Genomic DNA, 218158 nt, shown 5'->3' on the forward strand with positions numbered 1-218158 from the left:
TTTGTGTCCCTCGGCCATCTTACCATATTACTGTCTAGAGGTCTTTACGGCTCCGAAATGTAGTAAAATGAGACCCAACCCGACTTGGTATAATTTTGACCTGGGTCGGATCTAAGCTCCTCAAAACCACAAGTGAACTCAGGAAGACCTCTACTACTGTCCTAGTAACCCCACCTTCATTCTCCGCCACCTTTTGGCACTGATCTGAGTTGAAGTCACTTTCTAATCTTTTATCAGATGCAGGTGACAAACAACAAGCAGACTAAGGAGGATTATGGTCTGTCTGACTCTCAAACACACATAGTGCAGACAGACCAAGAAATGCCGGAGGACATTCAAGCAGGCAGGTAAGGAAATGAAACAACCAAGCAAATAAACACACATGCAGACTTAAATATTGAAACAAATTCCTTCTGTAAACAGGTGGAAAGAGTGACATCCCATCATACTGCATTGCAGCCAATTTTTATTTGTAGTAAACTGCCGGCTTACGGGAAAATAGACTGAGAAAGGTTGAGACTGTCGGTTTCACAGAAGACACATTGCTGTGAAGGACTTACATCAACCGACACAGGAAAAGTGATCCCCTGTTATGAAAATGCCTCTGGAGACATTCATCTCATTCACACTGTGGGCAAGAAAAATAATCCATCACGCTGCAACTCGATTTATAAGCAGCCAGAGAAAATGTTGTCTCCAAAGCTGAACAAGATCATTTTGAATCCCTATCGAAGCAGACAAATACACAGTCACACACACACACACACACACACCTCGTCCACTGAGAAGCTCCAGCAGTCAAGTGTGCACCAAATCAGTATGATAGTATTGGCTGAAATAGGCTTCTTATCTACTTTAGTTGTTGATCCCGTTGGATATCACCATTGTTAATCATTTGAAGGGGATTCAGCATGAGACTTCCACCGGTATGTGGTGAACTCCGCCATTAACGTGAGCACCCTTATTGGCCTCTATTCAGTCATGAACATAGGTCAATGAAAAGCCCCTTCCTGGCCTCCAGGTGAGGGGCCCCCTGTTCCCTGGGTGTGATTGGGTAAATCCTTCTGCAAGCTTGAACAGGCCTCAGTTCCACCCTCCCATGCACCTGAAACACCAACAACCTCTCTTACACAAAAACAGCATTAAAGAACCCTTCCTGTGTGTGGTGACACATATCCTTGGTTCTTCCTGCTCCATGTTTTGCTCCACTGACTCCATTTGTCGTTTACTCCATCTAGTCTCTGCAGCCAAATCACTACTCTCTCTTTTACAAACACCATGTCAAAACTGTCTGTGGGAGTATTTCCACATGAGCTGTCAGTGTCCATTGTTTCAGTGAGTCTCTGGGACACAATTCATATCAGGACAAAAGTCAGGGCTCATTCCTCCCCTCCTCCATTCTTTTCCTTCCTCTCTCATCCTGAACTGCTGAGTTGGCCTGATTCAACTACTAACTTGTGGCCCACATGTCTCTAGTAGGGGGAGGGTAGGTGGTAGAGGGATCAGCATCTTCTCACGGTGTGTTGGCCCATTGCTGCCAGGCATCTGTGAGTCAGTTCAGGAGCTCATAAGATGGCAAATGTTATAGAAGAGCCAGGCTTTAGGTTAAATCTTAGTTTGTGAAAGTTTATTGCAGTAGGATGTTTTCATGCTGAGTGCACCAATGATGCATTCATCCAAAATGGGCTCAAAGAAAAACAGTAAATCAGCCCACCTTTATGTGGCTATGACAAAAAGGTATGCAACAGAGGGGGGTCATTGTTCAGTTTTCTTCCTCCATGTTAAATAATCATAATTGGTATTTTAGATTGTCTATGAACATGTTATACACTGTATATCTAAAAACTATTTTGCACAATTTCCTTCAGTACTCACTTGGTGAGTGGACCGTGAATCAGAGATGTATTCATCAAAAGTATGAGACAAAAATGTGGCTGCGAAAAAGTGACTGAACGGATCACTTAGAGACCGGCCATAAGTAAAGCAAAACAACACAACCAAATATCCAATGACCAACTGATAACTGCAGAAACTCTTCCAAGAGTAATCAACTGCACAATGCACAAACCAAAGATAAGACGCATGCTTTAGATCCTCTTAGTGCTTTGCTTTGATATTGAATGAGGTTTGCAATGGCTACTGTTAGCTCTGGTGATTTGTGATAGCCAATCATAGATATTGCTGGCTCCATTCTAGCCAATCAAATCATTCCTTCTATGTTATGGCTAAACAATTGCTGGACTGGTGAGGGGGCACGACAGCTTGTCTCATTGTTTTAGCCTCATGACCTATATATGGCTATACTCAGTCTCTTAGCCAGATATAATTGTTCCTTTAATTCCTCGAGGCCCCCGACACACACACACAGACACACCAAATGTGCCATAATGTACAAGCTCAAACTCTAAAATACAGCCCAATATCTTTCCTTTAGAAAACAACAATAAAATGGCTTCTTGTTGCGTCAGTGTGGCTTGGCCACAATGGGATACCAGAGGAGTAAACAAACCTAAAGAAACCGCCAACTCCCTCTCAGCAGACCGGATCAGACTATTTCTAAAAAAAACACAATGCAACATGAATGAAATTTAACACATAAACATGCCTTTTTTTGCACTGAAGGCATGATTGTCTGTTCAGTGTGAACGTGCAGCATTTGTATGTGATCATGTTAGTGAAACACACACACACACACACACACACACACACACACACACACACACACACACACACACACACACACACACACACACACACACACACACACACACACACACACACACACACACACACACACACACACACACACACACACACACACACACACACCTTTTGATTTGAGTCAGATCTCAGACAGACACACTGGTGTCCACGCAGGCCAAATGACACAAGTTCATACAGTGCACTTGTACACAGCCCATACTGCCATGTTTGCACAGGCTTTCATGTTGAGTGGATCTAGTTTTGGATGTTTTTGCTTCAGGGACTGAACTTCTGACCAGGGTCATCAAATGGGGAAAATAAATCCCATCACATGCTACGAGTATGAGCACATCTGATTGGCTAAAAGGGACGCAGGGTGTGTGTGTTTGAAACGTACAGGACTTCTAGCATATCATGGACACGAGCAGAAATATGCACAACAAACAAGACTAATTTCAAAGCAAGTGGCAAGTAGAGATCCTTGCTGTAATTACAAAGTAAGTAGGGCTGATATTTACTTGTTTACTATCTAAACCATAGACAAGCTACCAACAGTTGGCATGAGCCAGAACTTGTAGCCAAGACACCGTTAACTTACTGTAAGCTGGGTGGCTCTGAAGCCAACCTTGCCAGTGGTGAGTGCGTTTGCTGTGGGTGAGCTGTCTAGAAGCAAAGGCAGTCCCTCCTTTGTAATTACGGACTCCAAAAATAACCCTTTGCAGAGGCAATGCTAGGTTGACGTTGTGCTAGCTACCTTGCACTTGCACGGCTCAGCTTGCTTAGGCCAAAGAGCTATATGTTGTAGATGTAGTTCTTTTGATAAGATTAGGAGGATTCAAATTAACGTTTTCGAATGATCCTTAAAGCGTTACTTCCATTGAAAACTCAGTGAAATAGGTCCAAACTGTATTCCAGGAACCAAAAAAAATATTGGATATGGTGAGAAATGTGTTAAAGATTACAGAAAAACAAATATGATATGTGCGTCAGTGACAATCACACTTTTTTGAAGCCAACATCCCTGCTTTGATAATGCGAGATAAACTAGGATTTCCTCAAAGGACGCAAATCCTGCTCAAGCTTGCACTTGTGTTCATTACATTTGTATGTGAGTTTTCCAGTGCTACACACAGAGCATGCCTGGCCTTGTCCTCCAGCAGAGCTGTAATTAAGGAGGAACTGCAGTGAGCAGTCTCACAGCAAGCCCTGCAACAAAACCAGCAACTCCTCCCTGCAAAACCCACTAACATCCACCCAGCATCCATATCCCCTGCTCTCTCTAACCCCAAATTGTCCCACTCTTCCCTCACTTCGCTCATGGCTTGGTTCTAAACTTGGCCTGGGAATTTTCCACTGCACACTTTTATTCGACCAGTCGCAGTATTGTCTCGGTCCTGTTTAAGGGGAAATCCATCCTTACATTTATATATTGTTTACCTGTGATGTTTAATGCATTACAGGAGACACTTTCTGATTAAATGTGTTTGTTGAACCCTCAACCTGTCATGCAAAGTTAATGATCCGGTTATCCTGCATTTCCCAGAATTATGTTCAACCACTCTAATATGACCAGACATATTTCTGTGAACATTAAACTCTATTAGGATGATTCTATGATGATTAAAATGCTTTTATCTGCTTCTTCTACAATTGGTTTGTCAATGCAAAATGTTGATTTTAAAAGATAATGTATCTAGAGGGATGGACAGCAAAAAGTACTGTTGAATTTGATGTTAGATGGGCAAAACATTGTCATTTATCATTTATCTGTGAAAATAATTAAAATGTACCACCATAAGAAAAAAGTTCAAGAATTGTTGGAGGTATTTGAATGTTTTAAAGTAATAGTGCGAGAAGTTTGATACCACTCTTATGCCTGTGTGCTAAATATGAAGCTAAGGACAAGGGTGGTGAGCTTAGCTAAGCATGAAGACTTAAAACGTGGGGAAACAGCTAGCCTTGCTCTGTCTGCACGTAACACAATCCACCAGCACCTCTAAAGCTCACTAATTAACACATTTGTTTAATACGTACAAAAAACAAACCAAGCTAGGTCTTTCCCACTTTCAAATTCTTGCTAAGCTAGGCTAATGAGCTGCTGGCTGTAGCCTTATACTAATATAAGACGAGCATGCGTGGTTTCAATCTTCTTACTCTAACTGCTGGCCAGAAACTAAATAATGTATTTTCCCCACTTCTTAGTTTTTTTAAGTATACCGTCCTAGAATTAAATGGTATAAACTACAGTTAACTTGTGCTGTAAAAACCCATAGAACACCTTTTAACAAAGTAAAATCCTATTGTATAGAAAAACAGATGTGTTATAATAACTGGTTTATTCTAGAGAGTTAAGAAAGGGGAAATCCCCAAACCCTGTCCCTTATGCTTATGACAACATACAAACAACAACATCAAAAACAAAAGGACAAAAACTCACACACAGTTGGAAATTCCGTCACACATGTCACAGGATCTCATTCCACTTTTAAGCCATACACCAAGGGAAAAAAATAAGGCACGGAAGTACTTCCAAGCTTTTTTTCCTCTCTTTGAAGGTTCATGCCGCTGAGGAGTGGTCTGGTGGTGGAGGAGGTTTAGGAAGTTGTTTGTTTGTCCCTGAAGGACTGGCTATATTCATTACATACAGCATTCAATTTCCAAAAGCCTGCATCTCGCTTATTTAGATGCAGAATCAGGTCAATTTCAACTGAGCCAGTGAGTTTCTGAGAATCAGGAGTCATAACAGAAAGTCTGCCGAGGTGTGATAGCATTCCTGAATTGAGAGCAGCTGTGTGTATAGTTAATTTTTTACCAATATGAAGAGCTGCAAATCGACCACATCCTTCAGCAAATTTGCACGTCAAACATTTAAGCGGTTTTGTTAGAAGGATGAATTTTCTGCATGCTCAACTATTTCTTCCGACAATTCGTGACCATGCGAAACCAAAATGGAACATTTTTGACTCTGGGTTGGTCAACATATCAAAATAAATCCATTAAATGCTCAAAACGTGACAAACCGATGATAGTAGGAGTGCCCCGACACAGACACTCCTGTCCCACAATGTCTGGAAACTTGTGGGGGAGCAAGGACGCAGTTCAAAGTGGGGTCGTAAACCAAAATGAAAGCAGGAACTTAGGAAACACAAACACCAATACCAATATAGTTCTGCCAAACACAACAGCCCTTACAAGTTTAATTAAAACACAGGACCTTCCCTCCCATGCCTCAACAACAGAGAGAAGGGTTGAACATGTGTTTCAGCTGGGATTTGTGATGCATATGAAAATGTGCAGTCCAAAAGCAACCAATCATGTGTGCATAACTCAACAAACAAGCACAAATTAGATGCAACGGGACAGAGTGTGTGTGCATGCTCGTATCTGGCTGTATGTTTAGTATTGGTGTGGATTTGTGTTTGTCCCTTATTGTGCCAGCTGACGTGAGTTAAAGCATCATCCATGCTGGTCTGCAGTGGATTCGCAGTCAAAGGCACAAAGAGAGGCAGCTCCCCATCGGACATGGCTGGTGCTTCTCTGTCCTGCTCCTGGCAGGCACCAGGCATCTCCATCACACTTTAACTGTGGCTGGCATTGTCTGAAGACATGCAGAGAGAATGCCACACACAGGTTTTATTGAGAAGCCCACACACACTACCTAAAAGGTTTTACGGCACTGAAACTTTCCCCAGTAGAGACAAGGATTTATTTGGTATGGCGCAGAGAGGCACTGCAAGCGGTAAAGATTTCCGATACCGACGAGCCCTTGAACACTTCACTTGCCCGAGAGGAGTTATTTTCAAGGCGGTGCGTTGTCCTATGCTGCTGCCCTCTGAATGTGACCTAGATGGGTCATCAAAGTATCAGTGTAAAGTTTACACAAAGCTCTAATAAAAAGGCTTTTTGTCCCATATCATACATGAAATGGGTTTGTGCCACCTCTGTCTGCACGGGCTTCTCCTCTTCTCCAAAAAAAAAAAAAAAAAAAAAAAAAAAAACTGATTTCTGTTGGCTTAGATTGCAATGAGAGGATAACAGCCAGACCGCAGGATGGAGGTGGACTCAACCTGCCCAGTCCTCTCTCCTTCCTTCCTACTCCCTGCCTGTCTCTCTTTCTTACTGTCAGGCTGACTCCCCACTGTCTGCCGTGGTTTTCTCCCCCTTCGCCCTTGACAATTGAGTCATGCCTGAGCTGGATTGTGAAAAAGCATCGGTCTAAGAAGCTACCTAAAACAGCATTTTTGAATGTGGAACAAAAAGATCAGCTGGATGAGTTGCGTGGTTTTGTTGGCGTCCTATCTGACAGGAATTGCACACTTTCACCATTCTGGCAAAGATAATGCATAGCAGGGTGGAGATAGAAGAAAACAAAAGCACAAGAGAGGAAAAACAGAGAGATGAGCTATAACTGACAGCTGCAGTCTTCTTTTCCTTCAAGGAGCAATAGGCAGTGCATAGGGCCTGTTGTTTCATAGCGATCACATTCGCTCAGCCAGCTCCTTTCATTGCATAGCCTGAGGCCGCTTTCTGGTACCAAACACAAAGACTAAAGGTAGTGGCAGCTCCAGCATAACCCTACCCTACTCAAACTCATGCTTAATGACTCTGATGTTCTGTTAAGGGAGTCACAAAAGCAAACTGAGGCAATGCAATAAGGCCATTACATGACCAAAATAGATCTGCTGGAATAAGGAAAAGGATGCTTTTTGTCTAGTATTTGATTGTGTAGCCGGCATGCAAGTTTTTGATTCCCTGGACATCATACAAAATGCAAATGAGCATAGAGGACAAAATAGAAAAAGCTGCACATTGGCATGAGTAAATCCTGAATCATCTATACTAATCAAGAGATCTATTCTCATCCAGTGTCCGAGAACTAAGTCAGCTGTGGGAGGTCTGACTGGGATAAAGAGACAATGCTAATTACTGAGGTGGCTCCATCATTTGTCAAAGGAAAAATGTTGTGGGGGCAAAGATTTAACCTATACGCACTGGCATGTTGACATCACACACAGACACACACAGACACACAGACACACACACGGCCAGATGTGCTGACAAAGTCATGCAGTCAGCCACTACAACAGCACACAGAGGAACACAACAGAGACTGTGGCTCTAAAATGTATAATAACTGTTCTCTGTATAACTGTATAACATCCCACCTTTACATTTTCTTTATTCTGTCTTATTATCTCTTTGATCAAATATGAACCACAGACAAAATTGAGGAAAATTTGAAAAGTAGGTTAAGTGTGGCTGATGGTTGATTAAAGCTCCTGCTCATAGCCAGTGAGACGCCATAGTTAGAAAGGTCAGGTCTAGTTGCCCATCATCCATATCTACTAACATCTGTATATACACCTGATAACCCAAAATCTCAAAACCAGTTTTCTGGAATGAAAGAAAGTAACGATATTAAATGTTCTGTATGTTTTTTTCTTACGAGAAATAAAAAGTCAAGTCAAACTTTTTCCAATGAACAGAGACAACTTCTCAGGATGATGACTAATACACTGAAACATAATGAACTTAGTCGCTCAAGCAATTTCAACATGCTGAATTACATTTTCCTCTTGTACTCCCTTTATAGTTTTGAGTGTAAATGACACCTTTCTATTCACAGCCTGACAAACACACAAAAAGCAAGAGAGCCAAGTGTGGAGAGTCAGCAAAGTGCAGATAGTCATGGTCAGCCGTAGAAATACAATAATGCTAGCATTTATTTGATCTCCAACCAACGGTTCGGTCCAAGTTGTGTTGAGTAACAGCAGTGGTCTGGATGTCAGCTTTAACTGGCATAGCTGCGGTTTTATTCTGGAGTTTGTATTTGTGCTGTGGAGCCACATCTCTCTTTAGTTTGGCTGATGTTGATATCTGGCCTTGTAGTTTTCACAGGTGTGGAGAGCAGTCGGGTTGCTGGAGCTGCAAACCCTGGTGCATGCTAGATATGAAGCCGCGCAGACTCGACCTTGGCCTATCTTGTCTGCTCTATTTATTTAAACTCTAAGTTCTTAGCCAAACAGGGGTCCTTTCTCTTTGTTGAAAGTTTAGTCTGTGTGCAGGCCACTGGCACTGTCTACAAAAACAACTCCATTTCCCCACCCCCAAAATTGAGCTTTCAAAAACAGGCCTGCGTTTTGCTTGGATCAAGATAATTATTTTGTCGACCATTAGTGTAATTACAGGTAAAATTCAAATTGACTTTAATACACATTATTTAAACCCCACTTGTCCTCCACTGTGCATCATAAAAGACTATCATCAAGATTACTACATTACTGTAGCGTGGGAAATTAGTAGCTATGCACAAACGCCTGCTTGATTGTGTCAGACCTTTCCAGCTCCAAAAGCTTTTTAGCACATTACCAAGCTTCAGTCACAGGTCATACTTAACTCCACAAATAGATTTGTGGGAATAGATATTCTGCCTACTCAGTAGCATTTTCAGTAGTAACAGGGATCATTTACTTACTTATGTCTTTAATCTTATAACTGTAAAAGACACTGAAAATGTATGAGCTCAGTGGCCGAGTTATCTCGGTCTAAAATAACTGTGCAGCCAGTGTTCCTTCACTCTTATCTGTATCCTTATTTGCATCATTTTGCACAAGAGGCAACATATGAATGAACAGTTAGTACTTTCATTAGTTTCCCTAGATAAAACGTACCATAAACCTTTGACAAAATGTCAAACTACCTAGCTGAGTAAATTCCACGTGGCACAGTTGGACCAATCAACTGCATAAAAAAAAGGAACAGGAAACTTAGAGCTAAGTCAATAAAGGGTACTGGAATTAGAATATTGAATGTTTTTCCTCTGTAGGAACATGTAGAAACTCACTTTCAAACGCAGAACTGTGCATGTGACCCCAATTTAACATCAATCGGCAGTTGACTACAGATCACTGAACAACTACAATGACACACCCACACATTCGACTGGACAAGAAGTCCACCTCCACATACAGAGCTGATGCACTCACTCCTCTTTGCACACATCTTTTGATACGTCCCATTTCTTCCCATCACTTGCTCGCCCCTCCCCCCTGATTTTGCGTCCCAGTAGAAAACTTCCCTCTGTGAAGCGACTACCCTCCCACACCCTGTCTAAATTTAACCACAGCATAAACGTCACAATCTAATTTTTTTCACATTGTTGGCTCCACACATCAACTTTTGTAAAACAGTAGAGGTTGCAGAAGTACTGTAACATTAAACTGGATACTATCTGTATTTTACTATTACTGGGAGTACTGGGACAAATCCAAGTCCAAGGATAAGTTCTCTCTCCATCTACTTTTGTGTGCGTTAATCATGACATTACAGATAGACTTGTGATTTAAGCTATTATGTACAAGTGACTAGTTACCGCTAACGTTACACCTAGCAGCAGGTAACGTTGATGTTAGCCTACCGTTAGCTACTAGCTGTATTAAACACTTAAAATGCTGACAGCTAAACTGTGTAAAAGTGTGTCTGTATTTCACTGTAGAGGATTCCAACAGTTGCTAAAGCTATGAGCTAAAAGACACAGCACCTGGTCCCTGCTGTTGTCGGAAAAACAACAGAGACGTGAATAGTTTCCTTAAAACTGGTAAACCTCTTGTTGCATTCAAAGTAATGGAAAAATACCCTATTCTCATCCGTTTTTGTCGTTTAACAGCAATTTACTGGTGAAAGAAGTAATTATTGTTAAAAGTTACTGTTATTACATTATTAATAAATAATTTAAATTCCCCCCTTTTTTGGGCTGAGCCGAAAATGTAGCCGATCCATTACTCAAAACTGTGATCCGATCCAAACCGTGAGTTTTGTGCACCCCTACTTGCTACGTGGCTGCAAAAATTTTATTTAGAGGATCATCTCTTTGGAGGATATCACTCTTTGACATATTAAAACCATACTAAAAAACAAAGAAATTACTGCTCCATTTGTAAGGAGTGATGGCGAGACAAGGAGCAACATCGATTTCTTAAAAATAATAGCGAGTTACTCCAAAATGTCCAGAGGCCTTGTTGTCACGGCTTCAATCTTTAAGTTTTATTTTAAACTATAACCAAAAACTTGAAACCTTGCCTTTGACTCTACCCCTATGTTTTAAATATCAGTGGACTCCCTGGTTTAAAATACAAAACAACATAGGTGTTATCCTTCAACTTCCCCTTGCTCTGACTTATGACGAGCACTGTTCAATCATCTGCAGATAAAAAGGCTCTTGTGTATTATTGCTCTTGTGTATAAACAAACCACAAAGTGTAAGCCGCTGTTCTGTAGGTTAAGTCATCATTAAACAAGCTGCCATCCGTTTAAAAAAAAAAAAAAGCTGACTCATCCGTTTAAAAAAAAAAAAAAAAACCCGTCCAGACATGCTCGGTTTTAAATAAATCTCCGTCCACATGAAAACGCAAAAACACGCTGTCAAGCCATTGCAAAGAATCATCAACAAAACAGTTAGCGGCGCACAATATGACGTCAAACACAGCGGATAACGGCGCACACTCTAACGTTGCAAGGCAAAAAACCTGGTTATACTGTCCACACGTCAACACTGTAACCGGCGTTCCTGAAAATGCTCACCCTGGCCGGAGTTTTCAAAAATGTTCGGTTACAGTGCCCTGAAACTGTGTTTTCGTGTGGACGGAAGGCCGAACCGCGTAAAAAATGTCACGGTTATAAAAAATACCCGTGTAGAGACCCACACGTGCACGCACACACACACACACACACACACACACACACACACACACACACACACACACACACACACACACACACACACACACACACACACACACACACACACACACACACACACACACACACACACACGTTGGGGGGAAGGGGAGGGTCTAACTTATTTAGAAAATAAATACAAAGATCTAATAAGGTATTTGACATTAGTTTTCGGTCCATTTTTTCCCCCTCTTCACAGTTCTCTTATTCAAACTTCCTAGTTTTAAATTTTATTTTCCCTCTTTCCTCTCCCATCTCTCATTGGGTTTCATATGCAACTCTTATAAAAGCCCTTATTGTACAATGTATCCATGAACGTTTTTTTAACATTCTGTTCTATGCGGCAGCTTGTATAAAATATAAAAATGCATGTTTTACACATTGTAACAAATGTACTGCAAGATGACCTTTCAAGAAAATATACAAAGACATATACATTTTGTGGGCTGAGCTGTCAGGGGAGCATGCCAATTAAATGCAATTTTCTCTTTTTGCACTCATATGCACGTGAAAGACCAGTCCAGTTTAAGTTACTACACAAAAGGTCCCTTCTGTGACTGAGGGGTGAGTCACAGTGTCTTGATACGTGTGTAAAGTCTTTTCTTTCATCTGGGGTGGTCTGCTGACCGAGACGGAGATGATCCACGGTGACACCACTAATGACCTGTACTAACCAGGCTGGTACTGACTGATTCAGTCATTATCACACACATCCTCTCGTGTATGTATCACACTGGGGCAGGACAGCTCTTCCGAAACATGAGGTAAAACACAAACCTCTTTGTCTGGCGACTAACAATACACTGCAGTGAGACTTAAGATGCTCAGACTGCTGCAGCATCAACAAGGCACATTCCCCTAAACCACATCACCATGTCAGCATTGTGTTTACACCACAACACTACATAGGCCCTTTCAACAAGGGTCAGTCCCTCTGGTGCTTTATGGCATTTTTGAATTAGGTAATCCAGAGAGTGTCAGAAAGGGAAACTGGGACAGAAAAGGGATGGTACAAAGGTAAAGATTGCTTGGTACACAATCCATATCAGAACAGGGACACCCCTGCTCAATGTTTAGGATGGATATGGGTGACATCTCAAAGCAAAAAGTGCAGGATCTCTATTTCACACCGCAAATGCCATATATTAGTAGTAATAGCTGTGGCTACTTTTTGAGACCCTTGTGTACTCATAATCACAAGACCACCTCTGCTAAATGTCTTGGGGAAACCCTGCATGTTACCTAAAATAAGTGTAGATGACAGAGTGTAAAGGCATGCTGTCTTTGCACTGAAAGATGCAATAATAATAAAAAAAGAAACTTGCCCTATCATAAAAACCTTAAAATCCCAACTTTCATTTGACATATTTGGCTAATGTCTTATCAGCCAGTGTACAATGAGTTTATTCAGCTGCAGCCATATGAGCTCTGTAGACAGTGAAGCACACAATGGAAGAGTCTGGTGGGGCCTCTTGAAGGGCCAAACCCTATTTCTTGCTGGAAGATAATTCACAGCGCGGTGGATAGCTTTTGTATTTGAACCACTGGACGACAATTAAAACAATACCATGGAGTGTTCATTTTCATTAAACAACCAAGCAAAAACATTCCAGGACGGATTGAGGGTATGAATAGATGGGAATGGTGATAAGAGTAATTTGTATGCTCATTGGCAGGCAGTCAAGGCCCACTTCAGATTTGGGATCAATGAAAGAGAGATGGAGAGGTAGAGAGAGACTAGGACTGGTTCCCATTCAGGGTACCGTGGACACACACACACACACACACACACCTCAGTAATGCGTCTCTCTTTTCATGCAGATCTTTTGTCTCTCAGTAATGTCTGGTATGCCGGGATACAGGCTTTGCTCAATGACCTGATTTCTATGGGGGCTGTCAAGGCACCGGCCTGTGTGTGTGTGTGTGTGTGTGTGTGTGTGTGTGTGTGTGTGTGTGTGTGTGTGTGTGTGTGTGTGTGTGTGTGTGTGTGTTCATCTGCCTGTGAGCCCTTCCTTTGGATAAGACACAAGACTTAGCCAGGCAGACAGACACAGACAGAGACAGATCCAGCCAATAAGAGGGCAGGAAACACAAAAACACACATACAGATACACACAGAAAGCCTTGCATGAAGTAAACAAAAAGGCCTCGGGTTCCCATAGCGGGAAGAGAGGCATAATTGGATGAGGAAATATTCTGTGGGGTATCTTGATTGGACTCAGCCCAATAATTGCAGCCCAAGATGCAGTTATTGCAATAGATGATTGTTTTATAGGCTTACCAGTTGCAGGATATTTGAAACTAATATCCATCCGATGTTTATGTAAACTTACAACCAGTTTTAAAGAGACAATGTTTAGGATTCAGATGTTGGAGAAAAAGACAGAGCAGCTTGATTCATGTTCTGTAATTAATACAAGAAAGAGCCAAAAGGAAGCCACACCATCTTAATGACTTTTCAGACAACCTACCTTGTCTCTGTATGAAGATCCTGAGCAGTGGATGTGCCGTTGACACCGCCTTGCAGAAGTTGTCATCATTGTTGATTGGCAGCAGATCACCATGGATGTCAGCATAGCCAATCATCACCTCCATATTGGCGATGCGGTGAATGTGCAGAATGAGCTTGTAAAACTCCTCAAACTTGCCGGGCTTGACCCGGTCCACCGAGAACCGGCGAAATTCTGCCCCATACTGAAGAGAAGGGAAGATCAAAAATGAGAGGATATTAACAATGACAATCACCAAGACAACCAAACAGGAAGAGGACACCGGGATGTCTGACCTCAAGCTGCACTTATCTAAACCATCTGACTGGCACAGATAAAACTAACAGGGGGTGGAAGTCCGCTGAGCTCTGTCACAGTTGTAGTCATGACCTTATGTACAATGTGGCACAGGGAAGCCGTTTCTAAGCACAATACAAACTGAATTATCTGCAATCCTTAGCAAAACTTGTTTTTAACACAGCCAAAGTATCACTTTAAATATTTTTTATACGTTTACATAATATGCTCACTCAACCATAGGAAGTTTGACGTTTACAGAAAATACAGCCAGAAGTATTGATAGCATAGCAAATCACCATTATTCAGCAGCATGTACCTAAATAAATGAATTCAAAAGGGTCTCTGTATATGAAAGACATTTAAATCAGTGTTTTATAGCTGAGGTGGGCCACATCGGCTAAAACACCTCCACCATGATCGTAAAAAATTTACATGTTTTTATGAAATGAAACATTAACCTTAGGAAGGGAAAAGTGCAGGGGCACTTGTCACACAGCAAGTGCCATATATTTACAGTTTAACATTTTGGAAAGCATGTTTATTTGCTTTTTTGCAGAGAGTTAGAGGAGGAGACAGATACCACTTGCATGTCTGTAATGTAATTGTGTAGCGACAGCCAGCAGCTAGTTAGCTTTTAGCACAAAGAATGAAAACCGGGGTAAACAGCTAGCCTGGCTCTTTTCGAACGCAACAAAATCCGCCTACTAACACTCTGAAGCTCACTGACTAACACAATATAATATCTGTTTGTTTAATGCATACAAAACCCAATCCAAGCTAGCTATTTTCCCCTGTTTCCAACTCCAATCTATATGCTAAGCTATGCGGCTGTTGGCTGTAGCCTTATATAAAAGTGGTATAAATATTCTCATAACACAAAGTGAAAAAGCGCATTTCCTAAAACAAAAAAGTGCTAATTATTTCATGCGCTTTGGAGTTTTTTTTTTGGTACCATTGATAGAGCCAGGCTAACTGTTTCCAGTCTGTGTGCCAACTGTCAGCTAGCTGTAGCTTCATATTTGGATTACAGACATGAGAGTGCTATCAATCTTCTCATCTATTTCCAATAAAAGTGAATATGCACATTTCTCAAAATGTGTACTACTCCCTTACTAAATGTGTTTAGGCCGTCATCCACAAACTAAACTGATCACAAGACGAGACGATCATGATATGGGTGACAATTGGCTAAACACCTCAACTAAAAAGAAAATCCTGATGGAAACCCTGCAGCTTTGTGTGACACTGCATGCCAAGATCACATCATTACAAAAACAAATGTCAGTTGCACATCACATGCAACTTTGACCGAGAAAACAACAGGAAAAGGGAAGAGGGTTGCTGCACAATAGAACAATACAGGTGGATGAGTAAGCTGTCTCAGTATACTGTATATAAATGACACTGGCTGGCCTGGCACCCCCGCCTCCCACCCACCCCTTACGCACAACAAGAGCACAGACTTGAACAATTGTGCTAGTACAGCTTTCCCGGCTAGGTCAACGAACCACCAATGAGAGAGCAGCTGAGGGTCACTGTAGGGTCATCATGTGACTCATAGACAAGAATGGACTTGAGGAGCAGAGATACAACAGAGGGAGAAAAGTTCCACAAACCACAACAACACACAATTACAGTAGCACTGATGTCTGAATCACAGTGGTAATTTGTAGACGAAGGTGTTGTTTGTAACTGTAATCATCAGCTCACAGCGGAGGAGAAGAGTGGAGATGATGATCATGGAGCAGGAGGAGGGGAGGGGGGGGGGGGTACTGCTGACAGAGAAGCAGAAGAGAGTAGTAGTACACTGACTGGGAGGAGAAGAAGAAGAGCGGGGGATACATTAACCAGCTCTGTAATTAGAAGATGACATGTGAATTTAAGAGGAGGCGTGTTAGGAGACTGGGGGGATGCCAGGCGGTTAAGTGGTTTGCTGCCAGATTCACTAAAGGCAACAAAGGCACACATGTACAGGAACCTCAATTTTGAACGTGTAACTTGGATTCGAGCTTATAAAACTCAACCTACATTAGAAGATGACACAAGACGTTGACAAACAGGTTTGTCTGTCTCTTCAGTAGGTGTACTTAACATTTAGGAAAGTGAAAGCTACATGTGACTGAACTGTAATTTATAGTGTAAGACTTCAACATGTCACACTTAACTTACCCAATAATATCTACACTTCTGCATACCAGTGAGCTCCGTCACTGCTCTGAATCTGAATGTTCTCTCGTCTGAACAATTTGTTTTCACAAGCAGAACTTGGCCCTCTGGTACCAACAAGTCTGAACACGGGACGATTAATCACACGGCGTCGACACGAAACACTAACCTAAGAATAAATCACTACAAATGTGACATCACCTGTCTTGCTCCTGGCCTATCAGGGCGAAGTGATGTCAACAGGTTGAAACACGTCTAGAGACACTAAACTCTGACACACTGGAGAAAATGGAATATAACCGACTTTCGTCAACACTGGCTTTGTGCTTACCTACTCAGTCAGAAACAACTTATCCCTGATAAGCTTATCATCGGAACAGTTTCCCTGAGAAAACCAAACACTAAGCAGTGAGAACCAGGCCTGAGAAATCACCTAAAGGTTCTTGGCATTAGAAGATAAATAAATAAATATGCAACAAGACAAAACATCTCTGGCTTTGGAAAACAATCGATTAATACAAAAACTCATTGTGGAATGGATCGGGCCTCAAACTGAAAATATGCGGATTGAATTTCTGAAATACTTGAAAAAGTATTTGAAAATCTGGATGATTCAAATTAAGAACAGAGGGAGTGGTGGTAAAAACCCACCCAACCCCCAACATCCCTACGCACGCTCTCCTCCGTCACTGATAAGAGCTTTAGGTGAGTGAAACCAGCTCCCGGCCAAGGCTCCACGACAGGCAGCCAGACACCTCCAGCGTTATCCCTGATAAGCTTATCATCGGAACAGTTTCCCCTGAGAAAACCAAACACTAAGCAGTGAGAACCAGGCACATCACTAGAGCTGCAAAGATTATTAAATTAATCGATTCAATTATTGCCTACTATTTTGATCATCAATTTAATCAGTTTTGATTTAATTAATTAATTAATTAATTAATTAACAAATGTTTGAAAAATTCTCTGATTCCAGCTGTGTAAAATATGAATATGTTCTAGTGTCTTCACTCCTCCGTGACAAACTTGAGTTGTGGACATAACAAGACAATCAAGGACGTCATCTCTGGCTTTGGAAAACAATGATCGACATTTTTAACCAGTGTCTGACATTTTATAGACCAAAACACTAATCGATTAATAGTAGATAAAACTAATAGAAAATAATTGACAGATTAATTGACAATGAGCAACATACACCACACTCAACTACACAGACAATCGCACCAATTTCACTCCTTGGCAATCTAGTGAATGTGAAAACTTCAACTGTTGTTTGGTAAAGTTTTCTTTGGCATTTTTCACAAATTTTGAGGTTATTTCTTTTAAAATTAAATGGTCATGTAAGGATGTAGGGAAGAGCTGTGAAATCAAACAACTAACTTAGCTCTTACATCTGAAGTCTCTCACTCATCCAGGTCATAGGAAATGCTAAGTCACATTTTCTGTAGATTTCTTTCTTGGTTTCTTTTCAAGAAATCTTTTTAAGAAGTCCTGTTCCCTGAAGCTAGCTTCAATGAAAATGTAACTAAATGTACAGTTTTAATCTGCTATCAACTGAGCGTCAAGTAAGATGAACTGCTGTTGGAATCTGAAAATGAAGTCCTATTTTCTAAACTATCCACGAATGACAGATTCATTTGAAACATTTCAAAAAGGCATTTCTGGTTACTGCTTGAAATGAACCCCTTTCAACAAATCACATGCTATAAAACTAGATGCAGGGGTTCTCGGGGAAATTCCTAATTGTTGCTTTTACACATTCAAAAAGTTAGTACCAAACAGTAGTGGAGAACCTGTTACAAGTACTCAAATGCTCAGAGCTGCCAGTCTGGTTTAGTCAGGTCAACTAACTAACAAAACCAGAGGAAGTAGAACAAAATGACGAGATAAGAGTGAGGAATTATATGCGACCCCGAAATGGGAAACTTGTGACGTTGTATGACAGTGAGTCAGCTGTGATGACGCTTTTAAACCTGCCCGTTCTGGCCATGCAGGTTCTTGCTTATCAGTTCCACCCACAAACAATCTCATAGTGACCATTCCTGTCTCTTAGGAACAAACACGAAAACCCCAAAAACAAGTGTCTCTGTATATATAAAAATATTAAAAACACAGCTCCTCGATGTTGGGAGCATCCTTCTTTATTCTCATCTACCATCAGTGTATCCTTTATCCCTCTCACAGGTCACTGCCCCCAAACACACCACATCACTGAAACTGGGCAGCCAAAACTAAAAAGTGAAAAGACTTCTGGGCTGAATGAGTCACGTCTTGTCCATCTCAATCTGGGAGGTCAACTGGGAGATCAGCAGCGCATCCTTCATATAAGGCCTACAGTATGTGCTGACACACTCATGTGTGCTGGCATGTGTAAACACATATGTATGAATATCACTCTAGATCGTCATCACTTTAATGGAATTTGAAGAACAATGTTGGTAACAAGAAGTCCTTGAGAGGCTGTGGTGGCAAAATTATAAATAGTTCACTGTTTGTTCACTTTGTGGTCAGGATTGGACACAGTGCCATGTGTTTATGTGGGATGAATTTCACTATGCCCTGTGTACCCAACTCTTTTAACTTTTTAAAACTGCAGACAAAGTCTTACTAAATAGATATCCAAGGTGTCTAATGCAGTTCTAATGTGTTTGATAGAGAACATTTTTTTAAATGAATGTATTGTGTGCTCACATTTTGTATAAACTGGTGGTCTCCATTACATACGCCTAAAATTGGTAGATAACTGTGGTCATTTACTTGCTGGTTAACTTAATTTATGCAGCTATTACACTCACAAACTACTCAAAACAATGAGTAGCCTAGGCTGAAACTATGTAGCACAAAACCCGCAGTGAAAGCGACTAATGTTGCAAAACATCCGATTTAACAGATAACACCTTCTCATTGTAACACATAGCCTACTTAAAGCGTGATTGTTAAGAAACAATGTCAAAAACCGTTTTTCCCATCAGCTTCGTGACAGAAGGGAAAGAGCCAAATCAGCACAATCTGCATGCTCGGAAGTAAGAAGACAATAATCAGTGCGAATTACAGAAACATCCAGCTCCTGTTTCATGAACTAGATAAGAGCGTTGTCACTGAAAGGAGAAGATGTGTTAGTTGTAGCCTACACGGCTTGTCCGACCAACTCCAGCTCCGTTTACGGGACGACCATGTGAACTCTAGATTTTCTCCCCAAATCCCCATTTGGAGCTTACAAATGACAAACCCTCAACGCTCACCTTGCTTTTCACTTCCACGGCGTTACAATCGGCATTCCGCAGAGGTTGCGACTTATTAAAGCTCCGATTCATTTTTTGTTGTTGCAGTTAAAAAAAAAAAAAAAAAAAAAAAAAAAAAAAAAAAAGTTCAGCCGCCGTTGCCCGCAGAAAGAGGGGCTCTGGTCCCGGGGTTTCTGCTGTTAAATCCTTCTGCTTCGGCTCTAGTAGAGAAGGTTGTTGTCTCCTTTATTTTATTTCACCTCCTGGAGTTTTCTTTTTAAGGCGCTCCGCCAAACACAAGAGATGACTTTATAGGAGAATAGGTGGTGAGCAACAAGCCGCGTTGATTTGGGAGTGCGAGTTAAGTTTTGAAATGACATCAGCCCTCCTAAAAAATGGGATCCCATGAGGCCTTCGCTTACTGCTCGTAATCCCCAGTTTCCTCACCCAGGACCTCGTAGTGGCCAAAACTAACATTAATAATCCATTCTACAGCTAGCCTATATTACGACGCGTATTAAAAATACAATGCACGATGAAGATTTAACATAAAATTATTGGTTATGTATATGAATGTGGCCTATTATATGGCTACAAATAATATATCTCAATAAAATAAAATATAATGTATTAATTGTCCAACTTCCTCTGCCCCGTCACACTTTGGCAGATATAGGCCTAGCCTACGGTAGCCTACCGTAGCCTATTAGAGAAGATAAATTAAGCAAATCATGGCAAATCAGCCATGTTTCATCAAGCATCTTTTAATGAATGTGTAGTACATTATTTAAAATGGCTTACATTTCCACGCTTATTAATGAATACTAACCAAGAGTTAAACTTATCTCCCGATCATATCCATACGTTTTTTGGGCCGTTTAGGCATCTTGACTAACAGATAGAACATTTCCGACAGCGCGTGAAGGCAACATTATGCACACTGGTCCTCCAGTGCGCCAGAGGACGCATTTCTTAACACAAAAGTTTTCAAAACCTCTTGTTAAAGGCACAGGTAGATTATAATGCAACATGCAATAATCCCCTCTAAATCTCATTTATATGTAATTTTAGTTTAGATATGCATTACAACCTAAACCTGTGCAGGAGCATCAAAGTCTGATGTTGTGTGGTTTCTGTATATGTGTGTGCTGGTGCAAACATTTTCTCCTGTTAATGAAATGTTACAGGTTTGAGGGAGACAGACCAGGGGACATGACACTATTATTATCTCTGTATAATTGGTTCCTTTTCCTTCATTTAAAAACAAAACGTGTAGTTGAGCTCATTATTATTTAAACAAGGCAAGGAAATTCAACTGAGATCTGGCTGTGGAATAAGTGCAATATAAGTGTCCTCACTTTTTATTCACAATTCATACTCTCATATTATGAGTGATATCTTATTTGTTCTATTCAGTACCCAAATTTGGTCTGCCATGTAACACAAACATGAATCCATGACGTGAAGGAAATAGCTCATTATCTATTATATTATTATCACCTGCTCAACTTGTCAGGCAGGCCAGATTCATATTACATTCAATTACGGCAACGTAACTGTGCCAAATGTACCTTATTTTTGTAATCTCAATAATAAGACTAATACAACCGTTTACATATGTAATACATAATCTGTAACAAAACCTTTTCAGAGCTTCTACATCTGGAATACAATGTAAGAGCCCGTGGCCTCTGACAAGTCCACCGTAAAGTGTTTAGCCTCATTGTCACTGGAACATTACAGATAAATGTTATGCATGTCAAACCCCCAAAAAAGTAAGGCATCCAGGTAAAGAGGCAGTCCCTGACTGCTGTCCTGCTTAACAACATTCCTGGGCCCCTGAAGCCGCCTGTGTACAACAGCTGCAGTTTGCAATGCCCAACAGTAGCTGCAACTATTGCTTGTTTACTCACTAGAGGAATGTGTTGACCAGTTAGAAACCCACTAAGAACACTGTCAGATGCCTTTCACTGAAGCTAAGTACTAAAAGTACACCAGTGTTTCCTACGTGGTTTTATGTAGTGGCACATTATATTGTTTTCTAACGACACTGGACTCTAAAGTACTGTTATCTCATTTTTAAAGGTCCAATTGTTGATAATTGCTATATGGCAAGATCCAGTTATAATTTCTGATAGTTTTTGATGTGGAGATCAAAATTTCTTTTTCTCGTGAATAGACTCAAAATACCATGATTATACTTTGCATAGTTTGTGTTTCATCTGTTTGCTATTATTGCTTACTGGTATGAAAAAATCAGAAGGCTTGATTAGTCACTTACTTAAATGATATTGTTCCTGCATCAAACAGTATGAAGTGCACACATAATTTAGGATGTGAGGTGATACAAGTGATTTGATGTGAAGAGATAACTAATGAAATTATGGATAGTAAAGGTCATCATGGTCAATAGTCTGATATGGTCAATGATGACATTTGGTAGGCAAGCTTATGGCGCCCACTCAAGGCCAGTATTAGGTATCACATATATCCCCATCAGCTTTCACTTGAATGCCATGGGGTCCAGACTATTTCAAACTCTGGACACTGTTTGAGTTTTTAATAAATTCTTGTGCACAAAATTATCTTAGAGTTATGTTCCTCCAATTCGTGGGAAAACAACATCCAGAAGCAAGCATGGGATGTGGAACCTAATCCATCATTGGTTATGTTTTTCCAACAGAATGAACATTGTTGCAAAATTGTGCCATTAATAAATCATCAAAAATCCAATTATGCAGTCAACAACAGTAATGAATTAAATCACGTCAACAGAAGGGTTTCATTATGTTGCATGTGTGAAAGTCAATAAATAAGTCTCCGGGTACCTTTGGGATATTCCTTAACTGTCATTTTCCTCCTCCCACTTTGAATTGCCTTGTTGCTGAAATGTGCTATACAAATAAAGCTGCCTTGCCTTGCCTTGCCTCCCTAATGCAGTAATCCTACATATGACCAGCAGAGGTCAGCACATACTCACATTAAGCACATAGAACAGACATTCTTTTAGGTCTAGATGCAAAGGGCTTTGTCAGGCACTGAGAGCACTGACACAACAATTACAAAGCATGTTTCTTCACTTTCAACCTAAATATGTCTGTCTGTCTATCTATCTATCTATCTATCTATCTATCTATCTATCTATCTATCTATCTATCTATCTATCTATCTATCTATCTATTTACACAAGCATTGTTTTTCTCACAGCAGAAAAAGAACATGGACTTCTTGCACTGCACTTACTGTAATGAAACATACAAAGCTAACCAAGACCATGATTTCTATCTGAATGTATTCATTATAATCTGGAGCAACAACACTTTGCAGTGTGGGGTTTACTGATGCTTGGTGAAAGAGAACAGTTACTGTTTAAATACTTTCAAATTAATGGATTTGTTTTGAATAAGCACTGTTCTAGTATCAGTGGGCATATGTGAAGAAGTGAATAAATTAGTTTTTACTGACATCGTGCTGCACTGAAAGATAAGGAGAAAAAAAAAGACAAAAAAGATAGAAAGTAGAAAGCAAGAGGGATGATAAAAATATGGAAGAGAGAAAGGGAAATTACATAATGAAATAATAAAGAATGAACGAATAAATGAGGAAGATTTTGATGGTAAATGGAGAAAGGTAAAAAGGAAAAAAAAAATTGAGGAGGCTGAGTTAATCATTTCATGCAACTCTCGCTCTCCCCTCCTCATAAGATCTTGTGTGTAATGAGGAGCATGGCAGACAGTCACTTTATACTCAGAACTCATTGCACTGTGGGGTTTTAATCCAGCTCCATATGTCTGAATTCAGGTGGTCCTCTCTGGTGGTAATGCAAGAGGAGAAGATTACAGTGAGATGAAAAGATACTCGCAGTAATCCATCCTCGGTGCAGAGGCAGAGAAACATCCGGAGCTGGTTATTGGAGGGTATTTAGACGGCAGCAGTGCCAGCCTTAAGTCAGACAGACCGGCAGAAAGGCCTCGGATTCAACCCTCTGTTCTGTTCTGCTCCACTCACTCTCTGATTAAAGCGAAAGGAGGACACACACACACACACACACACACACACACACACACACACACACACACATTACATGCATATGCATCTCCGGGTGATCTCAGCATTTAGGTTGTATTGAACAGACATTGTGGTTGTGTTTTACAGTAACATAAGCAGAGCTACAACCTTTCCTCCGGATCATACTGAGTCATCCTGACATAACATCAGACCCTCCAGCTGTGGCCTCTGACTTGTCTACTCTCCAGGACAAAATGAAATACAGGTGCAGTGCAAGTTGCAAAATGGAAAAGTAATCTTTTTCTGTTTCCATCACTCTGTCTTTCTCTCCCGCTGTGTAGCTCTCAAAGTATATGTATACATGAAACAGAGAGAAGGAGCAGGAGGAAAAAATGAGGTAGAAAAGGATGTTGACAGTCTGTGGAGGAGGTAAAGAGAGACAGTCAAGTGAACACATGCAGTGCTGTTGGCAGAAGCTCTCTAGAAGGCTGTCACCTTTGTTACGGGGGCGACTTGGCTAAGTTTTGCTGACCACTCATCTGCTGCCATTGGATAAAAAAGGAACATACATGTTAAAGTGGAGACTGCTCCACTTTGGTACTACTGGACCTTAACCTAAATTGTATAAAAATAAAATAAAATTGCCAATAATACAATCATATCTTACTCCATGCACCATTCAACCTTGAAACAGAACATTGTGTGCTTTATTCTCAATAGCTTTCTCTGGCTTGGGATGTATATCTTTGTACCTTGCTTTGTAAAAAAGTGTCACCTAAAGGAAAAACACTAAATATAAAATGTTAAAAAAAACATTTCTTATACTGCCCTACTGTGGTTTAAATCCTTGTCCATCAAACCTTCTCTGTTGCACCTTCATAAAAGGTTATTTCCTTTATTGCCTGTCTCACTTGTGGTGTGCCTCAAGGATCCATTTTAGGTAGACATTTTTTTCCTGTATACATCTTTCAAGGATCATTACCTACAAATGAAATATGAATTTACATTTCTATGCTGTTGGCACCGAGCAATATGTACCAATAAGACCTGGTGAAACTAGTTTAGTTGCTGTCATAAACTACCTTGAGGACATTAAGCAATGTTGTGTCCAACAATTCAAGTAAATGACAGTAAATCTTTTATCATCTAAAGATCATTTAAATTTGGCCTCCCAGCTCCATCCATCTGATCATTTTAATCCTCTGCTGACCTGGAGAAAGCTAGCCACGCTTTTATCTCGTCCTTCTACCGTAATTATGTTTTTTCCTACTTCAGCCAGAGTTCTCCATCCTTGAGAAACTTAATTAGCATTGCTGGAGGGAGCTTAAGACCCAAGATTTACAGTGACAACGAAAACTTGACAACTTGTAATGCTACAAAATGTCCAAAATGTCAACTGCACAAGACATTTCTCCTAACTAGTGTTTTAATATGTGTACAACCAGTACACATCAGCCACTGTATTTCAGGTCATGACTTTATTTTACCCATTACCTGAATTTTAATGCATTTTATCTCATGTTGTATCCATTATTGTATTGTATCTGGCCATTATATTAACATTGTTTCTTTAATTTCCCCCCTATGTGCTCAGGTGTTTTGGTGTTGTTTTTGGTTTTCATTAGTTTAGAACCATTCCTGTTGTATGCTTCAAAAGCAAACTGAGACATTTTAAGTGATATTGAGCTTTGCACATAATCTTGACTTGACTTGGCACAAGATGGACACACATACCACTGGAGGGTGCCGTTGACATAGCTACACACGAACATGTGCTCAGGCACGTACACAGGCCTGTGAAATCTCTGCTGCTTTCACTCACTCTCTTTCTCATAACACACACACACACACACACACACACACACACACACACACACACACACACACACACACAGACAGACATACTTTCACTCAATGCCACCTCACACATCGCTGCCTGTGTAGGTTCAATCCCGTATGCCTCTCGTCCACGCTGTGTGATTTGTGGAATCTTTTGATGTGTGAAGTGGCAAAGACCTGCAGCCTGATCTGGACTTTGTCACAGTTTTCTGGAGTCAGAAAAGGCTACAGGCCAGTGGAAGAAATGAGAGTGTGTAAGGGCGCTTTTATACTGGCAGTTAAGGGACAAATCCAAGAACAATTCACCTTAAAATTTAGTTATGAATCCTTTTTTACATGTGTATTAGGTAGTCAGAAAGTCTACTATGCTGGTGAACAAGCAGTTTCCTCTAATCAGTATCAATCTGTTTCTTCAGGCCAAAGAACCCAGTTTTCTTTACAAAGAATTTAAAGGCATAAAAGCCCTGCCTGATTCAGCAATAGTTCTATCTGATCCCCCTGCTGATAGACAAACACCCCCGTCATCCTCCAACACACTCGTCCTTCTCCTCCTTGTGACGCTGTGTGATGTTGAGCCACTCCTGGTTAATTTCTTCTCCCTCCAGAATGAAAACATCAGCCATCTGGTCCAGGGGTGAAAGGTCAAATCTCAGGCTGGTAATGAGGATGGCGTCTCTAGGGGGATGCAGGAGGGGTTTGTGTGTGTGTGTGTGTGTGTGTGTGTGTGTGCAAGCCTTGCTGAGTGTGTCTGCTTCCTGAGTTAGCATTAAACATTAACGACTCAGCTCTGTGACTCTGGAGAGAGGAGAGGGTTGATGAGAGGATAGGAGATGTGAGTAGAGGCAAAGAGACAGCACAGGGAAGAAGTCACGGAGAGAAATGTGCAGTTGGACACATTAATGCACATACACTACACACGCACGCACGCACGCACGCACGCACGCACGCACGCACACGTACAGGTACACAAATGTACAGAAAGACAGACTCCATGTGGATACATTCTTCCTTTCAGTCACTCTCTTCTCAAAAAGCTTTTTCTCTTGTTTATTGACTCAGCCTTCCAACATTCAGTACATCAATAGCTCTGGTCGATGAGAAAGAAAAAGACACAGAGGCAACTGCTGTGACAGAGGTGTTTGTGTGTGTATGTGTGTTTGCCAACCCTTTTTCTTCCATCCAAGCCATTTCATCCAACACATCCCATAATTTGTTCCAGTTATTTTCCTCATCGACTGTAATCATTTCCTCTGGATTTCTACCTGTAGTAACTATAACATTCATGTCTATGAGAAGGTAAGCTGTTAGATAATAGTTACAGGTCTCATTTGGTTTCTGCGCCATAGCTACCTTATTGGCTGGAAATCACAAGGGGCGGTACTCAGCAGTGTAGTCAAGTACAGAAAGCTCACAAGTAAACTGAGTTATACTCACTTCCTTTTTTTGCTCTTTAGAGACTATTATGTGCGACTTTGTGTGTTTGTGTGTGTGTATGTGTTGGTGTAGTTGCCATAGAGATGCAAAAGATAGTGTGGATAATGGAATATCCTTGTCCTCAGCAGCAGACCCTTCCCTCACACAACATCTGTAACCTTTGGGTGTGATCTATTTAGTCTCTGTTCCCAACCACACAGCTGTTAAATCATAATAAATGTACATTAGAGGTCCCTTCATACGTTACATGGGTTAGTACAATTAGTGATACATGAGGACAGCAGCCGCCAGGGGTGAACATGATGCTGATAATACAAATTTACAGAATTATTCTACATACAGTATATCAATTCTGTAACACTACAATTAAAGTCTCAGGGTAGTTGAAAGCAAGAGTACAAATTATTTCAAGTGTTTTACAGCAATATTCTACACTTTCAGGCATTTACACATTAATATGGATTTGCAGAAAATGAAATTAACAAGGTTAAACATATATTGTAGATACATATCGTCACAGTCCTGTGAAAAACCAAGCCTCGCCACAACATACCTACTCTGCTGTATCGTTTCTTTTTACTACTGTTCAACTTATTTTTTTATTCATTTACATTTATTTTATCGTTATTAATACATACTGTGTGTATATGTTTATAATATTGTTTATATTCTTTTTATCCTTCTTGTATTTGAGAATGTGCGACATGCACCAACAACACCATGACAAATTCCTTGTATGTGCAAAAATCATACTTTGCAATAAAGCCCTTTCTGATTCTGATTCTGAATATATGAACCTGAATATTCAGTGACTTAATAAAAACAAGTCTGTTTTCGAGCTTTCTGAAATATTGCCAGATAATCCAATAGATTGTCAAATGGTTTATTAAACTTAAAAAGTCTGACAGTTGTCTCAACCCATAAAAGAACACTTAATCCTTCACTTTATATAGATATAATAGATATTGACAATTACACTACATACTTGTGTGTAAGATCACCCAGAAGTTTAAAGGGAACTTTTGGGTTAACATTTAATTTTCTGCCATGTTGTCAGTAACTAAAAGTCATGAAATCTAAATCTGGATAAAGGGGTGAAGTGTGGGACAAGCAGGCAGCAACCACCATGGCTAATGCCATAGGCTGAGACAGCTGTCAATCAAACAAACAAAGTTCTATTAGCCTTAATATCTTCCTAATGAAACAATTCAACATTGCCTGAAGTCACATATCAATACATCTACATAGGCCTATTTTGTATTGAATTTAGAAATGTTCCTTTATTTCATTTGGAGTAATCTAATGGCCACTCAAAGAAAGTGCTGGATTTTCATTTACAATTTCAAATGCAGTGGAATTAAACCAACAATATGTAAATTTTTCTTTTTTGGTCAAGGCTTAAAAAAAATTGCTCTTTAAATGTTTGAGTGGAAAATGTTTGTCTCCTGAACAGCGGTGAGTCAGAACACCATCCAGAGAGGGCGGGACTCTACAATGTTTAATGTTTTGGTATCTTTGGTATGAAATATCAGAGGGCTGGAGCAGTTGTGTGTGTGTGTGATGTGTAGTGTATTGATTATTTATCTTGTAAAAGTGCACACATGAATCTTTCACTTTCAAAAAACTAGGGAGATTTTGTGCTTCTTCTTTGCCTCGAAGGCTGGATATGTACAATTTGTCTTTGAATACTTGGGACAGCCAGGGAAATTAAAGATATAACTCACAATGTATTCACAGAATATCTATTGGTGGAACATTAAAAAGCCCTTTTCTGACAGACCACAAGACATTTCAAAACCTTGCTATTTTGTTTTTACTGTATATAAGCCTCAAGGATAAAATCTGGTGAATGATTTCTACCTTTAGATAAACAAAGTCTCTGATGTGTGTATGTGTGTGTGTGTGTGTGTGTGTGTGTGTGTGTGTGTGTGTGTGTGTCGCCTTGCAAAACTGTTGGTTTCGGGAAACATAAACCAACTTCGAGCTAGCAAGTTATTCGCTGAAAATGGCAAGTTTTAAAGAAAATTTGGATCGTGCAACAAGGCAGGCCTGCTTGTTCTTTTAGGTAATGATTTTAAAGATTTACAAAGAATATATTTAGGGCATTTACTATCTAACTGGGACATTTTGGGACCGTTGGACAAAATATACACGGCGATACACTGGTAAGAGCAAATTACGTTTAACCATGTACCCAGCTACTTTATTAAATCACGTTACTGTACTGTGTGAACAGTTCACTCCATTTAATGTTGTATGTAGCGTTTTCTTTTGCGGGGTGCAAATGTTCCACCAAAACAAGTTCCTTCCCGAGACCAATTAACAGATACACCGTCGCTTCGACCGGAGCTTAGCGACGCCCAAGGCGATTGTGATTGGTTTAAAGAAACGTAAACAACCCACACTGTTTTTTTCCGAGTGTATGGAGGGGCCAGACCTTACTCCGCAGTGCTGTGGAGGAAACTAGCTAGACTACCAGTAACAAAGGCCTCCTTAAAGTGTAGCTCACACTTTATTATTGTTCTTCTGTACTTGGGGAAAAAACATGTAGAAAAATTTTACTGTGTGTTTACTATTATTTACATTAATACATTTATGTAAAATTTGCCCCATCCATTTCTATACTCTTGGCTGTTGTGTCTACTCTGCCTTTCTTTTCTTTGTAAAAGTCAACATTTAAGTATTCTGACAGATTTAACCGCAAATCTTCCAACTCATACTGACATAAACTTATATTTTAGGGTTATATTGAATAAATAAAGACCTTTTAACTGTATTCACTGTGCTGTATTTTTTTCCTGCAAATGACTACACATCAAAGTAATACATTATAGTAATATATGCAAACTGCTTTGCATTAAACAGAAAATAACAGATTGACAGAAATGATAATAACCATAGCAGAACATAAAAGTTAAAATCCAGGAATACAATTATAGTAATTTAAAAAAGCAGAAACTCAGTAAAACAGTGGCAAGTTTGAATGATTAGTAAATGAGTATACTAGTCTGGATTGGCTGCTGGAAGTTATGTTACAGTATTGGCATTGGTTTCGAAATTGCATAGGTGCATATTGGCTTATAAACCAGCTCACACAGCCATTTGAAACTTCAACAAACTTGTTTGCTACATGAAGGTAACGATAAGTTTGTGAAAAGTTGGACAGTCAGATGCAGACACAGTGTCTAGGCCTGTCTTCCTCCCTACTGTAGCAGTAAAGAGTGTTTATGCGAGCAGTGCGCAGCGTGAGCGCGTCCCACACGGCTCCTTGATTGAAAGAAAACAACATCAATCTAGTGCAGGCCCCAAGGCCTTTAAATAACCGGCAGGCTGTTTGGAGCAGAGATCCCATTCCCTCCCTGCTGCTGCTGCTGCTGCTGACTGTGGACACACACACACACACACACACACACACACACACACACACACACACACACACACACACACACACACACACACACAAATATATAGATAAACAGATCGTTCTCTCTCTGCGACTCCATCACTGTTTAAACCTCGCTTGCCCCTGTCTTTTTCTCCCATCCCTCCTCCGCACTCCCTCCTTCCCAAGTGTATTGTGGCCGTTTTCATTCATCGCCCCCATGATGCTAAAATGTCAAGGTTAGAGTGTGCCAGTTCTCAAACACACACAAAAACACATACACACACACACACACACACACACACACACACACACACACACACACACACACACACACACACACACACACACACACACACGGGAAGGGACTGAATACAAGAATTAGTCAAGCGTGTATTTTCCTTCTTCTCCCTTTCTTTGCCTTTCTGGCTCCTCTGCTGCCCCCTTCTCTTTGTTGGTGGGGGCGTTGGTGTGTGTATGTGTTTGTGTGTGTGTGTATATGTGAGAGAGAGAGAGAGAGAGAAAGAGAGAGAGAGTTAGTCTAAGGAGTGAGGAGTTGCAGGCAGTGTGAGGGGGGTTATTGGAGGTGTGGGCTGGGCTCAACGTGGTTTGGTGGTTTTATTTTGCACTGGTGTTTATATGCATGAATTTGATGTGGAGAGAGTCCACTTAACAGGAGTGCTAACCCTAACAACCAATCAGCTCATATTGCAGTCCTTTTTTACAAGCACACTTTAGAGCCAAATTGAGATGCAGACCTTTTGAAAAGTTGTTACAAAATGAACAGCAGAACAATTTAAAGAAGTTCTTAGGTTAGGTTAATGAATGTTGAATACTGAATGTCAGGCAACAGTTACTTTCTCTTCAAAATAGATTAATGTAGCACTTTGTAAATTAGTTCTTTAAAATGTTAGTCCTGTTTAATAAGAGAAGCAGAGGGAAGGCAGAGCTGATAGGAGATAAACTGACCTGAAGCCAGAAGGGATGCATGTTCTTCTAGGCAATGTTTTACCAATCCCTCATCTTTGGCTGGCTGTCTATTATTTTATGGTAGTATAGGGCCAAAGTATTGCCAACTTGTCACGTGCAGTACCCCCACACCACTTGCGTGTAAGTATCAAAGTGGTTAAGTGTATGAGTTTAAAAAAGGGAAGAAATGTGTTTGAGGAAGTGATCAACACATGCAGGCTAAGGTTAGAGTGTGAGCCTTTTTTCTCATGTTTTATTGGGCCCTCTGACAAATGTGCAAAAAGAGGGAAGACTAAACAACCTTCACTTCCCCCAAATAATTTTATTCCTCCTAAAGTCCTCCACAAAACTCCCCCATTCCTCTTCGATGGAACCCACCACCCCCCATCCCATCCCTAAAGCAGTGACCCAAGGGAAACGAGGTAAACATGCCCCCGTTCCCTTCACCCCACTCAGCTCCCACAGGCTCACCTCACGCCCCCCTCCTTCCCTCTTTCTCTGTTTGTTTGCCAACGGGCTGCTTTCTGGACTTTCTTTTGCTGTTACGAGGCCTCAAACTCGGGGCACACTTTGAAGATGTTACAGACAAGAGGCAATCCTATGATGAAGATCAATTTGTAAGGTTAGGGGAACATCTGGGCATGCTTTCTATGTATTTAAAACTAGAAATTTTCATTTTCTGTCATTTGGCTTATCGCTGCCATGCCGCCTACTGAAAAGTATAGCTCCCAGTCGCCTCATTTTCAGAGTCAAAACAAAAAGAGACACAGGAAGAATGTACACAAATCTAGACAATATAAACTGAAAATAACAGCTGAAAGTCAAAAATATTACATTTAATGTTACATGGGCAAGGCTACTTGTTCAAATCACACAATTCTTCATAGTTTGCACTATTTCATTCTTGAAGAGACTATACTACATTCACTGTTGCTATTTTTACTCCGGTGACCGCGAATGCCATAACATGTCCATTTTATAAAAAAAATAAATAGCTGACATGTTTACAGTATGTTCATGCTGTGCTGGAGTAGAGACTGTGTAGGAGTGAAAGGTAAGTGTGGGAGAGACGAGCGGAGAGGAAGGAGAACTGTTGTTGGGGCTATGTGTGTAAGTGTTTGTGTGTGTGCTATTTTCTTCCCTGCAGTAAAATTAATTCTCATTCCAAGAAAGAAAAAAGGAAAATAAATTGTACAATACAAGTGAAAAAGTCAAAACACTGATAAAAATGAAGTACAACTCTTAAGAATTGTTTGTAGCATTTACATTTTTAACTGGTTTGACCTGATGTAATGTGTTCAACTACTTCTCCGAGAAATTAAACAACATTCTGCATACGAGCTTCACACCAATTAGCATCTTATGCTAATTGGTGTGAAGCTCCCCCGGTCCCTCCCTATCTTCTCTGCAGATGTGGAGATAGATGAGGCTTCATCGTGCATCTCTGTCACCCAGTCATGCAGTCTGTTGGGTCACCAAGTAAAACAGCCCATTTGGTGGGAGGTTTTGACAACCCACACACACACACACACACACACACACACACACACACACACACACGCAGATGCACACTGTGTTAGTGAAGGGGAGAGGCTGCAGACTGCAGAAAATGTCTCCTCCTTGATGCAGACCAGTCCCTATACCTCCCCCTACACACACATTTAAACACACATCAGTGTTACGAGGTGTCGCTGGTTGAAGACAGACAAGGCGGGTCTGGTTAGGATTAGTTCACCACAACCCTATAGCCTTGCCACAACAGTCTGGACTTCCTTGTCTTAGTATCTTTCTTCCACACCTGTTCCAGCACCGATTTGTACAGTAGCTATCTCAATACCAGGCTATTACATTTCCTTTGAAACCACCATATTTCTTTCATGAGTGGATATTTTGTGGCAGCAGATACACTGCAGGGATTCAGAGCGTTAGAATTTAACACTTATCTGCTGCTGAGAAGTTACAGGAGCTCGGTGAGAACACCATGTGCCCTTCAAAGTTCCCTACAGGCTGAATTTATTTGCTTCAGCCTCCAGGAAACAATCTCCATTGTTCTGAAGGTTTTCCCTCTGAAAGGCTCTAGGGGTATGCTACCTCATAAAAGAGACTGTTAATGTACTCAGACCCGGGGTGGGATTATTATTTAGACAGTCTCTTGGCACACGGGGAGGATTCGGCTCAGCGTAGGGCCTGCATGGCTGAATCATTCGGAGCAGGTTGGACAAGGTGCCATCGAAACACAGATGTAGGATCAGCTATCAAAGACAGCTAACTAGGTGTTTTGGCTCAGCTTGTGACACACCACATGAGTGAAGGAATGGTGGAAATAAAACAAAGGCAATATGAAACCTACAAAGACAGTTTGATGCTCTTGCACATGCATACTGCGCACATATACACAAAATGTGCGCATGCTCACAATCACGCAAACAAATCACATTGTTGTGACTGACTTTGTTATGAAGGTGTTTACCGAAGGACGTTCTTTTGAAGTTTAGAGCAGGTCGAGGCATTATGTCATCTGTGCACATAGGCATTTAGATGTAGAGCAGTATGCATTTGTGTTACCTCAGTTTAAAGTTGTCCCAGAATAATTTGGGTGATTTTTTGTGTGGAGGTGTGGTGTGCACTAATGCATTAAGGCCTCATGTTAAAATAGGAAAAAGAAACTATGTATATTGATATGGTAATTAAAAAAACAGCACTTTTTTTCATTTTTAATTGGCCATAATCAACATTTCTTATTGTAACAATGTTTAAAAGGACAATGGGAAAGGTGTCACTCTTATTGTTTAGCTGTCTGACCCACAATACCGTTTTGCATTATAAACCCACTGTACACTACCTGCTTAGCACCCAAAACATCAGACAGACATAGTTAGCAACTAGCTGACAGCTAAAGAGCCAGATATTTCCCCCAGGAGTTAGAGACCAAAAACAGAGATAAAAGAGAGAAAAATACTTAAAAGGTGATGATATGCCATTACACAATAAATGCATATAAACAAACAAAATGCATATAACATGTATTGTGTTTCACTTCATTTATATGTTTGATTTGTTTTTATTTAGGCATGTTAAACCTTCCAGCTAACAATACCATTAAAATTAAACCAGCTAGCAGGCTACTTCCAATCTGTGATTTTTAAAACTTGCATTTGTTCTGTGTCTATGTGTGATATGAGTGTGTGCTTCTGTGCATGTTCCTGTCTGTCTGCTGCGCCTTCACACACGTACCTGACCTCACTCAGCTTTGTATAGCTTCTCGTGCACATCGCCACATAAACATGCACAGACACATACACACGAGCTGCCCCTCGAGGAAGTGGATGCCTTTTAGGCTTTCTGGTTTCACATATCTTGTTCCGTTTATGTGTATGTGTGTGTGTGTGTGTGTGTGTGTGTGGCTGGGAATTAAGAGAGGCCCAGCTCAAGGTAAAAAGACATACTTGGCTACTCCTTCCTTTGTCTCTCTCTTCTGTTCTCTCTCTCTCTCTCCCTCTTCTCATCTTTTCCTCCCGTTCTCTCTCCTTTCTCCATCTCTCTCTCCCCAGTGGCACAGTGATGGATGGCAGACTGCAGGGGTGAAGGTGGAGGAGTGTGTGATCCTCAGCCAGACCTCTGTGTGTGTGTGTGTGTGTGTGTGTGTGTGTGTGTGTGTGTGTGTGTGTGTGTGTGTGTGTGTGTGTGTGTGTGTGAAGATCTCTCCAGGAATGGTAGTATACAGAGGTAAACAGTGTGTGGTATGAAACCTGTAATGATGAAATGAGTCACTAATCACAGTGATTAGTGGGTTGATGAGGGGGAGGCACTGACTGGCTCTGAGATGGTGCAGCTTTCAAACACATACACACTCTGAAACACAGACATGAACAAAAAAACACATTCACACAACACACAACACACAGGGATTTCTACCCCCAGTACGCTGCTTAAATATGCACAGACAAATGTATGTCCCCCAAAGATTTAATCATTTAGAGACACTCACACATGTGCATGCACACATGTGCTTGCATACAATTAATTCATTGAGCTAATTTAATGGTCTGTGTGTCTATGCTCTCACGTCCCACCATCACTTACAATGGAAATAAAACCTTAGCACATTACACTTCAATTGGCCGTTTAATACATCCCATTAAATGACTCCTCTTTCAACTGGTGTATGAGAACAGTTTGAAAAGTGATATAGGATTTTATGGGCTATCCTCGGTAAATCTATATGAGACGGGGGCTAAGGTGGCCGGACTAAATGTGGTGAAATTGAGCAGCGATGATGTGGCTTTAAGGGGACGACCATTTAGATAAAGAGTCACGGTTTATCCAGGACAGATCAAGTGTTGGTGTGCTTGAGTAACTAATCATTAAGATGCATGTTTTGGAGCAGCTCAACAGAAAAAAAAAGTTATTTGAGGGGCTCCTGGATAAAAGAAAGACCACATTATTCCAAGGAAATTATATTTTATTCAAAAAAAAAAAAAAAAAAAATAAATAATATATATATATATATATATATATATATATATATATATATATATATATATATATATATATATATATGGCACAGTCTATAAGGTTTCTATTTGTTCATAGAATATATATACCCCATTGAAGTCTGTGATTTGAATGCATTACAACTACTGCTTCACATAATTTGATGTGAACCTTTTTCTATCACCTCCTTTACTTTTAGAGGTTTTTAAGACACCTTGTTAAATGCATGTAGACACATTCATCTTACACACACACACACACACACACACACACACACACACTGCACTTTACATCCTGTGTGTATGTGTATGTGTGTGTGTGTGAGTGAGATCACACAGGAGAATATATGCCTAACCACTGCGGTGTCTCACCCACACCTTAAACACACATGTTTCTTTGCAGATGCATGAGCACACACGCTTGTGCACAAACACACAGTGGTCGTGCAGCCATGTAAGCAGCAAGCTTCTTCTTGTCTGACTCTGGTTTGTTCCTTCTAGATCTTACAAGCCAAAACAAATAAAAGACATGTCCTTAAAAAAAAACCTCTGCATTGATAAATGATGATCAGTGCAAGTCTTCATTCCTATCTGTTTGAAAACCAGCATCCACTGCAATTTGTCATTCTCAGTGTATGTGTATAGATGTGGGTTTGTGTGTTGTGCATTTTGCATGTCTCTGCTAGTGATTTTTCACGCACCTACAAACCTACAAGCCTTGTGTATGCCTATGTATGAGCCTATGTATATGTGTGTGTACTCCTGAGTGTGTGTGTGTGTGTTTGCAGTCTATGACACACTAAACAAAATAAGTAAGCAAGCTGATCAATCGATGATTGCCTGCAGCCAGTATTTATTAACATCTCCATCTTAGCGTAATGAAATGTTCTAGCGCATATTCTCAAGCACACACACAAACACACACAGGAAAGAGAAAGACCAAAAGAGCGAGTGTGAGGGTGTGAACGTGAGACAAAATAGTCTTATTATTTGACCATCTCACACTGTAATCACCATTCATTCTGTCGAGTGTGTAAATCAGCTCGGTGGTGTCTGCTTCCAATATCAATTTAGCTTGAATCAGAATGTTTCCCACGCATTTTGTTTCTGCTGCCAGGAAATTCACAGCGTATAATCAGTACGTCGTGTCACCCCTACCTAACTATGTTGTCATCAACGATTACTAATTTAGATGCCATTTGTTTGAGACAGTAAAATAAGATGTTGTATCTAATTTTATCTTGATTTAACATATCTAGTGTGAACGAGTCAGTTTAGTTATCTTGCAAATCATAGCCAATTTTAAATAGACTGATTGACAGTTTGCAAATGCTGACAAATGTAAAGCATGTAGGCTACTATGGAATGTAGGTATTACTGGAATTGTTGGGTCTTTGTAAATTATAGAGTGTGGTCTAGACCTACTCTATCTGTAAAGTGTCCTGAGATAACTCTTGTTATGATTTGATACTATAAATAAAATTGAATTGAATTGAATTGAATTAGATTTTTGCGGTGAGTCATGTTTTGAAGCAGAGCAGGACCGATGTATACCTAATCTGAGCATCTTGTTTTCTTCTACAGTATATGTTACCCACACAGGCAAAGACATTGTTGCACACAGACATACATTTCACACACACACACACACACACACACACACACACACACACACACACACACACACACACACACACACACACACACACACACACACACACACACACACACACACACACACACACACAGGGGAACAGAGAGAATACACCACCAGAGGCAGACCTGCCATGCTGTCCCATGCTTGAACAGCATCGGATGGATTATGAGCGTTCCTCAGACATACCTGCAGGTAGCAAAGGAATCCATTCTGGGACAGACTGTCAAGCGTAAAGTTTTATTACGCTCATCAATGAAAACATGCCGCTAATGCATCCATCTTGGCTCCCGTGCAGCGCTGCGAGCAAATAGCATCGAAGTGAGATGATAGCTATCTGCAGAGGCTGAGCTAAACAATTCAGAACTCGTACTTCCCATGTGGAAAACAAGATAAGAACGAGGCCTTGTGGAGGCAGATGCAGCGAGCAGCACAGGAATGGTGTTTGATGTAATTTCGTAAGAGGATACCAGGGTGGATGTATGGAAAAAGTATGTTTAGATCACAATCACAAACATAAAGATGTTATGAGGAGAGAAGATTTCTAAGGTATAGTGAAACTGAAAGAATTGGAAGTCTGGGAGTCTTTTCCTCCTCAGCTCACAAAAGCAAAGCTGAGTCTCACTATAATTCATTGTCATAACATTTATTTCTACACACAAGGGATGCACCGAATCCAGATTTTTGGGGTTCGGCCTAATACCGAATCCACTGGTTAAGATTCTGCCGTGGATGTTTCATATGCAAATGTTTTAACAGCGGTGATATTGTGTATTGTTTAGGGTCCTTGCCACCACGAGACAAATCGGCATTGCAAATTGAACATGAAGCTTGACTTGAATGGCCTTCTTTTGACTGAAAGTACTGCCAAACAACACTTTTTCTGCTCACGAGTTCCATCTTCACTTTCTCACAGCCTACTTCACTGAACGGTCCACCTACATAAACACCTTCCCGTAATCAACGGCGACGTCATTACGTCGACCAGCGTAGTGCGCGTAGTGCAAGTGTAGGGATCAGTTTGGTGGAAAAAAATTCTAAGGTTCGGCAGAAACCGAACACCGTCAAAAAGCCCAATATTAGGCCAAATCCGAAGCCGAATCCTGGATTCGGTGCATCTCTGCACAATATTCAAAAGTGCTGGTGTTGAAATAACTTTATTCTTTCTAAACTCTGGAGAGTGAGGAAGGAACAGTTTACTGCTGCTAACTATACTGATCCTTCAGTGTCAGACAGCTTACTGACATCCTTCCAACACTTTATTATTAGTATTTTCCTCAGGATGTATTCCTTGTCATTGGCAGACATAAAAAGTTTAAAATTATGGATCTAGTCATGTATAACCCATGCTGCACTTGTCAAATGTGATCTCGCTGCCCCGTATTTGTTGATGAAAGGCAGACGCTGGCAGAGGGAAGTAAATCTAATTCCTGTTCAAATTGAGAAGAATGTCAGAGCAAAGCAGAGCTGACACAGTCACAGGAAAAACCCATCAGATCCACTTCCAGGCAAAGAGTGCACCCCGGATATGTCTGTCCGTTTACCAAAGCTGACAGACAACCACAGAAGGCAAACAAGCATGTGAACAAGCAACATCACATAAAGCTACATCAGCTTGTGTGTTTTAGCAAATGCACAGACGGACGTCTAAATACTTTTGTTCAGCAGAACATTTATACTAACTGATAGAAATTCTTTTGGACAACTATTTAGTTTATTTTTTGACATGATTATCTTCATTATAGAATGGTTTAAAATCTAATGCTGCACAGATTTAAAAGGAATTTAACACACACACACACACACACACACACACACACACACACACACACACACACACTGTCAATTACATTACCTTCCCTGATGGCACATGCTCCATGTAATTATTCAATTTGCTTGGTCTGCAAATCACTGGTGGAGCACAGCTGAATCTGCCACTCCTCTACTTATGTGCCCTTGACAGAAAGACAAAAGAAAAAGAAGGAAAGAGACAGAGAGAGACAGGGAGAGAGAGAGAGAGAGAGAGAGAGAGAAAAGAGAAATAAAGAGAGTTGGGGAGAGGGAGAGAGTCTGTATCTAGGAGTGAAGGAGAAAGGAGGATAGACAGGTTGAGTGAGAGAAAGGTATATGGGTTTGCAGCCAATAAATAATAATACAGTCATCACAAAGTTTCAAAATGTTTGACTAAATAAACAAGTTGTGTGATTGATCTCTGTCTATATTATTTTTCCTCCTGACTGTGTAATGCACAGAGGCTTTAATGATGTAGGCCAGGAAATACTTAAGCAACTCAGAGTTATGACCCCCTGATAGTGATGTAATTTTCTATTACTTCCTTTGTACTATTATTAATTGTATTATTCTATTCTATTTTTGTCCTTTTTTCTGGGTCTGCACACTTTGTGTTGCTGATTATATTATTTTATTTTTGCTTCTTGTCTGAATGGCCTTTGGGCCAATGCATGTCTGTATATCACAACTCCTTATTTTAAATAAAAAAAAAATAAAAAATTCACAAAAAAGAAAAGAAAAAAGAAAACTCTGCCCTGCTCCAGTCAACCAGTTGTGAAGTCTGCACATGTAATTGCAGACCTTTTAAAGTGATAAAGATAATGCTCGACAAGATACAAAATGAAACAGCTTCAAGGATTCCATGTAATAAGTTCCCATGCTTTCACGCTAAATAACTTGGACTTAATGCAGCAAAAACTCCTTAAAGACAAAATCTCCTGCATTGGCACACTATGCTGTGGAAGACCAGTGTGACATACAATTACAGTTTAGCTCCACTGTAGTGATTTAACTCATGATACTTGTGAAAACACGTGCATGCATTCAGCACATTTTGAATGTAAACACACACATATGCCTGGGCGTAGGGATAGACCTGTGACAGGTCTGTTCGGGTTTGCAGTATAATCAGCAATAAGAAAAATAAAAGATTCCTGTCTGACATGTTTTTACATCTCCAATCTTCTGTTGTTTTTAGATTTTAAAACTCTGTCTGCAGACTTGAACACATTCATGCTTTCACCCTTTTGTTCAGTTTGATTTTTCACTCGATGTCAAGTTGCTACCCTGTTCCAGTATTTCTTTGGCTTGGTTACTGTAAGTTTCATGTTGCCAGTCGGCCAGTAAAACATATTTCATTTGCAAAGCCATGTGGTCATGTAAGTCAGTTTTATGAGCACTAATTTAATCTAATAAAAAAAAAAAAAAGTAGGGTCATGGATAATATGTGAAATGTCAACCAAAATGATTCAAGGCTCGGTCTTTTCATGAGGGCAGCATTCTTACTCTCTCCTTTCCCCTGCATGTTTTTGGTACAAAATGTGTTTACTTAGCTTCTAATTTCCAAGCAAAAATACATTCACCTTAAACTGTCCTAGAAACATACCCTGTTTATCATTCTGCATGCCTTATTTTTGATGTGTCAACCTTCCATATCATATGCTTTGTTCTCTGATCTTTCAATTTGAAGTCATTTGCTGTACACAATTTGAAGTCATTTGCTGTACACGTTTTGTCAGAGTCTTTTCTAGCTAAAGGTCTAGTCACAGAGGCCTTAGTTATAGTTTGTTCTGACACCAAAAGTTCACCAATGGCTTATTCTGGCTAATTCTAAGTCAGAACTGCTTTTTTTCTAAAAAGTCCACTGTTATGAAAGATCTTTCAGGAGTGGATGTAGTTAGCCGATAGGGCCAGTACTGGGGGGGGGGGCGGAGGATTTTCAGATTGAAATTGATTCCGGAACAAGGAAGATGGAAGCGAGCATGCTGCAGGCTGACGCTGGGAAAACCACGCTTCCACACGGAAAACACTATTGGAGAGAAATATTATAATTGAAGAGCTAGCAGGCCCGGCTCCGGAACGCAAACTTAAACAGCGGCTGGATGAGTCAGTTAACACAGCACAAAACCCTCTAGAAGTAGGAAAGACATACTGTCTTATCCAGGCCAGCTTAGGTCTCACATTAAACGGAACACGCAGGGAGAGGAGAGCAATACCATTAATGTTATGTGCTAGGCTAGCCATTTGTAGCTGTGTGTTCTTGTGGTACCAGCCTAGCCGAGCTTTAACACCGTAACAGTGTGTTATTTAGCTTTAGCACCGTAACATCCACATTCTGCAAAAACCAGAGCATAAAGAGCCACACAGTGCAGTAAGCATGACAATAAGATACATTTAATTACTGTAATCATAAACTTATACTGTAATATAAACATGTCAGTTTAAATATATTTCTCATTTATACCTCTTTGTTGCCTCCTTGCAGTGTCACCTGTGAGCACCTTGCAAATCACATTTGTGCCACCTGTGCACCTTTCCAGTGTCATTCCTCTAACACAATGTCACCTCCCAGGTTGCTATGTGCATCGACTCACTGTCACCCAAATGCTCCCTCGAAGACACCTTTGTATCACCTGTTAGTCTGACACGTCTGCGGCACAGCTTGGTGTCTCCTGTTACTGTAGAAAGAAGGAGACGAGATAGAGAACTCCTTCCTTTTGTCTCTCTGCGCCTCGCTAGACTCTGTCCTCCAACCTCCCCCCACTGTGTCCATCTGTTCATCTCTCAGCGGAGCTGGGTGAGGAGGAGGTGAGACATGCATACGCAGGCACACAAACACTTACATGGGCTGTAAACACATACTTACGGTGGCCGAGAAGGGTCACAACACATGCAAACGCCACAACAACTACATATTCAGAAAACACCTCCAAATTCAGAAAACACATACAAACGCCACAACTACATATTCAGAAAACACCTCCAAATTCAGAAAACACATACAAACGCCACAACAACTACATATTCAGAAAACACATGCAAATTCAGAAAATAACTTCGTCGATTTCACATCACGTACGCTGCAAATATTCACAGCACGAGTAAATAGGGAAACGAACTGCAAGCTGCAAAGACGACAACGGAAATGTTTCCAGGGGGGCCATAATCAGTGACGGACCTGCATCCATCTGGTTGTCTTCTCGCTATCTGCAGTTTCTCATTGTCAAGGATCCTTCAGAGGCTAGGACAGACTCCTCCTGAGCATTCGGACAACATGTACATTGGAACAGGCTAGCAAGTGCACGTCATTTCGTGCTTGCGTCATTGAAAGTGTTTCGCCACCTTCACTTCCGCGCTGCATTTCAAAACACTGGACGACATGGATGTGGAACTGTGAACTGTGCTGTTCAATGTTTTTGTTGAAATGAAGAATATGAATCAGCGTCAGTCTGCTTGCAGGAGGAGAATAATCTGTCGGCAACTTTGCCGCAACGTGCTAGGTAGGTAACGTTACCGACACTGTTAGGCTTTAATGTAAGCAATAGTCGTTTTCTCTTATTTATCCCATGTCAGTAAATTAAAAAAAAATTGTGAGAGTTCATGTTAGCAATTGCATTAATCTTAATTGCATTATCCTTACAGTAGAAGTATACATTAGCTCGTAGTTTACTAAATGTATGTAACATTAGCCCATTGTCCAGTAGCTTCTAGCTTTCAAACAAATGCAGTGCAAAATATGATCAGCATCTACAAGGTAAACACTACCAGCTAATGACCTACCACAGGCAGTGTTATATGCAGTATGCTTAAATATATTTGTGATACAATTCTAATCTTACCAGGACAGGTTGGATAACTACTGGACTAACCTAAAGCTTTCTCCTTCTGTCTGCAGTCTTGAAGCAACCCCATCATCAGCTACTGAGTCTGGTCGCCGCTTCATGTTGAATATACTTGTGTACAGTTTAGTAATGTTTGAATAAATGTTATAATAAAGATACACGTTTCGTTAATGTCTTTATTATTCTGTTAATGTAAGTTATTGAAACAGGTACCATCTGAATATAATTATTCAGTTAGAAATAGAAATTGAAAAACGTTTATATTATATACACACCCAAAAACGAAATGACAAAGACAAACCAGTTAAGTTAATGCATTTATTTTCAGAATGGCAAATAATCTAGCTATTCAACATCTCTCTTTGGCCTCTGTCTCCCTGCTTGTCTTTTGCTTTCCCATCATCAGCGACCACCTCCGTTTGTCCCTGTTAAAAGACAGCAAACACAAGAAAAATGTGTTTACCATTATGAATTCCATAACGTAACGTTATATGCAACGTTATACTTGTTACATGGGATACTACTCATATATTTTAGCCTTCATGTAACGTTGATAGTGAAGTAAATAAGGTGCAGCGTTACCTTAAATCATGCAGCTACAACTGATAAACACACATTTCTAAATCTCGGCTAACGTTATATAAAAGAGATGAAAATGCCACCGGACAAACTTTAAAAACGCAATTGGTACAAAAAGACAGCAACCTAGCTAGCTAACAGCCTACTGTTAACGATAGCTTAACGTTAGCTCGGGTGTATCTACCTAATTACTATAGCAATTTGTACCAGCATTGAAGCGTTAAGCATTACATTGATGTAAAACATTAACGGTGATAGTACATGTACGACACACTAAAGATACTTACATTTAAATTATTATTTCGCCGTGGCCATAGTTGGATTCGTAATTTTGCACCCCGGATGGATGCGGGTCCGTCACTGATTATGGCCCCCCTGGAAACATTTCCGTTGTCGTCTTTGCAGCTTACAGTTCGTTTCCCTATTTACTCGTGCTGTGAATATTTGCAGCTTACGTGATATATATTTGACGAAGTTGTTTTCAGAATTTGGTGGTGTTTTCTGAATATGTAGTTGTTGTGGCGTTTGTAGGTGTTTTCTGAATATGTAGTTGTTTTGGCGTTTGTATGTGTTTTCTGAATATGTAGTTGTTGTGGCGTTTGTATGTGTTTTCTGAATTTGGAGGTGTTTTCTGAATATGTAGTTGTTGTGGCGTTTGTATGTGTTTTCTGAATTTGGAGGTGTTTTCTGTATATGCAGTTGTTGTGGCGGCGTTTGCATGTGTTTTGCTGAATTTGGCGGTGTTTTCTGAATATGCAGTTGTTGTGGCGTTTGTATGTGTTGTGACCCTTCTCGGCCACCGTATATACTCTCTATTGGCACGAACACACAAAGAGGCTACAGTAAAAGTCCAGCATTACTTTGTTATTATGAAATCGAGAGGTATTACAAAATCATAAAAAATACTGAAGTTTCAGTCCACAATCTGCTGTCCTCTTGAAGTTTCACTGTCAGTAGTCTATATCGGCGACGTTTCATTTACGGGATTTTTCAGGTGCTGCCACAGGTTCGGCTGGATGTCCCTCACCTTCTGCTTTCTTTGTGTTGTAATTTTAAACTCCGGTTGATTTATGTGGACTATGGTTAACTGCTCCTCCCATCTCAGCAGGGTAAAGGCTAGCTAGACTATCTGTCGGATCTGAGTTTTCTCTTGAACTGAAACAGCTTTTGAAAGTGCACATGTATGCACCAAAACAAGTTCTTTATCGAGGCTATTTTGCAGAGGCACCGTTGCTCCGTCCGGCACTTAGCGCTGCCCAAGACGATTGTAATTGGTTTAAAGAAATGCCAATAAACCAGAGCACGTTTTTCTCCCATCCTAGAATTTTTGTGTGGACTAGCCAGACCCTACTCCGCAGAGCTGTGGAGGAAGGTCTGGCAATGCGAGACTGCACTGTCAGTAACAACAAATGTTTTGTCTGTTTTTATGGTAACATCAGTTTAGAATCTAATATTCTTTTGGCTAACCTGTTGTGACAATTTTGGTATATACACAGCAACGGCTGGTGAGGATAGATCTAAAATTCATACAAACCCTCATAACTGATGATACCATATGATGACTAAATTATCTGTTTTGTTTTTGTTTGTTTACATAAACAGTGGCAGTTGGTGCCCACAAACCTTTTTCTGGATTCATATCAACATCTTTTTAATTTAAGATTCTTAGTCTGTTTACACACGTCTGTTAGCTCTTTCTTGGCCGGCTAATTGGTAACTATAACAAGGATGAAATACTTCAATACCATCTTTTAGTAACACCACAGTATGAGTGTCTGTTTTGTTTAAACCTTCAAACATTAGGGGATAATTAGCATTACTGTTGCATTATGTAATAAATGATGTAGTGATTTTGATGCAAATACTTTAGACAAGCTGTTTAGCCAGATGAATTACACCCACTGATGCGATGATCCCTGTTCACCACTCAGTAACAATTACGATTAATGTTCAGTTTTGAAATATAAACTTCATGTTCAGTTTTTTTTTACAAAAGTAAAAAAGTTTTTAGTTTGGAACTTTATTGTCTGCAACGTGGAAAATGGCTTCACCACACAGCAAAAGTCCATCAGAAAATGGACAATGTATAACAAGCACAGAAGATCAATATTACATGTTGAGGGGTCTGGCTACAAAATGACTCAGTTAAACACATGGAGGCAGTGCTTTCAGCATTTTCGTTGCATTCAGCAGGAACGATTTGCTGGACACATTTTTGAAATGTAACTTTACAGTGATAATGCATCACCAGTTGGATTTAGTAACCTCACACTGGTGGGAATGTTCCCCCTGAGAATGATGTTGCCACGGCGATAAGGGCAAGCCCTATGCACTTTGGCCCCTGATCTTTGCTACCCTCGAGGGGACATGTGCCATCAGCTCTGCAAAAAGGACCCCCCCCTGCTCACAGTGTCAAGAGAGATCCCCAGATGAAAATGGATGGCGCTGAGAGTGAGTGTGCGTGTGTGTGTGTGTGTTTTCCTGAATTCCTTTCTGAATATAGGTGTCCATGTGCGTATGTGCATGAACACACACCACACAATAAAAAAAGGGAAGGAAAATGCAAATATTTGATCACTTGACAGCTGCTTTAATCTGTGAGCCAGTAGCCAGGCAGCAGAGAAACACTTTTTTTGTAGAATGAGTTTCACATTTCCTTTCTGTCAGGCAGGGACGGGCGTCACATAGACTCTGTTTGTCTTCTTAGAGCACATACTGTAGGTCATTTGAACATACATTGCAAAAAACACAAGCATTTACATTTTCTTTAAATATGGAGGTTCTAATATTCTACTAACCCTTCATTTTTTCACATCATTAATGATAGAGATATTGTTATTCGGAAAACGTGCTTTCATATGAGAAAGATATGTCAACAGACATAATCATACTCAAACTAGACAATGTGAAATGTAATTTGCCGGACTGAAGTGTTCTTTGTCGGCTGTTGGTTTGTGGACATTCTGTCAAATGCAGCAAAACAATGTCTAAATGTTTCATTCTTAAAAGTAACAAGTCAACAGTAAAATATATTTTATTTTATTAGATGGTTCATTTTATCTTGCTACTGATTCTTTGACATCTCTCTCCCTCACCACTGAAAACTGACAGACAACTCCACAACCTTAGGAGCTCGAGCCAAACAGACCACACTCAATCATTTCAATTGACTGTTATTTGTCATTTTGAATTAAAGATATCTTAAAAAAGAACTTGATTCACTGTTTCTGATTTGTGTATTCACATATTTTTCTATTCCCAATAACATCATCAAACATTTTTTAGCCCCAACTCATACTTTTTACATGCAGCTCGAGCACATCCCTCTAGTTGCAGCACACATTTTTGCAAATGTGATTGATGTTGATTTTTATTTAAAAAAGTATTCTACAACAAAGATACATAATGAGATATTAAAAGCAAGCAAGCATAAAATAACAATTGATGAAAAAAAGACAAACATAACAGCTTTCTTAAAAAAATCTTCCAATAAAAGTTAACATGAGTTTGTGTTGTGTTGAATTTGCTTTGCAGAGAGACAATTGATGCTTGACTTTCCTTTTCTGAATCATCACAAACATCATATTTGTCCACATCATCATTAAATTTGAAGTTTTGCTGGGTGTTTGTGTTGGCAGGTTGGAGTTAGGATGTATTAATGATAAATTAAAAAAAATCAATGACACATCATGTTATGTGTGTTCTCCATTCTCTGTTACCATTCATCTGCCTTTGCACTTTCCATTCTGTCTGTCCAATCTCCTTTTCTAAACTCAGAGATGCAGTAAAACGACAGGAGCATTTTTAACATTCCACCGGAGATGAAGCAATACAATACAATGAAGGAGCATACTGGTTTGTAATAACAGCCTGGAGTATAGCTCTATAATTTAGTCTTTGTTTATTTGTTTGTGTTCTTGTTTGTTTACTTCCATGTTGTAGTTTATGTGTGTGTGTTTGTAAATGGGTAGTTTGATAGAGACGTTGATTGAGAGTGAAAACATGTTTTCACTTGTGTTTGTATGCATTTATTTGTATTTGTGCAACTGCTCATAAATAATCACGGGCTGCTCCTAATTTTGGTATCACACACACACACACACACACACACACACACACACACACACACACACACACACACACACACACACACACACACACACACACACACACGCTTGTGGAAACGGTGCCTGCGTGTGTGCACAATGAGAGACACACACACGCACACACACCACTCGACCGCTCCTGCTATGGCGCTAGCTGGGTGTGTGTGTATAATAAGTGTGAAAAATCTCATTAATGCAGTGTGGCTGCTGAGCTGCGGCTGCTTCTAAGTCCCTTGTATTGTCACTTTTCTCCAGGGCCCCCTGAGCACTAGCTGGCTAACTAGTATCATCGCCATGGAGACCCCGGCAGCTATGCCTCCCCACTCATCCTCAGCACGCTCACCCTTATACTGTGTACACACACACACACGCACACACACACACACACACACAGACACGCACAAACACATGCACGCACACACACACCTTTCCCCTTTTTGTCCTCTGACAAAGCTTGACAAACCGCATGTGACTTGGAGGGCTTAGCACCGGGGAATAGTCAGAGTTCCCCCTCTCCAATTCACACACACAGTTCAAACTCTAAATAAGCAGCCATATTGATTTTTAATGATGCCAGCCAGTGGACAACCCTCTCTGCTGTAGAGAGAGAGCGAAGGAAGGAAGGAAGGAAGGATGGAAGGAAGGATGGAAGGAAGGAAGGAAGTCAAGAGGAATAGATGAGCTGGGTCTGGTCTTTTCCTCCATTTGGTGCTTTATTTATATTATTCAGAACTGCCTTTTTTCCTTTACATTTTTACAAACCTAAACAGCTTTGTTTAGTTTTTTGAGGAAGAGTGGTTCTCCTTTAGAACGTTTATCCATTTCATGTAGGCCTTATGCAAAATATGAGAAGTAAAATAAGACTTCTTATGGTACACTTTTTCAAGTTACATACAGCTGGAATTTGAGTCAATGCAGTCTTAAATTAAAGTATATGCTGCCCGAGCCACTACAACGGTAATGTTTTCTAGTCGGTCTTCTTTTTTTTTCTTCTTTTTTTTAATAAAGAACTGCTCAATTAACCCATGATTTGATCATTTACTTTGCATTTCAAAAGCCATACAAAGATTTAACAACAATTTGTTCAAACCCCTGTAAAAATGAATTTGCAGTTTTTAATGCCAAGTCACACAATCAATTAGGTCAAATGAAATGCACATCAGTGTGCTCAAGCCATACGCATTTAGATCCTTGCCATCATCTCTAGATCAACTTTTTTACGTGTTTGTTCCTTTGCATTCGTTCTTATTGTTGGGTCAAAAGAAGTTGGGAGGCTTAACCACATGCATGCAGTCAGAATCCAACATGCAGTCGCCTGCCTACAAACTACCCCACCGCTAAAGAGATATGGAGGTGATTTCATAGATCAAAGTGTCGCTACAGCTAATTAATCTATATCAATGTTAATTAATCAACTTAACCTCAGGCTTTACAGACCACCCTCTAATCTGTGTGTGTGTGTGTGTGTGCGTGTGAAAGAGAGAGAGAGAGATAGAAAGAGTGTTATAATATGCACATGATATACTGTACGAATTTAAACAAATATCCCTATATATATCCCAAATATATAGTTTGACTTTTAAATATATAGTTTTAATTTAAGAGAAAGAGCAAACAACCAAAGAGCAAGCAAGAAAAGGATTAGATACAGGACAAAGAAGATTTAGGAGCGGTTAAAAAAAATCAGCACAGTGTGTAAAGACGCAGCCTGTGAGCACAGAATGGAGGGGGAAAAAAACTTTCCTGAAAAAAAGAGAAGGGGGAAAATGATTAACCTCTGAGACATTTACTTAATTAATTCTGTCCGCGCTTTAAATGAAGTGAGCAACCTTGGAGCAGTAGCCGGTCAGTGGAACTCATGTAAAATGTATGTCACCCTATATTACCGTGTGCAAGAACAAGAGCTGCCGCTACTTAATATAATGACACATGTAATCTTTATTCACCCTTGAGGCGTACAGACATGGAAACAGCTAAACCTTTAGTCCAAAGCTAAAGCTATATAAACTGACAGTCTATTGACACAGGTGCGAGCCTATGGAACCATGTTTTACATGTAATTATGAGCATTTATGTTGGTATATGATGCACTAACAAGGAACTCAGGGTTTAGAGGGTTATATTTGATTTCCTATGTTCCTATGTTCCTATGTTCCTATGTGTATAATTCTGGAAAATTTTGCACATGATATAACCTACTATTATTTACAGGGTGTAGAAGTAACAAAAATACATTTAGTCCCACTACTATAATAAAGCTGTTATTTGTCTTTTTTTGAGTAGGCTACTTTTTCAAAATCGGTAATTTTACTTTTACGTTAGGCCATTTGTAGTACGGCGAGGTATCGCTACATTTAGAAAAGTGATCAATAAGCTACAGCCAAGAAGAAGATACTAATGTGACAGGAGGGCAGATCTTGCAGAGCTTACAGAGGCAACAATACAAAAGTTGCAAAAGTTACATGTTCAGTGTGTACGTCTGGTCAGGGGGTGCGAGGTGTGCAGAACAGCGGTCGCATCTGGGCCGCCTGGCTACCAGTCAGTAGGCTACTACTAAATACAAGGATCATCATTGGGTATGGTTATGGTTAGCATTACAGCATAGTTAATAAAGGTTGCATCGATGGTGTCAGGTTTATGTCATATCACTCGAGCGCGATAAAACATGGGGAGAGGGAAAAAATGGCACCTGCGAGTATAAAACTAAGCAGCACGCGCAGGGGCGTCGGACTGGGGGGGAAAAGGGGACTACCCAGGGCCCTCATGTGAGGAGGGCCCAAAAAGATGCTGGAATGAATAGCTGTGGATGCGGGGAGGGGCCCATAGAAAAATGGCTTTCTACAGGGCCCAGAATTTTGTGCTACGCCCCTGAGCACGCGTACAGAGCAGCCACCACGCGCCACTCTTGAGTGTCTGAGGACATACATGCTCTCGCAGGTGAACTCTGCTCTCGAAGTTGATTTCTGCTTCTGCTACTTTTGACATTTTGGGGGTGGAAACCAGGGAGGCACTGGCCCTCCTATGATTGGTCACTTTCAAGGTGATCTCACCTACACGGATCATTCTCTTAATACATCCATGACATGGACCTCCTGAGTCTACCTTGATTGACAGCTATCATTCAGAAAACCCGGAGTTGGTGTCCTGGCTGAAGGAGTGTTTTTCTGTCTTTATTAATGATGTACAAGATAGCAATGTAAATAAAGGACTACATGAGTATCTCTCATCTGTTCTGTTGTTGGGATATGTGCGATGCTTTTGAAATGTTCGTAAATCCTTGCCAATGTATGAACCCATGGTGCCTCTAACATTGTAGCTATCATGGCTTCGAGCCTGGCCAGCCAGTCTGATTATTCCAGAAACAGAAATGTTTCATGACGTGGTGTATGCATGGATGTATGGGTGTATGATGTAACTTTAACGTTAATGTGGGATTGCATTATAGCCTACAAATAAGTTGAACATGCCAAAAATAAGTATTATTTGGTTAGTAGCCTAGGCTCTAAATTCCTGTTATGGATTAATCAGACTGACTGGCCAGGCTAAACAATAGCCAAGTTAACTAAGGCAGCTCGAATGTAAAGAGTAGGCTACCCCACATCGCATACATCGGCCCAGGTGCATTCTGGGTCTAGCTGGGTCTAACATGCTAAATGCTAAAAATGGTGGATCTTCCAGCTGCAATTTATGCCTTTAACCTTCAGTGAGGTGTGTGAGGCCTTTCTGCTCTGTTTGTGACAATATCCCCTATGTGAATGCAGAACCTTTTTACAGCTCCAAACATTTTGAATTGGAGGAGGACACGCAGCGAGTCTGAGTGGACTGGAATATATTTTTGAATGAACGAGCAGTTAAACCTGGAGTGCATTATGGAGGATTTTGCAGTACACAAGAATGCCGTTTAAACAGGTGAATACAACAGCACACTCACCAGACTCACTCTAGAGAACGTCAGCAACCACAGCGTCGCCAGTGCTCGCTCACGTTACATGGTGTGTACTGCGCAACTCTTGTTAATTCTATACGATGTGTCTCTTGTTGCACAGGTTTGGACATAAAGAGGTCATGTTGCTGATGTTGTTCCACTACTGTGTACATTGACATTTATTGCAATTTATTCACCTGCTGCCAGACTGCAATTACAGCTTCAGTCCAGCCCATGAAATAGATAAAAACGATAAGAGAGGGAGAGAAAAAAACCAATTATTCGCAATACAAAAAGATCTGCAACAATTTGGATAATCAATTTAATAGATTAAGCTGTGTACCAGTTGGGTTTGGACTGTTTGTGGGACAAAAGAAGTTATTTGAAGACATCACCTTACTCAGAGGGCAATTTCCCCATTATTTATAGACTAAATGATCAATTGATCAATTGAAAAAAATAATAAATGAACTAAATGATAATGAAAATAATCATTAGCAGCCCCGGGAAAAGTAAAACGTTATCAATCTTGTTTTGGGCCAAACAACATTGTATTTAATGAGTTGTGAACCAAAATACACATCAAACATATACTGTACATCAACCATGGATAACCAGTTGTACACGTACTCACACACACATGCTGCAAAGAATCTGCCCGAGCATTCCTGCGGTTTAACACTATGCTTTGATACACAAGGGCCGGCCAAGTCCCCGGAATCACTCCCACTCCCATCCACACCACCCTTTTATGTAATAAAAGGATCAGAGAGAGGTCTGCTCCTGCTCACAGTGAAAAGAGTGAGGGATTCAATCATGACTATGAAGAGGGGACACACACACACACACACACACACACACACACACACACACACACACACACACACACAGGGGACAAACAGAGGCATTAATGCTTCTCGTATCTTTAGCATTGAGTGCACATGAGGACACTGTGGTGTCACCTCAGCTGACTGCCAGCTGTGTGACCACCCTGCACAGATAAAAGAGCCTGCAGCTGTGGAGCAAATGACCTTAAACAATAGTGAATAAAGAAATAAAACTTAAAACTCTTAAAACTCCAGCCAATACATTTTCGATTGATTAGTTTCATTATTTGATACCAAAATGAAATTACTGACTAGGTTGAGGGGGAACGTTTTTTGTTTGTTTCTCAAAATGCTCCTTTTACTAGCTTTTCCACTTCCTTTAGAAGCTTTTAACAACATATTCACAGTCTTCATCATGGATGTTGTTATCCACCATGGCTCGGATTAGTATTGAATCTTGGTCACATGATACGGTAATATGGCTGGTCATATGGTAAATTTTGGTCATGTGAAGACAACTGATCAAACTACATCCGCTGATGAAGACCACGAGATACGGATGACAGTTCTGTAAAAAGCCATTAAGAAGATTCTGTGTTAAAGGAAGTTTAGCTATCTGCTAAATATAATGATACAGCAAGTTGGATTAGCTTAGCATGAAGAATGAAAACAGTGGGAAACAGCTGGCCTGCTACTGTCTGAAGCTATAAAAAAAAAAAAATCTGATTTTTAACACCTCTAAAGCTCACTGCATCTTATTTGTTTAAAGCCACACAAAACCCAAGTGTAAAAATTACCATTTGAAATTACAATTTTAATGATGCTGAAACAGACAAGTCATGTAAATGTAGTGTCTGCTGGACAAATAAGGGTTTATAGTTGTTGGTTACAGAGTTTCAGCTTATGGTCCTTGCAGAAAATGGTTTCAAGAGGCTCTATTATGGCTGAACTTGATCAATAATTGTCCACCGTGTTAGGTCAGCAGGGCAGACCTAGTATTTATGTTTCTTATGACACATCTGAGGAGAGTGAAAACAACACTTGCACTCGGTGGTTTCAAGAAGCTGGTCTGAAGTGACATTTCACCTGACAAATTTCTCCGAATGATATTCAACTTTGCAGCACTATTAACTCCCATATGTTCCACACAAACGATGCATGAGACGTGCAGTCATGACGGACAATTTGTATTTGTGTTGTGTGGAAATGTGTGGCTTTATGCATAATGTGTGAATGACTGTTTGTGTGTGTGGGAGTGTGCGTGGGCCGCGGGGGTGAGTTGCAGTTGTGAGGTGCAGTTGAACAGAAAGCACAAAGCCTATGATGAGTCCTGAGTGTATCTGTGTGTGTTTCCGTGCACATTCAACTTGTGTGAAACTTTTCAGTGCATGCTTTTAAACCTCTGCAGCCAAAAATATGAGAAGCAAAACAGGCTGCAAAGCTGGGCAACACAGAAAGAAAAAAAAAACGTTAACCCAGTTTAGCACCTGCGGTATCATGGCAAACTACTGACCTAAAAAATACAAAGCAAATTTGATGCAGCTTAAATACATTCGGGTTTTTTTTTTAAAGATTTGACCTAAAATCAGTTGTACCATCTGTAGTTAGCAGACGCTGTGGAAGTCAGTGAGGTGGATAGGCACGTAGCACCTCTCAATTTCTTGCAGGAGACTAGATTTCACTACCATCCAATGATCGCCTTTTAACCGTAACCACTATTTTGAGTATTTTAGTTGCTTAACCTTAACCATAGTTTATTTGCCATAACCACAATCTGTCTCTAACCTAAACCACACTGCAGTTGTAATGTGCAGATATTGTAGATAGCAAGATGTCATTAAATGTAATCTGGGGTTTTGCAGAATTTTATTGGTTTGTAAGACCAGTTTACAATATTTATAAATTGTTTGTTATTGCCACAGCCACATAATGTTAGGTAGCACACGTGTTTGCTGTAAACTGTGGTAATTTTCTCCCAACAAGTCCTTCAAATTAAAAAACAAAATACTTTTATCCATGCCCTAGGCAGTACGACATATAGAAACTGTCACAAATCACTGTTGAAACATATCTAAGTTTGTGATATCTATTGTTAAGGCTTGGTTAGGTTTTGTCGCACAAACCACTTGGTTAGGTTTAAGGAAACATAATGGTTTGAGTTAAAATGACTACTTTGTTAAGTTCAGGAGACCTTTTGTTGTCATGGTTACAATGGCATGCATGTGGTTAAGGTTATGGAGCAGTAATGTTTGGTACTGGTACTTTTGGTTGGTTGGAAAACCGAAAACAAACATCAGTCTCTCGTGTTAAAGTTATTGGTTGACCCATGCTGCCACCCAGATCTCCTTCCTCGACGGACAGTCTATGACATCATCTGACTTCCTCCTTTGCTCCCGTCATATTTATTATATATATCCAACAGGGCTTTGTCACTTGAACGTGTCATTTTGACAAGTGATGTCGTTCCTCTTTGGAGGACAGTATTGTAGTATGACACATGTTGAATTTATCCTCTAAAATAAGCAGAATTATGAGTCACTTCCTGCTGACCCTGTGATAAAGAAGAGCTCAGAGCTGTAAGGTCTAAACAGCTGATCTCAGTCTGAAGGAGACCTGCCTTCTATACTGATGTCAAGTACAAAGAATGCTGTGATTTCTGTGTGTATGAATTTGTGTCCTCGATGTCGAGGACAAAATCTCCAAAAAACACACACATAAATGCTGGGTAGTAAACCAATCCGGGCCAACTGTGCCACTCAGAACCAGACAGCCTCCATCAAAGGCAGCGTGCCCCCGCTGCTGAGATGCCTGCAGGGGTTGGCATGGAGGTTATAATGTCATGTACAAGGCCTTTCTGCCAAGGCAAATTACAAAAATGTGTTCAGTTTGACAAAAGAGGTGTGACATACTCTGAGCCGCTCTGCTGCCAAGCCAGCAGTGAGAGAATAATTCACTGAAAAATGGAAACGTTCGCCGAAACAATCCACTGGATAATTTTGGTGCAAATTAATCTGCTTTCCTCTCGCCGTGCTTGTCTTCCGATGAGAGGTGCACGCTGGCTTCCGTTCTGGTCAGACAGTGGTATTCTAATTTGATTTAACGGTATTACATATTTAGGAGCCTGCGCACGCCTGTTTGAGGAGATTTCAAGCTGCTTTGCACCTTCGGATTAGTGGCATTATATTTACATTACAGAGACATTAGATTTCCTTATATGACTTTCAGTGGCAGAGATAAAAGCCATTTCAGAAAATATGTGCGTTGCTATCCTGAAATCAATATGCTGATTTCCATTTTTGGACAGGAACGCAGCCCTTCCAATATTTATTCAGGTCAGGCCATCGCGTTTTCCGACATGCCATGAATTCATTTGTAGTGGAAATGTGCTTATATATCTCAAGTGTTGTGGGTTTTTTCTCTGTCTTTCCCCTAACACGCACACTCACACAGACACACCATAATGGCATTTTATAGCAGTACTGTGCTGGCTAATTGTTGTGTTTGGCCCACATCTCGGAGCATGAGCAGGCAGGTGGCAGGTTATGTTTTATTTTTCTGCAAATACTAACAACGTAGTGTTGGAGACAGGCAGCTTCCCCAATTGAGTAGCCTACGGGAGTCAGTGAACCACAAAAGCTTTATTGCTTGTTAGGGAAGAGAAGGGGGAAGGAGGGAGGGGTGAGGGAGAGAAAACAAGTGAGAGAGATGAAAATCTTCTGCATTTGTTTTTGTGTATGTATGGTAGCTCCAATCTCAGGCCATATTAGATGCATTTGGTCTTCCAAAGCTAGAGGCAACGTCCGCTCCACTCATAGACTGGTGGGTGCAAAGCTGATGTCAAAGGTCATCATCTGGATAGTTTTAGCTATTTGGGAACGTCCCCTTTGGCGCTGATTGAGGTCATGCAGTGTGGCCTCAAAACCTGTGACCCCTAATCCCCTCTGCAGTCTGCATCTGGCTGTTGGCATAGAGTTTCCATGCACAGACAAAAAGTATTTTTACATTGCAAATAACCAAGAAACTCACAATGGAACTCTGGATGAATTTAATGTTTTTCTTTATCGGGTAAAGATGTACTGTGGCATTTATTTTGACCAAGGAAACTGCTTAAAACAAAACTCTTCAGGGGAGTCGTTCTTTGTAAATTATCTGATTGTTTCAGTGAATGCAATTTGAATAACAAGTTTTGGCAAAAAAGCATTTCATACTCACAAGAATCAAAGTAACACAATTGTAAACGTATGGGTTGTCTATACAGCAACAAAACAATATGCATAGAAACTGCAGATTCCTCTACTATACATCCTTAACGATTAAAAACCGATGCATTAATTACCCAAACAAACCAATGAGAATATACAGAAAATGACTGACCAGCAACGGCCAGAATTCCCTGCTTGCACCAGCCAATGACTGATTGAGCCTCGGTGTCGCTTTATCCAATATACTTTTATGTGCTCCCACTGTGTTAATAACATGAAGTTTATGGAGTGTGCTCAGTAATTAAATAATGCAGGATGACTTTGAGGGGAACAGAGTGGATTCTTTTTTTCATGCGTTCTGCACCGCGGCCCTCTTGTGGCTCTAATGGGATACAGATGGTGGCCAGAGGTTGGCCGACAGGCGGTCGGCACCACAGACTGAGACCAGCGGGGAGTGTCCTGAAACTTGTTCACCACATTACTGTGCCCCACATGCCATGCCTGGGGCCCACTGAGTGTGTCATTGTGTGTGTGTTTGGGACATAACGAGCCAGAGAGATTCTGTCAAATACCTGAATCAAAGAAAAGAATTCAAGTACCACATTATGAGGAACAGTGTTCTTTAATTGTACAAAATGTCATGGTGGTAGAGAAACTTATGAAACAAATGATAAGCTTTGTTTTTGATATATTATTAGCAATTTCATCCATTTTCTTTTTTTTTTTTTGATTTGTAACAGCTAAATCTAAATTTTAAACAACTAAATAATGGCTTTTTCCCCCTCACTAAATGTAACTCTAGTCTTCACCAGACTCTCTCCAATTTCATCCAACCTCCATGGCCTGGAGCAAGGCAAGACCATTAAAATATATTGCCACAGAGACATCTGTTGGGTGAAAGGCATTAAATACAAACAACTTGACAGTAAAAAAGAGCCAATTTATCTCGAATCCAGGCTGTCTCGCTAGTGGGACACAAACTGAGTTCCAGCAGCAGAACACTCCCTAATTGTTAACCTATAACTGCCCCAAGTTAGTTTGACATTAACCAGTGAACACTTTGGTAACATTTTGATAAAAGCCATGATGCCAGCATATGGGATCATGAGTCTAAAAAAAAGCTTCTGTCATTTTCAGCAGGCTTTTTGTGAGTGTAATTTATTCAAGTTTGATTATTATTATTATTATTATTATTATTATTATTATTATTATTATTATTATCATCATCATTATTAGTTTTGATGTATCATGCTGAACATTAGTTTTGAGAAAACCTGGAAGACCCTCTATTATTTCTTGTGTGCTACGATGAATCCCCACCAGCCTATAAAGAAATAAATCTGGTTTCGTATTATTTCTATATTGATATCACACTATTCAAAAATACTGATAGAAAGTACTATAACATCAGCAAATATAAATGCTACTGTCTGTCCATAAGAAAAGGGTTTATACGCAACAAAGGTCATGGATTGTGATTGTGATTTTGTTCTTTTCACGACCAACATTATTACAATTCTAAATAAAACCACATATGAATCCAGAAGTGTTAACAGAGTTAAATTGCTGTGTTGCTCTGTCTGTTACTTGCCAAGGTCTCACAGTGGGACAGTGCCTACTTTGGGACAGCCTTTTTGGAAAAGCCTTTTGATTAATCATACAAATCCTCCTCAGAATGCTCCAGAGGACTGATGGGATGTGGCGTTTCAAAAGATCCGTGGGTCAGAGAGCCTTTGAACTTTGACCTTTGAACTGTGGCTCTTCACAAAGGCCCGGAGACAAAGGGGGCGAGACAAAAGGTGCAAAAGTTGCACCTCCTGAGCCACAGCATGAGCATCGTGGAATACAAGAAATCTGACATTTGGTGAGGAAAAAAAGAGCTAAAAGAGGTTGAAAGTTAGCAATCTAGAGTTTTGCAGTGTTGTGTCAGTAAGATGAAGTCACGACTATTTTGAAGTGATCATATTGTTAATTAGCATGTTGATAGGGACAATTAAAAACATGTCCAGTTTGGAAATAGCATGCATGTTAATTGTGACGCTTAGATCGCTTTATTAAATAAAGAATAGAAAACGAGAGAGAGAGAGCAGGACAGCTAGAGAAAGCTATTGAGAGTTGGCAGCCCTCCTGTTTGATTAGCCATTAGCCTCTGGTGATGGGAGTCACAGTCAGAGCGCCACTCCCTTTGATTACAGCACAAGAGAACGGCGGAAAAATACATCTCCCCAGCCAATACGTATCACTTCAGGGGGCTGATTTGGCTTGTTGCTTTTTCACTCCCTCTCATGTTGTAATCAGACATGCTGTCATTGTGTAGAAAAGAAAAATCATAAATAAACATAACAAGTAGAATCAGAACTTTTGAGGGGAAGGGGTTGAGGTTTGTTGGATTCCAAAATGCATCCTAATGAGCCCGCAAACTGTTTAAGAGGAGTGTCTGTAGAGCTGAAATGGCGGATAGCTTTACACACCTGTCATTTTCATGCAGGGAAGGCAAACGGCAAAAGTCAGGAGTGTTAGAAAGCACAGGTATTAACAACAGAGTAGATGAGTTTTTAGGACCCGCCCCTGCTCAAAGCAGCATTTTTATAATGCCAAGGACTTTGTGATGCGACTTCATAAAGCTTCCTTTCAAGTAAACAGAATTCTTGCCAACATAATGCTACAGCAGATTACTTTCAGTGTAATACTGAAGGCTGCTTTCGAAGAACTTTCTCTCTAGGATCAGGTTCAAATGACAGTGACGGAAGTGTCTCCACCCTGCTGATGTGTCCTTGAAAATGACAATATCTCCCAGGCGGCTCCAGGGTCAATGCTAAAAGACAATTCTCTTCAGAGCATCAGTTAAATATCAATGAAGCTCATATCATAGAAACTTGAATGAAAACATGTTGAAATTTAGTTTTATTGTGTTAGACATGCACAAATAAGAACATGGTCAGTTGTTCATAAATTATGCATCAACATTGAAGTGAATCTTGGGCTTGTGATTTAGTCCAAGATGCGTTTTTTGGCACTTTTTAATCCAGGAGAAATGCAGCATTGAACACAACAGCTGGCAGTTCATACCCCCTGCTATTTTCTCTCCAACACACCCCTTATTTTTTTTGCCTCCCCCTCCCCTGCTTTCATGCTTGACTTGCAGCAGCTTTTGTCCAGTGGCAGAGCAGCTCGTCAGTGAGGGGAGAGTTGGGATGAGGGGATGAAGATGGTGTTGTGGCCCAGTGGATGGACTGTGCTGTAAGATGGCTGGAGGAAGCTTCCTAGTACTGCCCTCACCTTCTTCAGATGTGCAATCAACCGCTTCCTCTCAGGCTTTGCCTACTCCCATCTTCACACTCCTCACTGTCTTGTTCATGTAGGGCTACCCTCCTTCATCTTTAGTTACCCCTCTTACACACTCGCAACAAAACACACCTGCTAGTGAAACCTCTCTGTACTGATGCATGTGGTGTAGTATGCTAAACCGAATCAAAAGGATGTCCAATCATTGCTCTGCTTTCGATCCAATCAACATCTCTAGTCCCCCGTGTGTGTGTGTGTGTGCGTGTGTGTGTGTGACATGATAGCCTGAGGGCTACAAGGCTGACCATTCACTCACAGGACCGCCTGCTGGGTTTCTAGCCAGGGTTAAACCTGCCAAACATCATTCTTTGAGACTAGGTGAAACGGGGACTTAACATTTTTTTAAAGCCTATCAGTCCCTGGTAAGAAATTATATATATTCTTACACTAGAAGCTTGAATGTAACTCGTACTAATATCCCTCTGGTTCACTGTTATACTTATTGTTGTTAAGAAGTTATACTGCCACAACAATCAATTTCAACAGCAAACATCATAACATTAAAGAAGAAAAGATTCCCTTATATGGGGCTTAAATGAACATTAGACAATTGTAATGACACCATGGTGTCAAATCATTACCAATGGCCACCTCATGGTTGCGCTAAAGGAAGTTATTATGATGAATAATCTGGGAACCACTAAAATTTGTGCCAATCCATCTAGTAGATTTTGAGATTTTTTATTGCAAAAATAAAAACTTCTTTGCAGTATGGATATCTTTACCATATTGTCTGGCAATCTATCCAATAGCAACCCGCTAGTGCCACAGGAGCGGTCAAGAGATCACCAAAAGTCTAGGATTTATCTTGAGGGGAACATAATTGCTGTAGAAATTTTCATGGCAATCCTTCCAATAGTTTTTAGAGCCAGGCCACTATGGCTAAAAGAATACGTAAAAAATGTCAACTACAAAGGGGATGGGAGAGGGGGTTGGGGGAGCAAGACAGAGGAAATGGCTGGGCGTTTGTTGGCCTGCTTGTATCAGGGAGTGTTAAAGCTAACGAGATTGTAAAAATGCCAGTCTTAACAGGCAGCAGCAGGATGTGTGGCTATTAAAGGAGAGCAGCCAGCTACACACACACACACACACACACACACAGACAGACAGACAGACAGACAGACAGACAGACAGACAGTCAGACAGACAGACAGACAGACAGACAGACAGACACGCTAAAAACGCAGATCGCATGCAAATGGGCCGATGCATCACACTTTCTAATCAGACTTTACACTCCAGCAGCAGGCCGGCCACGTGCTTTGTCCCCACAGCATTGTGGCTAATTCTGCCATTGACAGCCAGTGCTGCACGCTAAGCCTTTACTAGATGGTGGAAATTGATTAGTGTGCAGAAGACTCGCCCATGGTAATGAAGTAAGAGCTCAATCAGCTAATTATAAAGTGTGTGTGTGTGTGTGTGTGTGTGTGTGTGTGTGTGTGTGTGTGTGTGTGTGTGTGTGTGCGTGCGTGCGTGCACAAATGCACATGGATGGGTGGATATTGGAAAACATTACATGTGCAGCCATGTTGGTATACACATGTAGCCTACACTTGGACATGTACACACCTGCATGTAAACATAAAAAGGTTCAGAGGTAACATGATAGTGGCTGAAAAGATCCCTTTAGGGGCTCTGCAGGAGGTTCAAAGTCACGTCTGCTTTCCCTTTCTCCTCACTGGTTTCACTGTATATACATCCACCATGTCTGTCTCCTTCTCTTTCCTCTTTCCTCTCTCTCTCTCTCTCTCTCTCTCTCTCTCTCTCTCTCTCTCTCTCTCTTCATCACAGACTTGGCTGTCCAGTATTTTAAGCCAATCAGCCAGGTATTCCACACATCCTTAATGAGCTCACAGGGGACGTGACTTGACTATGGCGACAAGCACCCACCGCTTCCCAAAAAATCAACATCCAGCTGCTAGCGTCTAATTGTCAAGTAAGTGGCAAATCATAGTAATATGGCAGACAGTGGGGAATCCAGATTTTTACAGGCACACACACACACACACACACACACACACACACACTCAAAAAGTCCTTGTTTCCTTGATTAGTTTCTCTTCAAGTAAATGTATTCTCAACATTTTCAATCAGATAAAACTAATGAGGATATTTTTTTCCACAAAACGATAAAACAAAGTGCCAGTTAAAACGACACACATTTAATACAGAGCATCTTTTTACATCCCAGTGGACAAACACTGTCTTCATGCTTCAGGATAACTGTATGTAAGTTTCTGAAATAAAAACATTATTATAAATAGTTTATTTATTTTAATCTAATTCAAGAACAGAACTAACATTACTGCATTAGTCTCTTGGCCCTGCTTCATTAAGGCCTTGTTTGTTTTTCTGCTGGATGCTGGCTATGAGTGTACTGGTCACCATAGCAACACAGTCATAATTTATCATAACCAAGTGGCTAATATGCCTATAAGCGCTCTGTGATCTTTGACCCCACACTCACTGGCTGAAACACTTAATATTCCCAATCCATTGTCTGCTAATTCTTCTCCCCCCCTCACTCTCTCTCACTGTTTCACTCCTCAGCTCTCGTTAAACGCATGTAATTGCCTAATTCAACATGCATTAGAAATGTAGTGTTTAAGTAATCATCCCAGATAAGATTGGGATAACATTTCAATTATCTTGTTGGAGCGTTATCTTAGCCGCAGTGTACATAACAATTAAATAATCACCACAGCTTGACGGCAACAGCTGTTATATATAAACAGCATGTATTCACATATTCATAAATCTCATTTTTGTATTCACATATTCATAAATTTCATTTTATACATGCTTTTTTTAACATGTTTTCTTTTCAATCGGGGAAAAAGTAACAGCAGTGCAGTTTTAATTGTAGAAACTGTCAATCAACTTGACGGAGCAAAGTACATCATAGGCTGTAGCTTGCAGATGAAATTGTGCCATTTATTGATATGCAAAAAAGTATGGTGTTAGTTCATTGGTCAAATGTTTGTGCAAAACTATTGACAAATCATAACAAACTAATGAATGAAAAACATGAATCTCCCAGGTGGTCAATAAGAATAATCAACTAATCTTAAACAAAAAAGACAATGAATGTGATCGTCGTTGATAGAAAGAGAAATGTCCTGCTGTTTGAGGGGATTTTTCAAAAATTGGCTTCCCTTGAACTTCATGACTAAACTCTGCACAGATGACTCGCAGAAACAGCGGCAGATGTTTTCTGTTAAGTTGGGTTGCCTTAAATAAGCTTGGGTTGCCACTTCCACTCCTTCCCTTCCCTAGCTACACATTTTATGAAAAGAACACGTGAAGAATATTGGCTAATAACCTCTTACAGAGTCTTGTGGCTTTCTAGATGAATGACTACGTGTATGTGTGTGTGTGTGTTTTGCTGTTGTTGCTGTGTGTAGTTATTTTCTCGCTTGTCTATCTACATCCAGACACAAGTCATCTGGAAATGTTCATATCAACGGTTGCACTGAAACTGCATTGTGATACGGCAACAATTAACCCTTTACACTCACATGCACTGAGCTTCTGAACGTTTCCCCTACGTGACTCGGAGAGATAAACGTCAGAAGAGACAGAAGAAGAAATACTGGAAGATTGAGATAGTGGGAACGATAGGGAGATAAACTCCACGTTCATGCCAGTATGATAAACCTGCACATATTCTAAAATGTTCTTCTTTGCCTAGCATGTGGGTTGGGACGGTTACTGCCGGATATCCACTTCTATTTCAAAACTTGTTTTTCACTGCCTGCGATGGATAACAATCTGAAACTGTTCACTTGCAACTTCAAAGTATCAGAGATTTGTGATATTTACGAGGGGAAACACTAGCTGTACTGTTACTGTTGAAGACTGAGGCCAAGGAAGTTGTGTTTCTCCCCCCTTCTATTTATGAGTTTGGGGGAAAAACACACACACCCACACCCCCAAGACTTTTTAATCCACTGTCTTAGCCTAGACGATATTAAAAATGTGCCTCTTACTGTTATGTTTATGGGAAAATAATGGGAATTCACACAACATTACAAAGGACATCAAGGACGTTTAGAGATCTCGCAGCACATCAGCCCAAAATAAATAATACATTAGCTTTATTACTATGTTGTTTACAGAGAACAATACATAATTCATGAGGAGGATCATTTAATCAACAAAGCATACAAATGACGATTAGCAAAGCAGGATATCCCGGAGATGAGAATATATGTAAATGTTTGCCTTTTTTTTTTTTTTTTTTTTACATATTGAAATTCAAATGTATTTCACGGTTATGTTTAGAATATAAATCTTTGCTCTTTGAAAAAAAGTCTTAATTTTTATCTTTGCCCATGCCAAGTTTAACGCACAATGAATTTAAAACAAAGATAATTATTCTAGACAAAAAAGGTTTTACTAAATGTTAATAGTTTTTAAGGACGTGTGGCATTTTGGCGACCTATGAGGCCCAGGAAAGAACACACTTGATAGAGACACACAGCAGTTAGTGGGTTCGACCACAGACTTATATTTAGATCAGGGAAACCACAAGGTCTTGTTTCTCAACCGTCTCTTCTTCTGTCACATGCAACATGGAAAGAAGTGTGCAGTTCGATCCATCACAGCGCTCTTTATCTCTGTCTGTCTCAGTCCCTCCCTCTCTGTTTATCTTTTTCCTTCTCACACACATTCCACCTCTTTTGTTCTCTCACCTTTAAACACTCCCTCACTTGACTCTATATGTTCTGTTTCTCACATCTTTGTTATTTTTGTCTCCGGCTACCATGCTTTTCATTGTTTCTCTCATCTGTTTTTTCTTATTTCCTTCAAAAGCTGTCTTTCCTCCCCTTAGGTCTTCATACTTCCTCCATCTCACCAGGCTTTGCCCCCCAATATTCTTCCTCTTCATCTGCAGCTGCGTCTGAATTGAGCTGAGCACATCTGCCTCCGGAGAAGCCTTAAAAAAGAGGAAAAAAACAAACCGACTCTCATGAGCAGTGGCCCCTGAGGGTTCATCACATACTAGACAGCATGCACGAAGTGGGGGGTGGGGGGTGGGGGGAGAATAGGCCAGCCTTGCCATGTACCCGAACCAGAGGCTGAAAGACGAAAGGCTTTATGGGAACACATTACCTTAAAAGGAGGCAAATCAGCCTTGTTTGACCTGTGTGAAGATGTGCAAACTGTGTCAGTCTCAAAAGAATCTCCACGGTCATTAGATAAACCTTTGGAAACACCTCTTCATTCTTTTAACTTGCCCGTATTTACCAATGTTTTCCTCACTTTGTCCTTGGTATGGTAAAGTGGGCCTGAACACAAATTATAAATGAAATACGCAATGTGATGATTTTCAAAGGGAAAGAGGCATGGGGAAAGAGAGAGAGAGAGAGAGAGAGAGAGAGAGAGAGAGGGGGGATGGGGGGGGAATGAGGGAGGAATGCACGTCCAGTGATCCCATGATTTGCTCACAGACAAGCCCCTATAGCTCTTCAACACGGTCACAATGAGCACTATATCGGGGAGCTAACCAGCCATGTCAGGCCATTGCCTGTCTGATTAAAGGGCAAGAAAGAGGGGCTTTATCTGCTAATGATTTGGGGGAGAACAAAACTTATTTTGTTTTCGATTGATGTAGCTGGGAGGAGGACTATTCTGTGCAGATTTTTCTAGTCACGCATAGGGAGAAAATGTCAATGTTTGACCCGATGTTTGAGTGGAAGGATACAGTGGCTTATCCAGGCAGAGGTTAGTGAGCCCAAGAAAAGTCAATATCAGATACGGAGATGTATTCAGGCACTCAGGCTTAAGGAAACATGCTATTGCAGCAGACACAATACACACAAGTACACAGTCGCATTTAGTCTCACTTCCTCCCCCTTACTTTCACCTTCTCAAATATTTAAAGTGGACATATTAAGCTTTTCCGTATTTTCTGTCATATCTACAATGTTATAATGTCAGATTTTTATGTTGGACGTGGCCAAATAATGAGGTAAACGTATTTTAGACAAATCCCTGTGAGCTAAAACGTTTGGATTTCCAACTGTTCTGAATGCTCCAGTTTCAGCAGTTTTTTCTACTCTGGACTGAGTGTTACCATAGACTGTATAATATTAATGGACAATGCATCTGGTTCGGCGAAGTGCTGCTAATGCAGAAGTGCCTTAAACCTGCATTCTATCTGAATTTCAGCAGAGGGCGACACGTGCGGTTGCAAAAGGAGGTCGGTTTCTCTAGAAATCTATGAGAAAGTGACCCACTTCTCACTTGATTTATTACCTCAGTAAACATTTTCATATTTTCATTTTTTGAACTCGTTGATTTTAAAATCGGCAATAAAGCAGGGGGTGTTTTAGGGCGTGGCTATGATGTGATTGCCAGTGAAAGTGTGTAATGTAACGTGGCTCCTCCCTCACTCCTCCCTCTTGTCTAAAATCGTCACATCCGCAACCAGGATGGCTGCGCCCGTAACGGCAAACTCGGCGACTCATAGCAGCAGATCTCCACAAACCAATGGGTTACGTCACACGTGCTCTGTCCATTAATATTATACAGTCTATGAGTGTCACGCAGGCTGTTGCAGCTAGCTCAGGGGAGAGACTATATGACACTAGGTGGTACAGCCTGAGACTTGCACAATACAAAAAAATTGCCTTCTGCATTTTTGATTTGCTTTTCCCTCGATTGTACCGAACCGTGATGTCTGAACCGAGGTATGAACCGAACCGTGACCTTGGCTGCTTTGTGTACCAGACGTTCATTAAAGACGTTTCAAACTTTTCCACTGTGTCTTCGTGTGATACTCTGTGTTTTGGGTCAGAGCCTCGGCCATAACAAAGACAGAGTGAATATCAGCCAGATGGTCAGAAACACAACTCCAAATGAATAAAAAAGTGTTGCTCCGTAACTGCTGGATGTGCAAACATAAATAATAAAAGGGTTGCCAAACCAACATAAAAAGTGATATGTCAAAATGTTGTGTTCACAACTGCTTTCCGCTGCCTCCAAGTGGTCCAAAAATCAGTTGTTGCAGGTTTAAGCACTTTAGTTTTAGGCCTAAATCTAACTGGAAATAGCTCAGCTCTTGATCACAGGCCCATTTAGCTGATACGGTTATATATTCAACCACAGCCTATATGTTTTTAATTCATGGGCTCTTCTCAGGTGGTAAATAGACTTTTTTCACTTTTTGAATTCACAGTAGAAAATGGCCAGGTGTTACAGTAATAAAAACATAATGGTGGCTCAATTCCATTTAGCTCCTTCAGTGTCTGGTTCCTGGTATTGTGCATGCTGACTCACTGTCACTGTCATGCCATTGTTAAGATGTTCAGTAATACCTGTGCTTTTGCTAATATGACAAGTAAAAATGTCTGCTGTGAAAAAGGCCGTTGCTCAAAGATACTGATACAGTTTCCATTTCAATGTCTGCTCTTCTCTATTATTATGAGCTGACATTTTGCCTTTCACGATGACAATGCCACTAGATCTTTGTATTTAAGGACCCAGTAATTGCAAGCTCTCGGATCCTAATGGGACTCCTAATTAGTGTCTGATTAAATACAGGTGTACTGGAAAGGTCAAATAAAAAGACAGTTGACATCAGTTGTAAGACAAATATACAATATGGTGTCTGCTGCAGGTGTCTAATTGAAGTGATCAAGATCCAAGCCTTTGCTAATCTAGGTCATTTTAATTAAAACACAGTTGTTGCTTTACTCATACAAGTTCCAAAAAAAAACATTGAATGCAAAAAGTCTATTTATTAAAGAGTCTGAAGTGAACAAATCAAAAAGCGTACAGTACATAAAGCAGAAAAGAGTGTCTATAATATTGCATGCAGAAACGTTGGCAGAGCTTTTCAAGAACTAACGTGAAGAGCACTGAGCTTTAAATGTGTTGCTGACCTATCTACATGCTATATTAAAGCCACTCTTAACATAATGAGTTAATGCTCTTCAGTCAGACTGCAGAGTCGCTCCTCTCCACTTGTCACTAAAATGCCATCTCCTCAGTCTATAACTCACAGTCGCTGACCTCCAGCCTTCCTACTCCTCCTACATACAATTCACTGTGCTCTTAAGTTCCCCCACTCGTACAACTCTTTTTTCAACTTAACTTAAAGTTATAATTCAAACAACCGGACTGCTGACTTTTTTACAGTGTTTGCCTTGATAAATGCCTTTAATGTGAAGCATTAAGCTCTGTAATTATCATTTTAGACCAGTGTTATGTCAGATTAGCCGTGGATATATAGATGGATAGGTTTGAAGCATCTGTCTGTTCCATTAGAGTCTGCTCTGCCTCTTCTCTCAGTGCATGCTGGGTAAATCCACCAACTCTCAGGCTTCTCTGTCTCATGGCAGTCATAACGCTGCTGTCAAAGGCTCCAGTGTATATGTGTCTGTAAGACTTTCTTTGTGGAGCGTATCTATTTGTGTGCGCGGGTGAGCGTATCGTTTATAGTTCAGTAGCGCAGTGGGTTCTCAAGGCCATAATTCATAGACTACACACACACACACACACACACACACACACTTAATTCCTTAGGACATTAATATTTTATGATACTACATCTTGTGATGAAACTCACAGGCTGCATCAAACAGAATGTGTGTGAATGCATGTTTGTGTACTATGTGACTGCCATTGAGTGTATCTCAGTCATGCCTAGCTTAACATTTTCCCTTAGTTTATGTATCAATGAGCGGCATGTCGAGGGAGTCCTAAAAACAAAGGCAGTTTTCAAAATGAGGAATCAGGCTGCTGTGATATTCATAGCAGATGTATAAAGACTCCTCAGACTTCCTACTGAGTGCTAAGTGTTGGGAAGTCACACTCATTTGTGAGTAATGATACAACATCTAAACCTACAAAGTTTGGAGACAAATTTGCAAGTTTTGAGCGTGAGGAATAGATTAGTAGAAGATCATTAGGAAAAAAGGTGATTTTTCTCTCAAAGTAAAATATCACCCTGATTTCAATACAACAACACTAACTAATCTGTATGGAAATGTTTTAATTTATCTCCCAGAATTATAAATATTTTTGTAATATCTCAAGGTCATGATTTTGTTACCTGCTTGTCTTAGAAAAAAAAGTGTTTTTCATTATGCTGCTTTACTTTACTCTGATGATCTTCAATTTATAACTGTTAATCAAAGAAGTGGAAGTGCTTTGCCGAACACAGACAAGATCATTTTTGTATCTCCATTTAGTAATCAGGAGGTGTTTTGGGGAAGTAGACCAATGATCTTGCCAGCACTTCCTTCTTAGCACAGCAAGCAGATGATATATTGTGGCTATTTGCTTTGCACTAGGTCGCATCAGGGTACATTAAACTTGCTGAAAGCAAACTTATTTTATTTCTGGCCTCCCAGTTTTTTGTAGTTGTTTTTATATCTTATACTTTTCAGTGAGAGAATTTAAAAAATACTAAAATAATCCCAAGAGTAAAGACATTATATAATACAGTGTTACAACATACAGCCCAAAGGGGACATTAAATGAACCTTAACTGCTCGGCTAATATGACTGTGTATTCATTGACTAGTATCAGTGAAAAAGAGCTCACTGTTCTTCATGATGTGGTTGAGTGGTTTCAGGGGGCCATGTGGTTCTACAGTCCCTGGTTAGTGGGTGTATCTTTTGAATGAAGCCATGGGGTGCTATATTTTACAAGCTGTGCCACTGGAGGAAGTTTTTGTGAGGAACAGGGCAGGTCATTTGCATTTGAAACAGCCTTGCCCTGCCCCTTTTTTTTCTGCCTCTCTCCCTGCCTCCATGGCCCTGGGCTAATGCTCTCTTTTCCGTCCGGAGCAGGCCTGTGCACCTGTGGATTTCTCACACACACCAGGGTCCAGCTGCAGGCTGGAGGTTTTGCTAAGTTAGCAGTCCAGCCTTCATAGGCTTAATGATGCGCGACTGGCCATCTGTGAGCCTCTGCCTCTCTCTGACTGGAAAGACACGGAGGAGAGCAACTTCTCTTCCACTTCATTTAAGGTAGCCATGCTAATGAGGGCTGCGACATACTTGCTGTCTCTTTGATAAATTCTGATTTAGACCAGCAAGAATATATGATCTTTTTACTGCTACTTTATGTGTCATGTAACGGTTACAACTAAATAAATCCTGGTTCTCCTCTGTTTGCAGGATTGATTGGAATCAGTGCCTGTGCAACTTAGCCCAAACCTTTTTGTCCCAATTTGGAGTGGCAAGTCACGCATGCGCTGTAGTTGTTGTCACTGTAAACTCCCACTGGCATGTGGAGGGTGTAGACAGCCATGTGCTTCCTTACACCTGTCAGTGAGGACCTTTACCTGAAGAATAAAAGGCATGGAGAGGTTTAGAGTCCAACCTACTCTACTGAGGTGCCCCACACAACCAGCAGGAGTCACCCACCCTATAACATTTCCAGTTATGCATGATGACTTGCCGATCTAAAAGCCCCACAGCCAAAAACTGGTAGCAGCAGTGGTTCCAATGCAATTGTATGCCCTGAAAATTGTTTGAGTTTAGGGCGTTGGCCTTTGACAAATTATTACCAGCCCAAAGTAGATAATGTAAGTTTTGTAAATTATTTAAAATGACATTCACGGCTAAAAATCACAAGTTTGTGTTCTATTATATATTTCTGATCTAAATTAAATTCACTGATTGCAAGTAATTCAACATAACCATGTCTTGAAATATAACAAGCTCATACAAAAAGTTATACAACATTTTTATTGTTGTATTACTTCCCACATTTGAGCTGAATGTGGTTTTATGCTGTTTATGCAAGTTAGCTACTTTTGTGTGTGAACAATGAAGCTATAGAGTTGTGCCTATTATGTTATTCCATTAACAACAAGATTTTTTATCATTAAGGTAGGAGGACTGTTTCTCTTTTGGTGTAAATAACTGCGAGGGATTGGAATTTCTGGCACAAGTAAGCGATCTCTGTTTTGTCTACCTTGGTCATTCCAAAAATGATTTTCTCCAGGTGATTGAAATATCATTCCCTCCTTAAAAGCTGAGGCAAAGGCTGAATTATATTCTCATTTTACGTATATTATTCCATTCTTTAAAAAAACATTTAATATATTTATGTTTAGGAATTGTATTTAAGTCTTCCAATGATGGTATTTCATGTATATGATAGCTGCATGATATAGGATTGAAGCTTGATCGACTTGTACAATGGAACTCAACACAATGATACAATAATTGATTTGACACAGCTATTTTTGCTTAAATGTTCAAGGATAATAAACTGTTTACACACATTTCTGTATTTTCTCCCTTTTGTTTGCAATTTGACAGTCCTAAATTTGGCAGAATGGGACCCGGCCAGATTTATTTATTTATTAAAACACAAGATCTCCTGTCCATACTGTCAAAATAAAAGCATTCATTTGAATGGAAATGTTCTCAGTGTCAGGCGCTTTTACTTTTTCTCACTGACAGTAATGTAATTCAAGGGACCACCTCAATGTGCCAGTTGTCTGGGTGCCAGGCAAACTGGCACTTGGGGCACTTAACCATTTAGGGCATTGGCATGGCACCTGTACAAAGCCTCTCATCCATACGTCTTGGCATTTGCTGCCACTTGATGAAGCCAAAACACGGAATCCAGCTTCTCAAGATGGTGTTTCTGCTCCAATCCATTTAAGGAGATATTTTTCAAAGCGACAAAAAGGGACAAGTCTGTCCTTGCAGTTTTCCTCCTGAATCTCTGAAGCTTTTGTATATCTACAGTATCACCCCTGTACTCATCTATTATATTTAATTTATATATATTATATTTAATATATTATATATAATTTTTTTTTGTAAATTAATTTTTTTCTAAATACACTCCTTATATATTTTTTTAAATCAGTGCTTTTACTATGGACCTTAAGCTTCATACAAAGTGAAAGAATTCATATGGTCTTATTATTATTATTATTTTAAACAAATAGTTACACAATCTTACTTTATTTACTGCTGACTGTTCAAAATCTATGTCTGCCGCTAAAGGAAAGCTCGGCCAGATGTAAAATTATTTTTAAGAGTCAATGTAGCCTTTGATGTAGAGTCAAGGAAGGTCAATTGGTTTCCACGTATGGCATGATCATTGACTTTTGGTTTCCTGTAACACGCCTGTATGAAACATGCAGCATTCACAGCCTGATAAAAATACAGTCCACGCTGTGCTAGGATAATGACTGTGGGCTGGGGAATATCCAGCACAGACATGCACATACACACACTGGTGAACGCTGACACACACACACTCATGCCATCTACTTCATCTTTTCTCTGTCACTCCACTGGCAGAACACAGTGTTTCTACATCTCAGATGGTCGATATCTGAGTGCTTACACATTCTATAGCAACAGAGCAGGCCTGGATTGATGAATGCTGCTTAAGTGAGAGAGAGAGGCCCAACCATATAGGGATCTCAGCTCTGAGGGGAAGTTAGGCCACTGTAGAGGGTAAGACAGAAATCTGCTGTGACTTTACCTGAAGGCATTTCCTTAATTTTGGAGTCTTTAAAACATCCAAAGTAAATGAGTAGGATGTGTTTTGCTTCTGCAAACCAACGCAAATTACCCTAAAATAGAAGATTTGCCTTGATTTCTTTGCCCTAAATAAGTCTTGATATGAACAAAAATTATGCCGATTATTTGATAATGGGATCTGAAAATATGGTGATATGATGTGGAAATTAAATATTTTATTCAATAGCCATGTTTTCATTCAATTTTCAAGCAAATTTTAAGCTTTTGAAATGACGTATGAAGCACATTTTACTGGAATAGCAAACCTGCAGCAGATTTCATTTAAGCGTAATATTTCAAGTGAATGCATTACAGTGTTTAGAATTATAATAATATAAGTAGCTCTGCTGCAATGTGTAAAATCGTTTTATTTATTTTTGATTAAATGTCTATGAATAATCATTCATTTATTCATACAGGGGTGGAAGCATTTTATATATTTGATAAATATTTAGAGCATAAAATGGGATATACTGTGTATTTAATGTATAATTGTATTCAATATTTTTAGTAACATATCAATTAATCATTAATAATGATCCTATTTTCTGTAACAATAATGCAGTGGTGCTTTGAGCTAAATGCTCGCCTCAGTGACAATGCAAGCGTGTCACTGTTTAGCAGGTATAATGTTTACCATCTTAGTTTAGCAATGCTAATATTCGCTAGTTAGCACCAAACATTGTACAGCTGGGGCTGATGGTTATGTCATTAGTTTCATAAACCAAAGTATTGGACAAATGGAAATTTCGACCTAATGATGATGCTGAATTAAAAGTTAAGAGATCATTGAAGTTTAACCATTTATTGCAACAAATGGAAATACAATTATGCTTGGTGCTGATGGCTCCACTCTTGATAATGCTCCCTGGACCAGCCAAGCAGCATGCTAAGCTGAAACAGGGAGCACCATGCAGAAATCCCCCTGCGTAAAAAAAAAGAGTGAGCCAAAAGGAAGACGTTGAAAACCATTTTAAACTTTGAGTCATGTTAGGTCTCTGAACTGTGAAGGTGGAGGCTGGGGTGGTGGAGGCAAAGCGTTGCCAGCAGCAGTGAGTTAAGCAGCATCAGTGTAGCAGGAATCAGTGAGGAGGGAGTCCCATTTAAAAGAACCGCCTTGATGTGAGAATGGCTGTGATTGGTGTGTGTCTGATAGGAATAATAATTCAATCAGCCGGCGTACGACTTCTGTGTCCTGCATGAACCTTAATTTATTATAATTCATCCTGAGGGGGATATGAACATCTGTTCCAAATTTCATTTCATTTCAAAATTGTCATTGTCTTGTCATGGGGAGCATCAAAGTCATTAGGATTCATCCTCTGGAGACCCTGAATGTCTGTACAAAGCTGTGTGTAAATCCACCTTGTAGATGTTGAGACATTTTAAAAAAAAACAAAATCAATCAATTTCATAGTGGTGCTAGAGTAAAAGTCAGGGGATCACTAAAGTCATCACCAAAGTCAGTCACAAAAGCTTCATCCTCTGGGCACTATAAATATAGGTCCACCATTTAATGGCAAACTATTCCATAGATATTTCAGTCTGGACCAAAGTAGTGGACTGACCTACAGACCCATAGACAGACTGACATTGCCATCCATTGAGCCATGCCACAAATTTCAGTGATTCAAGCCGCATCTTCCATCAAGACAGGTTCGAACAGTAAAGACGCACAAGACAATTCAAGTGGACAATTCAACTACTACAACTGCTACCATTATCTTTTCCTTCCACCCTTACTCTTGTGTCATTTTGGAACACTTATCCAGAGAAGCTGAGAGTGCAACGGCACTATAGTTTAAGCTACCATCAGTCAACAGGTCTTAATCTGTTGAGTCCTGCTCAATATTCCTCTGGGAGATAAAGCCTACTTGATTTCACTTATTTGGGCTCTCATAGTAACAGAAATACCAACTGGCCAACTGGAATTTCCACAAAACACTCTCTCCTGCTAACGCATTAGAGTTGAGAAGTATTTTACATTCCCAGACACATGCACAAACACGCCTACTTGTTCACAGATACGTGCACGCTAACCTGCTGGGAACACACATGTTTAAAGCACACCAAGGAGCTGGTCAGTGCACAGTTGAACAGCTGTACTGAAGTGATGGATTTTTACTTGTGTGTTATTGGCTCAAAAGTCAGACTGCAGGATTATTTCTGCTTTAATGATCTATGCACTGTGGCCTTGCCAAGCCTATATGAAGTGTAGAGCTCTTATTGCGGTCATGCATGAAAAGACATCGCTTTAGATCTAAATGAGGGTCTGATGTGTATCAGTTTACACTTCCTGCCTTCGGCCCGGCGGTCATTCAACCCCCAACCTAATCCCAAACCCAAAAAGCCCTCACCCACTCCCTTTAGGGAAGGTCACAGGTCAGGAATCATTCATGCAAGATACAAACAAGAATAGTTTGTGTCTGCTTAACAGTAACCTTTAGGACTAAATACATCTTTCCTTTTTGATGCGTTTGTTTCCAGGGGTTAAAAATTGAATGGAAAAACATAAAGTCTGTAGAGCATGGTTGATGAATGAAAAAAATTTAAATATTTGGGGGTTCCCTTCCTCTGAATCTCATTTGCATATCTCCCCCATTGGCCTGTGTGAGCAGGACAATGCAGGCCATAGTCAATTTATCTCCATACGTCAACAGGAGAGGCTTTGAGCCCGCCACATTCTGGTCAGTTTAAAGAGTCTGTTCCACCAGACTGAGTTAATGGGCTACTGATGGACATGCAAAGGCAGGTGCTGTTTTTGTTGGCTGGAGCTTTGGACAATAAGCCAAAGGCTACTCCCTGACTTAAAGCTGTGGTACTTACAAAGCATTGCAGAGTGGGGGAGCATCAAGTGACACATTTTCTTTTTGATTAATTTGTTTCTTGGCGTTCTGTCTTTAAAACTAGCTGTAATCCAGTTTAAGAGCTATATTTATTTAATTAGAAGATTGGTCACACAAAAACCATCATTACAGCTATCCATAGTATTACTGTACCAGCACATATCTCTAATATGCCATCATTTTAGTGAGATTAAATCCTCAAATTCTCCGATTGCACATCGTCACAGTCAATCACAGAGTTACGCAACGCAATAAAACTCAATCCAAGATGAAACAAGGAAACTGCCAAGACAATTTGCTAACAAAGACCTGGGGAGACACTGATTTACAACAGAGAGAACAATTAGCGTAGAAAAGGCTCCAATTAAAATGACTCCCTTTGATCAGCAGAGGCAACGGAGCTTCAACGCACACACCATCTGCGATGGCGCAGTCAGATCAATCTCAAATGAAATAATTATGGCAAATTAATGGGTGTAAAAGTCACCAATTGATACGGCGAGGATGATTTCATATGTCTAATTGGGTGAGGGAGGAGGATGTGCTCGAACAGTGAGACATTTTACAGCATTAGGAAAGGAGGGGAAGAGAGGATAGATGGATAGATAGATGGATGACACAAAGAAAACTATGACGTGAAATACATAAGCAAGAAAGAAAGTAAGAAAGAAAGACAGCCAAGGTTTTGACATCTGCATCACTCTCCTCCCCAGCATTATGACTGTAGACAGAATATTAAAGCACACAAATCCTGTCACTGCAATATTCCATAAAGGTGCAATAAATTCATTATGGATTCAAGGGACACTGTAATGCTTTCAAATCATTCCCAATATGGCTGCGATCAAAACCAACAGCCGCAAATCAAATCTGGACCAAATAACTGTCAAGTAGGGTAGATTAATGAACGCAATACAAGTCCTTTGACGTGAAATGATACAGTGAGAGAGAGAGTTAACAGAAATATGTGTTCATATCTAGTTTGGGTAACAAAAGAAAAATACAGCAGCTGCCAAGGCACTGTTATTGGGTTGTATATTTCTGCTTCTGCGCTCACCTGAAAGCTGTGTGACAGTCCTGGTCGATATTCAAATGCAGACACTCAAGCATTATGCGAGGAAGAAAAAAGAGAATAACTGAATAGGTAATGTACCTGACAATGGTGTTGACTTGTTTTGTTCCCTGCTTTAGACAGAGAGAAAACAATTGCAAAAATATGGGTAAAAACGGCTTGGAAAAGAATGAATTTAGGGCAAAACCAAAATGCTCAGATGGGGGGAAAATCAACAAATTAAACCAGATGTGTACAGCATATTTACATTTAATGTATTCCTATCATTTCTGATCAAATCACTTTAGTGTCAGATTCCTATGCTTACTATTTCTGGAATTTTCTCTGTTTTTTTTTTCTTCCTGCTCAGCAGAGATGACTGGAGCACCTGCTGACTGAACAGGTGTTACGAACTTGTAGGAGAAAAAAACAGGCTCCTGCACGCTTCCTCTGAGGAAACCCAAACACCCTGAGTAACTGAGGTGTTAATTAAAATGAAAAGGGAGAATGTTAAAATAGTGAGAAAAACGCCTGCTCCCCCTCAAGTTCAGCTTGGCTTGGCAGACGGCTGAGCCGGGACGGGAGGTTCATACTAATTGTCATGGCCTTTCATTTTGGGAAGGCACGTCAGAATCCTCAGCGGAGGCTAATTTGTAAGTTTCCCTCTGAGTACGTTCAGTCTGTCCCGTTTTTTTTTTTTTTCATGTCAAATATGCCTCTTCCCCTGCTTCCCCCCCTCGATTTCCACAAATAGCCAAAAGAGAGCCTTGATCTACAACATTCATGAGAAAAAAGGAAATTCAAATAAGCGTAAAGTAACGATACCTGCCAGAATCTTCATAAGCATAACAGCTGTCTTACTCTAGCTTCAACATTTTGATAAATCACCTGAGAGCATTATTTTCAAGCCAAAAAACTGCAGTGTATGCATACGCAACTGTGACGAAAATGAATTGTTTAGATCAAGGAAGTACTTTATATGGTCAAGCCTTGTCCAGCTGGCGGATCATGTATTATTCCATGTTTGAAAAAGAAATTGTGGCAGGAAGAAAATAAAAGTTTTTTTGGGCAGCTGTGATGAAATGAGGCCTGTGAGTAAATGAGGCATCAGAGCATGCAGCGGTGTGTCGGACCAGTCTCACCACGTTTCCCTGCTGACATCACCAACGGCAGCTGAATCACAAAGCATGATGAGGACAGAGAGACAGAGCGGCTACTCTCCCTCTCTCCATCTCGTTCTGTATTTCATTCATTTGAATACTTGGAAAAACACAAAACCAGTCACACACACAGGCACAAGTCTATTAAAGGCTTTCTATCATCAGCGATGTGGGAGGGTGGTGTGTGTGTGTGTGTGTGTGTGTGTGTGGGGTTGCGGTGAGCTGACTCACACTCACTCACACACATATGGAGGCAGATAGACATATGGAGGGATAAAGATGGACAGATCTATACACACACACATACACACACACACACACACACACACACACACACACACACACACACACACACACACACACACACACACACATACGGTGTGTCACTCTGTAGTTAAATTGTGGTTGTCTCTACCCCCCTCTATGTCTGCCTCCTGTTTACTTTAAGCCCATGTTTTCCTTTGTGGCTTGTTTGAAGGGGGTGAGGTCTGCCTGCAGAGCTTCACTATTCTCCTAGGAACATGTCTGTGTTGTAGCCTGCCATCCGTGTGTGTGTGTGTGTGTGTGTGTGTGTGTGTGTGTGTGTTTTAACAGAATATAAACATTTCCTCAAATGATTTTTCAGTGCTTTGGTGTGTGTTAATCTATCATGCTCTATTTTCAGTCTTTCAACTTTGAATAACATTCATGCATATTAACAATGGAAGAGGAACCCAAACCCATTGTCATTTCAGTGAAAGCTGCTCACTTCTGTACTTTGTGTCCGAAACACATTCAGATTTGTGTTTCTTTCCCTAGCTGGCCAACTGCACACAGCGCTTGCTGGTTTTTAAAAATATGTTGGATCTAATGGTTCAAACTAAGATTAGCCAAAGTAGTGTTTGAATGTGTGCATGTTAATTAGTTTATAATTCCTTTTATATGCTTGAATACTGCAAAAAATGTCTTTGGAGTGTCACATTACCCGCTTTATCCGAATCTAAGATTAACACACTGCCTCGAGCCATTGCTGCCCATAAACGGGTTCTGGTTCTGACACATAAATACCCACCTAAAGTACACAAAACTTAAAGAATTATCCGGTTCCACACAGTGTCATATTAATCAAACAAAGTTTAGCACAACATTTTTATATCAGAACAAATCTGTCACAAAATGAGAAATTGCCACTTTGCCATGTCAAAATAAAATGTTGCTGCTTCTAATCCTTTAAAATCCAAATGCACATCTACACTTACTAATATCCCAGTTCAGTAGCCAAAACAGCACCATACACCATTATACAGACATACTGCACATAGATTGCTATTAGTCGTGTGTGTGTCCTGCACTTCTAAAGCCTTTCAGCGTAAACAGCATGTCTCATTTGGATTTTCCGAGTGCTCTACCCATGCGGAATAGAAACAGGTGTTATGTGTCAATAATTACTGTGTATACCTCTCACGTGTGTGTGTGTGTGTGTGTGTGTGTATGTGTGTGTGTGTGTGTGTGTGTGTGTGTGTGTGTGTGTGTGTGTGTGTGTGTGTGTGTGTGGGGTCCCATATGGTTTTGATGGGTATTTGGACAGGTGACAACATGTAAAGAAAAACAACAGGCCTGTAGAATTCCCTCATGTGCCGCTGTTGAAAGTAGATTATTATTATAATAAATAATAAAGATAATGTTATTATTTCATCCAAACTAGTTTGTTCTCTTACACATTTTGGGCTTTCTATTTGAATTTTCAGTGGTTAGGCTTCACCACAGAGAAACCTCACACTGTATTTAACTTATTCTCTGTTGCTATTATTATGTGATGTTTCACTTACACTTTTATTCACTGCATGAACATGACAATCCTATTTTCAGTGCGCTGAACACGTTTTAAGGCTACTAAGTTGCAGCTATTAACATTTAGAAAAACAAGCATTCATTGCGAATGCTTCAGTAGAAATGTCCTTTTATAACTTCATTTCCAAAAAAAATAAAAAGCCGGGTTTTGTACAATGACAATGAAGTAACATACTGCATACTCACTCAACAAGTGCACCACAAGCGTTTTCCAAAATGACACTAAGCTCTGAATACAGTGCTTTTTAAATTGAGAGTGACTTTTGTGGTTTTGCATTGTGCCTCAATGTTCAGACTTCCTGTAGTAGTCACTCCAAAACAAAGGCAATCCTTTGCCGGTACACGGCAACACCTCCGCCTTCCACGTGTAACAAATACTTCCCCAGCGGACTCTCCCTTGTGAACACAATCAAATAAACAATACGGCTTCTTTTACTGAAAACCAGAGTGCCTATTAGAGAGAGCAAACGACCTGATTGTTGATTGTGTTAGCATGTCTGAGTGCTTCACTAAATTGCCCACAAGGGTTGAACACAGGAGAGACGAGGGAGAAAAAGAAGCGGGGAAGGGGAGAAGAAAAAACAAAGGAAAAAAAACAAAACAAAACTCTTGACTTCTAGATGAGAGGGAATAAAATGAGTGCTTGTTTCGAGACACGGGAATAGATTAGCCGGGGTTCTGGGGTTGGAGCGTGATTACAGAGCTATTGTTGTTGTTGGAAAATATCATATCGCAGCGTCTCCTGCAGCCTTGGCTAAATAAATCTGTCGTAATCCCCCTGGTGAGCCCCGGCGGCTTTGCGAGTGCCTACTTAACCAGGCTAATTAAAACTCTTCCTCGTCTTGCTTCTCCCAAATTTGCATGCCAGATTCTGTCTGTGAGGTTGCAGGGGCTCTATTGGTGGGATGCATCTTATAAAATAAAACTCCCACTCCCACGCTTCCCGTGCTCTCTCTCAGTGCCTGTACACACGGAATACAACAGCTTAGGAGCAGAGGAACAATGTGAAAACTTGCCAGGAAAAGTGCGTAGGAAATGTCCTTGTGTGATCTAAATATGGGGCATTTCATTGATGACCCACTTTATCAGGAGGCACATGAGGAAGAATGAGGAGAGCTGGGAAGTGTGACTTCATATACACACACACACACACACACACACACACACACCGCACTCAGCTTTATCAGTTCAACAATTATTGTCACCGGGCTAATTATGAAAGGCAATTAGTACTGCTTATATGGCAGGGGAAAGAACGATGGAGAGAGAGAGAGAGAGAAAAGAGAGAGGGGGGAATGTTTTTTTTTTCTCCTCAACAACATTTCAAGATTTGCATCTTGAAAATTGGATAGGAGGGGAAGCGTTTCCTGGGAAATAAAGCGTCCTCACGTGGGAGTGCTTGTCACTTAATCATCTGGATTTGTTCAAGGTGACATGGTGGTGCACTTGGGAGACGGCGGTCCAATTCCTCCTCTGGGGTGGAGGGGCTTAATGAATGGATGTGTCCTCGGGCGACCTGTGAGTTCCACTCTATATGGCACGAAAGATGGATGAGGAATTGTATGGCTTTTTTTTTTACTTATTACATTGTGTACAGTGGAGAGGGTGGTGGGAGATAAAGAGGATGGCATGCGGTCAAGGTTGCGAGTCAGGTTTACATTCATAGCGCTGAAAGGAACTATTTGTGCTCTCCCATCAAGCTACAACAATGAGGAACGAGAACTGCCATTCATTTTGTTACAAAAGAAACAGCAATAATAAAGTGACAGATGTTTTATTGATCTTTTTTAAAGTGAGCTGACAGGGATTTGGTGTCCTGTTCAAAGACCCTACAGCAGGGTGGAAATATATCATTACTATATCCATCTGTATGCTTTTATTCAATACTGACATAAATTATAAAATGCAGATCTTGTGTCGTGGCCTGGATAAGGAAGCTTTCCAAAAAATGCTGATGGCTGTCAACTCTCACAGGCTGTCAGGTAACGTTTTTACTAATGCTGCCTTCTGACAACAAAAACAGGACACAATGTCACTGAGAACACCTGCAAATGTCTGTTCAGCTATACTGAAACAGAAATGTGATCACAGAGTCGGATGCAACAGTGTTTAGTCTACTGAGACCAGGTGGAGGATCATGACTGTCAGACAGTGTGCACAAATTTGTTGTTTGCCAACTACAAAAAATGAGGGAGAGAAGCTATTTTACCATTTTGTGGACATAAAGCTTTGAGGAAAACATGATGCTAGTGTGGATGGAATCCAGTTTGAAGCATTATATTTGCATTCATGTTACTTGGTCAGATGAGAACGCTCCGTCATCTTTCATGTAGTTTGTTTTGTGCACGCTTTACTGTGATTGTGCTTGCCTTTGATCATAAAACCAAAGTAGGCTACCCTAAGACAGTGATTCTCAACTGACAGCTGTTCAATAAATACAGTAAATAAACAATATTTAATGCATCTTATTTTGGACTTGTCTTTTATTTTGAAATTTCTTTTTTTGACGGACATGCGTCAAAGCCGTGTAGCAGTCTAGCGCCATAACCATGGTAACCATAATTTGATTAACTTTAAGTTTGTGTTGATGTTCAGAGACAAGATAATTTGTGGCCTTATTTATTTTGTGCAGTTTTGATATGTCATTTATTTTAGTCACTTTTGTCCATGCAGTTGTCATGTTCCTCCTCAGTTTCTTATTAATGTGCTCTGAAATATGTAATATGTGTATTAATATAAAAAAGATGTGTGTTTTCAAAGGCTATTTTTGAAAAAAAACAAAAAATTAGCTTGGTTTGAATTCTATAAAAGTGGATCGCCCCTTAATGACCATGGGAAAACGTGGGTCACAGGGTGAGACCAGTTGAGTTGCCCTAAGATATGATATGTGCCGATCCGTCAGTATCACTTTCCTTCCCTTTCTTCTTTTAATCATCTGTAGTCTTTATTTAAAAAGTGAGTATACACAGCCACACAGAGTGTCGCAGGTTGATTTGTGATTGTGAACATTCAGATTAAACAAAAACTAAATGCTCCAATAGAGTCACAGTTATTCACAACCACCGACGGGCTGCACATACTAAATTATATGTAAATGATCATTACATGCGTAAGAGTTTTTACATTTCAACATGCAGACATCTTTTTTTCCCCCCTATGTTGCTATCTTGAGTTGAGGCAATCACAATTGTTAATCTCAGAATAACGTCTCCAAAACTCTCGACAGACGCCAAAAAAAGCTGGTGTATGCGCCGCTCTCCAGAACAGTAGCAGGCCTCCCTCCTGTAGTGAAAGACAAGCACAGACTAAACATGACAATGTTGATTGATTGGACTGTAGATCTTTGGCTCCCCGCCGGCACTGCATGTGCCCGCCCCCATTGTGTTAAGAAGTCATAATGTACCACAATTCTGCAGACAAAACATAGAAAGTCCACTAAACAACACCATTCACCACGTGTTCTGAGAGGAGAAACAAAGCTGGACAGGACTAATGGAGAGTTGCTGTGCCTCACTGGAGCGACTCCCCTAATTGGAGCAATTGGAGACGGACACTCGCTGCCATCAATCACGACGCGTCAGATGGGATTTTGGAAGGATTTCAATAAGAGGAAGCGAGACAAAGAAAAGCAAAGCACAGATTATCAGGTGTACACTTGAATGTGTGTGGAGACTTTCAGGAGTGGGGGTCGGATTTGATGCCTTGCCAAAGTTGGATTTTCCCTGGGTGAAACCTGAGGCATTTCAAACAGCAAGCTGCAGAGTCGGCAGGCCTGAGTTTAGGGTTGTAGCGTTTGCAGTAGTGGGCGGGGGGGCAGCTTGTCATCTGTAATGTAGGAATGTGGGGCCGTCTCGGTGGGGCAGAGTATTCCCTTTCACACTCTGGTAAAAAGAAAAAGAAGGGAAGGGCTGGGTGGAGTCGGGCCTCTTTCTCAGACGTTTGAGGGATGGACGTCATGTTCCAGTGGCCTATTTTCAATTCTTAGAAACTCCAGACAAGCTTAACCTTCTCAAGGTAACACTGCTGAACAACCTCCCGACTAATGCAAACAGAGCCCTAAGCACAAGTCCACTTAAATCTATTATGGCAGATTTAGTAAATTAAAAACAGCTCAGGTCATTCAACTCCAGACAAATGTTTAAAATATGTTCAACTACAAGAAAAGCAACATTCTTGCAAGCAATCCAAAACAAACAGATTACAGTAATGGTTTGACCACATTAATTGAAGAATTTTGGAACAGACAAAAATACTAAATTCCATTTATTCAACCTCATACAACCCTACATCAAAAGCAAACTGGTGAGACAATAAGCAGGTCTTTCAAAAATCTTGTATTGTTTGATAATTGCAGTTTCTGTAGATGTAAGGATTTACTAGAAAGAGTGCTATTCTGGAAGACACACATTCAAACTTCTCGGTAGAAACCTTACATATCTCGAAAATGCACACAGTTTCCCAGCCACAGCTGCTGCTGCTGCTGCTGCTACGAGACAGTGAAAGTGCAGCTAAAGATTTTATAAAGAGGCCTCACAGATGTGAGCCCACATGTGTTTTTAGAAGGATGTGTAAGTATTGACAGTGAAGGATAAGCTCCAAATGTGGAATGCCATTTACGAGATCAATGCCTTCCTCACTGAAAATGGTACGTTTTCATGTTTTATGGTCACGGGTTTGAAGATGGAAGTGCTGATGTCAGGTTGAGCGCCAGGTTGGATTCATCTGTGGCTCATTTAACTTGGGCTTCCTCCTGTGCGTGACGTGTGTGTGTGTGTGTGTGTGTGTGTGTGTGTGTGTGTGTGTGTGTGTGTGTTTGCAAGTCTGTATGTGTTCGGCTGTGGGTGTGTAAAGTATCCACATTGTGATTCACTGGTATCTGTTGATTCTCTGTATCTCGATATGCCCACTCCCTTTGTATCCTACATTACACTCACACACAGGAACACACCTTTCTCCTTTCACTCTGCTCTTTTATTCCTTCATGATTGATTTTCCTTTCTAGCTTTAAATGAAAAAGACAGGCAACGTACTGTATTTACACAATGACATAATTAGAAACACTTTTTGGCACGTGTTTGGAAAAAAAAACAGGGGTCCATTCAGACTGGAGACCTGCTCTTACCACCTTTACCCCCTGGCATCTGTCACCAACATCAAATGGAAAACTAAAAAAAATCCATACAACTGAGTTGTATTTATTTTGGTGTAATCATTAGGATTAAGCCGGTGCAGAAACGCATTAATTCCTAATCCTTCCCGTGTCCCCTCTCCCTATCCCATCTTCTCCCTTGTTCCCCTCACCTCTGCTTTCTCCTCCTCTTTCTTCCCTCCCTCTCTCCCCCATGCTTTACAACACCAAATGCTTTTAATTTGTCAGGGAGGGGTGGAGGAGTTCGGGGGGGTTAGTTAGAGGCACTCGTTCGGAGCAGCTTTGAGCCTCTGCCAAGCTCTCGTTCGCATTGTGTTGCTTACAGCTGGGCTTGCCCTCTTTTCCCTGCTCTCTCCCTCTTTCTCTGCTCTCTGTTCTTCATCTCCCTTTCTTTTTTTCTTTTCTCTTTTTGTGTGTGAAGCGCTGTCTGCTTTTCTTGATGGTTTCTGCTACAGGGAGTCTGGGAGAAGAAGGGGGTCACTTGTCATGGGGCCAACTTTCGGGGTTTACATCCCTTGCCATGGACACACACACACACACACACACACACACACACACACAAAGACACTTGTGCACATACACATGCGCACAAATACTCCAGTGGCAATAAACACCAAGGAGGAGGAGGGACAAGGGTTGAGGAGAGAGACGGAAGGGGAGAAGAGGGAGGTGAAGGGGGCAACATGGCACACTCTTTCGAGGCAACCTCAGCCCTACTTTCACTTTCGCTCTCTTGCTACAGTTCCTCACTTCTCTTTAAAATAGAAGATTACAGAAGTAGAAAGAAGAGTAGAAATCACAAAAACAACCTTATTATGCCAGCAATAAACAATAAGGCACAGTTCACGAAAGACATGATCAGTGGATGAAACAGGGTGAGAGAAAGAATAAAATAGGCCGTTTCAGAGATAGGAAGCACGAGCGCTGCAGAAGGAGAGACAGAGATAGAGAGAAAAGAGGGAGATGGATGAAATCAGAGAGATAAAGAGGGGCAAAACGAGACAGGGAGGTAAGCGGAGAAACTTCAATAAAGGCGCAGATCAGATAACGCCGTCTCTGAGGACTCCAAATGTCCTTTTATCTCTGCGAGAAATGCTGATATTAAAAACCAGACAGAGATAGCGCGGCGTCATTTACTACTAGTGAGTTATTACTGTAAATTGGATCAGAAAATACTCATCGAAGCTCATCTCCAACATACTTAGTGACTTACATTTCCTCTTCCGGCATCTCATTGTGTCGCCCTGACAGCAGATAGTAGCTGGTGAAAAGCCTCGAAGGAAAGAGGAGTGACACATTTGTTATGTGAAAACCACACACTTAGTCAGGGCTTACTGACTCATCCTGTGGGCTGGTTTGCCAGTCAGGTTATCCCACAGTATCAGGTGTATACTTTGTTGCATGACAGATGTCGCCTACAAACGGAAAGACACATTTGGTTCTGTTTGAATGGAGAAGAATAGAGATGAATTCTTCTTCAGAATGGGAGATTATGCATAATTCCTTTACAGTCAAATGTTTCTGCTTCATTGTTGTTCTAAATGAGCAGTAACAACAAATGTACTGCTAACTTCTAAGTCCACTTAGCTTATGCGTGAGTCTTTTTTTGTGAAGCATACTAGACATTTTAATTTAATTATATTTTCAGTTTTAGAGATTGTTGGTTCACTAGAAGCCGAATGAGCTTCCCAAGGCCATACTTTAATTGTTTCATTGTTTTTATATTAATTAAGAGAATACTTAATCCCTACAACACTTTTGGGGGAAATTAGATTGTAAGAAAGCTGAAGTGACTTACAAGAATTGGTCGATCATTGTCTGATAGACTACAAATACAAATTTATTCCCAGGCCTGTCAACTTCCCCTTTCTATGCAATCTTTACCACTATTTTTTTTTTTAACCAGAAACAGATGACTAAGAAACCTGGAACATGCTGTGGTAAACATGGCCACTGGTAGCCTACACATCTAGACAAATCTAGTGAATTCACTGCTACTTGAAAACAAAGAAGATGGCTGCTGCTGCTGCTGGCGAACAGCGGTCTTTGGAAGACTTGGAGTTAAGCACTGAAGTCATTCTTAAAAAAGGAAGATGTGTTCGGAGTTTTGCCGACCGGATACGGCAGTAGTTTAATCTGTCAACTAGCGTTGCTCTGGTTGGCTATGAGTGCAGAGGGAATTTGAAAGACAACCGTTTATCCCGCCCCTCGGATTGAGCCCTGCCAATGGTGAGTTCCAGACCCACATCTTGATGTGGGTCTGGCTTGTCAGGCTAGACACCTGGAGCTCTGTCATGCAAACTAATCAAATTTTAAATTAAACATCCTCACAATCATCAGCTGGTGTCATATTTGGCACACAAAGTGCCACAGCCAAAGTAGAAGAAAAATGTAATTTGAATAACAAATGAATCCTTTTAGTGGGAGTGCTGCAATTTCCCTCAACCTGTGTGGATAATAATCCGACTTCCAAAGGGTTCAGATCCAGTTTGGTAAAGGTTACATCACCATGACAACTTGAAGAGAAGGCAGTTGATGGAGGGAATAGGGGTGGGGTGGGTGGGGTGTGGATGCAGTTTTCACTGAATGTGGACTCGTGAGACCCCGTGGTGAAGGACAGCATGACTTTCTTATCCTTTTTTTTTTTTTTTTTTTCAAGTTTATTGTTGGGCTTTTATTGCCTTTATTGGATAGGACAGATTAAGACAGGAAAGTAGGAGAGAGAGAGAGGGGGAGGACATGCTGCAAAGGGCCACGGGTCGACATTTTTTATTTTTATTTAATTATTTAGGATCCCAATTAGTTGTAACCGTAGTAACAACTATGCTTCCTGGGGTCCACACAAAAGATAAAACAAAACATTGAACCCCAGGCTGCTGCGGTAGGGACTGAGCCTTGGCACATGGGCGCACTCACTCTACCAGGCGAGCTAACAGGGCGCCCCGACTTTCTTATCCTTAAACATTCCTTGGCAAAACCCAGTGTGAGCACCCAACCCCAACTCTCACATGACCAAGGTCTGTTTAATGCACGCCTTGTTTTGGGACCTAAAGCCGATATGGCCCTTCACAGTCACTTATATAAAGAGTTAAAAGTTTTAATAAACGTTTTTGCAAGCATACTGCTATAGTTTAGTTTTTTTAAGACACACATCCTGACATCTTGATATTTAGCACTTATATGTTCTGATAAGATTTAAAAAGTAAGTAAGATTTAAAAGTTTTTTTTTAATTACTTCCATAAATCATCTCACATTATTTTCTAGCAGGTGTAATGCATGTATCACTAAGATGCCTAAATGCGTTCTTTCTTGTGTGACATAGCCGGAGCTTGCACATGTAGCAGCACAGTGGTCTATTCAGCTATAACAAACACACACACACACACACACACACACACACACACACATGTTCTGCAGCGCGCGGAGGGAGTGAAATTAAACAACGTGCTCAGGGTGAACTCAGCAGCAGCACACATGTAAATTTTGGCTCGGCTAAGCTCAGCAGTTCGACCCTCCTTAGCTCTCTTCTTCCAGCTCCCTTTAAAGCACAGGAGGAAACATGACCGTGCCGTGACTCCTCCAGGCTTACATCTTACTCTAATCGCCTGGGAAAACAGGAAATTGCGGTCTTGGAAAATACGATGTTTATACTTAGGTCACATTTACAGAGCCCTTCCCCTACCTCAACCCTCCTTTTGTTATTTGATTTTCCTTTCTTGTTCTTAATCTTTGTTGATTTTGTGATTTGCTTTTTTGACACCTCTGATTGTAACAGAAGTCCATTTTTGAACTAAAAATGTTGTTGTAAACCTGATTTAAAGGGCAATGTTAGGACTTTGATTAGTGCAGTTGTATCTCTTTGCAGAGGAAATCATGTTATCCCCACTAGCTCTGCCTCTAAATAAGTTAAAGTGCCCATATTATGCACATTTGAGGTTCATAATTGTATTTTGAGGTTGTACCAAAATAGGTTTACATGGTTTAATTTAAAAAAACACCATATTTTTGTTGTACTGCACATTGCTGCAGATCCTCTTTTCACCCTGTGTGTTCAGGTCTCTGTTTTAGCTACAGAGTGAGGCATTGCACTTCTATCCCATCTTTGTTGGGAGGCGCACATGCGCAGTAGCTAGGTAAGGATCACAGCTAGCTGTTTGTTTCACCAACTTCGGCCTTTACAAGGCAGGATTAGCCGGGAGACTTCTTCTAAATGAGGGTGCACTTCCAACTTTGTGTGGAATACCTGCAGAACAGGGACATGTAAGTAGTTCTTTTGTAGATTATGGTGAACTAGTGTGTGTTGTAGCAGTGTTTTGCCATTGAAAACGAGCTAGCATGCTAGCACTAGCATGCTACGGTTAGCCACTTCGTCTCGGCTACTGACGTAGAAACTTTTTTCTAAGTTTGTATGCGTGTGGAAGCACCAGAGACACAAAATAACACCCCAAATCTCAGAAAAGTGATTTTTACATAATATGGGCACTTTAAAAACACATTGCTCCACACCTTGAGCAGACTGAAACCTAAACACAAAGACATGGGTAAACTGATGCTCCAGCGAGGCACGAGAGGCTCAAACCTTCATGCAAACTTAACATTTCTCAGCAGAACATGATTCAAACCCAATACTTGGCTTTACCATCATATTTTTTATCTTCTCAAGTTTTAAAGGTCCAAAGGCATGAAAATTTCACTTTATGAGGTTTTTTAACATTAATATGCGTTCCCCCAGCCTGTCTATGGTCCCCCAGTGGCTAGAAATGGTGATAGGAGTAAACCGAGCCCTGGGTACCCTGTCTTTGAGAAAATGAAAGCTCAGATGAGCCGTTTTGGAATCTGCTTGTTATGAGGTCATAACAAGCACGGTTACCTCCCCTTTCTCTGCTTTGCCCGCCCAGAGAATTTGGCCAACCCATGAGAGAGAGACATCATGGCTTTCAAACGAGAAAGCCATGATGTCTCTTGGCAGTTGGTCAAGGCCACACCCCCACCCTCCACCTTGCCCCTCCCTCTCTCCTCCTCAATAGCTTCAGACACAGAAATGGCACATCCTAAGGAAAGGTCATTGTGGGACTGGCTCTAGTGGCTGTAGTTCTGCACTAAAGCTGAATTTCGGGAAAAAGACTTCAGATACAGTATTAGAGGACCACTAAGGTCTATATAAAAGCATCCAAAGAGCACCATGTCATGGGACCTTTAAGCTTCCATGAAAGGCTTCAACCACCGTGGCCAGGATTGGCCCACATTCAGTCATGAGTGTCCTCTGTTTCTGTCACTCCACCCTCCACTCTTCACTTTGACTCTCACCAACGCCTGTCTGCAATCGCCACAAACAACTTGATTTATTCTCATTTCCTTTTTGTTCTCTGTGTGTGCTTCTCTTTTTGTCTGTGTGACTCTTTTTCATACACATATGCATGTTTTAATTTATTCCCTTACGCCATGGTCCATATCTCCGCCCCCGTCCCACGGCTACCTGAAACATTACCTGCACAACTTCCTGATCCACGCCATCAATCATGCCGCTCCCTCTCCACAGCTTTCACACTGGCCTCAAGCCCTTACTCCCCATTTCATGGATCATGGACCTCCTGCATACTTCTCTGCACTGTGTGTGTGTGTGTGTGTGTGTGTGTGTGTGTGTGTGTGTTTTTAAGACAAGTGTAACTTGATCTTTGGACATCTTGAGTACATTGCCTCTGCTCTGTTCTCCTTAAAGGGATGTGAATGGCAGACAGGTGAACACACCTGGCGCCCTCAGGCGCCACATACACACAGACATACACACACACACACACACACACACACACACACACACACACACACCTTCTCCATTCCCGAGCCTACTCTAATGTCTCTCTTAAAGCCCCGGAGTTAAGGGGCAAGCCTCTTTGGTGTCTCCTTTACAGGGTTCTGAAGTGTTGACAGTTGCACATTATGGAGACAAATTGAGGCCCTGAGTTTGGTGCGTCTCAAGACTTTGTAGATGGATGTTTCAAAACACTCAGAGGATAATCTAGATGGAATCTCAGACTTTTTGGAGAAATATATATAGTCCTGGCTCACAGCGTGCTGGAATGACAAATAAGTAAACTGATACAAAAAGCTCCAGATGATTTTTTCCGCCCCATTTTGTATAGGTGCAACAGAAAATACCAAAAATGATGTGGAGGGAAGAAATGACAGAGTAGAAAAAGGAGAAGCTGAAGACAGAGAAAGAAATTAAAATGTGAGGAGTGAGAGAAGCAAAAGCTAAATTTACAAACCTTTTAGTCAGTTGTTAACGTCACATCGAGACTATTTTGGCACAGGAAATAGAAAAGATATTTTCGTGGAAGACTTGCTGTGGCTGTCTACATGGCTGAAATGAAGGGTGCCTGGATACATGGTGGTCAGATGGTCCCCTCAGATTTGCATATAAATACAGAGACATTTTTTTGCGTTGGCGGCAGGGGGGCCGACCGGGGTTAAGTGCTCGCACTGAGTTGGTTTACCCAGCAATCCTTGATTTAGTCTGTGGCGAAGGGCAAAGCTATCATTACGATCTCACCAGGCTCACCGCCACTACACACTGATAATAAACCGGTCTGGTGCAGTCTGCTGGAGGAGAGCACCTTGTATGCTGAAAGTTTGTTTGAACTTCTCACAGCAGTGACAATCCTCTATGAGCTTCTGTCTGTCTTTGTAGAGAGAAAAGTTAAGCTCACTATCTCCAAGAGCGTCACCAGGGGTGTCAGACTGGGGGTGTGAAGGGGACTGAATACCCAGGGCCCTTATGTGATGAGGGCCCAAAAAGATGGTAGAATGAATAGCTGTGGATGTGGGGTGGGGCCCATAGAGAATTACTTTCTAATTTTGTGCTACGCCCCTGAGCCTCACTGCTGGGGTTTGCCATTTTTATGGTGTTTAAAAACAAATTTCCAAAACATGAGAAAAGCAACCTTGTTTTCAACTTTATGACAATGCATTTTTCAGCTAATGGATTCTTCAATGATTTAGTGGTTTTCTTTTAGCTGCAATTTGGAAATAAATATTTGTTCTATTTTATTTTTCATCTAATGGACACATTGTAGTCTATTTCTTGAATTAGATTTTACGTATGTTAGGAGGATGCATGTATGTCCTTACATTAATAGTTCCTCATTTCTTTTATTTACATATTAACAAATAGCTGTATAAGCAGGCATGTATCAGGGTACAGATGGATGCATGAATGAACAAATTAATGTTTTTTTTATTTTAGTGTTATATATAATAATTTGGCCTATTGCACATAACATTACAATATACATTTATTAAATACAATGTAACTTACTGTAAAGACAATCTTCTTGCATTACTGAACTCACAAGTTAAAAACAAATGAACACAAATAAAAAGGTAAATTCACATATAAATATCAACAGTTTTGACAATGGGAAGAAAATGATCCTACTCTGTAGTCTGTATTGTGATTAGGAGTTATTGTTTTTCAAGCTTTCTCTGTGTAGCTGGCCCAAATGTTTGCTCATCATCAATATTCACAAAGTATACTTCTTTTACAAATGAATCAAATATATTATAACACTTCTTGTAAAAGGCCAATTGACAATACCATAATGCTCGTTTTCACATTTATGTTGACTTGGTAGCCACAGACTCGATAATTGGCACTGACGTGTCCCTTTCATAATGAGTCTACCTATTTATAGCCAGAGCCACTTGTAGTCCCACAATTAGAGCACTGCATCTATGGTGGCAGCAGTGTGTGTGTGTGTGTGTGTGTGTGTGTGTGTGTGTGTGTGCGCGCGCGCGTGTGCATGCGTGTGATTGCTGAAGGAAATGAAAGTAAAGTGGCGAGCTGTTTCCTGCCCCTTAGCACCTCTCTGCCTTTGTTTTACATTTTAAGAAGGGTCCAACCTCATTGTTGACAATAAACACTACATACACGCATACACACACACACAGACAAGCACGTACACATGCACTGGACCTCAAATGGCGTAATTTGAATTTAAATAGAAGTATACAGTATTGTGCACTGGTGAGTAAAGTGCATCATTCATTAGTGAGGACATCCTTAGGTCTCCTTTAAATAACCCTTTGCTCTGCCTCGCCCGGGCTCTCTCCCTTTCTGTCTTTGTTAGGAGATGGCAGGACAACAATGGGAAAATGATTGCAATCCTCATTCAGAATCCCCCCCCACTTTGCTCGCGTAATATTAGATTGTTTAAAAATAATTAGCCCAGCCTGGCAGAATTAAACAGCAATCTCTTTGGAAATGAACTTGAGGTCCAAGCTTTGACAGATTAAGAGCTATACCAGTGATTTTATATGTTTTAGCCTGTAACAAATCACATTTCATTTACATTATTACTGATTTTAACCTTGAATTAATTGACATGAAACTTGCCTCGATAGAGTTCATCCATTACAGTGAACAACCTGCTTCTTTTTTAATCAAAGAAAAGTGGTCAAATTATTCTATTTCATTCTTGTGAGTCAGAGAATCAAACACAGGAAATAATAATAATTATGTTGTGAAAAAGAAAAAGGGATTTAGTTCTTTTGCAGCCAGCTCTGAATCCCTGTGTATTGGACTGCTTAACCACTCAAAGATAACTGACAACAATTTATGTGAAGACTTGTTTACAGTCGGATCTCACCTCTCAGCATGCATCATTGCCTGTGAATCACTTGTGCATAGGTAGGCCATTGAATCTAGCACAGGAATTGTGGACTCCACCACTAACAATTAAACTACTTAAGTAAGAGGTGAAAACAGAATGTTAATACATGTATGGCTGCTGACAAAATGTCAACCAACAATAGTATCAATACCAGGGTTTGAGTTCATGAAAATTTTAAGGATTATAACTTTAACAATAAGAAAAATGGCTAAGATATTCTTGTGTTTGACAGTTTTGTTTCATTGCAAATCCATGGATTTGTTTGGAGAATTAGATCCTTTCAGTAATGAAACCCTGCCCAGAGCTATACTCTATATGGGGGTATTTCTTTTCTTTTCACACATCTAGAATATTTGCAGTTCAAGGGCAAATGTTTTACATCAGTAGAGAGTACACAGCTGGCTTTAACTACGAATGAAAAAGACCAGTTTCAGTTTTTACCCACCAGCCAAAAACCTAAAACAGATTTACAGTATATTGCTCTTTGTTTGAAAGAACAATTGCACTGAATCACATCAAAGCTTGGACAATATACTCCAGATTCTGATCATTTGTCTAAAAACCTACAACATGTGTAGAGTCATCTAACTGATGCTCCACTGCACCAGTATCCTGGCTCTTCTAGACTGACGTTCTGTGGCTAAAATAATGTCAGGGACAGGAAAAAGCTGTTGTGTTATCTTGTCAAAGCATGGGGGCCACACAACAATGGCGAAACGTGTCTGCTGCCAAAGGATACGTTTTATACCTAAATTGGGGGTCGATGACACATATTTGATGACCGGCAACGGTTTGAACTATGAGCCTGACACTTCAAAGGGATCGGGTTTCCTCACAAGTTTATTTCCAGTTCCTCTCTGCAATGAGTTTTTAGTGGTGTGGACTTGGCTGAGGGAGAAAGAAAAGGAGAGGGATATTTCACACACAGGAACGGGCCGATGTATGCAGCCTTGCTCACGCACACACACAAACGCACGAGAGCTTAGACAGAGTGCTTGCACTTCAAACAAATGGGACTTCATCAGTGTACATCAGTAATGGTTCCAGGCTGCCCCAACAGCCCTAATCATTTCCAGAGGGAGACATAGAGCGAGACACACAAAGAGACAGAGGTTTTTCTTTCATGCTTAAGCCTCAGCTGCAAGTATACCTTGAGCAAATGAAACATTAAAGCACGTATAATGATAGGATAAATTACGTCCTGCTTGTAGTGACGTGGAGGACACTATGAAGAGAATACAAAGTACTTAGCTTTTATTGAGTGTATGCACTTTTACATTCTATACAACATACAAGATAAACACTGTGTTTTCAGTATCATAAAGTACTCCCTCAGCATGTTTTGTGTACAGGATGCAAGGTATAAACATAATCCTCAGTGACTGCAATCTAACCCCATTGTAAGTCAGGTAAGTCATGCAAACAAAGATCAGGAGAGGTTACGTTCAACAAACTGCAAATGACCTTATTGTTGAAAACAGCTGGCTGCTGTGTGATTATGAACAAAGTGTTTCTTTGAATAACGATATTTTATCTGAAGTGATCCAACTGAAGCAAAGAAGTTCTTTTCTTTATGTACAAAACAAACATGGTGTTTGTCGTCCCTGGGAGAGTTAATGTAGTGTGAAGATCCAGTGCAGAATGTCGGTATTTAGAATCAAATGAAGCTGAAAATGGTCAGGTGCTGCAGACACAAAAACAAGTCATGTCAATGTAGGCCGCTTCAAAGAAAGTGATAATGTTTGTGCACCTGTGGAAAGTCTTTTGTGAGGAACACAGTGTGTTCTCAATTTTATGAAAAAATAAAATAGATTGGGAGTCCACTCACTTTTTTTTAACCAGACTGTTGGGAAGCAGAGGGGCACAGGAGAGTTCTGGCTAGATTCATTGCCAACAGGAGAGTTTGTTCAGCTCCAGAATCAGCAGATTGAACCACTTAACTATGTGAGCAAAATGTGCGTCCTCAACAGCTAAAACGTCCATACAGGATACAAAAGAAAGAAAATGATTTGTTTTCTATGGAGTCTACTTCCTAACTGGAAGAAAGTCAGGTTTTCAATTAAATCGAAACAGAAAAAGAAAAAAATTATTCCCCCCCGGATAACAAAGATAAATGGATGGATTGTTTCTAAGACACAAATGGACGGATTTTAGAGAAAAAAAGACCATGTGTGGTGACAGTTGGTCCCATCATGTGATGCCCCCTTGGCAGACCAGTGGTGAACTGGGTGTGCTGGTTGGCTGGTTGTCATTGCTAGGTCACGCCTGATTGGACAATGGTCAACGGCACAGCCACACCCCTCTGTGGGGAAGCTAATTTCTAGGTAGCAGGTCCATAACATAGAAGACTGTGTGTGTGTGTGTGTGTGTGTGTGTGTGTGTGTGTGTGCGAGAAAGAGATGGGAATCAGCAATCTACACTCACAACAGTGCCAGTTCATGGCTGCAGTGGAAACTTCCCCATCTACACACACACACAGAGAGACACACAAATACAGTATATTTTACACCACCCACCTTTCCTGTTGTTACGCACAATCTCTTCCTCTTCTCTCACTACTATACTTACACACATACGCCCACACAGAGGTGGTGAAACCCCGTGTGGGAAATAATCTGTAACATACAGTAGATTGCCTGTGATGATTTTGTTCATTTCCCAATGACCTTACACCACAAACATCTGACAAACGACGTGCTTCTATGATATAATACTAATGCAGTTTACGAGCCATTGCCGCCTCTGACATCCGCGTGTTGTTCCAGCTGACACACTTATACGCACAGTTATCGCCTCAACAGTCAAAACACAGAACAGTTCTTGACAGCAAATTATTTCTTACCTTGGAATGTGGAAACGGCTCTGCAGCCAGTGAGAAGTGAAAGACTTTGAACAGAAGGATAATTCATAGAAAATGTGCTGAATGTCATCAATTTATCCACTTGTTTTTAAACTTTTCTCCTATCAATAAGGCCTACATCAACTGCAAATGTATGATATATATTTTTTTAAGATTTACCTAGCCTTTCCTTTAAATAACAGGTTAAAAAGGTTTGTTATTATATCACATATTACAATTAAGAAAACATTGTGTGTGTGTGTGTGTGTGTTTCATGTGTTTAAAATAATTGTTTATATTTCAGGATTTCTTTTATTTGACTAGCTATAGAGCCCCATTTACACAACCAGCAGGCAATTCACTGACATAACTTCAAGTATACAAAAGTGAATTATGAGGTTAACCTTTTACAGTAATTTTCTCTCTTATGCTAAAGGAGGTGATAACGGCTACTAATGTAGAAAAGTTAGGTAAAGTTAATGGCAATTACCTTCAATAACAGACACAGAATGCAAGAACTGGTAATTTTGGGAGGTGACCTATATTGTGGTTAAATAGAAAGCTGGTTATTACATTACACATATGTTTTCTTAAACATACACACATACATTATGTTTTTTATTATCTGGAATGAATAAAAAGGAAAGTGTTATTTCAACAAACTAGCCACAAAGTCATCACAGTATAGCGAGGCGTCACTCTCACTGTATTTGAGCTAAATGTGGGAAGACATAAGGTTTTGTTAGCTAGCCATGACTTCAAAATGACTTAATCATGACATTCAGAAACAGACGTCCACTCTCTTCCTCTTTCTCACCCACAACTCCTTTCTTTATCTCTATCCCTTTCTTACCCCACCTTCCCACCCCATCCGTTATATGAGAACTGCCTGTCGAGCCTGTCACACTCCATGACGGGTTGTGTAAGGCTGCTTATCTGGCTTGCTTGTGAAATTGTCCACATTGCTCCAATGATGTGGTCAGACAAGCTGCCTATACAAAAGACAGACAGAGGCAGAAGGAGAAAGACAGAGAGTCAGACAGAGGAAGCCTATTTCCTGAAAGGAATATTGATCTGATCATCTCTTCCTCCCTTCCTCGAGCTTTAGCTCCTTTCCTTAGACAGTCCTCGGAGAAAGAGGTTGAGTGACAAAGACATGGGAGAGGACGGAGGCTGAAATAGAGTGGAGGAGACAGAGAGAAAGAGACAGATAAGGGGAGGATGGCGCCAGGCCCACAGTTTGGCATAATACGGCACAGGGAACAGATTAATAATATATCCACACAATCTCTCAAGTGGTGTGGCTCCCAGGCACTCCATTATAACCACAAGTGCACAAGCTACAGTAAAGCACTTTAGTCAGCAAGCCCTCAAAATGCACGATCTGTCCATCTGAAATGCACAACCCTCCTGCTCAAGTCCATCACTATCAATCACAAGCTATTAGGCCTAAGGAAAAAAGCCACAACTGATAAAACCCTCACCAAAGTACATCTTAATTGATACTTCTATATTCATCCTTCATATCCTTGTAATGCACAGCTGACGTGATCTACAAGCTCATCAGGAGGAAATTAACCAACTCAACAGTCCATGTTTCGTCCAGTGAGACCAACCAAATAAATATCCTGAACCATCTGATGGATCACATTACAGCACCCAGTCCACTTCCTCTCACTCTCCTCTTGATTCCTCTGGGATATTTATGAGGTGAACATGTTAGTGCTGGAGGGGTAGCTAATGTTCAATCTCAACAATCTGCCTTGCTCCTACAGTTTATAGTGGCCTTTGAACGCCTAAGTTCAATGTACCACATTAGTATCATATACTCTGTATACAAACCGAAATTCCTTTTTGTTAAGAAATCAGTATATCCTTGGTGTTTGTTTTGAAGTTTGTGCTTATTGTGATCACCAAAAAGATGCCCATCATTAATGTTATCCAGTGGGCATGAATCTTTGATAACAACTGACAATGAACACAGCTGGGCGTGCATCCAATGACTTGGCAGGTGTTAAAATGACATGAATGAGAAGTACCATCTGGTGGGATTTAGTGTTATAGATAGCAAGTTAGGCTAACTACTTTCCACTGTCATCCTAGTGTGTTAGCTTCCACTTTCTGTGTGGAAGAAACTTAACGGCATTATGGGTCCTCCCATATTATGTATTTGCTAATGGTGAATAACGCTTAGTGGGCTTATTGGAAAAGGGGTGAAATGCCTTTTATCCACAGTTGAAGGCTACACAGGGCTATAACGTGCTCTATCAACCAGTAGTGCACCACAGAAGTTGACAATGTGTCTACTAGCAGTCAGTCAATTACTGCCATAGGAAACTCCCACCCAGTGGTTTAAAACCTAGACTCATAAATAAGTCCAATGACAGTTTTCTCCTCTTGATGGAAAATATAAATGGAAAATATACACAATTGCCCCAGTATCACTGTAGCTTATATTTCCATTCAGCAAAATTGAGGGGATTTAAAATTCAACTTTAAGTATCGATTTGGTGCAAACAAATGTTAAGACTTGAGTAGACTACTGCCCATCTTCCATTTAATGCATCCATTTTGGGTGCTGCTGAATTTTTCACGTCCTCACTTCAGGGTCATGCAACAGGGCTCAGGCATGTGAAAAATGTGGCTTGCATGATGACTACGACTTAACCTATGCAGGGAGAAGTAATCGACTCGGTTGAGCTGAAGTTTACAGTTCAAAGACAACATCAAATGTCATCACTTAAGGTTATACAGTATATTATTGATTTTTGAGTGCACCATGCAAACATGAAAACTAATTTGTAAATATATTGAATTCTCCAAAACTTCCTCATAATAGGCTGCAGGGCAAGACAATCACAACCTACAGGTTTATGAGCATATTAGGTGGGGCCAGTCCTCCTTGCCATCACTGCCCCTCACTCACTGCAATCTGCTGAGAACCTGAGCCTGTCCCCCCGCTGCCGTTGGCATGCATGCTGCTAACCTGTGAACAATTCATGAGGGCCCTCTCCATATTTCATGGGACGGAAATGGATGTTTCATGTCAGGAGTGAGGGAGAGTGGAAAGGGGAGAGAAAAAGCAACAAGATTGAGCGAGGGAATGGTGACAAGAGCTAAAGCAAAGAAACAAGATGAGAGCGAAAGAGGAGAAGAATAGAATAGGAGGGAGAGGGTAAGGGGACCGGGAGAAAGAGAATTGAGAAATCTGTACAATCTGTGCCATGGATTCCCTCACAGCTCATCTCAGATCTCGCCACAATTAACTTCCACCTCACCTCATTCATTCATTGGCCTACCCTTTACAGTATGTGGAGCTTCTTGGACCCATTGACACTGCCTAGAGAAAGAGAGAGGACAGAGAAAAATAGAAAGGACGAAACAAAGGCCATGAGAGGAGGAAGAAAGAGAAGAAGAAAGACGGAGAAGGAGGGAGACAGAGACTCACACAATCACTCGACTCAGCTAATGAATGTATGGCGGCGGGTGACGGCTCCTCCACAGGGAGCTGCCCTCATAACCGACAGGGCCTGGCTGGGTGTAGTAATTGAAAGTAATGATAATTAATATCATCGGCAAAATCACCATTTGTTATTACATGGAGGATGTTTATGGCTTCCTCTGAACGGGAGAAATAAGGCACAGTTTGTTAAAAAAATAAGAGGAATCTCATTAACATTTTAGCTATCCTAATCTTGTTTAATATCGGGGAGAGAGAAAGTGGTGAGCGTTTTGCAGGAGTGGCTGGGTTATTATTAATAAAGATTAAAAGAAAACATTAATTCATATTCCAGTGCTTTTCCTCTCCGTCGAACTGAAAATTGATGTTAAATCTGGATAAATTGGGTTTGATGTCATGGATAACAAATTGGGATTAACACACATGAGACTCCTCTGCATCAGTGGAATATGCGTTTTCAGATATAGGCAGCCGTAACATCATACGCCAGAGCATTTGAGAGGCAAATTATGGTAGTCAAATATGGGAGATAAGCAGCGGGCTATGACCAGGAACAAACTAGGTCCTCAATTTATGGTGGCTTCTTGTTGGTGATGTATCAGCCCTACTAATGTTGTCTGAGTCTCTGTGGATTTTGAAAGGAGAATGTCAAACTTAGTGCAAAATAAGCGAATGCATATCATGAATATATTTCCATTTGTTTGAGTCAGATATATTATGTATTACTATGGGAAACATGGAGGCAGATTAGTAATACTAGGAATTCAGTGGTATGTGATACAGGCTGAATTGGTGGAGTTAGCACATGTAAGCAATCAGGCCAACTTCCCCAGTCAAATGCACTGTATTTATCACCATGTTCAACAACAACCACCAACCACTGCTATGTGAACAATATCCCATGGAGCAGATTGCACTCAGGGATGATAAGCTTGAAGCCAGCATACAAAAAACACCTTTCTCCCTCACGTACCCTCTTTAAAAGACGTATGGTTATTCAGTTAGTCCAAGTACAATTACGAGCCTTTCAATTGCAAATCAGAGCAGAGCTGCGAATCCGAATAGACAATCAAGCACGGTCGCTTCCAAAAACACAAGCTTCGCGTTAAGCCAACTCCAGCCTATTAGGGAAGGGACATATGTAGCTAAATTACACCGTGCACCCAGGGGATATGCAAATGTGCAGGACCTCCCGCATGACTTACCTTCTTTTTTATCATGCAAACCATGCTGCTGTGATAAGCCTTGTATGAAAAAGGACAGGGATATTGGCTCACTGTGTGCGAGTGAATGCTCCTCTTTTGTAAAAGCGGTTATCAATTGCTTCTCTAATAACCAACACTCTAACTTTGGTAATGCCAAAGGATTAATTCAATTGCTCTGATAAAAGCAGCTGGATGAAAACACCTTTAAAATGGTCAGTGTGAAAGGTGGAGAGAGGTTGTGAAATTGTTACATTATCAAACTTTTTGTTAGTTTGCTGCAGCGTGTGGTGTGCAGGAATAGTAATTGCTCAGTTGTTACCATGCAAAATGAAAAACAAAAAAAATCATAATTATCATCCCAGCTTCTTCCTGATTTCAAATATACAGTAATTAGTTTCTACACACACAAGTAGATTCTCCTGCACTTTGAATTACACCTCTGCTTCTAATGGACCTTTTGGTGGAAGGGCTTCTTTGGATAATTAGATATTGATGTGTATCGATTTGCAATAATTGCAGGGATAAAGGGGAAACCCACAAGTAGCTGCTATTCCTCAGCTGGTTTTTACATTTCTCTTTTTCTTTCTCTGTACTACCTCACTTTTAATAGCCTCCATCCAAACCCTTCTCTGTGTCTTTCTCGCTCATTTCTCCTACGTGCTCACACCCTCTCTTTCTTCCTCGCTCTCAGACCACCCAGACAGCCGTCCCTGTGTGCTCCAGCTGTTCCCCTGCTGTGGCTTGAGTTTGTGTTACTTTGTTTCCGCATGGCTACGATTGAGGCAACCCCCACCGCGACCCATCCAACCCCATTTCTTTCCCCCTTGCTCCGTTCTTCTCCACGTCCCTTTTCCTCTCTCTCTGCTCATGCCCTCAAAGAATCAGAGAGGGATGGCTTTTGTGTCCAGTGCAGGTGTCCCGGGTGGGTGAAAAGGGGCGCAAAGGCTGTGGCTGACGTTATTCAGCCTGGGATCCCCCACCTGTGGCAGGTCTTGACCCACATGAGTCAGCCAGTCACTCCTAGGCTTTAGTACCATTGTGGCTGAACGCTATTACTCTCTGTGTGGCTAGATACACACAAGGGACCTGGCAACGCTACAACGCTGCTTGTTCCTCATGAGTGATTCATGCTTAGCTACTCATCCACACCGTACTCCAGTCCAGACTGGTTTGAGGTGAGAAAGGGGAACAAGAGTGTTAAAGGATGTCAAACTGAATGTGGAAACAGGACTTACAGTGGGATGGATGAGTTAGATGGCAAAAAGACCCATTAATGAGGGCACATGGAGATGTTATTAAAGCTTTAGTGCGTAACTTTTTGATATTAATGAACGTCCGTTACATTCAAGCCATTGCCAAATGAGTTGATACAAAGCTAATCAAGCCTCAGCTCCACACAACTCTGTCTGTATTTCTCAGTATGTCTGTGTTCAGAAGATTGTGTCATCCGGCGACTTTCGCGCACAGAAACTCGAGTGAAGATAATTACCTCTTCTGAAAAGTCCATCATGTTTTTTTTTATCCTCCGTGTCCTCCTTGGCTACTAGCAACTGCGTGGAATGGGGGGGGGTGCACGATTACAAAAAGCTTGTATTAGGGGACGCGCCGACAGTGTTGTTGTCATTAATCCAGGATTCCTTATGGGGGCGACAGAAACTACACACTATAGCTTTAAAAAAAAAATAATAATATGTGAAACAAAACATAAGCATGAATTGAATTGAGAAAAGGTGCTTGTTTTTCTATAACTGTGGGTTACATCATGGGAAAGCGTTTCTGATTTTCTGGCTCCTTGGCATCACTGTAGCAACATTACCATGAGGTGCAATGGGTGCATATAAAGACAAGGACAAATCCATGAAACCTTTGATGTGGTGAGTGACCTGACCACTATTGAGATTGCATTTTAAAAATGTACATTGACATTCAGACCATTTTAGCAAATAGCCTGTTTCTACAGGCCTTTATTATTTATAGCCTCTTTACTCTAGGTGCAACAACAACTTTAGTCCTTGTTGCAAATGCAGCACATACAGTAAAGTTACAGGTGACTCCTCCCCCTCAGCCCATGTCATTGGCTGTAGCTCCCCAGCAGATTCCCCTCCAGATATTTAGACAGATATCTGGAATGTGTCTGTCCTGTAGTGGGAACTTGCCATTACACAGAGGACGTCAGCTCAGTAGGCCGGTGCATTCAGACCTGTACTTAGAGCTGTCCACTTGTGTTCACCCAGGACACATGTTAATTCCCGTTCTGAACAGGGCCAACGTCTGCAGTTTACCAGGTGAGACTTATCTGGGATTGCGGTTGCCAGGTGAGCTTTGGGGAGATCTGCCTCATTAGTGAAACACAACAACAGCCTTGGGGGCAGAAATAAGGGCATGTCATCCCTTGACTCTGATCTTCAGGCAGTTTTGCATTTAGCTTCCAGATGGGTCAACCAAGGGCACAGTGAAGACCGTGGTGATCCCAGTTACCCTGAGGACAACTTCCCCCTGCAGCCCAAGGGTGTGGATATTCCTCCTGTTGATCCAGCCATGACACACCACAACCACCACTGCTCAGGACGTAAGATATTGAAGGTGTGAATTGAATCAGAAAGAGCCACTGGCAAAGGGGTTTTAGAAATCTAGCTTGTAGTAAAGATTCTACTGAGCCTCTGTCTCATCATCACAGTTGTGTTTATATTTGACAAACCTGATACAAGTCTACACCGCTAGTGCCTGTTTTGTTTCAGCAGGGGATTTCTCATGCTGAAGGTGTCCAATTATCCATGGTAGTAGAGTGGGGACGCTCAAGTCCCTCCAGAAGGGGAGGTGTTTTTCTGTGTGTGTGTCAGGGGGGTTGTCGAAAAATAAATTGTGTTTGTGATCTCACGAATCCCCGAACAGTGGAAAGGGAGAGGTGGGGGTGGCTGTGGAGAAGGTTGACCTCACTTTAATGAGAGTACTCATAAGATTCAAATTTCAGCAGACTAATTCAAACCCACCATGACCTCCAGTCAATCCGGCCGTTATGAGAGCAATCAGCAAAAATCTGCATCAACCACCAGAACCGGACCGAGACGGACTCACAGAGACGTAGTCAGCCGGCTCAGGGGGGGGATTTTAGTGTTGTCTTTTTCGTCAACGATATTGCATGTTGATAGGGTAGACAAGGAAGAGCCAGCGTTTTCTCAACCTTTTTTCCTCAAACTTTATTGTGTGTTTGTATAGTTTAATTCACAGTTTATTAATATCCAATGCTGTCCAAACTGCTCCAAATTCCAAACCCCAAGTTCATTGGGTACCCAGGAAACCAAGTATGAAGTAGATTGGATGAACGGTTTATGATACATTTCAAAGACAGACAGACAGACACACACACACACACACACACACACACACACACACACACACACACACACACACAACTCCCCCTCTTCTTGGCTATCGGACATCAATCTAGCCAGCACCGTCTGCTAAGCCTCACTGGGCAATTAACCACATTGAGAGTGAAAGCTCTAATCAATCCCTGGCCTTCTCCATCACACACGTACACACACACACACACACACACACACACACACACACACACACACACCTAAATCCATTGGTGTAAATGTCTCTGCCATTTATACCTGAACAGAACAGTACAAACAGCGCTTTTGAAACATGGACACAAGATACATGGACACAAGTGCACTCTTATTTTCATGTGATTTTACTTGCATAAATTATGAATAAAAACAGATCAGTCTTATGAATCTTTTCTTGTATTTGACCAACATCGAAGAAGTTTAAAACTTCAATAGGCCATTTGTGCACTTACTTCCCAACAGACCTATAATTTACTCCATTACCACCAGTCCCTAACATGCACATGTCATAAACACACTGGAATTGACTACAGTTACACACATTTTATCCCTACATCAAAGCTTTTTAAAATAAATTTGAAAATATTTTAAAGCACTATGTAGGCAAGATAAATTAGATTTTGTCCGAACAGGGATCTTTTCCCATTATTGCCTTGCCTTGTTTTACAAATCTGCACAAGGAGAAATCAGGCTAAAAATGTCTCAAAGACCCTGCAACCCTTCTGCCTGTACATGGCATGGGCTAAATGTGAACTGCAAGGGTTACTGCTGTGAAATTCAGGCGTCCCTCCACAGCTTGTCTCATTGATTCATGTGGGTCTAAATGTCAGCACCAGAAGGCCAGGGGACCCTGGTAAACCCCCTGAGAGTGCCGGGTGATGGGGGCTAAAGGCAGTGGGTTCCACAGCCTTGTCTCAAAATAGCCTGTTTGACTCTGTCAAAGGACAAGACATCATTGATTTGGGGCCTAAAATAAAATATTCCATAAATAAAGGATCCAGATTAATTTTACTACGCAGTAAACATGCTAATTATCAGCATTTATTTAAATCATACACCATTATCCCATCTCTATCCACACTGTATAATTTCTGGATTCCCACTGATCCCTCAATATTTCTTTCCTGTTCTGTTTATATATTACATACAGCGTGACTTAATGGGGGGGCTACATAAATTTCTTGTCATCCGCAAGCCTCGCTTCTGAATTATTGACCCGTCAGCTATTGATTTGGTGTCTGTGTTCGTGCATTCATGGGTAAGTTCAGTGCTTTTATCATTTGGTGCTAAATCTACATCAAACACAGAAAAGGAATCGATAGCTCTTCATCGTTACATGAATGATAATGAAATCAGCATGATTGCACAGATGCTGGTGATTGATTGTAGTCCAATTTAAAGGGGGTTTGGGAAGATGCTGAATCTGCTGGTAATATTTCTCGATCATACCTGTGCATTGATTTCCTCCCAGAGTGCAAAGACGTGCAGGTAAGATGACTTGGAAGTTCAATCGTGCCAATAGCTGTGGATAGGATTTTGAATGTGTGTGTTAGAACTAGATCTTACAACATGAGAAAAAGCAGAATGGACCACAGCTAGAGAGAGAAATTCAAATCATGGCTCCATTCTCACGAAACTAAACTTAATGGCAATCCATCTAGTGTCTCACACACACACACACACACATTACTCTTAACTACCTCCAGGGTTCATACAGAGCAACCGTCCCACTCAGTATATTAGAATAATGACACAGCGAGCCCACTTCTAGTGAGGGGGATGAGGACAACCAGCCAGCTCAACAACAGTCATAGAAAAGTGAATAACACATAACGTGTAAATATTACCTGAACAAATGTGTATGAGTCCTGATACGCATACATTTTCTCAAAGATGTTGGTGTAAGATTTGAAAATCTGTGCATGAAAACTGGAGAGATAATCTTAAAATATGCAGCCGCTTTATGTACACAGGTAAAAGTAAATAAGGCCAACAATGTGTTCCTATAATCATTTACCGGCTCCAGCTCTGATGGCAGTGATGGAAACGTAACACCCAGGTGGACACGGTAATTTTAGCCCCTTTTCCGGCGCGATGGAAAGACGGGTGTCGCCGCCACTGGTAACTTTTGTCATCTCGGCCACAAATACTGTCCGTCTCCACCCAAGCAACGCTTGGACATTGTTCGAAATTAGTCGACACCGAGTTTGAAAGAGAGACTGAATAAGTAACAGATACAAAAAAGAAGCAACCACTGTAACATTTTCACTGGCCTCCATGCGGCTTTCGAATGTTTACTAACCCAGTTTTCGGCGCAGATGTGATGTTGAGCGTGACAGGCCAGAAAAGAAACAGAAAGGCATACTCGTCTACTGGCAATAAGAAAGGAGTCAATCACCTATTTCTGGAGGCAGGTTTACCCATGTATAAAAAAAACACACACTTATTTTGATGGAAAAAGGGTTTCAGTCCCCTCCCCCCCAGTCCGACGCCCCGACCCCCGGCTGTAATGCTCCAGAGGCAAGAGCATAATCTGATTACTAATGTATTTCACTGAGCTCAGGAAACAAATGTGTATAAGTTACTTTTTTGAACACTGACTCTGCTCTGTTACTACTATATAGTGGAGGCTTTCCATACTAAAGTACAACTAAAACCCCCAAACTACTAGGGTTCCTAACAGCATTTTAAATGCAAATCTATACTCTAATGTTTAACCAACATCAGATTGTGGGGGTGATGTGGAGAGTGGGGGTTGAGAGTTTGGGGCTGATATTTACATACAAATTTGGGAACCACTACATTGTCCCCTAGCCTCTTCTGAGTATTCTTCTTTTAGCCTAAATATGACTGTTTTTGCTGTAAACAAAAAAAAAGTAAAACTACCGCATATAAACAAACAATACATTAAAAAACAGTATATCAAAAACATGTATTTGTTTGTTTGTTTATTTTTGTTTATTAGTTTATTTGTCAGGGACCATGCACAGTTCAAGCCCTGTACCAGAGCTAGCTATACAGCTAATTTACATCTGTGGTCCCTGGGCAAGGGAGATAAAAAGACAATATACACAATATAGACAATACAGACAATACTATCAAAACAGATAGAAGAACAACAACAACATCTTATAACAAACATTACATAACAATAAACCAGTATATAAAATATACATTCCATGTTATAAAAAGATCAATTTGCTCCTTATGAGATCAAATAAAACAATCAATCTAAAGTAAATTTCCATTGAGCTTACACACATCACCTCCATAGGAATATTAAGATATATGATTTAAAATAGGGGAAGTATAAACTTACTTTTGACCCCCCATGTTTCCTTGACACGCCACAGAAACCCTAAAATCATTATTACAGGAGTGAAAACGCACCATTTATTGTAAGATCACTATAAACTGTCAGTCGCAATTACCACAAACACCGTACAAGTCCACGATATATTATGGTATAGGAATATGTGGCTTTATGGCTGTCTCATTGGGAGTTTAAAGTTGCCGCTGAATGGTGAAGGCTGTGATAGGCTGAGAGGCTGAAACTGGGGAAGAAAGGAGCTGCTCTCAGTCAGTAGAGCAGTGTGCCGCTGGAGAGCTCTCTCGTCGACCGCAGGCTCCAGCTAAGAATACGTGACAACTAACGTTTTATTTTTCAATTTTTATTTATTAATTTCTCATCGTGTTGTCACCTCAAACAAGATGTAACTTGTTGACATCACCTCAAGTATATTAATGCATTTGAAAAGAGCCGGGAGCGAGTGCGCAGAGACGAGAAGCCGAGCTGTTTTGGCGAATGGAACTTATTGTTGTGCATTTGTTTTGACTATGTTAGCCCCAAGTGAGTTTGGGTCTAGTCCGTCTCTGTCCGTCGTCGACCCTTGAATTTTTGGGATTTATATCCGAATAGTTTAAGGGAAACATCGAAGGAGGATTCTGCAAAGCCAGCAAGCTTTTCCTACAGAGCCGGGGATTTAAATCGTCATTTGGTGGTGCTCCGGGAGAGACGAGAATCAAAGAAAGAAATCCATGTGGCCATTCTCTCTATAGCCAAACATTTTTTGGGGATTGCATAATGAGCAAGGAACGACCTAAGAGGAATATCATTCAAAAGAAATATGTAAGTAAAAACACATCTTTGCCTTTATTGCTCACGGATGCAATAGCTCTATTCAAGTTTGCCTTGCTCGTCTCGATGAAAATGCATAAACTTTCATCACGGATTGTGAAGGTTACCATCAGGCAGCTTGTGTACTATTTGGGTCGAATAGCCTTTAAAGGGTAACGCATGTAAGTTACCTCAGCGTGTTAACAATTCCATAGTTATATTTAAAGAGACAGCAATATTTATTCAATGTCTGTGTTGCAGCGTTTCTTCGACATCAGGCATATTTAGGCTATTTGAACATCGGGTGCTTTGGGGGATTGCTTCGCTCATTTCGACTCGTTTTAACGCGTGAGGGGGGCATGCATGGTGTGTCTTGGCTATGTGATAAAGCTATAAAATGTTGGGAATTAAGAGACTTGGCAAACTGTTTTCAGAAAATGCTTTTGTTAGCGCCCCATTTTTTTTTTCCTGTTCAGATCCGTGAAGACAAGCCTGTCGGCCATGGCTCAGCTATTTCGGCTTCCATTTCGTCCCACGCTGAGCATTTCATCTCTCGCTTTAAACTGACCCTCTTACCTTGAGAATATACGTGTAAAACATGTCTCACGCTGAAGCTTACGTGTATATTTGATGGTCAAGGTAGCATTGTGTCTGCCTGTGTTGTGTGTTTTATTTTTTTGCCGTAGGGCTAGCAAACCGACATGTTTCGCGGACTGTTGTGGCTCTTTAATTTTCTCCATAAAGAGTGAGGGAGAGCAGGAGGAAAGGGGGTCATGCATTTCGTCATATTCGGTCAATTTCCAACACTGGAAACGGTGTGGGGACACTCTGGGTTTGTTGTCATACGATTGTCGTTGCTGTTAGTCCTCCTATAACGATACGTCCGCCAGGGTCTCTGTACATTTGCAGGTCTCCGTGTGACCTCTGCGAACGAGCAGATATTGCAGCAGCCCGTTGAGGAATAACTCCATTTTTTTTGTTGCAATACTACGGGGGATTAGTTTACAGGCGGTTGGGTCTCGTCCTCAGCTACCGAATTCACATGAAACTGCACCTTACATGGTCGTCATGGTTGAAGCACAATGTTTCTAAATGATCCAATCTTTTAAAGAGGCTGTGTTCAGTCGCATTGCAGGGGCTCATGTATGAAGCGATACCAAGAAGCAACCATTTTCTTTCTGCAAGTAACACTGGAGAATTTATGGGGAAGGTGCTGTTCAGGCTAGACTTGGTTTAAAATTGTAGTCTTTGGTCTGGTGAACACCTATTTGTCCTCCTCCATGACTGAAACGAATACTTTTTTAATCTCGCAAAGTGTGAATGGCTCAGCCTATCACTCGACTAAGTTACCATGTATCGTTTTTCATGAAGACGCTGGCCGGGCCTCTGTATGTCTGGGCTTTTAAAGTTTATTTTTTATTTATTTTTTGCACTTTGATGTAGACTTATGTCTATAGATTGTTAGTGTAAATTCTCGTCACTCGCCCTCATGGGCACATATGTTGCGTTTAATTACATAAGGCATATCCTATCTGCTAATGCTCTGAAGTCAGCAGAGCTAACCGCCCCCACCCCCATCCAAACAACACGTGGAGTGTCTTTTTAAAAAGTGTTTCCTACTGCACACACTCACGGTTACGGCTTTAATTTTCAAACGGAGCAATTTGTCACATTTATTGTGCTGAAAGATAATATTGCAAAAGGCCAAACGGAGCAACAGGTTTGTAGGAACTAGCGAACAATTGGACAAATAGGTTTGTTTCAATGCATTCTTGCCTGGATTTAAATTTTAACTGGGGATTTTCTGTTTCTCTCAATAAGTATAGATAACTAAATAATATCATGTGTAATCAATTAAAACATAGTTTACAAATGTCTGCTATTAATGTTAATGGCACTTTTCTCAGCGTCCCTGTGGTTTCTGTCTCTTTAGAACTATGTGCTGCTAAAAGTATATAGATAGCAGAGTTTTGATCTTCAACAGGGGGACCTGGGCCTCTAGGGGGTCCTCAGAGTTACTGCAGGGGGGCTTCCAAATTGTTAGTTAAGTTTTTTTGTTTTTGTTTTTTAGTTCAGAAACGTACTGTGTACATCTATAATGTGAGACAGGTGCGTCAGAGGGTGATAAGTAGGTCAGAAGTTGAAAAGAAACTCGCGCACACTGACTAATTAGCAAAACATAAATTCAATAGTAGGCAATGTTTCTGTACTAGCCCTTCATCTGGCATATGGATGAAGTTTGGATGAAGAGTTTCTTTGCAACTTTTGAAAGTTTTTCCCAAAAAATAAATGTCTTAACATGAATCCAGTATATTATTAGCAAATATAAATCAGCCTATTTGTAACAAAAAAAACACATTGATGATAGGCTTACTGGCCAATCCTTTAGGTTAGTCTCTAAAGTAGCCATCCACAGATACAGTCAATCCTAAGGATTCAGTGTGCCACATGTATGTTTAACATTAAAAGATTATTCATAAAATTGTATTAAAAAAATGTATAGCTTAGTTTTCTATGCACTAACAAGGTATGTAAATGCTTTAGGCTTTTATTGTAAGCCCAGTTTAATATGCAACTTAATTTTATAAAATATGTAGGGGGTCCCTGCTCCGTCTCTCTCTAGATAAGGCGTCCTTGGCTTAAAAAAAACATTGGCCTATAGCATCCACTAAAATGAATTCCAGAAGAGCATATCATCAAGCTTTTAATTTACCACCCTGGAATGGTTTCTATGGTCCAGTCCACTATATACTGTTGTCTTATTGAAGAGGGAAAACAAAATCCCCTCTATACAAAATTTCATTCAAACCCATCTGTATGTCTTCTAATGAGCAACATACATTAGTTACCTCAAAACATCCTCGCCAGTAACACAATGTGCTGAAATGTACGGGGATCAACATTTATTTGTTGGAAACCAACACAAATGTGAGTCATCCCAAAGAAGACAGATGTTTTAAAATGACTGAAAAAGTTAATCTAACCTGATACATTGCAGCTCTTGTGTGTAAGATTTGTAGATGTATTCTGCAGTAACTATTAACATCCCGTGTTTATTGTCATAGTCCGAGTTGACTTTTTGAATAGTCAACCGTTACAGTGACTTTTAGTTACATTAACTTAGCCATATTTTTATTTCCGTTTGTTAAAAAGTAGGTTGAGTATTGCAAAGAAGTCTGTTTTTGATTTAGTGAACTTGTTTGTAAGTCTCCCCCTGAATTGAGGAAACAGGAGGTGTCCTAGAAATGATGACTAACTGAAACAAAAGTCCCCACTTAAAAATTGAGCCAGACTAGGATAGCCAACAGTATCGCACTCTAACGTGTGTGTGTGTGTGTGTGTGTGTGTGTGTGTGTGTGTGTGTGTGTGTGTGTGTGTGTGTGTGTGTGTGTGTGTGTGTGTGTGTGTGTGTGTGTGTGTGTGTGTGTGTGTGTGTGTGTGTGTGTGTGTGTGTGTGTGTGTGTGTGTGTGTGTGTGACGTTTGGCCAGGACCAAATAAGGCTCACAAATGGTCATTTCTACAACAATCTGGAGGAGTCCAGATCCCCAAGCTGCAGGCTTTTGAGATAGGACTCCTGCGTGCCCCCCCTTAATTAGCGTAAAACAATTATACATGCTTGGCTTAACTATTTCCCCTGAAACATGAGTGTGAGTTGTTACCCCTCCACCCTCTGCACCCAACAAACACCCACTATTTGCGAATGATATTAAAATTCATCAGTCATAAAATGATTGAAAGGAGGATGAGTCCTTAATAAAAGCAAACAAGGCAATTACCATTTCCACTACAATTTATGTTCAATGTGAACGGAACCAAAAAGAAAAGCCAAATTGCCCTGTCATTTATTTTTCCCCCAAAGATGTTTTGTCACTAATGTCAGGCAGAGTGACATTGCAGGAGCAAGCGAGCACACTTTCTCTCTGTTCTCCCATTTAAATAAATAAATGTAAAGGTTTGGTTTTGTAATTAGTTGATGCCTTTTAAGCCAGTGGTTGAGGGTAGGTGCTGTGTAATGACCGAGGTAGCAAGTGCTAATGTGTGGCGGTGTTGTTCTGTCTAACGAAACATGACACACAGTGTGTGTGTGTGTGTGTGTGTGTGTGTGTGTGTGTGTGTGTGTGTGTGCGCGTGTTTGTGAATGTGTCTGCATGGCAGAGTGCAGCCAGGGCCATTTTGTGCAGAGTCGGCTCTTCCTGTAGGCCACAGCTGGGGCTAGGCCTCTGATTCAAAGGTTGTGTGCGAGTGTGTGTGTGTGTGGGACAAGCACAGCTGCTGCAGGGGCCTTTACAAATGTAAAGAGGCTGTCAGTGTTTGTTTCATCAGGCGCACAACTGATGAGGGCGAAGTTGGAAATCCATTGCACTGTGAGTGTGTGCGTTGAGCATGCACAAAAAGAGGAAACAAAAATAGAGAGTGGGGGCAGAGTGGAGAGTGCAAAGGCCCCCCCTCCTCTCCTCCTTTTCCTCTCTTTATCTCCCTCTCTCCCTGTCTCTGTTTCGCTCTCTCGTTCTTGGGCTGTCCAAATGAAATGTGGGCCTCATGTCGGACCATGAAGAGAGGGTCACAGGGTTGTTTTTTCACCGTGCCTGAGCCTCAGTGCGCTTCATTTAACCTTATGTTTCAATGCAAATTCTTCTTTCATAAGCTCCCTTCTCCTCACGTGTGCAACATGGCAGGGTTCACTTTGCAACCTCCCCGTCACTATGGCTACCATGGCAAACCGAAGTGTAATGTGGCAAAAGCACCGTTTAACTGGCTGTTTATTATTTGACTACGTTCCACGTGGCACCTGTGAAAGGCACTACGGTACAATATAAGTGCTTTCCATATGTGTTTGTCAGTGTCGCTTTAGAAAAGACTGCTTTTCTACGAATGTATACCCATGCATAATGTAAAGTGAGGAGTGTTTCAAGTTTGAAACCAGCAGGATGTGGCAGGGATAGCCTTAAACAAAAGGCAACGGAGGGTCTTTTTTTTTTTTTTTTTTTTTTTTTTTTTTTTTTTGGAAAGTAACATCACCCTGCTTTATTTTTATTTATTTTTTATTCACCAATTGGGAAAAATCAAAGCAGGGCTACTTTTATTACATTGCCAAACTGTATTCTTGTGGCATAAAATAAATGCCAAGAATATAGTTAGTTAATATAGAATCAAGTCCTCATGAAGATTGCCAGCAATTCACACACACTGGAAAATAACTGAAAACAAACCAGGAGTTTGTGTCGCTCACCCTATGCAGAGAGAACCTAAAGCATACTATAAACTTCACATAATGAATGAGAAAACGCATAATCAAATTTGTTTAGCAGCCTTGTTTCTCTTTGTCTTAGTGATAATTTTCTACTGCACTGAAACCTGTCAGGTAATTGAACCCTGCCAGGCCTCAGTTCACATGCCCCCCCCCAACAGGGACTGCTCCCTCCCTGCTAGAACACAACTGTTGAGGGGGTGGGTGCACGTGAACTGAGGCCTGGCAAACTAAACCGTCCTCTCGCAGGGCCTGCCGACTCAACAAGCACCGGCAGAAAAAATTCTGGGACTGAAGTTGGCTTGCCTAGCCTTGTTTGATTTCAGCTGTATTTATTTATGTATTTATTAAGTTTGTGCTGAAATGAGGAGATGGGAGCACTTTTTTTTTTTCTCTCCCCCCCCCCTTTTTTTTTGATAAAGTCTGCTTTGCCAACGGAGAGTTTACTGCATCATTACAGACTCTCTGTGAGCTGCCGGCTTCCATTTGGACTGGCGATAGATATTCAGCGGCCAAATGCATCACCACTCAGCTCTTTTCTCTGACACAAATACAGACTTTCTCCCTGTTTACCCTTTACGGTCTCTGTCTTTCTCTTCTTTTCTTGCCTCAGTTTTCTACAGCATTATGTCACACGGCACAAACTCCTCTTATGCAATATGACCTTTTCTCTTATCAGCTGTTGGCATTGAGCACAATCTCCGGCTCTTTATACACACACACACACACACATACACATACACATATATATACACACACACACACACACACACACACACACACACACACACACACACACACACCTGCAGTCAGTAGGTGAGAAACCGGTTTTAAGGCCAACCTTAAAACCAAGGTGACTTGTGGGTATCAGCAGTGTAGGCCATTTACAGGAGTAATCACATAAAATGCTCTCATAGTTGGACACAAGGCAGGGTTGGACAAAGTGCAGTTGTGGACAGCCAGTGCAAGCGTCTGTGCGTGTGTCACGTACGCCACGTGCGTTCCCTCCGTGCGAGTCTTCATTCTGCCGCGCGTGTGTGACGGCTTATCCGTTTAGGATCCCTATGAAGCTGAATCAACACTTTAGCTTTGTCTTTGGTTTGGCCTTGCAGGCTTTGTGGGGTGTGTGAAGGACATTCAGCAATAGCAAAAAAAATGAAAACAATTGACAGAGTTATATTTACCATATCTAGTTGTTTTTTTTGTTTTTAGAAAGATACACAAAATAATCATACAAATCCTCAGGTGCCTTTTTGCTTCTAGTTCTGCTTAGCCCTGGGCTTCCCTTTTTAGAGCTGTAAAGCTGAAATAGGAAGTATTAGGTTGTTTTTTAAATCTCCACGCTATTGTGGCTTAGTCTGGCATTAGCGTTTAATAACCATTATGTACATCTTTCAGACAACCTTTTTGACCAATCTCTGCTCAACCTCTCCCCACTCTTCATCGCAGCTACATCAGCTTAATAAACACTCTTTATATTTTCATCCTGTGGTCAATCCCATCTGATCCCCTATTGTGACACTGTCGTCTTTACACATCCAGTGAATTAAGCCTTGAGGGATGAAGCAACAGAGCGGAGGCTCAGTCAGTATCGATCTTCCATTACTCTCGCTCTTTCTGCCCGGAAAACCAGTTTCACTGTCAAACGTATCCCAGTAAGACTTTGTCGGCAACATCATAAAATGTCTTGACTGTGATGCTAACATTGGTTTATCCTGAAGCTTCCTGCCGGTGGGTCTTCTTAAAACAAAATGCTTTATGCTGACTTATAATTTCTGTGAAGATGGCTTGTTGTACAGGTTAATCAGGTTTCAGTCCGGGATTACTATTTGGTTTTACCATTCAGTGTACATTCAGAACTGTGCTTGTTATGTGTTATGGTCTCACAAGCTTCCTTCCTAAGTACATTCATCTATGAATCATTCTTTATTTATTTTTTTATGATGGAGCAGTTTGTTTCTTCTTGCCAATAAGCCACTGGCCACTTTATTAAGGTCCTCTTTTGCACTCTCATTTAATTCTCATGAGGGTATTTTCCCGGGATAACTAAAATATCTGACTGTCATTATCCCTCTTTTTCACGACGGTCATTTGTGGCTCTCCAGCATGCGAGTCTAGTTGTGGAGCGGTGACCTCTCTTCTGTGAAAGAGCTCTTGAATGCAACCCTTTTCACCAAGCATTTGGCCCATTGCGAGGGAGGCCTTAATTCAGGATGGCACCCCTCCCCTCTCTCCATCCCCCAACCAGCAGAGTAATGAGCCAGTGGAGCAAAGTGGCTGGGTGACCACTGTTGCTGCCTAATCTCTACTTTTCAGCCCTCTCTGAGAGATAAAAAGAAGTAGAGGTGGTGTAAAGAAGTTTCATACAAAGTTTATTTACTTTAAGGCAGAAAAGTAGTTGTATAAATTGTGGTTTTTGACAGAATTGTTTTGAGGAAAACTGACTGGTTACAGAAAAGGTGTTAACTGCATCTGGCCCGTGCTCGTACCAATTCTAAAGCACGTTTTAATGCTGAACCCCGGTTGGTGGAAGGGTCTGTGTATCCGTGTTGCTGCCGAGTTGTCGGTTGTCGGCTCGCACGGCAGCAATGAGGAGGTGTAGCAGTGGTGGGTGGTTGAGGGCTGGAAGAGACAGAATAAACTGTTTATTTGATTCACAGGTATATTCTCTCTCTCTGTCTCTGTCTCTGTGTGTGTGTGTGTTGGCGTCTATCATGCACCTCCAACTACCATGAGAAATGCATTACTACCCACCCCTCCCCCCATCTTGTCTGTAATAGAATATTGAGTGGATTATTTTTTTCTGCTGTTGCACTCTATCTCTCTCACCTCCTCCCTCTCAACTCATTCGCCCTATTACTCAGCGCAGCTACAAAGGGAGGAAAGAGGTGTTGGAGCTATCTGTGGGATAGCGCCTGAGAGAGGACAGAAGAAGCGGGGGTATTTTCTCCTCGCCTAGCAGCGAAATTGCCTCGCAGTAGCAGAGGAGGAGCCAATGCACGATCGGCAGGATCTATTCCCTTGTCTTCTGCGCTCAGTTTAGATTTTTACTAAGTATGAGGTTTTGCATGCGATAATCATTTACTTCAAAGATCGGACTGCTTAGCGTTGGCGACGTGATTAGGTTTGCTGGCGGTTTGCTGCTCTCTTCCCTCGGTCTCCCACTCAGTCGGCATCTCACATTCTTCCATCCGTTTTGTTTTGATTTTGTCTGCCAAAGGAAACTTTGGAATCTTCTCTCCAGTTTGATCTTACACAGCTGTGTGAATTAACCCCCTCCAACACCACCCTGCCAGACACACACACCCCAACATACTAACATACATGCACACTCACTATCTGGCCCCCTCGGGCTGTCATTTTGCACTATAAATCTCGTCCTTGCTGTAATGCCTTTTCAAAAAAAATATTTAAAGAGCTGTTGGACACATTTTCAGTTTCTATTTTTGGCTGGTACTCAACATTTGTATTGATAGTAAATTGTTTATATTTGCTGTAATATTCTGCTTAAATGTTTATTCATTTTAATCTTGTTATGTGAAGCACATTGGGGGTGTCCTTGGGGTTCTCATTCATTTAAATGAAAATCTGTATGAATTGACAAGAGTTGGTACAGGAATATTGATTTTATTTTTTTGTTGTTAGCAATAGGTGCTTTTTAAGTTTCTCTGCAGAGACAAGTGGAGTGTGAGTCAAAGGTATTGCTCCCCCTGTTTTTTAACCTCGGCTCAATAGGATGAGGGCTTTTATAATTCTCCTGGCTGCGTGATTTCCTCCAGGCCTCACAGCAGGGAGCTAGAGTGCATGGTACACTGAGGGAAGGGCGCCAGAGTCTGGGCTGAATGTCTGGCTGGCCTCCCCTGGCCCTGGATCAAACATCACTAGGCCGGGGGCGGGGGGCAGCCAGCCCTGGAAATCACAACCGGTGATCGTCAAGGAGAAGAAATCCAAGAGGATAGAAATAATTAAATTAGGCACTATCTCAAGTGGAATATTCACAGTGATGGCCTACCAATCTGTCAAAATACCCCTTCATACAAAATGCAGCTCCCGAAAAAGCACATCACAATGGCTTGCTGTTTTTAGATTTAATTGTTTGAGAATAAGACTAGGAAATGAGGTAACCACTTGTTGATTCTGTGCGTGCGTGCGTGAGTGGGGAGTAAAGTTAGATTGTTGTTGGTGCATTTGGTTCCCGGCTGCATTCTGGGGAAGTTACTAGATCTATCTCGCAATAATGTGAGTCAGATACATTTAAGTGAGAAACATTGAACTGTAAAAATGTAGTTGAAGGAAATTTTATGTATAAAAGTTGGAATGCTGTGTGGGTTTTTCTACAAATGTAAGACTTTAAAGCGTTGCCTCTAAGCACATGTTTAAAATTGATTTAAAGGAGAAGAAATAAAAGTAAATATTTGTTTAGCTTGATAACCATTTGTAGAGCCCTAATGGAATATAAAATGTGCATTTTTGCAAATACTGTTCCTTCTGGTCACTAAGTCATCTGGTGTTCTTGTTACCTAGCTGTTATGACGTCTATTCGGTAAATTGGAGTAGTCATAAGAAACTGGTAAGCTCTCACAATTTATGATGTTGGCCCATTTCCTGACAGAAGATCAGTTATTTAACCATTATTGACAATCATTTTTCATTTTGAACAAACGCCTCCACCGTTCAGTCCCTGAAATCAAGAGTGGAATTTCATATTACTCATACCATTCAGTCGTATATGACAGTTGTTTTTAATTCTGGTTTTAGTTCCTCTCGTGTTCCTGAGGTGGAGAAGTGATATATGAATCTATTATACGTCTTACTCATGCACAGTATAGCAAGTTAATCAACAAAATGCACTGACAACTATGACAACAGAAGTGAGCATTAGCATGTATATATCATCTTATGCCAGTGTAGTGTGTGCCATCATAATGATTTATCTTGACAATGTGTTTCTTTTCTTTTCTTTTTTTTTTTTTTTTTTTTTTTTTAAAGAATTTTTTGGGGCATTTTTAGGCCATTTTATTGACTGGACAGCTGAAGAAATGAAAGGGGAGAGAGAGAGAGAGGGGGGGGGGATGACATGCAGCAAAGGGCCGCAGGTCGGAGTCAAACCCGGGCCCGCTGCGTTGTGGAGTAAACCTCTATACTGTATATGGGCGCCCACTCTACCAACTGATCCATCCGGGCGCCCAACAATGTGTTTCTTGATGTTGTAATGTTTCTAATACCAAAAATGTCCACAGGAGTGGAAGCAGTCTCAGAGACAAATCTCTCAAACACCTCCGCACATAAAAAGCACATGAAACCAATATTGTATTCACGGGTAGATAACGCTATGGGTGTGTTTTGAATGATTTGAAAGTACAATTACAGGAGCTAAACTCAAACAACACTGCTGCTGCTACTACTACTACTACTACTAAATGTAAATGCCTGTTTTGAAGAGATAAACCATGTGTGGTGTTCATTTCTAGAAATGAAATCAGCCGCTAATTTTCAGGTCACAAAGGAAATTGCAAGTCTTTCCAGGAAAAGGCACAACCAGCAATGTTAAGCATTGGCCACACTCAGGGTGGGCTGCATGTCTGATGACGAACTAGATCTTTGACTCGGAGGTTTATTATATAGCGTGAGAAGTCACTCTGACAACTAATTTAGAGCAACTTTGATGCAGTGTGTTAGTGTGAGAAACTTTATCTATCTCAATCTATTTGGTTTGCCCTACTGCCAACGTTAATGGATTCATTACATAGACTACTACCAGATAGCCAAATGTGACTCAATAAGGAAACCCACAGCAGCTCAATGTAAGTGCGCCAACCAAAGATCTCTCACATTCGTGACCTAGCTATACCTGCTCCACCTATGCAGGTTAGCTGGTATGTGGTTGACAGTTTTTGAGCTACCTTTCTTCTCCGTGCTTGGGCCTAAATTCATTTATTTATCTTCGTAGCCAGGCTTTCTGTAGCGTCCATTACCAGTGATAGTCTGCAGTAAGTGTGTGGGAGCCTCTCTCTAGCTACACTGACTCCATCTAATCGCCCCTCATGCATCCCCTTCATTCTTCGTCCCCACTGTACCAACGCCATTATTCACCTTTTTCTCACACTCTTTTGCTTTCCACTCCACCTCCATCTACACTGCCTGCTCCATTACTTTCGCATACAATCTTTCCTTTACCTTGTCTCACTATTCTTATACTCTCATTCTCTGGCCCCCTAGGCCTCAGGGACTTTGCCTTTTGTGTGCGATAGTGGAGCAAGGGGTGGGGTGAGGTATGAGGGTTTTGTCCAAAGCTGTGAGGTGAAAATCATTTCTTAATTGCCTCTTGTCTTTTTGTGCCAGCGGTTGTGCCAGGGAATGAAGTCCTGCGCCTGCACTACAACTCCCCATGCAGAGGAACTCCCTTGACTAAGCCCTGGCTCTGTTTCATAACATTTTCTGGCTACAGTGACGCACACACACACACACACACACACACTCACACACACACACACACACACACACACGCTTTTAAAAGGCTTAAGATGTTGGACACAGCGGAATACAGAGAAAATAGGCTTTGGATGTAGCACTGAGGTCTAGGTGAATTGTAAATGAGCAGTTGTGCTGCATTGTAAAGTGAATGTACTTCAGCGTGAAGCACAGTACGTGTTGGAGGTTGGTTTCATTATTGTCTGGCATCCTGACTAACATTTGTGAACACGTCAAGCTGCTTTTGTGTTGTGCTTTTAATCTCACATATTTTGCATTGTAAAATGTTGTGTGTATATGTTTTACAACAGCAGCTTCTGATTCCTGCCACATCTTGCAGCGGTTATAACTGTTGTTTCCTGCAGGCCTAGTTTGTAAGATAAAAATGGTCTAATCATTTTTAAGTGATTTCTTTTTTCTTCTATGCGGAAAGTGTAACCTGGTTTTAAATCTAGTTTTGGTCTATTAAACATAGGATGTAAGTTGATTCAAATGTAGATATCTCTGGCCACAGCTATTTTGGAAATTTAACCTGAAAAGACACATGGTATTTTGCTTTAGTTGATAGATCTAATGTCTGTCTTTTACCATTTTCTTACTGGAGATTAGAATATCGTGTGTCTACTGAATGTGCGCTCAGCATGTTTGACCTGTATGTACGGCTCTTATGTCAGGTTAATCTTTGAATGTTGCGGTCAAGAACTCACTTAATTGTATTTTAAACATCTGTAACATTAAAGTCTCATCCCTAATCAATGCACAGTGTTTAATCCAGGTCAAGAGGAAGGGTTGCGAAGCCGGTTTGTGCAAGGAACACTGAAACAGACAGGTTGAACCCACGTCACTGGCGGTCTGAAAGGGGTTCTTGTGTGACCGTGGTCAGGCCCTGTTCCTCCCTTTCCTGTCAGTTAGTGGAGGGCTGTGGTGGCTTCTATTAACATCACACTAACTGGTAATCTTATCTCCCTGACAATCTGCATTAGACTCAGCCTGCTGCCAGTTAACACTTCACAGTCCAGAGCACAGGCATAATTTTTCTTTCGTCCCCAGTGGTGCAACACTGTACGTTGAGAGGAAGTGCTGTCGTTTGGGGTTTGAACTTTGGCTTGTTGAAAAGGCACAAACCAGTTTGAGTGACGGGTCATATTCTGCACAGGATCAGTCTGTCATAGCTGCTTGGACATAGAAGGAGCTTATCTGTCTCTTGCCTCCTCCGCCTGTCAACTCGTAAAGCGGACGTACTGTGTGCATTTCGGAGAGTGCTAGTTGCATAGACGCACAACACTCGATGATCTCCATAAAATCAGTCTCCCACTCTTCCTCCCTCAGCCTGTCTCGCACCCACTCCCCTTTAATTTTACCCGGCTACAATATCCTACCCAGGCCCTGATTGTTGTTTTCTGAGAGCTGGAGCTGTGTTGTTGTAACATAATCATTTAGTCTCCCTCCCGTGGTTCTGGCAAGCTGCACGCTGAAATCTATCCACTGCTCATTTTTATGGGGAAGCGAATTTGTTGCATCCACTGCAACTGCATGCTGCTGGCTCACCGTTTTTACGCTGTATTTACTGGTGTAGATGGATATCTCGCCTGCAAAACATTTCAGAGATGACACATGTTATATACACATTTAATATACCCCAGAGGTCACGCTTGTGAATTTGATTAGCGCGGCTGAAATATGATGGTTGTGATATCGAGCGACTTGGCCTATATTGAATTTTTAATCTCAGTGTCGACTTCGGCTTACATGACATGCCATTTCTCCTGATCAGTGTTGTTGGGACTGGAACAAGAGAATTGTTTAGTGCCTCATTGCATTAAATAAGTATAGTTCAACTTGACAAGTCAAAGGCTTGTTTTTAAGGTTAACGCAGAACCCTCATTGTGGTATTGTTACTGGAAAATACAAGAGGTTGTTGTAGTAAATACATTTATTTTTATTTTTTTATTCCAGTCAGACTTGTTGACCCTGAATGGATGTCAGTTTAGCCTCATGGTGTGTCTTCTCGAGTGGAGCTAGTGGCCAAGGTGGTATCATGGGAAATGAAGCTGCCGGTGTACTCCGCATCCCCACCATTCCCTCTTGTTGGTTTGACACAAACACCCTCGCCCTTTTCCTCAACTTGTTTTTTTGTCTTTGTCATGTTCCTGTGAATTTACAACTGTGCACACTCACCACATGTCATGAGAATTATAGCATGACACTAAGCTTCTGCCAATCATCCTTCCACACAAACCATATACCGTGTTATAAACACACACCGCTTTACATCTTTCATTCACTTGTTTTGTTACTGTATCTGTAGCACATGGCACAGGGCCCCCGTAACATGACCGGGATAAGATATTTATTGTTTCAGTCTCAGGAGTGAGCTGTTGACAGGAGGCCCAGAATTCCTAGTGTGCCTGTGGTTGCAAGTTCATAAGGATGTTTAAAATTAATTTTCTATCATTTGTCTCCTCCTGTAGATTTCCATGCAAAAATGTCAGCTACTTTTTAGCTTTTATTCCATCTTCCTCCTTCTCTTCTTAACATTGTCTGGATGTGTCTAAATTGCAGATCTCCAAGCTAGCACAGTTCATCATTCTCTCGTCAATGAAAAGCTTGGCATAAAAAAATTCTTTTTTTTTTCTTTGGCACTGCAAGAACACCAAATGATCTTGGCGGGGAATTGGATAAGTCCCTTGTAAATGTGTCTAGTGCTCGACAGCCAGTTTGCATAGGATTTCCATAAACGAGGGTGTTGATGTATGAATAACTTGTCAAATGGACTGATTTATGAAGGCAGCTGTCACTCACTGGTGGAGTCTATTCTGAGTGTGCCCAACCTGATCCATCCAGCGGCTGGCTGAGTGGCTGATTGAACGACTGGCTGACTGATAAACAACGCAAGGTTATCAAGTTGTATCTATCTCCACTGCGTTCTTTTTTTTCCGTTCATCTTACTGCAGCTATTTTCAGGCGTGGACTGTTTATTTGTATTGTCTCTTGAGAGGAGAAAAAAGTTGCTCCACACAAGACTTCACTTTCCTTATAGGGGAAAATGTTCTGCATGGCGAGGGAGTGAATGGATATCCATTGGCAGGCTGCAATGCCAATTTCCTTCGATTTCTCTTTGTCCCTTTTCTGTCCCTTCTCCTTAGGCCTTTTGATTCTCTAGCTGGTTGGTGTTATCAATGCAGCTATTGTCATGGCTAAAAGAGCAGGGGGGCTCATGAGACAGTGTGTGTGTGTGATGGTTGGAGGTCTGTGATAAGGCCTTTGTGTCTGGGAAGCACCTCTCATATTCACCTGTTTAAGCTGCAGGTGTTATGGCACAAATGATTAGCTATGAATCCATGGCAAACTGCAATGCCATTTAAAAGAAAAAATACACCACACCTGCAGGGTAGTGTTACACTGCATTGATTTAGTTAAATACTTTATAAATGTATCAAGTTCTCTCTGGAAACCACCTGAAACTCGGTATGTAACTAGCTTCTAATGCAGAAAGTCTACCTAAATATCTCATTGTTTGTAGAGCGTAAAACTGTGCACATAGCTGCATTTCAGAAGTTGTAATTTGAGGCAACTTTTGAACTTGTGTCCATTCAGGACTTCCTAAAGAAAAGGTGTAACTAGTGTTCAGTGGGTTTCTTCGGTGATGAGAGATGTGGATAGCAGAACTTTTGTGCTAGAGTTAGCCAAAGTATGCCAGTGACTTGGCCTGTATTCATAGACTGTAATCCAAGAGTTGCTTATCTGGACTAAACGGCAGTTGACTTAAGGCTGAACTATGTGTTGAAAGACCGTTTACAATGCACAAATTAAGAGTTGTTTTCAGGAGTCAGTAATAACCTGCCAGTGACCCAGACAGAAGCCAAGACAAGGTTGTTAATGCTCCAAGCGCTTTGTGCTCTATTTCATTCCAGAGATAAAGAAGAGGCATTGGCAGAGCTACAGCCCTCTATCAGTTTTGAAAAAACATTTTCTATTTTTTTTTTTTTTTTTTTTTTTTTTTTAAAAAGGAATAGCTTTATGAAAACAGGCAGAGAAAATTTGTCAAGGACGTTTTAGTTCAAAAGCAGTCTGAGAAGAGCTGTTTACAGCTGCAATGAAAAAAGATCTCTTGCTGTCATGAGAGGATCATAGGACAGAATTAAAGATGACAATAAAATGACAACATTCATACTAGATAGATGTAAGTTTAAAATGCACGTGTGATAATCTCACACACACATACACACACACACTCTCTCAATACATCTTTCTGCTTCTAATTTTTACTCTCATTCTATTCTCGCACACAAACTGACAAGATGGCTGCTTGAGGCTGTAGTTGTCTTTTAACACCTCTAGTCTACAGAAGAGGGCCTCTTTTTGTTGCCGTCTCTTCACCACAGAAAAGATAGGGGAGGATGTGAGGTTAGGAGCTCCCTCCTGATCCTAAACATTCACATCATGCGAACAGCAGTCTTTATTGCAGGCTTTATTGCAGAGTTTGTGTTGAGTGCGAGCGTGCCCAGTGTTTGCCTTGGAGTAAAGAAGTAGGTCAGCAAAAGACCCTGTTCAACCCGAGATGAGCGACTTGTGTGTGTGTGTGTGTGTGCAAGTGCATACATGTGTGCGTGCATATATGCACTTGTGTGGGCATGTGTAGCACAGTGTGTAATTTGCTTCCTTCCGCCAGGAACCAGCCTGACCGCCCCCCGGCTTCCACAGCATCAAGCAAGTGTATGTTTGTGTATGTGACGGCTAAAGCCCCGTCAGAGCTCTGTTCAATGTCACTGTGAGCAACAGAGTCAGCAGTCATATGCAGACTGACAGCCGAGCGAGCAAGGAGGGGAGTGCACTGGATGTGGGGTGGGGGGGCTATTGTTGAGATGGAGCAAGTGTGCACGAAATATTCAGAGAAAGACAGAAGGGCACTGGCACAAGAGGCAAGTAAAGAAGTAGAGAGGAAAAACTGAATGCGAAGTGAATTCTCTCTGGCTCTCATGCTCACTCACTCATTTCACAGCACGCCGCTGTTGTTAGGGGATGGCTGAGCGACTCCACCCCTTTTCCCCCCCACGAGCCAATCCACTATCATATTCCTCCCCATCCTGCCGTCTGATTGGTGGGCTGTCTGAGCCAGTGGAATGAAATGGGATTGATGGGTAATCTGGGACCAGGGAGGTTGGAGAAGAGGGGTAGGGGCTCAGGGCAGGGGTAAGGTAAGACGGACTTAGCCATTGGGCAAGGATAGGATCATGGCAGTGCAATTACAATACAATATTCCTAATGTACAGGATTACATTTTCATATTTCTCTTTTTAGGATTTTTTTAAAATTCTCTTTTACTTTAAAAGCACCAACCGGTCAGTCACAAAAATAAAATTTTCCCAATTAATGCTTTAAACACAGTAAATCTGGTCACGTTTGGAATGGGACACTAATCTCTCGGCACACACTTAATGCAACATGTATGTAAGTTGATTGCATGTGTAGTACTGTATGCACAGCGTGGTCCAAACATCACCTCCCTGGGGTCGCTAAGGTTGGAGGTTGACTGCCTCTCCTCACACACTCTTTTATACCAGAAGAGAAACTTGGTAGGGAAATAATTTTTAATAAGACATTTGGTGAGAAATATCATCTTGCGCATACTGAAGGCCGTGGTAGAGGGGAAAAGCCAGGGTTGCACTCTGTCTCTGTCTCCCCCCTCTGGGTATTGTCATGGCTCTGAATGGCTAATGGGAAGTGAAACCAGAGCTTACTAGCTGCTGAGCTATGTCCTTGTGTATGTTGTACACCATGCAAGAGCTGTGTTTTGTTGAACTATGTTTGCATATTTAGCAGAGAACAAAATATAAAATGTTGGTGTGTTAGCTGTATGTGGTATGTATAAATCTGGTTTAACTGCACAATAAGAGTCTGTCTCAACTTGGAAAATGTCTTTAGATACTGACTGATGTTGAGATCTGTCTTTTGTAGGTGTGCTGGTTGATTGAGCGCACACTCAGTAAAGCTACATGTTAACAACATGCTGTTAAATGTTAACACACTGTGCATATGGAGTATTCCCTCAAGCGATTCTGAACATATTGAGACTGGTCCACCATTTTCTTTCTCGAGTGTGCCTATATGTGTACATCTGACCACAAGGAAGATGAGCGGAGAGATCAGCACGTGTTCAAATCAATAGCCTGCCAAATACAATAAAAACTGCTGCACGCTACTAGTCACATCAATAAAACATTGATTTGGAAATGCAGGCGTTTTGCTAAGGCTCTTTACTCCCACTTCCTTTTAAGCGACTTCAGCCCAGGAAAACTTTGAATATATGTTAGCTGTATTTGTTTTTCACTAACTTGCATGGATTAAAGTTACACTGACTAACTAGTGAACAAGGCTACAACAAAGTGACAAGTGTCTTTCACTTTCACAGAGATGGCTAGCCCGAAACCTTCAGTGTAGGTTGTGTCAGAAATCGGGTAAATATTAGTAAGATTTAAACACATCTCAAAGGTAAAGTTATAGTAAATGATGAAAAACACTGTTCCATTTACGGTGTGACAGTTCTCATAACTAAGAGGCTTTCCATCACTGTTACTTCTATTCATTAAAATTTCTCATCATATCTGTATATGTACCCTTTACTCAGACTCAAAAACACGTACACAATTAGCAAAAATCCCCGTTTTTTTGGGTAACTGGGAACCGATCAGAAAAGCTGTGCATCATTGTGTCTTGCAAGGGACTCTTTTCTCTTTTTTTTTTTTTTTTTTTTTTTTTTTTTTTTTTCTTTCTGAAATGACTTTGTTGCCACAAACCACAAACTTTCACACCCTGAAGAGGAGAAAGTGTGTGTTCTGTTAAAGTGCAGTCCCATAAGAGCCATTGCCGTCTCCCCGTTTTTAACCAAAACCCGAAGGAATTAAAAAGGGGGTGAGTCGACGGTCCAGCAACTCTGAATAAGCCTGGGGGATAAAGAGGCCCCAAGTTAATTATTCAAACCAGCGGGAGAGATGCCTGGCACGCAAACGTGCACAGGGTTTCCCAAGGGATAGTGCACGGGCCTCCTGCTCGGCCTCCTGTGGTTTGGTCAGGCAAAATACTTTGAAGGTGTTGGGAACTGTAGAAAAATAGTTACTTTTAAAAATCGTTTTAAAAACTATGATGTCTTTAGACTAGAAGATTAAATTTGGCTTCTGAATGTGTTTGCTACTGTGTGCTAAGATGAATGGAAAAGCTACTGTATCTTTAGCTTAAGTTGGATGCTTTTTGCACAAAACCTTTTCAGATATTGTGTTAATCTTAGTCATCGTCTTTACACTTTCCCCTGCATCACCTCCTCCTCGGCTGCACTGACAGGAAGACTACCTGATTTCAGAGGAGTTTCATTATGACACAACTGACAAGAAAAGCCTCCATCACCAATAAACATCAAGAGCTTAAAGAGGGGAAAATCCTTGTTACGTCACCACCACTGGTTTTCCAAAAAGTAGTCCCATCCACGACCTCTTACATTTGGTCCAGTCTGCTCTCCGGACACATGATTGCCATGAAATAGATTCTACGTAACTTTTGATTTAAACCCCATTTGCACAGTTGTTAACACTAAATTAGCTTCACACAACCTGACTAACCATTCAGTGCTGTACATGGTCACACTGTTTTTTATAGCCGTAGTTGGGAACAGAACCTGCCATTTGCACCAGTATGCTGCCTGTGTCTTTGATCCCACTTATCCGTGCATAACAAAAGAGAAATGGCACCATGCTGTGTCTATATAGCAAGCCACATCATTACGTCCTGTAGATGGTAATTTCAGAGAACTCGTGTTTGTGTATGCGAGACAAAGTGTGTGACAGTGTGCGTAGGTGTGTGCAAGCAGGGGAGTAGCGTTTTGTTTGAAACAACGGGCCGTATTTGCTCTTGCTGTATCGGCCTTTCCATCGACTTAGGAGCTATTCACTTTGCCGGGAAAGTGGTGGACGTGACCTTGGTGGTAAATGGAGGTGTGGGAACCAGAGGGAGTGCTGTTAGTAGATATGAAAATGCACTGACACATACTCCTCCATTGTGATGAGCAAAGCTGAGATGATGCAAAGCCACACACTCACATACACTCCTCCATTGTGATGAGCTGTACTGATATAATGCACAGCTCAGTCACACCGGGAGGGGGGGGTGATAACAGTTCAAATAAATATTCTTCTGTTGCATTATAGTCCAAAATACACCTCTATCCTAACTATAACCCATTTCCACGAAACGTACTAGTTCTAAGCAGGGGTTGAGTATTTAGTGCATTTACAGGAAAAGTGACAAAATTAAGTTAAAATTAACTCAAACTTCTATTCATACTAAATTTGCTTGATTTTTTTGAGTGTGCTGTTGTCCCAGAATGCAATGCACAAAGGAAATGAAGAGAATCAGCCACAGCTGGAGAAAATCAAAACTGATATTGGATAGTGAGAGACGGTTTCCGAAACATCTTGGCAAACAAAAAATAAAGTAATAAATCTTTGCGACTGCAAATGGGACTTTGCGACTTTGGAATGCGGCTGCCAATTAAACTTCCTGTTTGACATCCAATTAAAAGCAAGTAACTTCGGTGGATACTAAGGGCCAAAACAGGATGCTAGTTTATAGTGTGGATTCGGGACACCGAAATTGTCCCCCCGGTCATGATCATCTGTATCTGCTAGCCTAGCACCACGTGTGGGTGGCTGGCTGGCTTACAATGGCTTCAGTGTACCGGCCTCTCTGCCCACTGAGTCCTCACTGTACTCAGTGCACACACAGAGAATTCCTGGATCTCTCTGACAGAATACCATCCTCCCCCACACTCCGAAGCTTTAGTGGGAAAGAGATCCCGAATAGTGAGGGATCGCAATCTGGGGGAAATCCTGACAATCGTCAAAATTCCTGAGTCTCCCACTTGGCGGTTCTATGGCGAAAAAAACACCGGTCTCCTGTGAATCCCATTATTCTGCAGAAACACAGGGGGATTGATTGTGTGGGAAAACAATCTTGGGAAGTGGAAGATATCCAAGGGAGCTTTTCATATTGTGCATGAGGTTTGCATGGCTATCAGTAGCGCACTGTAAAGGCTAGCCAATCAGCTTCCTGCCACACAGACTCATCACTTACAGGGGGTGTAGGAAAAAAACAGGACTTTTAATTCAGTGTAGAGTGATTTTTGCCTGGTGGTCGAGCTGCTGACTGACGTAGCTTGGCAAGGAGAAAAGGGAGAGGCAAGGAATGATAGAGGGATGGATAGCAGAATAAGTGGTGGGAGACAGAAGGGAGGAGGTGAGAGAGCAAGAGAGAGGGAGCAGGTGTGAGGGAAGGGGAGAGAGGGAACGGATGCAGAGAGAAAGATCAATGGCTGTTCCCTAAATAAAGGATGTTTAGGGCGGCAGCTCTCTGTCCCGTCTTCCGCTGTGTGCAGACACTGGCAGTTAACCTGTCTCCAGGAACACTTCTCTGTACAGACACACACACACAGACACAGACCTTCCCCTCCTCTGTACTAATTCTCCTTTTTTCCCCGTTGGTCTGGTTAGAGATCGTGTTAGCTCCAGACTGCCCCTGTGATCAATAAATCCCCAGAGCCTCCTGGGAGTTGTGGTTTTTCGAGGGACAGAGTCACAGTGCTACACCCCCAACTTTTCCCCATTACCCCCAACTCAGAGGGCGTGTAGAGTTCACACATAGCCTAGCAACATAACACCGAGCTCAGTGTTACATTACAGATGTCAATGTGTGAGAAATAGTTTGGTAATGTGCCATTATTCCCTTTTTTTTTTCTTGTCATCTTGTGAAATGCGCTTTTCTTCCTCACCACTGTCCGGTTTCTCGGGTCAAATCAAATGCTTGGCCTCAGGAATCCCAGGAATGTCCGTGTAGGGCTCAACTTCTCTGCTTAAACACACACACACCTAATGCCACGTCATTGTCGCCGCAAAACGTTTCTCCTATTGATTTAGTTTTCGTACCACTCCTTCTGTCAATGTGAAATGAAAGGGACACTATAGATTAAGATTGATTGATTTATTTTGCTGCAGTGCCACACTATGATTGATTGCTTTCAGTGACCCTTTGTCTCGAGCAAAAAGAGAAGTGAACGTGTACACACAGGGCGTAGGGGTGTTATGCTTTTAGGGCAGGACAAATGCATCGCAAATCATTTTTGAACTTGCTCCTCCTGCTCAGCCGAGATAAGGATACACATGCCGGAACACACACAAGCGCACATTTGATTGTCTTCACGTGCTCTTGGCTCCTTTTTTGCGGGTGAAACCTACGAACGGCAATCTGAAGTTGAGGCCAATGCAAAGTGACCTTTGAGTGGAAGATCCATTTAAGTCATTGTCTGAAGCCCTACATGTGCTTTACCCTGCTGTGATGTGCTCCTTGGCTTTACTGGCACTTGTCCAACTTCTATGGTGGAGAGAGACGGAGAGAATCAGTCATGATTATAACAAGGAAGAAGGAAGGACTGAGAGCAAAAAGATTCCTCCTCTGCCAAGGAAGACCTTAATCACTTAAGAGGTCTCTAGATGCTCTCATACAGTGCAGCAAAATCTGTGAATCTAGCTTTTGCCTCTTCTGTATGGTAAAGCAACAAGGACAGCTTTGAAAAGCTGGCAGCAGCGTTCATGACCAATGGAACCTCTTTTTTTTTTTTTTTTTTTTTTTTTTTTTTTTCAAAAAAAACTGTCAACTCTATTTCTCAAAGCTTGATGAAAACCTGCCCACACAGCCACTATTAGCACAGCTTTTTCCCCCCAGCACACTCTAGCCTGTTTTCGCTGATTCCAGCATACCATGCTTTCCTGCTGCACACAAATGTTTCCTCATGAGAAACCTCCTCTGGGTTTCATTAGATAGTGACGCTGACGTGAAAGTGATTCAGGAGATTCTGACTCAGACCTGCGTTCACCTCCGCCAACACTCTCTCCCTCCCCCCCCAAAGTAATCTGTGTGATTTCTTTTACTTTTGTTTTTATTTTTTTATAACTGGAGTGGGTCACTGACACACATTTCAATCAGCTAAATTATTTGCTGCATGTGAGCAGCGGCTCCTGTGCCGCCTATCCGCAATGAAGACCTCAGGCTTTGTCGTAGTTGTAGTGGCGTCATTTTCCTGAGACAAACGCAAGGAAACCCCTGGAGGGATTTCCCAGATGGGTTGATGACATAATGGTAACTGCTGTGACGTGGCCAGACAGAAAGTTCTTTAGGAGATGAACACAAAACTCTGGCTCTGGTTAATGTGTTTTCTGTTTTCATTATTGTAAGCTCTGTGGTTTGTCGTTGTGGTTTGACCCATCCTCTTGAGTACACGGTTTCCCAGCGAAAGACAGACAGTAATTATGGCCAGAAAAGACCTATCATTGGGTGGGCACACCAGAACGAACAAAACAGAATAGAATTGCACTAAAAGGACGATGCGCAGCCAAGGATTTTTGTGATTAAACAGATTGTTATAGCTTGGTCTGTGGTGAATATCAAAATCTCATTTGTGGTTTAGAGTGCTTCTGTCTCTTGTAGCTTGTCTGAGTCACAGCAACACTTTGTGTCAGACTTAAGGACAGATATGCCACCAACTATTCTATCAACTATATATCACTCTTGGAACGATTTCAAGTGGGTTACTTGATGAAGCACCCCGCCCCCCCCCTTCCTATCCCCGGTTGGTGGTTCTCTCGGCCATATCAAAGCACAGTCTCAGCTTACTCACCAGTGACACTGCATACATTGCATAGGTCTGTCTCACTGGGCTTCCACGTTTCATTAAGAGCCCATTTGGCTGGAGACATTTTGGAGACCCAATAAATTGGCCGGCCTATAAATCCAGTGGGTTTAATGTGGTCGGGACGCCATATGAAGTGTTTTTATGACAATGCGCAGACAACCTTGAGTTAAACTAGTGAGCTGGCCTCTCTGTCACTATCTTGCTCTCCTTGTCTGCCTTGTTCATTGCCCCCCTGCCTCCCCCCAGTACTTGCACATCGCTCACCCCACCATGCTCCTCCAGTTATTTAAGTCTGTCTTTTTGAGCTTGCTTTGATCCTGCCCTAGTAAACCCTACCCCCACCCCCTGCACATGCCTGACGATTAAACAAAGGGTCACAGAGTTTGGTCGAGGAAGTTGTCGGTCTGTGCATATTTGTATTTGTGTGCATTTGTCTACAGACTTTGAAGGGATGATGTTTTTGAATAATGGCCAGATGGGTAGCAAAGGGAGATTTGCATCAGATGCGTATGCCCTTCCCAATAGACAATCGTAAGAAGAAAAAATACATCTAATAATATCTTGATGCTGATTCCATACTGGGGAGTAAATGTAAATAGAGGTGGCCAGAGTGTCTTGTCCATATTTTTAAAGTGGGGACACTGGAATGCAGTTTACGCTACGATTCTGAAGCGCTGATGGTCGTATAAGGATTTATAGCAGGCAGGGGAGCTTTGAGTGCAGCCAGGGAGGATTATTTGAAAGCTTTTTGTTGGCTTTGGAATTTAAAATGTTTGGATCATCTTCACTCTGAGTTACAGGGGAGTTTGGGGTGTCGTCCAAAAATAGGTGCTTCTTTTTTTTTTTTTAAAGATGGTAAATCAGGTAGTCATTGAAAATAGTTTGCTATGAGAAACGAGTGTTGCTCAGTTTAACTCAGTGATATGGACGTTTGACTATATAGCAGAGAATGTGACAATGAAATGGAGACGTCTGTATAGACTGGCAATATTTTTCATGCAGCTGCTCTCCAAATTTACAGCTGTAATATAGTCTGTAGCACATGATGTAAAGAGTTTTATAGTGTTACCAAAAGATCTCATGAAATGGACCAATAAAGTACAGCATTTCTGTGTGTTTCTGCATACTGTGAGTGTTTATGCCTAGCTGTGTGGTAGGGGGAGAGGGTCAGGTGTCCCAAGTGTGCTGCACTGAGTTGTAAATGTGCAAAAAGTTGTACTTTATCAGACCAAAAGAGATGCATCTGCTTCTCCTTGAGTTTTGACCTCTTGCCATTACATTCTGTTTGTTTGTGTGTATGTTTCAATGAGTGTATCTGTCTGACAAGTTATGTACTTGCTCAGCTGTTGTGATGAAGCCACATTTACTGGCTGCACATCAAGATCACTTCTTTCTCGCTCAGGCCTCGTTCGTCTGTCTGCTCGTCATCTCGTCAGCCTGACTCACACAGGTCTTCAGCACAGATGCCGTGTGTGTGTGTGTGTGTGACCGACCCCTCAGCAGGTCTGCCAGTCAGTTTGTGACTACACTCCCACACATCTCTGTCTCTTCTGCTTTCTCACCATTCCTCTCCCTCCCCTAGTTTCCTTCTTTCCGCCCGTCCTTAATATCCTAATCAAATCACTGAAGTCTGTGTTCCATCCAGGCAAATGAGGGTTTAATTGCAACATTCTCCATCTCGCCTTCATTAGCGCTGCTTCACGTCGCAGCTTAATCCACGTGGGTTGTTTATGCTGAAGTGGAAGGATGGGAATTTTGGTTTTGGATGAGGGCCGGACGCGAATGTGAGAATGGTTCACAGATCATTCTCGGGCCACGCCTCATGATGTAATGTCTGCCAGAACAAACGACAGGCCCACTAAAGCTGCGAGACCGTGTCTATATATGTTTTTTTTTTTTTTTTTCCTTATTGCAACTGGAGTTGGTATAGTGCTGCTTAGCTTACCTATTCATACAGTTGCTGCCGTCAAACCCATGCATACACACTCTGATGCAGGTGAGTGTTGACTCCCAGTGGAGATGCTACTCAGCTAATGCTGCAGAGTACAAATGGAAAGAGACACACACACAATCTCTCTCTCTCTCTCTCTCTCTCTCTCTCTCTCTCTCTCTCTCTCTCTCTCTCTCTCTCTCTCTCTCTCTCTCTCCCCCCTCCCTCTTTCCCTTTTCCTCTCTTTCTCAGTAATGCACTATCGACCTCTTGCCTTCTTTCCAGACCTTGGGCTCTCCAGTGGCCTCAACCTGTTAAGTACACAGACACGCACACATGCACGCTGTGAACACGCTGACCTTTTAGCTCACAGAACGAGACTTGATTTCCAATATGGGTTTGTCTTACAGCACTTTGTTCCCTCCATTCAGTGTTAATATGATTAGGCTTGTGTGTGTGCTTCCTGCACGCTGTTTTCGTTGTCTTCCCGTCTCTCGTTTTCTTTTCTCCCTCCGTCTCCCTCTCTTTGCTGCTGTAGCTGAGGTAACTCCACGCTGGGGTTCTGTTCTGCGCACCTCTGCTGTGCGCTAATTCACTTTATCAATCCTTCTCTTCATGGTAAACCATTCCCTTCGTTCTTAATCTAATCTCATTTACTTCTAGTCTGTTCTTCTGTCTCCCCCTGTGGTCTCTCCCTTTCTCTCTCCTCAACACTCCCCCTCCCATGCTCAGTAATGCTAACACAATGTAATTTCCTGTCTAAATTGGGTAAATGTAGCAGGGCCAAGGGAATCGCAGCACGCTTTATGAAGCATAGTGGCCACTTTACCTGCTAGGGGCTCTGAGCTCTTTATCTCAGCGTTATGTGTATATACATGTTTGCATGGGTGCAGTGTCGACTTCACAAGCTCCTGTTAAATTTGGTTTACATACCTACATGTAAACTGTGATACAGTACATATCAGTCTGAAGTTAAGATTAAATTACTGTGATGAAAGGATTGTTTTGTTGTGTTGGACAAAGGCCGAACTTACTAGGGCATTGTTAAAATGGCTCACACGTTCTGCTGTGAGCAGTATTTGACCATGTGGTTGACGTGACCTTTAAAGAATCCACAAGCAAGAGCACGCTCCAAAGAAGGTTAATTTCTGAATTTGCTGAATATTTCTTTTTCCGCCACACAGGAAATACCACCAGTGGCTGCTCGGCACTTCATTTATCAAGAACCCAAGGCTAAAACTTTCAAAAGTGATTATTGAAACCAAAATGGTTGGTTGCTTTGGGTTTACAGCTCATTCATTCCCTGTGATATTTCCAAATCTCATAAAGCAGCAGAGGCCACTCACGGGTGGTTGAGAGTATATTCCTATTTATTTATTTTTTAAGCAGGGTCTTATCAGGAATTGTCTAAGCTTATACTGTATTTAGCTGCTCTAATCTTGATGTGCTGACGGGGGGGAATGAATAGAGAGCATTAAAGGGAAGGTGGGGCTGACTGCGATAGGGTTAGAAGTGTGTGTGTGTGTGTGTGTGTGTGTGTGTGTGTGTGTGTGTGTGTGTGTGTGTGTGTGTGTGTGTGTGTGTGTGTGTGTGTGTGTGTGTGTGTGTGTGTGTGTGTGTGTGTGTGTGTGTGTGTGTGTGTGTGTGTGTGTGTGTGTGTGTGTGTGTGTGTGTGTGTGTGTGTGTGTGTGTGTGTGTGTGTGTGTGTGTGTGTGTGTGTGTGTGTGTGTGTGTGTGTGTGTGTGTGTGTGTGTGTGTGTGTGTGTGACAACCGGACTCTGCAAAGGCCAGCAACCTAGTTGGCCGAAGAGCTTCAGGCTGTTCCCCAGCCAGCCTTGCCTGCCTACAGCAATATTTACAACCATTTTTTGGCAGGTGAGAGTAATTGAACAAGCATTTGTTATTTGGCAAACAAGTCCCTGGCTCCCGTGTCTCGGCTCAGAGTACGCCCCTCGTGTTGTAGTTTTTAACACTCTGCTAATTGGGCCACATTCAAACAGTGGTTGTAATGTGTTTTGAATGATCAGAGGTAACGTTTTATTGCTGAATGTTTAGTTGCTGATGAAAATGTGACACTTAAAGCCCTTTTTTAATATGCTTTTAGTTCATCTAATTTGAATTTGGATTCTTTCATATTTGACTGAAAGTAACTGTAACTGACAGTTGATGTAGTTCTCCACGTGTAGAAATTAAGAAGGGGGTCAATTAAAATGTCTATATGAAGTCAAACTTTTTCTTATAGAAATATCCTGCAGGACATTGATGGAATTGCTGAAACAAGCCATAATCAGAAGAATAGTGCAGAGAAATGGTGCTATGTCAACTTTCCCACTTCAAGCCTTATACCCAAGGGGAGGCAGGGAGTTGTACATTAATGACAGCCTGCCATTATTTCTTTAGATCTTGATAATGTTAGAAGCCAAATGCAGAATAAGGCTTTGCTTTTACTCTCCCATAATGGTCCAAGCCGCCACACTAAAATGGAGATTTATTTCATCCTCTTCTTTAAATAAACAAATGTTCTTCTTGTTTTTAATCCTGCCTTGATGCCTTGATGTAAGTTGGTAATTACACCAGCAACAAAAAAAAAAGAAAAAAGGGTGGTAGTGGTGGTGAAGACATTTAATGCAGCATGTTGATTTGATTTTATATTTCTGATGTCTTTAGCACATTTTTTTTTCAGTTTTTTTTTAAGCAGCACAAAAGCAGAATTCAAGTTGATTGCCAGTGGCGTGCAATTATGCCCCTGTATTTCCTCTGCTTCTCTGCTGCGCTCCCCTCTTACTCACTCCCGCCTCTTTTTTTCCAATCCCCATTTTTAAACGGAGACTGAGAAGAAATAAAACCGTCAAAGGCTTTTCACTGAGCTAATACAGGAAAACAATTGTGAGCATTTTCTAACCGAACACCGCCTTAAATTAAATGGCACATTTTACGAGAGCTCTGTAAATCACGCAACTCTGCTCCGGACATGTAAAAACACAACATTGGTTTAAATGGTACGTTGGGCTCAATTAAAGATACTTCTACTCATGGCACATTATTTCTTGGCAAGGTGCAAGTGGTACATGGAAAACACTCTTAATGGTCTCAGCTAGTCAGCCAGAAGTGAAGTATTTTTTTGACTCAGCATGTTGTAAAAAGGAGCCTGGTCCCTCATAACGAGACTGTTTCTGCTGTTGTCACGGAGAATGGACCATTATATCATAAGCAGTGTTTGACAGACAGAGAAATTAGGACGTGAGGACAGGGCAGCACTGTCCTGTGAATCCACCAGGCTGTACGGGTAAACCGGGCCAAAAGCAACAGCTGACCCACACACAGCTCACAAAGAACGACACACACTCTCTTTCTGTCATTCACCGCAGCTCGAGAGGAGCACGGTTTTCTACGCAGATGCTTTTCACGTGCAGGCCCACATCAGCTTCAACTGTCTGTCCTCCTGCCCCGAACGCTTTGCCCTGTTCTTTTCCTGTGTGTCTTGGTAGCAGTGGCACGGGGCCTTCGTAAAAGCCCCACGTTGTTCTCACTTTTTCGTCCCCTGATTTCATGTGACAGGTGCATTCCTCCGGACGGGGTAGACTATAAGCTTTTTGATAAAAGCACATAAATCAATTAAGACCACACACAACCACATGCACGTGATTTACTATGTAGAATTTCACCAGGAAAGGAGGCACCATCAATAATGAGCAGTGTAGGGCTGACTAGTATAAAGACAGGATGTGCCGTGCATGGCCGGGTGTCAGTTACTTGCCTGTCCAGTGATAAGTGAGGCAGTTGTGGTCGATACTGTGAGCCTGTGTCATAAATGAGGTTAGTCAAGATGAACAAGTAATTCAGGAATGGCTTATTTTTATGTACGGCAGTTATCTTGTGAAAAGTCATGGAAAGTTGCTAATATTCTAACTGCCTGATACAATTGCTTTATCTGAGTTAGCATTAAGGAGTGCTACAGTTGTCACATGGCGTAATGGAATAGTGTTGGCATAATAAATCCAAGTATGTTCTTTTTGTTACCATAATTTTTTCTCCTTTTGTTACACAACGTTAAGCCAGGCCTCCGTTGTAACATACCAAGGTTTTGTTGTTTGTGTCTGGACGCAATAGGTCACAGTCAGACACAAAGCAAAATGTCAGTCTGAAACACCTTCCCACTGTGAAAAACATGCACTTGATGTAGCGCCGTAGGCTCTGGAGAGGGAAAACCTTCAAAATCCAAGAAATACAGATTAGCAAACAGCCTGAAATGTTTCAGAGAAATGGATGTATTTCAATTTCTCATGTACACACTACAGGTCACAGCGTGCACGGAGACATTTAGCCTTCTCTCCTTCTTTGCCCTCCTTCCCTCCCCCCTCCTGCCAAGTCTGTGGCAGGTTAATAAAATAAACATACATCCACCAGTGGCGATGGCAGGCATGTCAGACTCCCTTAGCTGTCATCGTGTGTGTGTGTGTGTGTGTGTGTGTGTGTGTGTGTGTGTGTGTCACTTTTAGCTGGGGCTTGTCTGTCAAAGCCCTCTCTTAGTTAGTGCCCCTTCCTAGTCACATTGGAGCCCATATGGGGCAGGGAATTAGCTTAGCACCCTGTGTACCAGTACACTTAATTAATTCATCAGCGTTCACTGGGGCGATATGTTTTAATTCTATTCTGGTTGGTTAAATAGTGCATCTTCCTGTAGGAAAATGATGTGTCCCTGTCACGTTATTATGGAACCCACACAACTTCTAGGCAAGACCCGCCCTTCAATAGCATTCACACACTATTATTGGCCAGGCGTCCATGCTTACGCAAGGTAACGTAGCCCGATTTGTTCAGGTCCTATCCGCTGACCAATCTGCTATCCTAACCTTAACCACTCAAGGTCCATACCTAACCCCTACCAATCGAGCTGCTTTGTAGGGGCGGGACTTGCCTAGAATTTACGTGGGATCCATAATAATGTATCTATGTCATTTCACAGCTCTGATGTGTTTCTAAATGTTGTTTATCAGTTGTGTGTTTGAACTTTGGAACTGTGGAAATATATATAGTTGAAGCAGAAATACCAAACATTCTCTGGTTCCAGCTAGGCATGGGCTGGCATGAGATTCTGACTGTATAACCTTCAGCAAAAATATCACGGTTTCACGGTATTGCAATTACAGTTTTTAAAATGTTTTATTTTTGTATGCCTGGGTAAAAGAAAATAAATTCACACAATGTATTTTATTAGGAACGATATGACAGAAAATGTTAGTGGTTTTAAAACCTTGACTTTTTCAAACTGCGGTATACCTTGAAACCGGTAACCGGCCCATGCCTAGTTCTAGCTTCTCGAATGCGAATATTAATCCACATGTGCTGAAAATCTATAGACCAAACCAATAATCAATTACTCTAGACAATAATACTCCATAACGAAACTAGGCATTAGTTGCAGCCCTAATGTGCACCGTTTTGCCCTGCACTATGCTACATCCACGCTAATACATTTTCGTTTAAAAAATAAATAAATGAATGTTTTGCTACATTTATGCTTCACGTCCACACTACTCTGGCATTTCAAGGCCCCTAAAACGAAGACATTTGGAAACACTGCTGACCGCGTTTTTCAGTTTGAAAACTCCAGAGTTGTGCTATAGTCTGGACGGGCAGAAACGGAGACATTTGTAACCATGATAGTCACTCTTATGGCTTACATACCTTTCATTAGCATCAGCAGTCCCACCTCGTCATCGGATCAAACTAATAAATCCCTGGTCTTACTTTTCGCCATTGTTCTTTCTCCAAAGTATTTTCAGCATTCATACATCAATGATTTTCTACTGCAGAGTAACGTTCAGTCTGCTTCTTCTGTATGCCCATTGTATGCAATGGTCAGTGCAAATAAGCATTGACCAGCATGTTAACATAGAGAGAGACTAGTTATACTGCGGAGCTAAAACGCAGAAATCATTTTTGTTTCAAAACGCCATTTAAAAATGAAAACTAAGTACTGTGGATGTAGCCTATGCTGTCTTGGAATAAATTGGTCAGATTTTTACCATGCCTAGTTATTCACTTTCTTGAGAGATTAACTACTGTGGGATCGACAGGATGTTGAGTAGTGGCGTGTGTGTGTGTGTGTGGGCCCTTGTCCTCTAAGGGCTTTGTGGTGTAGGCCAAGCACAACACAGCTTCTCTCTCTCTCTTTTCTTTCTTTCTTTCTTTCTTTCTTTCTTTCTTTCTTTCTTTCTTTCTTTCTTTCTTTCTTTCTTTCTTTCTTTCTTTCTTTCTTTCTTTCTTTCTTTCTTTCTTTCTTTCTTTCTTTCTTTCTTTCTTTCTTTCTTTCTTTCTTTCTTTCTTTCTTTCTTTCTTTCTTTCTTTCTTTCTTTGAAGTTTGTTGCAGTCCAGTAGAGTGGTACTAGGGTCAGGATGCAGAGGAGGATTAACGAGGCCCCTGGTATACACTGATGAAAGGATGGTGGGATGAATGGTCTTTATGAAGTGTTAGATGAGAAGAGGGAAGGCCAGGTGATGACGGCCAGTGGACTTTGGTTCGAAAGCAGACACTGTGATAGAGTCCAGATCTAAGGCTTAGATTAAAGACCGGATCAGTCCTGGCAGCACTGATATTAAACAAACGACCTGATGCACTTCTCTGTGGCCATATTTACAGTAGTGATTAGGGTTTCACCTCTGGGTATCCATGGACGTCAAAGATTTCTTTGAATCTAGACTTAAATGTAAATTTTGTTTGCTGCCTTTGGACGTGGTGGAAGTTTAACCACAATTTGTTGGGATAAAGTTGCAATGTCATATTACCAAAAAAAAAAAAAGAAGAGGGTTTTGACCAGTGTTTGCCTCATGTTGCCCTATTTGTCTTTTGTCGACAATGAGGCTCCAGGCTGTTGACTTAAATTCCATGTCCACAGAGCACGGATTCAAAATCGGAGAGAAACGCTGTCTGCTTTGTGTTTAGCTTCCTCTGATTGTGTGTCTTGCTCACACGCTCAAAAACATAATGCATATTACACACAGGCGAAGGTATGTGATCACACATGCCACTGCGCCACCGCGTTAAACCTCCCCACCCCGAAGCCTCGGCGCTGCACAGCATTAAACAGACAGTGATTGATCTACAGTATGATTGTTTATTTTGCCTTGCTGTCAGTGATGGATGAAGATTTGCAAGCGTTTGAAAAGTCTGTGTGAAATATGGAGGAGAGCGGAGGGAGGGGGGTTGTTTTAAAAATCAACTTCCCCAAGGAGAAATGCCAGCGGGCCTATGGGGCGACCTGTCGTTATACCTCGTCTTAAATTAAATGCCCCCCATTGCGCAGTAAGTAACTCAGCAATCCCCATTTTAATAACTCTGACACAAAAACAATTCACACCACAAGGAAAATAGCTGTTTACAATCCTGTAGAGTAACAGGCTGAGTGTGTAGAGGAATTTGGCACACTTCGTCGTCTTTGAGAGCGATTCGGAGATTGCCCTTGCTTAATTTCCTGCCATTAGTTTCTCATTCAAATAACGGGCCACATGCTAATCAAAGTTTCTCTATAACACCAATGGCTTTGCTGCAGCATTTGAAGCTTGTTGTAACATACATTCAGCTGCAAATGTGTGACACCTCTTTTTTTACAAAAAAAACCAAAGCTGTTGATATTCAGTGGGCTCTGTTGTCCTCTACAGATGCCAGTTGATTGAATGCCTTCATCTTTTCAGAGCACCGCATACAAAACTTCCCTCTGTCTACAGATGACAGACTCTGAGCAGCACGACGTTTCTAACACCCTCTTCAGTTACCATCCCCCCAAGAGGCCAAAAAGGAACCACGGTGAATGAATAGAAAGGGGAACTTGAGACACAATGCCTACCTGTCCTCCCTCCCTCCCTCTCTTCCTTCTACCAACTCCCCTGTGACACCCCTCGTTTTCCTCCTTTCTTTTTTGCTGGCAGAAACTGTCTGACTCCTCAGATTCCTTTCACGCGGGCAGATGGCTCGATCGGGAGTTTCTCCAGCCTAGACTTTAAACAAAATCAAACCCCAAATCCTCTATCTTCCCTGTACTAATATATTTCCCCCAAATTTTAACTCACAACAGTCTGCCAGTTTCTGTAAACCATGGAAACCAGGCTTCCCCTTTTTCACATCTTGTTTCTCTCTTTTAAAAACGGTCGCCTTCACATGCCAAAACATCTTTCAGAATCCAAGCTCATTTGAAGACAAAAAAGGAGATGTTTACTTCAGTCATCCTTTCTCTTTTAAGCAGCGATAACTTTCACACATTGCACATCATTAGTGAGGGTGAGGTTCAGAGTGAGGTGAGTAAGCTCACAGCTGCGAGCTAAAGTTGTAACACATGCTGTAGAGTAGCTCTGAGTTTAAGTGTTCAGAGCGTCCCAGTTTTTTTCAATTGGTTTCTGGTGTGCATAATGTTTGCTGTTACGATGACAAAATGTGATGTCGAAAGAGTGCATATAATGCTGTGACTGGCTGGAAAGTAACGAAATTGAAGAATAGCTTTTAGGACATTATTTTCAAAGCTTTAAAGATTAGAAGCAGTAATCTAGGACATCACAGCCACGGCAGCATAACTTTGAAATCAAACTGATGCAAGACACTTGATATGATTTTGGGCCAGGGAGTTCAAAGTTCCCATTTCACCTTTCAGTTTTAAATTAGAACCATGTGACCATAACCTCTTGTGGGCAGAGGATTTGCTCCCCATCGGCAAGTGAAAGGAACTTCTTTCTTTTCTCTGCCTGGGTCTTCCACAGCACTTTGTCATGTAAAGAGGCCCTTATCTGGCTCTGGTTAGAAATGGCAAGCTGGATCCCTGGGGCCAACAGAGATCGACGCATGGTAAATAAGTGACTGTGATTGACGGGTCCTTTGAGCAGAATGGCTAAGGCCTGCCCACTGATGTGCCTGCCGGGAGGTCAACTTTGACCCCTTCTGGCCACCTGCTTGCCCCCGATTTTTTTTATATATGTGTATATATGTATGTATATGTATGTATGTATGTATGTATATGTATGTATGTATGTGTGTATATATATATATATATATATATATATATATATATATATATATATATATATATATATATATATATATATATATATATATATATATATATATATATATATATATATATATATATATATATATATATATATATATATATATATATATATATATATATATATATATATGTATGTATATATGTATATATGTATATGTATATGTATATATATATGTATATATATATATATATATATATATATATATATATGTATATATATATATATATATATATATATATATATATATATATATATATATATATGTATGTATATATATATATATATATATATATATATATATATATATATATATATATATATATATATATATATATATATATATATATATATATATATATATATATATATATATATGTATATATATATGTATATGTATGTATATATATATATGTATATATATATGTATATATATATGTATATATATATGTTGCCGCTAAAAACGCTGATCCATCACATTGAATGTTTCAGCAAATTATTTCTCATTTAGCCCAGGTACCCCACCTCCCACTTTCCTCGTGTGCGGCTATTTCCGCCACATCTCTCGCTTTCTGCTCTGCTCCTTGAGCATTACATTTGTTTCTGTGCGTCTCGTAAATGGCTGGCCAACAATGACAATTTAATGGCCGAAAAGAGGGCCGGGAAGTGTAGCGATTTCACAAGGCCTTATTTAATTTCCCTCATTCGGGCTAAATTGGGCCACGGTGTCTGGGTAAATAAACAGAATGCATCTGGACTGCAATAAAGAGAGTCAAGCGGCAAGAGGGTGTGTGAATAAGTGGTTGTGCTGTAAAGGTTGCTTTTTTCATTCCCCCGTGAACGGTTATAGATTTGTTACGGAGTGCTTGTCTAGCACTCTGCTTGTGGACTAGCTTAGCCTTTTGAATGGTGCAGTAAATAAAGTGTGTGTGTGTGTGTCCACATCCGACTGTTCATATTTGAGATTTATTGTAGTTTGTGGTTTTATTTGACTGTATTGATTGTGATTGATCATTTTGGTAAGATTGGAGTTCATGAGATTATTTTTGGCTCCTGTCCACTTTAGCTTACTCGCTGAATATTGCCACTCATTTGATTTTGTACACCAGTCACTGCCTTTTCCATAAGGCTTATATGCAACTTAGAAGACATAAGTTGGTCTTTGTTGCTAATTCCTAAGAAACTCATTGGTATGTAACACGGATCGCGGAGGCCACAAAGCAGCCATTTTGTTGAACAAAACACTTGGTCATGTGTCTGTGTATACACGGTTACACGGTGAAGTGTGCGCGGGTGTGCATCCAGAAGAAAAACCCCTTTAGCTCTGCAGAAGTGTGTCATGTCTGACATATGTTTACTGTGACCCCTGTTGTGATTATAATTTTGTTTGTGTGTTCAAGATAAATGGCATACACTGAGAGGTTTCATGCAGGGTAAGAAACACCGTTGTACCTCACATTCCTCAAAGTGTGAGCAAGAATGAAACAAAAGAGTTTTACGAGACTCTCACACCGCCTCCCTCTCCTCTCTTTGATATTGAATTACCACAATGACCAGGAGAGGCAACAAAGTAATAACATGCCTTAACTATTGACCCACCCCCAGAGCTCCCACATAGCTCTTTTCTGAGCAACTCTGCTGATGTCAGCTCCCCCACCATGCAACGCAAGCCTCTGTATGCACATAAGAGTGTCATTTCCATAAGGAAAATAGTTCACTAGACTCTGAGCCAGAGGGTAATTATTTGCTTTGTTAAATTGGGTAATTAACTTGTCACCAGAGTGATATTTGTGGCTTGTTCACAACAATTTGATTCATTTCTCCCCCGTTAAGCAATCTGAGACTGTGAAATAATTGTGTTGTCTATGAAATAATAGTTATGTTGCCCAATTATTGCTTTGTTGCACTGGTCTCATTTGTCTGGCAAGTTACATGAAAAATTGCACAGTATTGTCATCAGAAATATTTCAACTGCTGTGCTCCCATTCTTAAGAATTGCTTGACATAGAGTATATTCTGAATTAACTGAGTTTGTAGTAGTTTTCCTGGTCTCATTGTGAAGGCGGGTTATAGATATATTCCTGTTTGTTGCAGTTTAAAATGATGACCTGTAGGAGTACCACTTCCTGGCGTATGCATTTTCACTTCGACCGGTTTCTTTGACTCATTTGTATGCCACATTTGAAGGCATATGATTAGCAACCCACGATCGAAACATGCATATACACATTCAGACATGCACACAGAAAGCACCGACTTGCTCGTCAGAAACAACTGCTAGAAGGGATGGATAGGCACCTTTTGGCCCTGACTATATGTGTATGTGTACATAACTGTACACAGTCTGCCAGTAATGATCTAGATAAGCACTTGTATAGTGCTGTATAGAGCTTTGTGTGTGTGTGTGTGTGTGTGTGTGTGTGTGTGTGTGTGTGTGTGTGTGTGTGTGTGTGTGTGTGTGTGTGTGTGTGTGTGTGTGTGTGTGTGTGTGTGTGTGTGTGTGTGTGTGTGTGTGTGTGTGTGTGTGTGTGTGTGTGTGTGTGTGTGTGTGTGTGTGTGTGTGTGTGTGTGTGTGTGTGTGTGTGTGTGTGTGTGTGTGGCTTGTTAGTGATATTGTCAGCCAGAGAGACTTGACCTTACATGGTTTGTACAAGGTACTCTGTTGTTGCTGTCATCAGCCCCAGACACACTAGTGGAAAATGGGTCTTTTTGCTTTGCACAGCAGTCCTTGCATAAGATGTGTTGTTGCTTTACATTAATTGTGTCACTGGTGTGGGGTGTCAGGCTTAAATATGTAATCAGTGTTGGGACATTTTTCGGAGTCTCATTTTTACCGAGAGTCATGTTATCATGCAAAATTTCATTTCTTGCCTTTTTACAAATTCTAGTGCTATCAAAGAGAAATGATCTTGTTTCTTAAAGCATGCCACTGCGAAGTTGCATCTGCAATAACTGAGAGGTATTTGCGCATTCCTGTCAGATATAAATCCATTCAGTCTTCAGTCAAACAAAGCAGTCTATTAAGTTGTGGATAAATGTGTCTTATTCTGGAGTGGAGGGTAGTCCGAGAGCCTGAACTTGCAGGACTTAATATGTTCCTTTCCAAGGTTATCCCCAGGCCTGGATTTTGCAACAGGTTTTCAAATGGGATTTATGAGTGCTAGCCAATATTTTGCCATGTTCTCGTTTAGTTCGTTTACGATCTGGATCCTCACGCCATCCACCATCGCAAGCAGCTTTGTGTACACACAGACAGGCATGTGCGCACAGTTGCATACACAAAATCAGACTTACCCTCAAGTGACTACTCACAAGTGTGCACACACATCAGGGCCAACAGAGGGCATCTCAGGAGAACACACACACACACACACACACACACACACACACACACACACACACACACACACACACACACACACAGAGCGCTGCCCCACCTCCAGCCTGGCTAGTTGCTGCCCGCGTGCCCCACCACCCGTCTGCCAACAGGCGGGTTAATATTGCCACCAGCTGCGGGGGGGGGTGATGTCAACCAATGCCAACCGGCACCAGGCCCAGAGTGGCCACACAGGAGCCACTGTGAGCCTTTCCTCTCTTCTCCTTTTCATGACACTGTTTATTTTTCTATTTACACTGCTTTCTTCTATTCTGCTCCTATTCAAAGTGAAATTTAAATATAAAGTGGGTGTGGGTGGCAGTGCGGAGCAGTGTGTGAATGCATGGATCCAGGCCATTTGAAGGCGGTCATCCATCTCCATGAACAACACTAGACAGTGCATTGGCTGCCTGCATGTGTTGGAGAAAGAGGAAGCATAGTACACGATACTTGCTAATTGCACCTTTCCTGTGAATGTGTCGCTCATGTTCTCATGTGTGTTTGTCTAAATCCACAATCTCATGCTGAATTACTGTATCTGTTACGCTATCAAAGCTGCTGTTACCATTGGTCGCTTTCCGACCGGAGGGATTTTTGCAGTTCCTAGAACATAAAATTCCTAGAACTTTTTTTTATTTTATTTTTTTCTCGTGTTCCGACTGGACCAATTTGGGGATTTTTTAAGTTCCTCTGGCCACAGTTCCTGTAACTCTTTCAGCTCCTACTTCAGGACAGGGTCTTTTCGCGGTTCGCTTTTCAGCATAGGGACCTAGTTCAACGGTCATTTTTTTGGTACAGACAGACCAAGGTCATTGTCACTTCTGTGAAGATACAGGTTAACATGGTTAACATTACTCAGAGGGTTGCAGAGAAACTAATGTACACAGCCACTATTTCATCAACACATGTCTGTGGTCCTGTGTCAGACTGAGTGGATGAGGATGTAGCACTGAGGTCAGGCCAACACCATAGCATAGCAAAGAAGCAAAAGGCAAAAGCACACTGATGGCGTTTTTTATTCCCGGTTTTTAATTTGACTATATGAGACACATTTTCTAGTGTTGGAGGGTATTACATCATCATTGGATAAAATGTCACACACTGTTTTGTATTATTTTTCCTATTATAATTCAGCAAATCAACATTTCTGGGTTGATTGATTCGCAAAAGGCCCTTGAAACTACTGTCAAACCACAAAACCATTGACACCAATATAGAATTACTATAAAAAAGAGTCAAGCGGCAAAGTACAACAAGAAGTAGCAAAGCACACTTTGGCAGTTGTAAGTTGGCTATCACCTGGGGTTTCTTTTTAGGGTTATTACTTGCTTTTCATGCCTGGTTTTTGTTGCTTATATTACCCACATGGCTTCTAAACTGTCACGATGCATCCACAATGCACAGTGGTAGATCACATTGGGGGGAAAAATGGTGAGTGTAGGAAAATGTGCGTGAGAGAGACGAGTGTATGAAGAAACATAACATGGGTTCTTATCGATTTGAAGACTCACCCTCACAGCAACAGACGCCGCCATTTAGGGTATCTAAAAATGAATAAAGATTGCACTGAGACTGAACTTCTTTTGATTGGAAGCGATGGTTGAAGGGCTCGAGAGATGAGATGGGGAGGTGCAGAGGCCATGCATTTTTTTCCTCCCTATTCTGCATTTGTTAAATCTAAGCAGAGATGCAAGCATGATTCAAATACTCAGTGGCTGACAACATTTTAAGCATCTCTACGGAGAGCAGGAGATGCTTATGAAGTGGCTTCTTTTTTCACAAATGTACTCCTTTTGCGTTAATCTAACTTGTGTCATTTAGCTCTTAACTTGTGTGGGCAAGTGGCAGCCTTTTTCACACGCTCAATATCTATTTATGTCCTGGTTGTGTAAAGGGGAATTAGTCTTTCTAGCAAAGCAGCTCGCCTGCGCTCGTGCAAAGTTCTGCAAGGGTAAATGAGTTTAAAACCTCAGGCTATGAGTTGTTGTTGTTGTGTACGTGTGCCTGTGTGCATGTGGGTGATGATGCTTATGTGCTTCTTCCTGTCTGATTGTTTAGGATTCCAGATGTAATCCTACAGTCTGTCTGAGGAGTCTGACCATCCAAGGCTAACAGGGAGACTTTCCAGAAGTCCCCCTCAGGCGTTGCTCTCACACCAGCTTGCTTCCATACAAATGGCATCTTCCACTTGTAGCAGACAGATGCAGCATAAACTGACCAGAGGCTGGTGGTTCTCTGTATATTCGTATACGCCTGCCAGCCTGCATGCTGTTCCTGTCAGAAAAGGCATGAGGCTAATGAGGTTACGCAGTTTCCTGTTTCTGCCGTCCTGTCCCCTCCTTGTGTTTGTGGGAGTAGGACGGCTTGAGCTCTGTGGCACGATATGTCTACATGCTGTAACATAACTTGCATATGCTTTGAAACATTAAGTGTGGATGTATTACACACACACACACCACACTCAGTAAATATTTACCACCGTAAATATTTAGCACAGCATGTCAGGTCCAGTAATATCTTAAGACAGTCCTATGATTGGATCGACATGCTTTAGTTGTCTAACACTCCTCCAAATACAACAGAATGTGTCAAGTGTTGCCGCATATAAAGGCCAAACCTGGCAACCTGGTAGCTGGGAAAGCTATAGTCTGGTTTCTGGTAATATATCACTACTGTCCTATAAAATAAACTGAAGGAGTCCAATGTTTTTGTTTTTTACTTGAATCAAATAGGGGGCATGCTCCTAAACCTGCCTACAGTAGTTAGTTTTATAACCCTGGAGTGCTAGCCTGGTTGACACCAGACCCTTCTCAGCTGTAACTGAGAGTGGGTCTGGGAAAGGTTCATTGACAATTCATTTCCGAACGCCACTCAAATGCCTCTGGGCACATTGGATAGTCCTTCAACCAATCAGAGCAACGATCCGGGTGATGCTTTTCACATCCACTAAAAAAAAAATAGATTTTGGTTTTTGGTGTCGTCCCTCCAAACCCTACTTTCTCCTTGCAGGGGTTGCATATTGCAAACTTGTTATCTTCTGCACACGCGCTGAAGAATTCCCAAACAGCTGACATGTTGCAGGTTAATTCACGACGTTCCCGACATGTGGGAGAATAGCGCGGGTACGCGCCACACACGGCGGAAAAGTTTAGAGAAAGAGACTGTGCTGTGTGCGTGCGTCTTTGAGAATTGTAACTCTTATAACTTATGGTGTCAGTTAATTGTAGAGTTGACCGGCATGAAATCGGCATATGTCAGACTGACCTGCAGTTCGCTGAGCACGTGAAGCACGGCTTCGGTAGCAGTCATGTTGAATGTAAACAAACTGCTCGCCGTCGCTGCGCTTTCGTCGTCCCATAAAGCCCGCCTCAGCAGTTGTGATTGGTGTAAAGCCCGCCTCAGCGGTTGTGATTGGTGTAAAGCCCGCCTCAGCGGTTGTGATTGGTGCCTCAATTTTGTGAACATTGGAAATGGGTTTGAATGGGCTCTTCGCCAGACTGACTTGCAGAGCAAATCTCAAATTTGCTGGAAGTTCGTCAGGGTTTACCCAGGCTACTGGAGTGTATTAAATGCACCCAAAACCTATTTGTGTGCAAAGTGTTTTTCCATGTGAAATAAGATTTTTGTTTATCCAACTTAGTGATTTTTAGATGTCTAAAGACATGCCTTTTCTCATAAAGAAAGAGAAAAGGCAATTTGCTGGACAAGATTTTTTATATTTGTCATCTAGATACCTGTGTAACAAAAATGCCCATATTGTGACCTCTTACACCGCTCTGAATACATGGCAACAAGTAGGTTTTAAGATTTGACATCAATCTGAGGATTTTCATAATTTCCAGTGACCGCAGCGCTCTGTGTCCTATAGCATGGGTGACAATGAAGAGCACATTCCTTTGGCTCTATAGAATCTAAATAAATAAACTATTGATGTTAGAAGTCAAACATCATATTTCTATGTGCAGCACAGCTGGTGTGTGGACGAGAGAAGGTTAGAAATGCAGCTCTGTGAGGGATCAGCAGCAGTGTCTTTCAAGGCTCCCAAGGGAATAGCAAGGAGGCCCAGGAGCCACTGCTATCATGATTAATGGCCGCATGTTGGGGAGCGCCGTCGATCAGAGGTGTACACGGGACTGCAGCAACTGAGCTTGTGTTTGTGTGCATGGGCCTGCAGTGCAAGGGGATTGAGTCAAACCTCTGGTCAGCGGAAAGTAGCCAAAGTGAAAGTGATATTGTGACAGAGTTGGAGGGCAAGTGTGTTGAATGAGGCTGTTACTACTGAAGGGGATCCGTTGTGCAACCTTGTCAAATCCGAGTTAGAGCACACCCATGCACACAAGGATTGCTTTATACCATATTTCAACACCCATTTCTACCACGAGACCTGCATTTTAGTCTATTGTAAGACCAGACGAAGCCCAGTCCTCTGCCTGAACAGTCAGCACTCTCAACCTGCCAAATGTAACTTCAGAATATGAAGAAATTTCCTCAACCGAGCCCTAAAAACCATGGCAACAAGGCTGTGAAACTGACAGAGACACTGCTGCTAAGCTGATATAACAGTTACTTTATCATTTCACTTTTATGAGAGACACTAAAATTCCCACAACAATCACACCATCCTTTCTTGGCTTTGTGGCAAGGAATGTACAGGAAACTCTTTACGGTAATGCTCCTCTGGTGCTGTGTGCCGTGTTTGCACTGAGGCTGGAAGCAAACCTGAAGAAACTCCTTCCACTTACTGTTAGATAATCTATCAATACTGCTATAACAGTCAGTGCTCCAGGAATGCAATAAACAAACCAGTTGTACAGATTAGCTAGGTTTAAAAATATATTCTTTTTTAATTATTTCCTTCTTTTACTTTTGTTTTCTAGTTTTTAATTGACAATGTATGTTTGTTTTTAAGGACCTCTCTCAAAGTTAATATAAGATGTGGCTAACATTTGGTGAACAGATGGAACACATAATCAATTGATTACATTTTGAGTATGTTTCCAGTTAAACAATTGACTTTTTAGACACGCATGATATGCTGCATTCTAATGAAGATAAACAATGTAAAACGAATACATGAAATACAGCTTAACAAGTTGGAGAATTTATCAAGGTTGGTGAGGGTTTGTGTTGGGTGCCGTTTGTGTGTTTAGGGTTAAGGGTGAGAACAGGGGTCAGTTGGTCACATAGTGAGTGTGGGTGGGCACCTCAGTCAATTTACCCTCTTTTTATTATGCTGCCAGTTAGGCCTCTGCTAAACACACACACACACACACACACACACACACACACACACACACACACACACACACACACACACACACACACACACACACACACACACACCCTGGTTCTTCAAAGGTATGTGACATTTATTTCTTTCAGTCAAAATAAATTTGGTTACTGTCTGTATTTAAAAGCTCTCTCCCTCCCTCCATCTCTCTCTCTGCTCTACTTTTTACCAGCCTGATGGCGATTTATGCTCGACAGGACTGAATGGCGCTGGCAGTCTGTCACTTATGTATGCTCAGATAGATTCAGACCGTGTGTGTGCGTGCGTGCCTGAGTGAGTGTGCAAATGCAGACAGCTGATATGATTGACAGTGGAGACTGTGTGTGTGTCTGTGACACTGAGCTCAGCAGGAGAGACCATCACGGCCAAGGCTGCAGACAGAAAGCATTGTTCTGAGGGAGAATCTGCTGTAAATGTAGGTACAGGAAGAAAAGGTTGAGAGAGAATGTGGGCATACACCCAATTTCTTGCATGTCGACAATTTAAAAAAAGGCTCTTTTGACACGGAGTATCTGTCCGCAATCAAGTCAATATTTGGAAAATGTGTTCAATAGACTGTCTGTCTGTCTGCTTCTGGAAAAATGGTGGTTTAAGTCGTTTACATGATTGCAGACATTCAGCCCTTGTAGCGTTCCTCTCAACGCCTCTCCTCTCCTGCAGATGGAAGTGTTCTGGATCCCTCTACTCTAACTGTTGGGGCTATCCCAGCATGGCTAGTTTAAAGGGAAGGCCCTGTGGCCACACACACACACACACACACACACACACACACACACACACACACACACACACACACACATTCCGATGTAGTGAGCTTTGGGTGTAATGAGGCGATTATATAGGGCCTCTCATCCCCAGCAACCCCACAACTTTGTTCCATTCGCCTATTCTGAGTTCTGAGCTAAGCATCCGGTCTACTTGAAGCCATAAGGGACACGGGGACCAGGATGTAGTTAGGATCGGAATGTGAGTTTTGTGAGCAAACACGTGCTTCATAGTTGAGGAAGTTGGCTTGGTTTTACCCACTGCCTCAGTTGTTTGCAAATTTTGCTGACTGCTTGTCATATCACATCACATTTGGGAAACAGTAGCCATCATTTACATCAAAAGCGGGCAGTGGTCTCAAAAAAAATCTGGACTAAGTAATTTCCCGTCAGCTTTCTAATGAGTCACTTCTTTTAAAAAATGCTGCTTAGGTGTTCTTATTTGCATCTTTCACTCACAAGATTGCTTTGAAGAGTCCCCCCATTATTGTGGAGGCATAATTTGGACCTCTCGCTGCATTGTCTAGGCTTTCTTTGATACTTTGCAGTTGTTTTTGTTTTCTCCACAGGGTCATGATCAAGATGCCTTTTTAAATGTTTCTAATCCACATGTTTGGTATAACCTCAGCAAAGGTTACAGTGATGTATTTGGTAATTAAGTGATTGTTATCGCTGTCATCTGCACCACTTGTGAACCCCTTACAGCCAGTCATCTGGGGCCCATGTGTTGGTGAATGAGTAAGAAAGATCAAGATGTGCAGTAAGGAAGAACAGCGTTGTAGTGGGGCAAAGACAGGACTCCTGACTACTGGATACAATAACCCAAGCTTTGTTAAAATAACATTTCTCCTCCATTGATCTAGCCATCCATCTCTCCGTCCCTCCACCTAAAGGGAAATGCGTGTTAGAATAACAGATTTTGGGCCGGTTTTGTAGAGCAGATCGCAGCTGGCGCGTGGCCCACATTCCTCTACCATGACAGCCGCGCAGTCTGCAGCAGCACAGCGCTATTTTTAGAACGGCTAGTGAGAGCACACACACACTCTCACACACACACACACACACACACACACACACGCACACACAGATATGTATGTATATGCAGATTCCCAAGTGTGTGGATGTGTACATGCGTTAGCTTGAAGGACAATTACATTGTAAAATAAAAACTGAAACTCCTATAACTAAATGTTAGAAAACTGATTTGATCACCTTTTTAAATCTGTGGTTTCCATCTCTCCTGTACAGTAAGCCCTGGCACGTCTAAGCTGCAGAGCTGACACTAGTGTGGCATTCTGTCACACTTTCTACACACAGAGCAAGGGCACAACACCTAGGCTCTGTGATGTTCTTAAAGGCACAATGGTTTTTTTTCAGTGAATGGTGTAATAAGAAATTTCACACACATTTTCAGTATTACAAAATGCTGCTGAACTACTGCTGAATCTTTGGCTAATCATATAGTCTCGAAGTAAAACATACTTTTGGACCACAAAAAAAAAGACTCCCCAGGAATATTATAGTTTGGGAGTTAAACATGGACACATTTGCTCTATTGTTCTGTTCTTAGCAGAACTCAGTTTTTCAGGTATTTATTCACTGGATCTTTTTCCTCTTCTTCTGAATTTTAAATTTCCATATATTCAATATCTCACAAACAATTGCTGGTTTGGAAAGTAAGAAACTTTAGCATGACATTACATTTTGAAGAAAAAAAGCAAGAATAATGTCAGGAAAATAGTTAAATGTAACAAGAATTAAATAATGCTTCTCAGGTGTGTGTTCAGTGATATTTTCTCCCGTTGCATTCCATCTTTGTTGAGACGTTTTATGGGGTAATAGGTCTTCCTCCTACGGTGGCCGAACCCGAAATTAGCTCTCTCCGCTCCGCTCTCTAGCTGTTCTAGCCACTCCAATATTAACTTTGGTCTTTGCCTGTTGCGTTGTTTTTAATTCTATTTTTCGCTTCACTGGAGAGTCATCTCCCCCCTTGCATTCGTCACGGTGCCACTAGGTGTAAGAGGGCGAAATGCGGAGGTATGTCCCTCTTTGGCTAATGTATTTTAAAGATGGAGGCGCTACATGGCTGCCGTGATTAGAGCGAGTCACTCCTATTTATTCTGAATGATTCTGAATGGCAGCTTCTATGCTTACGAGAATACTTTGATTAGTTGGTGGAAGTAATTACACATGAATGAGTACATATTTGTGAAAGAACAAAGTTTTTTTTGCTAAGAATAAACTCAAAAAAATTACACATTGTAGGTTTAAAGAAGCCCAGAGGGATTCAGAGTAGATTTTCACAACACTTCCTGTCTGATTAATCAAACGCAGCATGTGTGTGTGTGACAGAGACGAAGATGCATACTTCTTAAGCACAGTATCCCTATGGATACCTCAAACGTGTAAGTTTGTGTGGTTGTTGCAAGTTGGATTACCTGCGTATTGCATAGTTGGGAATGGGGTTGCTGGGTGAAAGTAGGCACACAGCGTTCTTGATGCATCACTTGGGCATGCACGCACGCATGCACGCGCATGTGCACAGAAAAGGTCTCTGTGCTCATTAGTGGGATTTCACTAGCCTGATGGGAGCTGGTCGGGTTGTAGATGTGTGCGTCAGTGCCAGGTAGCACTCAACTGGCATTGCTCTGTGTAAGAGCTGTCTCTAAAGAGCTCTGGCAAAACCTCTCTCACTCACTCACTCACTCACTCACTCACACACACACACACACACACACACACACACACACACACACACACACACACACACACACACACACACACACACACACACACACACTGTGACTGAGAGATGCAACACAATTTGGTCTTATTGACTTATTGCTTATTTGAGTAGATGTTTCCCCTCCTATGTCATGCTACACTTACCCTCTGGCAGGCAGTGTCAATGTCTTTGGAGGGATTTTGCATGCTATTCCTGTCCTTCACTTCTTTATTTTAATGCACGCGTGCACACAGGACCTGGCTTTTGTGACCAGTGTGAAAGCAGAGCAACACCTGGCATGAAACAGATGGCAAACTACCTCTAAGGTCAGAAGAAATAGTTAACCTACAGTTGAACAAAGGTTGCAAAGTGATCTGAAGTTATGAATAACTATTAGTGAGGTTTTGGGCTACAGCAGCTGCAATAGAGCAGAGCTTTAACACTCTTTTCCCACCCAGCTGATGAAAAGTCTGTCAGCATTTTCGCCCCCCATTCTTTTTCAGACCTTGTTTCTATGTGTACACGGCACAGGAAATATCTGTGGCACGCTGCCAACAACTGAAGAACCCAGAGAGAAAGTGAGAGAAAAAGAAATGCAGATTAACTTTAAGTTCAATTTTTGGAGGGGAGAATCTTTTCTTCAGTTTTTTTTCATCAGGTGTGGATATGCATACCATAGGTGTGTGTGTATGTGTGTGTGTGTGTGTGGCTGTGTGCATTTGGCGTTGTGACACACCATGAGGGAAAGAGTGCCAGTGAGCTGTCTAGGTAATTGGTGCTTACCTGGCAGGCTTTTGCACACATGCACACGCACGTACACATACACAGAATGGATTAGATGACATTAACTACAGGAGAAAATGGCATAATTGAATACTTGCACTACTTTCTCACGTGTGTGTGTGTGTGTGTGCACTCACGTGTGACAGTGTAATGAGGGACTGCACTCTATATATATATATACACACACACACACACACACACACCCCACGCATCACACACCCTATCAACCTTTTGTCAGAGGCTGCAAACCATTGGTGCACTGAACGGAATGTGTACTGTATGCAGGGAGACGGGGCTGTCACCCATCAGTTCCATCATGTGCAGACACCCAGCTTTTAATCTTATTCACCCCCCAAAAAAAACAACATAGTGAACTGTGAACCATCACTACCAATCTCTGGTAGAGTATACTAGACTGGGGATTGCAGTACTGAAAGCAGGACATTTATGAGCAGTGGTCATTTCAGTAGCATTTTATTCACTGGCTGTGGGAGGATGCATAATATTAGGATAAGATTACCTTTCTCCCTTTCACACACTCGGACAGAAATATAAGCTGACTCAGAGACTCAGTTGTGACTGGTATCTTGTTACAGCAGCGATAACCCATCTCAGCCAAGCCAACTCTAATGATCAACTGGATGATCAGAACGCGCACTCGCATACGTTGCTTTTCCCACATCTGCTCTCATTACATTGCATTTGACTCCGACAGAAGGGAATGTGCTCGCCGGGATGAGCCGACACGATCAGAAATGTGTTGTGTTTAATTCAAATAATTAGCATACATTAGCTTTTTGCACAAAGAAGTGTTTTTTTCTTTTTTCAAAACTTACAGCTGAAATCCACTCACCCCATGGCTTGACTAGAGAAAAGCTATTTCCAGTTTCCATTATTTATTAATACCTCTTTGTTGATGCTCATGTCCTAATCTCATTTCCTTTAGTCATTAGCGTTGTTCGACATCAAACACAGCTGCTAGAGCAATGAGAGGGGGGAGAGAAGTATAGTTATTGCTGTTGGACACTCACTAAAGACACTTAACAATGCTTGTTGCATTGGAATATTTTATTAATCTGTTAAAATTCTCTATGCGCTGTTTTGAATGAAATGCAGTTTTAATGTGCTATACATTCTGCTGTCATGTTTGTTGCTCAGATTTAGTGTGTGTGACTGTGTGACTGACTTCTGGTGACCTCTTTGACAATAACATCTTCTGTCTCAGTCTCGCTAGGAGAGATTAGCGACACATGAACTCGCAGTCCCATGATGCTTTTTTCATTCGCTTCCTATCTATTCATCACCATAACACTCCTATGATGGCATTGTGGGGAGATGCAGTCCTTCGCGCATTGTTATGCAAATGCATTGCGCTGTGCCTAGCGGCAAGCTAATGCTATGTTATGCTAATGTTGTGTCATGCTAATGTCACGATCTAGTGAGAAATGGAAGGGAAGGATGCAACCGTAACAATATGAAGGGAAGATTCCACATTATACAAATGTCTGTTTCTCTTCACCAAAGCTGTCATAACTTTCCGTGAATTCATGCGTGGAAATGCGGACATTCATTTTTTCAGAAGTATCAGAAATGTTCTTTCCCACAAATGATGCAGAAATGATTATTAAAATAGGTGAAAGAAACCACTGTTTGGTCCGTGACAATAGTTGTAATGACTCTCTCTCACTCACTCACTCACTCACTCACTCACTCACTCTGTGTGTAATGTTTCCACAGGATGACAGTGATGGCATACCGTGGTCAGAGGAGCGTGTTATGCGGAAGGTGCTTTACCTCTCCCTAAAGGAGTTTAGGAGTGCACAGAAACGGCAGCTGGATGGTGACGGAACCCCGAACTCCAATGGTAAGTTCATCCAATGACCTTTAATATCATCCTTCCACTTGTGTATTTTTACTGTGATTAGTCTTGCATTGCCAGACCTATCTCCACAGCGTTGTGGAATATGGTCTGGCTCCTCCACACATACATTCCGGGATAGGAGAAAAAAATAATAAACTCTGGGTTGTTTGCATTTCTTAAAACCAATCACAATTTTCTTTGGCGGCACTAAGCTCCGATCGTAGAGACGGTGGCTCTGCAAAATAGTCTCAGGAAGGAACTTGTTTTGGTGGAACATTTGCACCTTGCAAAAGAAAACTGCACGTACAGTGCGTTAGTTGTTTCCCGAAGAGAACGGCGTTAGACCACGGCAACACACATCACTGCAACATCCGGCTGCTGCCAACGACGCCTACCACAGTTTAGTTAACATATGAAAAAGTATCTTATTTGTCAACCTTGGGATCTTATAAATCTTTTATTTAGCTGAAATTGGGTCAATTTAAATGGAACAAAACAAATCTCTTGCAGTGTACTGTAAACAGCCCTCCAACAAAAATTAAAAGATCTCTTGAAATGTAGCACTTCAACATGTTGAAAACTTTCACTTTGTTTTGACGAAATTAAATCTGGTAAACTGCTGCAATAGCATTTTGTGGAGAAAATGTTAGAGTTGCCAATTTTGTCTGGCTTGGCTGACATTTGCGTCTCAGTCTCGCTCTTTATTCCGTTAATTGAAGGAGACAGTTTTATTAGTGGAGACTGAGCATGTTTACTTTGACAACGGAGCCTGATTTTACTTAGCATGGAGAGAATCCAATGAGAACAGATGATCAAGGACTCTCATTTTGCTTTTGTTGTGGGTCAGCAGGGAGCGAGCTGCAGTCTTTTACTTTGCTTGTTCAGTGTCCCATCCTCAAAGGAACCCTTGAGCTGAAAGTATTTCCCACTAGTTTTCAAATGTTGTTTACGCCTCAAACAGAGGGACTCTGATGAGGTCCTTCACAGTGCCACACACAAGACAAATCTGTGTAGAAGTGTTATTCTTTTCCAGCTTGGACATTTACACTCAATTAAGCATGGGCCAATAGAAACCTTGGCATGAATTAATACTTAAAGTTGCTTAGTTAGACAGAAATCCAATTCCAGGTAGAAGCCTGCTACAGTAACAGTTTAGGGCTTTTTCCTTTTTAGGCTGTGTAAACCTGAAACAACACAAAAACAGTGAGAGCACAGGTTGTTTTGAACCACGCTGCCACCATGTCTTTGTTTGACACTGGTGCTCCAACACAAAAAAAACCCTCTGCCATCCAACAGCGGAGGTTTTGAACTTCACACGTGCCTCAGAAGCTATTCTCAGCTGACATTAACACAACCCAGACACGGGAAAAAAGGAAACAGGAGGGGGAAAAAAAGAGCCTCTGAAAGTTCACGCCCAGCCAAAGAAGCCAGCTAGGCAGAAAAGGAGACAGGCAGGCAGACAGACAGGAGGGAAGTGTTTTTTTAAATGTAGCTTATCATTTATACCTAGCGTTCCCCCCGTAATTTTGTTTCTTTATTATATTTTTTTTCACACCTTGATTTCTGCTCTCTCTGTCTGTGCCCCCCCATCCCTGTAGCTAGTGTATCTCTGTGTGTCTGTCTGGCATCTCATAGCTGCCACTCCTGAGCTCCTCAGGGCCTTTTAAGCCGCCGCGGGTAGCTGACCTTATCGCCTGAATAAAAATGACTCATTAGAAAGCGTCGGCAGCCCGTCGTGCCGGGGGTAACGACAGCAGCCCACGCTGACACAAAAGGGAGCCCGGCTGAATAGACGGGCCCTGCTGTTTTAGAGCTCCGTGGGTTAGCAATGCTTTGGAGGTTGTGCGAGCGGCACGGTTTCCCGTCTCACATAGACGTTGTGGTGAAACTGTCAGCCATTTTGGAAGATCACACTCAGCGTGCATTACATCCTGAATGGGCAGCTCCTGCTGTTTTAGAGGACTGTGGGTTAGGGAGTCTGGGCTTATTGGGACCAGACATGTGCCACAGTTTTCAGTCTCACAGGGGCATTATTATGAAGCGGACAGCCATTTTGGAAAGCCAGACTTTAACATGTACATGAGAGTTGCAGAATAGGCTGGATTAGAGATAAAGGTCATATCTACATGATTAGTCAGTTAATGGATTACTTGATTGCCAGAATAAGCAAAAATGGTTTCAGCTTGTCAAATTGAGTATTTATCGCTTTTCTTTGTTTATCATTATGAATTTTATTTATTTTTGGACACAATAAGCTATTTTAAGGCATTGCTTCAGGCTCTGTGGAATTATGATTGGCATTTTTAGTGGTTTTTAATGACATTATTTATAGAAAAATAATGGAAACTAGGGTTGCAACAAACAATTGTTTTCATTGTCAATCATTCTGCAGATTATTTACTTCATCAGTTAATAGTTTGTCTGAGAATAGTGAAAAATTGCCATCATAAGATTCCAAGGTGATGTCTACAAATAGCCCAAAACCCAAAGATATCCACCATTTTGGGAAATAGGTGTCCTCTCATTGAAGGAGGTTACAGCAATACCTCCTTAAAGCAGCATTTGTCTCCCCCAGGCATCCGTATATCCATCTTTCTATCCCCACAAATCTCCATCCATCCCCAACCTCTCCCTCTCTCCTCCTCGTGTGTGTGTGTGTGTGTGTGTGTGTGTGTGTGTGTGTGTGTGTGTGTGTGTGTGTGTGTGTGTGTGTGTGTGTGTGTGTGTGTGTGTGTGTGTGTGTGTGTGTGTGTGTGTGTGTGTGTGTGTGTGTGTGTGTGTGTGTGTGTGTGTGTGTGTGCCCAGTTTTCTCCCTGCCCATATCCAGCCACTTTTCCTCTCGCTGCCGTCAATCTCTGTGTCCATCACACTTCCGGCTTCTCCCGCTCCCTGCCTGCATTATTTAACAAATGACATTATGCCCTTCTGGGTCCCAGCTTCTGCTTGTTCACCCTTCTCCCACTCCACCACGACCACATCCTTTCCCATCCATGTCTTCCTCCATCCGTCTGTCTTTCCGGGTGTCTCTCCCCCGATGCAGGGTTTCATTACACATCAATAGGATTCTGGTTACTGCCTACTCCGCAAGCTCCTGTCTTCTCTCTCCCTCCTGCTGCTCAATCTCCTCGATTATGTATCTCCACACCCCCACCCCTCACCATGGCCTCTTTCACCCTCTTCCATCAGTTTCTGTCTCCCTTTTTCTCACCATCTCCCTCTTTTCAGCTTTGTCCTTCCTTTGCCCAGTCTGTCTTAAGTACCTACAGTGCCTGTCACCCAAACCCGCCCTCCCTCTTTGTCCATTCTTCCTCCGGCACCACCCTTCCTTCCTTTCCCTCTGTCCTGTTTCCAACCCCCTGTTCTCCAAATCGTTAAAGCTGCATCTTCTTCCTGTACCTCCTTACCTCACCATCTCTACCCTCTAGACTTGTCTATACCTCTTTTCTCCCTTGCCATCCTTTCCTTTCCTCCCTCTCCATTTTCCTGAGTGCTGTTGAATGAGGAGCTGGCTGCTGGCCTAAAAACAGAAGGGGCTAATGAGAGAGTGCTCCCTGTTTTGCCCATTTCTCGGACTGTCCCCTCTCTTTCTCTTCCTGTCTGTCTGCCCGTCTCAGGATCTGCTAGTCCTACCCTTTTTTTTTTTTTGCCTGTCGTCCCTTTTCCTTCAGCAATCGCTCTGCTGTCACTCTGCTGTCTGTTTGCATTTCCCATGCCGCCAGCCCCTTGCATGGCCAGGGTGGCGGTTAAAACACTGTGTGGGCCCTCTATTCTCTCTCTGGAATACCAGCAGAGAGAAGGCTTTCCCTTGCATGCTCTTTTTATACAACAGATCAAGCAATTACAGAACCCCATCTTTCCATTTTTTGATGCCTTAGATTTACAACCTTGAACGGCACAAAGCAGATGCCATGTTTCTGAACTGCACATTGCTGTATGCTTTTGTTCTGGCTTGTGGTAAGCGTTGTTGGGTCCAATTCTGGAGGGAAGAGCAATATATTTTGAGCCATTTGAAATCCTCTCGCCAGGCAGTCAATTTTCGTATCTGCATCCACTCTGAAAAGCTTCTGGGAATGGCTACTATGGGGAGTTTCCCTAAAATAAAACTACCCATTGTTTCTTTTTATATTATCCGGCAATTTTAATTGTATACAGGCACAGAGGATTACTTGAACAAAGGGCATGAAATAGAATTTAAGTGCTCTTGTTTACAAGAGAGAAAAGGAGATTAAAGTCTTGTATAACGTTAGAATTCCTACTGCAAATTGTACAAAATTGTTCATTTATGAGACGAGAGTCAAAAAACAGATTACTACCATATATCTGCTAACCTAGAAACAAGTAAGCATTTTATTATAGCTATCTACATTTATGGGTCTTATATGGTTCCCTGAACATTAGGTAAGGCATTGCACTCTTTCTCACATTAAGCCTGTGTTTGTAAGTGTAATATAGAACCTATAAGGTCCCTCTTTGCCCCCATCATGATTGTCTTTCCTCTGGCATGACTGCTCTGCTATAGTTCCACTTATTACTGCAGCTCACACTAATAGGCTCCTCTCAGCCCTGTGATATGCTATGTTACGCTATGTACCTCTGCTCTCTCTCTCTCTCTCTCTCTCTCTCTCTCTCTCTCTCTCTCTCTCTCTCTCTCTCTCTCTCTCTCTCTCTCTCTCTCTCTCTCTCTCTCTCGAGACTTTGAGGTGAACATAGTGAGGAGATGGGCTTAGTTAAGCACGCATAAATCTGATTAGGAACCCCCCCCCCATTGGAGCAGCTATTGGGATAGCATATCCCTCGGCTGCCACATCCCATCCCAGCCTTTACCTTTCACACCAGCCTCTTGTTTGTAGGCCTCCACCAGGAGCTTGAGTTTAGGCACTAGGCTTTGGCTCCCTGCCTGTTTGCCACACTCATCCATCCCAGCCTTCTGCCTTCTCAGGATTCTAGCTCTGGCCCTCAGATGGGCATTCATGTGCAACCATCATATGTCAAGCAACTCTTTGGAGGAATGGGGAGGGGGGGGGGCTAGATGGAGGGAGGGAATGGAGAAGAGAAGAAGAGTGGGCGGTGGATTGGGCCTCTGTTTGTTTGCGTTCTGTGGGGACATCATGCGTAACTTTCTAAGCACAATTAAAGTTAATGAGCTATTCCATTTATTTTTTTTGTTCTGGTGTTAAGTTTCACTGCCAAAACATACTGTCCATAAGTACCATCTCTTTCTGTAGTGCCTCAACTAATGATCATTTTTAATCCGTTCCCTCAAAATTTCTCTAAACATTTTCTCAATCTGTTTTAAGCTTTTGAATTCGTCTGGAATTAAATATTTTCCAAATTAATTAAATTCTCTGTTGAAATGTTATTTTTGCTCATAAGGGGAAACTTTTTGGGGGGGGAAGACGTGCAGTAAATTGTCACAGGTCGGATTCGAACCCTGGACCTCTGCGTCGAGGCATAAACCTCCGAGTATATGTGTGCCTGCTCTACCCACCGAGCCAACCCGGCCATCGTAAGGGGAAACGTCAAAGTTCTTTAAGGGAAACTCTTGATTGATTAAATACAATCGGATGTGCACCTTTCGTGCTAATCATGACATTGTAAGGTAGTGATTCACCCCTGGCCTATAGACTTGGAGGCTCTGCAACACCAACATAAAGCACTGCCAGCAGTACAATGGCCTTACTCATCACGCCGGCGCCTGTTAACTTTCTGACTTCAAAGCTGCGTGTCTGATGACTGTACCTCCTGCTTTCAGGTACTGACCTGCCCTGTGTGTGTGTGAGCTAAACCAACCGCCAGTGTGTCTATGCAATAATAAAAAAGTGTGGATGTGTGTGTGTGCACATTCAGCCCAAAGCACATTTATTGTGTTAAATCAAATGTTTGAAAACTACTTTTACCTGCCCCACAATTGCTCATCTCCATCCTGTCTCCTCCGTCATTTGATCTCAGTACTGCCTTCCCGGCCCCATCTTTCTCACAGGAGCCTGGGCTTGTTCAACATTAGCCTCCTCGCTAAGAGGATATCATTCAAGTTGCCACTTATCCTAACCCGTGCTCGACTCACTGTCGTTATTATCTTAATTTATTTTCCTTTTGACACTCACCATTAGGAGTTATTCGATGGTGATTGACACATCCCTCCAGAGCATCAGTCAAATGAAATTTCACTGGGTGTGCTGGGAAGGCAATGAATTAAGACTCAGCCAATGAGAACGTGACATGCCAGTAGAAAGGTGAATGAAAAGGTTTATGACAGCAGCGTTCTTGGTTAAACAAACCGCTGGGAGACTGAATGTTTAGTGAGTCGTTTGTTTTAGCAAAAATGTGAATAATTGAGCGACCTGCCATACCCAAGTCCTGTCAGTCATGAAAACTTGTCAAAGCGGGTCAAATTTGATGAATTACTATCAGTGTCAAATATTAGATTGTTGCATTGCTCACTTGCTAATATAACGTACATCTTCAATTTCAGCTCTGAAAAGTGATCTTACATCTGCAGTTTTAAACATGTCTGCAGTCTCCTGGCAGCTCCTGTGTTTTTTTTTTTTTGTTTTTTTTTTAGAACTGGAAATCTTTGAACTTCCCAGAGTTGTTTCCCCGATAACTTTGCTCGTGCACGTGCCATTGTTCAATCAGACAGGCCTGTATGGCACGTTCCAAGAATTACAAGTACTGCCCATGAGGAAATCAAGCCTTGTGATATCTATTTAATTGGGTTGTCTCCCTTAATTACCATTGACTTCCACTCCTCTGTTTGACCTAATTTGAATTCTCTGTGCCTGTTGTTGCTTTTGAGTTTAGAATCTGTCTCGGGGCTTATTTTGTTTGTCTGAGTTGTTTGCTAAATATTTAATTAGGGCTCTGTCAATTGGGCTCACTAAGAACGTCAAGTCCAGCGATATCTGTTTACTTCTCTCACTGCTTCAGGGTTGGTATTTATAGTTTCAAATTCGTTGTCAAAGGGCAGACATCATGTACGTCAGCAGAGAAAAGCAATTGCACTTGACAAGTGGAATTGTGGAGAGGAAAATGAATAAGTAACTCTCCTTACTCCAAAGCTAGCCCCCAAGATGCTGCAATAGTTGGCAATACGTGAAGCAAAGGACTGTATCTTAGTTTGTCATTTAGTAACAATCACTGGATGGACAACGTGTCACTATTTTCGCAGTGTCTGCTGTGCACAGGAGCTCAGTGTTTTTGTACATTCTGGATCTCTCTGTATTTATCCCATTCTCTCTTTCTGTCTTTCTTCTGTTTTCCATGTTCTGTACAATATCCGATAAAGCAGAGCTACCATAATCTTATCAAAAGAATTGTATCTACTCTTCTCTTAGCCCTCTCTACTGCATCAAACCAAAGACAAAAACAGAAGGCTTTATTAACACTATCCGATAAAAACAGTGTTTGTTCCCCCAGAGACTCAAGCTATATATTTTTTTTATGCAATATAAGAAGCCCCTGAATCCTGAATGTCCACAAAGGACCATGCTAGGACAGACAAAAATATTAGCTGGTAACCTTTTTCGTGCTTCTCTCCTCAGGTTCCCTAGCCAATGGGCAGCTGAACGGCTCGGGGTCAAAGGGCAGCCACAAAGAACATGGGTCCTTGCGCTCTCAGGGCCATGGCAGCCACGAGTACGGTGAGGACGGTCCTGCAAAGAAGAGGTGAGACGTGTGTGTGTGTGTGTGTGTGTGTGTGTGTGTGTGTGTGTGTGTGTGTGTGTGTGTGTGTGTGTGTGTGTGTGTGTGTGTGTGTGTGTGTGTGTGTGTGTGTGTGTGTGTGTGTGTGTGTGTGTGTGTGTGTGTGTGTGTGTGTGTGTGTGTGTGTGTGTGTGTGTGCGCCCTGAATCTTGTGTCTGTGTAGAATTGTGAGCCCATCTTGAGTTCATACCAAAGGCTGCTGATAACTGCGAGTGTGATGAGAAACTTGGCACACATGTTACGGACTGTAAGTGCAGCTTATAGTAGTTGTGATGAATTTCCTGAGCTCTGAGGGTTAAGAAGTCGCCACGTGATACCAGATGCTTTCAAATTCTCCACAGTTTTTTACACACACATGCTTTATCTTCCTCCTTATTTTCTTTCATTGTCTCTGTGTAATTCATTCTTTCTGTCTCCCCATGCGTCCCATGTACAGTATTCTCTCTAAGAGTGCTACTTTGTTCATTGAATTGATTTATATACTTAGTGTATACACACTCTTTCTTCCTCTTCTGACTTTTCTCTCCCCTCCTCCCTCACTCATACTTTTGTGCAGTAAAGGTTTTGGAGAAGAGCAGGCTGTCCATTAGTTCTGTAACAGAAGATGATGGTCAACAGTGAAGTGTAACTGGTAACACCCTTTTTGAAAGAGCGCCAAGGTCTTTTAATGAGCCCACCCCCTCATCTTTTAATGTAAATGCCATGCAGTCATTTATAATTAGCAACTTCAAGGAATGTTGCCATGCTTTTCCAAATGAATCCTTTAAAAATTGAACTTGTTGCAGAGTACAATACGCTGTTTATTTCCAGATGGCATACACTTTTTTTTTTTTTTTTTTTTTTTTTAAAAAAAACAAGGCACTTAAATCACAAGTAAATAATTTAAATGGATTTTGTCGGCGAAATAAATAGTAATTTTCAGAAAGAAATTTTTCAGAATCTGAATCCGAAAGAGATTTATTGCCAGGTAAATAGCACTTACTAGGAATTTGTTTTGGTTGAAGGCGCATACATAAAAACAATGTAAAATATACAATAACAAATAACACAGGACAGACAGACAACTAATCTCTTTATAAAAAAATTCTCGGAAAATGGAATAAAGGGTGTTTGGCAAATATGATGGTTCTAATGCATTAAGCATGAAACAGGTTTTGAAATCACAAGCTGGAAAATATGATTTACAAATAATCATTCTATATAGAGTGTACAGCAGATTAAAATGGCTGGTGTGTGTCCCAAAGCTGATGTTTTCCCTCTGCCTCAACACCACATGCTCTCACACAGTACACAATTACATTCACGCTTATATTATCAGCTGCAATACACCTTTTGTTTTATATTTTTATTCTCGAGCTGTGTTCGTGTCTGTGTGTTCGTGTCTGTGTGTTCGTGTCTGTGTGTTCGTGTCTGTGTGTTCGTGTCTGTGTGTTCGTGTGTTTGTGTGTGTTTGTGTTCTGCCACACACTGACAGGGCATCAAAGCATCAGTGTAAAGCAAGGGGTGGAGTCTGGGGGCCGGACAGCAGCAGATGTCCCTCTGTAATGAGCAGCCCATACAGGCTCCATTCACTGCGTGTCAAGCACCTGCCTAAGTCCTGCTAGCTGTCATTCGATACTGTAACCTCCAAATCTGAGCTTGGTCATTACAAGCTTTCATCTACCTGGCATTGAAACAGAAGAGCATGCCTCTGAAGCAGCTGATAAGAAATTAAAGTATTTCAGCAGGCTATTCCATAGACGTAAAAAAGTTAGAGACCTTGTAGACTTTGGAGTTTATGGAGGTCATATAGCCTTGTCTATGAAATAAAGGTAAACCTGTAAAAGAAAAACATAGTAGTAGAAAACATGGTTTTGAAGTCAGACAGAATAAATGAGGTTGGATGGTACACTTGGAGAATAATTGTAGTGGGGATGGCCTGACTGACAACAGCAAAGTATTGAATTGAAACCAAGTGACCCTCTGGCTGTTGTTATAGTGAAGCATAAACACTGTACTCTCTACCAACTGAGAAAGAAAAGCACTGAAGGAATAATGTATAATGACTCTCTCATACTTTTATTCTCTCTTGCGCTAATGGCCTATAGTGCTGTGTGTTGAGTGGAGTTCAGTAAGAGGCCAGCTTTCTCCGTGGTTTTCATTAGTTCACTCCATGCACACAGAGTCAATGCTTACACGCAGCAGGACTGAATGAAGAAAGGCTTGCTATCTGATGCTAATGAAACACAAGCCTAGCCAGTACTTGGTGATGCCTCATGCCCTCTTAAATAGCGTATTTTATGTGCATGTGTGTGTGCTTTGTGTGAAGGATGACTCCAGTGCCCTGGCATGGCTGGCCCGCACTGTTCCTGAACAGGACTAAGTGAAATGATGCCAGGAGCTTTTACACCTGGCACTGGCCAAAACAGAAGGGAGGAGCTGTGGCCATGGCTGGTTCCATTTTGAGTGAAGAAAAAGTTTCACACTGTGGAAAGAGGATGAAGGGATACACAGAAAAGGAAAGACTGGGGAGGAGCAGCAGAGAGAGAGAGAGAGAGAGAGAGAGAGAGAGGAAAGGGAGGCAGAGACAGAAGGACAGGTGCTAGTGATTTTTGGCAGGAAGCGGCTGTCTTTAGAAGTCTTTGAGATCAACTCTGTGTTTGCCTTCCCATGCTCCTGAGATTGGTGGAGAGACTGGCAGCACATCCCCTCAAACATGCCAGCTCATTGTAGCCCTCTCCTACCAGCATGACCATATTCTCCAAATGGGCTTTCCCCTGCCAAGAGTGGGCCCTGCACACACACATGCAAACGTACATTCGCAACCGCACGCAGTCTCATCTTCACTGCCATGGTTTACTGACCTACTTATTATATTCCTGCACCTCTGTTGCTCTCCCACATCTGATTTACATTGACAAAATCTGTGTATTTACCAGCCACTGAGGTGTCAAGACAAGTCCCAGAACAGGCTTTTAAATAGTCTTTACCATGAAGTTGTTGTCCTGGCTAGCAGAGTATGGCAGGTAACCTCATCCATTGCATTTATGATTTAAAAAAAATAATTTTGTGTTACCCACAAAGGAAGTCTTCAGTTCAGCCATAAGACATTCTGCTGCCACAGAAGCGTCTTCTCCAATATATTGTCATAATTTTGCCAGCATCTTGTAAAGTCATAAATTAAATGAGTAAATCATTCATTGGAATTATAATTCAGTATCGCTGCTCTCACATGTCTACTATGTCACAATCTAAATAGGACTCAAGTGTGGTTTCTTTTTCATGATTGAGGACATTTCTGTGGCTTGATTGTCTGTACCTTTGGAGAATATAGGTACAGGGTTCTGGTTTTGAATTTGTGTGAAACATCGCTAAGCTGGTAGTCATTTTGTAGCTTCTAAATGTCAAGCAGATCTTGGGCACCTGATGTGATTTTTAGAATATGTCTTATTACATCATCATGCATCTAATTTCAGCTCATCTGATTGAAGGAGAATTCCGGTCGATTTCAACACGCAGCTCTGTTGTTTGTAAATTTGAACGCCAGAACTAAACAGAGCTGAATTAGCTCGACTTTCATGCATTTCTTTCACATCTACTGCAGTCAGATTCACTGTGTTCACTTGGAAGGAATCACTTCACATGGGTAGGCACTTGTAATGACATTTCGAACATGTTAAGAGGCTAAAAGCACGTTTAAAATTTGCCCAGTTTCAGTCTCCTGGGTGCAAACTGTAGCAGGAGGATAAGATGGTGTAGGCAGCACCGATTGTTTTAGTTTTTCTCACTACTGACAGCACTCCAAATTTCCAAACAGAGTTATGTGTTATCGACCGGAATTCTCCTTTTTAAAGCGGAGTTAATTTAAATGGCGTTGCTCCCGGCAACTTAGTCAACTGTGTGCGAGTTTGGAAAAACTAAAGACAAACTTATGAAACTCTGCAAAAGTGTGGGTAGACTGTGTTTGTGGAAGTTGAGTAGCCCTCTTAAACAGGCTTTTTAACTTAATTTCTGCATTCTCTCTCTCTCTGTCGCTCTTTTTTGTGTCTCCTTTTTTCTCTCTTTCTCTTCACTCAACTGAACCCCACTTTTGGCTCTCTTTGAATCTGCTCTCTCTGTTGTCTCAGCCAAGACACACACTCTCACACTCAGCTGCTGCCGCTTGTTTTGTTTTGACTTAATGAATGCCAAGTGTGTACACACACAGACGCGCACGCACACATCTTGTCTAGCGTAACCAATGACTCCTGTCAGTAATGCATAATCACCATTTCCATTTATGAGGGATTACATGCATTACACACTGCAAATATGTGTGTTAATAGAAGGCCATAATGTGTATTGATTTACTTTAGATGTGAGGGAACCTATATGCAGTGCAACACCTAGCTGTACTACAAACACCTAATGTATTCATACATAGTGGGGTACTCGCATGCACAAACAAACAGGCATACATTGATCTTATTAGCTGGTAAGATAGTTCTCTGAGCATTTAGCCTGTCGATTAGAAAGGCATCTTTGGTTTTGCAGTCAAATGGTGGCTTTGTGTGCCTTTTTTTTATGACAGAACAAATCAAAAAACAGAAAACTGGAACACCACTAAATACTGTCTGTGCTTATTCCAGTACAGTTTACACTGCGTCTCTTTGTTTCTTCTGTCTTCCCCCTTTCTCTGTCAGTCTGTCAGTGACTCACCCCTGCATGTCAGCATGTCAGTCTCCAAAATCGCCTCTAAACTCCCATCTCATTGTCGCGGGCTCGCTGCGGCTTTATGAAAGCCTTCCGAATTGGCAGGAGTGAAGGAGTATTAACCATCCACCACAGTGTATAATGTCACTCAGCGCACAGAGTTGCTCCCATAATCAATGTCAAATACAAGTGCTAGCACTGTGATTGTAGCACAGATTAACCATATTACAACTGGTTTGCGTGGTGCTTCTTGACAACAAAATGGTTGACAGGATTTACTGTACACTGTTATTTTTGTATCTGGAGCAATTTGCGCTGCCATCCTAAAGTTAGAAAAGTCCTCTTAATAGTGTGTGTTTTTTTTTTTTTTTTTTTTTTTTTTTAGCTGCAGAAATCTGTAAGCAGAGCAGTTACGATGCTGTTAAGATTGTATTAATATATTAAAAAGATGACTCCGAATACTGTATCAATATATTAGAATAAGTATAAGATTTTGCAAGAGTATCTTATTTTGAGAAACCTCTCAATAAGAAGCATAACCTTTTATGTCAAACTGTGTTCTAGTAAAAGCCAGAAAGTATTCCTTTTTAAAAATAGCTGGATAGCGGCGGCCTCTAGCTCACCCAGTAAGAGCATTCGCCCCATGTTGGCTGAGTCCTGCAGCGGTGTAGGTTCAAATCCGACCTGCTGCCCTTTGCTGCGTGTCATTCCCCCCCATCTCTCTCCCACTTTCATATCTATCCACTGTCACTATAATAAAGGGAAAAAGCCCCCCCCAAAAAGTATCTTAAAAAGATACCTGGATAAAGCCAAAGGCAAGCAACACTACACCTTGCTGTGCTATTAAAGCCAGAGCTCACTTGGTGTGTGTGAGTGTATGAGTGTGTGTGTGTGTGTAAAAAATTTTCAACAGTGAAGCTCCATTGCAGAGTGAAGTGACCCATTGGAAGTGTGTGTTTGTGTCTCAGATCAACATGCTTGTGTGTACAGGTGTACTTTTTTCCCCCAACCTGTCTGCTTAGTTGTACTAACAGCAGCACAACAGGATACCAAGATACTTACATTGCATTCAAAATAGTATACCTATAAGAAAAATGTTTACTATTCAGTTTATGTACCTAATTTTTATTTTATTTAAGCCCAACTGTACCCCAATTGTCCGAGATCTTTTGTTTGAGCCACAGTCTCCTGTGTTTCTAGCCCCAAGGCCTCAAGTCGACTCAAGGTCTCTGAAGGTCTATATACGGGACTCTGGCTTAATTAGCCTGATTGCTGAGCACATACTGAACTATCTCTGATGTTTATTGACCTAATCTGGCTGTGGTCAGCCACTCCCAGGAGTGATTTAAGGAGGACTGCAAGGTCAGAGGTCATAGGGTTTGAGTTCAGCATGTTGTGAAGGGGGCGGGGGTGGCAAATAGCCCTGAGCATTGGACCTTGACTGCTAACAAAGCCTGCATTAAAGTGCAGTGTTTTATCTTTTCTTTGTGGCCATGATGGGAAAGGAAGCAGTGCAGGAAGTACTGTATCATTCTTTTTTTTTTGACATGTAATTAAACACAAATACAAAACCTCTGGCTACATCTGTGCGAAGCTCTATTGGTCTTTTTGAAGTTATTTTAGTGGCGTTTAGCTTAAGCACAGCACCACTTTTGAACATTAGCATTCTTTTCAAAGTGACAAAGGGGACAATGGATAACTTCCACCTGACCTAATATAGCATTTATATATTCACAGAGATACAGCTAAGCTTGATCTATTGTCAAGATGTCTTTTCTCTCCACATCTGCCTATCAGGCCATCTCCCCTCTCATTGTATACAATAAAAAAGGGGTGGTGACTGAGTGAAAATCCAAGGTTATATTTAAATATGCACACAGGCCCTGCTATATCTTTTATCTCAAATGAATATTGGACTTATTGTGACTGCTTGAAGCATATAGCTGTCATGGCTGATCTGACACACACACACACACACACTTCCACACCTCTGAATAACGACATCACATTTATCTTGATGTCAACACAGAGCAGTTGAGTGTTAAAACCATATGCTGCAGTGTATATATACATTACTATCATAGTTATTAAGGCCTGTTCCAGTGGACTACTGTGTGTACTTGTGTCTAATATAGTGAGCAATAAGTGGACTTGTGTCCATAGTTGTCCTCTCAGCAGGCTTGGCTCATTGTCTAATGATGGTGTTTATTTGCGCCTGGTGTGCACATGCTCACTGTATATGTGAATGGGGTCTATACAGGGGCTGTTTGCATATGTGTAGGTTACAAGGTCAGTGGGTCAATTCACTGCAGTGCCTCCCCTCCTAAATGCATGGAGACAGAAAAGCAATAAACACATTGACATGAATGATGTGTGGTCTTTTACAAAAAGGGTTTTGCAAGCTCAAGTTGAACAATCAGTATGCATTTTTAACCCTGGTAGTTGCTCCCTACAGGCTAAATATACCTTTTAGTTTGGCACATTATAAATTAAAGAGCTCTAAAAGAAAGAATGAAGAAAATGAATCAGCTGGCCTTTACAGATGTTACTCCAGTGAAGTAACCATTATATGCAATACAGAACAGTTTGCTAAAACATAGTAGCCTTGGAGCTTTGTCTCTTCAATACAAATGCTTTAATGCTCATATTCACACATACACATGGTGTCAATTAAAGTGTGATCATTGCGCATATACACAACTTCTTTTCACGGTTTTATTTGCTGATGGATTAGATCAGAAAAGATTGCCAGACAACACACACAGAGAAATAATATAGATAGAAACATTGATTAAACGCTTAATCCCTGCACATAAATATTAATACACATTTCACCCTTATGTACATAAACATGTACATTCATGTTGTTCTGATTTGGACAAGATGGACACACACACACACACACACTGACAGAGCCAGCTGCAGCGAGGTAGTCTTTTATCAGGACCATGTGGGCCATCTGGAGCCAATTGTTACAGGCCCTAAGGTACAGACTCTGGATCAGTGCTGTTCTCCTCACACAATAACCTTTATCATGGGAGGGAACACAAGGTCTGACTCGAGCCCAACCTCATGCCAACATCTATCAAACCTTGGAACACACTATGGACAAGCTCTACAAAACAATGAGAAATAGAAGCCAGATTTTGACTATATGCTGGTATTTACTGAAATGGTTCTGAAACGCATAAATATACATTCAAATGTCTATGCTTTGTTTTTGTCGGTTTGCTCTCTCTTGACAGTCCTTGAAGGATAATTTATATACAAATTTCTACAATTATTTTCCCATTAATACTGCATTTTTGGCATTGCTGGCTACATCTTGTATCCAAAGAACTTCACAGCATTAATAGTGCATAGTTCTTTAAAAGTCAAGATGCTGCAGACGAATAGTCAATTTTGCTTAGGAATGTTCCTATTAGAGTGAAAAGACCCAGAAGTAGTTAAGTAGCTGCCATAAGAGTCGTTCGAATTGTTTAAAGGAACACGCCGACTTATTGGGAATTTAGCTTATTCACCGTAACCCCCAGAGTTAGACAAGTCGATACATACCCTTCTCATCTCCGTGCGTGCTGTAACGCTGTCTGACGGTTCCAGCATTAGCTTAGCCCAGCACAGATCCTGCAGGTAACTGGTTCCAACTAGCCTACTGCTCCGGATTGTGGCAAAATAACGCCAACATGTTCCTATTTACATGTTGTGATTTGTATAGTCTGGCGTGTACAAAAAACAACATAACATGAGACACAGCCATCTTCTAACAGTAAACAAACCGGGAACTATATTCTCAGACAGGCTTGCTGCGAGCATATCACTCCGCCCAAGTACTATATTCTTCCGCCTGAGAATATAGTTCCCAGTTTGTTTACAGTTAGAAGACGGCTGTGTCTCATGTTAGTTGTTTTTGTACACGCCAGACTTCTATATAAATCACAACATGTAAATAGGAACATGTTGGCGTTATTTTGTCACTTATTCGGAGCAGTAGCATTACTGGAAACATTCACCTGCATGTTCTGTGCTGGCCTGATGCCGTTGGAGCCGTCAGACAGCATTACAGCACGCATGGAGATGAGAAGGGTATGTATCGACATGTCTAACTCTGGGGGTTACGGTGAATAAGCTAAATTCCCAATAAGTCGGCGTGTTCCTTTAAGTGATAAGGAAAGGTGCTTCAAAGCTTCCTTTATCTCCTTTAGCATAGGATACACCGGACCACCCTTTACGAAAGGAAAGGCGATAATGCTACCCCACGAGTCCTTGCGGCAGCAAAATTTAAAGCATCACCATTTGGCCGTTCATGTTCAGAACATCAAGGTGCGCAGTAGTGCCGTCAGCCCTAATCCTCTATGCACCGTGCGTACGTTTTATTTTCTGTGAGACCTTGCAACCCATCTAATAATAATGATAAAGTACATTATGGCACTGTTTGAGTGGTTTAATAAACTGGTCAGTGCGAGAACTTTACTCTCCGACGCGTAAAATTACAGCGAGCTTGTGTTTACAAAACTGTGAATGAATGGATCTCTGAATCTAAAGTTACACAGCGCACTGGACATTGGTTTATTTTTAGCCCAGAGCAGCGTCTGAAACAAGTTCACCCGCTCGCCACTCAGTGGCTTTTTTTCAATATGTTTTTTTGAAAGTCACTACAGATATGACTACATTATTTTAACCATGTGTGAGAGTAGGAATGTTATGTAAGAATGCGCGGATCAGCTCTGGCAGCATCCGCATCAATTACCATAACTTCAATCATCCACCACACCCATCCAAATAGATTATTTTTACTCCCCCTCTTCAGTCAATATAGGCTTTTTCTTTTTAAATGATGTATTGAATTGTGAGCGTTCTTTAAATATTTGCTTTCAGTAACTGTAAACGTTTCCAAGCACGCAGTAATGCCACTGCAGCTAATATCGTGGGACATTTAAACAGCAAAATTAAAAACTGTAGTTATAAACTTAAAGAAAACATAACTTCTGAAATAATCAATGTAGTTATGCTGCTGTCTGCTGTCCTAATGCGTAAATGCGCACAGCAGCAGCAAACAGCTCTGCTGTGTTTACAGTTAAGAGAATAGTTTCCTCATTAATGTTGTATTTCTTTTACCCACCACGCAATCATCTAACCCATATAACATACAGTATGTACTGTAGATTCATAGGGCTAACGTTCTGCTTCTCTTATTTTCATACAATATACGGGATTCATGTGGCTGAATGAGTGGGCAGGAGTGAGCAACCAATAATGATGATAAACTTTATTTGCATACAACACCTTTTCATACAAGAAACAGCCTACAGCTAAGTGCTTTTATAATAACGAAGTTACATGTGCTTCACATGAACAGACAAAATGAATGCAGAATAAGGTGCGAAATAAAGTGGTGATGAAGTAATATTTTCCACCGGGATGTCCACGTTTGTAGAGCCCGCATTAAACGACACGGTGAAAACGCACGGGACGAAGTATCCAGATGCGCTTTCTATAGTCCACCTTCGGAAAAATGTAGTTTCACCGGCAGACCCACGCCCATAACCTCCGCCGTCGCATGGTTGCGCAGCTGAGTGTAAGGGCAGTCGAATTCTCCTTGCACCGTGGTTGTCTTTTCCTAATTCCTTTTGAATTGTCCTTCACATCTTTCCTTGACCTCATGCCATTTAGACTCGTGGTTAGTAGTAAAGGATTTAGGACAGTGTTTCTCAACTGGGGCGGTACCGCCCCCCAGGGGACGTTCAGAAGATGATGGGGGGGCGTTGGAGGCAATATTTTGTAAAGGGGGGGCGTTGAGGTGCCCTTGGGGGGCGTTTGTTTGAAAGCTAGTTTAAACCAAAGATTCACAATAATACATGTTTACACTTAAACTACTAAAAAAATAAGTGGTCTGCAACATTAAAACCTGTCAGTTTACAGCACTGCGACTGGACGAGACGGGTATCCTAACTTTTCTGTGCTTCTGTCAGCCTTGTTTGGCGCAGCTCCGTGCTGCCTCCATGGAAAGGGGACGTAAGAGCATAATCTTAAATGAGCTCTGTAGCTACTAGTGAAGCTGCGTTGAGATAAGAAAAGAAAAAAAGCAATCGCGGCGACGTCCTGTTGTATTATTTAACACCCCTCCCATTCCCCCCCCCTCCCAAATGTAGCACAAGTGGACTATATTTCACAGTAAGTTTTTCGTCAGATGGTTTATAGAACACAATGTTTCCTACTGTACCTGAATGCAGCTTCATTTCACGGAGAAAGAGAGAAATGAAAGAGACGTGCGAGAGAGATTGACTGTGCTTTGTTGTTTGGCAAACATTTAGCTGTTCCATACACTCCCGGCCAGTTGAGGGCTTCCGTTTGGTGTTTTAAAACTTTCTTATGGAAGCGATAGAGGCAGTGATGTTACCGTTTACTGTACGGGACTCTCACACACCTCCACAAAACACAGCGCGATGTGGGGTTGCATTTTCTCCAAACGTTTTTTCTGCTATTTACTCGCAAGACAGGCGATAGCAAACCAAGACTCTTCTAACCCTAAAAAACGTCTCTCACTAACTTTCAAGGTTGTAAACTTATTTCCATTTGGCAGTAGGTGTCGTTCTTCAAGTCGTTTGTCATCACCAAAATACTTTTCTGCGTGCGTGCATCTTCTGCTTTTACCCTTTGATAAGTGCCAGCTTGTTTTCCGTTGGAACAATTTGATTTTAGATTTGAATGAAAACTAGATTTGAATGTTAAATTGCTAGCTGTTTCTGATTGGCTACTGTTAGTGTTTGTAATAATAATAATAATAATAATAATAATAATAATACATTGACCAAGGTCACTTCACAAACAAAAAAGGACATTCAAATTATAGTCATCTTATAAAGGTGCTGAGGTTCACACCATGCAGCAGGCCTTTTGATAATACCTAATTATAGTTTGAATGTTATCTAGTCTTGGCTAGATTGGCTGCTGTTATTTAATTTGAATGTCAAATGGTTGCATTTTTTTTAAAAACCTGTAAATATATAATTTCTATTCACATGGCTTTTTTGATACCTGGGGAAACTAATACATGTGTTGTTTTGTCATTCAATTTGATTTTTTGATATTTTTTTATCATTAATATTCGGGGCAATTAATATACATAATATTTGATGGGGGGGCGTTAGGGACCTGGATAATGGATAGGGGGGTGCTGGCACAAAAAAGGTTGAGAACCACTGATTTGGGAGGTCCTATTTTATTTTTATTTTTTTACATTTCGACCACAGCCAGAGGCTCAAACAAATCAACACAAAGAATTCTAACCTCATGTTCTACTCGCCAACCTTCTCCAAATGTAAGATTACAGTGTTGCAGCAAAGGTCTGAATCCAAACCAGACAGCGACTGTCACACATAAGTTACAGCCACGGCTCCACTGTGGAGGACCCAGGCATCGTCTACTAGGGACACAGTGTACAGTATGTGACCTCAGGACCACTGGCACACACCTCATTAAATGCACTCTCACAGTAAGGTACTCAGTCACTCAGTGTCATTAGATCCACTAAATCATTAAATTAATTAGTTCCAATGCTATATTTGGTGAAAAATCTCACTTTAAATGTCCATTTAATCAAAAGAATTGGTTCCACATCAAATTGAAAGCGGAGTATCAGGCTTCATGTCTAACTTTAGAATCTGGAACAGGCTTTGTATCTGGTGTTGGTAACTTGTTGCAAGCTAGATTTCTCCCATTAACACAAATGCCAAGTACAAGATACAAATGTTTATTCAAGCTTGAACAGTTAAAAGTGAGTCATCAGTTACATGCTGTTAAGTCCAAGTCTCGACACTGTTTGTATCTCGTTGTTTGTCCCCTTGCTGTTCTGTTACTTGTACACATTGGACTCCATTCAGTAATATTTAATATACGTAAAGAATTGAAAGGTGCCAAGCCAATAGCTTATTCAATAAATAAAAAATGCATGGGCAACTGCTTTTTCAACTATCAGTCCTGCCTAATGCCATTTAAGTATTTTTCCTTTGCATCTATTTTAAGTGTTTTATTCACAAATGAGTTAAAATGCGGTTTAATAAATCAGCTGTTGTCAGCTTTATACACACACAAGCACGCATCTGCTTAGTCATCTAGTTTTTTTGCACTCTGCACCCTGCCAATGTGCTTTGGCTGACAGCAAACTGGTTTAAGGAGCCAGTTGTGGTTGGACATTTCCATTTGTGATATTCTTCTCCTGCACTGATGGTTATTGAGTTATTGACAGATTTTGAAGAATAAATTCGTTTTTTTTTCTGGCATCCCTCCACTGGTAGAGACCAGAGATGAGGGTCAGTTACTGATCAGCTTGCCAATGCCCTCATATCATAACTTGAGATGACCACATCAGTGAAAAGTCATAGCAGTTCCCATGGAAACGGCCATCACTGGAAAGGTGTTGATAAGATGGAGACTGAAGAAGAGTCTTTTATTGACAGCTTCCATGTGCATGTGTGTGGTCTACTGTATGTCACTGTGCTGCCTCAGCACACGGTGGATTGGCTTTGGCTAAGTAAAACACATTAAAGTGGCTGTAGCTTATCTTTCTCTCTGTCCCTGTGTCCCTTCATCACCACCTCCTTCCCATTTTTCATCTTACTTCATTTTGTGTTAAAGGGAAGTCAAACATGGCCCTTTTATCCTCTCCCTTTCTTCTTCCTCCTTTACCCGGATTGCTGGCTGACAGGATCGTCAAATTTTCTCACTTTGTTTCTACCAGAGATAATCAATGCTCTCGCAGGCACGGTGGCATGTGTAATATTAGACATTAGAGCAGCCCTTTGAAGGGTAGATGGCTGGGGGGGTAGCAGGAAGGGATGGATGGAGGGAGGAAGGAATGGATGAAAGGTGGATTAGAAAGGGATGAATGGGGACATCCTGCTGTAATCGCTTTACCTTTTCTCCCGCTATTGAATCAGTTTCCTCTTTTTCCTCATTTCATTTCATTTTTATTTATATAGCACTAGTAAACACAACAGAAGTTGACCACTGTGCTTCACATAACAAGAGTCAGATAAGAAAATAGAATAAAACATACTTCAGACAACAAGAAGACATAGATAAAAAATAAAAATTTATAGAAATGTACGCTCCAAGAAATAAAACTTTAGTTTGAGCTTAAACTCATATAAAGAGGACAGCGATTTCAAGGAGACGGGGAGGCTATTCCACAGCTTAGGACCAACAACAGCGAAAGCACGGTCCCCTCTTGACTTTAGACGCGAGCGTGGCTGGGACAGATTATAGTTGCTCGTGGACCGTAGACCCCTACCAGGTACATTCAGATCTAACAGTTCAGATAAATAAGCTGGTGCAAGACCATTTAAAGATTTAAAGACAAACAGCATTATTTTCATATCAACTCCAACAGCCAGTTAAGAGACAATAAAATGGGAGTGATATGTTCATGTTTGCGAACCCCAGTCAGGAATCTGGCGGCTGCATTTTGGACCATTTGAAGCCTTGTAATAGAGAACTGGGGCAGTCCTGCATATAAAGAATTACAATAATCCAGACGGGATAGAACGAAAGCGTGGATCACTTTTTCAAGCTCTATTGGTGATAGAAAATGCTTAACTCTGGATAACAGCTTCAAATGATAAAAACTTGATTTCACCACTGTGTTTATGTTTATGTAGCTTTAAAGTGGAATCCAAAACCACTCCCAGACTCCTCTTTTTCCTCCCTGCGTCTCTCCAACCCTCCTCATTTTCCTTCAGTCAGGCCAATCGCTCAAATTTTTCTTACGTAAGCCTCACTTACCTACCATGGCACCGTACTAATGAGTATTCTATAGCTTAACACTCTTGTGAACATAGTGTACCCTGACACACACAGTGTACCCTTGCATGCATGCACACACGCATGCACACACAGACACACACACACACACACACACACACACACACACCTCTTCTGGGCAGACAGAGGGCTAAATCAGAGGCTTGTTACCACTGAGCCCAAAGCACAAAGGCAGCACTTAAAATATGTCCTGTCATTGCAAATTGTTCCCATGCTGATTTCTCAATATTTACCTGATCCTTGGGACTCTGAAGAGTTTGTGTGTGTGTGTCAAGCCTTTCTCATGCATGCTTGATTGTCTCCTCATTTACTGCAACTCATGAGATGTGGCTCAGCATTGACATATTGGCAAACTTTGGGTATAATCTGTAATTTCAGATGTATCGGTTTTGGATCAGATTTGTATTTATTATTTATTTGTTTCTCATGCACTAATTTCCTGACACCCTTAATAGTGATAAAAAACTGTAATTCTGTTTTGCCACCTGAGCACTATTTATCAAAAGAAGAGCACTTTAAAGTTATTACTTGCTACTGAAGTTGTCATTTTTTGCAATGTAAGGTGATAGCGTTTTATTTATCCACTCTCCTGCCTTGTGGATTCACTGCCAGACCCTTCGTCATTACACCATCAGTGAAGCAGATCTGTTTTTATTGCCTTTTTATTAGCCTCATCTTTGCTGTCAGCATACCAAAAGAAAGATGACAACTGATAATGCCTAGAGAAATGTACATAAACAAAATTTTGTCAAATTACGAGAGATTACCTGCATCCAGAAATGTATTTTCAGTGATTGTTGGAGCCCCCCCCAGCATATTTCCCATGTTAGTTAATAATAGGTAACGCAATCATCCCAGGAAAACCTGAAGCCAGTCTAAAGAGGCTCTGGTTGACTGTCTAGACAGGATGTGGTAAGCACAAAGCTTTATTAGCTCATCTGTTTCTGTCCCTATTCTTTTGCACAGTTGCTTGTGTTTTCCCTCTCACTCTCTTTTTAAGCAGTCAATAGGATCCTATTCATCTAAAGGCTGTTTTATCCTTCTGTGTCAACTCCACGCCCTAGCTACGCCGTCACACCTACAGCGTCGTGACCCATTCGGAGTTCTGCGACGGGGTTGAACGCGTTTGTTTCATCGCGGTGCATTTCACCGCCAGAACGCTAGGGGGGTGATATTTTTTATTTTTTTTCCCCACTTTTTTTCATTTCCGACAATGGCGAGCGAAAGAGAGCCAGTTTGTTATGTTAGCAAGCAAACTTCAGCACAACTGCCCACAAAGTACTGCTTGCTGGCAAAGTGCTAAATTCAAAACGTTACTGACATATAGACACTTTACAAACGGATAACCCCATCATTGTAACCAAAATATGTCTGAGTTTATTTGCAAAGCTTATGTCAGTGAACTAGCATGTTGCTACTCCCCACAGTAGGCTGCTTGAAACACAGACCAATCACAGTCCTTGTGGTCTGCGTCGCCTCAACGCAAAGTTACAAATTTCTGGAGGTGCACGTCGTGCTACGGCGGAGGGCTCGGGGAGGGGTTTGCGGCGACGCAGAGGGGTCTGCGGGGGTACGCCGTCGATTTGACGCAGAAGCATAAAACAGCCTTAAGGCCGGAGCATTAAAACTATCCAGGGCTTAGCTTACCAAAGAGGCTTTTATGGAGAGCTCTCTCTCCTCCGCCTACTTTTTCAAACACCATGAAAGTGGAACTACAGTATAAAGTGTGTGTGTGTGTGTGTGTGTGTGTGTGTGTGTGTGTGTGTGTGTGTGTGTGTGTGTGTGTGTGTGTGTGTGTGTGTGTGTGTGTGTGTGTGTGTGTGTGTGTGTGTGTGTGTGTGTGTGTGTGTGTGTGTGTGTGTGTGTGTGTGTGTGTGTGTGTGTGTGTAAATGGATGTGGTGGCATGTTTGTGGTTAAAGTTACCTAACTCTGATTGCGTTGTGTGTATTTCCTTCCCCTCTCCATCACTTATATTCTTTTCACACGCTATATATTTGCTGGTCTTGCAACCAAGCAGACTTCCCTGCTTCCAGCGTACCTCTGCACACACACGAGTGTTTGCATTTGTATGTATACGTGTTGAGTCCCTCGAGTCAGGCAACAACAAGAGGCCAGCCTAATGGACAAAATGTGAATGTGTGGAACAAAAGAGAATTGTGCTTTACCTCTGTGTATTGACAAGGGCCAGGGTGATGGCTGGGCTCCTCCAAAACAACTTTTCTCTATCAAACACTTTTTGCTATATCTTATTGAAGTTTTCGTCAAGTCCCAAAGTCTTCCCAAAATTCCACAGGAGTTAGGCGGAGTCTGATGTGAAAAGAGTTTAATGTGCTCAAAAATGTTTGACACAGCTTAAACCCGAGTAGAGATCCGGATCCCCTACTAAAGAAATGAGCTCCTTGTCTCCCTGTTTACAGCATATCTCCCTCGTGTGGGCCCCACTCAAGGTGAAACTCTCCTCCTATTTTTAATATTCTTCCAATCAATTATGTTTTTTATGACCTGTTGCTAAGGTGTCCAATTTATCTCACTGGATGCTGGTTATTTCTTAGTACTGCCCATTTTACCGTTTTTTCTGCAACGTCTTCATTTTTTTCTCACTCTGAACTGATCCTATGAATATACTTGCATGACTGCAATTTGACCCTCAGTCACACACACACACACACACACACACACACACACACACACACACACACACACAAAATGTAAAACACTGTCAGCCTCCTCTCATGGCCTTCTGCAGGCCTCCTCACGCATTCACATAGACACGACTTCAGTCTCTTCAGCTGGCATGGCCTCTCGTGCACCACATGTACACACACACACACCTGTGGCCATGGCTTCAGTGCTCCTCTGCCACTCTGCTTTTCGCCTCTACATGAGTGACGTTGATATTCTGATATCAGTGCTGAGCACTTCAGAAGGAGATATAAACAGAGAGGGAAGGCTTCCACCTTCTCATACACTTTCAGAGTTATATAGCTTTTTATGTAGAGTTACACAGATTATAGTGCAAAACCACTCAGTTTATATTGTAATATAGTACCATTTTACCAGATTTTCTCACACTTGTCTCATCCTTTGTCTCTCTAGTTGTTTGTCACACTCTTCCTCTGTAACTGGCCTTGGCTGGGTTATGATTTTCACTTGTTTATTCACTGCATAGTGCCAGTTTTTTCTCTATATCCTTTTCTGTCTCTATCATGTCCATTCTTATTCCATGTCACTTATCTCTTTTATTTACTACTGTATACCAATATAACCTTCATCTAAACTGGGTGGCAACCAGAAAAACTCAGCTTCTTATCTGTTAGTTTTTCTCTTTTCTTTCTCTCTTCCATTCTTTAGTTGTATCTGAATTGCTAAGTTTATGTTCAACCTTCTCGCCCTATCACCTTTTTTTCTCCTTATTTTGTAAGTAAATCACTGGCTTGTGTGAAGTGACACCTGTCTTCATTGTGTTGTTGTGCCTCTTGAATTGTCACATTCTTTGTTCTGTATTACCTGGGGAAAACATCCTCTATGTACCTAGCTTTTAAGTGAATGTTGAAATAAGGCAGCACTGTAATACCTTCTATTCAGTAAAATGAGTAAGTAAACCTTTCACCGTTCACAGTTGTTTGTTCAGTTTTCTCCTACTCCACGTCCAAATGCAGCGCTTTGCCAATGTGCGTGCAATCATCTCGCAATTTCTCACATATTGAGCTTACACCCATGTCACAGCAGGAAATTGACAAGTTTTGACACCACGCTGTTCTCTGATTGAAGTTTAATCGGAGCTGTGCACCAAATGCATTGTGGGTGCTCTCCAGACATGATCCTATCTTCACTTACTTCACAATCCGGTCCACGGCAAATTGACAAATAATACCAGGATGTCACATTGCTTTTATCACTACCCCTCAACATTTATGGCATAGCTCTTTGCACACACACGTGTGTGTGTGTGTGTGGTAGGTGTGGGTGTGTGTGTGAGGTGTGTGTGGGGCAGGTGTGGGTGTGTGTGTGAGGTAGGTAGGTGTGGGTGGGTGTGTGTGTGAGGTAGGTGTGAGGTGTGTGGGGGTGTGTGTGTGTGTGTGTGTGTGTGTGTGTGTGTGTGTGTGTGTGTGTGTGTGAGGTAGGTGTGAGGTAGGTAGGTGTGGGTGTGTGAGTTAGGTAGGTGTGTGTGTTAGGTAGGTGTGTGTGTGTGTGTGTGTTAGGTGTGAGAGTGATTGGTGTGTGGGTTGCGAAGGAGGCGGTGTGACATGTAAGTCCATCGCTTTCTCTCAGACACCCACTTCTTTAATATTCTCCTCCTTCCCTCACCGCCACTGACACACACTGTCAAATAAATAGAGAAAAGAGTCAAGCAGAGAGAAAAATGAGAGAGGCACCTCAAAGGCTTTGAGCACCACAGAGAAAAGTAAGCATATCTTCGAGGGGAAAGAGAAAAGCGAGACAATATAATGGTAGAAAAGTGAAAATGTAGAAAGAAATACAGAAAGATGGCAAGATGAGTAAACTTGAGTTGTTCTGTGACAGCTTCATTATATTTGGCTCAGTGCGGTATCTGTGACTACACACATGTAGTTTTTTAGTGTAATTTATTAATGTAAAATACACACATTCACATGCAAACACACCCACATACTCACTGAATGACCATGTCATCCGTTGAGTGTGTGGGTGTCTGCATATCTAAGTGATCACGATGGGCTTTCCCCCACTGTTGCCTGAACAACTGTGCAAATGCGCGCACACACACACACACAAAGGTGATCAATTCTTCACTACAGGATAATTGTTTCAGCAATCCACTCTACAGTGAGACAATAGCCATTGAGCCACAGTGATAAAGACAATGAGCGAGGTTGTGTGTTTGTGCATGAATGTAAAAAGGCAAACGTGATTTTAGTCAGCTGCAGTCTTCTTTGTCTTTCCTTAGATTTATAGTGATGAATGATATCCGCACCACATACCTGGTACAACATTTGGGGTATAATCTGCTCTACCTACACTGGGCTAAGATAGTGGTAACTTCTATGTGTGCATGTTTTTCACGTTTTTTTTCCTGATGATTGTATTTGAAATCAATGTGATTTATCTTACATGTAAGTTCTGTAGTGCTCATTTCCATGTAAACATAAAATCTGATAAAATGTATTCACTTTCCTATTATCTCAAGCAGTCATGGCAGTCTCGTTGCAGTGGTGGCCCTCTGCTGTGTTTAACTGTAATGAAATAATACATAGTATATATACTGAATCTCTCTCTCACTCTCTCTCTCTCAGACCTCGGCTCCAGGCCCAGAGGAAGTTTGCCCAGTCGCAGCCCAACTCGCCCAGCACTACGCCCGTCAAGGTGGCCGACCCAGGCAGCCTCAACAGCACCCTAACCACTGTGCCCTCCACATCCTTGTCATCGCTCTCCTCTTCGTCCCTGTCCTTGTCCATTCAGGACCTGTCCAGACGCAAGCCCAAGACGGAGGACTTCCTCACCTTCCTTTGCCTCAGAGGTAAGATGCACCAGAACGGAGCAGATGGAGACATAATTACAACCAGCGGTAGACACGGAGGGATATTGTTGAACAAGAAAGCTGCAGATATTTCTTATTCTAATATTAGAGGTTTTCATTTGGGTCCAAGACACGAATCTCTGCTAGAAAGCCAAACTACACATTACACACACTACACTGAGGCTGGACAACAGGTTGCTTCTGTCTGGCGGTTTTTGGGCCTACACTATGTTAGCTTCTAATACCAAGCTTATGAACACATCCAGCATTTCTAAGACCTGTTGTACAGTATATGCAGCCACGTGTGGATATTGTCAGACTGAGATGGATTGTCTCATATGAAGATGTAAAGGGAAACCCAAACTGTGGTTAAACACTTTGCTCTGCTCCTTATTTTAGGCACACGTGCACTAAAAGATGCATACATAAGCAATTTAAGAGCACATGTAGTAAGTTTTTTTAGTTCAGGTTTTGATCACACCCACTCACACATAACCACACACATACTACAAATAACTGTGTACTTGCCCAAGGCTAAGATTATCCTGCATTTCATCAACTAACGCATCACCCCCTCCTACCTTTCAACAACTATCTGTCTCTTTAACACCCTGCCTATCACCCTCTACCACAGCAGCTGTTCGTGCATATAGTTCTGTCACCTCCCCCCCCACACACACACACACACACACTATGCAGGTTCATCAACACTATGTAGCACCTTTAATGTTAAATGAACTGTAACAACCATGGCAGAGTAATTAGGGGTGTGTGTGTGTGTCTGTGTGTTGGGATTCTCTTAACTGGAAAAACTATTTGGGTTAAATGAATGCAGGCACTACCACACTATCACACACCCATATAAACTGCCTGTGTATAATGCTGTTCTGTCTTCCTCTGGAGTTAATGAAGGAATCATGTTACTTATAAAAAATGCTCTGCTGGTCAGCAAACAAAGAAGGCTAGTCTGCTGCTAGGACACTGCAGAAAGTTTCTGTTCTGCAGCTCTAAAGTTCTTTCAGTTTCTTTAAAAGTTTCTAGACCAAAGACTCATGTTTTAAGACCCAAACCCACAAGTCTCTGTAAAATCTGTACTGAGCTTGCAGAAAACTTGGTAAAAAGAGAGAGAAATTCAACTTTAAAATAACATCCACAAAATGACTGAAAAACGGCTCTTCAAAATAAGCTCACCAAGGGTCACTATGGAGGAAGTATTACAGATTTTCCATGGTAAAACACACATCTGTTGAACAATAACATTCTCTACAACATTCATAGCTGTCTTAAATCACCCTTTTTTATAAAACATGAAAGGAGAGGGAGTGACGCATTCAAGTCAATAATAATAATAATAATAATAATAATAATAAAATAATAAAGTTTTTAGGACCATTTTCTCAAACAACCTTGGTTGTGACCTCTTTGCTATCTTCATTTTATCCTTTGTTAAATATCCTATTCCACTTTTTTTTTTAAAACATGTCCTCACAGCCAGAATTAACTAATTTGGAAGACAAAACATCTCACTTCAGATTAATTTGCTGTTATCGTCATTAACCTCTGCCCATCTAACAAAGTAGGCTAAAGACTCAAGAAAGGCAAATTTAGATTCAAGTGTGTTGGGACCTGATGGCTATACGTTGCTATTCTGACGAGAATTATGGAATGTCATTTTAACCTTACAGGGCTCATTCAAGAACGTATAATTGGAGGTTGCTAAAACTGACTGAAGCCTTTGGTGAGAGGGGCCTTTGATTAGCATATATAGGCCAGGATGTTACATAGGCTAATGATATAATGTCCCATATACTTTGAAGCTGAGATTATTCTGGGTTTTGGGTGCTAAACTAACTCCACCCTTACATGTGGAGTGGTAGACTAATGAGGTGTAGGTGGCTGGTCCTGACTCAGTTTTGCTGCTTTCTCTCTTTATAATTAAGGTTAGGAATGGTGACTTGCAAGCTGATTGTGTGTGTGTGTGTGTGTTCACGCGTGTGTTCACGCGTGTGTGTGTGTGTTTCACGCGTGTGTGTGTGTGTGTGTGTGTGTGTGTGTTCGCGCATGTGTTGTGTACTCTTGTGTACTGCGCTACTAATGCTAATTTTAGAGCTAGGCTGCTAAGCTAACGATTGGATGGTTTTCCACTGGGCTTTTTCCACTCTGCCGCTCCCTGCTTTACTACTGTATTTATAGACTGTGTGTGTGTGTGTGTGTGTGTGTGTGTGTGTGTGTGTGTGTGTGTGTGTGTGTGTGTGTGTGTGTGTGTGTGTGTGTGTGTGTGTGTGTGTGTGTGTGTGTGTGTGTGTGTGTGTGTGTGTGTGTGTGTGTGTGTGTGTGTGTGTGTGTGTGTGTGTGTGTGAGTGATTCATGCTGTGACGATGACATTTTCCAGTGCAGGCTTCTTCTGCTCACTGCCTCTCATATGACCCATATGCAGGGACCCTTACCCAGAGAAGGACATAGGAGAATGTCAGCTGAGCCCTTGAGGTTGTGTCAGTGAGTGTGTGTGTTCAAGCGTGTGCATGAGTGCAAATCCATGCTCACCACTGATGTTGCCTGTTCTGCTTATCTACTGTGGGCCCCGTGTGTGTGCATCCAGGGTATATGACAAGACACAGCCTACCGTGTTAGCCTGGATCTTTTCAAAGGGACTCAACTCTTTGATATCATCTGAAACCCCAAATCCCTTTTTAGATTCTGATACATGTCTCTCTGGTGATCTGACCACCACACACATTAGGTTGCTTCATGCCTGCTACCAAAATGCCTCTGACAGGATCTCTAGCTATATTATGGAAATCTCCAATCCATTATCTCCCTAATTCTTTCTTTTCAGTTTTATTTTGACAAATTTTCTAAAGTTATTAACGAGACATTTAGCGGTATTTCTACCCTTAAACCCTATCACTGGTGATTTCTGGGATCCGTCCCAGGTCAAACGTTCACAACGTGTAAACATACACCCCCCCCACACACACACACACACACACACACACACACACACACACAAACCCACTGCCGTGTTTGCTTTTCTTATCTGGTAAACATTACGTATCCACCTCCAAAGGCTTTTATCCATCACTCGTTCAGACAGCTACATAAAAGCAGTTAACACATGAAGAATTTGAAGCTGTAAAAACAAAAAATGAAACAAATGTTGTGAAGCTGAACTCTCCGCATTGTGAATTCACGACTAGGTTTTCCATCATTCTGCATGTTATTCCTTTGCATCCAATTGGGAGTTTGTAATTGACAACGTCTTATTCTTTTGGGATTTTTTTTTCCCCGCCACACAAATAAACTGACTGGCTGGTGGTGGTGGTGGTGGTGGTGGTGTTGTTGCTGTATCCGAGGAAATAATTCTGATGCAACGTGGGAGTAACGGACACAGAAGTGAAAAACAAGATTTGTCTACTGTATGGAAGGATGCACACCATGTTTGCTCACCACCCACACTGTCTAGGGCCTATATTCTGTATTTATCTCACTTCTCATCTCTTTCTCCTGTGTGTGCGCGCACACACACACACACACACACACACACACACACACACACACACACACACACACACACACACACACACACACACACCCTTGCACACAAGCTGAGTGCTCACTCCTTGCCTGTGCTCTCAGAATGGTGTTTATGTGTGGTCCAGGCCTGTAGTTGCACTGTTTATATCCATGGAGAAAGCCATTTGGGTAGTAGCCAGACAGTCTGCCTCTGGCTCTGTCTGCCTCTGGTAACCTACAGGGTGTAGTGCTGTTGTTGGCAGGGGGCAGCACTCAGAGGAGCAGAATGAATATATTCAGATCTTTGTGCACAATGTTGGCCCGCTCCAGGTTTTCCAAGTCATGAAGGGTTTCATTCCAAATTGAGATACCAATAAATAGCACTATCTTTCATGATTGTTGTCATGGGTGTTAACTGCACAACTTAAAAAGTGGTACTAGTTTCTCTCTGACCATTTACTTTAACATATTCAACAACAAATATCAGACATTGTTTGTTTTTTGCATTTTGGAAAGAAGTCTGAAGTACTGAAGTTTGTTCTCATGGAAGCACACAAACGTCACACACACATGCACACACTCCCACACAAGCACAGTTTTCACATTGACATAGATGAGATAAGAATAGATTAGGGAGTAAATGAATAACGGCCTGCACACACTCTCCTGGAAATGAATCTCTTGCATAAGGTGTGTGTGTGTGTGTGTGTGTGTGTGTGTGTGTGTGTGTGTGTGTGTGTGTGTGTGTGTGTGTGTGTGTGTGTGTGTGTGTGTGTGTGTGTGTGTGTGTGTGTGTGTGTGTGTGTGTGTGTGTGTGTGTGTGTGTGTGTGTGTGTGTGTGCCTGCCCTCTGAGTCTTCCTCAATGTCTGCAAACCCCAGCATGGTGCGTCTCTCTCAGGTTCAGTGAGTCGAGTTGCTCTGCTTACATAACCTCCCATCCCTGACCCAGTGAACCAAAGACATCGGATTCCCAGTACGTGATTACACATATGAGGCAAATGTGGACTTATCACTAATTGCTTTTGAAGAAATGACTGCCAATCCTGGGAACTGGGCTTGGGACCTCCATCTTTGTAGCTAGATTGTTTGATTTTGTTTTTATGGTGTTTTTATTGTCTGACAATCTCGCTTAACTAGAAACACATTTTCACTCCTGGAAATATGATTTCAAGTCCGACAGCTACTCATGTGTCTCCCATTGTTGCTGTGACAGCTGAATTTCCTTCAGGGATAAGGTACTTTTCTTTCTCTTTAATGCATGATTGCTATTTGATTAAAGCCTGGAAACTGTATGAGGAGGAGTTGTGACTTTGCTGTCACTCATGAAGCTGTGCAGAAGTTGGTCGTCAATGCCAACTGATTCTGCATTCTCCTCCAACTGCAGAGCCACTGTTTGTGGGGTTAATTGTTTTGCTGACGTCTAGGAATGTCAATTGGAGATGTAATCCCTAATCCTCTCTCTCTCTCTCTCTCTCTCTCTCTCTCTCTCTCTCTCTCTCTCTCTCTCTCTGGGTTTCTCCCTGAGTGATGAAGTTTTGGCAGAGCTCAGCTATAGGAGATAACTTTTCCTCTCCATGCCAGGGAACCTAAATGGGTCTCCTTTTCTGACCTTCCCCTAAAAACAGCTCTCACACGTCCTGTGCACACATGCAGCACTTTGTTCTAAAGCCGGCACGTCCACATGTCCCCATGGTAGCTAAACCCTCCTGATTGACTATTTAAATTGTCCTCATTGTTTCAGTTCCAGTTAAGGGGACAAAAGAAGGGTAGCCAGAGAATGGAAGGTTTGTAATTATGCCCCCCCACACACCCAAGAGCCCCGTTAAAAATGACAATCCTAATAGATTTTTTCAGACCTAATTATGATTTGTCTGCAGTCAGAATGAGGTGGATGAAAAGATGGTATAATTGGGGGATTGGGCTGGAGCCCTGTTTGAGGTCTTGAAGAAGGACTGGGTTATGTTTTTCTTTCACCACGTATGTGTGTGCGCACATTCATGTGTGTGTTTTCTAGGAGCTGATGGATTCAGGGTCTCTGGTACTGCAGCCACTCCTGTAGTCGGGATCCCAGTGCTCGGTATTGGACCGCTAGATCAGTTTGGCAGGCTGGCTCTGTGTCCTCTCCCTTCTGCCTCTCTCCAAGATCTTGAATCTTGAATATATTAGATGATACAGTTGTGCTGTTGTGACATCTGTTTCTGTCTTGTCCTTATCTTTACCATTCTGCTTCCTTCTGCATCTTTGGTTTCTTATTTTCTTTTTCACATTCACTGTCTGCTTCATCTCTCTTCCTCTTTTTAGTTTCTACTCCATATGAACGCTTACCATAGCTCTGTGAACTTTGTATTGAATGCATTTATTCCCAAATCCTTATCCTGTTGAACTTGTTTCCCAGAAGGACAGAAGTACTGTAAGGTACACACACCCCTCCTCCCTCCCTATTTGAACATTTCATCTTCACTTCCCTGCACCCTCAAACAAACACATACTCCTCCCTCTATTTCTGCCCCTGGGTGCCCCTGTGGTCTGTTTGCCATTGGGCCTCTGACCCCTTTTCAGAGCAGTAAATTACAGCCATTTAGCTAATGAAGCAAGTCATTAGAAGCTGATTGGGCCAGTGTGTGCCGCCTCTGTGTGTTTGTTTGGTATAAGAGAGAAGCGTTTGCTCTGTCGCCAAGATAAATGAGGTGTGTGTGTGTGTTCGTGTGTGTCTAGGTGCGTGTGTGGCTTTTTCTTTTTCTGTTGGTTTGTATGTGTGCTGCGGTCACCAAACCTCCGAGGGCTGATCCGCTGGTTAAAAGCCAGAAGATTTTACGTTGCTACAAAGCGACAGTGCTGCATGGTTTCAGCCACTTATAATTTTGCCACAAAATAAACTCACACTGGACAGGGGTAACGAAGGTTTCTTTACTGCATAGAAACAGGCCCATGGGTTACTATGGATTATATAAAAGCCATATTTCGCAGTTGTTGAACGGTTACTTTTTGCCCTACAGATCTTGGTGAGAAGTTAAAGAGAGCAGGTAAATCTCCAATATTATCTGTTCAGGGAATCTTCTGCTACTACACTTTTTTTTTTTTTTTTTTTTTCTCTCCAGCTCTCTGAGGAGATTATTAGAAACTGGCAGAGCTGCTGAGTGAAAAGTGGGATCCAAGGCACAAACATAGATTCATTATAACCAGGCTCTATCTTTTAGTGTTTAAGAAAGCTTTGATAAAAGTATGAAATTTAAACTAAGCTTTTGAAATAAATGTGATGTGACATGCAGTAACCATAGGTCCCCCAACTGGCCAATAATAGTTAGTAGTCACTTCCATATGCAATATGACTTACAGTAGTTTGTTAGTCGGGAAAGAGCAGGGATGTTTTTTAGTTTTTGCGCTCCAGTGGTCCCTCAAGTACTCTTACTTTCTATTCTTCTTTTTCTTATTTAACTCTGCAGTGTGGGCTATTTAAAGGACAGTGCTTCAGTATTCAACAGTACCTTGGTCCGCATGGTACTGGTTAGCACCAGTTAAGTCCTCTCCTTTGTCATTTGAAAAGCCCAGTCTTAGCCAGGGTGTCAACTGAGTATTAAGTGTATCCTCCCATACACAATTTTTTTCTCCAAGCCAAGCTCCATTGTCCACTTACATGTCTTTGAGTCATATTGCACACACATTGATTACATTTATTCATTTATTTATTATGTTCAATCTAAAACCTATTGTCCAAATAGAGACCATGTGAAGTATTTGAAGTTTTGCTTCCATTTTCTGACTTTTTCTGATATGTATACAATTTATCCCTTGTGTAAGTTTATTAGAAAATCAAATTATTTTGGTGTCGTACTTGTGTTATTTCTATATTTTTAAGCCACTTGATAAGGTATTGAATGTGCAAAATCTAAAATAAGTATCCTGCACCCTCCAAAACAAGAGTGCTAATTAAATAATTGGTTTGGCTAATTTTTTATTCACTCTGTGGAAATTTTAAGTGGTCTGTATAGCCGGCTAGTTAAGTTCAGCCTATTTTTCAGAGGCTTAACATTATTTGAATTGACATGCAATCCTGCATTGCTTCCCATTAATGCCCTTAAAGCACTGCAGCCCCTAAAAGGGTAATAAAGACCACAGTAGTTGCTCATGCTATGCTATCGATTTTATAAAGGATTTATAAAATCTAGTGTTTCCTGCTCACAACCAGATTTAATCAAAGCTATTGTGTTGCATAATCACACATTCCAGTTAACTATAAATCAACAATCACAAACGGTTATAACATTACAAAGCCTAATTGTACAGATCAAAAATTATTTTATTAAATTTTGCCCAACTCTGCCCTTTTCTAGTCTCACTAACAAATAATCAGCCGTGTTGCCCATTGCCATACTTCTATGTGTATATGGAAGGGTCATGGTTGCAAATATCTTTGGTCTTCTTCTTACTGGTTATTGTTTCATTTGTAGCCACAAGCAGCCTAGTGCTGAAAATATTTTTAGGTTTCTGGAAGCACACTGTGGCATGATGCAGCACAATGAAGAAATAATTGTGTGTGTGTGGTGCCAGTCGCTGCTGCTACACTCTGCAAGCCTGCATTAGTTTTTAGTCCTGCATCTGTAATAGTGGACCAGCTGTTTGCACACTGATTTACGAGTGCAACGTTATTAGATTTAATAACATAGCTTTGGGCTTTATGACCTTTTATGAGAGTGTGTGTGTACATTCAGCTAACTGAGGTAACATTATAGTCTATCCACTGCCAAACACCATTTACCTCCTTCCAGCACGTATTGAGCTAGATTTATCAAAGATGACAATGAAAGTGATTGAGTGTGACAGAAAACGGAAAGAGAGAAAACATTGGCTTTCTTCTCCAATAGGGGGAGAGATTGACAGTAATCCTGTTTTGGAAGAGTGAAAACGGCAGATTTAGGATTAGCTCAGCAGTGACTTTGGTTTTCTAAAGCAACTCTTGTACAGAGTTAGATATTTGAGCACATGTACATTATATACGTCTCAATAAAACCATCAACATCAAGAGTCTCTGTGGAAAGATGGCCTGTTTCATACTCCTAGTGCTCTGGCTTCAGTTCTGGCCATAAGAATATGTTGCAAGTCAACCCTTCTACACTGTATATAGTAATGCCACTCATATTGCTAGAACCACCCCTACTAACATAAACATTAACAAGACAAACCTCAGAAGACAATGGATAGCCTGATTCAGGCACAGTATAAGTGCTGTTAAAGTAAAACTGTCATCGCTTTACATATCAGTTGAACGTTGTGCGTGTGCGTGTGTGTGTGTGTGTGTGTGTGTGAATGTGAATGCAACAATGGAGGCGCTATGTTCAGAGCAGTTTACAAAGCATCAATAGGCCACCAGCTGGGATAAAAAGAAATGAAAAAACAGCAACACAATCACCATTATTCACAAACGCTTGAGCAACTTCTATTTTTACATGAATATTTCACCACTCACATATTGATGTTGATTCATCTGTAATGTCAGAGATTAGAATGAAAAAGTAAGTTACTTTTCTTTTTTTTTTCATACGTGGACAGCTGGGGGTCTCAAAAAGTGTTGAGTGGAAAGTAGACAGAATTACAGTAAAGCAGTGTTTTTCAGTGCTTTTATCTTATTTCAAATAGTAATTTTTTCCTCTTCCTTTCTCTCCCTCCTTCCCCAACCTACCTCTTTATTATTCATCTCCTCTCTGTGTCCCTTTCTCCTCCTTTCCTCCACCTCTCTGCACTCAGGTTCATCGGCCCTGCCCAGCAACATGGCCTACTTTGGCAGCTCCCAGGAGGAGGAGGACCTGGAGGACGAGGAGGAGGAGGAGGAGGAGGAGGAGGTGAGGAATGGAGGTGGGATCCACTCTCACAGTGGGGGAAGCAACAGCCAAGCCTCGGCCTCCTCCTCCTGCCACTCGACACCCCGGAAGGGCAAGCTCCCCGCCAGGCAGCCGCTGAATGGGCATGGTAAGGATGCGACTAAAGCTGGGAAATAAGCCTACATAGTTCACTCCTTTCCTACATATTTTTAGAGCTTGATGGGAAATGCAGTCATGAAGAGGAGCAGTTTTTTGGTAGAGACAGAATGTCTTCAATTGGTCTCATGGGCCACAGAGATCCTGCCTGTGTTTACCGTCTGAGGAGAAGGATGAGTTAATGAGGAAAAATAAAATAGAAGAGGCGCAGGAGTGCCGCTTGTGGGGGATGAAAGTGAGAGAAGAGGAAGAAAAGATGGGGTACTCTGAGGGAGAGAAATAGATGAAAAGGAAGGTGAAGGGAAAGGAAGAAGAGGAGTGAAGGATCATATACCAGCAGACTAGAGAGGAATGGAACAATCCATTTTGGAAAAAGGTTATGGAGGGAGTAAATTATGGAGAACTGCAACAGAGGAAGAGAAAAACTCTGACCGAACAGGAGCACAGAATGTGTCACGGCACAGAGGACAGAGTAGCAGTGCTTGTTTCTCTGTGTTTCTCTGTGTCTTTTGTTTTCCACTGCAGAGACACGGTAAGTCACATGGGATAGCAGAGCAGCACATCAACTCTTTCCACCCCAATTAACACTTAGCTTGCTAAGTCCTAACAAGGTGTTTATGCACGCACTGCAACAGCTGGCCGGGACCCTCGACACACGTACAACGCAGTGACAGCATACGTGTACCCCTTGGGGCATGTAGACATTTGGACGCACGCACGCACGCACGCATGTATGCACGCACGCACGCACACACATCATTTAGGTAATTGCATGCATGCAACTGAGCCCTTGAGAACTGACTCATTCCCAATCCCAACATGACTATAAAAAACAGTACACTGCATCTTCAAGTGATTTAAAAAAAAAAAAAAAAAAAAAAAAAAAATCAGACTGTATTCTAGAAAATCCTTTCATTTATCTCATTTATAATCTCAATTATGGATAGACATTGATTAGATGGAGACTTTTTTTCAGTGTATTAGGTAAAATTTCAAAGAATCCAAAATATTGCTCCTAGTGGTTTTTACAGCGCAATAAAGAACTGATTTTAACCCGGAGACCCTCCCTCCCTCCCATCCCGGCAGACTTCGGAGACATACAATCCTTCCGGCCAGGCGTTCCCCCACAAAACAACGGCTGGATTTCATGGTTCCTCCTTTTCGCCCTCCCTGACTCTCTCCCTCCCTCCCCTTAGTCTGTAGAATCGCTGCCAGAAGGTGAACGTTTTGCTCAGCTCTTTCCTCTGTCATCTTCTCAAGTGGAATGTGGAGGAGAGAGACAGGAGAGAGACTTGTGGGATCAAGAGAAAAAGAGGGAGAGAGGTCCATAGATTTGCTTGAATTGAACTCTTGGAGAACTGTGCCCTGCCTTTGTAGAGTTCACTGACTGTGTCTATCCCCCAAAACAAACATATATACATATACTTCCCTCTCATTCTTTCATGAACATGTGTAGCTGCAGCTTGAAACTGTACATATGCACGTATCTGTATGAGGAGCACGAACCGTAGGATAGTGAAACCTGTTTGAACAAATCCAGGCTTGTTGTGTGCATGAGGACAGCTTAGTCTCCTTTCTTATCTCATATACCAACACTGTTTGCAAAGCAGCTCGGCACCTTCACTGTGATATGCTAAATAAATAGATAAGAAGGAAATAAGCAGATATACTTTGTAGGGGACAATAGAGATGAGGGGGTTACAACAGACGTTTACATACGTGGGTTTGCGCACACAGTCAAGGCTGGATCATTGCTCCAGTGTTGACAGTGGTTGTGCTGTGTTGGGTATCAAGCACACACACAAAGAGAGCCAAACACACACACAGACACATCTCAGTACATTTTGTGGTTTTAAGATTGGTGTCAAACGTGACACTTTAATGCGCAGCTTGGGCCACTCTCTAGCAGGAGAAGGGTTATATGGGCTCTGAGGGAGGAGTAGTTGAGAAAAAGGCAAAATAGAATTAGTGAAGAAGAGAGAAACATTTTATTCTGGGAGGTAAAGAGAGACCGGAAAAGCCCTACATTGTAGGCTCCGTCTCTCCGCTTCTCTCTCACTCGGCCATGTGCCATGTTGACATAGCTAAATTAAACAGCTTTTATTGGGCTCAGTTTCTTGCTTAGCTCACTTCTCAAAATGTCAGGATTTCTCTCATTTTTCATAGAGCCGGGTGGCCCGAGAGACTCGCAGACGCTCACTTGTGGTTATGAGTGGATACGCGCATACAGTATAGCACATACACACTCCTGCAGACTGAAACATGCACTGATGCTCAAAAAATGTACAGAGTATACTGTATATGTTGTGCTGTAAAATCCTTTTTCCATACAGCCTGTTGATATTAAGACGCCGTGAAACTTTAAATTGAGCCTCATAAAAGCTGAAGAGAGCTATTGAATATGTATGTTAATTGCCTCGCTGCCGTTTAGCATGATCCCCTGGGGTTGATGCAGTCTACGTCCATTTTGAACAGGTTTATTGACATATAGTACAAAGACCTTTTCATACACACCTTAAATCATGCATATTTTACTGATTGAGGGCTATATATTAGCCAAAACCCTGTCGCTCCAATGTTTGTGTGTGCTTTTCCACTTGGTCGTTGTGGTTTGGTGCCAAGGGTTTATATGCCATTCTGCACTACAGGGGGGTATTGAGACTTATGTCCACATATTGGCATTGGCATTGGCATAGGTAGACATAGTATATGTCCTAGGGTATTTATGCCTTGCTACCTGATAGGAACTTTCCAGTGTCCTGTTTACTTAACGGTGGCTTCAATTTTTTTTAGATTTACTTTTGACTTGTGCATATTAGGAATTAGGTTGCAGAACTTGAAAAAAAAATGTATACATACAGTATACCATATATATTCCTTAATCCCAACAGTGAATCATGCAAAGTTTTACTGCAGAGTCATGCTGCTGCACTCCTAGCACAGCCCTAACACTAAGGAACCTCAAGGTCTCTCCATTATCTTCAGGAAGTCTAGGAAGACATGCGTAGTTCATATACTGAGAGAAGATAAACAACTAAAACCAGTTAGCTTCATCAATTACCACTGGTCAAGAAACAGTACCATATTGCCTCATTATTTAGCACCTACAATTTCCAACTTAGTTTTCTTCTTAAACCATTTTCACAAATGTAATTTCAGCTAATGTGAATAGCCACTTAAAGCTAATAAGAGATCCGTCCGTTGTATTTTATATCCTCCTCTTCCACATTAATAAAGAGTAACAAAGGCAACACACCTGATTCTTCTGTTTCTCCCTCTCCAGTTTTCAACACCCATGGTAAAGCCGGGACCAGGGAGAGTCCGAGGCCCAAGGTGGGAACTCACGGCAGGGATGCGCCTGCCCCGCCACTGCCACCTCCTCCGCCTCCACCTCCACCCCTCCTGAGGGAGCGCAGTGAGCGGGCGGAGGCACGGGAGCATGCGAGGGAACAGCAGGCCCTGGCCAGCAGTAGAGGCTCAGCCAACGGGCTGCCACCGAGGAGAGCTGCTGAGGAGCTACGCAAACAGGTACTGTATGGGCAGGAGCACCCGGTATCGGAATTTCAAAGCCATAACATGCTAAATATCAAGCGGAAAGGAAAAGGACAAAAGCATTTCTATAGCTTCCTCAGGATAGCTTGAAAAATGTGACCATAGCATGCAGGGAAAGGATTCCGTATTAATAGGCTCCAGGTGCAGAATGCTTGTTTGGCTATTATGCCCATTTGGAATCCTCCCCTCTTGACGCATATTTTCATTTACTTCTTTGACACATCCTCTTTTTATTTTCCTCTCAATGATCATCCTGTGTCTTTGTCATCTCGCTCTACTACTTTTTTTATTGCTGATTTCCTCCTTTGCCCTCTCCTTTCCTCTCCTTTCCTCTCCTCTCCTTTCCTCTCCTCTCCATTGTGTCTGGGAGAGTAATGATTGTGTTTTGGCCTGCTGCGACTGCAGCTATATTTAGTAGTGCTGGCTAGGGGCTGTGAAAGCCTGCCTCCCTCTCCATGGCACTTAGCAGGTTTCAAGAAACCCAACAAAGTGAAAGAAGGAGGAAATGGAGGAAAGGGGGCAGAGGTGACTTTAGTCAGAAAACTGGCATCCGTATGATCACATTAGCAAGTCAGAAGCAATTGTCTGCTGAGGCACATTTTACTCTTTTTCTCTCTCATAATCTATCTGCTCCCTTTGCTTCCTTTTTGTCTTTTCCTTGCTGTTGACTGGCAACCTTCCATCCAGTGTTATTGTTGTTTTTGTTGTAATGTGCTGCTGCTGATGCAGACTCAGGCATGCGCTTCAGGTTTTCAAAGTGGCTGGAATTGTCCAGTAAAACCAACAATGAATCTCAATGAGATTGACTTCCTGCTAAGACAAACTTCAGCCTCTATCACTCCTCCTCGACTTTTTCTTTTTCAATTCACTGTCAGCACTCTGCCTTATTCCTTTGACTCCTGTGTTCTGTTTTTTCCTCCTGCACTTTCATTCCACCTTTCTCTCATTATATCTTCATCTAATTTTTTCTTCATTCTCTCTCTCTCTCTCTCTCTCTCTCTCTCTCTCTCTCTCTCTCTCTCTCTCTCTCCCTCTCTCTGCTCCTGTGTCAAACTGATGGATCTTGCCCTTGACAACATGGCTCCAATCATTTGGAAGGATTAGTGCTTTTTTTTTTCCTCCCTCCCTCCCTCACTCCCTTCAATTAGCATGAACAGTATGTGTGTTAACCATGTGTGTGTGTTCAAGGATCACACACATTTATACACACGACCAACTGCGAAAATACACGCTAAGCCATATAAAAGGTTAAGTGATTATGTAGCCGTAAAACGAACTAGGGGTTGTGTGTGTAAAACCGAAGGGTAAAGGCATTATCATAATTCAATCCACCGTGATTCAGTTCTGCTTAATTTAATAGCGGCTTGTATCAACAAAATACATGCACCATAACAGGACTTTTTTTTTTTTTTTTTAAACAATATGATTCTATCCATTTTAATTAAATAAAAGCGGAGATGTCAGCAAAGCAGCCGCACACAGCAGCGAGCGCAGGTGGGGTGTGCAGTGCCAAACCATTCAGCCAACTCCGCATCATTTGAAAAGGACTCTGCACTTTCTTGTTTAGTTGTTTGTCCTCTGCCATCCTTTATTAAGCTCCCTCATAATATTACAATAGATAACAATAAGAATGAAATGCCCATTGAAGAGTACATCCTTTCTGTTCTGTCTGTGTTTCTCTCCTCTTTTGTAGCAAGCTTCTTTCGCCAGCTACTGTATGTAGATCTCTCACTGTTAGTTTATAAAAGGGGTGTATGTAGATCTCTCACATTTAGTTTATAAAATGTGTGTGTGTGTGTGTGTGTGTGTGTGTGTTAGTGCCAGGCTGTAGTGACCTTTCTCTAGCTGCTTAAAAGTCAACCTGCCCAGGGCCGCATAGCATCACTTCTTACTAAGACAGCAGAGGGGGAAAAGGCTTAAGCTGGATTTATTTTATGCCTGGCCGTCGAGGTGTTCTCCGGCATAGGAATTGAATTATAGTTCAGCGTAGCATTTAACCAGTTGATAGTCATCGCACCACCCTAACACCTAATGGATGTGTTGCACGCCATCAAGCTATGCGATGCATTGACTATATACCCCAACTTGCGATGTTTACATGATTTCATATTCCATTTCCTCTGGTGTTAGAGAGCATCATAGTGAGGAGGAGGTTTGCACAATGGATATGCTAGATCACAAAAAGAACATTACTGGGCATTTCATTGTCTTGCCACACTTCACTTCAATAAGCTCAACCAGAAACATGTTGGAGAAATCACAAAATAGCCCTGATGTGTAGTTTCAGGTTTAATGATAAATGTTTTAATGTGGTGGCTTTCAGCACTAGTGGTACCTAAGGTTGACCAAGACTTCTGACAAAGAAGTAGAAATCTGGCCATTTGTGATTTAAAAATGTGTGCAACCTCTCCTACATCTCCCTTCCTTTGTCAGTCAGCAGGGCTTTGCAAGGGTTAAACTTTCTCCTGTCGTCTTCTATTTGGCTGGCCTTCTCTCGCGGTCTGTCTTTCTCTCCTCCCTTTTTTTCTCTCAGCCGGCCGGCTCCTGCAGATGTTGCCTGTTAAAAATCTTCCTGCCAGGCCTCAGCTGGGCTATAGCAACACATGATGTCATCTAGACCCACCTCTCTATCCCTCCCCCTTCCCCCGCTCACATGTGACCGAAATCCTCTCCAGAACAGTCTCCGGCTGCGTGTGTGTTCTATTTTTTTTTCTCCCTTTGGCTTCATTGTCTTTCTTGTTCTGTTCATCACCCCTTCTCATTTCTCACCAACTTCTCTCTGCCAGTGGCTGTTACGAGTGAACTTCCATATCCTTTTCTTTCTTTATTTCCCTTCCTTCCCCAGCAAAGTATCTAAACTAGCCTTGCCTCTTCACTCTGCCTTGTATTTTCTCCTCTCATTACCGCTCTCTTGCCATCCTCCTTTGCCACCAGACCGAATAATTAAAGAGAGAAAAGTGATGGAGACATGCCGAGCCTGAAGAGAGCCGGTCCGCTGAGCCCTCCTGTGGCAGGAAGTGGTCATGACAGTGTGTCAGATCCAGTGCTTTGTCAGCAAACTGTGGCTGGAGAAATACAGTAGTTATCTGGACAACTGCTGCTTTAGCAATTAGTTACTATATAAACTTTGTATTGATTTAGCTGAGGAAACTATTTAAAAATAAGTCAGTTTAAACTTTGTGAGATAATGCGTCAGATTGGTAATTATTAAATAAGTAAAATCACAATGATGGTGTGCAGCTTTTTTGTGAGAGATTCAGATAATGTGCCATGAAATATGTATCAAATAACAGTAGTGCTCTTTAGGCAGCTCTTGCTGTGCAGCCTTGAATTCTCTCTTTCGGTCTTCCTTTCATCCCTGTCCTCACTCATTCTCAACACCCCTTCTTTCCTCCTTCTCTCTCTGTGTGTGTGTGTGTGTGTGTGTGTGTGTGTGTGTGTGTGTGTGTGTGTGTGTGTGTGTGTGTGTGTGTGTGTGTGTGTGTGTGTGTGTGTGTGTGTGTGTGTGTGTGTGTGTGTGTGTGTGTGTGTGTGTGTGTGTGTGTGTGTGTGTGTGTGTGTGTGTGTGTGTGTGTGTGTGTGTGTGGATTGACGGAGGCAGGGTTTGGTTTCAGTCCCCCCTTATCTTTTAATGGCCTGGTCTTTGTGTCGGCCCCCCGCCACCTGAGACGAACACAATACAAAACATGCGCACGCACACACACACACTAGTGTGACACAAGAGCCCTTCAAAGGCAAACCTGTCAATGGGCCGGCTGTCACGTCCCTCCTGTGGCGCCCCGACTGTGATTGATAACTCCATTTCTCCCTTCCCTCCTCCTTCCTTTCTTCTGTGGTTCACTTTCAGCTGGTCTGGACAATAAGACACACAGAAACTGTAGTTGGATAGCAGCGAAACATGATCATAAATTCTCTGACAGTCAGGGCTCCATGTTGGGTTATGTAGAAGTGTGTCTACTCCCTACTTTGCGTGCATCATTTAGATTAATAAAAACATAAAGAAGAGTTTGTTTTCTCTGGAAATAAAATTTAACTAAATACAATAGGATGAGATAGCTCATTTTTATGTTACAACTACAGAAACATGACCTCCACCTCAACCCATTCAGATCTCTGCAGCCAAATACTGATCTTTAACTTTATAAGATCTCTTAACACTGTAGCCGTCTCTCACACACACACACACACACCCACACACACACCAATGAGCCAGCGAGAGAGAGAGGGCAGAGCAAAAAGGGAGAGAAACTCCTGTCGGCACTGAAAGTGGGCCATGAAAACAACATAGACCAAGAAGAAAGAGGAAGAGAGAGAAGTAGATAGTCTCAGAAATGCATACAGTGGAAATATAAGTGGAAGAAAGTATATGCGGGGAATGGAGTGAAAGACTGAAAGCTAAACACAATTTAATTTCACGCAATGGATTTTTACATGTAAAGAGCCAGCTGTAAAGCTCTTTGCACTGAGGGAGAGGGTGACCATGTTTTCTTCCCACAGCTGTAGCCAGTGGGCCAGCAAAGGAACCAGACACCACTGTACCAAACCTCTGATCTACAGCTGGGGCTCAAAGACTTCACACACATGCATGTAATCATACACAGTCCCTTTCTCTATCTCGCTCAAATAAACACACACGCAGGAGCTTTATTCATAGCACATTCAATTATAGCATTTAAGGAAACCCATAGCAAATAAAAGGCTGTTTTTATGCACCCGGATGGGATTTGATTCCGTCCCAATGACCCTGCCTCATACTGTCCAGCCATCTGCTAGCAGAAACCAAGGAGCCATCCCTGCTCTCCCTCTCATGTCATCTCTTCGTTTTTCTACCCGTTCTAAACTGTTGTTTATCTCGGGATGTAGTGGTTTTGGTTTGGGTTTGCACATACAGCATCCTTTTCTAAATCTCAGCCTTTGTGTTGACAGCAGTTTGAGCTGCAGTTTACAAAAGTGTACTACATTTGAAAGTATAGTAATCAAGACAGTTGATTGGTTCTCTAATGAATAGCGTAGGTTTCCACAAATAGCTTTGGTCTGACCGGCCAAATGTTTTACTGCAGTGTTAGCATCTGAATGTTTGGCCTCTTCATTGTGGAGTGTGGGTGCGCCCACGCCCCTGCATGTGTCTTGTCGTGCTTTCTGATTATGGAATTTTATCTGTGTGTGGGAACATTCTGGAAAATGTGTTGCTATATTTGATGAAATAGTATTTTTAACTTGTAATGTCATGTGTTAACATTCAGAAATCTGATCAAACTGGATTCTTCCAGAGATTTAAGCTTACAACCTGCTTTCCCTTCAAGCAAAGATTCTTGTTTTTGAATACATTCCCCAATTACTTCAAATACGTGATTGATCCACAGCATTGTGATAAGTTTCTTTACCCTACTCATCTAACGTGTACTATCTCTCTCTCCCACTTTTTCTGTTGATCTCAGGTCTCTAAAGTGAATGGGCTGACGCGGGCGGGCACGGCACAAGCTGTCGGTGCCAAAAAGAGCCGTGACTTCCGACTGCCGTCCAAAACTGTGAAGAAATACACAGCCACCGTGTCCAAGGGCCACGTCACCTACACCAAAGCCAAACAGAAAGAACTGGGCAAGAAAACCAAACTCAGCAGCAGCAACAAACACAACAGCGCCGCCTCGACACCATCGTCAGCGAACAATCACAATCAGCACAGCCAGCCAGCAGCCAGCAATGGGCTGGCCAACTCAGGAAAAGCAGCGGCACCAGCCCACCACAGCAATGCAAAAACCCGCAAACAGGTGCTATTATCCAATGGGCTGCACAACGTGGCTGCTGGCGCCCGCCTCAACGGCAGGCTAAATGGGCAGCGGCACAACACCTTGACCAGGGAGGACGGGCAGAGACAGTGTCAGCAGGGGGAGTGCCCAGGTCGAGAGGGACTGCGTAACTCCAAGCGGCGTCTGGAGGTGGTCCTCAATTCTGTGGGGACAGGGATTGTTGATCACAAAGCCAAAACCACTGGCACTGAGGCCAAGAAGGCCAAGCTTCAACCCACGCCTCTGGAGACACGCAGCAGCAGCAAGAAGGCAGCCAATCAAGAGAAAGCTGCCACACAAACCACCACCCCTACCACTCCAGTTTCTAATGGACATGAGTCAGACACACCCCCTTCTCCTAAACAAACTCCACCTGTTACCCCACCCCCACCTCCCACTCCCCCTCCTCAACAAACCCTGCCTCCTTCTACACCAGCAGCCAATGCGGAGCCGGTAAACCAGCGACCCAAGCGGGCATCAGCCGGCAAGCTGATGTTGATTCGACAAGCGCAGCAGCAGAGCAGGTCTCACGGTCGGAGCTCCTCCTCCTCTTCCCCCTCATCAGGCCAGAATCAGCCACAGAACCCCAGTCGTGCCAGCACTACCTCAGACCCCCAACAAACCTCTGTGTCCTCCTCCACCACCTCCTCTCTGCTTACTTCCACCAACAACCCCGGACTCAGGCCAGCAGCTTTTCGGCCCACTGATCGTGACAAGGAGTGGGAGCATGAGAAAGAGATGGCGCGCCAGAAGGAACGTGAGCAGGAAAAGGAGTGGGAGCGCCAGCGGAGCAGGCCAGATGGCTGGGCAGCTCTGGGTGAAGCCCCTGTCTTCCGGCCAGTGCCGCGGGAGTTCCAGGACCCTCTGGTGTACTTGGATGCGGTGAGGGAACAGGCCGAGGTTGCTGGCATGTGCCGCGTGGCCCCGCCACCCGACTGGCGGCCAGAGTGCAAGCTGAGCGAGGAGATGCGTTTTGTTACACAGGTGCAGAGGGTCCACATGCTAGGCCGGCGCTGGGGCCCCAACGTGCAGCGGCTGGCCTGCATCCGCAAGCACCTCAAATCTCAGGGCATTACCATGGATGAGCCTCCTGTCATTGGTAAGTGAGCCAAACCGGTGAACATGCATATGTATATGTGCACAAGGCAATTTAGTCTACAAAACTCTTTCCTAAATTGACAGAATTAACTAAGCAATAAGCCACAGGTTTATTCCTGCAGGCTGCCACAGAGGACCAGAGCTATCGATTTTACGGAAGTGAATTAAACCCAGACACCCCTTTCCAAACTGAGGCCTCGTCACAGCCCTGTCTACACTGTTTCTCTTTCACAGTTTTTGTTGATTGTAAAGATAAGAAAAGGTTACAGATACAGTATATCAAAAGAAGATCATGTATTGTAACACAAAAACTGCCTTTTACCTTCTCAGTATCCTGCAGCTTTTAAACTGTGTTTTGTTACTCCTGTTGGGCTCTATAAAGTCGAGCAGGCATCACAAATGTTCCTATTTCTATTGGTGTCAATGGTGCTCTGAAAGCTTCAGTGGCATTCCGCCCAATTTTATCTTCCTGTTTATAGATGACAATAACAATGTGGAACAATTTGGCAAAGGGCCTGGCAGGCCACAAAAACATTTCCTCCAAATTGTCTTTTACATTCCATTTCACACAATTACATCAGCATTTTATGAGCCTCAGTTTAGACAGACACTCTGAGTTTTCTGTATATGTATGCACCCCATGCACATTTAGTTATAAATTTGTATTAGTTTTGCACTGGCTTGTGTTGTGCAAGTGCAGTGCTGTGTTTGTTGCTTTTATATACCACTGTATTCAGATTAGCCCAGTGTGAGAACAGTTGGTATGCGGCTGTTGGCCAGAGAGACCTGGCAGCCAGTGAGCTGCAGTGGAGTGGCTTCAGCCAGCCAGGATACCCTGGTTCCAGATGACTTCCTTTTATTGTGCCCAGCAGATCAGTTTTAAATTGACAGAATTCAATTCAATATTCAGTCTGTTTGGCACAGTGACGGTCAGATCATTTTGAAAGGTGATGGCTCAATTGGCTGTTTCAAATCAAATGAACTGGGCTCGACGGAAATGCATGTTCAGCCAAAGTTGCAGATCCTCCAAGATGGCAGTCTTCTTGATTTGATTTGTGTTTTTTTCAAAATTTTAATTTAAGTGAAAACATGCAGCACATAACGTGTGCTGCATGTTTTCACTTAAATAAAATTTTTGTATGTTGTATGTTGGCCCACCCAACATTATGTAAAATTATGTATGTTGGCCCACCCAACATACATAGCAGTGTTGGGTGGGCCAAACTTTTTGTTATTGAAGATGACAATATCACCTTGGATTGAGTTGAATCAATCAGAAGTTACTAAGAGACACATTGAGTCCTATTGGAAATGTCACAACCACACTAAGCTCACTCCTTATTTTCCCCCTGAATCAATCTTCTCTGTTTTTCTGCTCCATGCAGGTGGCTGTGAAGTGGACTTGTCACGTTTTTTCCAGCTCATTAATGACATGGGCGGCATGCAGCAAGTGATGGACCTGAAAAAGTGGACCAAGCTAGCTGACCTTCTGCGCATCCCTAAGTCAGCGCAGGACCGGCTGGCCAAGCTGCAGGAAGCGTACCTCCAGTACATCCTCTCCTATGACTCGCTCGGCGCCGAGGAGCGCTTGCGACTGCAGGCTGAGGTGCTGCAGGAGAAAAAGAACCTGGAGTTGCGCCGGGGCCCTCTGGAAGGACTCTCGGACTCCTCAGCACCTTGTGCACTGGTGCTGCCACGCTATGAGCCCAAGAATGGGCTAGTAGGTGGGATAGTGGGAGGGGCGACAGGGAACCACCACACCAATGGAGTGTATCACCATCTGAAGGAGCTGGAGGCTCAGGTCAAAGCGGGCCGGCGCCGGCTCTTCGCTCAGGAAAAACAAGGCAAAGAGGACAGGCAGCATGGAGAGGAGCCACAGCAGCAGGATGAGGTGGACAAGGGCGTTCTCAGTGACCAGCACAAATGTATTAACAAGGTGAGGATGAGGGAGACATTTGCTGTTTATGCCACATATTTGAACCATACAGACAAGAGGCGCATGAGTCTTTCTTTCTAAAAGAGGTTTTATGATCTTAAGTTAAGTCATTAAGTAACCGTTGACTATTTTCGACCACAGGGTCAGTCCATTAGGGGTGGGAGTAGCTCAGTAGTAGGGAATTGGTCGGGAACCGGAGGGTCGCTGATTCAAGTCCCCTTACGGACCAAAGTACGGAGCGTGGATTTGTAGCTGGAGAAATGCCAGTTCACCTCCTGGGCACTGCCAAGGTGCTCTTTGAGCAAGGCACTGTACCCCTCCCCGCCCTCTCATTGGCCTGCCTGCCTCCTTATCATGGTGACCCTTGTTTTCATTTTTGTCTGTGAAAAGACGACTCAGACAGAAAATGTTAAGTCACAAGATGTTATCTATCTATCTATCTATATATATCATTGTTTATTTATTTTATTTTGTGTATTATTATGTTGACGTCCATTTTCAGGTTTGTTTTAGTCCTTCAGTCTAACAAGCTGATGATGGCATGCATTAACTAACTACAATATGCATATTGTCTTGGTTGTGTTAAATTCCAGACCTTTTGTAGCTTATTGTCAACACAGCCTTCAAAGGCCACATTGTTGCTCAGCCAGATGTTTGCTATCTCACTACTATCTGAATCAAGACTAAAGTCACACATGAGGTGAAAACTGCCTACACTTGTCATAGTATCGCCACTAAAATGAAACACTAGTGTGTTATGGATATCGCTGTTGAGTGACAAAATATGCTCCCTATCTTCAGAAGGAGCTAAGCTATGCTATAAATGGTTACAACACACTATGGCTGAGCTTCTCTTAGAAGAATGTCACTGTGGTGTTCAGTACAAAGATGTACCTTACACGTCTCGTGGTTTTGTGAATATTTCTGTGTGGTAAGGTGGTCTGTGTGCGTGTGCTCGTGCTCGTGCTCACATGAGATGTACTCCCACCTCCCCAGCCTGTTGGCAGCTGTGTTGATTCTGGCTGGCTAAAATGTAGGTCAGAAAGAAGACAGCCCCAAACCAGCCCTGCTCCGCCCCCTTTAAACCCCGCCTTTTCTAGCTTCTTTAATCCACCCCCCCATGGTTTTTCTCCTTCTGCCCATGCAATTGCTCTAAGCTATTTCCACACATCTCCAGTCCTCTTGCTGACCCTGCCTTTCTCGATCATGCCTGGTCCTTTGGCCAATCCCTCTGCCAAGCCTCTCTACCCACCAACACGTTCATCAGTGCAAAGGCTTGCGCTTCTTTGTGTATGTTAAAAAATCCACATGTGCAAACACATACGACACACTTGTTTTTTACAAAAACTGTGTACTTATTGTTAATGCACAATATTTATTTGCAAAGAGCTTTTTGTCATCTTGATGGGGTGAAGCTGTAATTAAGATAACTTTGTTCTGTGTTGGCTCTCACACTGTACAATACTCACCCATCTCTAATGTGGATCCCCCCTCCCCAATCCCCCTCCCAGTTCCTTTGGTAACTAAATCCCTCTATATGACCTCCCTCTGAAGAACTGAGATATTGTCAACAGGCTTGACCCAGTACAGTCCATAGACCTCTGAATTATAGAAGAACTATTCAGCCTAGTGACCTGTGAATGTCTGTCACCATCCTGACAGGACATACTTGTCTAAATATGACCCATCACTTTTCTCCACAGCACAGATTTGTATGCATTTTTCATCAGGAGTGGCCCCCAAGAGGGGGTTATATTTCACTTTTTCTATCAAGAGAACAAAGTGCATGTCAAGGGTATAATTAACTCTAATTACAGCAGGAAAGGCTTAGATAAGTGCTGCTACTGACTAAAAGTCTTGCTTACTGGGTCAATACTGTATCATTTAACTGCCTTATTTTACAACCCTGTAGCTATTGTAATACTAATAATACAAATTATTATCAAAAAAATTAAGTTTTTCAAAACATCTGGATTACCTAAGAAGGAAAAAAAGAAAAGAGACAAATTGTCACTGTGAGGATGAGGAATCTGCAAAGTCCTCTTTCAGCAGGGCCTCAGTGTCTAAGCCAGCAGATTTATGATAGCCTTCCAAGCTTCTCTGTAGGAGTGTCAATGCTAGAGGGGGTCAAGTCCAGGGGAAATGTATCTGTGGCTTGTAAGGGAGGCAAAGAGGTGGAGTCGTATAGAGACGCATACACAAACATGTAGAGTTGATACATTTGTCTGTATGTACATTCTTTTGACCTTAATGCTTTCCCTCTGACTTTTTTACTCATACAAACATGTGGTGGGAAATAGGGGAACTCGCAGTTCATTGATGTACAGCAATGTTTTCTTGGCTCATGTTTTATTCACGCTCCACTCTCGTTTCACGTTCCCTACAGTTGTTTAAGCATGAGAGAAGACCATAAATATATGGAGTGAAGTCTATAGCATGCTGTGCCTGTGACTCATAATGTTTAATACTTCTTTGTTGCAGGGGAAATCAGTGTCTTTGACTAACTTCTTCAGGATAGCCCGGAACACCATGACCATGTGCTTTAACAAGGAACCAGGGGCTGCTGAGGTTGAGGTTAGCACGCTAACGTCTTGATTAAACAACTTGTACTTAATGTAAACTACATTGTCTACAATAGCTTCTCGTGGCTCATCTTAAAATGTAGTCCCTTCCAGATGATGTTTATTATCTATGTTGATGTAAACTTCATTCAAAAATTAAGTATTATTGTTTTTCAATTGACCTCAGCTAGCAGCCTTCGTTTTGTTAGCTGACATAACCGAATATGAGGCACATCTGAAACCTGTATCCTGCTTCCTGCAGCATTCGTTCACTGATTGGCTTTCCTTCCTTTCTTGTTCTTGCAGGAAGAGTACTGGAGGATTGTGGAGCAGAGAGACAGCCATGTGGCGGTGCATTGTGGGAAGGTGGACACCAGTACACATGGCAGCGGATTCCCCACAGGAAAGTCAGAGCCATTTTCAAAGTAAGTAGCAGATAGGACTTAACGCCGCACTCTCTTTAAAGTTTGCACAAAATAATCTGCCTCTGTTGCAAGACTTTTAGTCCTGTCTTGTTAACCGGAAGGCCACTGGTTTGAATCTCAGATGGGGAATCTGGGAGTAACACTGTCCAACTTCTCTTATCTTTTCCTCAGACATGGATGGAACCTCACTGTCCTCCCCAATAACTCTGGATCCATTCTGAGGCATCTGGGTGCTGTGCCTGGTAAGGACATATAAAGGCTGTAGCTGCTCAATAACAAACTCAAAGAAAGAATAATTTAGCTGCAAATTGCTACAGGAAAAATGCATGTATAGGGCAAAAATAACACTTCAGATTCTATGTCATTGTTTCGTGTAATTTGCAGTTAGTAATAACGTATGTTCTTGTTTCTCTTTCTTTAAACCCATCTGTCTCCCCAGGGGTGACCATTCCCTGGCTTAACATTGGCATGGTCTTTTCTACCTCATGCTGGTCTCGAGACCAAAATCGCCTTCCATATATTGATTACTTACACACTGGTGCTGATTGCATTTGGTAAGGCTCTTTTTCTCATCATCACTGGTATAGTGTATACATGATAACACTGAAAACTCTCTCATAAATACTTAATTAGCCAAGAGGACCAATAGAAAAAATAACAGTCTCCTCTCTGTGGATAGTTCTTTGCATTTTGTGAAGGAATGTATGTATGGATCTTTCCATGTTTGTTGATGTGTGTTTGTCCCACAGGTATTCTGTCCCTGCTGAAGAGAAGGCTAAGCTGGACAAGGTGGTCCATACACTGCTTCAGGCCAACGGCACCCCAGGACTAGAAATGTTGGAAAAGAACATCATGGTCAGTGTTTTCTAAACTTTCTGAAACCAATTTAACAAGAAATATGCAGTTTCAAAAATGTAACACTGTTCTCTTTTTCTCCTCCTCCTTGATCTTCCAGATCTCTCCAGAGGTGCTGTGCCGCGAAGGCATCACGGTTTACCGTACGGTCCAGCGGAGCGGCCAGTTTGTGGTCTGCTACCCCGGTGCCTTTGTCTCTAAAGTGTGCTGTGGCTACAGCGTGTCAGAGACGGTGCACTTTGCCACACCGCACTGGATGAACCTGGGTTACCAGGCCGCAAAGGTCAGAATATAAATAAATAAATGGGTGGGCAGATCAGTACAAGGACCATGTGGAAAACAAAATGTGCAATAAGGGATGAACATTTTTTATAAATATAAAATCAAAATGCTTCTTAGAGGTCTTTGGAATGAATATTTTGCCTGTGTATTACAGATTTTACATGATGTATTTGTTTTATTTTGCCTTGCAACACTGCCACCCTGTGGCAGTTAAAGCTCTGAGTAATGTGGAGGTGATTGAAACTGAAATGGGTCAATTTATTTAAAACTTGAAGCTTGATTCTCTAGCCAGCCAGTGTGTTGAACTTTAAGGAGTAATTGCAGATGTAAGTCTCCCGGGGGGGAGGGGCGTGTATTTTGTTTTTTTATGTGAACATGAGCAAGCCTTTGGACCATTGGACCTCATTATAACCGTAATGGAGGAGAAGATAATGTTCCTTACTGTCATTATTGGCATTATGGGGATGGAAGTACAGATACCATTGGCAATACCATCATAATAGCCACAGAAAAGATTGCTTTCAAGGGTAATATGACAATACAATGTACTGGATTTGGGAGCACTGCCTGAAACATTTTCTTCCAAGTGGTGAACATCTTTTACTTAAGAATGAGGAACAGGAAGGACAAAAAATACTGATCTGAGTGTACAGTGGTCTGTGGTTACTGCAAACCATTTCAGTATTAAAACACTGAAGGACATTATTAGCATGGTTGGAGCATATCCGTCAACTTGCTGTACTCTTACTTCAGAGTTAAAATATCTGTATTTAGATGTGTGTTGGGGAAAGGTGCTATCTTTCAGATAATGAGAAAATATTACACAATGAAACACATTGAAACAGTCTGTTAGGGATTTAATGAGAACCATAATTTTAATCTGTTCTGATTTTGTGTGCAGGACCTGAAATGTCGTCGTATAGCCAGACCTTTTTCCATGGAGAAGCTACTGTACCAGATTGCCACAGCCGAATCCAAGAGAGACAATGGCCTTCTCCTCACCACTATCTCCGCCCTACTCAAAGACCTCAGGTAGAAAGCAGCAGTGGTCCTAGCATATACTCGTATTTACACTAGGGATGCACCAGAATCCAGGCTTCGGATTCGGCCGAATATTGGGCTTTTTAACGGGATTTGGTTTCTGCCGAACCTTAGAATTTAGTTTCACCAAACCCTACTCTTGTACTATGCGTGCTTCGCAGGTCGACGTAATGACGCCGCCGTTAATTACGGGAAGGTGTTTACGTAGGTGGACCGTTCAATGCAGTAGGCTGTGAGAAAGTGAAGATGGAACTCGTGAGGTGAGGACAGTCGCAGCTAAAAACTTGTGTTAACCAGACATTGCCTCTCCCAGGCTGTCAGCTGTTCTTGAGTCTCCCTACAGTGGGAGCGGAGTGACCAAACGGCCGGCTGCTGCTCATTAGCTAACGTTGGCTTTCTAATTTCACTCATCCCACATGCCTTCATCATACACTGGTTAGCAAAAATTTGCCAAACACAATTGTCACTCATCTGGCGATAGCGATGTGCTTTCCTACGATGTGAAAAGAGTGTGTGAATTAAACTTTAAGTTGTTACATTTAACTATTTTAGAGGCTGTGGACGTTGTTTACTTCATTAAACTGTGTTAATGGACTGAGGATAGGAGTAGGATTCGGTATTCGGATTCGGCAGAATCTTAAGTGGATTCGGTATTCGGCTGAACCCAAAAATCTGGATTCAGTGCATCCCTAATTTACACATATATACGCAAATACTACTACTATTCTGAACTATAGAATATGTTGCATTAAAATGTTGCATTCAAATGTTGCATTAAGGGTATATTCATACTGTATTTTCTATTCCTGTGTGTTATTTGATCTCAATAACTTTTATCCTTTGCAAATACCATTCTTCTTCATTAGAGGATGTCCCACTACTCATATTTTCGCAGAGCAATAAAAGACATCCATCCTCTGGGGTCTGAGGGTATTTTCAGACACAGATGAGTTTGGCATGCTCTGATTTTTAAACAAATGTAAGCAGTATTTTTAAAGTCACAAGTTCAGCTACAATAATATCTAAGTAGAATGTATTTTATGATTGTACTTAAAAAAAAAAAAAAAAAAAAAAAAAGAATTACTGTTAAATTAACTAGTTTAACAAAAGTAGTTTTAGAAGTGTGCTGGAGTTTGTGAAAAAACATTACCTTACCCATTATGACGAACCGTTTTGGTCACTTCTTAGACTCAAGTCTTAGGTAAGTATCAAGCACAAACACTTTTTATCTGTTCCATTGTTTTATACAAATCTGTGTATGCCTGATTTGTGATCAAGAGTTGGCAGTGGAAGGAGGGCTAATTGCTTTTTACACTGAATGCCTCTAACTTAACATGCATGTTTCTTGTCCAAAAGGAACATAGAGATGCGCCAACGGCAGGAACTGTACAAGGCAGGTTTGCTTTCCTCTGCCCGCTACGGCACACATGACGGCAGCCTCGGGCCCGGTGAGGGACGCAAGAAACCCCGCGGGAAATGGCTGACACTGGAGTCCTCGGAGAGACGCTGCCAGATCTGTCAGCATCTCTGCTACCTGTCCATGGTGAGAGCAGAGGGCACACGAGTTTAACACACTGTGGTTGTAAGATACAAGGACTTAATTGCACACTGACAAGAACACATCTTGTGCTTTTTATGGCCCAATATTTCCAAATGATCTAAACCAAAGAATTAAATGTTATAAGGTTATCGAATTGAAAGCCATGATATAGTAATCTTATGCAAAAATACTAATTTGCCGGTGGAGTGGAAGACGTTTAAATGACTTGTCAGGTTTCTCAGTAATAAGAGTCTTGTAAATTGAGTGTCTGGTTTCTACAGTAATGTCTCTGGCTCGGTTTCTGTCTGTGCAGGTGGTTCAGGAAACTGATAATGTGGTCTTCTGTCTGGAGTGTGCCCTGCGTTACGTGGAGAAGCACAAGTCCTGCAGAGGCCTTAAGATGATGTACCGATACGATGAGGTGAGCTGCCCCCCCCCCGCTTGTTTCTGCTGTGGTTCAGTTCTCTCTCTGTCCAGATGGGGGAGACATCAGCTCGGTTTACACTGGTCCAGGAAGTAGATTATTCAGCATGACTGTGTTCATGCTGTAATTCCTACAATGTGTGAATAGGTTAATGATGAACAAATTATGTGAGAGAAAAGACAAAAACATGTTAATGGTTGAATTTTTAATCTGTATTACTTCTGTGCTTTCCAATTAGGAGCAAATCAACAGTTTGGTGAACCAGGTGTGTGGCCGGGCCCTGTTAAAGAACGGAGGTGGTGGAGTCGTCGTCAGTGCAGTAGGGGGGGACCCCTGCCACGGTTTAAGCCCCGCCAAAGCATCGCCGGCGAAGCGTGGCCCCCGAAAGCGCACCACCGTGGAGGTGTCCCTGGCACGCCTGTCCTCCAGCCACATTCCCAAGGCCGCTGCTGTGTCCTGAGAGGGACGCCACAATATCACCGCCCAGTAGGCTGTGCACTCCCAAACGGCCCGGTTTTGTTTTACATTAGGCAGGATCACTATCAATCCCTCCTCCACCACCCGGTTTTTAAGATTGTTTTTTGAGCTTTGAAAATCCCCTTACATGACCTCAGTCTCTTCCCCACCCCACCCCCCCAAAAATAAATATTCACCTCCCCCTTAGTATGACAGGCTTGTTTATAAAAAAGAGAAAAAGAAAAGCAAGATGTCTTTTTTGCACTAGTGTGAAAGAACAATTTGTTTTTTTTGTTCGTCCTTTACAACATTACAAGCATTAAGTGTAACGTTCACAAGAAGACTTGATGGGCCCGGTTTTACCCTTTACCTCCATCTTCCCTTAACTGAAATGGGTTACATTTGTTACCTTGTTCTTGCATCACTCTTTCCTGCCCTCATCTCGCCCCCTGAGACTGAACCCTGTCCCTTCTCATCATGCGTCACACAACTGTGAACATGGGACAAATGGGGGAAAAAAAAAGGCGGCCATTTTTTTTCTCTCTCCAGTTTTGTGAAATGAAAATGACATCAAGTAGTTACCCAAAGTTTCTCTCTGTCCTTGGTTTGAGGAGGAAGAGTCCTTTTTTAACAATTTTATTCTTTTTTGATGCAGCTCCTGCATTGTTTTATTTTATAAAATGGGGGGTTGGTGCCGCGAGGTAAAAACTTGAAAGACAGACGTCGGTTTGTTGGTTGGTTATTTGTTTTTTCAAGTCCTATTTTGAATTTTAGCTTTGTTTTTTGCTAGTTTATTTGCAAGAAGTCTTCTGTGTATTTTATTTTTTTGTCATTGTGGATGTTTCTGTTCGTTGGTGGATATGAGAGGGGGGCAGAACTACAGCTGCTTGACCTGTGAAAGGTCACCGCTCAACTCACTTCCTGGTAGTATGGAGGGATCCCTCCTTCGCTAGCAAGTGAAAACTGTGCCTGATACGTGGCGAGGAGATCCATTTTATTGGTGCTGTTGGTTATAATTACTGTATAACACAAAAATAAAAAAATCTGGGGGTTAGCGCCTGCTATCGGCTAACAGCTAGCTCACGCACCCCCACCCCACAGGGCAGAAAGGCTCTCAGGCTTTTCTGGTTCTAGATGTGCAATCGTGTTAACATTCCATTCTTCCAGTCCTCTTGTTTCATCTGTACCAGTATACATTAATTATTATATTATAATTATTATTTTGTGTTTTTTTACTTTGTTGGTCTGATGTGTTATCTCAAGTAGAGCCACTAGTCAAAGAGTATAAAATGTGAAATCCAAGTTTGTTTGTTTTTTTGTTTTTTTTAAATTGTCCTTTGTTTTCTGGCTTTTACTTTTTTTTTTCCTTTTCCAGATATATTATGAGTGATTTTTAAAGAGGAAAAAGTCCAACACAAACAAAACATCAACTTTTTTTGTACATAATCCTGTAAATTTCTTTAAATACTTGAGCCTTTTTCTGGGGTTAAGGAAGTGAGAAAGGAAGGAAGGAATAGAGAAGAGAAAAAGTTCCAGAGGAGAGTGGTTGATGAAGAAAAAGCCTTACATTTCCCTTTCTTCATCCATGTGAGTTTGATGCTTACAGGGTTGCTCTGGTAAACATGTATAAAAAATTTAAGTGCTGCTTATATCACCAAGAAAGAAGATATTGAGTAGCCAACAACTGCCCCCCCCACCTAGTTTTGTTTGTTTAGCTTTACTTTTTTAAAGAAAAGGGAAAAAAATGTTAAAAAAAAATGGGTTTTTACATTTTCATTACTGAAAATTCAACAAAAATGTAGTAGCTACTCATGTTGCACTGAGCTTGCCAGTGGTGACTGTCAAGGAAAAATCCTATAATCCAGTTTGTTGGTTGTCGTCCCTCACAGAAGACTGAACTGTTTTAGGACTATTTAATGAAATACCAAGTTGGGTGTTTTCAGAATAAAACAGTGGTTGTCAAGTTTTTATGGCCTTACAATATATTTTATTCTGATGGGATTTTGTTTTTCATTTTTTTTTTTTTTTTTCTGCCATTTTCTACAGTATAAACTACTTGCTCACAGTGGGGTCTCTGGTGACTTAATTTATTAGTGCCGCATCTCGGCCTTTCCCTCCACTCAGAAAGAGTGTCTCATGTTGGTTATATTGACAGTTTTTACTTTTGCAGTTTGTACTTAAGGTTTAATAAAAACTTACGACAATTCACTGTCATTCCTTTGCAACTTGCTTGTGTCTCTTTGTGTGCAAATGGTTTTAACAGCTTCATAATTTAGATTTGAAGTTCTTATCTGGTTGAGTCTAGTAACGTTAAAGGGCCGTTGTACCCAACTATTCTTTTTGCAGAGGTTTTCAAAGTGGGACCTCTAAACTGTTTTAGGAGAGGCTCAGTAAATAGAAGTGAAAAAATATTACATTAGTTATCAAAAGATCACATAGAATAGCTTAAATGTGTGTGGTTTGGTTAAAGCGATAGTTCAAAGATACAGTAGTCCACTTTCCCAGAGTCAGAAATCTTGCCTTTGTATTTAACCCAGCGCTTATTACTCTGTTAATATGCTGCAAATTGTACGCAAAACTGTTGGGGGGGCCTGCAGTTCCTCATAACCTTAATTACAATGCAGTGGAATGACTGTCACGCATCAACACCAGCAATTTACTATTCACAATGAACCAACACATCCGCTCTTAGTTTTCAAATGTCATTTACTCTCAGCATAGTCTATATTGACGATGTTTCATTTACGGGATTGTTCCGTTGTCCCTCGTTTTCGGCTGGATGAACGGCACCTTCCACGTTCTTTGTGTTGGCATTCTAAACTCGATTCAGGAAACCTCCGAGCTAGAACCAACAATCAAATTGTTTTTTTATTTTTTATGCTCATCACACACTCAACAGCCATTTTAATTCCAGTTTAATTTCTAATTTGCAGAGGCACCCTAGTTAAAACCCATTTAACTGTAATAATATATATATAGAAAGCCACTGTTTTTCAAAGCTTTCTCTATTTCACCTATCCATTCCCTCACTATGTCAGCTTTCCATTTGTAAAGAGCTCAGGCAGGACTGTACTGTAAATCAAGAGGGAGCACATGGGGGACTGTTAACATGCTCAAACGCTAAATCCTGCTCACGTGTCATTCTTTAACTTGTTCCTGAAATGCTCTGATGAAAATTAAACAATGCTGGGGGAGAAACATTTATTACCAACAAGTCAGAAACTGTAGGCAGAGGAAAAGAAGAAAGTAAGGAAGGAGTAATGCTGTCACATCACACAAATATACAAAAAAGATCTGGATAAAGTTTAACCTTCTGGGTGTTGTCCAGTGCATAGCACGCAGTCCAAACAGGGATTTGGTCCTCGTTCAAAAGGAGAAGTTCGCCCAAATATTATTGGTCAAAGGAATGGCAATGGGTAACTCTCCTGTGTGTGTGTGTGTTTTTTCATTGATTTTATGGTACCTGAACATCTCTCAGCTATACAGTACTAGGCTATTTGGTGTAGAGCCCACTGCCATGGGCCTTATTACGCCATGTTTATTAAAGCCACTGGCAAAATAAGTATTTTCAAATTGG

At 41.6% G+C, this 218158-nt stretch overlaps 2 protein-coding genes and 1 long non-coding RNA gene across 5 annotated transcripts in view; 1 reads left to right on the forward strand and 2 right to left on the reverse strand.

Moving 5' to 3' along the window:
* pard6gb (par-6 family cell polarity regulator gamma b) overlaps positions 1-20482 on the reverse strand; it is a 32497-nt gene extending 12015 nt beyond the window's left edge. The window contains exons 1-2 of one of the 2 annotated variants that reach the window (XM_028597881.1): positions 20420-20482; positions 13911-14133 (exon numbers count right to left, since the gene is read on the reverse strand). In XM_028597881.1, coding sequence (XP_028453682.1) covers positions 13911-14034 — 124 coding nt within the window. In that variant the 5' untranslated portion in view covers positions 14035-14133; positions 20420-20482. Of the gene's footprint in view, positions 1-13910; positions 14134-19639; positions 19997-20419 lie in introns of those variants that run through there. The other variant, XM_028597880.1, reaches the window with a different exon arrangement.
* An 84225-nt stretch (positions 20483-104707) lies between these two features.
* LOC114568781 (uncharacterized) lies at positions 104708-106502 on the reverse strand. 2 transcript variants are annotated; one of them, XR_003694325.1, is made up of 4 exons: positions 106396-106502; positions 106111-106266; positions 105543-105615; positions 104708-105027 (listed from the first exon to the last, which is right to left on the reverse strand). It is a non-coding gene; the product is annotated as an uncharacterized LOC114568781 (long non-coding RNA). The 2 variants fall into 2 exon arrangements; XR_003694324.1 differs by having other exon boundaries at positions 106111-106502.
* A 1152-nt stretch (positions 106503-107654) lies between these two features.
* On the forward strand, positions 107655-215872 carry jarid2b (jumonji and AT-rich interaction domain containing 2b). The gene is made up of 18 exons (XM_028597192.1): positions 107655-108222; positions 157327-157453; positions 164992-165115; positions 184916-185139; positions 194396-194617; positions 197909-198153; positions 203616-205062; positions 206447-206997; positions 209479-209571; positions 209865-209983; positions 210155-210225; positions 210423-210537; positions 210733-210838; positions 210939-211121; positions 212022-212152; positions 213518-213704; positions 214015-214122; positions 214364-215872. Exons 1-18 carry the CDS (start codon positions 108178-108180, stop codon positions 214583-214585), a joined length of 4320 nt encoding a protein of 1439 aa, XP_028452993.1. The 5' UTR covers positions 107655-108177; the 3' UTR covers positions 214586-215872.
* Positions 215873-218158: the final 2286 nt, after the last annotated feature.

The sequence above is a fragment of the Perca flavescens genome, chromosome 14 (assembly GCF_004354835.1).
Source record: "Perca flavescens isolate YP-PL-M2 chromosome 14, PFLA_1.0, whole genome shotgun sequence".
NCBI lineage: Eukaryota > Metazoa > Chordata > Actinopteri > Perciformes > Percidae > Perca > Perca flavescens.

Coding starts and splice junctions, on each gene's coding strand:
- jarid2b (XM_028597192.1), top strand. CDS start 108,178: ATGAGCAAGGAACGACCTAAGAGGAATATCATTCAAAAGAAATAT. Junction 194,618..197,908: donor GCAGCCGCTGAATGGGCATG/GTAAGGATGCGA, acceptor CTCCCTCTCCAG/TTTTCAACACCCATGGTAAA. Junction 212,153..213,517: donor GCCCTACTCAAAGACCTCAG/GTAGAAAGCAGC, acceptor CTTGTCCAAAAG/GAACATAGAGATGCGCCAAC.